Source organism: Vulpes lagopus, chromosome 15 (assembly GCF_018345385.1).
Source record: "Vulpes lagopus strain Blue_001 chromosome 15, ASM1834538v1, whole genome shotgun sequence".
NCBI lineage: Eukaryota > Metazoa > Chordata > Mammalia > Carnivora > Canidae > Vulpes > Vulpes lagopus.
Window position 1 is genome coordinate 43508701 of NC_054838.1, and position 288358 is coordinate 43797058.

The following is a 288358-nucleotide window of genomic DNA, read 5'->3' on the forward strand; positions in this document are numbered from 1 at the left end:
TCTTTCTGTTCAGTTGTGATTTTTTTTTAAGTCAACTGCTGATTTTCTTTTTAAATTTTTGCATGATATTAGATTTTTATTAGCAAAAACAAAATTAAAGGGAAAGCTACATCAGGCTTATCTCATCCTGTAAGATATACCACTGAGGGAAAACTCAGAAAGCAGCACAGTGACTTCCTGGCCCAGTGGTCCCCAGTCCTGGCTGCACCCCTGCTTAACTGGAGCCTTTGAGAGTAGCATCATTTGAGTTCCATCCCTAGGTCATTCTGATTGAATTGACTGGAGGTGGGGCTTAGGTTTTGGTGCTTTCTTACATGCCCCAGATGATTGTAACCTGTAGCCAGGATTGAGAACAAGAGAGCTGGTCCATTTTACAGAAGAGAGGGTGGAGACCAAGAGAGGTCAGTGACCTGCCCAGGATCAAAGAGCCAAGGGCCTTGCCACTGTGTGTGCCATCTGTGTCCCCAGAGCATCCCATCCTTGCTTCCTCACCTGGATTATTCCTGGTCACTTATCAAGGCTTAGCTCAAGTGTTGGCTTTTCTTGGGGGCCTCTTATCTGTCCCTTAGCTTTCACAGTCCCTGTCCTTATCATACATCCTGATTCATGGGGCCTTCTCCCCAGTACTCAGCTCCTTTCAGGCAGGAAATAGCCAAGTGGGAGAAAAATCCTAAGAACTCATTCTAGGGGTGCCTGGATGGTTCAGTCAGTTAAGTGCCGACTCTGAGTTTCAGCTCAGGTCCTGATCTCAGGGTCATGAGATCAAGCCCCACATCAGGCTCCATACCCAGGGGGGAGTCTGCATAAGATTCTCTCTCTTCTTTTCTTTCTGCCCCTCCTCCCACTCTCTTTCTCTAAAATAAATAAATCGTTAAAAAAAAATGTTCCAACATTTAATAAACTAGGACTCTTAATCACCTGCAGTTTCCTAATTTGTATATAATTCTTACCTCCAAATTCATCACTGATCATTATTAATTTCCTTCACTCTTTTGCTTGCACTTAGAGTTGACCCTTGACCAGCAGGACTTTGAACTGTACGAGTCCACTTATACGCTGATTATTTTTTTCTATAAATACATCCAGTACGGGAAATGTAATTTCTCTTCTTTGTGATTTTCTTCATAACATTTTCTTTTCTCTAGCTTACCTTATTGTGAGAATACAGTGTATAATACGTATAACTTACAAACTGTATGTTAACTCACTGTTTATGTCATCGGTAAGGCTTCTAGTCAACAGTAGGCTGTTAGGAGTTAAGTTTTGGGGGAGTCCAAAGTTATACGCAGATTTTTAACTGCACGGGGTCAGCGTCCCTTACCTCATTGTTTAAGGGTCACCTGTATTTACAACTGTATTTTTATTATATTTTTTCTGATTCTAAAAGTAATTCATATTGATGGTTAGAAATTTGAGTAGCATTCACAATTACATTGATTAAATAAAATTCCCATAGAACCACCACCTGACTGAAGCCTGTCATTGATCTGATTTCTCAAGCATTTATTGAGTACCTGTTATAGGGTATTTGGTGCTAGAACACTTAGGTTCAAGCCAGCCCTCAACCTCTGTGTCATCACTTACTTTTTTTGTAAAATGTGCTTTATTTGTAAAATGTTTATTCTCACAACAGTTCCATATATTAAGTATTATGTTCCCACATGAACAAACTGAGGCCTAAAGAGATTTTCTACATTTCTTAGTTTGTAAGTGCCAGTCCTGGGATTACCACCCAGGTCATGCTGACTGAAAGCCCATGCTTTCTCCTCTATTAGAACTGTTCAATCACTAAGCTCTTAAGGCCTGGTCAGTTCAAGCAAGCAGTGAAATTCTGAGCTCTACTAGTTACTGTAAAAACATATTGTTAAGAATGTGTAAGCTGGGCCATCGTGCACAGCTGCACAGGTTACACACTGTCAACTCAAGAAGTGTCATTCGCCTTCCGGTCTACATGAACAGATGTTCCAGGTGTTGTATGGTGACATGTACTCAGAGGTTAGAGTCTGCACTGCACCAGGCCTGTGGCCCTGGGCCGAGCCTAGAACGTCTGCAGGAGGTAGAGTGGTTGGTCAAGCCACACTGCACACTGAGCCACAGCATTGAAATGCCACATTCACACAAGCCTTCCTAGATGTTCTCTGAAATGCCCTCTGCCAAACAGCACAAGAAGAGGGCTGGACAGTGGGCTCGGCAGAGCAAGTCAAAGGCTGTGTTTACTTATCTCAGGGAAAAGTGCTCTCTCGGGGAGCAAAGCCGAACTGGTTAGTGGGCCAGCTGCGGGAGGTGGGACTCGGAGGCCGGAGCGGGCAAGCGCAGTTGGGTCTGTTCCCAGGCCAGTCGGCTTGCAGTGGACTCTTCAAGGCCAAGTCCAGGGCTGCTTGAAAAACATCCAAGCTGTTCCCTGGGCATCTGGGGAACTGAACAATGCTGACCTGGCTTTCTGCTCAGCAGAGGAGGGGTGGCTGTGTCCCTGCTGAACCTCAGGACAAGAGACTCAGAACTCACCCACAGCTCAGAAAAACCACAAGGAGGAAAGGTGCGGGTGGAGGGAGCGGACACAAGAACAGAAACCCATAGGAGAGGCAAGGTGAAGAATGTGAATCAGCAGCGCTGGCAGCCAACCAACCCTGGCATTTCTGAACATTTTCATACGCATTTTCCCATTTGGTCCTCACGGCTGCCCTGGGAGGTCATTGTCATCACCATTTTGACTAAAGAAAAAAACCAGGGCTCAGAGACCTGGGATCCAGCCCATGTTTATCAAGTGCCATGGGCCAGACTTGACCTCTGTACACAGCCAGGGCTCCTGATGATGAATCTGAGCTCCCTTTGTAGGGAAGAGCTTCAAAACCATGGGTCCCCGATTACTGTTGGGAAGAATAGTAAGGAAGACGTCCAGGAAGAGGACAGGTGGCTCTCAGAAGTCTGGTCCATTTTAATCTTACAGGGCATGGTCACGCTCCAGAGTCTTTACTCTCTGTTGCCTCTTATTTCTGGTACCTCTGACTTCCTGAAGCTTAGCCATTAGGAGCTGCTACTCTGCTCTGCTGGTGTGGAAGTAATTCTTCAGCTTTTTCCCTGACTACTTTTACAGCAGTCGCCTCTTCCAGGGAGCCTGCCCTGATGTGCAAATAGACCACCCTGCTCTGAGTTCTCATAGCTTCCTTTTTCATACTTGTCTCCAGCAAAGATCGATTGGCAATTTTCTTCGCTATCTCAGTAATTCTGTCCATGGCCCTCTACTCCTGCCTGACCTTTGCTGTGACAAAGCCTGGCCCCTGCTGCGTCAAATCCTCTCCACCCTCGGCCACAAGAGCTCATCCTTCTCTTTTCTCCACTGCCCACTGGGCTGGGCAGCAGTGAATTATGCTGCAAGAAACCTTGGAAAAGAACAACACCCACACACACATACATATTCTAGAAAGAGAGAAGAAAATAGGCCAGGAGCTCACTCCAGGCTCTTGCTCCAAAAGAAGAGTAGTTTCTTTCTCCTTAGCAAAATGTTCTCGCAGAGGCACAAAGCAGAAGGAGCCTGGCAATTCCATTTTAAATAAAATCATGCTCCTGGGATCCCTGGGTGGCGCAGTGGTTTGGCGCTTGCCTTTGGCCCAGGGCGCGATCCTGGAGACCCGGGATCGAATCCCACGTCGGGCTCCCGGTGCATGGAGCCTGCTTCTCCCTCTGCCTGTGTCTCTGCCTCTCTCTCTCTCTCTCTCTGTGACTATCATAAATAAATAAAAAAAATTAAAAAAAAAAAAATAAGTAAAATCATGCTCCTAAATTATCATATTTCAGATTGGAATCCCATCCTCCCCACCTCGGCCCCTGGCCCCATTGCTCTTTATTCTTCGTGAAGCCTCAGTGGGGAAATGTGAAAGCCACTGATTAAAAGAAGCCTGTGATGGGCCTGCCACCAGCTGATTCTGATGAGACACATCCAATTAAAACAGACAACATTTTCAAAGACCCCAGGCGGGCATTTCATCTCCTCAGCACTTCCTCCAACATGTCAGCATCACCTGAGGCAGTTCTTCCTTTTTTTTTTTTTTTTTTTCCTCCCCCAGTATGAAATTTAGGTCAGTAACTGCATAATCCACACAAACAACCCTGGCTGCCTCCCCTCCCTTCTCCTCCTCCCTCTGGAGTTGTCTGTTTGGAAATACATAATTGGGCCCAAATGCTTCCTCCAGCTGACTCCAGTGTTTGGGGTGAGGACTGGGCCGGGGGGTCGAGGGGGCTGGGGACTGCTGCCTCTGCTGCATGCAGGACGTGCAGTGAGCAAAGACTGGAAGGTTGGTCGTGTGATTCAGTAGTGAGATCAAGCCATGCTGCCCACCCAGGGGGCCTGCTGGGCCATCTTGCAGTGATGGTGACGTCAGATTCTGTGCCCTCCCCTGAAAATCAATGATGTGGCCTCAGCAGGGCCACCGGTTCTCAGGGTCCAGCCTTTCACCCATAAAAGGAGATGAGCCAGCTGGATGTCTACACTCCTCGTTGTTGCTCTGGTGCTAATGCACATGGGCTTCCACAGAGCCTTTTGGAGGCAGGCGCTCTGTCAGGGGGTGCAGGGCCAAGCGTGCATCTGTGTCCACTTGTTTCTCTGGATGCCTTTGTGAGAATGTCCAGATCCCAGGGAGATGGGGAGATGGGTGTCTGCAAAGAGAATCCCCACTCAGCCAAACAAGGCCAGGGAATTGGCTTCCTTCCCGTGCTCTAGCTGGGACAAGCATTGTGCTTGCCACAGAGGCAGAACTATTTTCTCAAACAGGAAAACAGATTCTGTGCTTGGAAAAGTGGGAGACAGAGTAGGCTGGCCGCAGCACGCTGGGCGGAAGAGGATGTAGGAGGTGTTTCCTCACCCTCCTGTCTCTGGCTGGCCTGTGTGGTATGAGAAGACTTCTGGCATTGGCCAGGTGAGCTCAGGAAAACTATCCCCCTACATTTTTCCACAGGAGAAAACAGAGAGACAGGCATAGAAACAGCCACCTTGGTTTTGTCTGACAGACTGTACTGCAGCCCTTAAATGGTTCCCAGGGAACTTTGGGTTGAGCTGTGGTCATTCTGCCTCTGTGGGATCATACTCCACTACAGGGACATATGCCTAGAAGGGACCTTAGGTGTTATCTAGTCCAGTGTGTCCAATCTGCAGATGAGAAAATAGGCCCAGACAGGGCAGGTGACCTGCCATGTTCACACAGAGAGCTACTGGTGGAACTGGTGGACCAGTGACTCCTGACCTCCAGGCTGAACAAATTTCCATCAGCTTATGGCCTTCTTCCCATCCTAGTTTCCTTCTTTTCTGTTTGAAAATTAATTCAACACAATCCAGCAGGCATTTACGGAACACTTGCCTTGTTGCAGGCACTGCGTTGGGCACCAGAGATAAAGAAGTGAAGTGAGCCACCTGACGATGTTCACTATGTACTAGGAGAGAAATTTCTGCAGGGAAGGAGGTAGGGATAAGCATCCTATTACTTTACCTGAGCTCCAGTGCACCTGTATCTTACTCAATAGTGTCACTGGCTACATTGAATTATAAGTGATGTTTTAATACTCAATACTGAGGTCTTGAAGGACAAGGACTAGCTGACTAATTTTGTATCCCCAGTGCCCAGGAGAGTGTCTAATACATGGTGACTGCTTAGTAGATTTTTTTTTTTAATAAGTAAATATGGGGCACCTAGGTGGCTCAGTAAGTTAAGCATCAGGCTCTTGATTTCAGCTCAGGTCATGATCTCAGGATCGTGAGATTGAGCCCCACATTGGGCTCTGCGCTAGGCAGATTCTCTCTCTCTCTCTCTTCCCCTCTCCATTCATTTGTGCTTTCTCTCTCTAATAAAGTAAAATAAAATAAAATAAATAGATGAGTATTTACTGTTTCACTTAAACATACTAATCTGACAAGTTATTCTTATGTCTCAGTTTTGTCATGTATAAAATAAGGATAAGTACTTTATTTTCCAACTCTGGCAGACTAGCTTGTATAGTTTTACCCCCTTATCCACTGTTTCACTTTCCATGGTATCAGTTATCCCTAGTCAACCATGGTCCAGAAGCAGATAATCCTCCTCTGACTATCGTCAGGTCAATAGTCGCCTAACAGTAGGTCACAGTTGCATATGTCATTCATCTCACTTCATCTCCTCATGTAGGCATGTTCTCATTTCACATCATCACAGAAGAAAGGTGAGTATAGTAAAATATGTTGAGAAGGACCACATTCACATAACTGTTACTACAGTATATTGTTATAATTATTCTATTTTATTATCAGTTGTCAATATCTTGTGCCTAATTTATAGATTAAATTTTATCATAGTTATGTATGTATAGGAAAAAACATAGTATATATAGGATGCATCCCTATCTGTGGTTTTAGCCATCCTCTAGGGTCTTAGGACACATCTCCTGTAGATAGGAAGGGACTGACTACTATATTGGAATAACCTTTTTGCTAAGAACAACCACAAAAGCAGAACTATAAAACCAGACATACATATATTGAAGGTGTAATACATATGTCTATTTAAGAGTACATATGTGTATATATAGGGATCCCTGGGTGGCGCAGCGGTTTAGCGCCTGCCTTTGGCCCAGGGCACGATCCTGGAGACCCGGGATCGAATCCCACGTTGGGCTCCCGGTGCATGGAGCCTGCTTCTCCCTCTGCCTATGTCTCTGCCTCTCTCTCTCTCTCTCTGTGACTATCATAAATAAATAAAAATTTAAAAAAAAGAGTACATATGTGTATATATACATAAATATGTAAATATATACTTTAGAATTATATATGATATATCTAACATATTTTATAAATATAAAATTATATATAATTATATATTACAATATATTTTATACTTTCAAAGTATATTTAATTACTTATAATGTGTGTGTATATATACACTTTTTTCAAAGGTATTGATAGGAACAAAGAAGTGAGGACTTGAATGATCAAAGTCCCAAAAAGAGGGATCCCTGGGTGGCGCAGCGGTTTGGCGCCTGCCTTTGGCCCAGGGCGCGATCCTGGAGACCCGGGATCGAATCCCACGTCGGGCTCCCGGTGCATGGAGCCTGCTTCTCCCTCTGCCTGTGTCTCTGCCTCTCTCTCTATCTCTCTGTGACTATCATAAATAAATAAAAATTAAAAAAAAAAAAAAAAAAAAAACAAAGTCCCAAAAAGAAGGAAAAAGAGAAGTTGGTCTGACATTGGAAGTGAATTTTTCCCTCCAGATATTTGCCAGTTTCTGAGTAGCAGTTAAGAGGCCGAGAATCTGAACAGGAAATGGTGCATGGGAGCTGAGCAACTGAGCAGAGCTGCAGTAATCACTTTGATTTGGAAAGTTAAAAGTTGGAATTATGAGCCCATCAGGGTGGAAGGACCCTGAAAAACACACTGAAAAGCAACACACGAGGAGTGAAGATGAACCTGAAATGAGGCACATTTCAAATCAGCTTGATCTCAAATTGATTAACCTGATCTGCTTCTCCCCTAAATACCCAATAGTGTGGTGATTAATGGATCTTAGGGTAGTTCTATTTTCAACTTTTCGAAAACCTCTGAAAAAGGTTTTCCATAGTGTCCCCACCAGTGCAAGAAGTTCTCACTTTTATCCACATCCTACCAACATCTGTTGTTTCTTGTATTGCCCAATTGCCTTCAGAAGCAAGTCCTCTCCGGAGAAAAAGAATATCATCTAGAACCTTGAAATATCTCTACCATTCTTGGTCCACACACAATTACTAGCATTCATTCTGAAGTCATCAAACAGACCAAGAAAAAATAACATAAAGGTCAAAACCAAGAGAAAAATTGACCAGAGAAAGAAACCAATAGGAAGCCCAGCTATTGCAGTTATGAGTTTGTACATATTTAATGTTCAGAATAATATCTGGTGCATAGTAAGTTTAATATACATACTTGTTAAAAATATAAAATGTTTTGGAATTATGAGGGTTCTGTTGGGGGGGAAATATCAGTCATTCATTTATTAGACACTTATTAGGTCAGGTAAGCATTGTGCTAGGTCCTGAGAATACAGATTCTGACCTCAAAATGCCCACAGTTAGGTGAAGATAGAAATTTCTCAGTAGTGAAGGATCTTATAAGGTTGTTCTAATGAAAAAGGGGAAAAGAAAAAGCATTGTATCTGGGACTAGGGGATCTAAGTAAACAGAATAGAGAAATAAATAATATGGCAGGCACTGTGGCCAGTGAATTGGCCAGCTGCAGTGTGATGCCTCCCCCAAAGACGTTGGGCATCATCTCGCATTCTTGAGGCAGCTATGATGGTAAACAGCATCCCCATTTTATATAGTAGAAAACAGAGGCCCAGAGAGGTTAAGGGATTTGTCCTGGGTTAGAGAAAGAGCTGGTATTGGGATCAGGATTGCCTTTTGAGACAGGAAACCACCAAAATCCTAGGGAAGAAGACAGGCAGCAACCTCTCAGATCTCAGCCACAGCAACTTCATACTAAATATGTCTCCCGAGGCAAGGGAAACAAAAGCAAAAATGAATTATTGGGACTTCATCAACATCAAAATCTTCTCCACAGTGGAAGAAACAACACAACTAAGAGGCAGCCTAAATGGTAGTATCCAAAGTTTATAAAGAACTTATCAAACTCAACAACCAAAAACCAAATAATCCAGTTAAGAAATGGGAAGAAGGCATGAATAGACACTTTTCCAAAGACATCCAGATGGCTAACAGACACATGAAAAGATGCTCAGCATCACTCATCATCAGGGAAATACAAATCAAAAGCATGATGAGATACCACCTCACCCCTGTCAGAATAGCTAAAATTAACAACACAGGAAGCAAAAAGTGTTGGCAAGAATGAGGAGAAAGGGGAACCCTCTTACACTGTTGATGGGAAGGCAAAATGGTGCAGCCACTCTGGAGAACAGTATGGAGGTTCCTCAAAACTTAAAAATAGAGCTATCCTATGACCAAGAAATTGCACTACTAGATATTTACCCAAAGGATACAGTGATTTGAAGGGGCATGTGCACCACAATGTTTATAGCAGCATTATCAACAAGAGCCAAACTGTAGACTATGGAAAGAGCCCAAATGTCCACTGACTGATGAATGGATAAAGAAGTGGTACACACACACACACACACACACACACACACACACACACACGGAATATTACTCAGCCATCAAAAGAATGAAATTTTGTCATTTGCAACAACATGGATGGAATTCTATAGAGTATATTATGCTAAGTGAAATAAGTCAGAGAAAGACACCCATACGTGGAATTTAGGAAATGAAACAGATAAACATATGGGAGGCAAAAAGAGAGTGAGAGAGTGAGAGAAGCCATAAGAGATTTTTTTATAATAAACTTATTTATTGGTGTTCAATTTACCAACATACAGAAAAACACCCAGTGCTCATCCCGTCAAGTGCCCCCCTCAGTGCCCGTCACCCATTCACCCCCACCCCCCGCCCTCCTCCCCTTCCACCACCCCTAGTTCGTTTCCCAGAGTCAGGAGTCTTTATGTTCTGTCTCCCTTCCTGATATTTCCCAACATTTCTTCTCCCTTCCCTTATATTCCCTTTCACTATTATTTATATTCCCCAAATGAATGAGAACGTAGGTTTGTCCTTCTCCGATTGACTTATTTCACTCAGCATAACACCCTCCAGTTCCATCCACATCAAAGCAAATGGTGGGTATTTGTCGTTTCTAATGGCTGAGTAATATTCCATTGTATACATAGACCACATCTTCTTTATCCATTCATCTTTCGATGGACACCGAGGCTCCTTCCACAGTTTGGCTATTGTGGACATTGCTGCTAGAAACATCGGGGTGCAGGTGTCCCCGGCCTTTCACTGCATCTGCATCTTTGGGGTAAATCCCCAACAGGGCAATTGCTGGGTCGTAGGGCAGGTCTATTTTTAACTCTTTGAGGAGCCTCCACCCAGTTTTCCAGAGTGGCTGCACCAGTTCACATTCCCACCAACAGTGTAAGAGGGTTCCCCTTTCTCCACATCCTCTCCAACATTTGTGGTTTCCTGCCTTGTTAATTTTCCCCATTCTCACTGGTGTGAGGTGGTATCTCATTGTGGTTTTGATTTGTATTTCCCTGATAAGCCATAAGAGATTTAATGATAGAGAAAAAACTGAGGGTTGTTAGAGGGAGGTAGGTGGGGGGATGGGCTAGATGGGTGAGAGGCATTGAGGAGGGCACTTGTTATGATGAGCACTCTGTGTTGTATGTAAGTGATGAATCACTGAACTCTGCTCCTGAAACCAATATTGCACTGTATGTTAAATAACTAGAATTTAAATTAAATTAAAATTGGGGGAAAAAAAAAGGATAGTCCCCTGAGTGCCACGCAGTGCTCTGTTCCCTTCTCCATTTACCGTACTATTGCAGATATGGGACTCAGGCCAAAGTGAAGGAAAGACAATATAGCAAGAATCTCTCCAATTGTTTCCTCCTTTATCCACCCCCTGCCCCAAGGCCCCAGGCATCCCAGGTGGCGCTCCTAAAAGGCTAGAGACCCAGACTGATTCCCAGCTGAGGGGCTTCAGATGTGAGGAGCCCTGCCTGAACCCCCTTCCAAGCAGGAACCTCTCTCAGACAGGACACATGGCTGTGTTCCAGAAGGCCAGGTGTTAGAGCCATTGACCCTCTGTAGCTTGCTCCAGTTTCACAGAATGTTCCCACAGTTGGATGGCTATTGGAATACAGACCTGGGCCCCTGGATTTTTCCCCACTGGCTTGCTGCTTGGAGGAATGGCCAGATGGTAGCTGCCAATTTATGATTCCTGAGTCCTGGAGGCTATCTTCTTCCTGGCCATGTGACTTTTCTCATATCTGTCTCCACTTGCCCTTGGTTTCTTTACCTGAAAAAAAAAGAGAGAGAGAGAGAGAGAGAAAAGAAAGGCTATGCCCAGGGAAATGTGTTCCAAAGGAGGACAAGAGAGCTCACCATTGGCACCATAGCTCACCTGGCCAGGGTAAGAACAACAAGCCCTCAAGGGGCATTTGTGGAAAGGGGAGTCTATTTTGAGTAGATGCCTGCTGTATCTATGAGATAATCTTCCCCCATGGGGCCACTGCCAAGCCCTTTCAGGTAGTGAAATGTCAACCAGAGGGCTGAGTTGGAGGAAGCTCTCCTGGGCTGGCAGATGGGGATGGCTTGAGGGTGGGTGGATGGAAAGAAGAGTCATGTCGCCTCTATTTATGATATGACAGTAATATTAGACAGAGGAACAGAAGAAGTGCCATGTGAGGTCACTCACATGACCCACCTATACCAGTCTCTGGCATCTGTTCCTAGGAATTGTTGGCCACGAGCTGTCTCACTAGTCAGTGGTGCTCTTCCACATAACCCAGAGGGCTGAGAGAGGACTCTAGGCTTTGAATCCTGGCCTCACTGCTTACCTGCTGTGTGGCATGAATCCTAACCTCTGTGAGTTACCATTTCCATCTAGTAAAATGAATATTAAGATACTTGCCCTGCTGACTTCATAGGATTTTTCTGAGGGCCAAAAAAACCTTGAGTTTGTGCGAAAGCACTTGGTAAACTGCAAAGCAGTGGTGTGATTGGTAGACCAGCCACCTGTCTACAAACAATTTGTTACCGATTCCATGGAGGAGCTTGTGCCAGAATGTAAATCAATGGTCACTAAACACATGGTTTAGGTCAGAGGACAATTTGTTTATAGAAAGACTTCCTCACTGAAGGAGGCAGTGGCTGGGAGAGTTCTTTATCTCATCTGTTCAAGAGTCTCAACAGGCTCCAGATGTGGTGGTTAAGATGCAGTCTTGCCTGGAGGCTGAGAAATGCGTGAGGCAATGACCTTTGAAATGGGAAGATTCTGTGGAACTTGATTCACTCCATATACAACTATTAGTCACCAACCATGTGCCAGGCACTGCATAAGACACTGGGGATACATCTATGAACTAAGTGCAGTATCTGCTCTCTAGAACCTGCAGTACATGCTCTATGTGTATGGGTATGGGCTTGTAGAGTCAGAGTCAGAGTCAGGCCTGTCTTTGATGCCTGGAATTCCATCATTAGTGCCTCTACCCTGGATATTGGGCTTAGCCCACCTTTCTGCAGGCTAAGTGTTAATCATATGGCATTGACCAAAGTCTTGCTTTCTGAAGAATCTCTGAAGAATCGCTCCCCTGCAGGTTAAGAAAGAGGATTGTGATGTAGAAGGGAAGGAAGGAAAGCTAAGGATCAAAGAAGGGCCAAAACAGGAAGGAGGGGAACAGAAGCAGCCTAGCTTTCTCAATCCACGTCATACTTTCCCTTGACCTACTGGGTATCCCTTGTTCTGTCTCTTGGTCCCTCCCTCCTTTGGGGCACCTTCCTCTGCACACAGTTTACATGACTGTGGCACTTAGCAAGGTCCTTTGTAATGGTTTATTTAGATATCTGCTTCTTCCCCTAGGCTACAAGCAAGTCTCCCTCTTTTTATCTTTTGCCTAGAATCTTCTTTCTTAAGTAAATTAGTAATTTATCTCCATATATACAAATGAAGACCCAGGTTCAGAAATAACTGTGTCCTGCCTACTGTCACAGGCAGGGCCAGGACACAGCCAGACCTTCTGACTCCAGCCCAGGGCTCTGTCCCTGAGGCCCAGCCACACCCAGAGGATAGCCCTGGGAACTATAATTAGAAAACCAGTACTCTAGATCAACTTTCCTGTCCTGAGAAGCAGAAGCAGAGAGCTACAGGGGACAATGACCCTGTGCTCTGAAAGTTTTTAAGTAATGTCAAAGCGTGGGCTGAATTGAGTTTTCTAGCCTCCAGGGCAGCAGAGCTGAATGCACTCTTGACATCTCCTCCTCCTCCACGAGTCATCCCATAGACGGATTATTACTAAATCCAATGGATACTGCCTCCTTAATACCTGCATTTCTCCCGATTGTCATTGTTACTGAATGAGTTCAGGCCCTCAGCAGCCTTCAAACTACTCATCCTCCCCACTAATGACCCCTGCCATTTATCCCCCCATACTGCAGCCAGACTGCTCTTTCTAGACTGAATACTGGGTCAGGCTCCTTCCTTTACTGAAACCTTCCCATTGTTCGGGTGTCCCAGGAATAAATTTGTGCCTTTCTCATCTGACTCCTCACCTTTCCAGCCCCCTCCCACCACTCACTCCTGCTCTCAGGGAGCTCCCTGGCTACCTTTGCACTCAACTGCAGCCTTGAAAACTCTCTCACTCTGCCCTGGAGTCCCCAGTTTCAGTCCTGTGGCCTTGGAACTAGAGCTTTCTCTGACTAGTCCCTTCTGGTTGATGAACTGGCTGCACACCTGGCTCTGGTTGTTATTTCAGACTTGCCCCGATGCCTCTAACCACCCCTGTGGGTGGCACAACAGCATTTCCATCCCCACCTTCATCCCCCCCACTCTGTGAGCTAATCTGGCTCGAGGTGCCAGTCTGGGTCTAATCATTTCTGCTGCCACTCAGTGGTCTGGAAGGACTATCAGAATGAATGAATGAATGAATGAATGAATGAATGAACTTCTTCTACTTTCCGCTCAGACACCAAGGACCCTTACTCTATGCTGTATGGTTCTTAGACTTGTCTCCTTTGCCTGAGGCCTTGTCTCCCTGAAGTGGCCCATTCTCCAAAATAATCTCAGCCTTCCTTTCTCTATCCCCAAGTCAAAATTTCCCTCATTTCCATCAGGGTGGCCGACATGGAGAAAGGGTTCATGCTTGAGCCTCAAGAGGTACGGAGTTTGGTCATCTCTTAACCCCACCTCTCTACTCCTCGCAGCTTGCCAGTTCACGGATTCTCCCTTCCAGAGCTGTGTGAGGCTCGGTGAGATCATAAATTTAACAGCCCTTGTGTAAAAGCTGGAGGCCCAGAGGAAAGCTGAAATTGAGGGAGACGGCATTTCTGAGCAAGGCTTTCCTCTCTCCCAATGCCCCAGGCCTGCCTGCCTTCCTGAATTGAAGACCACTGACCCACTGCTTCTTTTCAGCTTTCCTCAATCCCCAGGCTCAAACTGGGATTTATAATGTAGCCTTCCCCATCAGAACTGCTGATAGAGCAGGTGGTGGCAGCAAGGCCATCCTAGGCTTACCCTGAGGACTTTGCCTTGATTTATCTTACGTGATCTTCGAAACATTTTTCTGAGTCAGGCAGAGCAAGTGTTAATATCCCCATTCTCTGGCTAAGGGAAGCCAGCTCAGAATGTGGAGGGATCCCTGGGTGGCGCAGCAGTTTACCGCCTGCCTTTGGCCCAGGGTGCGATCCTGGAGACCCGGGATCGAATCCCCACGTCGGGCTCCCGGTGCATGGAGCCTGCTTCTCCCTCTGCCTGTGTCTCTGCCTCTCTCTCTCTGTGTGTGTGTGACTATCATAAATAAATAAAAATTAAAAAAAAAAACTTAAAAAAAAAGAATCTGGAAATACTTGTTCATGATCATGGAACTGAGTGGCACAATCAGGATCCAATGGATGCCTGATTTCTTGGGACTAAAACCCATCGCTGGCCTTTGTAGTAGGTGATATAACTGACCGGGGGCCCTCGGCTCTTCACCCCTTCGCTTCCCGCCTTCAGTCTATTGGAACGCCAGGAGAACAGGGAGACAGGCTTGGAGGCGAGCTGTGGGACTGCATCCAAGGTGAGGACAGCTGTCATTGATGGAGACGCAGACCCCACAAAGAACTTTCAGGGGCCCAGGGCCAGGAGCTGGCATTTGACCGTGTCTGAAGACAGAAACGTGCATCTTTCAAATGGACACATAAGTTTTATCCACATAAACAATAAGCGTGCGTGGGGATGGGAGCAATCATCACCTCTAAAGAAGAACCTGCTTCAATTTGCCCGTCTTGCATTAGATGCCATTCAAACTCAATGTGAAAAGCTCCTGGGGTGAGAAAGACAGCAGGTGCCCCTTCCAGTCCTTTCTCTTCAGGCCAGTCAGCACAGCATTGGAGGATGACTGACATCCCTCTTTGAGGTGGAGGGAGGGTGGGAGGGGAGTCTAGACCTGTCCCAATAGCTGTAGATGAAGACTCTTGGCCCTCTTACCTGCAGCAGAGCCTGGGGTAGGCTCGTACAGACACATTCAGGCCGGCTCCAGGCAGCTCCTAAAATGAGTCCTCCAGGTACTGAAGGGAGGGAACAGCCTAGAAGATTTCTTTTCCAAGGAATCACCCCAGCCCCAGCACCATCTCAGTCCTAGCCCCTCCCACACGCCCACCTCCCTACAGCCCTTGAGAGACCCCACACTTAGCTGGCTGGCTGGGAGCCCTTACCCTGTGTGAGCCAGTGTGCCCCGCTTCTGTTTATATTTGGTTCTAAAAAGACCCAGGGAGACCAGCACTAGTCCTGCACTAGCCCTGCACCAGCTTCACTGCACTGCTCTGGCCTCAGTTTCCCCAGCTGTAAACTAATGGGAAGGGTACACCTTACCCTGCCCGTCTCTCAAGCCTGTGACAACGATGAAATGAGATCCCCCAAGTGAAAGTATTTTGCACATTCTGAACTGTGATTATGCTGGTGATCATTATTAGTTAGTATTATGGTCACTCCCTGGTTTGGGCCAGGAGACTCAGGGAATAAATCCAGGTAGAGTCTGGAGACAGTTTGCGGGAAATAAGCCATAGGGTCATCAGGATGCCCTGATTAAAATGTCCCCGGGGGTATCATTTTAGAGAGAGAGAGAAGGGGACTGCTGTATTCTCAGAAAGGTATGCCATAGAGCATTTCCATCTGCTCTTTCTGGTCGGAGAGAGACGTAATAGAAGCTCTGCAGTAATGAGTTCCCTGCCCATCCCCATGCGGCTGAGCGCAGTCCACGTTCCCAGGTACAGCACCTGCACTCCCAGCTGACACTAATTGGTTCTCAGCACAAGTTTGGCAGCTCAGCAGAAGCACTAAATGGCTGGGAAGAGCTCATGTTTCTGACCCTCCCAGAATGGGACCCACAAAGGGGAGGAGGCTAAGAACCATCACATGCCCCTGGATTTCCATTTCCAGGGCTGGGCCCACCTTAACCTCTGGTACCAGTTCCATCTATACAGCATCTAAAGCTCCCGGTGTAAGAGGACCTAGAAATACCAACTAATTCCATAGGTGGCAGGGCCAGCTTTGTGAGTCCCACCAAACTGGAACCAACTCAAAGCAGCCTCATATTTAAATACAAGTATGATCCCCTAGAAAAGCTTAGTATTAAGAGTTTAGGTTCTAGGATAACATACACTTGGACTCAAATTCTAAGTCATCTACTCACAACCTGGGCGATCAAGAGCCATTTTCCTATCTGCCAAATGGTCAACATAATAACACTAACCTCTTTGGGCTGTTGTAAAGAATAAATGAGATGCTGGAGGCACCTGATAAGTAGCTGGTATTCAACAAATTCTTGTGGTGCTGAATTCTTTGATGTTTTCACTCTAGAACAAAGATTAAATCAGGCACAAGACTATAATTTTTTCTCATAAGAAAATCTGTCCCATTGCCCAAGCTAGAATCCTAGATGCCATCCTTGACTTCCTTCCCCTCTTCCTCATCCACCAAGGTCACTCAGTTGGGTCTAGCCCCCAAATATCTTTCCTATCTGTTCCCTTTCCAAGACCTCAAGCCAATTCAAGCCAGGACTGTGCCATCTATATTGCAAGATTAGCTTCTTTGTTGATTAGTTTCTTCATCAAAAGCATGTACCTTTGACAACGAGAGCTCAAGGCATGAGATAAGAAGAGTTCCCAGAGGGAACAAAATGATGTGGTCCTGGGCAGCATAGACCTAGGTAAATGTATCACCTCACGTAGACTTGTTAAAATCACTGAGCATGGCTTGAGGGTCTCCTTCACTTCTTGGTTAAGAGGTCTGGTTATGGTCTGGTTCCTGCCTGTCTCTCCAGCTTTCCCTCTTGATTCTCCCCAACTGATACACAGTCATCAAACTGAATGATATTCTCTCTGCTGGACAAGCCATTCTCTCTTTCTCTCTCTCCGCTCCCTCCCTCTCTCTCTCTCTCTCTCTCTCCCTTTTTATATCTGTTGCTCCCTCGGCTTTTACTATCTTTCACCTTCTTCACCTGGGAAAATCCTACTGAGTCCTTAGGACTCAGCCGAGGTGTCGCTTCCTCTGGGAAGCCCCCTCTGGGTTCACCTGGCCTCCATCCCCACTTAAAGGGTAGATAGGTGCCCTCTCCTCAGCTACCAGGACATCCTTTTAAATCGTTCATAGCACTTGTCACACTGGGCAGCCATTAACTATTTGCCTATTGGCCTCCTGCTGTAGATGGTGAGTGCCTTGAGGACAGGGATATATCTTGTTAACATCTTTTTGCATCCCGTACCCAGAGTGGTGCCTGATGCAGCCATAGGTGCTGCTACCATGTCTCGTGAGACCACTGAGCTTGGGGAGGAGCACAACAGTTCTGTTCTTTTAGATTTCCGGACAAGGGCTGCCTTCTTGAAGTGCCTTAGAGCCTCTGCTTATTTTTGGAACCAGGGATCAGTGGGCAACGGTGACCTACTGTGAGTTTACAGCCTACATAGCTTCTCCAGAGCAGTCTTGCTTGTCAGGGATCGGACTGACTGAAATGGTTATAAGCCAGCAGATTCCTTGAGGAGAAAGGCATCCCAGAGGCTCAGGCTCCCTTCAAGGAGTTTTCTCTTCCCACAGAGACCTTGGCGCCTCAAGTCCAGCTCCTCAGATAACATCCCAATGCCTTCTACCAGTTTTAAAGTCTAGCTTTTCTGTTATTTGTTTGTTTGTCTGTCACTGGAAGCTTTGGCCTGCTGAAAACTATTCTGCGCGCGCGTGCGTGTGTGTGTGCGCGTGTGTGCGTGTGTGTGTGCGTGTGTGTGTGTGTGTTTCATTCCACTTAAAGGTGGTTTTCACTTACAGAGAACTTCTTGATAGGTTTCAAGATGATAGAAATGTACCTGAATTGCTATGTAGTAAAGTTTCATTCTGAAGCAAATTTAACCATAATCACTTCAGGCTAAAGAAAGAAAACACCCATTTGAATACATTCTGCTTAATAAAGCTGTGCTCTGGAAGGAATGTGAGATGGGGGGATATGAACCTCATGTTCCCTTTGGTCAGCATCAGTGAGAGCTATTTTCCACTGAATGGGATTCTAGAATAACAACAGACACCGTGTTGTTTTAACAGCCCTAAAGCCAGCTGTTTTAACTGAAGAAATGGTGATACAGATGGCAACTGTCAGGTTTGGCTTATCGAAAAATAGTATCTCAGTCTCCAAAATGATATCTTTGTAAGAGGTTTTGCTACACTATTTTGAATTCTGTGCAATTTTCACATTGCATGCTGACTCTCAAGGTCTAGCTCTGTGTCGAATTTAACTCAACCCACGGGGCACCCTTTTTTCTGCTCTAATTGCTTCACGGGCCCTGTGCTGGGGAAAAGAATCATTATGGGAGGAGGGTCAAGTGCCTTTTTAGAAGTCTGTGAGGTGTGAGCCACCCTCAGGAATAAGAGGAAAAGACAAAAATCCAGAGGCACTTTCTGTTCTCGTGTCAACATGGAGTCAGGAGCTGGAAAAAAGCCACTGAAAGATACCCTTAATCTTTGTTAATTCCCCACATTTCTCTCTCTCTTTTTTAAATACCTTCAGCCTGTTTTCTTTGTGTGATTAAAATTAAAAGGCCCTCTCCAGACAAAAGGAGAACTTCAAGGTTGGAAGTGGCAGCACGAAGAGCTGGGCATCTGGGGTCCCACTGTGAGACAGAGAGAAAGGTAGGGAGCCTCAGCTGGAAGCCTGGACTTCCTCGAGTTTTTTCCCGAAGATTCGTGGACCTCTGTTATAATTCTGTAAAAACGTACTTTAAAAAATCTGATAAGCTGTTTCAGATGGAAGTGAGACCCATACGTGTCCTACAAGGAGATAAATTTGCTTTGCTCTGAGGGAAGTCGGGGAAGAAGGAGGGAGACGGGGAAGCGGGATGGTGAGGCGGGGGGAAGAGCTAGCAATGTGGAGGGAGGCTGGGACCAGGCAGGTGGAAGATTCTGGGCTGCACCATGCTGAGGATGCTGAAGGAGGCTTGGTAATGTTCCCTTTAAAACCCTTGTATTGGGATCCCTGGGTGGCGCAGCGGTTTGGCGCCTGCCTTTGGCCCGGGGCGCGATCTGGGAGACCCTGGATCGAATCCCACGTCAGGCTCCCGGTGCATGGAGCCTGCTTCTCCCTCTGCCTGTGTCTCTGCCTCTCTCTCTGTGTGTGTGACTATCATAAATAAATTTAAAAAAATTAAAAAAAAAAACCCTTGTATTGTGTGCTAGGGCTGCCAGAGCAAAGGACCACCAGCTGGGTGGCTTTAATAACGGAAATGTGTCCTATCTCTGTTCTGAAGGCTATAAGTCCCAGACCAAGGTGTTGGTGGGGTTGATTCCTTCTGAGGATTGTGGGGAAGACTGTTCTGTGTTTCTCCTCTAGCTTCTGCGGATTTGCCAGGAATCTTCGGCATTCCTCGGCTTCTAGAAGCATCACTCCCATCTCTGCCTTCATCTCCATGTGGCATCCTCCCTGGGTATAGGTTTGCCTCCGAATTTCCCCTTTTTATAAGGACACTAGTCATGCTAGACTAGGGCCCACTCTACTGATCTTATTTTAACATATTACCTCTGTAAAGAACCTATCTCCAAATGATATCACAGCATGAGATAGTAGGCGCTTGGACTTCAGCATAGCTTTTGGTGGACGGAAGTACACATCAACCCATGCGGTCTTCCTCTCACTCCTCACCAAGTAGCAAGGGCTATCGGGACTGGATTTTGGCAGATTTCCTATAGCTAGGGCCATGTGGCTCTGCAGACGACAAGTGCACAAACAGAGGATGGGGACAAGGGAGCTGCAGACAGACCCACAGAGAATGAGGAAGGTTCACATGCCTACTGACCACCCACTCTGTGGGGTTACAGGCTGGAGGCACATATCAATGTTGTGTTTTTTTGCTTTTTGGTTTTTTTTAGACAGAGAGAGAGAGCAAGCAGGGGAGGGGCAGAGGGAGAAGAAGAGAGAATCTCCAGCAGACTTCCCATTGAGTGCAGAGCCTGATGCAGGGCTTGATCCCAGGACCTCAGGATCATGGCCTGAGATGAAATCAAGAGTCAGATGCTTCATCGACTGAGTCACCCAGGCACCTCCACATTTCAATGTTTTATTACAATCTTGCTGCAAGTGAACAGGTCTCCAGTAGCCTAAGTCAAAGATTCATTTCTGGTAGGGACATCTGATAGGAAAAGAGATCAGTTAGCTTGGTAGTAGTCTAACACACAAGATGAAAAGAGATGTTTGTTTGAACAATTGACTAAACACTAAGACAATTGACTGTCAGCAGGTATAGGCGTGGGTGATTAGATTCCCAGAACAAAGCTTAATCTCTTTAAAAGTGATGAGTAAATGGATTGGTTAATCATTTTATCAGGACTGCTCACTTCTTCCCAGAAGTTGATTTGGAATTACATCAATCAAAAAGGTTCTTCCCTAGACCAGACTTAAAGCATTTTCTCTCTTACAAGGGCTCCAACCTATCTGGCCCCAGCTGGCATCTGAGCTTAATTCTAAGGATCCATATCCCCAAGGCTCCCGTCTCACCGACACTCACCTCCTCTACCCTCAGTTTGCCCCACATTCACGGTCTCCAAGACAGCAGCTCCTGCCCACTCTGTGCTCAACTCTGAGAGATGAGAACACTCTCCCGCATACTCCCTGGGGCCTTGGGTGTTCCCACCCCCCTCTGCCCCCATCCCCCAGTCCCTCTCCTTGGGGTTCACTGTCCTCGGTCCATGCTGGCCTCCTTTCTGTTCTTTGGTCTGGTCAAGCTCTTTGCTGTTTGGGGTTCTTTGCCCTTGCTGTTCCCTCTGCCTGGAATGTTCTTCAGAACTGGCTCCCTCTCACCATCCAGGGCTTAGTTCCAATGGCACCTCCTCACAGAAGCTTTCCCTATCCAGATTATTCTCTATTACGTTGTCCTGTGGGTGTCCTTTCCAGCCCCAAGCACCATCTGTCTTTATGACTGTCTTTTTCTCTAGTCTGCCTTCACATTAAATTGTTAAAATGGGCAAGAAGCTTGTCTGTTCACTACAGCATCCAAGTGGCTGACATGTGTAGTAGATGCTCAATAAATTGTTGGTGAACGTTGGTTAAACGGGTAGGAAAACTGGCTCAGTAATGAAGTAATTTGCACGAGATCATATGGCATTAAGTGGTGGGATGGTGTTTATCTCTTAATGGGGCAGTGTGTGTGTGTGGCGGGGGGGGGGGGGTGCGGTTTGTGTCAACCTTTCTTCATTGTTAGTCTATAGTCCTCATCACAGAAGAGCTCATTTCCCTCTCACTTTTCCTTGACCCAGAGCATACCAATCCCTCCAGATGCTATGTGACCCCAGATAGCTCTCATACACCCAAAGTTAGTTCCCCTTCCTTCCCATGCACAAAATACTCATGGGGCCTCCTCAGAGCATCTCTTCTTGACTTTAGAAGCCTTTCCTCCCACATTCATGCAACAAGCAGTCATTAAGCATCCACTCTGGGCTAGGCCTGTTCTGGAAGCTTCCATATGCCACCCCTGCTTCTCTCAACCAGACCATCACTGTACAGCTTCATCTCATTTCTCTCTGTTTCTTTAAAATACAAAATACATCAATTACCACTTCTATCTTTTCATGAGCCTCTTTCCTGCAGGGTCTCAGGCCCAGGGCCCTGCTCACTCCTGTGTGATCCTGTCCCTCAGGTAAACTCTAGCTAATAATCCATCCTAGCTCAGTACAAATATTAGCATATCAAAAACCCCGGTGTATATTGTGGTTCCTCCCACTCAGCACAGCACCCAAGGCACAAATCCAAATAGATTTTGAGGCAAATGGTTGAATATATTTCCAAATAAGGTGCCTGGCATGACACAGGTACAGAAACCCTGTGGCAAAATCTCCCCAGTCTTTCTCTGTCAACTCCAACCCAGATACTCAGGGGCAGGTTGGACTTGCCTGGCCTTGTCTTCTCTCAGATGTTAAGCCAGGACAAGTCTAAAATTAGCCCCACCCCCTCTTGGTGACAAAACTCAGCTGGAGCAACATGGGGCCAGTTACTTTTAGAAACCATCCCTTTGGGGCTTATTGCTGAGCAACAGAAGCAGGTGATGGAAACTGGGCCTGGAACCTGGCAGGGAAGAAGAGCCGGATCAAGTTCAGAAGCTAGGATCAGAATGCCAGGTTCAGGCACCAGGGCTTCAAATCCAGACAGACATCATGGTCATGGTCAGATCAAGGAGAAATAGCACAAAACCAAGCCAGAACTTGCCCATGGCTCCAATTGCAATGCTAAGGTAGGGTGATGGTTAGGGGTGTGGGGAGGGAAGGTTCTGGATATTGTGTGCCAATTACTTTATATATGGTGTCTCAGTGAGTCTCACCAGTAGGTTCTATTATTTCACCTCTACCATTTGACTAAATGAAATGTCAGACATACTCAGTAACTTAGTCAGTGTCACATAGCTAGTAAATGGCAAAGCAGGGAGTCAAACCCTAGCCTATTTAATGTGATGTCTGGTGCTTTCCTCTATGCTGCCTCCAGGGTACTAGGAGGGGAGATTTCAAACCCACTCACAACCCAAAAGAATGGACCACCAAGTCGCTTCCTTGATATCTGTCCACTCTGAGTCATATCTAAATTTCCTGGGGAGCCTTGACAAAAATACCAGTGCTAGGGCACCCAGAGATTCTGTTAATTGTTCTTGGGTGGGGCCTAAATAGATATTTCACCATCTCCTGGGAACTTCTGCCTGCTGCCTAGGTCAAAAACTAGGGTCTATGCTTTGTTTCTGATCAGTTCCCCGGGGGCAGCTGGAAAAATAGGGTGGTGATAGATGTCAGTGTCCAACTCACTTGGATTCCACAACAGACAGGCAGGACACCTGGCCAGCAAAGGCACATTTCTATAGAAGATTTTCTGGTTGAAGTTGGTCTTTTCAAATTCTGAAGTCAGGTATGGAATTAAAATAGCATTCCCACAAAGAGAGGGCAGAGACCAGGAGCCTGGGACTTAGGATTCTATAAAGCAGAAATTTTCAAAGAAGGGAGGGGTTTAATCAATATCACCTATCATTCTAACATGTCACTGTGCCCCTTTCTCCAAACCTTTATAGAAGGAGAAGGCTCCCTTAATGTAACTGGCAGAGCTCTGCCAAGGAGCAAGAATACAGGTGAGTCTGCCTCTGGTTGCATTCAGGCTGTGGCTCCTGGCATACTTAACATGAGCTTCTAAGCAACTTGGCTCTTGATTAGGTATGTTTGGTGTCCTTTTGATTTCTAATTGTTTCATGTTTAATGGCTTCAAGTCCTGCCTTCTCTGAACTCTCATGGAAGGCAAGGATTGTGTCATTTAGACCTCTAATAGCACTGGTGGGGACATCTTTAGGTCCTCTGACTGCACATTGGCATCATCTCTAGAATTTAAAAAAAAAAAAAAAAAAACTTTATGCCAAGGTCAACCCCCAAGAATGTGAATAAATTGGTCTGAATATGTGGCATGAACAGACTTTTCAAATCAGTTCAGATAATTCTAATATGCACCCAAGGTTGAGAATAAAAATCTGAAGGGTAACAAAAAGCTATGTGAAAAAAATTGTAATAATGGTTATTTCTTGGAGGAAAATGAGGTGATTTGATTTAATTCTACCAGACTTTATTCTCTATTTGTTTCTTCACATTGATTATATAATTTTGAAAAGTAAAACTAAAACAAACATTAAACTAGATTCTCATTCACTTACTAAATACTTACTGAGAAGCTGCCATCTCACATGATAGACACTGGGCGTAGGAGAATGAATTTCACAAACACAATTCCTGTTCTCATGAAGTTTACATCTAATGAAGAAGATTAACCATCAGACAAACAAATATGATACTCTGACTTCAGGGAGATGTTCCAGTAGACACAAGCTGCTGAGTATCATGCATTGTTTTGTGAATAACTATACCAGAAATTACAAAGATTGGGCTTACACTTCCCCTCCTACGCTGAAGGACGACATTGCTTGTCAATTACATCATGCTTTTCTGCTGAAGCTCAATATCCTTTTCAACATTACCAATCAATCTGAGGTGGTGCTTGAAATGAAACATATTTAGCATCCCAAGAAAGAGCTATGAATTATCATGTTGAGGGTAAACTAGATGACTCAAAAGGTAATTAAAGCCTTCTGGTATGGTCAAGTAGCTCCTGTTGGACCATACTTCTTATAGATAATAACTATAAACTCTGGGCAAGATTTAAGAACAATTAGTCCTTAAATACTAGAGAAAGAACAAAACGCAACAGAAAGCAGAAGAGATTGAACCACTGGAACAAGAGACAGACATGGGATGAGTTTCCTGATTTATAGCTTTTAGCTTAAGAACAGGGCCCTATCTACGAATATGCTGAGCAGGGGGGAAGCCCTATAGCTCTCTGGATAAACTTTACTCAGATCTCTGGCTGACCCTTGAACAGCATATGCAAGAGGCAGATTTTTAAAATCCCAGCTCTACTGAAAGAGCTGACCTGAATTTCCAGATGTTATATGGGGAGATAAGGTCTTGCAACTTGAGATCAACCACTTTAAAGGCCTGAATAAAGAAAAGTCAATATGCTTCAGAAGAACAGAATAGAATCCAGATTTTCTGCAACATATCATTCATAATGACCAGGATACACTCCAAAAGTATTCAACATACAACAAAACAGGAAAACATGACTTATTTTAAAGAAAAAAAGACAATTGACAGAGACCAACTCTGAGATTAGGCAAGAACTTTAAGGAAGTTACTACAAATATGGTGAAGTATATAAAGGAAAATAAGATCATAATAAATGAAATTATAGAAATTTTAGTAGATAAATAGAAATTATAAAAAGAATCAAATGAAAACATAAGAGCTGAAAAATAAATATCTTTAAAAACTTAATGGATGTTCTTAAAAACACAGGGAAATGAAAGAGGAAAAAGTGAATTAAATAGAAGATAGATCAATAAAAATGATCCAAACTAGGAAATAGAGATTTAATACAAGTGCAGAGGCTCATAGATCTTTGCAACAATATCAAAAGGTCTAATACACATATAATTGGAGCCCTAGGAGGTAGGGAGAGAGAGAGAGAGAGAGAGAGAATGACCCAGAAAAGTATTTGAATAAATAATGGGTGAAAAGATTATACATTTGATAAAAGACAGATATTTAAAGGCTTTAAAACCCCAATAAACACCAAGAAAGATTTATATAAAAAACCCAACACAACAAAACGAAAATAAAAACACTTAGGCAAGCCACAGTCAAACTGTAAAAATCAATTGCAAAGAGAAAATCAACAAAACAATGCTGTGAGAAAATTGAGATGTAAATAAATGGAGATATGCCAAGTTAATGGATTGCAAGACTCAGTGCTATTAAGATGGTATTCACCAAATTTATCTATGGATTCAGCACAATCCTAATCCTAATCCTATGATGCTTTTTAGTCAAAATTGACAAACTGATACTAAAATTTCTGTAGAAATGCACAGAACATAGAATATTCAAAGTCTCAAAAAAAGAAGTCAAAATTACTTTACCACTTGACTTCAAGACTTACCCGAAACAGCGTGGTGCTAAGACAAGGATCAACGGATTGGTAGGACAGAATAAAGAGCCCAGACAGAAATAGACCCACACTTATATATTTGTTTTATTTTTGACAAAGTTTTCAGATCAACTCAATTGGAAAAGAAAAGGATTTCGACAAGCGGTGTTGAAATAACTCCATATTCACATGGAAACATATCAACCTTGCCCTAAATCATACTACCCACAAAAATCAATTTGTTATGGACCACAGGTCTACACAAAAGGGCTAAAACTATAAAATTTCTAGAAGAAAATATAGGAGAATGTCTTCATGACTTGGAGGAAGACAAAAACCAAAAAAGAAAAAATAAACTTAGTCAAAATGGAATGACTCATTCATGAGAAGAAACACCATTAAGAAAATTTCCTGCCTATGCAAACCACAAGGCAGGGGAAAATATTAGGGAAATGTCCCTGACAAAGAATTGGTACCCTGGATATATTAAGAACTCCTAAAACCCCATAATAATATGACAAACAACTCAATTTAAAACTGGCTAAAATATTTGAACAGAGACCTCACAAAAGATGGTAAATGGATGGCCCATAAATGTTGAATGAAAACACATACAACAGCCTTAGTTATCAAGGAGATGCAGGTTAGAGCCATAGTGAGATATTGCCCCCATACTCACCAGTGTGGCTGAGGTTATACTGATAGCACCAAATGTTGTCAGAACTTTCGATGAAGCAACTAAAACTCTTATACATTGTTGGTAGGTGAGGAAAATGGTATGAGAATATTGGAAAATATGTAAATTCTTTTTTTTTAAAGATTTTTATTTATGTATTCATGAGAGACACAGAAAGAGAGAGAGGCAGAGACACAGGCAGAGGGAGAAGGAGGCTTCATTGCAGGGAGCCCGATGTGGGACTTGATCTGGGGTCTCCAGGATCACACTCTGGGCTGAAGGCGGCACTAAACCGCTGAGCCACCAGGGCATCCCAAAAGGTGTAAATTCTTATAAATTATATAGTTTCTTATAAATTAAATACACTCCTCCCCTAAGACCCACTAATTCCACTCCTAGGTATTTACCCAAAGGATTATGAAAACGTGGCACAAAAGGATGTGTCCAAAAATGTTTATATTAGCTGTATTCATCATAGCCTTAAACTGGAAGATCAGGTGTCCATCAGTAGAAGACTGGATAAACAAACTATGGCATATTCCTTCAGCAAAATACTACTCATCAATGAAAAGAAACCAACTACTGGTGCAAGCGACAACATGGATGGGTAAATCCTAAAAACCTCCTGAATGAACAAAAATTTCCGGAAAAGATTACACATTTTATTATTCTATTTATATGAAATACTAGAATAAGCAAAACTGATCTATGGTGAAAAAATCAGATGCATTCTCACTAGAAATGCTGAACCAGGAGTTTGCTGGAAAGGGACATGGGGGAACTTTCTAGGGTGATGATTATGTTCTGTACCTTGATAGGGATTTGAATTGCATAGGTGTATGTATTTATAGGAACTCATCAGATGACATGCTGGTGATTTTTGCATTATACTCTATATGAATTTTATGTGAAAAGAAATTGTAAACAAAAATTGGAATTATAAATGAATTTTCAGTTTTTGTTAATAATATTGAAGTATTTGGGGGTACATATCAATATCTACAACTTACTTTGGAACACCATAAAAATAATTAAATGAGTTGCTGGATGGATAGAAAAAATCAATTTTTGATAAAGCAAATATAGTAAAATGTCAACTGAAGAAACTATGTTTGGAAATGTTATGATAGAATGTTGAGAACAAAAGACAATTGAGGCTAATTGGCAGATCACCTGAAAGATAGTCCTGGCCCTAGAAAAGATGCTAGAATCTAGCTGATGTATAGGGGAACACTATAGACAAAGGAGGCTTCTGAGTCCAGAAATTGGCTTTCTTCACTCTCTTGTAACTTTGGCAATGAACCTAGGGGCTGAGGCATTCCGTAAGACTACGGGCTCATGGTCTCTGCAGTTGGTGACTTTAAGAGTTCTCAACAGATCTGTTCTAGAAATCTGGAACAGAGAGAGGTTGTCTGTTACCATTTACAGTCTCTCCTGAGTACCTACTGTGTGCTATTCTTTGTGCTTGGCTTTGAGGATACTTTGATGAACTGAATAAAAATGGCTCCTGTCCCTTTTTGATCTTACTATTGATCAAAAATCTGCTCCTCTTCTACTTCTGACATCATTTGTACCCCAACCAGAAGCCTTGCAAATCCTTTTACAAGCCTTGTTGACATTCCTGAAATCTCTCAGTTCAAAAACCCCTGGCCAATGTTGAACCTGAATACTTCTATCTAAACAGAAAGAGGTTTTTTCTTGTTTTACACTCTTGGGAGTGAAACTTAACACAAGAAGATCCCCATTGCCTCAAAATAGCTCAGCAAGATATTGGACACATGCCTCGTGACCCAAAGTTACTTACACTCTCTTGAAGTAGAGGTATGAGAGAGAAGGGTAGTAGGTTGCTAAACTCGACTCTCTGCCCCACTTCCAACACAGGTCCATTCCTTGCCGTGGTGCCACAGCCAGAAGTCCTCCCCAGAGTTTAGCGTGGGGACATGGCATCAAGGAGAGGTAGTACTGGCCTACTCAGTAGCTTGACATAACCTTGAATCCCATATTACAAATCAGATTGCTCCAGCCACCTTTAGCATACAAAAGAGAAAATTTCTTACTTAAACATCTGTTTTCCCCAACATTCTTGGTGGAATGTGGACATGTTTTGAGTTAACTATTTATGTTACAATTGACTCCAAATCAGTTGAGTGGCACCCTATTCAATAAAAAATAAATAAAAATCTGTTGCCTTCATTAGAAGGGCTGTCCCGCTTTCTTTCTGTATAGTGACTCATCCCTTTGCTCAACTGAATACTCTGCCCTCTGCCCAGTCCAGACTGTCACCTATTTGTCACCTTTATATGCTTACAAATCCACCAGGTCTGAAAAACATTTAGCAAGGCGATCATTGCAGTTCTCACTGCCCGTCCCCCTGACTGAAATATCTTTGTTTCTTCTCTGTCCTTTGTTTTTTCTCCTTCTCCAAGAATTTTTACCTCTTAGAAGTTTAAATATCTGTTTTCCTTCCCTAGAATGCTATTTTTCAGACAACTGGATTCTTGGGAGGTAATGATATAACTTGGGGAAATAAGTGCATGTTTCCCTATCTCTGGTGCCAGTTAAAGTGATTGGTGTTCAAGACTTTCGGAAGCTCTTTGAAAACAACAGGGCTAGTCAGATTCCAGCAATTTACCTTCTGAAGGCTGAGCATGTCTGGGCAGTAGCTGCATAATTTGGATGGAGTCATCACTGATGAGACAGAGTTGGCTCAGGCAGGGAGCACTCATTGCTCTTTTAAACTCTACGGCACCAGGGATGAAGTCACCTTTCTTCTTTTAAAACCAACAGATTTGCCCTGTAAGTCCCTCTCACTTCTGTTAGAACTTGGTGGTTTTTTTCTACTGCCGATCACCGAGACCTTCTCTCAGGTAAGGAAGCTCTGATTTTGTGAGGTTTCTACCCAGAGAAGCTTGATTTGAGGGGGATTTTGGAAGGCATCTCTGGGTAGAGTTGGAGTCAGGTCAAGGGACACACTATGTGGGGAGAACGGTTGGTTCCCGGCCAGCTAGTCTCCACCTGGTGGGCTGGCAGGCTCTGAGCTGGGTGAGCAGAACCCCACGCAGCTCAGAGTTGCAGTAGCAGGTTCTCGAAGTGGGCATGGAAATCTAATCTGGGCTTGGTTTCGGCTGCCTGTTCTGGTAGTTGTATAACAAGCACATTGGTGAAGCAGCTACAAGTGGTCTCCCCTGGGCTGGGGCCGTCCTAACTGCTTTGCCATCCTTACAATTAGCTTTGTGTTTGGGGTAGAACCCTTCTAGGGTCTCATGGTAAAAGCTGATGTGCAGAAAAGCAGCAGCTCTCTGGGGAGCCTTCATTTGCTTGAATGCTTCCCTTCTTCCTTAGAGTACAGCAGGAGACAAAGGGGCCGAGGCTCCCTGTTGTAACATGCAGGGACCTTGTGTAAACAATGGCTGTGCTGCTATGTGGGGCGGAAGTGTATGAACATGTCTGAGTGCCTGTCCATACAAATTCTAAGAAAAGGAGCATGAGTTTTGGGGGGGGGGGGGTGTGTGCATGTGCGTGCGTGTGTGTGTGTGTGTGTGTGTGTGTGTGTGTGTGCGTGTGTATGCAGGTAGACCTGCGGTCCTAGGGACTTGCTAAAATCTCCCTGCAACGCTTTTGATGAGTTATATGAGGCCCTGTCACTGATTGAATCATACAGCTCTTATTAGCTCTGGAAGTCTCAATAAAGACATCTTGGTTATGACGGAGGCGCCTGCAGGGTGATAAATGGCTTTCGGAGAGAGACAGACTTGAACCACTGGGGAGGGAAAACGTTGAGAATTACAGAGCCTCTTTATTCCTTGACACAGAACCCTGCCACACATGGTGTTCAGTGTGCTCATCTGTAACCTTTGAAGGGAGCAAAAAATCTCATTTAGATAAGAGACGCTTGTTTTGTTTTCAATGCCATTGCATACTGGCTGCCAGCTCTTGCTTACATGTTCACCTCAAACTTGGCATGCCCATCCTTACCTAAAATCTGCTCTCCTTTCTGTTCCCCCAGCTCAGCAGAAAGCTCCTGGTTTTCCATAACAAATTTCTAGACTTCATCTTTGACCCCTCCATCATCCTCGCACTTCCACGTCCAGTTTGGCAACACATCTGACATTCTGCCTCCATATTCTCTCTCAAAGTCATCCATTCTTCCATTTCTATGGCTCTTTTCATAGTGTAAGCCATGATCACTTCCCTTCCGGGAATATGGGAACCTCTCATCCAGGCTTTTTCTCTCTTCTGACCTTCCCAGTACAGCCAGCATGATTCTGCGATGGTCAATCAGCACCTGCACAATCCAATCAATCACTAATCTGGTGATCCTGCCTTCTTAATATCCCTCCAAAATTTTCACATCTCTCCCTCTCACCACTGTTACCTTGGTCCGACCCACCAACCCCCTTTCCCTGAGTTATTATGATAGCTTTGAAGCTGACCTCCCTGCCACCAGTAGAAGACACTTTAAAGTTCTTACGTTTCCAAGCTTCCAAAGGACATCTTGTACAAGAACTTGAAGCACTTATTACGCTATCTGGGGTTTAGAAGCATCAGCATTTTTATGACTTTTGTAGATGCTTTGAGGAGGGAGGCAGAGAGAATGCGGGAAGGTGGGGGATGGATACTGCAGTGGGAAGATATGGTCTGAGGAATATGTCAAGCTCATGCCTTGGTACCATGCAGGTTTACATTTGAATCCCAGCTCCTTTTCCTGGTGTGGCTGAGACCAAATTGGTAAGCCTTCTTGAGACTCATTTTCCTCCACTGTGAAATAGAATGGAAATAATAATGCCAACATCACTAGGTGAATGTAACAGTTAAATGAGAAGGCTCTGAAACCCAGCAAGCTCTGAAACCTAGCAATTAAGAATTTTTAGTTCTTTTCCTTCTTTCCGTTCCTTTTAAGGCTTATAATCTCTAACTATCATGTATCTTGGATGTATCTGTGTGTGTGTGTGTGTGTGTGTGTAATTATCTGTTTTTGGCACAGTCGGAAGAAGGAATGGCAAAGAAATACATGAGAACTCTCTTAAAAGAATTTGCAGTTTACTTAGGGAGGCAAAGCAAACCTCAGTAGTATAAAAACATCTATAAAACAAGCTTTCTGCAGTTGTCATGTGTATACTACCAGTTGAGTACATATGCAGGAAGGGCTTGTGCAAACAGGTCTGTGAATACTTGTAGAAAGCGTGTAGGTAGATCCGTATCAAGCAATTTTAGATTTCAGATCATTGGGGACTTTAGAATCGTCAGCCTCTCTAATGTTGAAGCATAACTTCCCAGAAGACTTTATACTTTTAGAGTGACTTAAGGACATGCAGGTTAAGTGACACACAGCATGTCTGAGACTTTACGCATTCATTTGTTCATCAAAATGATGAACATTTATTGAGCACCTATTCTGTGCCATATCCTATGCTGTACAATTTCTTTGCAATCCTTCCATAGGACATGGATGATAACTCTCCTGTTGAATTCCAGGTAGCCTTAGGGAATTGTTTGACCAATAAAATAAAATGAAAGTGACATTGGGGATATCCATGGCTAGGTTCTAAGGAGCTTTGCAGCTTCCTTCTGGGGATTCTTGGCTTACTCACTCTGGGGGAGGACAACCATTATGTAAAGTCATGTTGTGGGTAATCTGGGTCTTGGGGAAGGGGTGGAGGGGGGAGCACTGATTCGTAGCATTTGCCAGTTTTCATAGTATGAGTACTCCCTCCCACCATGGCTGATTTCAGGCTATCAAAGTGATAGCACCAAATGCACAGTTGGAAAGAAATACACAGAATTGGCTCTTATAGGCTGGTTCCTACCTATAGGATGTGTGTGGCTGCCAATTCCTCTGAGACGGCCATGATGCGAGAAAGCTAGCTAGGTGGACAGAGTACATGGAGAGAAGCCCAACCAGACCCAGATTTCCAACCATTAGTCTCCAGTAATGAAGACTTCAGATGAGTCCAGATTCGGCTACTAGCTAAGTGCAGCTGGATGGAGGACCCTGTCTGGGAACTGCTCAGCTCAGTTCCAATGACCCACAGAACCCTAAGAGATAACAATTTATATCATCTAAGTTCAGAGGTGGTTGTTCTGTGGCAAAGGATAACTGGAACAAGGTCGTAGTCTTGTTTCTGCAGAAACCAGCCTGGATTATGCCCCCCATGGAATGTGGAGGAGTAGAGGAGTCTATCCAGAGAATTTTTTGCTCATAGTCTCAGGCCTCAGATCACAAAGGAGAAAAAGGCCTGAGGAAGAGACTCAACTACTTTACCAACTAGTTTTACTGTTATCTAAAGCAGTGAAAAACAATTCTTTTACACACACACACAGACACACACGTACACTTACCTCTCTCATCTTCTGCTTCCATCACTGCCCAAAGTTTTGCCTGATCACTACTTGCTCTTTGGGCTCCATTTCATCTTCCGTGTGGGATCCGCGGGGAGGGGGAGAAGCAGACAGAAGTCCAATCAGAAGTCAAGGAAATACCCCAGCCCTGAGGGCTGGTGGCAAGCCACTGAGACCCCTAGGTAAGACCCGCAAAAGAGGAATTGAAACAGGAGGCTTGGGGAAGATCCATGGATGAGTGGTTAAAGCATGAATTTTGATATCACATGACATGGATGCCAATCTGCCTTCTGACATTTTCTAACTGGCTGACCTTGGAAAATATGTCTCAATATCTCCATTCTTGGTTTCTTCATCTTTAAAATATGAATATAATGCCATCTCACAGAGTTCTCATGAAGATGACATGAGATGATGTTTGTAGAGTGCTTAGCACCTGAAGATGTCATGTTGAATTAGCAGCAGTTAACAGTAGTAGCAGTAGTGGTAGCGTTGGAGTCACATTGGTGGTACTGTTGACACAAGTTCCAAAGCCACAGGCTCCTTGGTAAGCCCTGAGCTTTAGTCCATCTGTCACACAACAGGTGCCCAAAGCGAGTATTCGATAAATACATCATACTGAATAACTAAATTTGGAATATTCTCCCATCATTTTTAACAAAGATTTTATTTATTTATTTATTTATTTATTTATTTATTTTATTTTATTTGAGAGAGAGAGAGTAGAGTGAGGGGGGAGGGGTGGAGCGAGAGGGAGAAACAGACTCCCACTGAGCAGGAGGGCTATCTTAGGGTTCGACCTCAGGACCCTGGGATCACAACCTGAGCCAAAGGCAGACACTCAACCCAATAAGCTACCCAGGCACCCCTATCATTTCTTTCTTATCATCCCCCAAATAAATTTCCAAGGGCTTATAAGCCCAAGTATGTATTATTTCTCCTTCAAGTGTGCAGTATGAACCAAGACCATATTTTCTCATTTCTTATGAGTCCTCTTCATACCTTCTACTGTGTAATAGGTAGCTGAGTTGTTCAGTGCTCAATATATTTTAACTATTATTATTTTTAAAATTCTATTTAAGGACAAATTGAAGTTGGGTGACTTATGCTGGGGTCCTGGATCCAGGGTACCCCAGAAATCTTAAGGTTACCCATTTACAGATGCCACCACTTTGGTAGGACAGTCACGGTGAAGGATAACATGATTCTTGAGAGCAAAATCTGAGTGTTAAGTTCTCTTGCTTTATTTATACTTTGTGAACAAGAGTCACTAAAATTTTAATCTACGCACTGACTTTAGGCAGACTTGTCTCATGAAATTTATGGTTAGTCCAGTCATGTGGATTTTTTTAAACAAAGAATGATGCAAATATTCTGTTGAAGAATAGCTGAATTGTTTTTTTAAAAACTTGTAATATGAAATATTTATAGATTTGTGTGTGCCTGCTTTGCTCTGCCTCTGATAATGTTAACACTTTATGTAACTATAGCATAGTATCAAAACTGATTGTGCCAACTGACATTGGCACAATCCAGAGACCTTATCAATTAGAGTTTATCACAGGTTTTATCAGTTATACATGTACTCATTTCTGTGCATGTATGTAGTTATGTGTAATTTTTTATCATGTTAACTTTATGTAACCACTACCATAATCAAGATACAAAACTGTATCATCACCACAAGGCTCTCTTCTACAACCTCTTTGAATCTACCACTCATTCTTAACCCTTTGAAACCTTCAGTCTGTTGTCCATCTCTGTAAGTTTATTATAGGAGCACTATATAAATAGAATCATGCAGTATTTAAGAATTTATTTATTTATTTATTGAGAGAGCGGGAGAAAGAGAAAGAGCATGAGTTGGGGGCAGTGCAGAGGGAGAGGGAGGAGCAGGCTCCCCTCTGAGCATGGAGCTGGAAGTGGGCAGGGCTCCATCCCAGGACTTGGGATCATGACCTGAGCCAAAGGCAGACACTTAAATGACTGAGCCACCCAGGGGCCCCAGAATCATGCAGTATTTACACCATGCATGAGATTGACTTTTTCCACTCAGCCTAATTTTCCTGAGATCCATCCAGGTTGTTGCATGTATTAATAGTTGATTCTTTTTTGTTGCTGAGTAGTATTCCACAGCACAGATGTACCACGGTTTGTTTAATCATTCACCCACTGGAGGACCTTAGGGTAGTTTCCAGCTGGGGGTTTATTCCACATAAAGCTGCTGTGAACATTTGTGTGCAAGTTCCTGCGTGAGTGTAAATTGTCATTTCTCTGGGATAAATGGCTGAGAGTAGAGTATCTGGGTCTTCTGGGTAAGTCCATTTCTAGTTTGAAAATGAATTGCCAAATTATTTTCTAAAGTGGCCATAATCTTTTGCATTGTACGAGTAATGGAGTTTTTCTGCATCGTCATCAGCTTTTGGTGTTATCACTATGTTTAAGCCACTCTAATAGGTGGGTAGTGATATCTCATTGAGATTTTTTTTAAATTTTTATTTATTTATTCATAAGAGACACAGAGAGAGAGAGGCAGAGACACAGGCAGAGGGAGAAGCAGGCTCCATGCAAGGAGCCTGACGTGGGACTTGATCCAGGGTCTCCAGGATCACACCCTGGGCTGAAGGAGGCGCTAAACCACTAAGCCACTGGGGCTGCCCCTCTCATTGAGATTTTAATTTGCATTTCTCTAATGGCTAATGGTGTTGAACATCTTTTCATGTGCTTATTTGCCATCTGTGTATCTTCTTCAGTGAAATTTCTATTAATGTTTTTTGCTCATTTTCTAATTGGATTGTTCTTTTACTGTTGGGTTTTGTGAGTTCTTTATATATTCTAGAGACATGTCCTTTCTCATATGTGCAGTTTAAAATATTTCCTCATTCTCTGTAAATAGGATTTTTCATGGAGTAAAAGTTTTTAATTTTGATGAAGTCCAATTTATCAATTTTTCATTTTATGGAAAAATTTCTTTTTTTTTTTCTCTTAGTACAAAGTAAAAGAACTTTTGCCTGGTCCTAGTCTTCAAAGATTTTATCCTATCTTTTTCTAGAAGCCTTGCAGTTTTACATTTAAGCCTGTAATCTGTTTTAAAATAATTTTTGTATAAGGAATCAGGTTTGGGTTGAAGCATGGTACCATGCCCAAACACTATACAGAAAAAGATTGGTATATTTAAATACATAAAGTGTGTATAAAACATATAGACAAAAATAGTATAAATGAAATAAAAATACAAATGACAGAAAAGTTATTTGCAGTACCTATATAACATAGCAAAATATATTTTCCTAAATATAAATTTCCTAAAATTTAAGTAGTACATCAAAAAAAAATTGAGTAAACATGGACGAAGCACATGAACAGGCTGCTTGGAAGAAAAGAAGTACAAATGGCCAATAAACTTAAGAAGGGATGATAAGCCCCCAATATAAGAAGCACAAATTAAAAGTGAGAAAACTTGCCTCTTTTTTATTACAAAAGAATTATAAAATTAACGTGCATCACAAAAAATATAAAAAACATAAAAAGTATATAATGTTAAATGAATGTTTCCTTCAAAGCCTCATCATATCCTCCCAAGACTGAAATCTTTCTTCAGATTATTTCTAATAATCTCTATGAAAAGTTTGCTCTTCCTTCCAGCTCTTTCTCTGGATGATTAGAAGTGTGTCTGTATGTGCCTATGTGTATGTGTTTCCTTCTTAGACATATTAGATTGTATTTGCAAATTATTTTGCACCTGGCTTTCTACAATTCACATCACAATCATAACTTTTCATTTAGACTCTTAAAGTCGCCTAATTTGTTTAAATGGCTGCCTAGGATTTAAAGTATAACTACACTTTATTTTATGTAACTATTTATTGAGAGGCATTCAAGTGTTTCCTTTTTTCTTTCATTACAGGGAATGCTGCGTTGTGTATATATATCTTTGTATTCACTTGGTTTATAGCTATTCTGTAGAATAGATACTCAGAAGTGAAATTGCTGGATCAAAGGACACATGAATTTTATATTAGAGAATATGCAAAAAAAAAAAAAAAAAAAAAAGAAGAAGAAGAAGAAGGATATGCCAAATTGCCATTTTAAAAGCTTTCTCGGGCAGCCCCGGTGGTTTAGCGGTTTAGCGCCACCTTCAGCCCCAGGCCTGATCCTGGAGTCCCATGTCAGGCTCCCTGCATGGAGCCTGCTTCTCCCTCTGCCTATGTCTCTGTCTCTGTCTCTGTCTCTGTCTCTCTCTCTCTCTCTCTGTGTCTCTCATGAATAAATAAATAAAATCTTTAAAAAAATCCCTTAACTTTAATAAATAAATAAATAAAATAATAAAAGCTATCTCAATTTATCCTTCTACCAAAATGTGAGAATACCTATTTCTTCAAAAAGTCACCATCTCTTGATATTGACCAATGCTTTAGAACACTTTGACAATGTGATAAGTGAAAAAAGTCAGCATTGTTTTAATCTGCATTCTTGGAGTATTGAAATTGAACGTGTTTTTATACATTTATAGTTCATGTCTGTTACTCTGTTAATTGTCAGTTTATAGCTTTGCTTATCTCTCTGTTGATTGTCATTTTCCTATTGCTATGTGAAACTCTTTTATAGTCTGGACATTAATCTCTTTATATATGTTGTAAATATCGTTTTCCTTCACTTGTTTTTATTTTACTTTTCTTTATTGTGTCTTTTTTGAGAAGTTTTACTTTTATGTAGTACAATCTGTCTATCCTTTATTTTATGACTTCTAGATTTCATATATTAGCAAAGTTTTCCCCACTCAGGATCAAGTTATTTCTTCTGATATGCATAGGGATTTGTTTTTATTGTTTAGATCTTTTGTCTTGAATTTATTTATACTGTGAAATAGGAGTCCACCTTTAAAAATAGCCAATTAACTTAGAACTCTTTATTGAATAGTCTATCCTTTCCCCACTGACTTGAAATGCCAATTTTCCCATATGCCAAATCAATGTCACTGATTATTTTGTAAACTTTTTAGTTTATTGGAATAAACAATTTATCTATTCTGCCAACAAATCATGTTGTTTTAATCACTGTAGCTTTATAACTTGTTATACTATAGAAATATATATATATTATATATATAAATATATATATATATATTTGAGGTACCCTCCCTCTCAAATCCTGTCATTATTTTTCTTTATCAATAGTTTCTAGATTAATAACCAAGATATATAAGAGAAAAAGCCAGCCATAGGAAGAAGAGATATGTGTGAGTTTGTATATGCATGCATATGTGTGTGTATATATATATATTAAAATTCATAAAAATATGTGTATACCCTTGTAAATATATATGAAAAAGTATGTGCATATATATGTATGTGTGTATTATATACCTGTATATATTTGCATAGGCACAGATAATTCTTGGTGGGGCACGCCAGACACTATAATTACCTCCAGGGAGTGGGACTGTTGGGGATTCTATTGATGAGTGAGATTTACTCTTCACTTTGCATCATTCCCCACTTCTTATGTATACTTGGAAAAATTTGCACTTCTTTTGTAGTGAAAAACAGTATAGAACTTTCTCTGCCAGAAACCCAACCTGCATATTCTGTATATCAGCATTTCTCAATCACAGCTACACATTAGAATGACTTGGGGAGCTTTTAAAAAGTATAGATGTCAGGGACCAGCCCCCAGAGCTTCTGTCTTCATAGCTTTGGGAGAAATCCTGGGCCTCAGCATATTTTAAAAGGACCCCAGGTGGTGCCAATATGCAGTCACAGTTGAGAACCATTGCTGTAGATGATGTGAGGCTTAAAGGGTCCCCAGAAGGCCACTGCAATGAGGTCTTTTCAGAATATAATTACTTGGAAATGCAACCCAAAGTAATCCATCACTTCTCTGTCAGGCTAAGTGTTGGCATGAGACTGAGTGCAAACAAGTTTGGAGGAGAGTGGTGGAAAAGAATTTTGCCTGAATGTGTGTGAAAGTATCCATCTCTGTGGTAGGCCTTTTTGTTGAAAGGTTTAGACTCATTCAGGCTTCCTCAACACAGAAGGGATTCTTTTTTTTTTTTTTTTCACATAAGGGATTCTTTTAAAATAATCATGACCATAAAAGATACAGGAATCTCATGGAAAACCAGAAACAGCACGATGGCTGTGCCTCAGAAGCCCGGAATGTGGGTTGGTACTGGAAGGTTCCAAGAGACACTCCAGGAGCCAGGGTTACTTGGAGACCCTCCTCTAGGAGACTTTCAAAATTCTTTCATCTGGAGAATTGCTTTGTTAAAATGAAATGGCTTTTGGAAGCCTAATCTGGGAAACAGATCAAAGAGGAAATTAAAGAAGCCTGAGGATTGACTGGAAACCCAATGTTATTGTAGCTCTGCTCCTTGTGTGTGTGTCTTCCTCTGATGCTTCTCCCCAGTGGTTGACTGATTCTGCATCTGTATTCCTGACAGAGGATCTAATTGACCCAGCTAGTCTGCAGTGGTCAGTCCCTGGCTGGGTGGGCTTTTTCACACCAGGTAACTGCAGAGATGGATCGAATCGTTCATGGCGTCCTGTGCTTACCACCCCTGGTCACCCGAGCCGGAGAGGGTACAGGGAGGAAAAGTGAGCGCATGAAACAGCCTTGGGGTTGCGGGGAGAAGGTGTGGGCGAGACAGTTTCCCTTAGAATGAGAGAGTGGGGAGAACATGGATTATTATTAAGATGTACAGGCCAAGGGGATCCCTGGGTGGCACAGCGGTTTGGCGCCTGCCTTTGGCCCACGGGCAATCCTGAAGACCCAGGATCGAGTCCCGAGTCGGGCTCCCTGCATGGAGCCTGCTTCTCCCTCTGCCTGTGTCTCTGCCTCTCTCTCTCTATGCCTATCGTGAATTAAAAAAAAAAAAAAAAAAAAAGCCCTAAATTTGTCCTCAGTGAATGCTACATTGGAGGATGGTTTCTTGTGGGGTTTGAAGCTGCTTCAATTCAAATCAAAGTGTATCAACCCATTAGGAATGGATAGGTGGCCCTTGCACTCTGAATATCTCTAAAGGTCTTGTTTATTTGGGCTTTTAAAAGGTCTTAACAGCCTAGGAATTCAGGAGAATAGAAATCATTTTCCCTTGGGATTAGGTCTGGGCCTTAGGTGCCACCTAAGATGAGAGCCCTTGAGATGTGGCTCGTGCAAATTGACAGGTGCTGTAAGTGAAAATACACACCTGAGTTTGAAGCCTTGGTATGAAAAAAAAAGAAATCTCATATTGTCATTAGTACTTTTTTATACAGATTATATGTTGAAATACTATTTTGAATATAGTGGATTAAATAAATATATATTATCAAAACTAATTTCACCTGTATTGTTACTTCTTTTAAAAATTTAGAAAAAAAATGTTAATTATACCTGTGGCTCAAATTTTCTTTCTAACCAACAGTCATCTTAGATGGTGACTCTGAGGGGTACCTGGGTGGCTCAGTTGGTGAGCATCTGCCTTCAGCTTAGGTTATGGTCCCAGGGTCCTGGGATAGAGCCCCACATCAGGCTCCCTGCTCAGTGAGGAGTCTCCCTTTCCCTCTCCCTCTGCTGCTTCCCTTATTTGTGCTCTCTCTCTGTGTCAAATAAATAAATAAAATATTTAAAGAAAAAATATGGTAGCTCTGACATCTTCCCCTGCAGAGGTTTGTAAAGATCTGTATATGAGGGGCACCCAGGTGGCTCAGTCAGTTAAGCATCTGCCTTCAGCTCAGGGTCATGAGATCGAGCTACACATCAGGTTCCCCGTGCATCCAGCTGGAGGACTGCTTCTCTCTCTCTCCAAAATCAATAAGTAAATCTTAAAAAAAAAAAATCTGTATATGAATGACAGTCTTTTGCAGCAGGGCCCACTTTAATACCTGGTTCTCAATCAGAGCTGTGCCAGTTTGGTTTATCATCAGAGCTGCAGTAATTTGTATTATTCTGGCTCCTTGTCTCTGTCTCCTAGAATGCAGCCCAATTCCTGTTCTCAAACAGAACCACTTAATCCTCTCCTGTGGTTTCCCAATATCCCACACAGAGGTGGCATTGTTTCTGGCTCTGCCTGAGCAAGTTCTGATGCAACTTTTCTCTGCCTCTTGGCCTCTCTTGCTCCTTCCCGTCTCGTGCCCCTGCCTTCCTAGGACTGGTGCACAGCAGGTGTTTCACATGGGTACTCTCAGGCACTTTTTACACATGTCCTTTCCCTGCAAGTGTGTTCCAGCCAGCAGCCTTGCTTTGGGGACAGATGACTGTTTCCTAATGCCCTGTCACAATTCATCCTGTTTCCCCCAGGAATGAAGTTTGCAGATGGGACTCAGCCACTCCTGGAAGTGTATCTGTTTTAGGAGTTCATTATGATTTTAATAAAACCAACTACTATCACCATTTTTTGGGCCAGAATCTATACTAGGTACATTACAGATATGTTGCATTTAATCCCTATAACAACCCCACAGAGTGTGTGCTGTCATCCCCAATTAGAGATGGGGAAAATGAGGGTCAGCAAAGTTATATACCTTGCTCTAAGATCACTGCTATAAAATGGTGGACCTGGGATTCAAATCTACATCTGTCCCCAAAGTCCTTGCTCTTACCCCAGTTTGGACTATAAAATACCGTCTCCCACATGCTATGCCACCTCCCAAGTTGGGCAACTACAAGTTGGAATTCAATGCTGCATGGCAGGTGATATCTCTAAGCAAATTTGCTGAATGATGACAGTGCTATGTGCTTGTATATTGATGATTCTCTAGTTGACATATGATTTTCTCAAAACTCTGAGAAAGCTAGAATAATAGACTTTATAAGCCCTAATTCACACACTAGAAAAACCAAGCTCCAGGGAGATGAGATGATTTGTACAGGGTCACTAGGTTAAGAAACTAACCCGAACCACATAAGAACCCAATTTTCTTGAAATATTTATTTTCCTTTATTCTACTTCATCACTGTATACTTAGGTATTGTGCTACCTGGCTGGCAGAATGTGGAGACAAATCTTTTGTTGTGATTGCTGATAGAACCTTGGGTTATGTGAAGAGTTTGCATGTACAAACTCATTGGAGTCTCCCAGCTGTAGGTATGCAGGGGCATTCACCTAACAAGCATTGCCTGAAGCCACACATCTGGCCAGGCATGGGCTACTGGGCGACTGATAACAATGGAAGTGGGGATAAGACATGACTTTGTCCTAAGGAAACCACCTCCTGCTGGGCATAGCAATCATCTTGTAAAGAGAATATTATCACCCAGCTGAAAAGCATTGTCCTGATGGAATATAAAATGTCCTGCAAAGCACAAAGGGAGGTGGAAACAACTCTGCCTGGAAAGGTTTCATGGCAGAAGGGACTTCTGAGTTTGGTCTCAGTGGACTGACTTTAGAGATGAAAAGCCTGAGTCACTGAGAGTTCTGCAAAGAACCTCATTATTTTATAACTTCATTAGGTTTCCTAAAAATATGCTTGTTGGAGTAGCTCCTTAGAGAGTAGTAGCATAAATTATTTATTGGAGTACTTAAAATATTAACATCAATATATTCCACCATACCTTCACAAATACTCTGCTTAGTTAGATGAGCCCATTTGAAATAATGCTTTTTAAGTTACTCAAACTTTCCAATTCTACAAAGCTCTAGTTGACATATGAAACAAATAAGAATCCCGGAAGAATCCTGTCAACTCTCTAAACATCAGCCCCTTCAGACAGAGGAAAACTTTGTGTCTCTAGCATTTCATGTCCTTTTATTCATGTAAAGAGATATTTTCTTATACAGTGGATACTGAAGAGTACTCTTTTTTTCCAAGTATAAGAGTCTTGTATGTGCTGTTGAATAAGTCTAAATGTAGACTCTGATGTGTTTGGTTTATTTGGAGATGGAAAGAAAAGAACCTTCCAAATTTAGAAATTGAAATTCATTAGAGCCAAACTCTTGGGGCTGCCCAAGAGAAGACTGTCCTCTATGCTACTGTGGTCCACAAGGTTGCTTGTGATTGAGTTTTTCTGATAGATGATACTAGTACAATAAACTGAATATTTGTGTCCCTCCAAATTGGCAAGTTGAAGGCCTAATCCTAAATGTCATGATATTAGAAGGTGGAGCCTTTGGGATGTGATTGGATCATGAGGGTGGAGCCCTCATGCAAGGGATTAATGCCCTTAGAAACAGAACCCCCGCGAACTCTCTAGCCCCTTCTGCCATGTGAAGGTGCAATGAGAAGTCAGCAGTTTGCAACCAAAAGGGAGTCCTCACCAGAACCTGATCATCCTGGCACCCTAATCTTAGACTTTCAGGCTCAAGAACTATAAGAAATAAATTTCTGGTTTTTATAAGCCACCCAGTCAATGGCACTTTGTTATAGCATCCCAAATTGACCTGATCCTAGATAATGGAGGTGTTAGCTAGAAATTTCTAGTTGAGAAGGAAAACCCCATCATGGAACCTCTTCCCCTTTGTGCTTCAGTTTAGTTGTTTTGCTTGTTTTCTGGGTGTGACAAGATAGACTTATACCTTCTACCCATCACCAAGATGGAAGGCTCCTTCTGATTCCTGAGTTCTTGAAGAAGGCCCAGATATGCAAGACTTAGGAGAGCATCAGGACTAGGGTAAAATCTTGATATTCCTGGAAAAGTATCTTATTTTAAAGACTTTGAAGAACAGAAGAAGGGGTAGGAGTTTCTAAAAACGCTCAGCAGTACTGAGGATTGTTGGTGAATATCAATATTTTAAGAAGTTAAAGATGAAGTGCTTGACAAAAGTGTTCATAAACATAATGGGCTGCCTGGAGAGAAAGGGAGCTCCCTCCCATTGGTACTATTTAATTACAAGCTGGGTAGTCATATACTGGCGAGTCATGCATAAGGAAAGGGTTGAACTGAAGGTCCTAAGATCCCTACCAAATTCTAGATTCTATTATTACCAATCCCTGGTTTACCTTGTGCATGCCTCTATGCTTGCACTTTGTATTATTCTCTAATGATATGTTTAGGTGTCTGTCTTCCCAACAAGGTTGAAAACTCCTTGAAGGAAGAAGGATTTTTACCCTGTGCCATCCCAAGCATTTAGCACAGTAACCAGAACATAGGAGATACCAAGTAAATATGTATCAAGTGAGTAAATGAATGAATTGTATATATTTATATTAGTTTATATATATACACATATATATATATGTGTATATATATATAGTGTAAGTTATATATATCTTGATTGGTAGAATAAGTCATCAGCAAGTGAACTTGGTTGCTGTAAGGGTGTTCATATTCCTTAGAACCCCTGGTTCCTTGAATACCAAGACGATGCAATATGCCATGTGATTCCCCAAATAGGACACATCTATGTAATCTATTCCTTCTCTACAGCTGGAGCTGTATTATGGCAGTTTAGGCGGCATCAAGGCATGGCCAGGGTTTTTCTGAATTTTTATTTCTAGATCTAGTCCCACTGCCAGCAATGACCCTAGAGATGTTGGCTAGAGGTCTGGGTGTGATTCGGCTGCAGGAAATGGGCAGGCATCTGCTGTGGATAATCAGAAGTGTGGTTTCATCACAAGCGTGGCGGGGGCGGGGGGAGGCAGGTGTATGAAGGGCAGGGGCTCCACTGGCACGCTGGGCAGAGAAGCAGATATGCAAACCAAAGTGGGAGTGTAAGTGGGAGAATCTCAGCAAGTTAGACTGGAGCAGAAGGTCAGAATGGGGCCAAGAAGCAGAGGCAGATAAGGTGTGGTTTTTAGGTGGAGAAATTGCCACAGAAGCAGAGGAGGTGGATGAGGTGGCGAAGAGAATACTTTTCCAAAGGAACACATTAAACTGGGATATGTTGGACAAATAGATATGGAGTGTTTACCTTGTGACAGTTGCTGTACAACCGACGACAAATAAGTAGGATCTCTGCTCTCAGGTACATAAACTATGAACTCAACTCTAACGTATTAACAGACACAATACAGTACAGTGTGATACATGCTGCATGGAGAAAGTGCAGGGAAGTGTGTGGGGAACACATAACCACCCCTAAAATGAGATGGAAAGGACAAGTTGTAGTTAGCAAAGTGAGTCAGGAGGAACAACCTTGCTCGAGCTCTAGAATGGCTGGATGAACATACAAAAGATCAAAGCAGGCAGCTCACGCAGAGATTGTAGATACTCTGCTATGGTTGGGCATTCTACCTGAAGCAGTTCAGACTTTTTCCTGGAAATAACGAGTCACTGGAATATATTAATCAAGGAGCAACATGATCAGATGTGTGTTTTAGAAATATCACTACCACAAAGTGTGGACACTAGGTGGGAGGAAAGGCAGGCCAGGGACCCACTGGTGTAACTCAGTGGGAGATGGTAATGGCCGAACTGAGAGCAGAGAGAAACAAATGTATTCTTGAGACATCTGAGAGTTAGAATGGACGAAGCATGGTGATTGATCAGATGTGTGATGTGATCAAACAATCCAGGATGGCCTGTTTCTGGCTCAGGCAGCTGGGCAGATGGTTTGCTTTAGAGGCAGCTCTGAAAAGACAGGAGGTCATGTCAGTTTAAGGAGACTTCTGGTTGTCGAGGAGCCAAAGAGCAAATGGTCCAAAGGTCCATTGGTTCCCATATCCTTCTTTCAGGGCAGGCAGGTCTCCTTTGCCAGCTTATCAGTATCTGATATCTGATGAGGGTCCTTGCATACTCCGGTGATTATTGTTTGTGCATCCACTCAATGAAGCGATATTTATGAAAGATCATTGTGTATCCACAGTATCTTGGTATTCCATTGACCCTGGTGTCCAACGATGAGGTGGTTTAGTTCTTCTATTTTTTTCTATGTAATTTTCAGCTTTATCAAAGTTTAGTTGACAAATAATATTCTAAGAAATTTAATACACAAACCTTGGCGATTTGTGTGTACATTGTAAAATGATTCTTCCCATCTCGTTTGCTTATCCATCACCTCACATATTTACCTTTTTTTCTTATGATGAAAGCATTTAAATTCTACTCTTTCAACAAATTTCACTTACAAAATACAATGTTATCAGGGATCCCTGGGTGGCGCAGCGGTTTGGAGCCTGCCTTTGGCCCAGGGCGCGATCCTGGAGACCCGGGATCGAGTCCCACGTCGGGCTCCCGGTGCATGGAGCCTGCTTCTCCCTCTGCCTGTGTCTCTGCCTCTCTCTCTCTCTCTGTGTGACTATCATAAGTAAATAAAAATTAAAAAAAAAAAACAAAATACAATGTTATCAATGAGAGTCACTGTGCTGTGCATTAGACCTGCAGACACTATTCATCTTACAACTGCAAGTTTGTACCCTTTTACCAACCTCTCCCTACTTTCTCTACCTCCACCCTGGAAGCCACTTTTCTATTCTTTTTCGAGTTCTACTTTTTAGATTCTACACCAAGTGATATCATGCAGAATTTGTCTCTCTCTTCAGTTTATTTCACTTAGCAAAGCGCCTTCCGGATTTACCGTGTGTGTGTGTGTGTGTGTGTGTGTGTGTGTGTGTGTGTGTGTTTGTGTTTGTGTAAATAAAACATATTTACCCAGGGGCACCTGGGCAGCACAGTCAGCTAAGTGTCTGACTCTTGGTTTCAGCTCAGGTTGTGCCTTCAGGGTCTCGGGATGCAGCTCCACGTAGGGCTCCGCATTCAGCTCAGAAGTCTGCTGGAGATTCTCTCTCCCACTCTCTCTGCCCTTCCCCCCTGCACATTCTCTCACTCTCTCTTTCAGATAAATAAATAAATCTTAAAAAAAGACATTATTCATCCATCAATAAGACACATTGTTTCCATCTGTTGGCTATTATAAATAATGATTCAGTGAACATGGGAATACAGAAGTTCTTTGAAAAAGTGCTTTTCAAAGTCAAATTTACAACTGTAGGATTTCATCAGGCTTTCCCACTCATGCCACCCCACTTTATCCTTTAGAGAAAGTATTTCTTCGCACCTCATTCCCAAGGTGGCATAATTTTGACTTTTTAGTTTTTTCTTCATGGACTTAGTCTTTGAGAGAATTTAGCCTTGGATAGAGGTTCAACACTTTATAGAAAACCCTGAATAAGTTATGACCAGAGTTCTGGAAAAGGTTTTCTAGGCTCCACACTTTTGCGAGCAACTCTAAGCCTTCCTATGACCGAAGTGATGGTGTTAGAGTGTCAGTAACAGATGTGATTGCTCGAAATCTTCCTTGAAATACTTAACATTTGATGCCTTTTCATTTCACATTTTGTGTGTGGCTTTCCCAAGTTGGGGTGTGAAATTCAAACACCAGAGGAACTGGCAGGGTTTGTAGGTCGAATAAAACAATGGGAACCTATGTAGTTCAGATTAAGAAAATAAATGCATGGATGTGAGAATCTAGCCTCACACATCGAGAAGAGATCATCTTACAAATCTGGCTACTGGGGGCCAGGGGCTGCCTAAGCCCCTAGGCCAAGAGGGATGGGGAAAAACATTGTCTAATTAATCAGTAAAGCTCTATTTTTGGCCAAAGAAAGATATTAGAATCTCTGACTCACTTCTCAAAGATACTGCAAAGATTAATGAAATGGTTTTGAATAACCATTCTACTGCAAATAAATGTTGCTTTTTAAGGATGTAGTATTATTGTTAATAACACTAAGATACAAGATCTTGAATACTTAGATTGTTGGATTAAATGGTGATGCCAGAGTGATCATGGCTCAGGATTAGCTTTCCACTCCAGACATGTTTTTAATTTTGCACAGAGAGCATGTCTTGTTCTGATGGCAGACTATCTGTAGCCTTGATCAGCCACCTCTCACGTGTTCAGGCTGATGTCTCAGTTTGCTAATGGATAAATAATACAGCTTTCTCCACCCACTCATGTGGGTGGATAGGTTGCCTTTGTATGTAAAGCATATTATTATAGGCTGCAAGTCTTGGGAGACTGATCAAGCCTTTGACAACATCTGGTGCTAATTCCTTCATTTACAGTTGAGGAAATTAAGCCAGAGAGAGTAAGTGCTTTGCCCCAAATCACCTACTGGTGCCAGCTCAAGGGCTAAAATCTGGATTTATTGTTAAATCCAATGTTTTCACTATGGCATTGTGCTATATCCCCTCTGGTCTAGGATTCCCTTATAAAACTTTTGGGGGCTTGGATTGATAACAAATCCTCAGTGAGCCAGTGCCCAATAAAGTATAATACAATCTTTAGTACCTCCTGGTGTTCTATTAGAGATTTTTGGTTATTTGTTGCAATTCCTGAGAGTACCAGACTCCTCTAGTCGGACAGCCAAAAGGCAACAAGTCAATGTGCCATGTCTGAAGTCAGGCAGGCAGTGCAGCAACCTGCAGGGCAACTTTCAAGAGCGTTCTAGAGACCATATCAAGCCAGCTGGTCTGATTACAATTAATGATAATCAGTGCCTATCCTAATTAGGCTTATAGGATTTCTGCCCTGGTAGAGATCCCACTTGCTGCATTCCTAGATTAAGTCCATCAGTCATGTTCAATTATTCAGCCATGTCCATTTGAGAACCTGCTACATGCAGAGCTTTATGCAAATCTCTTTGAAATGTAAGCAAAAGATTGGTGGCAACTTGTAATCTTTCCAAGATATAAGGAGAGATTCCCCAGGCTGGACTTCTCAGAGGCAGCCAGTGAGGAGACCTTTTTTTTTTTTTTTAAGATTTTATTTATTTATTCGTGAGAGACACACAGAGAGAGAGAGAGAGAGAGAGGCAGAGACACAGGCAGAGGGAGAAGCAGGCTCCACACAGGGAGCCTGACGTGGGCCTCGATCCCGGGGTCCCCAGGATCATGCCCCAGGCCGAAGGCAGCACTAAACCGCCGAGCCACCTGGGCTGCCCGTGAGGAGACCTTTTTATGAAAGCCAAGGTCTCATGGCATGTGACTTTCTCTCATGGTTTCCAAAGGGGAAATGGAAAACTAACCTCCATGGTCTTCCTTGGCTCTGGTATTTTTCTTTCAAATAATATTTATTATATACCTTTTTCAGACTATAAGAGTAAAGCATGTTTATTGTAGGAAATGCAGAAAATTACAAAGAAAATAAAAAGCACTCATAATTCCAATACCATTCATAGTTACTTTCATTTTCTTCTTTCTTTTTTTTTTAAGATTTTATTTATTTGTTTGAGAGAGAGAGAGCAGGGGGGAAAGACAGAAGGAAAGAGGGAGAAGATGACTCCCCATTGAGCAGGGAGCCCAACACGGGGCTCGATCCCAGGACCTTGGGATCATGGCCTGAGCCAAAGGCAGACACTTAACTGACTGAGCCACCCAGATGCCCCCACCCCACTTTCTAGTCCAAAATTTTCCAAACTGTGTTTTAGGCATATATAGAAGCATATACCTATTCATTTTCATGAACCTAAGATTCTACTGTATCCTACTCTAAAATTCTAGAAGTCTATAAAACATGCAGAACTCAGCACAGTTCTTTGCTCAAAGCCTGGCATGTGGTAGTTTTGTTAACTGAATGGGGAGGGAAACCATGATGCATGGACTTGACCAGCCTCATTGGAAGATCTCACACTCAGGGCATGCCCAAATCTTGACAACAATCTTTGCAAACCTAAGAAACATAAGAAATGATTACTTTCCTCCCAGAAAGCTTCTCTTTCCCAGAAGAGCATCAATAATAATTCATCTCCCCCTTTTTTGTGCTCATTATTTATTTCAGGAGATTCTGTTTGATCTGAGAGCTGCATGTGCAAGAGAGCTGCTGGAAGCATGGACCTCAGTGAAAAATGGCCCTTGGAAGAAGGAACCTGGTTGTCCCATGCTGGAATTCATCACTTTGCCAACACCAGAGGAGGTATGGCTGCTTTGATGTCCTTGATATACGGGGTACTCTTTAACTCCTGCACTCACTGTGTCAACCTAGCTATACTTAGGACGTGCCCGGTGCTATTTGTCTGTTCAAAAGCAGCCAGGTGGAGAGGGGAGGAAGGCACTTTGGAGTCAGGCAGATCTGGGTTCAGATCCTGGATTTCTTACTTATAAGCTACATGGCCTGAGAAAGTTTGTCATTTTCTCAGCTCTAATGTGAGATAGGAATGCCTACTTCATAGGCGTCCGATAAGGACCGTGAGTAATGCAAGCTGTCATTTACTGGGCCCTTTCCCTATCCAGGTAGGAAATTAGTCATATACCTCCCAGCACCTAACATGTCTAAGGCACTGTATTCCTGCTTATCTTTTTTTTTTTTTTTAAGATTTATTTATTTATTTAGAGAGAAGAGAAGTGTATATGTGTGTATGTGTATGTGTGTGCACACGCACACATGAATGAGGGGAGGAGCAAAGAGAGAGGGAGAGAGAGAATCTCAAGCAGACTCCATGCTGAGTGTGGAGCCATATACGGGGCTCAAATTCAGGCCCCTGAGATCATGACCTGAGCTGAAATCGTGAATGGGATGCTTCTAGCTAAGCCACCCCAGCAACCCTGTGTTCCTGCTTGTCTCCTCTCCTTTCAACAGCCCTGCAAAAACTGGCATTGAGATTACAGCTGGTATAAACAGAGTAGGTCAGCTCACCTTCCCTTCTTTTTCCCTGCCTGGCATCTGATTAACAGAGCTCAGCATTAAGCGATAGTGATGTTGTAACTTTCCTGGTGTGGAATACACAAATGTAAGAACCATCACCCTCATACAGAGCTGTGGGCCTCTTTCTGGTCTAAGTGTCCACGGCCACCACCATCCCCCAAATCTAATGGAGATTTACTTTGGCGATAAAAGCCACTCTGTGGCTAGGGCGACAAAGGCCACTGAGGTTAATGCGTTCACATGAGGTTTTTAGTAAGGTTATGCCTCCCCATTGTTGTTCATTCCTTCATTTCTTTGTTCATTCAACCAATATTGCGCATCTCACCACATCCCAAGCCCTTGGGAGCACAAGAGAACAAGATAGGCATGGAGCTCACTAGGCCACAATGTGCTGTGCCCCATCTCTAAAGCGGGGTAACTTACGCAGCACTGCACCAGAGTACTCTTCCAGCCAAGGCTATGGCACACAATGGGAGACTGCCCACGGAGAAGGGCAATATTTTGAGAACACTTGGATGAGTTCAGCCAAAAGCCAACAGTTGTTTTCTCCTGTCTCTGGCCACCCTGCCTCCCCTAGCCACTTTTTAGAAGTTCTTATGCCAGTAACTCCTCACAGTCCATCGTATATAGTCGAATCTCCTTAGCACCTTAGCTCAATACACAACCCTTCCTCATCAGACCTCTGCCTGCCTCTCTAGACTTATCTCCTGCTGTTCATGACTAAAAACAAATCCCCTCCACTGCCGTACTGACCAGCCTCCGGATCCTTGGATACATCCTGCTCTCGCACACTGAGAACCTCTGCATAGACAGTTCCTACTATTTGCCTTCTGCTCAACAGGTCCCCACTCATCTCTGAACTTCAGCTGATGTCATCTATTCTGAGGCCTCTTCCTGCCGCCACCCACCCATCTCACCCTTGGTCCAAACGAGGGGCCCAACCTCTGCGCTGCATAGATTCCTGTGTCACAGCACCTACTACACTGTGTTGTGACTGTCCCTAACCTGGACAGCCTGTGGGCTTCCGAGGCAGTCTTGTTTTAGTCACCACTGCATCCCTTTCGAAAGCAGCCTAGCAAATAGTTGATGCATGTATATTTACCAGCTGGCTGTCTGGGTGGCTCCATGGGTGAAGCATGGGTAGGACCACGCCCTCTGGGTATGTCTGAGAGCCATTGTGGACTATGGCAACCCAACTGGACTGTGTACAAATGCCCCTGGCGCCACTGCGTCACTTCACGGGACTTTCAGCACACCCATAGCATTTCCTTCCCTGCTCCAGGCTTATTTGCCAAAATCTGCAAGCAGAGGAGAGGAAGGAAGTAGGTGTGCTTGGTCTGATGGTGCTTTTGTAACCTAGGCAATAGAATCACCCATCATAGAATTTTAGAAACCTTCAAGATCATTGTGACAGACTGATGTCTAAAAACTGCGTGTTGTGACCAACTCCACAAACTACCACATCCCTCCATGAGTTCATTCGGTGGTGTATCTGCAGTCTTTGGGGCATGGCTTGCTAGTAGTAAGGACTTTGCTAAGGACCTGTGTCTTAGACCTGCCTCATGGGGAGTCACTGTTCTCAGGTAAGTGATAAGCTTCAGGGGCTGATAAAGGTGCTTAGCTCTAGTGGGCAACATATACCATGATATGTGGTCTTGGTCCAGACGATCAGATCAGTATGTGATAATGGAGGTGGAGACACAGTATGGTAGTGCTGTGGTATGTGGGTGAAGCCCGGTGATGAAGAATCTAACTTGCTGAAATTTGGAAATCCTTATAGGCAGCCGCTTTTAGAGCCCTGGGCTGGGGTTCAGATAAAGGGCTCGGGTCCTAAGAGGAAACTGAACTCAGAAATAAAGTGGAAACCCTGCTGTGCCAACGCTAAGTCAGAATTGGAGTAATCACCAAAACAAAAACCAAACCAAATCAAAACACAAAACCTGTCATTCATTAGGTTTATACGTTGCATCAGACATTATGCTGAGCCTTTTTTTGTATAGATATAGATGATCTCGATTCATTCACAGTCTTTTTTTTTGTAAAGATAATTCTTTATTTTTTTTTAATTTTTATTTATTTATGATAGTCACAGAGAAAGAGAGAGAGAGACAGAGACAGAGACAGAAGCAGGCAGAGGGAGAAGCAGGCTCCATGCACCGGGAGCCCAACATGGGATTCGATCCTGGGTCTCCAGGATCGCGCCCTGGGCCAAAGGCAGGCGCCAAACCACTGCGCCACCCAGGGATCCTCCCATTCACACAGTCTTATTCTCATTTTATGAATGAAGAAACAGAGCCTGAAGACTCTGATAAGAGGCTCGCACAAAGCTATTCAGCTGGTAAATGGCAGAGTGGTATTTGAACTTAGACCTGCCTGAACCCAAGCCACTGTAGACTGTTGCCCCTTGCTTTACCCTCCAACATTCCCTACTCTGCCTCCTTGGTTTAAGGCTCCAGTGGGCCAGTTACAGATTTTTATTGCTGGTTATTTCATTGTCATGATGGAAAAGAGCACTGGCTCTGAGCAGGGCCAGAAAACCAGCAGCGCTGTTGCCATGTGTGGTTTATGATCCAAGACCCTCCTATGGCCACTTCAGCTAATGCATTGCCAAGGCAATGATCCACCTGCTTCCAAGCATCTTTCCTCTATGCCCTAGACCCTGTCCTACCTCTCCCACCACTGGTTGGTACCAACAGCTCCATTTCTGGGACTGAATGTGGGCTAACAGAGTTTCCATTTTTAGTGAAGTACCAGGGAAAGTCCTGGAAGTGTCCAAGCCTTGGGGTTTTGTTCTTGGCTTCATGGAGTCCTCTGAGAACTGTGTTATCTGCCAGGGAGGCTCAGTCATCCTGGTGAGTCATCGGCCTTGAGGCAGGGCCAGATCCACGCAACATCTGCCTCTGTGTTATCCTCAGAGCATCTCGGGCTGCCATTAGAGTGGGACAGCCTCCAGGAAGCTGGCAAGGAGAACCCAGGATGTCTGGGGGTGAAGTGGAGTTTCTGGAGGAAAGTCCCTCTGCCACTCTGGCTTCCTACACTACTAAAAACACCCCCCGGGACCTGGGCGGGTGATTTTTCAAATTTATTTTAAAGATCTGGAACCCATGTTCCAAATGAAATTGTCTGCAGTGCCTGATACATAAAATAGAAGGGGCCAGTGTTTGGCCAGAGCTCCGTTTCTGACTGTTTCATCACAAACTGATTTGGCTGCTCCTTCGATTTGCCAGCTGGCCGTGTGGGGATTTGGTACAGGAGCGGTGGCCTCCACAGCCTTTCTTAGTGGATCTCTAAAACACTTGTCCCTGTTACAGAAGTGCTCGCTCAGCTCTCTGAGAATCCCTCTCTGTCATCCATTCTTCCCAGGGGGACTCAGCCTGCTTAGGCTCCTCATTCGGAGACAGGCAGGAAGTTCAGGACCTGGCAGGAGAGGCCAGGTGTGTGGGAGAAATGCAGTGGGGCTGCCCCCACTATAGGTATAAAAACAGGAAGGAGCAGATTTCCCTTCCGGTCCCCCTCAAGGTGAGGAAGGAAAGGAGGAACTTCTGGGGGCGGCATGGGTACCGAGGGCTGCTGCCGACATTGTTTGATTTCACATAAATTCTCTCTGAAATTTCATCAAGGCGTTATTATATACCTCCATTTTGCAGCTGAGGAACTGAGTTCTGGGGAGGCGAGCTCATACAGCAAATGCCAGCACAGTTCACATTTGAAATCAGGTCTTTCCATTGCCAGGCTATGCCATGTCCATGTTACTCCTTTGTCTATTGGTCTTTCTTTCTTTTTCTTTCTTTCTTTCTTTCTTTCTTTCTTTCTTTCTTTCTTTCTTTCTTTCTGATTTATTTATTTGAGAGAGAGAGAGAGACAATAGAGAGAGGGGCAGAGAGAGAATCTTTAAGCAGATTCCCTGCAGAGCATGGAGCAGGATCCAGGGGTTGATCCCACAACCCTGAGATCATAACCTGAGCCGAAACCAAGAGTTGGTCGCCTAACCGGCTGAGCCACCCAGGCTCTCCTGTCTGTTGGTTTCAAAGGACAACACATTCTGGGCATCTCCACCTTTTCTGTGAGGCTTGATTCTTTTTTGCCCATTCCTTTTGCATGTGGTATGGTAAAAAGACTAACACAATAGAATCTGTTATCCTCAATCCTCTCTATTGGCATTTGTTTTAACAAGTTCTATAAATGTCTTTTTATTTTACATTTTACAGAGGAGCTCATGGTCTAGGGAGGAGTGGAGACTCACCAAAGACTAGCAGTAAAACGAGGGCTGGCACCCTGGTCTCTGCTGCTCCTTCCAGCACCTATGCTATGTTGACTGCTAGGACCATATTTTCTTGGAAAAATCATTCCAATGTGAAAGAAGAGAGGCCCCGTGCAGCCCAAAAGGATTATTTGCAGTCTCTGAAAGAAGAGAGTTCCTTTCAGGTCTGTCCAGGAACTCAGGTGGAAAATTCTAGGTGGGGCAGGTCTCGCATCTCAGCAGAGACTCACATGCATCCAACAAATTTCTTTTTTAATGGTTTGGTCACAGACTTCAATTGCAGCAAACATGGTTTCTTTCTCCCCTTAATCTTAACACAGGATATTTTGTCTGATTTCACTCTATAGATCCAACTGAGTTCGAGTTGGAAGTATACGATTTCCCCCCACAGGGACCTTTTTCTGTGTGTATTTTTGGAATGGTTCTTTATTCTGATTCATGTCCAAATACACCTTCCAGTAGCTTCTTGGCTCAGCCTGAGTTTATTTCCTTTGATATGATGTTGAGTGAAGAATCTTTTAAATCTTCATCTCTGTTCCATACTTAGTAATAGGAATCCTGGAGGGGCGGATGGATACAATTTGTTTATGTATTTCCTGAAACACTTCCATCTTGTTAGTAGTGCCTAGTGCATTGGTATTTGGGTTTTTTTCAGAGAACGTAGTTAACATTTTTACCAAAATTAATCCTTGACTTCCTGTAGATTCAGTATCGTATCATCTCTTGGCTTGTGTTGTTTTTGCTAAGGATAATGACTTTTTCTCAGGTGCAAGATAGTTAACTACTCTTTCCATGCAACCCATATATTTTTTTCTTCTGGAAGGTATAAAACAGTTAAAACTCTTAAAACACTTAAAACAGTTGTCTTAGGTTTGGATTCTCATTTAAGGGAACTAAAGCAACTAAGTTTTCTTCTTCTGTCTCATTGAGAATTATAAAGAAGTTGGCTTGTGCTTAAAATATATATGTATTTATACACATACACATGTATTAAAGATATACACATGTATTAAACTCTAGGAGGAGGGAAGATGTCCTTCGGGCCCTGGAGTTCTTTCTGCTCTGGAGCCAATGCTGTGACCAATTAAGTGCAAACTTCCTTCTGACGAAAGCTTATGGGTGGGCATACCTACATTTGTCCTTGGTTGGCCTATCCTAAGAGGATGCAGATAAGAGACTGGATAACAAAAGAGAGTCCTGCTGTGCTCAGGCAGCCTCAGCCCCAGTGTTCCCTCCTAAATCAGTCCTGCCCACACTCCCTAGGGAGCAGGGGGGAGGAAGGGCGGGCATTGCTTCTCTGCTGCTCTGCTGTGAACTAGCGGAGGGCCTCCAGGAGACAGAAGGCTACCTGCCGAGAAGATGAGCAGAGGGCAATGCCAGGGAGGAGAGGAAGGCAGAGAGAGGGCTCAGCCCCCTTCTTTATGTCTTTCATGCTTGAAATCGGTGTCCTTCCAGGGGCCGGGGTTGGGAAGGATGTGCACAAATCCCAGCAGCCTCTGGCTATCATTCAAACTTGTTATAGAATAAAGGGAATTGATAACACACTTTAGCTGTAATTAAGTCTCCCTGTGTGGCATTAGGCCCTAGCCCATTTCCTGGAGGAAGAAGCTATACCTGTATGAGACTGTCATCTCCTCCTCTTCTCCAATGACCAAGGAGTTGTGTAGTGTCTGGGGACCCCAGAGTCAGAGCAGCCTATAAAGGCTGGCTGGAGACAGCCACGGGGGCCCACTCTCTGGCCTTCCCCCCCCCCCCCACAAGTAGAGCCTGTGGCCAAGGCGAGCCCTGGCACCTGTGCAGCAGAGTTGGTCAGAGGATGATGGCATTCCCAGAGTGCAGCAGGCATAGCCTGGCCACGATGCAGCCCCCGCCCACTCAGCAGGGTACTAGTGATGGGCCTTGTGCTCAGAGCACTATTCTAGCCACCCCAAAAGCATCTGCTCTTGGTTCAAGAGATGGAGCTAAGAAATCCTTTGATCCTAGAGTTAGAGCCAATGTTACTATATGATCATACTTCATTCACCAAGGAGTGAGGCTGGAGCTTTCCAGATAACTGAAGTAGGATCCTTCCAAAGTCTACATTTTGTTCAAAATTGTACTGTTTTCTACTAGTAGATAGGACATTTTCTCTCTGTTTTTTTGCCCACTCTCTTGCCCTACTAAAAAGAAAATAGTCATACCCCAGTTTATGATTGGAGTTGGACCAACACTTCATTTAGAAATGTATTGCCTTTAATCTGGAAGCTGTAGTATGATAGTAACTTGTTTAAACAATTCCTATATGCATTTGAATATGCCTAAAAAATTCTCTCCCAGGACACACAGGAAGCTGTGGATGGTATTTCAGTCTGGGGATGGAGACTGGGATAGGAAAGAGGAATTCATTTTTTTAGTTTATACTCACCTGTACTGAATTTTTCCTTTACCTTGAACATATATTATTTGTCTATATAATAACAATTGATTTATATATATGAACATACATACAAATGAATATTAAAGCTAGGGGATGGTTTCCCAGGCTAGCTCCCCACACCTATTCAACTCATGATGTAGCAAACAATAGTAAGAGTGGACATTAGATCTTAGCCCCTTGTGTAATCTGTTTCAATAGAAAACCTGAGTGCCAGAAATAGTTCACCTTGAGCCCCAGAAATATTTCCTCCTTGCCACTTTCTCCCCACGTGCCCCACTCTCTAATAAATGTTGCCCCAGAAATAGGAGGATGCAGATGCCATGGTGCAGGAAGATTGCTCTCTTCTAGGACAGTCAAAAGAGGGGACTCCGGCATGGTCAGGCCCTCTATGTTGGAGAGAAAGGCACATTCACTAAGCATCCACCACTGTGTCAGGCACAGTGTGTGCTCTGTCTCAGATTTTACTGTCAGGATTCTGACAATCCAGTGAAATAAGTTAGGACTCCAAAGTTCTGAGATGTTTACTAACATCTCTGAGAATGTCTTCTAAAAATTGACAGAGCTGAGCCTCCAACTATAAGCTTGTGCACTGTCCTTTACAGATCAGTGACCCTCCAGCAGAACCATTTCTTTATAAGAGAACTATGAAAGTCAAGCATACATAGGTACTTAGGACACTACCTGAGGTTCAGAAAGATCCTCTGTCATCTTTTTAAAACTCTTATTAGATGGGAAGTGACAGGAGGGCAGGAATCTGCTCTGGTCACCTTTGCATCTGCAGTGCTTAGCCCAGTCCTGGAAGCACGGTAAAACCCATATATGTTTGAATAAGAGGAAATATTGTTTGCTCTGCTCTACTTCCTAAGATAGGAAATTGGAATCATATATATTTAATTTTTTTTCAATGGCAAATATCAAAACAAGAAAAATATTTTCTCACTAATCTTCAGGTGATTAGGAAATTCGGATGTAAGGAAATTTCTTGGCTTATAAGACATCCATTTATAGGAACAAATTGAAGTTTAGGGGGCATTTTATTAAGATTCTTTTTCCTTTACAGTTAAGGTAGACATCTGATTAATCCAGTCGGAGATCTGATTATTTTGTTAAGTCATTTTTTCCTTCAAGGAGAAACATGACTATTGGAAGACTCACTTGACTTACTTCTGGGGGGAAGTGGGATGCTTTTCTATTTTTTTTTTTTTAATTTTTTTATACAAATCTTTATTTTATTTAAAGATTTTATTTATTTATTCATGATAGTCACACAGAGAGAGAGAGGCAGAGACACAGGCAGAGGGAGAAGCAGGCTCCACACGCAGGGAGCCCAACGTGGGATTCGATCCTGGGTCTCCAGGATTGCGCCCCGGGCCAAAGGCAGGTGCCAAACCGCTGCACCACCCAGGGATCCCACGTGTGTTGGTCGCCATGTCGGCCACTTTCTGAAAGGCATCCAAGAAGGCAGCTGCTGCTACTACTGTGGTCCGAAGCTGGGACTGTAGCTTTCCTGCTTTGTTTATGAAATCTTCCCACACTGGATAGCTCCCCTTCATGTCGCTGATGATGGTCTGGAAGAGGCCTCCGAGCGCGCTGCATTCCTTCTCTATCACGGCCTCCATTTTCCCGGCGCCGGCAGGAGGTAAATAAATTAGGAAATACACACACACACGGAGAAAAACAAACAAAAATAAAGTAAAAATGGGTGTTACCTAGGAGGGGTGGATAAATCCAGGGCCCAGCCCTGACCCCAGGCTGCTCCTCAAGAGGCAGAACCCAGGGAGGGTGGGGCCCCAGGTGCCTCGGGACTGGAGAATTAATTTATAACCCAGGAGCCGGATGCTTTCTGGAAGTAGTCTCCATGGATTCTGCCCTAAGACCCAGAAGGGGAGGTGGGGGCTGCCACAGGCTGATGACAGTTGGGGGTCGGGAGTGGCAAGGGCCCTCTGCCCTTGAAGGACATGGGAGTCACTGCCTACCCCCATGTCCTTGTTAGGAGAATAGAAATTCGGCCTGGCAGGTGGAGCAGGACACCCGCTGTCCCAGGAGCTACAGACGTTTTGTTTTTGTTTTTTTTTTTTTTTAGCTTCTCATAAAGTCGTTTTATTTAGATTCCAAACAAACCAAAGCAGAGAGAAGAGGTGACCACAAGTGAATCCGTCCACGCGCGAGCTGGGGGCCGTCTCTGGCTCCAGCCGCAGGGGCTGCAGACGGGCGGGGCCCAGGGCCCCCAGGCCTCGCCACCCCGCCTGGCGGGCTCCGAGGGACGGGGCGAGGCAGGCGGCCCCTGGGAAGCAGAGGACCCAGGACACACGCGGGGAGGGCGACACCCGAAAGGAGACCCCCCAAGGGCCGGGCAGCGTCCCTCCCGCGCGGCAGTCTCGGCGCCTCCTGATAAGGTGATAAGAAAAGCACTAACCAATTTTGTAGCATTCATGACACGGAAATTCGCAGAACCTGAATTCAATCGTGAGAGAACATCAAACAAACCCATAGAGGGACAGTCTACAAAATTACTGGCTTGCACTCTTCAAAATCATCAAAGTCACTAAAGACAATCTAGACATATTGAGGAACTCCTCCGGATGAGTAGAAACAACAGACAGGACAACGGATCCCCAGCCAGAAAAAGATCATTTTTCTTTTGCTAAGGGCATTATTGGGACAATTGACAAAATTTGAATATCTGTAGATTAACAATATTCTACCAATGTAAATTTCCTGATTTTTTTTTTATACTTGTACTATGGTTAATGTGAAAGTCCTTGTTTAAGAAAAAAAAAAAAAAAAAAAAATCCCCTGTGTAGATTCAGAAAAGTAGAGGGATAGATACCATTGTGAGGTAGAACAGTTTGGCAGGCTCCAGAACCTAATTGCCAAGTAGAACATTTCTTTTGCTTTTCCCCTGGGGAAGCCTTCTCCCGGTTCCATCTAACCCACCTTCAAGCCAACTCTTAGAACACAACTAAAAGTAAGGGCAATGTGGCCTTGCCCTTAATTTGAAGCATACTCTGTGGTTAGGGACTCCTTTCAGCAACTCAAAGTTGTTAAAGGAAAGAAAAGAGCCATTTCCTCAGCTGTAAAGGAGTTTGCCATCCAATGATAACTAATATATTACCTAATTTTCACAATGTGACAGTGTCTTTCCTGGGGGCTCTAAGCGCACTAGTTTATTGCACTCTGACCACATAACCTTATGCATTAGGTGTGATTATTATTTCCATTTTTAGAGGAACTAAAGCTTGCAGAAATTAAATTACTAATTAGTAGCAGAGCTGATGTCAGAACCAAGGTCTAGCTGACCCCAAACAAAGCCCTCTGTAGATCATCTCTCTTAGAATGCAAAGACTAATTGCTTCTCAGTAAGGTGGGGAAATGGAGGAGACTAATCTTGCAGATGGTAACCTGAGTCCATTCACACATAGGATCAGTGGATCAAAAGTTGCTATTGGGACGAAGAACTGACCATTGGGATTCACAATGGCAAAGGCAGTCTTGACCATGGCAAGAGCTACTTTGGAAGAGCGGTGAACTAAAAGCTTGTTTGCCTTTAAGAGCATAAACAAAGGGGGGGTGGGACACAGTGAGTGTAGATGATTCTTCTGATGATTTTTGTTATAGAGAGTAGCTGAGAATTGGGAGCTGTAGCTGGGGAGGGAGGCGACCTTCATCAAGGAAGAGTGAACATAATAGGATGTCTGTATACTGATGGGAATGACCTAGGACAGAGGAAAACAGTAATTTAGGTAGGAAGGGGGAAAGCCACATGAGGGGGGACAGGATCTCCACAATGGAGGAAGTGGCCTTAGATAGAGTAGAGATGGTTCACGCATGGTAACAGAAGAGGAGAAGGAGAAGTAGTGTAGGCAAATGGAGAGGGACTGCTGAGCTGTACATAGGTCCACTTGAGGTCAGCGATCATGAACTGAAAATAAAGCATGATGCTATGCTTCTCCAATCATGTTTAGCCAGGTGCTGACAGATAGAAAGTGGAGAATCAGATTTTATCAGGGTTGTGGTTTTTCCAGGTAATTAGTATGGAGAGAAGAGGTGGGGGGAGATGAATCTGAAGATGTAAGTAGTGCGGAGAGAGGGGATGGTAAAAGAGAAAAGAAATAATGAACCCAGAAACTAAGGTGGATAAAGGAAGAAGAGGGGTCATGAGGGGAATAAGGGGCAGAGAAAAGATCATGGGATAAGCAAATCATAGGTGCTGCTAGGGTCAAAGGGACATTGGAGTAAGATAACAGAGTGGACTGGAAAGGTAGGAAGTGGTGGGTGGAGAGTAAAATGCTTCATGTTGAGATTATGGATGGTGTCACTAGGAGAGCAGAGAGCTGGGATAGCTGGAAGAGGTCAAGGAAAGGAGATAGTGTTGAAGAGGTGAGAGACCAGAGTATGAGAAGAATCCCCTGTGTAGATTCAGAAATAAGAAATATCACAAGAATGGGGATCCCTGGGTGGCTAAGAGGTTTGGCGCCTGCCTTGGGCCCAGGGAGTGATCCTGGAGTTCTGGGATCGAGTCCCACATCAGGCTCCCTGCATGGAGCCTGCTTCTCCTCTGTCTGTGTCTCTGCCTCTCTCTTTCTCTCTGTGTCTCTCATGAGTAAATAAATAAAATCCTTAAAAAAAAAAAAGAAATATCATAAGAATGGAACTGGGGAAAGTGACAGTGATCTAACTGTTACATATCTTCAAGGAATGAGGTGGAATAACCCGAGTCTAGAGATGGCTGCAGTAAGTAGAGGGGGTGGGTAACATGGTCTGTTATATCCAGGGAGAGTCAGGTTACTTTTTCAGAGTAAGAAATTCAAAGAAACAGGGAAAAGGCTGAGGATATGGGGGATTGAGTTGGTGATGAACCATGAATTCCTGAGGGCAAATGGGAAGATTCTAGAGGTGAGAGGAGATGGAGTGACACCTGTAAACAGTCACCCAAGCACATTCACGTCTTGGATTTGGGAGCTCTAAATGTCCGGAGTGGGGAAAAAAGAAGAGCACAGAGAGAGGCTAGGCATCTCAGGGCTGAAGCCGCGCCCTGCCTCCCTGCCAGTCCTCCAGGAGCAACGGCTGGCCGGCCGTGGTGGCTTCTTTCTGTCCTCCCAGGTAATTTGCAAACTGGAAGCTGACAGTGGAAAACCCAAAGATGGTTAAGTGTTTACAGAACTGGAGTGCACTGGCACAGATCCCAGGCTGTCAGGCTGCTGCAGCTGGTGATCTGGTCGCTCTGAGACTATAGACGGCTTCCTGGAGGTTGCCGGGACTGTTGACTCCCAGGGTCAGTCTCCAAGGACAAGCATGGAGAAGGGACAACCATTTCCCAAGTTTACTCCTTCCTTCTTCCCTTAACTCTCCCTGGCATCAGAGCACGGTTCTTGGCTCTCTGGAGCACATCCCTACATCCCAGAGCCATCCCAGGCAGAGCAGTCAGTCAGCCCTGGGGGAAAATGCAAAATGCATCTGCCCAAGTTATTGAGGCAGGGACCCAGAGAAGGAACTTCCCCAATCTAACAGGAATTACTTCAGGACCTGCAACGGGGACTCTCAGACTGTAACTTCTAGATCTGCATCCTGTATTTGGGACCACTCCACTCTTCATGTAGTAGTAGAAGCGCCGCTCTGCTTCCCTCAGACCGTGCAGACACCGACACAATCCCAGCGCCCTGCGGTCCTGTCCCTACGTCATTTAACTTCAGAGGCTCAGTAGCCCTACCTGTGAAATGGAGACTCGGTACCTCCACTGTGTGAACCAGGTGGTCCCGGGAGGGGAGGAAATATTGCCTGGACTGCGGTTAGAATTCAGGTTCGACATGAAGGAAGGGGTTGGGGCGCCAGAAGCTCCTTCTGCGCTGGGAGCAAGACAGATCCGAGCTCTGAAAATCCTGCATTTCCTCGAGAAGCCCGGAGCAAAGGACTCCCCGAGCACGGGGCAGGGCGGACGTTAACACAGACGGCAGGAATCCTTTGGGAGCTGGTTCCGCTCGGGTTTTCAATAAACGGTCAGCTGGGGCGGGAGCGGGGACGCGGGACGGGGGAGGACCCCCCCCCCCCCCGGGACTGGAGGCCGCGCGCTTGCAGCGGGAGAGCGGGCCGCGGTCGCCTAGCAACGGGCGGCGGGGATGCGCGCGGGGAGCTCGGCGCCGCCCCTGCCGCGCCGCCGGCCCCGGCTCCGGCCCCCGCTCCGGCCCCCGCCCCGGCCCCGGCCCCGGCTCCCGCCCCGCAGCCAAACTTCGCGGGTCGTGGGCGCCGGGGCGTCGGCGCGAGGCCGGGCGGGCGCCGCCCTGCGGTGCGCGGGCTGAGGGCGGAGGATGAGGTCGCGCCCGCGGAAAGTTGGCGCGCACCTGCCGGGGCGGGGGACGCGCGGACCCCGGGCCCAGGTCGCCGCGCCCGTTTCTCACCCGCCCTGGACCGGGGTCCCGAAGCCCGCCCGGCCCCCGGGTTCACGAACTCCGACCTCCGGGAAGGAGAAACCCGCGCTTTTCCCGGGGGCTTGCGCGGTAGCAGGTGCTTGATCGGTTTGCCCCGAACCCCTGCGATTCTGGTTTTGTTTTCTGCTTCTTCCCTTTCTTCCTGCAGACAGTGATTTCGTGGAAGCCTCTCCCGCGCCCTGCAGCCCGGAGGAGTTAGGTAAGTCGCGCCCTCTCGCCCCCGCCGATTCCGCCCGGGACCCCGGGTCAGCCGGAGGGGGCGGGGAGGGGGCGAGGGGCCCCGGTCACGGTCCCCGCGCGGCGGGAGCGGCCTTCTCCCGGCGCGTGTGCCCTGGGGTGGCGGGGAAAGTGCCAGGTGTGGCGTGAGTGTGCGCGTGCGCGCGTGTCCAGGCCGCCGTGCGGCTCCGAGGAGCCAGGAGCAGGAGCAGGAGACTCCCCGACCTGGGCCTCTGGAAGCGCGGGACCCGTCCCGCCTGGAAGGACGCGCCGCGGCTGGCTCTGCCCGGGAAGGACGTCGTGAGGACGGTCCGTAGCCCGAATCTAACCAAGCCGAGGGCCCCACGGGCTGCTCCAGTCCCACCGGGCAGCTGCGTTCCTAACGCCCCGCGTTCCGTTCCTCCTTCAGCCCGTGGGGGTCTGGAATAGGGCATCGCATCCTCTGGTGGTGCCTGTCCCTGTAAGTACAGATTGTGGTGGGTGAACTGCGACACTCTTGTCACAGGCAGACTTCTTGTGCGGAGAGGAGGAAATTTGCATTGTCAGGACCCCTCTAAATATTCCTGCCCCCAGTCTCACTCTGCTGGCTCCGTGCCACCGTGGTTTCTTTCTCTTTTTCTTTCCCCACCTCTCTTTCCCGGGTAGTTGAGCTGCTAACAATCTGGGCCGTCAGATCTGTCCTTGCTGTTCTTTTATCACCAGCTTGAATATCTGGCCTTCCTAGCATGGAATGACAGCTGTTTGAAAACGTTTATCCACAGTAACATTATCCTCAGCCTTGTTTCTTGTCAGCCTCTCCTCCTGGGATCTGCGGCCTCACCACAGCCCACTCCACCTGAAGTAAAATTCCACCTCCGCAACAATGACTTCCGTTCATTTTTGCAAGCCAGGCACCCAAAATAGGTTGGATCAAGGATGTCATTCTGAGGCAGGGGAGAGTACCTTGTTTTGTTCACCAGATGCATTTCTGACCAGTTGGGAGGCAGTCGTGTCTCCATTAATGGCATCATAGATTAAATGCATAAACAAAACTAGCTTTTAAAGGCTCTCACTATGGTGAATCCTTTTATGAACTGAAAATAACATCCAAACTATAGCTTTGCATGAAGTGATTTATTAAGAGGGCAGATTCATGGTGATCTGCTCCACTCATGTGTAATTGTGCATTAATGACACCCCCATTGGCACTCTACAGTGTGACAGAAGCTATTTGGTTCTGTTAAATTATAGATAAGCATAAGCAGTGGCAGGCTTAGCATTCCTCGCTCTGAGAAACCGCCTGGATCACTCCTAAGTTGTTCGCATTCACAAGGTGTTTGACCTTGTTCATTTCCAGATCTACCTACTTCCAGGAGCAACAGACTGGACAGCCCTCAGTGCCTGGGCACTAATAAATGGGGTAGCCCTTCACGTTAGGGGTAGGGAATAGAAGGCAACCTTTTTTCTCTTCGGTTCCCCTGCAGGAAATGCCCAGTTTCTCATTAGGAGATGAGACTGTTAGAGGAACTGTGGAGTTCCCTACTGGGACTCCTGAAATTGCAGGATGACTGAGAATGGGAAACACCAGTCTGAGAACCTGAGGCCCGGGTTCTCACTGCTTCCTTGTCCTTAACAGATATGTCAACTAGTCTGTTTTCTCACCTTTGAAGAGTGGGGGTTGTGCCAGGTGACCTCTCAGGTGTCGTCCACTTCCAGCATCCTGAGATGCTGCGAGGAGCACTAAGCCAGAAGAGGTCCATAGCTCTGGGTACTTATTATTCGTATTCGTGTGCCATGCTGTTTGCGTGCATGGTGTCTCCAAAGGGTTATTCTTTCCCTGAGAGAGCAGCTCACTGGATGGGACTGCGTTGTTTCCATGCTGCTCAGATCAAAGAGGAAGCTGGCATTTCTCCCTTGGAAAGAGTCATGACAGTTTTTGGTGCTTTTTTTTCAGAAGCCCAGTGGGAAAAATGCCTCTTATGGCATTTGATGAGCTTGTCAAGCAGCCATTCTTTCTGGCACACAGATGAGCACAGAGTCAGCCCCTGGCCAGAATATTAGAGAACAGGTAGATGGAAGTTATAAAAACTTACTTTGAGGGGCGCCTGGGTGGCTCAGTCAGTTAAATGTCCGACTCTTGGTTTCAGCTCAGATCATGATCTCAGGGTTATGAGATTGAGTCCTGAGTTGGGCTCCCCGCTGGATGTGGAGCCTGCTTGGGATTCTGTCTCCCTCTCTCTCTCTGCCCCTTCTCCCCCTCCATTCTTTCTCCCTTTTTAAAAACAAACAAATAAAAACTTAGTTTGAATTCTATCTTTGCACTTACTTGTAACCTTGGGCAGGCGACTAAACTGCTCTGAGCCTCAGTTATCTCCTCCACCCAAGGGGAGACATTGCACAGATGTTGTAGACAGTCTATGTAAAGTCCTTGTACCATGTGTTGTGTGTGTAGGTCCTCAGGAAGTGCTTGCTGCTGTTATTTATTATTCTTATTCATTTGAAAGGCACTTATTTCCTGTGTGTGAAGGGTGGGATGGCTCTTATCAATTGTCCCACCTATTAACCAATACCATTTTTATTTCTAGAAATTTCTCTGCAACTTCCCTGGTCTCCAAAAACAGATGCTCAGGGATGGTGATTAGGTCAATTGAATTATTTAGTGATTTGTCCCTGAAGAGCATGTGGAATGGTTTTTCATCTGAGGCCTTTGGTGACAATCCCACTACTTTCTTGTGTGGCATGATTGGCAGTTGGTATCACCTCCAAATTTTCACTGGCCCCTTAGCAGGTTTATTCTCAGTATTGTAGCAAGATCATGTAATGAAATTGGGTTATGGAAAAAGGGGGTTTTGAAAAGGAAGTAGAAAAAGGAGTCTATCCCTACCTAGATGAGTGGCGTGTAGAAGGCTGCCTATGATGGAGAATCCAGAAAGAAGCCCTCTCTCTGTGATGGTGCCATTTTCTGAGGAGGCAAAGCCTATGCCTCTTCACTGCCTTTCTATGGTCCCATCCATGGACATAAGTGCTGGCCATCTGAGCGGGAAAGAATGCCTGGAGAGTTGAGATGAACCCAGATGTGACCATGTCTGCCCCTGTCTAGTAACTTATATCCACTCCCCACTACCTAGAAGATAGATAGTTGGTTAGGCATGGGAGGACCTCCATGATCTGTGCCACCCCCACCCACTATAACTTTCTAGTTATATTTGAACCACAGGGCAGTACTCTCAATTCAGCTCCATTCCCTGTGCCTGCATGCCCTTCCTCCTTCTTCTCCTTTGCCCCTACCCCTCCTTCAACACTAAGCTCATGTGTCCATGTCCTCAACCCTGTATATTCAAAGTCCCGAGACCAAGCGTTAACCCTGATCAGTTACATCAGCATTCCTGCAGTGTGGCCCTGAGCATCAGGGTTTTTTTTTGGTGTATTGCTTTTTCAAAATCACATTTCAGGGGCACCTCAGTAGCTCAGGTGGTTAAGTGTCCGACTTTGGCTTTCAGCTCAGGTCTTAATCTCAGGGTCATGTTGCTGGACGTGGAGCCTACTTAAAAATAAAATAAAATAAAATAAAATAAATAAAATAAAAATTTCAAATGATTCTTATGTGTAGGTGAAGTTGTGAGCTTTTGTATTAGACGGTGGCCACCTCATTCTTTGTAAATCTAACGGCCACATATAGTGCCTGGCTTCAGTAAATGCTTGTTGAACAAATGAATGCGGGCCACCGCTGGGATGCTTTGCCTTTTCAGGTACATATCTCTGAGATTGGCCCCTCTGCTTGTTATAAGCAGGCTTTGGGGACTGAATCCATGACCTGTGCCCTGTATCTCTCTCTCTTTTATTCCTTCTTTAGGCTTATCCAGTTTATTTTTTGCCTTTCTTAAAAGTCAAAGTTTTAAAACCATTTTTTAGTGGGGTGCCTGGGTGACTCTGTCAGTTAAGCATCTGCTTTCAGTGTGGGTCATGGTCTGGGGTCCTGGGATCGAGCTCAGTGTCCAGCTCCCTGCTCAGTGGGGAGTGTGCGTCTCCTTCTTCCCATGCCCCTCCCCCCCTGCTTGTTTGTCTCTCTCTCCCTTTCAGATAAATAAAGATAAAAAAAAAGGTAAATAAAATCTTTATAAAAAAACATTTTTTTTAGTATAAAAGTAACACATGCTTATTTTAGGAAATTTGAACATTGGAAAGAATGGGGGATAGTCCCCTCCCACCATCCAAAAGCAGACAGGGGCCATGTTCCCTTCACTCTTCCTAATCTGTTGCCCTCTGGAGCTGCTTGACCCTCTGGCACACCTCAGTAAGCTCAGTTGCTGCTGCTCAGACCCAGTGAACTTCCCTCTGAGTTCCAAAAGGAGTGCTCTGGAAAGTAGCATTCCTGCGAGCCACCAGGGTAAGTCCACTGAGGGCCGGGCCGGTATACTGTGAGAAGGAGTTTGCTTATGCATTTCTGATCTTCCTCATTCAAGCAGGATGTATGGGGTTTATTAGAATAAATGATAACATTTGCATAACTTCTTTAAAATAATAACTTACATGCTTCCCAGCCTACCCCCTTGTCTTCTTTAGATACAAGTTGAGTCTGCAGCACTGGGTGATATAGTATTGATGTCTATCAAAGTGCAGCAGCTCTTTCTTTACGTATAAAATTAGTCAGGATAGGCGAACTGCTGTAACAAACAAACCTGAATGTCAGTGGCTTAGCACAATCCAGGCAGTGTTACTTGCTTGTCCTATAGTCTAGAGTTGAGTTGTGTCAATCTGGAAGTCACATACTCATTTTTCATATTCCAGAGGTGAGAACTAGTCCTGAGCCTCACCTAGATGGAGGAGGGTGGGAGACATAGTCTACTAATGTGCCAGGAGGGAGAGAACACCCACATTGGTGATTGCCAGCAGTCTCTACCAGTCCTATTGCTCAGACCACAATGACGGAGCCCCATCCTGGCCACAGAAGTGCTCAGTCTCCGTTATTATTTAGGATACTGGTTTGTGGCTAAAACGAAAGCTGAAATGACAGTGACTTAAACAAGAAACAAATTAATTTCTCTTTCACTTAGAGCATGAGCAGTCCAGTGCTGCTGTGGTGGCTTCATTGTGCTCTGATGTCCTGAAATGTGGCTTCCATGCGGTCTAGGGTGGCTGCTTCAGCCCCCACCATCACATTCGCATTCCAGTCCACAGGAAAGACAGAGAAGGAAAACAGAGGGCACAACCCAAAAGCTGGGCGCATCATTTCACTATATTCCTTTGGCCTGGACCTTAGGCAGGTGGCCACACCTAGCTCCACGGGAACTGGGAAATTTGGGTGGGAGTAAGGTGGAGTTAACAGGAGAATGATTGGGAGGGATTCAGGTGGAAAGAGGTGCTGGATAATTAGCTTTTAAAGGAAGCCTGTCTTAGTGGTTATGAACATGGACTTGGAGTTGTACTGTGTGGGCTTTAATTTTATTCTACCTTTTCCTTGCTTCCTGACCTTGCACAAATTACTTAATTTAGATTTCCATTTCCTAATCTCTAAAACCATGTGTCAGCTGTTTTCTGATGCTCTGTCAGGCCCACTCACTCCTTGCCATTCTCCTCTGTGCCCTGGAAAACATACCTTTTGGAATGTGTCATCTGGCTTCCAGTGGGATTGGGCTAGTGAGAGGAACTGGTAGGATATGGGGGCGGGGTGAGGGGAGGCAGTGGAAAGAGAGATGTCAGGGTGCTTTTTCCCTGCCTGGCAGGCTGTGCTGTCCTAGGCCACAGCTCCTCCAGTCACCTTCTCTTACAGCTGGATTCAGATCTTGCTGGATTCTGGAATCTCCTCTCCTGACCTAGGTTGGCAGCAGCTCCCCACTATGGCTGTCCCTAGGGGGCTCCTTCACTGCTTGTTTCCCCTTAAGCCTGCTTGGCACACTCTTGTCAGCAGTGCCTTCATTAGACTCTCTTCAGGCACAGTCTGGGCACACCGTCCATTTCCTGCTAGGGTCCTGGCCGACAGGATGGGGATGGTAATAGTACTGGCCTCAGACCATGGGAATGAGAAATGAATCCATTGTCGGACTAATGCTCAAATGTAGAGACCATTGTGAAACGTTTACTCATTTCATGTCCCTAAGCAAGCGTTCTGATACCTTCAAGCATGGTCAAAACCTTCGGAATGAATTAAATAATATCGTTGCTCATCTGCCCTCCGCCTGCCACGTTAGGAGGATACAGCAATGCTCAAGAGTTGCAAACAAATCTGTTCCAAGACAAGTGTATCCTGCAACCAAAGTTTCTTCCTTTCCACTATATGAAGACAAATAAGGAGAAAGATGATGGGCTTATTATTCACCTATTCTTTACTGGGCACTTTACATATAGAAACCATCTGTCTACCCCAGCTTTCCACTTGGAGTTTGAAGCATGTCACCCACATGGATGCCCTCAAATATATCGACTTCTGAGGATTCGCTGGCTCATATTAATAACAGATCGAGTCTTTCTCTAAGGCTGCCCTCCAATTTTATGTCCAGGAATTCTCAGGAGTACTTATTTGCACCCACCATCAGTTTTGGCTGCTCTAGCCTTTTGTCAGGGGAGTGGGAATTCAGACATACCTCACTGAGGCCAGTGGACACCCTGTTAACTGCTCCATGTCCTCTATTCCTCAGAAACTGGTGGCCACACGATGCCAGCCATTGCTGGCAATGCCCCTGCTCACACCAGAACCTGGAGGCGTGGCATTCACTTGGGAGCTGGGCTGGTTTCCCCCGTCCTACCGTCCTGCGTCCTACCGTCTACTGGCTGCAAGGACGAGGATACCACTGTACTTTGTACTCTTCCAGCCTCAGAGTGGGCCTGAGGCCTTCTCATTACCACACAAGCCCAGACCCACCGAGGGTCTGGGATCAGGTTGGTGATCTGCCCCTCGCTGGCTGGCCTCCCAAACAGCCAGGGCCAAGTCACCCCGCCTGCCATCCACCCCAGATTTCTCCACCCTTGGAAGCCTGTCTGTCCTGCCTTCCTCTCACCCCAACCCCAGACACAGCTTCTGAGAGGGAGGGAGTGTTCACTCCCCTGTAGCTTTCTCTCAGGATGACTGACAGCAGGGACATTCAATTCTTTTACAGGAAACCTCGCCCTGCCTCAGGGTGTGGGCCGGCCTCGGCCTCCTGGCTCTCACAGAACAGCCACAGAAGCATTCCCCAGTGGGGTAGTTGCCTGCATTGGGCAGCTCAGATTCTTCCACGATTGATCTGGCTGGGGAGATCAGCTCATTTCATCCTCAGAACAACGCCAGGGAGCGGAAGGAATTAGTGTCACATTATGGAGGAGGAAACAGCGGCTCACACTGGCTGAATTATCTTCCCCAAGTCACACAGCTAGTTAGAGGCAAACCTTAGATTAAAAGTATAATCTCTGGCTTCAGAGCCAAACTATTTCCTGGGGAGGAGACTGTACAAGTTGCCCTCCCCCCCAGGGCGATTTGGTTGCAAGTTGAATGTGATAAATCACGTAAAAGGAACTAGCAAGGTAGAGTCTATGGCTGTACATATTTGCCAAATAAATGCAGGGATGATAGGTGCTCAAGATATATATATATATATATACACACACACACATTTTTGTTTGTTTGTCTTTAGGCCGACAAACAACCATCACTATGCTTCAGAGGAATTTCCCATAATGGCATCTGAAGCAACAATCAGAAAAATTTCTCCTAGCTTCTTCCTTCATTCACGTCCCGCTCTTATAGCCTAGAGTCCCTGTGTCAGGAAACCTCTTATGGTTCCCCTGATGGCACTCCTGCTATTCCTAAAGGAAACTAAACCTTTGCAGCAAGTGATTTGGGGCAGGGCAGTAGGAGCTTGGGGAGGAATCTGAGAATGTAACTGAGGACAAGTGGACTCAGGCTCACGTATAAAATTCATTGCCAGGCTCCTGATGTTTGTTTGTGAAATGCTACTGTGCAAGAGATGAAGCTTTATTTCAGGGCATTCTGGTTGGGAGACAGGAGGGAGCAGGAAAGGGAAATGATAATAAATTCTGGGGGATAAGTGGTTATTTACCTTGGCTAACCAGAAGAGTGAGGAAGCAGATATGGAATAATGGGATAACACACACACACACACACACACACACACACACACACACACACGCACACATGCACACAGACACACAGGAAAATGGGAAGGGCATTCTGCTTCCAGAGAGATGTTTTTACTAGGAATATATAGGCCTGTGTTGGTTATTTCTGAATGTTAAACACGGTGTGGCTACCTATAAACAATAATATTTCATCAGGGCAGCCTGGGTGGCTCAGTGGTTTAGTGCCGCCTTCAGCCCAGGGCCGGATCCTGGAAACCCAGGATTGAGTCCCGCATCGGGCTCCCTGCATGGAGCCTGCTTCTCCCTCTGCCTGTGTCTCTGCCTCTCTTTCCCTCTCTGTGTGTCTGTCATGAATAAATAAATAAAATCTTTAAAAAAATAATATTTCATCAATTTTACACACTACTGGAATCTAGAAGGTGTTAGTGACCAGCTCGACCTATTCAGGAGTGCTGTGATTATGGTTTCTGGGTCCCGTTCTTCCTGGATCATTCTGGAATGTGTCCTTTCTGTTTGTGCTTTTCTCACATCAGTTTTGCACATTAAAATGGTTTGGTACCTCTTGTACTCTCTTCCTCCTCCCTCCCCCTTCCCCACTGCCTCTTGCTCTCTGTCTCCCTCCAGGGCCTCATCTATGCCTCTGTTTCTCCAAGTCTGTCTCCTCCCCCTTCCTGCCCTCTTTCCCTCCTTTCTTTTCCCATCTGAAGTTGGAATAAGGACAGAAAAAGCAGTGCTTGCCTTCCTAGGGCCCTCTGCCAGAAAATGGAACAGGTCAAATTATAAAAAAGGATAAAAAAAGAACACTCTTTGGCAAAATGGGGGAAACAGATGTTCAGGGGTGGCTTTGTGTGCTGCCTGCTGAAACACTCATTACCGGCTCACTAGTTATGGACATTCATCATCATGGCACACATGTGTGGTTATTTTAATGTCAAATATGTGTATATATTTATCTCTGCTTAGTTCGCCTCTCCCCGTGGCCTTTGTACCCCCAAATCCACACTTGGCAAGATTACTGACCACCTGGTAGCAAGATTTATTTTCAAACTCAGAGGTTTGGTGTTTTTTTTTTTTTTTTTAAACACTGCTGGGAACAGTGGGCATGAGCACCACATATGCTTTCAGGTCACTGTTTAATAGTAAATATTTTATGGAAACTTCGGGTTTTTAAGAGAATAGAGAAGGGACTTGTGGGTGCAGAATCTGGTCTGAAATGAACCCTACAGAAAGTTTGGGACTGAAGAGGAACTAGATGAGGAAGGTCTACCACTGGGATGTGTAACCTGCCAGGGCATTGGTGTTTCTGTCACCCAGAGGTTTGCCATTCACTGGCCGTTAACCAAAAAAGAAGTCCATTATTGTAGCTTTTGTGGTTGTCCAGCCAGAGAACTTAAGACTATCTCCTTAACACAAAATATTTTCTTTTTGGCTTCTAAAACCATCCCCCCCCCCCAAACTCAAACGAGGAATTCCAGATTCTGAACATTTGCTGTGGACTAGAGTATAACAGGAGGTTTTCTGTCCTGTGGGACCCTCATGTGGGTTAGCCTCATGTGACCACCTGCTGCCCTCACCTCCAGTGGCTCCCCTTGTCCTGTAGGATCAAAAGAGTTAGCACATCTAAAGGGCTCAGTACACTGCCTGACAAATGGCCAGCATTTAGTAAATGTTAAACATTTTTGCTGCCTCCTCCGTGCCTGCCCCCCGACTTTCCTTGTCACTTTCAGATATGTCTTCCTTCTCTGAACTCCATCCCATTTCTCCTCTCCTATTCTGCTCATCTGGTGACACTGAAAGGAGAGAAAAGGGTAAAAGAATCAACCACAAAAGCTAGAGCCACCACAAGCTGAAACAGTGCATTTGAACAAATTAGAAAAAAAAATCATCCCCTCCAAGTTGATGAAGAGCAGAAGGGTTCCCAGTTTAGAGGGTAAAGTACAAGCTAGATTTCAGCCCCCCACCTCTACCTCATTCATTCCCTCGGCCTGGCACTCTGAACAGTGAACAGCCTACACAACTGAACATGGCAACCTTGATTGCACACGCCCAGTGTGACCTTCTCATGGATATTTCTTTCCTTTTCTGGGAACTCTTTCAGTGTTGTGTACATACTAAAAAAGACCAAATTCTCCTTTGATTAATTCTTTTAAAATAAACTTCCCTTGAATTATTTACGTGATAGGGTTTATTTTCTCCAAGTTCTGATCTTTTGAATAAAAAATATGTTCCAAACATGCAATACATATGCCAGTAGTTAACCAAAATGTGTTTACTCCAGTTGAAATGGGAGTTTTAAATGCACTGTTATAAAAAGAGCTGATACTCATCGAGTGCTTTCCACGTATTGAGTATCTTGCTAAGAAATTTATGTCAGTCGTCTTGAAACAATCCTATGAGGCAGGTACTATTATTTCCCTCATTTTACAGATGGGGAACTAAATCTTGGACAAGTTAAAGAACCTGCCAAGCCACACCTGGTAGGTAGCAGAGCCAGGGCTTGAGCCCAGCTCTGTTCTTCACTGCTAGGGTTTTTAAGCCACCATCCTCAGTTCTGGAGTAAGTTATGAGAACACAAACTCCTGATCCTCAGTGGCAGATTCTTGGCAGAACTGTGACTTGCAACCAGGTCTATCTGACTATAAAAAAATGGGCTGACCTATTTACAACACTTGCCAGAGGACTTGCCATACACCGCAGGCTAAGCTTGGGGGCATGAGGGTGAAAAGACAATCCTTTCTTCAAAGAAACAATGACCTAAGTCAGAGAGAAAGACCAATTAACAGAAAATTTACAAGGTGGAGCTCTGGCTCCTCCAAGCTGATGGGTACTTACTGACTGGGGAGGGTTATCTAAATTCTGTAGGCCTCAGTTTACTCAGCTGTGATATGGGAATGCAAATACCTACTTCATAGGGTAATTGGGAGGGATTAAATAGGATAACATATGCAAAGTGCTTAGCTCATAATTGGCATTCCGTGTGTGTTTGTAAGTATTATTGTGGGAAAGCACAATCAGGGAAGTAGCAAGGAGGGCCTGGGATCCCAGAGAAGAGGAACCTGATTCAATCATGGAGGTCGAGGGGAGGTCAGGCAGGCTTCCTGGAGGAGATCCGTTCTTCCCAGCGTGACCTGCAAGAGCAAGGGTACTGGGCATGAATAGCATCATATCTGTCTCAGAATAGCTGGTGGCAGTCATAGCTCCTCCTCTAGGGATGGAGGAACTGAGTGCTGAATAATGGAGAGCAGGTGAGTGAAGCTGAATCTGCCCCCCCCCCCACGCTCCCCCTCCCCGCCCCCCATACGTCTGGGGTTTGGCATGGAAATTCTACAAATGTAGAATGTAACCCCATTAACTCCTTCCTTAAATGCCAGGCAAGGCCTGATACCTCATGGAGTCTGTCCTGTTCTCAAAAGATCCTTATATTCTGCACAGTGGGTTCAGTGGGACAAAGCTCTAACAACACGTTCTTTAGAATTTCACTCCTTTTTCCATTATTAGCATCATTGTTGCTTTTTAGGACTATCAGCTCCTTGGCACTGACATTCCACATTGTTTACTAATGAGAGACTAGGAATCCTCTAAGTCAGATTATATAGGGACATAACCCAGTGTAGGCAGGTATTTGTCAGCATTAGCAAACAAAACTATAGGATAGCCAGTTAAATTTAATTTTAGATGAACAGCAAATAATTTTTCTTAAAGTATATGCATGTCCTCTTCAAAATTTGAGACATACCATATAAAAACAAATTTTGTTGCTTTTCTGAAATTCAAATGCAACTCATGTCACGTGTTTTTTCTGGCAGCCCTAGGTGTGGAAGTAGGATTCTGTTCTTTGCATTGGATTTTAGCTTGCTCTATTAGGGGGCATGATAAAACACAGCTCGGTTCCTATCATCAGGTGTTCAATCCACATAGGACTCCATTTAGGTGCTTCTATCAATGAGACCTGATTGCTAGTGTTTGAGTTATTGTATAACCTCAATTAGAAAAGGATGTTGGAAATTAATCCTTCCTACTGTAGAAGTCCTAAACAACTTCAGGGATTTGATGCATGCTCTGTTTGTATAACATATAAACACAGAGCAACCCTTCCTGGATAGGCCACGTGACTTCTGGAATCTGGATATTAAGGTTTTGGTTTTCTACATTCTCGCTTGTGACAGAAGCTCAGGTCTGTTCTCTTTTGGAGAGTCAGAACATCCTAGTGTCCTCCTAGGAGTGAACACTCAGTGCCCTCCTCCTGTAATGTATGGTCACTCTGTCTGTGCTAGATCACCACCAGAGCAGTGATGCATGTGGGGGGGGGGGGGTCCCGCTGCCTGAGGAAACCTGGTGTTGCTATGCAGTGATCATCATTACAACAGATTCTTTGCAAGGAACTAAAACCTGACTTTCTCTTTCTTGCACCCAGTTGTCCGTGTTTTGTCTTAAAGAGCTTTCAACATTTGTCTCCCTGTGACCCAGCATCAGGATACACTTTACACTGAGACTCACACCATACAAATTTTGATATACATACAACTGAGACAGAAGTTGTATGGGATAGTAATTGTCCTTATTAGATTGGCTGTTTCTGGTAGTTTCCATTATGTTGTTTTACTTCTTTAAAATGCTGCTTAGCCTGTTCAACTAATTTCTACTAATGAGTTGCCAACTACTGTTTGAAAAACAATGCTCTAGAGTGTTATATGACAAATGGAGAATAAGTCTGTTCTTCCTTTCAGAAAGCTACCAAAATATTTGAAGATTGCAATCAAATTGTATCTTCATCTTCTCCACACGATGTACCTTTCTTAATGCCTCTGCTTTCCCCATTCCATCCTGCTCAGCATCTGCTGAGTGCTCTCCAGGGGAAGATGGTTTCACTCTAACCTGGCATTGAAAACTGAGCAGTGGCCTCACATACAGATTGACCAATATTTGGCACAGTGTATCATTAGACCCTTGATCCCAACCTCCCATCCAAGTTACTATTACTCCGTTAATCAATACTCTTTGCTATGGTTACTTATTATTTTAAATTTACCTGAAATATCTAATCTAACCTATATTTTTCCTGTTTTGTCTCTAAGGGTATCTGGAAATGTTTTTTTTTTCCTAGTTGGGGAGAGGAGGTACTCAAATCACAATGCCCATCATTCACATTTCCTGGATCTACCAATGAAATATGCCCAAACTCTAGAAATGTAAACAAAAAGAAACTGTGTCTAGCACAACAGTAATTAAATCTCTTCTTACAATGACCAGATTTTGAAAGAAAATGGATAACAGGTTAGTAATAATAGCTAATAATTATGAAGTGTGTGCTGCTTGCTAAGCACAGTGCTGAGAGCTTTACAATTCACATGCAACTGACTCATGCACTTCTCACAGCACTTTGAGGTGGATGCTACCATAATTGCTACTTAGTGAAAGAAGAAAAACTGAATTTTAATTAAGTCGGGTAACTTAACCAGTGGTGTAACTGATAAGTGGCAGAGGGGAAGTCGCTCCCAGGCCCATCTGACTCCTTAGCCTCTATCTTAGAATACTTAACTTAGTATTGAGTGCCACAGATTTGAAACTACCTCTGGAACATTAATTATCTAGCATGGTGCTTTTGGGTGGGGGGCTCCATGGATCCTGCTCCCTCCCATAAGGAAAGGGAAGAACTTAGTATGTTACTAAGTTCAGGTCCAGACTGTCTAGATTCATCACTGCGTGCCCTGAGGATCAGGTCCCAGGGAGCTTCCAGTGGGGTGATGCTGCAGCCTGGAGGATGGAGAGGCATCCCTCCTGTCTAGGAGACCTGGGAGGAAGAACTGCTGGCTTGGGAAGCAACACAGTGCAGTGGTTAAGAACAAGAGCTCTACTCTGACAACAGGCTCGAATCCTGACTCTGAGTCAACCATGTATCATGTGATCTCTGGAAACTCACATAATCCCTCCCAGTCTCTTTCACTCACATGTAAAACATGGATAATAGCACGATGTGACATATCCATGAAATGAGACAAGGTACCAAACCACCTGCCACAGGAGAGACACTACTTGGTGCATGCTAGTTCAAGACAGAAAGCTGGGTCTTCATCCTTCTTCTACAACAGGCAGAGGCCTGTTCCCTCTTAGGCTGGGATTCAGAGTTCATAGAAACATGGAGGTCCCCAAGTACTACACCAGTGGTTCTCAAAGTGTGGTCCACAGACCAGAAGCATCACTGTCATCTGGGAACTTGTTAGAAATGCAATTCTTGGGCCCCATCCTGACCTACTGAATCAGAAAATCTGGGGGGAAGAGTACTCCCCAGACAGCTGTTTAACAGGCTCTTCAGGTGACTGTGATAAAGGTGAGGTTTCAGAACGACTGCCCTACTGGTACTGAGGAGCCTGGGTCCTTCCCCGTTTTCAGTAGGACTCAGTCGAAGCCTCCGGAGAGGCTACATCTTGAGTGTAGATACTTCGAGCAAACACACAGACTGTGGAATTCACCGGCAGGTGGTTTCCATTTGATCCTCTTGTTATTGTTTATCCCAAGTTATTCATTTGCTGGTGTTCCTTATCTCTCTCCCACTTAACTTGAAACTCATCTTGTATATGCCTTACGTCACAAAGGCTGAGTGGAAAGGAACCCTTCGCAGGCGCTGGGTAGAGGAGAGGGGGAACATTCCTGTGGAACTCTTCCAGGGCCTATCCCTGCAGGCTCTCTCCTCCCTTCATCTCCTGAAGGTCTTCCCTCTTGCTGAGCTCTTCTCTGCTTCAGAGTCTTTGCACACACTGTTTGCCCGAGCCGGAACGCTCTCCCCCTCTTCTGCACCATCTTGGAGATGCCTTCCCTTTCCAGCCACCTTCTCCCTCCTTAGTGCCTGTTCCTGCGCCCTGCCCCTGTTCCTCATCACACAGAGACCAAGGTGTCATTGTAGATTGATCTATATACATGTAAGACAGCCTACATGACGGCATTCACGCACCTAGCAGAGTGTGTGTGGCTTATTACTGTAATCAATTACATGTTTAGAAGGAATGAACGAATGAATATGCTTTCAGTAAATTATTTTACAGCATAAAATGGATCAGTTAATATGTGAATTTTAACTCTTCCACGCCACTCTGACCTTATGCTGTAACATTTTTTTTTTTTTCTCCTGAATTGAACCACTCGGAGTGGCTGGAGCCATTAGGAAGAGTGAGAGGTTCCCCACTTCTCTGTCTTGGGCATTTAAAGTAGAAGACATGTCATCTTTAGTGCATATTCTAGAAAGAACCAGAACTGCCATACAGGTTGTGGAGGGACTATCCTTCTCACTGTTGTTTCTAGCTAAGAACAGAAAGGTCATATTTTTGGAATTAAATGACCAAGCATCCTTTCCAGAATGGCAGTTACAGGACTTAAGTATGAACGTTTTGACCTGAGTTATCTTCGGTTACTGTGACAATCCTTGTTTTTAATAGTGATTTTATGTTGCTGTTGTTTCAGAAACTCAGTATGATTCCGGCTTTGGGGGTAAAAAACCCAAACGTGTCTATATCATAATTAAAAATAGAAAAAATATAATTAGCTTTTTGTTCATGGAAAGAGGAAAAGCAAGAAATAACCACATCATGATTGATATAATGTAGGATGAACAAAACTGAGGTGGTCTCCTGTTAGTCTGGATTGGATTCACCCAACAACTCAACAGAATGATCAATGTGGTCAGAAGCTTCGGACCCTGTAAATGGGCAACATTAATTACTCCGCTAACTCAGTGATTCTCAGCTGGGCACAATTTTACCCCATAGGAGACATTTGGCACTGTATGGAGACATTATTAGTTGCCATGCTTGGGGTGAGGTTGCTCCTGGCATGTGCTGGATGCTGCTAAAAACACCCTCCAATGCCCAGGACACTCCTCACGACAGAGACTGACTTGGGCCAAAATGTCAGTAATGCTGCTACTAAGAAACCTTGAGAAAACCAATCAACCGAAAAGTATGAGCTTTCAATATTCCCAAAACTTCTGTATTAAGAGTAGCAATTAATAATTAAAATGATCATTATTTATTAAATACCTGCTACTTGCCTGCTACTTGCCAGTAGTTCCTAGCTACTGAGTCAGGATCTGAGCTCAGTCTTGTTCGGGGTCACTGTCTCTACTCTCCCTCCTTAGTATTTGGGCATGTGTGCATTTTCCCTGGACATGATCGTGTCTACCCTCTGCTTGTTGGTTTTCTATAGATCAAATTAGGTGTTGAGCAAACACTAGGTAACCCACTCACAGGAGAAAGCCACTGGCAAGAAGAAAACGGTGTGTCGCTATGGATGGCGAAGCTAAAAACATCCAGACAGACAGGCCTCAGATCTGTAACTTACCAGATGAGCCTAACGCCGGGGTAGGACGGTAGCACCGAGCCTGGCCCTTAGTAGGTACTTCATATATGTTGGGAAATTTTTCTGTAATCAACAGAATCCTTGCATAATATTCAAATGGAGCAGAGTTTCCAAATGCCCTATTCTGTTATGTAACATTGAGTTCTTCCTAGAAGCAGTTTCCTCATCTCTAAGGCACCTGGTATTTCTAGAACTTCAGGGGTGCCTCACCTTGTGTATTTCCATTTGCTCTCTGTTTTTCACTCTTCCATTCTTAGTTAGAAGATGGAGCCCTCCCTAGCTCCTCCCTCTCTGCACACAATATTCCTCCCCTTCCCCATCTATTTTGAGGCCCTCCCAGGATTCCCTGAGTTTTGCTCCTGTCAGCAGCTTGCAAGATGGGGGCAGGGCATGTGTCAGAATCTCCAAAGGAAATATGTGCCATGTGAGAAAACTTATTTGAGAACATGATTTTGTATTTGGAAACAAGCAGGGGAAAAATTGACAACTATCGTCATGGCAAAACGGAGAACTGAAAGAAAAGCTTGGGAGAAATTGTCTTGCTTGGCAATGATATGGCAATGATCAGCTCTGCTGTGGGTGTGACCATTTATGTTTCTGAAAAGAAGAAGGAACTCAAAGGAAAATTCTGAGAAGCATGACGGTGTGTGCTTTCCTTTCCTGTGCCCATGTCTTCTCTGGTAGTACCCTCCTCCTCTGAGCACTTGGATTTCTTGGAACCTGCTCTTGGCCTGCTAGACAGAATCAATTACTCCATTATGCTCCTGTAGTGCTTTATTTTTAACTTCTAATATGTCATCCCTCCTCCTTTACCTTTATCATACTAAGCTCTGATATAGTGAATGCTTCCGAAAGGGAATCACAAGAGCACCATGGCCCCAAGGAGCCATTCGGGGACCTTAGCTCATGACCCTCAAGCTTCAGCATTCCGGGAGTCAGAATGGAATCTAGGATGTCCCCCTTCTGTAGAATTTGGGAGTGGGGACATTAGAAGCTTAACTCTATACATTTCTGGTTTATAAATCACACTTTGGGAAGCACTGCAGAACTTGGGCTTCAAAAAAATCTCCTGACATGTTCTGGAAGCAAAACAAGCATCTTGATAAGGACAGCCTGGCTACATTCAATGTTCATTTGTTTACTCAACAGGCATTGATTGGGAACTCCCAAATGTAGCAGGATCTATTTTGGGTGATGCTGTGTGGTAACTTTCCCTTCTGTGGTCATGATCACTCTCTTTTTGCCCTGTGTGTTTTCAGGCCCATTCTTAGGGCCCATCCTAGTCAATATATAGTAGTTGATAAGGACTTAACGAGGTGTGTTTGGAGGGTGCAGAGAAGAGTGAGGCGAAAGGAGGTTTGCATTTTAATAGAGAATTTCAATTCCTTGGTATTTTAGATCCTTGGAGGAGTAGAGAAGGGTTGCTTTTACTGAATTTCTATTGTGTGTCTAGTGCTTGATATGTATTACCTAATTTAGTCCTCACAATAAACCAGTGAGGTAAGTGTAATTATTCCCATTTTACAGAGGAGGAGGCTGAGGTTCATGTGATGCTATTCATAGCTGGAAGTAGATGGACCCAGGACTTGAAGTCAAAACTGACCCTAAGAGCACGTTCATCCTCCTCTACCTGACAGATGCCTCTGTCACCTGGTCTGGAACACCCTAGTACATGTCCTCTTTGGGGTTAAAGACTCTGAGTTTTCCCTAAGTGTGGGGGAAATCCTCACCTTTATAACTTTCCTAGGAGTGAGTAAAAGACAACTGGGTCACTTTAGAAAGAATGCTGACCTTTTGAGTGAGTATCTAGATTTAAAAAAACCACAGATGCTGATGGCGAACTACCTAATTGTTAGGAAAGCAGTGTTCAGGTTTCGTTGTAACCATTTTCAAAAAATTTTTTAAAGATTTTATTTATTTATTCATTTAAGAAAGAGAGAGAGAGAGAGAGAGAGAGAGAGAGAGAGAGAGCATGAGCAGGGGGGAGGGGCAGAGGGAGAGGACAAGTAGATTCCCCATTGAGGGGGGAGCCTGATGATGTGGGGCTCCATCTCAGGACCCCCGGATTGAGACCTGAACCAAAGGTAGACGCTTAACTGACTGAGCCACCTACGTGCCCCTGTTGTTGACATACCTTGTTTCTGTTTGGCCCCAACTACAGTTGGAATCTGCAACCAAATATACTGTAAAATGTTATTGATGACCTGCTGCTAGTCAAATGCAAAGTCTTTTTCTCAGGCCCTGGTTCCTGGATCGTAGGTTCAGATATATATTTTTTTCCAGATATATTTGATGTGGAAGATGATTCATTTTTCTATATTTGATGTGGTGATTATTAATAGTTGAGGAAATTAAGGCACATGGAGGGGAAAAATTAGCCACCATGTATTTGACCCTGGTATTGTTACTTAGTATCCAATTTGCAGAGCTCAGACTAGGTCCACCTGCTGGAGCCCATAATCAGGACCTACCACTTCATGGCAAGTTTAGGAATCCGTAGCCCTTGCTGGATGGACTGTCTCAAAACTTCCTCAGGCTTCCAGCCTTTAAACTTTTACACTCTTCTATTTCTCCAACTTTCCCTCTTCTTCCTCCTCCTTTCCCTATTGTTTGTTGTTGTTTTTGTTGTGGTGGTTTTGGTCCTGAGCATTCTCCAAGTAAACCGATCTTCATAGCTTCATTTCTACCTTTCCCTACACCTCTATTCTCCACTTCTCACCCCGGTTCTTGTTCCTTCTTTCCTTTTGCCCAGAGGGCAGTAAAGTCTTTCAACAACTTTCTCAAACCAGTTCCCCCTCTTCACTTGGCTTCTCCCAGCATTGGTCCAATGACCCATGCTTCCAGGAATGGTTGGTCCATTCTTCCTATGATCCAGAGTCAAAAGGTGGCATAACTTGATTACCTTGTTCTTCCTCCTCTCTAGTCACTGGAAAAAGTAAAATCTTGCCTCAAAGACTTGATACCTTCACTGTATGTGGTATCTTCGAAGATTTGGTATCTGCATGGTAGCTCGTTCTTCCTTTCCCATTGCCTTGGCCCCAACCTCACATGTCATTGCTTCCTGAGACAGTTTCCCACACTGGCTCCCTACCTCACAGGGGTATTGAAAGGTTGATTGAAATAATAATAGCAAGTATGCGTTCAGCATTTATAAGCATGGGTGCTAAGTATTTTATTTGTGACTTCATTCCATCCTTCAACCATCACTGTGGGATGGCTATTTCCATCACCTTGCAAATGAAACTGAAGTTTAGAAAAGTTGGGTAACTTGCCCAGGGTCATACAGTGAGTGAGTGGGTGAGTGGTCACTCAACTCCTACCTGTTTTGTTCCAGTGGATGCTTGTAACAATTACATTGTGCTGCCTCCTAGGATATAGTGTGTTATCTAGTGGGGGCAATTAATAAATGTTAGCTTCCTTCCTTATTTCTCTCCTTTTTTTTTTTTAATCCGTTACTTCTTTCCCACTCTAATTTCCTACAAATGCTACCTGCATCTGAGCCCCACCACCATTCAAGGCTCCCCTTTCTCCTGCCTGTAGTCAGTCCTTTATTCCATATTTTTCAGGCATCTCTAGTGGTTTCCTATTTTCTGGTTGCATAACTTGTCTGGGTTGACAAGTTATATGAACTAATTAAATGAATCCTAGAAAGGCTGGTTAGCTGCTGTTTCCTTTGTTTCTTTTATGTGCTATCAAGTACTGGGGTAGCTGACGTGAAATGGAGTAGGTATTCGGTAAATGATTGTTAAATTACTGCATTTGGGTTTTATCTTGGGAGCAGAGGTTACTGAGCCATCAGAGGAATCAGAATAGACTGGAATCAGGATGCACAACCCACCAGAAGTGACTGGAAGGGTACAACTGCTGGCAGACTAATTGGGTAATTACCACAGTCCAGGCAGGAATCCCAAAAGAAATCCTGGTCTGGTGAGAAGGGAAAGAGAGGCGAGGAGCACAAATAAGTGTGGTATGCGCCGACCCTCCTGTGGAGGTCTCTTTGGCAGCAACTGTTCTATTCCTGGGCCTCTCAACCTGGCGTGGCAGAGCAGGTCTCGGAGAGCGAGGGGAGAAACGTCGTGGCTGGGAGGTTCCAGGTCCCCGGACCGAGGCTCCAGGGGCCTGCCCAGGGTCGTTGAGCGAACCAGGATGGGTGAGTAGTGCTTCTTAACGGGGCCGGCAGAATCGGCAACATTTTTCCAGAGTCCCTTTCTGTGCTTCCACCAGGGCAGGTAACAGCCTGTGGGTTGTGACCACAGGGTATCCAGTTTTGCGGACACGTTTAGTACCCAAGGCGGTACGGTGTGTTTTGACCCTTCTGCTGCCAGCAGCCAGGCGCCCGCCCCGTGTGTCATAGACGCACCAGGGCCTGGAGGGTGCACAGAAGCGCGGCCACTTTTCACCTGGAAATTCCACTGAAGAAAAAAAAAATCCGGAATATAACCTAACCTGGATTTTGCGGGCAGACCGGGAAACCGGTGGGAAGGAAGAGCAAGTCGAAGGAGGGAGAAGTGTTGAGTCTGACGTTAACTAAGCCGAGGCAGGGACTAACCGGCCCCGCTGCCCCCTCCGGGAGGCTCCGGAGACACGTCAGCCGGCGACGGCCCGGCCCGGGAGGGGCGGGAGGGGCGGGAGGGGCGGCAGCGGCTGCGGGCGGGCTCTAGGGCCCAGCGGCCGGGCGCCGGGGCGGGGTGGGGTGTAGGGTTACAGGCTCCGGCCCGCGACCCTCCCCGGCGGCCCGGGGGCGCGGGGCGGGGGCGCGCGCGGCGGGGAGCGCGCGGGACGCTCTAGGACCCAGCGGCGGCCGGCGGCTCGGGCTGGAGGTGAAGCCCGGGCGCTTCTCCCCTTCCTGTGTGAACGCGGCTGACTGTCGGGCGCCGTTCCCCGCGCCGCCCCGCGCCATGCCCTGCGCGCTGCCCGGCGGCCGCCTGCCCCAGCCGCGCCCCTGAACGAGCCATGGTCTCCTCATGCGGAGGGCAAAGTTGCGCCGGGGAACTTGGGAGTCTGCGGTGAAAGGTAACCGGTCCCTGCCCCGGGTGCTCCGCGTGCCGCGGGTGCTCTGGGTGCTCCGGGTGCTCCGCGTGCCCCGGGTGCTCCGGGTGCTCTGGGTGCTCCGGGTGCCCCGGGTGCTCCGCGTGCTCCTCGTGCTCCGGGTGCTCCGCGTGCCCCGGGTGCTCCGCGTGCCCCGGGTACCTCGGGTGCCCCGCGTGCTCCGGGTGCCCCGGGTGCTCCGCGCGCGGGGAGGGTGCCTCCGAGCGCCGCTCCTCCACCCCTGGCCGCTCGGGCGCGGGGCTCCTCCTCGGGGCCCAGCGACTCGGGCAGCCAATTCGGCGCCGGCGGCCGGAGCGTCAGCCACCGCGGTCTTGCTCTTCTTTACCCAGATGGGGTTAAAAAAAAAAAAAAAAAAAAAAGCCGGAGCCTGTTTCCGCGCCGCCTCGCAGCCCCCGGGTGCCGCCCCGCGCCGTCCGCGCCCGGGAAGCTGCGCGGCGCCCCCGAGCTGGGCCCTGGGGTGCGCGCGCCCGACGCGGGGCCGGCCTCCCCGAGGGGCGCTGCCCTACGGCCGGCTCTGCGGGCGCGCCCGCGCGGGTCTCCCGGCTGCGGGGGAGGCGGCGGAAGCGGGGCCGGGGACTGTGCCCTCCGGCGAGACAAAGGCGCGCGCCCGGGCCCGCCCGACGGGATGCGGCGCCCCGGCCTGACCCTTCCTGCCCGCGGGGGCGCCTCGGCTCCGGCAGGGGCGGGGGCGGGGGTGGGGGCGCTGGCCGGGGGGTCGCGCTCCAGACCCGGGGCTCGGATCGCGGTAGCTGCTGCGCCTTTGTTCTCTGCAGACAAGTTTCTGGGACAGACACCGGGGAGTTAGACTTCATCTGCTCCCCCTTGATGTCAGCGCTGCCCTTACATAAAGACACTGGTTTCGGGGGGGATATTAAACTTTCCGAGTGGAACTGGTTTTTCTTGGAATGTGACATTTGCGGCGGGAGGGAGGTTGGCACGTTGGCGGGCGGCAGCCCAGCGGAGCCGGGGGCCCTGCGCGGGGGCAGGGGCCGGGACCCTTGGAACCGCCGGCGCCGCGCGCTCCCACCCGCGGGCCTCTGCCCCCTGCCCGCGCTCCCGGCGCGTCCCCGAGTGCCACCCTCCGGAGCCCGGGCTCAGGTCCCGGCTCCCACCCGCGGGCCTCTGCCCCCTGCCCGCGCTCCCGGCACGTCCCCGAGTGTCACCCTCCGGAGCCCGGGCTCAGGTCCCGGCTCCCACCCGCGGGCCTCTGCCCCCTGCCCGCGCTCCCGGCGCGTCCCCGAGTGTCACCCTCCGGAGCCCGGGCTCAGGTCCCGGCTCCCACCCGCGGGCCTCTGCCCCCTGCCCGCGCTCCCGGCGCGTCCCCGAGTGCCACCCTCCGGAGCCCGGGCTCAGGTCCCGGCTCCCACCCGCGGGCCTCTGCCCCCTGCCCGCGCTCCCGGCGCGTCCCCGAGTGTCACCCTCCGGAGCCCGGGCTCAGGTCCCGGCTCCCACCCGCGGGCCCCGCGCCGCGCCCCGCCCTGCTCCACTGGGGCGCCGGGGAGACTTTCCCTGCCCATTTTTGTTGGAGGGTTTTGCTATTTTGGCCTGGGTGTTGCTTTACTGTCTTCGAATGGCAGTGCCCTGGGGAATGCCCGGCTACTCTGTGGATCCCCCTCTGGGCGGGGGCTCGGGCAGAGGGTAGAGGGGCGCCCCGGTCCTGCGGCCTCCTAAGGCTCCGCAGGTGGGACCGAGAGCAGTTGGTCCACGGGGGCCCCCCAGCAGCTCGGCGGTGGTAACGTGGGGACATGGTTGCCCATTTCCTTCTTCCAAGCATCTTAGGGGACTCGAGTGTTTGTACTGCTTACGAAGCCCTCGAAGCCCTCGGTGGTAGCGTACTTAGGGGGTCCCGAGAGCCACTTACAACGCCGGAAGATGCTTTGGACTGCCCCAAACAGCAACGTTACTTGCCACAAGCGAGTCAAACCAGAATAGAGGGATATTAATAGCTACTATACCAAAAAACTTCCTTCCTTTTCGGGAAGTGGAAAGCCAAGGCTTGAAATGTTGAACAATTATGGCTCTCTGCAGGGCCTGTGGGTCCCTGCCAAACGGATTTAACGTTTCCCCTGGCTGCCCACCGCTGCTGGACCCCCACTGCTCCCGGACCCCAGTAGCTCTCTGTTGGTGTCAGACCCAGGACAAGGATTGGTTGGCTCTCTAGATTGCAAGTTCTTGAAGAATCTAGACCAATTTGAAATTTATCTCCCAGGACGGTGTTCTGAGGATTATAGTGCAGCTCGTATGAACATTCTTTATGGGAACTGTGTGGGAACAATACTTGAATACACTTTGAACTGTTTTGCAGAGGAGTAAAGGGTTGGAAACCACTGCTTTGGCCAGAATGAAAAGGAGGAAGATGTAAAGTAGAAGTTTTAGAGATGCCTCTAGTCTCCCTGATGGGGAGGTGTGGTTTTTGGATAGGTACAGGTTGACTTTTGTGACATACATTTTTCGAGATTGATAAGGGAACCCTGGTAAACTCTGCAAGTGGGTGGGAGGGAGAAAAGGTGCCGGCACTTAAAATCCACCCTCCCTCTTCTTTTTAAAATTCACAGAAGTCTTGGTCTTTTAGGTTCTGTGTGAATGGTGGAGGGTGAAGAATACTAATGCACTGAAGGGCATGTGGAGATCAAAGCATTTAAAAATACATCTTTTCATGGAAGCTAATGGAGGACTTTCAGTTTAAATGAGATTTAAAAGTGCTGTCCTTAAGAAAAGCACATGAATGCAGAAATGTGAGTAATTTTATGGGAAGGCATTCTGCTGTTTAGACATGAGAGCATCTGCCCTTGGCCAGTGAGCCTGGAGACTTCTGTGGGGTTTGTTTTGTTTTGTTGATGTCTACCCCGGTGGAGAAGAGCAGACCCAGGGCCTGGAGGAAAGATGGCCCAACTATTTGAAATTAGGAAGCAGCCCAGCTGGTGAGCGTTGCGTGGAAAGGTGCAGCCCCTAGGTACCCGTGTTGGTTTTCTTCATAGTCATTTGTGAAACCACTTTGAAAATGATAAAGCACTGTATAACGTGAGGCTCTTTAAAAAAAAAAAAAATAATGAATGACTTCCGAAACAAGGGATTGCTAGTGAAAACTGAAAAAATTGTAAAGATTTTCCAGGCCATTAAAATAAAAGGCAGTAACTTTGTAAGACCTGTTGGTAGCTCTGATCTGCAAAATTCTCCCAAAGTAGCATCCCACCCCCATGAAGCTAATCTGCGTTTCAAATGCATATGGAAGCTGCTCTGGTCAGGAAATCCTCTAGTGTTTTGAATAATTTTTCTTCTTCTATTTTTTTCATTAATTTTGGTTGGCTCTCCTATCCCAGAATTCACTAGGCCGTGGAATACTTGAAAAGCCAGGGGTAAGTTGGAGGTCAGCTAAGAGGACATATTTGATTATAAGGTTTGTTGGAAATTGTCTGAGGTTGTTGAGGTTTTTGTTTGTTTGCTTAGCAATTTTTTAAAAATTTTTATTTTGTTGGTTTGACTTTGTTTTGTTTTGGAAGAAAGGCAAAATTTAAATCTTGGCCATTGTGGGTAGGTCAGTACACTACTTTTGCTGAGGGAAGCCACGCCTGGGCTTGTGCGTTGGCACCACGCCGATTCTCTTAAATTGTGAGGCCCTTGGCCTCTGTTCTTGTGAAACAGGGTTTATTCATTCCAGGCACTTAGGATAGGACTCCTGGATTCCCAAAGGGACTCACACATCAGGCTTTTTTTTTTTTTTTTTTTTTTTCTTTTTCCATTTTTACGAGGGGGATGGGAAAGTAGCTCGAAGATGTTAGGAAATGTATCCCTGTTCAGACTCTGGAGAATTGGATTTCACGTTTTTAAAATAAAAATGAAGTCACATAGGCCTACTCTGTGCCTTTAAATCTGTGTTTGGGGTCTTACTGACCAGAAGTGCAGCCATATATGCCTCTGCTTTGTTCATTTTGCTTTGCTTTTAAGCAAAATGCCTATAGTTCACTTTTTAAAAAAAACTTTTTATTTTGAAATGATTATATAGCTTTATGGAAAATTGCAAAAATAGTAGAGAGGTCGTGTGTACTCTTCACCCATTTTCCCCCATTGGTAACATCTTACATAACCAAAGTACAGTAGAACCAGGAAATTGACATCGGTGCAGTCCATAGAGCATAGTCAGATTTCACTTGTTTTACATGCTCACTTGTGTTTGTGTATATATACTTCTTTGCAATTTTTTCCACTCTTGAAGATTCTAGTAACCACTATCAAAGTCAAGATACAGAACTATTCCATTAGCTCAAGGATGTCCCTTGTGCACCCGGTCATAGTCAAGCTACTCACCTCTCCTGCACCCAGCTGCAGTTACCCCTAGGAAGCACTAATCCCCACTCCCTCTCTATCATTTTGAGAATGTTACAGAAATCAAATCAGTGGTATGTGACCTTTTGAGATTAGCTTTTTCACTCAGCATGATTCCCTTGAGATCCACCCAGTATTATAGTATCAATAGTCTGGGTTTTTTTAAATTACTGAGTAGTATTCCCTGGTATGGATATACCACAGCTTGTTTAACCATTCACCTACTGAAGAATATTTGGGCTGTTTCCAGTTTTGAGCTCTTAGAATTAAAGTTGCTGTGAACCTTTGTGCACGGGGTTTTGTACAGACATGTTTTCATTTCTCTGGGGTAAATGCCCAGGAGTGGGATTTCTGGATTTTGGATGGTAGGTGTATGTTTTGTTTTTTAAGACATTGCCAAACTGTGTTCGGGAGTGGCTGTACGATTTTACATTCCCACCAGCCATGTATGAGAGAGCTGACTTTTCTCTGCATCCTCACCTGCATTTGTTTATTATTTTAGCTGTCCCAACAATTGTTCTAGTCTCAGCCTTGTTTTAATTTGCATGCCCTAATGGCTAATCATGTTGAGCATCTTTTCATATGTTTGCCATCTGTATGTCCTCTCTGGTGAAATGTCTGCTCATGTCCTGCTCATATTCCAATTGGACTGGGGTGGTTTTTTTTGTTTTGTTTGTTTTGTTTTGTTTTGTTTACTATTGAGCTTTGAGAATTCTTCACATACTCTCAATGAGTCCTTTGTCAGATATATGGCTTGCATATATTTTCTTCCAGTATGTAGTTTGCCTTTTTATCTTTTTAACCAGATCTTTTTCTGCTTTTTAACCAGATCTTTTAATCTTTTGCAAAATTAAAACGTTCTTAATTTTGATGAAGTCCAGTTTATTGATTTTTTTTTTTTCCATTTTATGGATTGTTCTTTTGGTGTCATATCTAAGAATGCTTTGCCTGGGCCTATATCCCAAAGATTTTCTCCTGGGTTTCCTTTTAAAAGTTTCATAGTTTTACATTTAAAAAAAAAATGATTTCTTTCTTTTAGAGTGAGTGTGGCTGGGAGGGGCAGAAGGAGAGGGAAACTTAAGCAGAATCTGTGCTGATTGAGGAGCCCGATGTGGAGCTCCATCTCATGACCCTGAGATCACCACCTGACCTGAAACCAAGAGTTGGACACTCAATCAGCTGAGCCACCCAAGGCGCCCCCATAGTTTCACATTTTATGTGCAAATTGTAGTTCACTTTAATCCTCTTTTAAGAATTTGTATGTCTGGCTTCTGATCTTAAAAACCATCTCTTAGGTGTGTATTATATATTTAGTGCTCTAGAAGCAGCACATAGTTGAATCAGGCATGTTCCCATCCTTGAGAGCTCACCTCTCAGTGCGGTCATTGTGTGGGCATTTCTGTGTTAAGTATGGTAAAAGAGACAAACATGATGCACTGTGGGAGCACTGAGCGGAGAGGGCTTGCTTTGATGAAGGGAGTCAAGGCTTCCCTGGGCATGTTGCCCACGCATGGTGGGAAGAAAAATCAATTCTTGCCTTTGATCCAGTTTTTGGATATCTGTATTGCCATCTTCGATGTGGGTTATCCTGATTCTTTTTTTTTTTTTTTTTAAGATTTATTTATTTATTTATGATAGACACACACACACACACAGAGAGAGAGAGAGAGGCAGAGACACAGGTAGAGGGAGAAGCAGGCTCCATGTCAGGAGCCCGACACGGGACTTGATCCCGGGACTCCGGGACCGCACCCTGGGCCAAAGGCAGGCGCCAAACCGCTGAGCCACCCAGGGATCCCCTGGGTTATCCTGATTCTTAAGCATGTGCTGAAAGACTTGGGATAAACTGAGTGTGGTTGAGGGCTTTTTTTGAAGGGGACATGGCATAATAGCTTAAGAAAATATTAAGACTGCAGTCCTTGAAAGTCAATAACATAAAGAGTCTGAACCACATTAGATAGCTTTAAAATAAGAACGGGTGTTAAAGTGAAAAAGGAGGTGATATTCTGTAGACCTGTTTTGCTTCCTGGCCTCAGGGAACCTGACGTGCTGAAGCCTCACGGATGAGATGGAGACAGTAATAGTTCTTACCTCTTGGAGTTGCATGAGGGTGAAAAGGAGCAGTGCATATATGCAGTGCTGGACTCATTGAAAGCCCTCAGTGAATATCTACTCCTATTATTATTACTAGTAATAGTATTATTAGTATTAGTATTATACAGAGAGACCAATGGTTTTAGAATGTTATGTGTAGTCTCACGTATGTCCTCTCTCTGAGAAACTGGAATCCCAGTTCTTACTTATAGAAACTTCGCTTTTCACAGTTGGGAACACTGTTTTCGTTTACCAAATAGTATTGATGAGGTGAGAAATTAGGAGGCTCCATTCACAAGCTAGCACTGGCTATGAAGTACACCTTTTTCTCACCTATCAACCAAGATTTTCTGAATAAAGAACAGTTTCCTCTCTGCCCCAGCCACAGGAGGTGGCAGGAGGTCAGTGTGCTCTCAGATCTAGTTCAGACTGGGCAGTGCTTGTGACCTCAGGTACAGTAAGTCAGGTCTGATGTCACCAGGATGTGTCCCACACTTCACAGTCGGCAGCTCCCTTTCCTTTGCCTTGATGACCACATTGTTTGTTTCCCAAAGGAAGTAGAATGGACCTTAGATGTACTGCTCCAGAGCAGTGGTTCTCAAATGTGGGTGGGCATTGGAATCACCAAAAGGGTGATTTACCATGTTTTAACAAAGACTGCGAGCCCCATCCCCCCAAGTTTTGTTTCAGTTAGCTTTTAGAGGGGCCTGAGAATTTGCATTTCTAACAAGTTTTCAAATGATGCTGGCTGGCCCTGCTGGTCTGGGGATTGCACTTTGAGAACCACTATTTGAGAGCAAAGTCTGCCTTTAATCGGACCTAGACTGAGGTGCTTAACTCTTTGGAACTGAATGTATTTATGTTTAAATGAGGGAGATTGAAAAAGATTGATTTCTCAGGTTACTTGTTAATCTGTGTAACTCCGTGCTCTGCTCTGATCATCCTTCTGTGCCTTCCCCCTTGCCAACCTTGACTTTTCCTTCTCACAGTTGTCTTTTGTCATTCCATGGAAGATAGGCCAAGTTGTGTGTGGTTACTATATACAAGCCATGTTGCCTTGGCTAAGTCACTTACCCTCTGTAAAATAAATAGGTTGACTCCATACTTGAGTTGTAAGGTTATTGTGAGGCCTCATTGAGATAATGCACAAGAAGAAACTACATACGAGGTAAAGCATGGTGCAAAATTTATTATTTTGAGCATCCCTGATTACCCTTTAGAATGGTATCCTTGGGCCTGAGGATGGACTTCTCCTGATGTTGAATCGTACAGCTGCTGGGCGCTTAAAAGGATTACATGAAGTTTGCAGGGGAAGGATCCCACATGGGGAAGGACCCCACATGGATGAATGGTCAGGCTAGGGTCTCCGAGGGCCTTCAAAACTGAGATGATTTGAAGGCACATTGATGTGTAAATGTGGTAATGACCAAAGAAGGGTTTGGTGCTGAGAATGAGCTTGAACAGATGCTAGACTGTTAAGAGTCTGCTTCCTCACAGTTGAGAACTATGATTCCATGACATTTTTTTTTCTGACAGATTTGGAAGATGTGATCTGGCCCCCATCTGTTTTTATTTTGAGTTCTTGATCTACACTGGCCACAGTGACCACTAGCCACATGTGGCTATCTAAGTTAACCAAAGGCAAATAAACTGAAAATTCAGGGCCTTGGTCATATGAGCCGCAATTCAAATGCCTAATAACCATTTCCATTAGCGCACCTGCCTTTGTCAACGCAAGGCAGGAGGTAGGCCTTGGGTCCACCGGCCAGTGTCCGGACTTGCTCAGATTCTGGTCCACACTGCATCATCCTGACAGTTGCCCCCTTTGAAAGTGTTCTGAAAGCTGTAAGGTTCTTTACCCTTCTCCCCATCCAGGTCCCTGCATTGACTTCTGAGATACTTCTTGCATACTCTACCTTCCTTTGCATGTGTACACATCAGGTGGTTAGGCGCTCATTACCTGGCCCTGGAACTCACGCTAGCCATACAACAGGTCTTCCCACTTCTGTTCTTTTGCACCTCTTTCTGATCTGCTCTGTCCTTCCTTCTTTTCCTCCGCCCTTCTCAGAAAAGGCAGAGAAAGACAAGGATGATAGATATCTTGTCTTCCAGGCTCTCTTTGCTTTCCTGCATCAGATGGGGCTTTGCATGCGCCCTGTGGCCCTGAGCCAGGAAGGAAGGAGGCACCTCACAGCCTGCTGCTTCTCAGCTGCGAGGGCAGCTCTGGTTAGTGTGACCTAGGAATGTGACCCCCGAAGGCAGGTGTGAGGCAGACCTTGTCCTTCCTGACATTAACTGTACTTCTGAAGGACTCTGAGAACCAAATGTCTTAAGAGGAAGCCACGTATGTCTAGGGGGTTGGGGGGAAAGGGGTAAATATGAGATTCTCTGGCAAGGGACAGTTTCCTAAGGAACCAGTCTCTTAAATACCACCGCAGTGAGTTTGATTCCTCATCCTGGTTAAAGCTTATCAATGCAGCAGTGAAATCAATGGTCACATTGATGACCTTTGTATTAGATTCAGACCTGAGATTCACATCTCCAGAAATGTTCATTATGGAATATTCACTGTGGAAGAAGAAGAGAGGTTCCCCCCTCCCCCCACTTTAAAGTTAAGTGGGAAAGTTTGAAAGATACAAGGGCAGATAAGATGGCCTGTCTGGGATCTTTTTTGAGCAATGGGGGATAAAAGAAGAGGAGAAATAGAAAAAGTGGCTAGGAAGCCTGCTTTTCCAGAATTAGGGAAACTCAGATACAATACATAGGGGATAGCATTAAATTCACTGCAGAACACATGTAACACCAGTTTAGTTCATGTATCTAAAAGAGTGAAAGAAAATGTCTTCTGAAATCAAAATAGCTTAAATGAAGACACGTGGGAAAGTAATCAGCATCACAAAACCATTTACACAAACCTTAAATATAATGGGGCTGTCAGTGGTTTGCAAAATATAATGGGGCTGCTGGAGGTTTGCAAAAGGACATAGTCCTGGCTGACCTACCTTCCTGTGGTTGTGACTCGCCTGATCACAAATGAGTAGTCGTGGTGTGAAAAGTGGGGAGTACGTTGACTTTAGCTGACTTTGAGATTTGATCCTGTAAAATATCCATCCAAAAAAAAAAATAAGAATGTAAGATCTAAAAATGTCTACTCTGAGATATGGATTATCTTAGTCCTGAGTTCAGAAATAACATTTCCTGAAATTCTGAAGTTTCTTACCTTCAGCTTTCTCCAAAGTAAATCCTAGGAATTTGGAGAATAAATTGAAATGAATACAAATACTTCTATTTTAATGGCAGTTATTAAGTGACTAAGATCACTTTATTAGTTTAGGAACATAAAATGTGTTATGTGTAATTAAACTTGCTCATAAAGTGAACAGATTTTGTGGTATTAAATTTAGTAGTTAGTAATCAAAAATATTCTAATTGAAATTTACTTTGAAATATTTTCATCTTCTCTTAAGGAAGGAACATGTTGAACGTTAGGAAGCATGAAATTTCTCCTTTTTTGGACAGACTATAAATTAGGCAATAATTGGGATCACTGCTCAGTGAATATCTGTTGAACAAGGAACTCTGGACTGTACAAGTCAATACTAAGGTGGAGGATTTGATGGGGATACAAGAATAGGATACAGTCCTCCATCTGACATTGGAGGCTCTGTCATGTGCCTGGAATTGGATTAGACATGGGATATATGTCCTTCGCTCCATGGAATTTGTATTTTAAAAGGGATGTAATGGGATAAGTCACTAGAAAACAAAAGATAAAAATGAACTGGGTTTATTCTGCTCTGAGAAGAGGATAGGAAACAATTTATAACTGCCTTTCTAGTATTTTATCTTCCCTGTGAACTGATTAAGAGGGAATGGGTTTCAGTTACAGATATCATGACTTCTAGAAGCGGAAGAGTTCCGTGCCAAGGAGCTTGGGAGGAAATGGATGTTGTAGATACAACTGAGGCATTACTAGAAATGGTGGGGGTGTCTCCTTCTAGAAATCTCTTTAAATTGAGTGAGTATGATTAATGTCCTCTGTGAATGTGGGAGGTGGGTGGCTAGTTTTGATGTGTTCATCTGTGGAGCTTTTGAGGAACTTGAGGAAGCTTGTGTGGCTGGAATAGTGAGTGATGTGCACAGATCAGATTTAGTAGGTTCTCTCGGATGAGGGCAGGGAGCCCTTGGAAAGCCACCAGGTGGGGTTGTGTCAGGCATGTTCTATGGCAACAGCACAGATTGTATCTACATTTGCCTTTCAGTTTCCTCTTGGATTGAGTGAGTTGTACAATCTGGGAAGAACAGTGGAAAACTAGCGCTAATTATGCATCATGATTTGTTGTAAAGTCTGCCTTATTTAATCATGAAGAAAAAGCATTTAGGAATCTATGACACGTTGTTTACTCTTTCAGTTTAATAAGTTAAAAAAAACAAAAACAAAACAGTCCCAGACTCTTAATTCTGTTCATCCTGCAACTTTACTGAATTCACTCACCAGTAATAATAGTTTTTTTGGTACCATCTTTAGGGTTTTCTCTACTTAGTATCATCTGCACACAGTAATAGTTTTACTTCTTACTTACTCATTTGATTGCCTTTTATTTCTTTTTCTTATCTGATTGCTGCAGCTAGGACTTCCAATGCCATATTTAATAAAAGTGGTAAGAGATGACATCCTTGTCATCTTAGAGGGAAAGCTCTGTTTTTTAACATTGAGTATGATGGTGTTTATCAATAACTATACATCTCCAAAAAAATACGTAACTATATCTCTCTATTAAACAAAGCTGAAAGCTCATCAGTGCAGCAGTGAAATCAGTGGTCACATCGATGACCTTTGTATTAGATTCAGACCTGAGATTCACAATCTCCAGAAATGTTCATTATGGAATATTCACTGTGGAAGAAGAAGAGAGAGTTTTTTTTGTTTTTTTACTTTGTATTTGTAATGCTTAGGGAAGAGGACAAATTCTCCTCCTTCCCCCCACACCTCCCAGTAACTATTCTATTGGCCTTCTGTCTGAAGAGGAGCTTCCAGCTGGGCATGTTTAAGTTAGAGCCTGGTTCCTGATACCTTCTCCAGGTCCACCTAGGTGACAGACAAGGTAGGAATACTGAAGAGCCTTTGGATGACACCATGTATTCTTTTGGTCTCTTGATAGTAGAACTGCACCATTAAGTTTATTTTCAGAGAAATTGTATATTGTAAGACCTCTCCACCCAAGTGCTTGGAAAATTGGAAATGTAATTTTCATCTTGTTTGTCAGTTTCCTGAGCAGTCTGACCTAAACAAAACTTTAAATGTGTTCGTCTTTGATCTGCTCTAGCATCGTGCTGTTTTGAAAAAGCTCCCTCATTTGATCATTTCTTGAAAGCGGATTTTATAGCACTGATTCCTGTTCCATTCCCCATTCTCATACAAAGAAGCTAAAATGCACTGAGCACTTACCATGTGCTAGAACACTGTTCATAGCCCTTTACATGCACTGTCTTATTCAATCTTCATGATGGCCCTATGTAGTAGGTCCAATGACTAGTAGGTCCAAATACTGTCTCCATTTCCTGATAAGCTAATGAGCGTCAAGAAGTTAACTCATTTGCTCAGCATGGAGGTAATAAATCGTAGCATCTGGATTCTTACACTGCTTAAGAAACAGATTTGCCAAGACAAAATGAGAAAAATTGGTTCCCTTTTTCTTTTCTTTCCATTTGGTGACTGTTTTTTCCTCTGTGTCTGTTATTCTTTAAATCTTTTAATACTCTGGTAATTCTGATTTCTTGGTGTATTGGGTATTTGGTAGTTGTTTTCTTAAAAAGGAAATAAATAAAGGGAGCCTGTCATTTAAAAAAAAAAATCAGTGGCCACTATTTGTTGCCAGTGCTAAAACTCAAACTTTCAAGTGAAAACTAGAATTTTGGAGAATATGGATTTGGCACTCTGAGCTTGATAGCTTCCTAATACACAGAAGACTTTTCTGATGATCTCAGTCCATGGTATATGATTTTGTTGATGTTACATACTTGAAATATTTCCTTGTATGGAAGATTTGCATGGTTCAGTGAACGATTGTTTTTCCAAGTGACCAATGTATGAAATTATGAAATCATGGGTAAAGAAAGCTCCCTCCAAAGTGAAAGATGGACCAATGGATTTAGAGGATTATCCAAGACAAGGTCACTGGTACAGTTTTATATTTCACATTGCAACCACCTTTAAGAAATTAGCACTTGCTGAGTTTTGGTATTATTTCAAAGAGTAGTCACAGTCATCTAGAAAGGCTATCATAATACTCCTCTTTTTTCCGATTACGTATTTGAATGAGGCCAGATTTCCTTCATCTGCTTCAGCTCAAAATCACATAGCAATAGATTGAAGCAGAAGCAGATATGAGACTCTAGCAGTCTATTAAGCCTGACATTAAAGAAGTTTGCAAAAATTATAACATAATAGTGTTTTGACTGCTTTTTGTTTTAGAAATGACTTGGGTTTTTTTTTTTTATTTTTTTATTTTTTTATTTTTTATTTTTTATCAGACAAACTAGATTTTATTTATTTTTTTTAAAGATTTTATTTATTTATTTTTTCTTTTTTTTTAATTAATTTTTATTGGTGTTCAATTTACCAACATACAGAAAAACACCCAGTGCTCATCCCGTCAAGTGTCCGCCTCAGTGCCCGTCACCCATTCCCCTCCAACACCCGCCCTCCTCCCCTTCCACCACCCCTAGTTCGTTTCCCAGAGTTAGGAGTCTTTATGTTCTGTCTCCCTTCCTGATATTTCCCAACATTTCTTTTCTCTTCCTTTATATTCCCTTTCACTATTATTCATATTCCCCAAATGAATGAGAACATACACTGTTTGTCCTTCTCCGATTGACTTATTTCACTCAGCATAATACCCTCCAGTTCCATCCACGTTGAAGCAAATGGTGGGTATTTGTCATTTCTAATGGCTGAGGAATATTCCATTGTATACAGTGACCACATCTTCTTTATCCATTCATCTGTTGATGGACACCGAGGCTCCTTCCACAGTTTGGCTATTGTGGCCATTGCTGCTAGAAACATCGGGGTGCAGGTGTCCCCGGCCTTTCACTGCATCTGCATCTTTGGGGTAAATCCCCAACAGTGCAACTGCTGGGTCGTAGGGCAGGTCTATTTTTAACTCTTTGAGGAGCCTCCACCCAGTTTTCCAGAGTGGCTGCACCAGTTCACATTCCCACCAACAGTGTAAGAGGGTTCCCCTTTCTCCACATCCTCTCCAACATTTGTGGTTTCCTGCCTTGTTAATTTTCCCCATTCTCACTGGTGTGAGGTGGTATCTCATTGTGGTTTTGATTTGTATTTCCCTGATGGCAAGTGATGCAGAGCATTTTCTCATGTGCATGTTGGCCATGTCCATGTCTTCCTCTGTGAGATTCCTCTTCATGTCTTTTGCCCATTTCATGATTGGATTGTTTGTTTCTTTGGTGTTGAGTTTAAGAAGTTCTTTATAGATTTTGGAAACTAGCCCTTTATCTGATATGTCATTTGCAAATATCTTCTCCCATTCTGTAGGTTGTCTTTTAGTTTTGTTGACTGTATCCTTTGCTGTGCAAAAGCTTCTTATCTTGATGAAGTCCCAATAGTTCATTTTTGCTTTTGTTTCTTTTGCCTTTGTGGATGTATCTTGCAAGAAGTTACTGTGGCCGAGTTCAAAGAGGGTGTTGCCTGTGTTCTCTTCTATGATTTTGATGGACTCTTGTCTCACATTTAGATCTCTCATCCATTTTGAGTTTATCTTTGTGTATGGTGAAAGAGAGTGGTCCAGTTTCATTCTTCTGCATGTGGATGTCCAATTTTCCCAGCACCATTTATTGAAGAGACTGTCTTTCTTCCAATGGGTAGTCTTTCCTCCTTTATCGAATATTAGATGACCATACATTTCAGGGTCCACTTCTGGGTTCTCTATTCTGTTCCATTGATCCATGTGTCTGTTTTTGTGCCAGTACCACACTGTCTTGATGACCACAGCTTTGTAGTACAACCTGAAATCTGGCATTGTGATGCCCCCAGATACGGTTTTTTTTAAAATTCCCCTGGCTATTCGGGGTCTTTTCTGATTCCACACAAATCTTAAAATAATTTGTTCTAACTCTCTGAAGAAAGTCCATGGTATTTTGATAGGGATTGCATTAAACGTGTAAATTGCCCTGGGTAACATTGACATTTTTACAATATTAATTCTGCCAATCCATGAGCATGGAATATTTTTCCATCTCTTTGTGTCTTCCTCAATTTCTTTCAGAAGTGTTCTATAGTTTTTAGGGTATAGATCTTTTACCTCTTTGGTTAGGTTTATTCCTAGGTATCTTATGCTTTTGGGTGCAATTGTAAATGGGATTGACTCCTTAATTTCTCTTTCTTCAGTCTCATTGTTAGTGTATAGAAATGCCATTGATTTCTGGGCATTGATTTTGTATCCTGCCACGCTACCAAATTGCTGTATGAGTTCTAGCAATCTTGGGGTGGAGGCTTTTGGGTTTTCTATGTAGAGTATCATGTCATCGGCGAAGAGGGAGAGTTTGACTTCTTCTTTGCCAATTTGAATGCCTTTAATGTCTTTTTGTTGTCTGATTGCTGAGGCGAGGACTTCCAGAACTATGTTGAACAGCAGTGGTGCGAGTGGACATCCCTGTCTTGTTCCTGATCTTAGGGGAAAGGCTCCCAGTGCTTCCCCATTGAGAATGATATTTGTTGTGGGCTTTTCGTAAATGGCTTTTAAGATGTCGAGGAAAGTTCCCTCTATCCCAACACTCTGAAGGGTTTTGATCAGGAATGGATGCTGTATTTTGTCAAATGCTTTCTCTGCATCTAATGAGAGTATCATATGGTTCTTGGTTTTTCTCTTGCTGATATGATGAATCACATTGATGGTTTTACGAGTGTTGAACCAGCCTTGTGTCCCAGGGATAAATCCTACTTGGTCATGGTGAATATTTTTCTTAATGTGTTGTTGGATCCTATTGGCTAGTATCTTGTTGAGAATTTTTGCATCCATGTTCATCAGGGATATTGGTCTGTAATTCTCCTTTTTGGTGGGGTCTTTGGTTTCAGAATTAAGGTGATGCTGGCCTCATAGAACGAATTTGGAAGTACTCCATCTCTTTCTATCTTTCCAAACAGCTTTAGTAGAATAGGTATGATTTCTTCCTTAAATGTTTGATAGAATTCCCCTGGGAAGCCATCTGGCCCTGGACTCTTGTGTCTTGGGAGGTTTTTGATGACTGCTTCAATTTCCTCCCTGGTTATTGGCCTGTTCAGGTTTTCTATTTCTTCCTGCTCCAGTTTTGGTAGTTTGTGGCTTTCCAGGAATGCGTCCATTTCTTCTAGATTTCCTAATTTATTGGCGTACAGCTGTTCATAATATGTTTTTAAAATCGTTTGTATTTCCTTGGTGTTGGTAGTGATCTCTCCTTTCTCATTCATGATTTTATTAATTTGAGTCTTCTCTCTCTTCTTTTTAATAAGGTTGGCTAATGGTTTATCTATCTTATTAATTCTTTTAAAGAACCAACTCCTGGTTCTGTTGATCTGTTCCACAGTTCTTTTGGTCTCGATATCATTGAGTTCTGCTCGAATTTTAATTAACTGTCTTCTTCTGCTGGGGGTGGGGTCTATTTGTTGCTTTTTCTCTAGTTCCTTTATGTGTAAGGTGAGCTTTTGAATTTGAGATCTTTCCAGTTTTTGAATGGATGCTTGTATTGCGATGTATTTCCCCCTCAGGACTGCTTTTGCTGCATCCCAAAGATTTTGAACGGTTGTATCTTCATTCTCATTAGTTTCCATGAATCTTTTTAATTCTTCCTTAATTTCCTGGTTGACCTTTTCATCTTTTAGCAGGATGGTCCTTAACCTCCACGTGTTTGTGGTCCTTCCAAACTTCTTGTTGTGATTAAGTTCTAATTTCAAGGCATTATGGTCTGAGAATATACAGGGGACTATCCCGATCTTTTGGTATCGGTTCAGACCCGATTTGTGACCCAGTATGTGGTCTATTCTGGAGAAAGTTCCATGTGCACTTGAGAAGAATGTGTATTCAGTTGAGTTTGGATGTAAAGTTCTGTAGATATCTGTGAAATCCATCTGGTCCAGCGTATCATTTAAAGCTCTCGTTTCTTTGGAGATGTTGTGCTTAGAAGACCTATCTAGTATAGAGAGAGCTAGATTGAAGTCACCAAGTATAAGTGTATTATTATCAAAGTATTTCTTCAGTTTGGTTATTAATTGGTTTAAATATTTGGCAGCTCCCACATTCGGGGCATATATATTGAGGATTGTTAAGTCCTCTTGTTGGATAGATCCTTTGAGTATGAGATAGTGTTCCTCTTCATCTCTCACTATAGTCTTCGGGGTAAATTTTAATTTATCTGATATAAGGATGGCAACCCCTGCTTTCTTTTGAGGACCATTTGAATGGTAAATGGTTCTCCAACCTTTTATTTTCAGGTTGTAGGTGTCCTTCTGTCTAAAATGAGTCTCTTGTAGACAGCAAATAGATGGGTCCTGCTTTTTTATCCAGTCTGAAACCCTGCGCCTTTTGATGGGGTCATTAAGCCCATTCACATTCAGAGTTACTATTGACAGATATGAGTTTAGTGTCATCATATCTATTCAGTCCTTGTTTTTGTGGATTGTTCCACTGAACTTCTTCTTAAAGGGGAATTTTAAGAGTCCCCCTTAAAATTTCTTGCAGAGCTGGTTTGGAGGTTACATATTCTTTCAGTTCCTGCCTGTCTTGGAAGTTCTTTATCTCTCCTTCCATTTTGAATGAAAGCCTTGCTGGATAAAGTATTCTTGGTTGCATGTTCTTTTCATTTAGGACCCTGAATATATCCTGCCAGCCCTTTCTGGCCTGCCAGGTCTCTGTGGAGAGGTCTGCTGTTACCCTAATATTCCTCCCCATAAAAGTCAGGGACTTTTTTTCTCTTGCTGCTTTAAGGATCTTCTCCTTATCATTGGAATTTGCAAGCTTCACTATTAAATGTCGAGGTGTTGAACGGTTTTTGTTGATTTTAGGGGGGGATCTCTCTATTTCCTGGATCTGAATGCCTGTTTCCCTTCCCAGATTCGGAAAGTTTTCAGCTAGGATTTGTTCAAATACATATTCTGGCCCTCTGGCCCTTTCCGCGCCCTCAGGAACCCCAATTAAACGTAGGTTTTTCTTCCTCAGGCTGTCATTTATTTCCCTTAATCTATCCTCATGGTCTTTTAATTGCTTGTCTCTTTTTTCCTCAGTTTCCCTCTTTGCCATCAACTTGTCTTCTATGTCACTCGTTCTTCCACCTCGTTAACCCTCGTCGTTAGGCCTTCTAGCTTGGATTGCATCTCATTTAATTGATTTTTAATTTCTGCCTGATTGGATCTAAATTCTGCAGTGATGAAGTCTCTTGAGTCCTTTATGGTTTTTTCTAAAGCCACCAGTAGCTGTAAAATAGTGCTTCTGAATTGGCTTTCTGACATTGAATTGTAATCCAGATTTTGTAACTCTGTGGGAGAGAGGGCTGTTTCTGTTTCTTTTTTTTGAGGTGAGGTTTTCCTTCTAGTCATTTTGCTCAGTGCAGAGTGGCCAAAAACAAGTTGTATTGGGAAAAGGAGAAAAAGAGAGAGAAGGAAAGAAAAGAGAAAAAGAAAAAAGAGAAAGAAGAAAAAAAAGGGAAAGAGAAGAAAAAGAAAGAAAAAGAAAGGAGAAAAAAGAAAAAAAGGGGGGGGGTGGGGGAAGCAATCAGAAATCAAGAAGAACGAAAGAAAAAAACACAAAACAAAACAAAAACAAAAACAAAAAAACAAAAAAAAAAAACAAAAAAAACACGGAGGAGTATCTTCGGTTCTGTATACTTTAAGTCCCTTGACTTCCCTTGGAACTGGTCCGTCTCGCTGGTCTTCTGGGGGAGGGGCCTGCTGTGCTGATTCTCATGTGTTAGCACTTGGGGGAGCTGCTCTGCCCCTGCCTGGTGCAGGGCTCGGTGGGGGTTGTTGACCCCGTGAGGCCCCGGGAGGAAGCCACAGTGGCGGGGGCAGCTCTGGGACCCTGGAGTCAGCTCCCGCAGTAGCTCCGGGGCTCTCCGTCTGCAGGGCCTGGGGGCTCCCGGGCGGGGCCGCTGATCTGCTCAGTTCCAGGCAGGAGCGTCCTCGCTGTCCTGGGCCCTCCCGGCCTCTGCCTGTCCCGGGGGAGGCCGGATCCTGGGCTGTGTCCCGGCGCCCTGTGCTCCGGGGCCTGCGCTGTTGGATTCGCTCCCGCCCCGCAGCCCCCTCCGCGGAGCCGCCGCCCGAGCCCCTCCGAGCTGTTCCCGGAGCCGCGCCGCCCCCTCCGCGGAGCTTCTTCCTCCGCCCGAGCCGCCGCCGCTGAGCTGTTCCCGGAGCCGCGCAGCCCCCTCCGCGGAGCCGCCGCCCGAGCCCCTCCGAGCTGCTCCGGGTCCCGCCGAGCGCTGCAGCCCTTAGGGAGCTCGGCGCATCTCCCCGGGGCGCAGTTCCTCTGTTACTGTCCCAGGGAGCCCGAGGGCATCCCCGCCTTTCTGGGGATCCTGCTCCAATTCCCGGGGAGCCCCTTTCCGCGGGGAAGGTCGGTGCAGCTCCTGCTCCTCCGGGCCGGGGCTCTCCTGTCCTGGGGACACTCGCCCCGGCCTCAGCCCGGCTCCTCGCGGGCCCCTCCCCCTTGGAGGCCTTTTGTGTCTTTATTTCTTTTTCCCCGTCTTCCTACCTGGTAGAAGCACGAACTCTTCTCACTGTAGCGTTCCAGCTGGTCTCTCTTTAAATCTCAGGCCGAATTCGTAGATTTTCAGGATGATTTGAATGTTTTCTAGGTAATTTGTTGAGGACAAGTGACTTGGAGACCCTGCTCTGCCGCCATCTTGCCCCTCCCCCCCCGGGTTTTTTTTTAAATGAGTTTTCATAAAAAATATTTCCTGTAACTTAGAATGGGGTTTTTATTATTTTTAAATGAATTAACATATGTTTAAATATTTCTTAGTTTCATTTTCTAACATGGCAAATATGGATAGATATGGTCCACATAAAAAAGTTTATTGAGTCCTCAGTAATTTTTAAGAGTGTAAAAGAGATCCTAAAACCAAAAAGTTTGAGCACTGTTGGTATAGGGATAAACACTGTGTATGCTCTGGAGCTAGACCAGCCGGGCTTGAATCCTGGTTTTGCCGTTTGCTAATTGTGTGACTTAAGGCAAGTTATTCTCACTGCTATAGTCTCCACATCTGAGAAATGAGGATAATCCTCATTTAGGCTTCATAGAGTTGTGAACTGTGTGAAATTAGTGTGTATGCTTTTGTGTAGACCTAGGGAGAAACTGTAACTCTTGACAGATTTAGAGGGGTATCCCTGATCTCGAATCACTAGGCCAATGAGAATAAAGAGGTAAGTGTAGCTCCTAAGCAGTTTCCGGAATCTTTGCCCTGAGATGGACTGCCATGCCTTCTCACCACTCCATGCCACCTTGAGCCTGTGTCTTTGCATTTGTGCACTGTTGGGCAGTTGTCTGTCTTCTATGTCTGCCTCTCTCACTAGCCTGTCACGTTTGGATCTTTTTTTTTTTTTTTTTTAAAGATTTATTTATTCATGATAGACACAGAGAAAGAGGCAAAGACACAGGCAGAGGGAGAAGCAGGCTCCATGCCCGGAGCCCGACACGGGACTGGATCCCAGGACTCCAGGGTCGTGCCCTGGGCCAAAGGCAGGTGCCAAACTGCTGAGCCACCCAGGGATCCCCACGTTCGGATCCTCATATCAGGCACTGTCTCACCCCTGGCAGATGCTAAATGTCATGGACCTTTGTGGAATGAATGAATGAATGAATGAATGAGTGAGTAATTCTGCATTTTGCTGCTCATAAAGTTCACAGACCGATGATCTTTTGTAATGTATATGAATTATAAGGAAACCAAATACTATCACAGATATCTAAGGTGCTTTAAAATACCACTTAAGTTCTGTGGAATGCTTTGAATAGTCACAGGTGAATTTGCATCTCAGCCCTAGGGCTGTGAGCTGTGTGACCCAGAGCATGTCATTTATGTTTTTGTTTAGGTAAAGAGGAAATAATGAGACCTAATTCTCAAAGATGTGAGAATTACCTGAGATAATGTGTGTATCATGTTCTGCTCCATAATGTTACCTTCTGTGCCTTCCTTCTGTATAAAATTAGGCAGCTGCCTATCTCGCATGACTCTGTGGCATAGTTGGCTGTGTGATTTTTGAGTTTCATATTTAGCAAGCATTTGTCATAAAATATGGTAGGCATTTTCACAGGCTTCATGACCTCATGGTTGCATTGGATGTATTTTTTGTTACACTTTATTGTATCTTTATAACAATATTTTAGATGTAACTGAAATAGTGCTATCCTTTGACCTCGTCACTCAGGTTAACAGTAATGAAATACAGGGACACTAAAATTATTGACTTTGAATCTGAATTTATTGAAAAGTAACAAAATTACACAAAGAATTCTTTACCAAAAGAGTCAGTGCAGTTTGGTTGGTTGGTTTTAGAAAGAGTCATCTTACTCATTTGGGTTCATCAGATCCATCATGTTTTGGCTATTCAAATGGGGTCAATTTACAAAATTTCAGTTTATCACAACTTTTCCAGAGTGCGTATGTTATATCAGCACTTGTATGGCAGAGAAGTATAAGCTTCCCAAACCTGACTCTGCATTCAAATTGACTGTGAAGAATTCATTTCTGGTCTGCACTTGTGGAGATCCTGATTTACAGGTCTGACATGGGGGCTTGGAAGTGACATTTTTAACATGTACCATGGGTGATGCAGACACAGCACAGGTTTGGCATGTGGCATGATGGTGGAGACACCATTGTGAAAACAGTATGTGGCTAAATGAAAGGGATGAGGAGCGGTGCCTTCATCAATTGCCTTGGTGTTCTGGTAATTGGCAAGGAGTGTGCCATTATTACAATAAGCTTTTAAGAAAAATAGCACAAATAAGATAATTCTGGTTCCCTTTCTGCCTCATATATTCAGGGAGAGAAACTTTCCTAGTACCTTTCCCCATTATCCACAAGCAAGAGCATATCATTAAAACCCCTAATTTTGGGGCACCTGGGTGGCTCAGTGTCTGGTTAATTTGGGGCACCTGGGTGGCTCAGTGTCTGGTTAATTTGGGGCACCTGGGTGGCTCAGTGTCTGGTGGTTAAGTGTCTGTCTGCCTTTGGCTCAGGTCATGATCCCAGGGTCTTAGGATCAAGTCCCACATCAGGCTCCCCACAGGAAGCCTGCTTCTCCCTCTGCCCATGTCTCTGCCTCTCTCTGTGTGTTTCTCATGAATAAATAAGTAAAATCTTAAAAAAAAAAACAACCCTAATTTTAATGTAAGAAATTAGGCAGAAATAAAGGACTCAGGATTAAGTGTGCTTTGTTGAGGGATTTTTGGAAGGCAGAATGGTGTTGCAAAAAAGAGCTTCGATTTTGTCTGTGCTGTTTGGCCTGTTCTGTGCCTCTCGGCATTACTTAACCACTGGGAGCCTAGTATTCCTACCTACAAAATGGGAATAGCATGATGATAATTAAACATGATGATTTTTGTACCATCTCTATACTTAATAGGCCCTCCTTAAGTGGTAGCTCCTGCTACTATTGATTATACTCTTAATGCTGAAGGGATGTTTTGTTTCTTGTGGAACATTGGTTGCTTTAAACTATGAAGTCCATTTGTGAGCCAGCGTTGACCTAGAGTAGAAGTCCCAGTCCCCAGGAGAGATGCCCCCCCAACAGACATGCTGTGCCTGCCAGCTGCAGTGGCCTTGCTAACAGGACCCCAAGAGCTGGAGGGACCTGGTGGCCAGCCACAGGTGTCTGAGCCTCTTCTCTCCTCGCTCCATTGAGAAGCACAATTATACATTCATGTTGCCATCTTGTGTCTTGGGGTTTATTTTAAGGCTTTACATCCTGTTTTGTTCAGAAAATCTTAAGTACTTACTGTCTACCTGCAGTGGTAGAAATACATTTAGGCAATGGAGCTCACATGCTAGTGATTGTGTTTTTTTTCTCAGTGGGAACATAATGTGTTCCACCCAAAAGAAGACCTTTATTATGGTCCTGAGACTGATTAAAGATTATTTAAATTTCAGTTATTTAAGTAAATATAGGGCCTATTTATTAAAACCTATCATAGTACGTAACTCTAGAGATCTACTCTAGAGCACGATGCCTATAGCTAACAATACTGTAGTTTATATTTATAGCTAAATACTATATTTTATATTTAATGCTTGCTAAGAGGTAATTCATATGTGAAATGTTCTTACCAGACAAACAAAAATTAAAAAAGGAGCTGGGAGAAGACTTAGGTGATGGATATGTCTGTGGCCTTGATGATGATGTATACTTGTCCCCAAACTTGTATCCCTATTTTGTATACATTATATATGTACATCTTCTTAAATGTCAGTGATACCTTAATAAAATGGTATTTTTTTTTAAAACTTATCTGAAGAAAGGAATTTCTGGAGTCCAGGTACTTTTTTTTTAGAAACATTTTTTTTTGAAGTACAGTTCTTTTTTTTAAAATATTTTATTTATTTATTCATGAGAGACACACAGAGAGAGACATAGGTAGAGAGAGAACCAGGCTCCATGTAGGGAGCCCAATGTGGGACTCGATCCTAGGACTCCAGGATCACCCCCTGGGCCAAAGGCAGTTGCTTAACTGCTGAGCCACTCAGGTGTCCCGAGTCCAGGTACTTGTAGTTTTAGATAGGTTAAATGCCAAATATATCAACATGAAATATAAATTCTGATATTATGTACAATTTGAGTCAAGATACTTAAGTAGTCTTTGGATTGTCTTTTAAAATCCAACATTAAAATAGGATTTTCTCTTTGTATTTAAGATCTTTTTATTTATTTTTTTTTTTTTTATTTTTTTATTTATTATTTATGATGGTCACACACAGAGAGAGAGAGAGAGAGGCAGAGACATAGGCAGAGGGAGAAGCAGGCTCCATGCACCGGGAGCCTGATGTGGGATTCGATCCCGGGTCTCCAGGATCGCGCCCTGGGCCAAAGGCAGGCACCAAATCGCTGCGCCACCCAGGGATCCCTTTAAGATCTTTTTATTATGGGATACTCTTGTATACTTGTGGTGACTCTGTGTGGTCGGTAGGACTGGGCTGATTCCTTTTTCTTATCGGTGTGAGGGACTGGGCACCCTCAGAGGTCTCCTGACTCTGTTCCAGCCCCCAGATCTGAAGAAGCATGAGCCAAGGGCTGCATTTGGGGCACAGACCCGGGACACAGGGCTCACTGGCAGGGCTTGGGCGGGATGAAAGAACACCTTCCTCTAAGTGCCAGCTTGTGTTTGAGCTGCAGAATCCCATGATGTGATTTCCTTCCAAAATCCTGTACAGAGCCCCTACGCAAACTGGATCATCGTATACTTGTAATTAACCCTCTTTAGCACTAGATGGCTTTCTCTTGTTTTTGTTCCCCAGGAACTTTTACCAAGCTTAGGTCTACCGATTAGTTTGAAAGAGAGAAAATCACTTTGAGCTAAGCTCCATAGAATAAAGAATATGTTTATAACTGGTTATTTAAAAATGTACCCTAATTCTGTTAATATATATTTATTGAGTTCCCATTACGTGCTAGAAACAACCAAGTACCATGAACATATGCAGATGATTCATTGATGCAATAAATGTGTGTTGAGCGTTTACTATGATTTTATTTGTTAGAAACTGGAGATACAAAGGAGATATAAGACACAGTCCCTGTTAGTCAACTTATGAGTTAACAGGGGGAGAAAAAATATAAACTAAATATGTAGGTAGTTTAGTAGTGGCATAAATATGTATGGACTGTGGGGCAGCCCAGGTGGCTCAGCGGTTTAGTGCTGCCTTTAGCCCAGGGCATGATCCTGGAGACCTGGGATCAAGTCCCATGTCAGGCTCCCTGCCTGGAGCCTGCTGTCTCTGCCTCCCTCTCTCTCTCTCTTTCTCTCTCTCTCTCTTTCTGTGTCTCTCATGAATAAATAAATAAAATCTTTATAAAGACAAAAATAAAAAAAAATATGTATGGACCATGATGGGAGCCTACAAACATTTGTGGGGTGGGGCAGATGACCTCCCAGAGGAAGTGGCACCTGAGTAGAGCTTCAGATGACTACTGGATAGTCAGCATATACATCTGGGCCTCTAATTATGTGTCCAGGTGTTTTCTGACTCAGAGAGAAAGGCCCTCCAGATGAAGGAACCTTTGGGGGAACTCAAGTTTTTCTTTAGGGTTTGTACAAAGGGTACTCGGGGCAATAGAGGTGAGTTACTGTAATTCAAGGCAGATTGTGCTAAGTCATATAGTACATAGGATACAGACAATGCTCAGCTTTTATGAGTGGGGTCAGAACAATTTTTTTTTCTAAAAGATTTTATTTGTTTATTCATGAGAGTCACAGAGAGAGAAGAGAGGCAGAAACTCAGGCAGAGGGAGAAGCAGGTTCTCCACAGAGAGCCCCATGCGGGACTTGATCCCAGGACCCCTGGATTGCAGAACTGAAGGCAGACGCTCAAACACTGAGCCACCCAGGCATCCCAAAACAACTACTTTTTTTAAATGTGAGTCTCTCTCAGAAGTTCTTGATTGTGAGCACAAAGTGACTTTGGCTAACTGAAGCAAAAGAGGAGTTTATTGGAAGTATACTAGGTAGCTCACAAATGGACAGGAAGGCCCAGAAAATGGGCAGGAACCTTGGTGATAATTCACCAGGAGCCCAGCCAGGGATATGGTGTTTGTCTTGTGAGGGTGAGCCAACATAGCCACCACTCTACTGCTGCCCCTGGAATCCTGGTGATAATGTTACCACAGGTAATTTATCAACATGCTTTGTCTTTGTGTCATTTCCTCAAGATTCAAAGTCTTTGGATGGAATATCCCGTTGAGTGAGCCTAGGAGGCTGTCCTAGTTCCTAGAACACAGAGAGAGAGCCTTCCAGCTTCTATAATGGGAGAGAAAACCTACCTCCAAGGTGTACACAGTGAATTCAGGGTTGCCTAACACTGGAAGTATTTAATTAGAGGCGACTGACTCTCAGGAATATGGTAGGAAGCAGTTGGCAGTTGAGTCACCTAATTTCAAAATTATTTTGCATTTCTGTAGTGTTATGAAAATAATATGCTAAAATTTAGGAAGCTTTTCAAAAGGTCTCTTAAATCATGGATTCTGAGTCGTCCTCCCTACCTCTACCTGAGTGACACTGAACTCTCCATTCCTTAAAAAAGATGAAAGGTTTCATGACTCAGTCCCTGTGCTTGCCCTTTAACAGCGTGTCGATCTCTCTCCTTAGCACCCTCTCCTCACTCCACTGCGGATTAATATCCTCCTCATTTTTCCCCATTCTGCTCACCTGGCTCTCCTTGTCATTTCAGCTCAGTATCACCTCCCTAATCAACAGGTATGATGAATTACTTCTGGGCCTCCGAAGTCTTGTGTCCCTTTAATAGAGCACTTACCCTGAAGTGAAATTCAGGTAGTTGTGTGCACATTTGTCTCCAGAGCTAGATCATAATATCCTGAGACCAAGGGTGTTCTTACTCATTTCTTGGTGTTTACAGCTCCTGGCACAGTGGCCTGTTGAACTCAATTGTTACTTTAAAGGTTAACCATACATTTTGCATTTTGGTTCACATTGATAATATCTCAGATATTTCTAAATAAGCTAATTATAAAGTTAAACGTTGCATCACTTTAAATCACAAATTCCATTTTGAGAAAGTCTAAATTAAATAGCTATTAGCACATTCATTATTCTACCTGTTTTCTACAACAGATAGATTGGTCCAGGGATTAGAATTCACATTTGGTGCCGGGAAAGACTATATCGTACAGAAGTTGGGAATCTTAGAAAACTTCCTCCCTCCCACCCTTCTTCATCATCATCTTAGGTTGCAAATAATGGTTCCTTGGAGAAAGAGCTAGTCCAGTGCTCGGAGATTCCTGTTTAAAAACCTGTGTGCTGCATGCAGGTGTTCTAGAGCAGGGTGCCATGACCTGTGTTTCGCTCAGGCCTCAGGCTCCTATAGCATGGATGGCCAACCCAGGTGAGGACTTGTGAACAGACTTGCCTTTATTTTTCAGGCACCAGTCATGGATTCTTGAGGCCACTTCTAGACATTGTTCCTAGGGCATCTGTCTCCCTGTGTGGAGTAGTCCAGTCCCCCCGGAAAAATCTCCAGTTCTGCCAGAGTCAGGCTTGGTTGCTTACATTTAACTTTGAGACCATTGGCACACTCAGCAAATTCCTTAGCTCTTTGAAAGGGATGGTAGAAGCCACAGAATTGTTTGTTGCTGTGTTTAAAATCTGTTACAAAGTTATAGGAGTTTATTCTAATCTAGATGGTGAAGTTGTTTTTAAATGCACTAAGAGGTTTTGGGGTACTTGGGGCTGGCAGAGAGTTTTGGGCTTTGGCGGAGTAACGCCTGGGAATTGTCTTGCAGTCAGTGGAGGGTTTGAGGAATGGGCCTCTGGCCTGCCTCTCAAAAAGCACCACTGGCAGGCCGGGAGAGGGGATGGGGGCGGGGGGGTGCTGCTCTCTCAGGGAACAGAAAAGTACAAGGAATCATTGGGAACTCTAGAGACTGGCTTTGGAGGAATCTTTGACCTTTTCTTTCCTTTTAAAGATTTTATTTCTTCATTCATGAGAGACACACAGAGAGGCAGAGACATAGGCAGAGAGAGAAGCAGGCTCCCTGTAGGGAGCCCCCTGTGGGACTTGATGCCAGGATCCTGGGATCATGCCCTGAGCCAAAGGTAGATGCTCAACCACTGAGTCACTCAGGTGCCCTGATCTTTGACCTTTTCTTTAAACTCTTACCTGGTAGTGAGACCATCCTAGAGGACGATGCCATGTTCTGCATCAGTCAGCAAGTAATAGGAGAGCATATCTTTTACATCCTCCCTGCAGAAAGTAGCAGGTATGGGTCTGGCACCTGCCTTCCAGCTTCCCAAGGAGAGCAGCACCAGTCTATATTAAATGACTGCTGTAAAATACCAGGTGGTTTGAGGTTTACATGCTAAGTTGTGTGCTTCTCATTATAATTGCTGCCATAGTTGAGGTAAGGAAGGCCATTGTGTGTGTGTGTACGTATGTGTGTGTGTGTGTGTGTGTGTGTGTGTGTGTGTGTGGTGTTTGACGGGAGGTAGAGTGAGTTTTGTTGGGGTGAACTATAAAGGACTTGGGGAGAGGAGTGTGAAGCTGGGGGATGGCATTCCCAGCTGGAACTTGGAAAATGAAGTGACATGTTCACAGGACTCTGGGATGCCAAGTGGACCGCCAAGGCTGTTGACAGCAGAGTCAGGGGCCTGGTAGCAGGCAGCCTTGAAAACCAAACAAAATTTGGACATGAAGCTTTAGCTAAAACGGTTTTGTGTAAGCAAGTGGTATTGTTAGTCATGAGATTTAAGGATAGGAGATTCCCCAACTCTGTGAGTGTTGGGTGATAGTGGGGTGATAGATTGAAGGTCCTCCAGTGTCTAAACGTTAAGGACACTTCTGAGCCTGTTCTCTTCACCTCTTTACAGACTCAAGATCTGATCTTAGGGAAGTAACTAGTTATGGTGGAAGTGAAGCAGATGAGGTCACTAGGCTCTTGTCCTTCTCGGCTACCCCAGAAAACTCACTTCATTTTACCTTAATTCATTTTTTCTTTCACACTGAGGTCCTTTGTTATGGCCATATTGAGTAAGAAAAAAAAAAGTCTTGTTCAGAGTCACGTTACTTAAAGGCCTCTGGACAGTTACAAAGAAAGTCACAGCATAAAACCATAGTGGGAGGGAAGCTTTCAGTGCTTTAGAAATAAGCCAAAAGCAGTCATGCTCATAGAGAGCAGCAAAGGATTCTTCTTGTTGACACATGCCATGCAGATTTGGTAAAGAAGAAGGGACCATTCTTGGTGAGATGGATCATCGTTAGTATTGGGCAAAAATGTTGATCCATAGGGATGGCACATGTGTGCCCCTCCCCAAAGAAAGACCCTACACAGAACTGACTCCTTTACACTGGCCTTAGCTTGTTCTCCATTGCTTTTCCACTTTCCCCATGTAGAGGAAAGCTGTGTCAGTGGTAATTCTGGGACAAGGACTGGTTTGAAAGAAGCAGGTGATTGTAAGTAAGTCAGGAGGACCTTATGTGGAAATAGTCTTTACACCCCTGAGACAACTATGAGTCCACAGAATCCTTGATTGGCTGTGTACTGCCTAAAACTGGTGCAGTTCCTGAGCCCCTGGGTGAAGGGGCTGGGGCTGGCTTGGTGGGAGTGTTATCTAGGAGTGTCCAGAAAGGTGGCTGCTTCTCTCTCCAGTTTTGCTCTTGGGTATGGATATGGAGAATGCTAACAAAGCCCACAGCATTCCCCTCATCTGTTATTGTATGCCACATGTTTACTTCCAGTTTCTCCTGTTAGATAGCCTTGACCCTGTGGGGTAGATCGCGAAATCTGCGATTGCACAAGAAAAGAGACTCAATTTGTGCTATAGGAGTTACTAGAGAAGATTCTGAAGGTGAGTAGGAAGGGGAGGATTATGTACCTGTGGGATTAAGGGTGAGGCCTCTTATATTTTTGCCATGTAGCCCAGGAATCTCACGCAGCAGACCGAGTGGCACAACATTCTTGTCATTTTACCTGCCTTTCAGGTGAGAAAACTACAGACAGTGATTCCTGCAGGGTGTGTCAGGGTTGGGAGAGTTCACGTGGTTCTCTGGGCCTAGCGGAACCATGATCCCAGGCCTGCCCATCTGCCAGGTCCATTTGGTCGTCTGCTGGGCTCTTCTTTCTGCCACTCCAAGGAGCGGGGGCAGCAGTGGGAATGCGTGAGACACCCGGGTGTACAAAAAAAGAAATCTTAAGTGATTGTTGATAGGCAGTTGGACATCCCGTCCCGCAGTCTGCGGTGTGTGAGAAGTGCTTTCGCTCTTTCATAATATTGAGGCCTTTGGACAAAATGGTGGGAGGCGGCGCATCCCTGGTGCCCTCTGTGCTGACGGGGCCGGCGGCGATTCCGGGCACTGCTCGGTGGCCTGGCGCCCTGGACCCCTGGCCCCTGCTCGCCTATGGCAGGCCCTGGGATAAGGTGTGGAAAGTCCGTTTGTGCCAGCGTCGTTGCTCCTGGTTCTTGGGCTGCGCAGGGATAGACAGGAGGCTGGACCCCGAGGTGAAGGGCACAGGCGAGGGGCCGCCGCTCTGGCTGCAGGGAGACTCCGCCCCGGAGAGCGGCCGGGAGAGCAGCCGGACTGGACGGGACCAGGACGGGAAGGGGAACCGCAGGGAGGCCCTGCTGCTGCGAGGTTCCCGCTCAGGTTCCCACGCCCGGTTAGTATGCTAATTAGGGGCGGGGCGGGCAAAGGGTTCCATCGTGATTGGTTGGAAGGGCCTCACCCTGATTGGTTGAGGCAGGCGATTCGGGCTTCGATTCGCCCATTGGTGCTTTCTGGAGCCGGTCCTGTGTGTTGGGTGGGGCGTCTTGGTTGTGCTGAGACCAGCGGTTTAACAGGAACTCCGGACAGAAAGCGCCGGGGCACAGGATGTTTTCGCTTGGGGCCTGTTCCCATGGTCCCTGTCTCACCGTGAGGATGAGAATGGCTTCGTGCAGAAGTTCTGAACTAGGGTCTATATTGAATGCATATATCTACACACATAGACCCTGCACACTCCTTAAATGCATGTGCACATGTACATATGTACCCTTAATTAGGCCTCAGTTTCATTAGCAGATTGCTCTCCGCTCTCACATTTCTGAGTCGCGTGACAGGTGGTGTTGCCCAAAGGTGTCGTATGCTTGGACATGTCGTTGCTCGGCCAGATCCACTATGAGAAAACACCACACTCTCTTTCTTCAACTGAAGTGTGTGGGCCCTCAGCTCCTCCCTCACGCTGATTTGGTGGGGGTGGGGCTAAGGGTGCAGAAAGGTCTTTATGTTTGCAGTTTTGCCTGTTGCAGTGCATTGTTCTCCCTCCAGCTTTGTGGGGAGTGCCTGGGCCCTGTCCCTGGAGATCCCAATTGTGGAAGTCTGGAGGAAACCTGATCACTGTAAGGTGCGGCCAGCATTGCACCTCCCCCTTCTCTGATTTCCCACCAACATTTCCACTGGCTGAAGTAGAAGCCACATCAGGATTTGCCTTAGGATCCAGGCCATCCACGATTCCTAATTTTAGTCTGTGATAGATGTGAGCACACATGCAAATACTACTTCGTGTTTTGAAGTAAAGAAACTGAGGAGGATGATGAGTAAACCCCATCTATGGCCTAAGAATAACTACTCACTGCTAGCTTTGGCCTTGTGAGAAATTGTGTGTGTGTGTGTGTGTGTGTGTGTGTGTGTGTATAAAACCTAGGAGGAGATTTCAAGTTACTTTCAAATTAGTTTGAAGTTATAGCTGAGAAACATTTTTTATTCTAATGGAATTATCATTTGGTCAAGGATTTTAATACAAAAAAAAGCATGATTCTTCCTCTAGAGTAAACTAAGCTCCTTTTGCAAAAACAAACAAACAAAAACAAACGAACAAACAAACAAACAAAACCCTTACATGTGGTGCCTAAGCAGAGCAGTCTGTGCACAGAGGCCAGAGAGCCTGGGTGGGTGCAGCAGAGCGTTCCCACGATGTTGTATGTCCATATCAGTGTTATGGTAGTGGTAACTCGTGTTCGGTGCCTGCAGGGTTGAATACTTTGTCACGTTTAATTAGAACAGGAAGCACACTCCAGTTTGTGTGTGAAGCAGATAAACTGGAGCTGAGAGGCCAGTGCTCGGCAGAGAGCCAGAATCCATGACCCTTGCTCACGCGGCCACATGGGACTCGAGAATCCTTGAGTGGGGCTTAGTGCTCTGTCCTGGGCTAGGAAAGGCTCTTGCTCACACATGGTCTGGCAATAGGGCCAGCCCCTCTCTGTGTCTTTTATGTATGTGGTGACACAACTGCTCTTCCCATTTTACCTTCCTTCTCTGGCCTCCCCACCCCTGTCCTTTCTGTTCTGCCCCTTGACCATCCCGAATTTTGAGGATGCATCGTGTTCAGTCAAGGGCTTGATTTTTGTTGGTGTTGCTGCTGGCACCCTTGGTACTGGGTTGTGTGAAAGCATCATGACTTCACTCAGTGTGTCTTAAAGGTTGTTATTGTGACCTCTCGGGTCATTTTGGGGGGTGGCTGAACTTGTGATAATTCTGAATGGTAACTTTGGAATTTTATGAATCAAAAAGACAGCTCTGAGTTGAATGTGGGAGAATGCCTCATGGGCTTTTATGAGTCACACAGGAAGGAGGAAAAGGAGGACTTTATTGGCACTGACATGCACTTTGCTTCTTCCCCAGGTCCTTCTCCTGTGTGTTACAGCCCTGGTAGTCCCACCCCAATTCTAGAAGATCCCAACTACTTTTTCCCAGACTTTCAGCTCTATTCTGGGAGACGTGAAGCATCTGCTTTGACGGTGGAGGCAACTGGTAGTAGCATCAGGGAAAAAGTTGGTAAGTACTTTTACTGGCATTTGGGTTGGAAAAACAAGATGATCATATGTTTCTGATTTTTAGCCTTTTTGCATAGTTTTTTCTCTATCCTTGTTTTAAAAATCAGCCAGTTGTATTATCAATTGTCTCTTTATTGGTAGGTGCCTTATTTTTAATGTTTGTGCTATGGTGTCAATAGACTATTTTACAATGATACGTGACTCTCTCAATAGACAGAGTTCTTATGTAGGAACTTGAGAGTTATGCCACTTATTCCCTAATTTTTCTCTAATTCCTCAATACTTTTTTGTATTCTTTTCCAGAATCTCTTTTTCCTTCTCCGCTTTCACTTTTATCTCCTTTTGCAAATAATTGAGAAGTTCAGAAGAAATTCAAAACTATAGTAGGGAGGGAGCTGCTTCCTTTGTGAAAACTTCCTGCCTATTTTTGAGGGCTTTTGAAATTGGTAAAAACTGGGAGGGAATCTTTAAAACCCCTGTAGGGAAGGATCTCCTGGTTCTTGGCAAATGTGCTGATGAAAAGAGAAATCAGTAGTTTTCATGCTTGATGAGACTCTTATTGCTTATTTTTTTGCCCCCCCCCTCCATCATTCTCTTTTGGAAATATATTTTTATTTGAATTTTTATTCAGGTTTTTCACAATGTTTTTATCTTTATTTTTTTTATTTTTTATTTTTTTAAATCTTTTATTTATTTATTTATTTATTTATGATAGTCACAGAGAGAGAGAGAGGCAGAGACACAGGCGGAAGGAGAAGCAGGCTCCATGCACCGGGAGCCCGATGTGGGATTCGATCCCGGGTCTCCAGGATCGCGCCCTGGGCCAAAGGCAGGCGCCAAACCGCTGCGCCACCCAGGGATCCCTATCTTTATTTTTTGAATGTGCTTGTGTCCCAAGCCTTGCAGAGCAATTATCCTGAGGGTAGGGACTTTGTTCTTTTTACCTTCTACCCCCAGCACCTGTCAGAATGCCTGGATGTAATGGGGTGGCAGGAAGGATTTGCACAGTAAGAGGGTGGCCCACTTCAGCCCACATCTATCTCTCTTTCCTTGGGTTCCTCTTTGCTCATTACAGCTTTTTGGCAGTTCATCTTACATGGACTTCCAATAACCTGTTTTTAGGGTTTGAAATTTTTTATTGTTGAGCTTTGGGTTTATATCTTCATTACAGTATACATTCTTGAAGGTAGGGAATAAGTTCCAATTTACTGCACATGTAGTCTCATGTTATAGATATGACATCTGCCCATTTTAAGAGAGAGATGTTCAGAGAAACCAGACAACTTGTCCGAGGTGTCAGAGGTATGATTTGGGGTGCAGGGGAAAGAGGCAGTGGTATGATTAGAGTTGAGCTTTGGGGAGCCAGTCTAAAAAGTTCTTGACTTGGCTGGACAATTATTTTCTGAATGCCTTCTGTGTATCAGGGTAGTGTTCTAGACACTGGTGATACAGCAAGTGAATATAGCAGATACAACTCTGCCATCCAGTTCTTGAATTCTAGAAGAAGAGGACAGATCATAAATGCCATGTGGACTGGAGACCAGAGGCAGGAGGTGTTATGAGGCTATTCAGGTCCTCTAGGCAAGTGGGAGGGAGAGCTGGGACCTGGGAAGTGGCTGAGGGCATGGAAGTTAGGGTTGCAGTGCTATTGCCAAGACACTAAAAATATCATTTAGTGTCACTTCTACTCATATTTTATTTTATTTATTTTTATTTTTTAAAAGATTTAAAAAATAAAAGATTATTTATTTAATCATGAGAGACACAGAAGGAGAGGCAGAAACACAGACAGAGGGAGAAATAGGCTCCCTGCAGGAGCCAGATGTGGGACTTGATCCCAGGACCCCAGGATCATGCCCTGAGTCAAAGACACATGCCCAACCACTGAGCCACCCAGGTGCCCCTTCTCATATTTTAATACCAAAAAGAGTAAGAGGGATGTAACCCTTCATAGCCTTTGCCAAAAAAAGATAGGCATAAACCTAATGACAAGTGTCTGTGTGTATGTACAATATACATATATGTATATATCTTATAGGCATATCTATTACTTTGTTTTTTTTCTCATTTCACTGTGGACTGAGAAAAACTAGCTTGGCAGTTGATCAAATGTGGGGAGAAAAGGAGACAAAGGATCAAAAGTCTGTCTGAAATTTCTCTCTGGATGGCTCATATGATAAGGATGCCACGTACAGAAAATACAAAACAAACAAACAAAAAGGCAGCCTTGGGATAGAAAGGTGGTTTGAGTGGGGAGATGATGTGTTCTAGGTATGTATAGAAACACAGAGCCATTGTTGCTTGGAATTGTAGAACTGGGCTGCTTGGCTATGACCCAGTTCAGTTTCCTCAATTTATCCATGAAGAGATCGAGCTCAGAAAGATAGGTGATTTGCTCGAGGTCATGCCAGTAGTAAGTGCTGGAATTTCTACTGTCCTCATGCTAATTTCCTCAATACACTACTTCCAGCATTGTTTTGAGATGAATAAGTCTTTTGTTTCATGGCACTCTTGTAGGAATTCTTTGACTGGTTAACTGTTGGATCCCCTATTACATACAGACACTGGCTTGTGTGCTAGGAAGGCCCAGATGAATTGAAGTGATCCTTGCCTTTTAGAAATAAAGAGTCTTGTGTAAATAAATTGTTGCCATCTGCTGCCATAATTGCTCTAATAGGATATGTACAAATGGAGTGGAGACTTAGGAGAAGGAGGGCTCCGGCCTGCTGGGCTGCAGCGGGACAGGCTATACTCAGAGGTAGCTGTGGAGCTTTCACTGAAAGCAGTCTAGGAATTTCCCAGAAAGATGAGCTGAGAGGCATCTTTCTCAGCAAAGGGAGGAATGTGAGCAAAGGCCTAGAGGTGAGAGAACTGGCATGTCTGGGAGCTCTATGGTCTTAGGTATTGCTGGATTTAAGCGCTGAGGGGTTGCCAGGGAAAGGAGGTGGTGGTGATGGCCCGAAATGTTGCTGGACCAGGCGACGTAGTACCTGCTACATCTTAGGGTAGAATGCCCATTTCATCTTGTAATTAATATGGAGGAATTTTGTGCAGAGGAGCGATGCAATTAGGTTTTCCTATTTGAATAATCTTTGTGGAAGATAGATTGAGGTCTAAGGGGTGGGTTTGGAGGTGGGAACGAGACTAGCAAAATAGAAAATAGATAAGGAGGCTGCTGGAATTGTCTGGGTATGAGACACCAAGAGCTTTGCAGTGTTGTGGAATGAACATAGATTGTGTTGTAAAATGAGTCAGACCCTGGCACTGGCTTTTCTGCTCTTCCTACCTCTGCAACCCCTGTCATTTGCCTTCTCTGAACCTTTTTCCTCTTCTGTGAGATAGGGGACATTGACATTTGTCTCATATGATTGTGCCTCATACGATTATACATGGAATAAATGAAATCACGTAAGGAGAGAATTAACACAATACCTGATATGTCATGTGCATTTTTAAAATGGTGCTTGTGGTTCTGTTGTGGTTATCAATAGTAAACTTGGAGATTGGGATGGGAATGAAGAGGGTTGGGAGAGGCATTTAGGAGTAGCGTTGGCAGGCTGAAACCGGATGTTGGGAGTAAGGGAACGGAAGGAACTTTGGAAAACTGCCAGGTTTCTGGCTTGGCGGGGAGTAGATGAGGAAGGGATATGGGGTTTGGTGGGTGGATAAGTGTTGGGGGTGAGGAAGACATCGTGAGTGTGGCGAACCAGCAGGCCATCTGCTGGTGGTTGTAGATGTGGGTCACAAGTCCGTGATTGAAGACTGGTGGCTGGTGTGATGCCCCAGGAGGTTCCATTAATTGAGGGTGGGAGAGCTTTCAGGGCAGAGCTAGGGGAAACACCAGAACTTAAGGGGCAGATGGAGAAAAGAGAGAAAGAAAAGAAGTGCAGAGGGAGGTAGGAGCCCAAACAGGGTGGAGTGTGGGGGTGGGAGACTTGGATACTAAATCAGGAGAGCATTTCAGGAAGTAGGTGATCAACATGCCAGATGCTTCAGAGAGGTGATGTGCGTCATACGGGAGATGGAAACTTCTTATTGGGCTTGGTTGCTAATCAGAGCTGTAGGGAGGGTGGTGAATGGGGCATTTGGAAAGTGGAGACAGGGAGTATAGACTGCTTGCTGAGGACAGTCAGAAGAGAGGGGGAGGACAGACACACAGGGGCAGTTAGAGGTACATGGGTAGGTTCACGGAAAGGGGATTCCTTTTTGTTTGATCTTGTTTTTTTGCTTCCTTTTTTTTTTTTTTTTTTTTAAAGATGAAGACTTGGCATGTTTATATGAAGAAGGGAAGGAGCTGGTGGGGAGTTTAAAGAAGGGAAGGGAGTCAAAGACACAGCAAGGTCCAGGAGGAAGCAGGCGGTGAGGGAATGGAGAGCAGTAGAGATGCTGTGAATGGGAGAAACACTTCCCTGAGAACCTACAGAGTAAACGGAGGTGCTGTGGTGTATTTAAGATGTTGTCTTTAAAGGCTCCCGTAGTGGCCGCCCCGGTGGCTCTGCTGGCTAAGTGTCTGCTTTTGGCTCAGGTCATGATACCAGGGTTCTGGGATAGAGCCCCATATCGAGCTCCCTGCTCAGTTTGGAGACTGCTTCTCCATCTCCCTCAGCTCCTCCCCTCGCTTGTGCTCTCTTTCTCTCTTTTGCTAAATAAATAATCTTTAAAAAATATAAAAAGAATAAGCTACCCTGCTTATTACAGCTACCCTGTAGCTACCCTGCTAATTACTGTCGGTGTAGGTCCAGACCTGCACCCCTGTGGCGCAACCTGATAACCTCTTCCCTCTGTTTGCCTCCTAGTCGAGGACCCCGTGTGTCACTTCCAGCCCCCAAGCCTCCTGAGGACCTCAGAGGTGGAAATGAGAGGTTCCGAGGATGCAGCAGCTGGGACAGTGTTACAGCGGCTGATCCAGGAACAACTGCGGTATGGCACCCCAACCGAGAACATGAACCTGCTGGCCATTCAGCACCAGGCCACAGGGAGCGCCGGACCTGCCCACCCCACAAACAGCTTTTCTTCCACGGAGAACCTCGCTCAAGAAGACCCACCAATGGTCTACCAGTCGGCACGCCAGGAGCCTCAGGGTCAGGAGCACCAGGTGGACAATACGGTGATGGAGAAGCAGGGGCGGTCTGCGCAGCCTCAGCAGAACAGTGAGGAGCTGCCCACTTATGAGGAGGCCAAGGCACAGTCCCAGTTCTTCCGGGGACAGCAGCAGCAGCAGCAGCAACAGCAACAGCCTGGGGCCGTTGGCCATGGTTACTACATGGCCGGGGGCAGCAGTCAAAAGGCCCGGACCGAGGGGAGGCCCACGGTGAACCGTGCCAACAGTGGTCAGGCACACAAGGACGAGGCGCTGAAAGAACTCAAGCAGGGCCATGTTCGCTCCCTCAGTGAGAGGATCATGCAGCTGTCCCTGGAGAGGAATGGTGCCAAGCAACACCTCCCTGGCTCAGGGAATGGGAAGGGGTTCAAGGCAGGCGGGGGCCCCTCCCCAGCCCAGCCTGCAGGCAAAGTGCTGGACCCCCGGGGTCCTCCGCCTGAGTACCCCTACAAGACCAAGCAGATCATGTCCCCCGTCAGCAAGACCCAGGAGCACGGACTCTTCTACAGTGACCAGCACCCTGGGATGCTCCACGAGATGGTCAAGCCTTACCCTGCTCCTCAGCCCGCGAGGACCGAAGTGGCCGTCCTGCGGTACCAACCACCCCCCGAGTATGGAGTAACCAGGTGATTATCTGTCAAGCCCATGGGTTTAACCTGGCTTTGCGAAATTCAGTGGTCATGTTCTTAGCACTTGTTTTCAAGGCACGTAAGGTTTTTGCCATAGGGTGGTTTTTTTTTTTTTTTTTTACATGTGATATTTAATAAGCTACTTCGTGGCCCAGATACATAGAGTAAAAGAGAACAGAGATCAATTGAGGATTTTCTCCAAATGTAAGAGTTGAGGGATGTAAGAGTTTCTGAGTTGAGGGATGTTGGCAGTCCTTGGGAGCCCTGCCTAGTGGCCAGGCAAAGCAGCAATTTTCCTGGCTGGCTCTGTGGAGAGCGTCCAAACTCCTGGAGCATATTATTACCGTGGGGTTTTATGGAGCCTTTCTTCATTGTAGATTTGAAAGGAAAGTGTAGTCTGCATGCTAGAAGAGAGAGGTTAAAGGGGCCATAGAAATCGTATAGTCTCACCTCTGTACTGAACAGTTGAGACACTAAAGCACGGAGAGACTCTACATTTCCACAGCCCATAACTCGGAGGCTGCTGGAGCTAAGGCTCAAGTGTCCTGACCCTCAAAATCTCTCCCCTCTGTTGCCCTAATCCTAATCCCTCTTCCGACGATGGGTGGGTTTAGCAACACTTACTGCGTGTCCACTCTGTGCAGTCTTGTACCAGGTTCAGAGATAAATAAGGGCACCTGGGTGGCTCAGCAAGTTTAGCATCTGCCTTCGGCTCAGGTTGTGATCCTGGGATCCTGGGATCAAGTCCCACACTGGGCTCCCCAGAGGGAGCTTGCTTCTCCCTCTGCCTGTGTCTCTGCCTCTCTCTGTGTCTCTCATGAATAAATAAATAAAATCTTAGGGGAAAAAAAAAAAAGGCTTCTGCCCTCAAGGACCTTATGGCACAGCACTGTCCTGGGAGAACCAGCACCCAAGCCCATCACTGCTATGTAGTGGGCTCTTTTGAAGACATGACTCAGAGTCCTCAGAACCCGAGAGATAGTATGACTCACAACTGGAGGCACTGGGGACTGCCCCACAGAGGAAGTGACATCCAAGTTGGGTCTCAAAGGACCAGGAAGAGCAGTGGGGAAGGTGTGCGAAGAGATGGGGTAGCAGGATGTGCTGTGCAGAGGGGGTGCTGCTGGTTTGGTCTGGGATGTGCCATGGGACCACTGGCAGGTTAGGGTGCAGCCAGCAGTGGCAGAGATGGGCTAGAACAGGGAGCTGAGACCAGCCGGTGAGGGTCTTTGAGAGTCCTACTGTGGAGTTTGGAACTTAGCCATAGGCAATTGTGAAAGCCAGTGTTTTCAAGGAGAGTCTCTGTTGATGTTTATTAGGCTGACTTTGGTGGCAGTGAAGGATGAATCGGAAGAAACAGGACTGGACGCCATGAAGACCTTCAGGGACAGTTTCAGTAGTCCAGCTAAGAATTGGTGATGATGCCCTATGCTGGAGGCTGGAGGTCTAGGGGAGTGTCATCATATGCTGTGAAAGGCAGAGAAGGAGAATTGACGGGATTTAGTGACTGATTAGACACAGAAGTTGAAGAATAATACGGCAGTTGGAAATCAGGCTCTCTCAAGAGAGAAACTGGGTCTGAAGGTACATTTTGGGAGCTATCAGCATTGAGATGTTGCCGAGCTTCTTGGTGAGAGTGTGGAGCATGAGAAGGCAGGTGACTATGGCCTATTATTGGCTATGTCTTCATTCTCACAAAGGACCTTATTTGTCTGTTTCTAAATCAGATGAGATGAGTTTTCCCTGTGTGACCCCAGCCACTGTGCGCAGGGCATACCTTGGCTGTACATCTTTTGAAAAGGGAGTGATTGGGCCTTGGCAGAGAGAGAGAGAGAGAGAGAGAGAGAGAGAGAGAGTGTGTGTGTGTGTGTTGGCTGACCTGCCCTTTACTTCCCAGCTGCTGACACATTTCCCTGCATATGAGGCAGGGAATGCCAGCTTGGAAGCAGTAGAGCACCTTTTAGACCTCTGACAGGCTGCAGAACTCATTCTTCCTAAAGGTGGCATAGTCTAACCCACTATATGGGGCCCACGGGGCTCTTGCTTCTTACCTTTTCTAGTTCATTAAGTCACAAGAGACATTTAAACTTCAAAATGATCAGGTTTGAAGAGGACAAGAATGTCTTTCCATCTCTGGTATTGGTGCCACATTGACTTAAGACACTTGTTTACAGTCACCTATGATGTTTATCGCAGAATCTTATCAGAGTAGGGTTTGTGGTATTTCACATCTTTTCCTGAACATTTGACTCAGCCTCTAGAGCTTGAGAGAAGGGGGGGACATCCCCAAAGGAAGTCTACTTTTTCTCTTTGGCTTTATAGTGATGCATTAAGTGGATCCTTTTGCTTTTTATCATCTGGCTATAGGTGTGATACGAGGTGGGAGACAGGGTAGGGCGGGGAGGGAAGCATCAGGAGGAGACCCACCCAGTTACCTGTGGAAAGTGTCCTTTGTCTCAGTTATGATGTCAAAAAGAAGAAGAAATGTATGAGGGATTGGAGCCAATTGCCAGGCTTGGCAGCTGGATTGACATGGCACATCAAAATGGTCCGGAAGACGTAACAGACGGGCCTTTGAGGCTTGGGCCCAGAGCTACAAGGGCCCTTTGTGAGCCTGGCCGTGGCTAGCCAGCGTGGCTCCAACAGCACAGCTCGGGCTGACAGAGTCAACAAAGTTGTATCCACACCAGTCCTGCTTCAGACATGTCCAGTGTGGTCTGGATTCCAAGGGTTGGATCTGGAACTCAGCAATGTGTCATGGTCAAGTTTTCTTTGACCCAGGAGATGAGCAGGGCTCCTTTTAATTTCATGGATACATTTCCCTCTGCCTAAAGTGTTATCTGTTTGTCATTCATGGCGATGGTGTTGGAAGCTGCAGACTGTTGGATCAATACATCATAGACTCTTGGCCTCCAAGGAATGGCTGCTGAGTGAGATCTCACCTGAGTGAGATCATCACGGAGTCATCTCCTGGCCTTGTGATGCAAAAGTGGGCTCAGTATGTGGTGAATATTCAGTGGTTTCTCCACCCTTAACATTGTTCAGATTTCGCTGCTTTTTGCACACAGATGAGATGGGAAGGTCCAAAAGATAAGACAGAGCATAGAGCTTATGGTATAAAGGGGAAGAACTTGGAGTTCTTGCCTTCCTTACTGACTCACTATAGCTTATTAATTCACCCGCCCTGACCTGCTAAGGATGGAGATGTGTGGTAGTTTATTGCAAAGCACTTTAGTCTCCTTAGGTGAGAAACCCCACGGAGAGGCTATCAGACAAAGCCTTGTTGACTTGCACCACCTTGGCCCTTTTCATGGGGGAGATGGGGAGGCTGGTGGAGATGGGGAGACCAAGGCCCTGCCAATGTGGCCAGTGGGAACCTCCAGGGAACATGAGCCACCCCTGGATGAAGGCTCTGGTTTTGTTCCTGCTCCAGCTTCTTTTATCCTCAACCCGAAAGTGGTAATGGATAGAAAGGAGGGCAAGGTGAGAATTGTGGCTGTTGTACTGTCACTGTCCTTCCTATATGATATGGGGATCCATGATGTTTGTGGTAAGCTCTCAGGCTTTAGACGTAAGCATAAGGAGTTAGATTTATGAATTTTCCAGGAGCAGAGACAAGAGGGGTAACTGTTTATTAATATTTTATTCCTCTATGAATGTATTAATTTGATTTTTAATGTGTAAACAGATACTTTATAAAGGCATGGAAGGATGGTGTTTGACCCAGCCCTCTATATGGGACTGGTAAAAACATCTTACAAGGTGACGTCAAGCAGGAGGTGATGTGGACTGCCTTGCATGGAGAAACTTGTTCATTTCTCCCCTTGGGCCATGCATCTCCACCACCCTCCTTCCCAGCAGGGCAGGGGGAAATGTGTGGAGTAACTAATGTCCTAAATCACCCATCTTTTCTTTTCTTTTCTTTTTTTCTTTTCTCTTTCTTTTCTTTCTTTTCTAAGATTATTTATTTATTTATTCGTGAGAAACACAGAGAGAGGCAGAGATGTAGGGAGAGAGAGAGGCAGGCTCCCTGTGAAGAGCTCAATGCGGGACTCAATCCCGGAACCCCAGGATCACCACCTGAGCTAAAGGCAGATGCTCAACCACTGAGCCACCCAGGTGTCCTGATCATATTTTTCTCTAAAAATGCACTGAGTGTTTTTCTCCAGAGAAATCTCCAGGGTTGGTTTTCTTTAGGATAGATGACATTATCTGGGAACATGCCAAATGAGGGTACAGTGAAGAGGAAGGGAACAAAAGGGGATCCAGCCAAGGAGTGCATGTGACAAATTAAAGAGAGACAACAACTCTCTTCAAGAAACTCATATCGATCCAACTGTGCAACCAGAGTGCAGTTTAAAACATGAATGAGCCCAAAGATGTGTGTGGGAGAGCAGGGCTTACTTGGTGGGCTTCAGGTTTGGAATGCATCATATTACAAGAAAGAATGCCTAATGGGCCCATCTTCAAATTGGAAATGCCTGGAACAGGAAGGAGAATTGTCAGAGTAAGAGTGTTTCCAAAGTGGTGATTTATACAGTTATGAAAATGAATTGCTGTGTAGGACAAAAGGTAAGCCAAACCCAAGGTTGTTGGATTAAAAACTGTGTGTTGCCCTTAACAAAAATGAGGCTATGGAGCTCTATTTAAATTACACCAGCTAAACATGTGTTTGGAATACCGGCATTAGAACTCAGGAGTTTCTACAGTTTTTAAGCTGAATCATGGCTGGGTGAGCCAAGTAAAATGCTGCTTATTCTGAGAAACAGCTCTGCAGTATGGGAATTTTAGAAGCCAGGATCAAATTCAGGTTACTGTCTCAGGAAACCTAACACAATTGCAGCTATAATGAATTAAATGAGTGACTTCTTCAAACAAGAGGCTTGTCTCTCTATTCATCCTGCATAGAAATAAATCTGATCTTAGTTTACACAAGATTTGAGTCTTCATTTGGACATTTAAGAGTATTACTGGTGTCTGCACAACCACCCGGTCTGGGCGGGGATATGGGTTTGGGAGAAGATTGAGGGGTTATGAGTTCTGGCTCTTCCATTTTGTAGTAAATTGTGTAAATTCTCTGAGTCCTTTCCTTATCTGCAACTTGTTACAGCTGATTGTTCTTAATACTGATTTTTCTTCCCGCAAAAAAAAAAAAAAAAAAAAGAAAAAAGAAAAAGAAGGAAAGTAGAAATTATCAGCAGTCCCATTATCTAGAGATAACCTGGGTTAGGTACTCTGTTCTTTGCGTTTCTTGGAGGGTCAGAAGATCAGAAGAGAATACTCTTAAGTGGGAAAACTGTGGAAATAGGAGGTATTTTTGCTGAAGGACAGGTCTTAACCCTTGAACCTCTTCACCATGGGCCAAGAAGCCCTTTATTATTTCATCTTGTTTTTAAATTCTTTTTATCTCATTTTGTTTACTTCCTCTGATTATCAAAATAGTAATGCAGATTTTTTTTTTTGGCTTGTCTTTAGTTTCTAATTTTCCACAATGTACATGTATCTAAGTAATCTTAGATAATGGATTTTTTAAAAAAGTAGCCAGATGTGTTCATTGTGGAAATCATATAAAGAAAAACAGGACAAGGAAGAAAAATCCACAATCCCATCACCTAGCATTAGCCACTCTGACTTTTTGTTATATTTTCTTCTAGTCACTTTTCTGTGCATTGTGTTTCATGCATACTAGGTGAAGTCCTTATATATAGAAGAGATACGATTTTTTAAAAGTCCTTTCTTGGGACTCAGTGAAAACTTACTGAACCGAATTGCTAATGTCAATAAACTGAAAGAAGTTGTTTTGATTTTATATCTCTGTTAATAAGTTTGCTTTGGAAAATGTATTTAGCTGGTGCATTTTCTCTTTTGAAGTCCTTGATCACATCCTCTATTTACCCATTGATGTTTATTTTCCTGCCACATTTAAATTTTTTTTTAATTTTTATTTATTTACAATAGTCGCACACAGAGAGAGAGAGAGAGAGGCAGAGACATAGGCAGAGGGAGAAGCAGGCTCCATGCACCAGGAGCCCGACGTGGGATTTGATCCCGGGTCTCCAGGATCGCGCCCTGAGCCAAAGGCAGGCGCCCAACCACTGCACCACCCAGGGATCCCTAAAATTTTTTTAATTGTTAATCACACAAGCCAAATATATTGAATGTTAGCATGATGGCCTAATTGTAGATGAACAGATAGTTTCATATGTTGAACATACTTGCTGATCACTCTTGACGCTTGAGGATATAGGGATAGCAGAGAGGGAACAGATCACTGGTCTGTTTGTATGAGTTGCTCTGATGGTTACAGAATTCTGGAATTATCTCCCAAGTGAGGCTTTTTGGTGTACGTGTGGTATGATCTACAGCAGTGCTGTCCAACAGAAGTATAGTTATGAGCCACATATGTACTTAAAAAGCAGCCACATTTTTAAAATCTTTTAAAAGAAAACAAGTGAAATTAATTTTAAAACATAGTTTACTTAACCCTCTAAGATGTAATATAAAAATATGTTTCTAAAAACATGTTTTAGTTAGCTAATACCATTATTTCAACAGGTAATCAACATAAAAACTATTAATGAGGGCAGCCCCGGTGGCTTAGCGGTTTAACGCCGCCTTCAGCCCAGGGCATGATCCTGGAGACTTGGGATCGAGTCCCACGTCAGGCGCCCTGCATGGAGCCTGCTGGTCCCTCTGCCTGTGTCTCTGCCTCTCTCTCTCTCTCTCTCTCTCTCTCCTCTCTGTGTATTCTCATGAATAAATAAATAAAATCTTAAAACTATTAATGAGGTATTTTACATTTTTTGCACTAAATATTCAGATTTTGATGTATATTCTGCACTTCCTGGACATTTTAGTTTGGACTAGCCACATTTCAGGTGTTCAGCAAATGTGGCTACTCTTTGGGACTGCACAGATCTCAAAGAAGGTAAGACTTTGTGTCCTAGAGAGAGGGCCCTGACATGTCCAGACATCACCTTGAAACTGCACTTTTATTCTGCATTGCATTGCAAGAAAGCTCTTCAAAAGTCAGAGATTCTGTGGTGCTGGAGTGTGGGATTCCTTATTGAGTTTGAGGATTAGGAACTGTGATTCTCATCACATGGTGTTTGAAGAGGAAGGAACACTCAGGGGTGGCACTTCTTGCCTTTCTCCTAACACCCATCAGCAGTGTGTACTAACAACAGACTAACAAGTATCAAGAACTTCCCTAAAGATAGACACTATGTGGGATGCTTTATATTCCTTATCTCATTTAATTCTTGAAACAATCCTGTGAGGTAGATGTTATCATCATCACTTAAAGGTGAAGTTAAAAACTCGCCCATGAGTCCATGGTTAGAAAAAAGCAAAAGTGGAAAAAAGAACCATCATACTAAGGAAAAGGGCCGTCCTGTACTAACATGGGAGGTAGCCTTGGCATGATGGGTTCTAAACCACCTAGTTCAAAGCCTTTTTTTTTTTCTTTGTGTAAAGAGTAAGATCTCAGTTTTGTGAATCCTAAAGTTTGTATACTTTAAAAATGGGGTAGTATATGGCATGAGAGCAATGAATGCCCAAGTTTGTGAGAAATCATTGACACAGTGGATATAAAATGCTAATGTGGCACACTTACGTACAGATGTCATGTAAATTCATATAAATTCATTCATTTATAAATGAGCTAGTGTATGAAGGCTTGTGGTGTGTACAGAGGAGCAAGTGGACTGTTGATTAGAGGTCACCAATGACCCTGTTTCCCCAATCCAAATGACTTTGTCTTAACTTCTGTCTTAAGTTTCATTTGTGACCCCAAATACATTAAGAAGGGCAATGATGAGGCATCTGGGTGGCTCAGTTGGTTAAACATCTGACTCTTGATTTTGGCTCAGGTCATGATGTCAGGGTCCTGGGATGAGCTCCACATTGGGCTCCCTGCTCAGCAGAGAGTCTGTTTCTCCCTCTGCCCCCTCCCCTTTGCTCATGCTCCTGTGCACTCTCTCTCTCTCCCCCTCTTTCCCTTTCTCAAAGAAATAAATAAAACTTTTAAAAAAGAGGGACAGTGACATGGAGCTATGTTATTTTATTGGCAACATCATGATTTGAGATTCTAACTAGAACCAATGATCCAGAACCAACCTAAACCCCCTAGATCTCTTCTTTAATGATACAATGTTGACAGTTTAGCCATTGTTTGAAAGCACATCAAGCATAGGTGGCTTCCCAACTTGGTCTTGGGCTTAGGGACCAAATCAACTGACACAAATGTATTGGGTACCAACCTAGTATAAGTCATAATTTTCTATCCTTAAAAAACATGCATGATAAAAATTTGAGAGAAAAGACACATGTAAAAAAATCAAATAATATTACATTTAAATCAAAATTCAGGGAACAAGAAATGTGATAGAGGCCAGTGGTGGTAGGTTGTCAGGATTGTGATTTCAGCTGATTTTAAGTTTGGAAAAAAGAAATGGATACCAAAAAAAAACAAAAAAAAAACAAACAACAACAACAACAAAAAAACCCCAAAAAACAAAACAACAACAACAAAAAGAAATGGATACCAATTCTGGGGTCAGGCTCTGTGCAGCATGATCCAAGTCATTGACGATGGAGGGCCAGACTATAAGACTTCCCCACATGACCCCCATTTTGTCTCTTAGATGTGACTCTAACTGCTGGGGGTTTTTGTTGTTGTTGTTTTTTGTTTTTGTTTTTAAATACATCATTGTGGACTTAGCTTTGCTCAGACATATTTAAGTAACTGGTCACTTACTGGTCAGTTGGATGGCACATGGAAAAGGTCACTTTCTGCAGTATTTCAAGGCTTATTGAGTTCCTTGAGAAAGGAGCAGGATCTGTTGGTGGTACCTGCCTCAGGTTTTGTGAGCATTAAGTCAGGTGATGATATGTGGTGCCTGACAGATAGCATAGACCCACAATAAGTTTTAGTTGAATGCTCTGCAGACAGGACACTAGCTTATGAAAAATAATAATGTGGACTGTAAGGAATAATCCACAAGAACAACTCAAACGCTGATTTTCAGCCTTCATGCTTCCTCTGAGGCTGCTTGAGCCTGCTGAAGGTGTGACGCTTTTGTGTTAGGGTATAATCCTGGACTCCTTCCTGGGCTGTGGTTGCTCAGACTGGGCCTCAGGAACCCAGGAGTGAAGGACCAAAGGGTGGCTGCCTTCCCTCCCTGCTCTCACCAGGCTAGGGAAATAGTGAACTGAGTGGACTCCTGAATCAGAAAGACCAGGTGTGGATCTCCTTTATGATCCTGTTATTTCTATGACATTTTGTAAAGTTACCATCCTATGCTTTGTTTTTCTCCTCTAAATGGGCTGACAATGAGACCTACTTTAAAAGGCAATTATAAAGGTTAAAATGAGTTACTGCCATAAGGGTTAGCATTTATTGGAATTCTCGTGCATGCAACACTCAGTGCTAGGCTTTTTTTTTTTTTTTAAGGGGCTATGGGATTCAGAGGATAGTAGTAATGGTGATTATAGCTCACATTTGTCCAGTTCTTGCTTTGTGCTGGGCTTTATCCATATTGTTAACCCCTCAAGTCCTGTAGCATTGAGCTAAGTAGTACATAGTCCCAGGAAACCAAGACACATGGTATCAAATAAGCTAGCTCTGTGACTTCACAAACTACAGGGACAGTAGGCTCACAAGTAGATAATGATAGCATAGAATTCTATACACAGGTGTTTTGCAATACATATTGGCTCCTATTCCATCTTTTTCCCTTTTCTCTGTGTCCCCATTGGTAGGGACATGACCGATCAATAGCAATATCATTGGAATCTAAGGATGGGTTGTTCCTCATATGATCTCATGGGCAATTGTCCTGTCCTGTCCCAACACTCTTCTCTCCCCCTCATTTACACTAAGCTTAAATCCACCTGGTCCAGATCTTTGATTTCACCAAGCCATTGGCTGAGTAGCGGAGCCAAGGAATAGAAGTTTGCTGTCCTGCCTGCGCATCAGCCACTGTGTTGTGGGATTTATTGAATGTGTAACTGAGTTATTTATGAGGTCAGTGTTCTCTTTAGTAGAAGAGTTCCCATTTTGAAAAAATAAGTTCTTTTCTGCCCTCTAATCCTGGCAAACACCTGTTTTCCTGCATTGCCACTCATCACCATCTAGTCACCATCGTGGATGGCTTAAACTGGCTTTCAGGAAACACTTCCTTTTTGTTCTAGATCAGAAAAAGATGAGAAGATAAACCCACCATTGACCGTAAGTGAGTCCCAAATCCCAGAGTTTAAGAAATGTTAAAAGATAGGTGCCCCAGCCCAAAGTTGCCTGGCTCAAAGGGAAGGCCCGTGCTTCAGCCTCATCTTTGCCCACCTTGGCTCCAAGGAGACATGCCACATTTGTCCCTTGCCTTGGACAAAGTGTGAAGGGAGTACTTGAGGCTGGGAACAGGCATCTGCCTTTGAATCAAGGCCGTGTAACATGTGGTGTTTGGCTTCTTCCAAGGCAACCTCTTTCCATACACCGTAGGATTTAGCCAGCCTGTAGGGGTACACTTCTTCAATAACAGATTTGGGGTTTGGGGAAATCCATACTTGATAAGAGTTCTTGTAATCTGGAGTGAAAACTGGGCCTTATGAATAACACTCAGGAGCATTTCACCCTTGCCATGGAGTTGGACGTCATACACATAGGAAAACACATATTCACATACACCTGTCAGCACAGAAGGGGCACAAATTTATCAAAATGCAGAAACATTTTATTTCTAAAGAGATAGATGGACAGTTATATATAGTACAGAGCGGGAAGGAGGAGGGGTGGTTCACATCTCCCCACTGACAGCATTCTTTCCTGAAATCTGAGGATGCCTGGAAGATGGAGGTCACTTAAGGATTCAAGGATCAAATTGAGCTCCGTGGTTCTCCACCTTGCCTTGGGGAACTTAGATCCAACAGGAAATGGAAGGGGCTTCCTGATTGGAGGCTTAAGGAAATCTAGTTGGGAAATACCTTCTGAGTGAGGTTGAGAGCTCTGGTCTTTGTTACCAAAGCAAGGCCTTTGGCAGGTCATGTTGTTAGGATCTGCTGGATTTCTTCTGAGGTCATCTTTATGAATGTCTGCATATCCACTTAGGGCTAAAGTGACCCTCGCCAAATTTTCTTCTAGAGTGCGATGCAACATTTAGCTGCCAGGAGGAATCCTAGCTACAAGAGATGCTTACAAAATGAGCAATATAGAGGCTGACAGGGTCCAAAAACATTCCTGCAAAATCTATTTAGAAGGAAAATAGAAGGCCAGGTCAGCCTCTTGGGGAAAGTGGGGGGGGGGTGGATACTCTGAGAGCTTTGGCTACAGCTGGCCACGAATCACGAGAGGAGACATAAGTGTCAAGAATTGGAAGCAGGAGCTGGATCTCCAGAGGACTCCACCCTGTGATGCAGAATGTGGGTAGTTTAGGGATGCTGATAATTCTTCACAGTCCAGTTCCCAGACTGAGAGACCTAAAAGGTCAGGGAGGTCACTAAGAAAATGGATTTTCCTGAGTCTGCAGAAGACAGGCAGCTGAGGTTGAAGAACTAGCCACCTAGACCATCATTGCTGCTTCCACCTGCAGAAGTGGTGGTGGGAGCCCTTGGCTTAGGCGAGAGAAAATACGACGATTCTTATGGAACAGGTAACAGAATAGCGATGAGGGGACAACTGGGACAAAGCCAGAGATGGCAGCTCATGGTTTCAGATTGAGGAGCTAGTGCCTGGGCTTTGAACCTTCTTTATAATATGGCTAAGAGCCCCAGACCTCTCAGCCTGGCAAATCAAAACAAAAGACTTGTCTCTTCCCTAAGACTTGTCCATTTCATTGGAAGGTAACCCTCGTCCGTCCATTGGTGTAAAGCCCCAAATCTAGGAGTGATTTTTAAATTTTCCTCACCTCTCTCCCTGTCCGTGATATATCCAGATGTATCTGGAAATCCTCCCTGCTTTCCCTCCTGCTACTGCCCCGTGAGACTCCCTGGGTTCTCCCCTAGGCCACACCTTGGCCTTCCTGCGGGGTGCCCTTCGTCCATTCTAGCCACTGTGCGTCCCATCCCCACACCACTCATTGGCCAACTCCCCCACAGGCCATAGGCTGCACCCTAAGCACAGGGTTGACCTTGGCTTACAAAGGCCCTTGCCCATTGCCCTGGTCTTACCTTGTACCACTTTTGCTGACGCTGCTTCATATTGGCGCTCTCTCTCTCTCTCTCTCTCTCTCTCTCTCTCTCTCTCTCATGCTTGGTGCTTGGCTAAGTCCTGATTTAGGCCCCATACACCTGCTAATTCCCCTACCTGGAATACTGTCTTCCTCCCCTTGGCCCCCTTTCCCCAGCCACTAATTCTATCCAGTCTGCCATTCAGACTTCAGCTCAGGCACCCGCGTCTCCTCCCCTGACCTCTCAGTATGAACTAGACACTCAGTCCCTCCTGTCCCATTACTCTGCAGTGACCTGGCTTTGCATGATGACTTGCCTGTTTCTGTCCCCAAAAACGTGAGCTTCGTGAGAGCAGGGCCTGGCCACCAAAATGGTGCTGATCCAGAGGGCGATCATGTTATCTGTCTGTGGGTGAGGGCCCGGACCTGCCAGCACAGGGCACTGATGACCCGTGGAAGCAGGGGCCTGTCGCTAGTCCATGTCTCATTGGGACTTTCTCCTCCCACTGCTTTCCTGGGGTCTCATGCCCAGTCTCCACTTCCCTTGCAGCCGTCCCTGCCAGCTCCCGTTCCCATCGACAGTACAGCAGCACAGCCCGATGTCTTCCCAGAACCCCCCTGTCAGTGGGCCACTGCACTCCGTGTCCTTGCCACTGCCGCTTCCCATGACCCTGGCTGCTCCGCAGCCTCCACCGGCCGCCTCACCCAGCCAGCAGCTTGGTCCTGATGCCTTTGCCATCGTGGAGCGAGCCCAGCAGATGGTGGAGATCCTCACTGAGGAAAACCGGGTGCTTCACCAGGAACTTCAGGGTTACTACGACAATGCTGACAAGCTCCACAAGGTATGTGACCTTCGTAGGAGGCAGGAGAGGGAGATGGTTCTCTGGAGGGGACAGAATTTTTTTTTTACCTGTTTATGGGGTGGGGGATGCACTGACGCAGTGGCCAGCAGCAGCCCCTTTTGATGCCAGGCACTGTGCAGAGCTTTAGGGAGATAAAGAAATAGGATACAGGGCCTGCCTTAGAAGAACTTATAGTCCCAAAGTGGGCAAGTCACCCAAGCTCCTACCTGCAGTAGAATGTTAGGCGCTTGCAGGAGGTATGGTAGGGGTGTGGCCTTGGGCCTGAGACCCACAGGTAAGTAGTATTTCCCCAGGTGGACGGTTGGAAGAGGTGCACTGAAGGGAACACAGAGGAGTGAGTTGGGAGAGACAGGTTTGTTTTGACATCCAGGAACCTCAATGATTGCTGTGCTGGTTTCATTAGCTGGTCTCTGCAGGAAGCAGCATGGCCTCAAGACCAAGAACAGGGTCCCAGTTACTGCCCACCATCCATCCTTCTGTTTGGCATTTGTCAGGTGGGGAGATGCCATGCAATTCCAGCCCATGTCAGTGTCATGGGGACACCAGGGTGTGTGGCGGCCTTCGTTCGTAGGGCTTTATGCTGAGAGCCATGTAGGAAAGCCTCCAGCAAGATGAACTGGCATAGGCAGTGATTTCATGATGACCCACGCGTCAGCCTCTGAAATTCCTCTGGGAGAACAGAAGAGTGAAGGGGGCAAAGGCAATATAGGGTATTTTGGGGCAGCAGAGCCACAGGGCACTAGAGTTTCCTTTCTGGAAGCCAGGAGGCCTGTGTGTTAGGAGTGGCCTTATAAGAGTCTAAGTACCTGGCTCTGTCCTGGACAATCAGGGGCTTTTATAAAGAGAAAAGGTAGGAATAGAAATGCTGCCTGACTACAGGAGTATTGCCATTTGGTCCCAAATGACAGTTAATGCTCCTGGCTAGCTGGCCGGTGGACTGTTCACCTCTTAGGTTAAGGTGTGGTCTTTTTGCTGGTCAGCATTTCGGAGTGGTCAGGGCCTCTGATTTCCTGGCACTGCATGGCTGGAAGCAGTGGGTTTGATGGTACAAATGTTCACAGACAGAATCTGCCCCAGCACGTTCGTGCAGAGCTTCCACCAAAAAGGTCTGCAGCTCTCTGGAGTCAAGACCAGACTTGGCTTAGAGAGCTCTGGATGCCTTCCCTGGAGGGAAAAAAAGAAATGAAAGCCAGAAACAAATGGGCTGTCCAAAGTTTGTGGCCTCACTCCCACCCTAGTCGTACCCCAGCAGCTAGGAAACCAGCACACTGTCTCGTGGCCTTGGCTGTAAGTCACTGCTCAGGCCCAAGCCTGCCTCGTATACCTCCCGGGGCAGCTTCCTTCCAGCCGCCATCTGAACTTTGGGAACTTTGAGAGGGAACTTTCCCAGTCCCTCCTGGGAAATAAGTAGACCTTTCTTCTTCCTAACGAAGCCCTGTGGCAGACCTGTCTTATGCAGACCCACCTGAGCGCAGTTTGGTTCTGGGTCTTTCCCTGGCTGTCTTTGAATAGTTATGTGGAAGGTGCAGAAATTGGGAGGTCTTGTTTTTCTTCCTTGACTTCTTTATTAACATGTACTTTTCACTGACCTGTTAAAACGTCTCCCTCTCGATTTCGGTGCACATGTCTGTTTTGAAAAACAAAATCAAATCTCCCAGGGACTCAGCTTCCCTGCACAGGGGATAATTCTTAAACATTGTGGCCAAAAGGATTTTGATGATTGAAAGAGGAAAAAATCAAAAGTTATTTCCCTTCTGGAACTCAAAACTCCTTCTGTCCCTTGAATATTATAAATGGTTCTATAATCATCACACCATTAACCAGTCAAACTGGACTTGTTAGTTTGAACACCCAGGTTTTGCTGGACGCTGCTGTATTAATCAGTAGTTCCCTGGCTGTTTGTTAACAACTTAGGAGCAAGAGACCCAACGGCTGCATGGAGTCTGTGACTTAACATTTTGTGGCTTGTCCCTGAGGTGGGCCTTGCTCCAGGTCTTCCCGGCACATGGGCTGCATGGCTTGGCTCATCTGTCAGCAAGTCTGGGGCGGGGACCATCGGATAAGATGATGACCTCACTTCTCGGTGAGGATGACCCTGCTTCAGGTGGAGACACGTACAGTGCCAGAGGATGTGGCCACCGAGTGCCAGCAATAACATCCAGTCTCAGATCCTCATGGTGTTGGGAGCCTTCGTGGAGATTCGTTGTAAGGGCAAAACCAGAAATAGATGAATTTTTAATGACAGGCCCTAGCCATGGCCTCGTTTTTTTTTTTTTTCAATGTTTCAATTTATTAAAGCACAAACTAGCAGAAATACAAAGCCAGTTCCATGAGGATATGAGAAATTTCATTTATATAGTCAGTGGAGAAAATGAATGCTGAAATAAGAGTGCCAGGTCAAATACAATGCTGATTCATGCACCACGAGGCAATTAAACCTTAATATCTGGGTTATATTCTCTACTGAACAAGAAAAAAAGTCTCTTCTTAGTTTAGTACAACTTAATTTATAACTTTTCAAAGCTGTAAAATAAATGGGATCTAGTCAATTTGTGAATAGCAAATCAAATAAAGCTATATTCCCTGAGATTCAGATGACCCTGAAGCAGGCTTAGATAAAGCTCTAGTGTGACATTTAAAATATCAGGAAATCATCTTTTTACTTTATTCCCAAGTTTTGGATAATTCTCCTGAACACTGTCTTTTTTCTTATTATCAATTAACAAGTACCTGTTTTTACTCTGATGGCACTGCCAGAAGCAATCCCCATATAAGCACTTGCACACATGCCCGTGACTTTGCCACCCTTACAGCTAGCTAGGGCATAACCATGAGGTTTGTTCTAGCTCTTCTGATGGACCTTACATATCACCTGGGTGGCGATCCCTGGGTGGCGCAGCGATTTGGCGCCTGCCTTTGGCCCAGGGCGCGATCCTGGAGACCCGGGATCGAATCCCACATCGGGCTCCCGGTGCATGGAGCCTGCTTCTCCCTCTGCCTGTGTCTCTGCCTCTCTCTCTCTCTGTGTGTGTGTGTGTGTGTGTGACCATCATAAATAATAAATTTAAAAAAAAAAAAAAAAGAAAGAGAGAAAGCACCTGGGTGGCTCAGTCAGTTAAGTGTCTGCCTTCAGCTGAGGTCATGATCCCAGGGTCCTGGAGTGAAGCCCCATGTTGGGCTCTCTGCTCAGCAGGGAGCCTGCTTCTTCCTCTCCCTCTGCCTGCTGCTCCCCCTGCTTGTGTTCTATCAAAAAAAAAAAAAAAAAAAGGCAGGAAGGCATGACTAAACTGAGAGTGTGAGCATGCCAGAGCGCGGCCTAGAGAGGAAGACCCTGTTTCCAGAGAAGTGCAAGGTGGTGATTATCGCTGTTGGTGTTGGAATGACGGCTGAGGACCCCCAGAAAGAGAAGCTATTTGTAGGTTTTCCTTTTGGTCACTTATTTGCTCCTCTTTCCTCCCAGTTTCCCTGAAACCTAATTAATAGCTAAACCTAATTAGTGGGACCGGACTGTGGGCTGTTGGTAGGGTCAGTCTCAGAAGCCATCAAGGCACACATGGGCATTTGAAGGGATGGAGCCAGTATTGATGGTTCCCTGGGCTTGCTTGCGTCAGGACCCTGGTCTGTGGTCAGTGCAGCAGCGGTGCATCTGTGGGGCCATCTGTGGCCAGTCTTTGTCCTGCAGGTCTCTGGGCTGTGCGCTTGAAGGGGCCCAGGGAAGATACCAGTATCTAGAGCTTGGAACGGCTCAGGTTTTCTCCAGGCTTCCCACTCTGCTCCTAGTTCTGTTTCTGGAACAAGGGAGTGCTTCCCTGTGGGATTCCGTGGCCTATGCCACTTGGCCTGAAAGCCTCCTGACATCGGCTGGAAGGTAGGTGGGTGCCGTGGAGGCAAACCCAGGGCTGTCTTCACTGGGTTGTACTGGGACTCTGAACTGGCCTGGGAGGCTTGAGGGTGGGTGGGTTATATGAAAGCCAGCCTGTCCAGCCTTCCCCTCATCTCTAACGAACATCAGGGGGGTTCACATGTTCCGGACATGAAGATATATGGTTCCTGTTCTGAAGGAGTGTACAATCAAATCATAGAGCTTTAGACTGAACATTCTTAAAATTCTCTGCCAGTTTCCGACCCCTTAGGGATCCTCGCTTCATGTCCTTGAAGGGAGATCATTCATCTTTTTCTTGAATGCCCAGAGGAGAGAAGCTCCCTACTGGGCATACTTCCAGAAAACATAGTTAGGAAAGTCTCCCTTCTGCTGAACCAAAATCTGCACCCCCTTGAACTTCCTACCTTGGCCATAGCTCTGTCTTCTCTAACCACACCAAAGGGGAGTAATGTCTCCATCATGACAGCTGGCACTTCCCACAGGAAGTACCTTGTCCTGAACTGAGACCCTTGGCCTTACTGCGCAGCTACAAGTATATCCCGGGTCCTGATGCTTTGAGTTTTGGAAGAGTAAACCATGCCACTGTAGGGCTCCTACAATTTCCTTAGTGTGCAAAGGGAAATTCTTTGCGGAAGGGAGCGAATGCACGATCGGGTGTAGTTTATTAGTGCCTGAGTCTATCTTTAAGAGTCCTATGTTTGAAGATTCATTCATTGATCTGTGTTTGTCAGGGAAAGGGCACTGTTGTAGGCCCTGAGGGATGTTTCTACACTCAAGGGGTTGACAGATGGGAGATGTGACAGTCACATGCACAACAGAATTCTGGGCAGGTGAACGAAATCAACTCCAGAAAAGTTCCTGTGTCCTGTGGAGTTAAGGGAAGGCTTCCTGGTTGTCCTGGATGGGAAGCAGGAGCATCAGCCTCCTGGGGGACGCCTCAGGGTCTGTGCTGGCTTCCCTAGCACAAGGTGACACCCTTTGGCCCCCGAAGGGAACTGTCCATCCCTGAGGCATGCCCATCTGTCTGAAAACAACGGCCATCTTTTTTAGGTGAAATTTACATAGAAATGGTGGTACATTTTGGAGCTATCTCTTTGGAAAACAAAAATTAAAAGGAAGGAACATAATTTGTGGGAAGGGCTATGAACAGGAGTCAGGACATGTTCTCTCTGCTGCCCCATTACCAATAATTCATGGTATCTTTGGAAGAAACAGAAAGGCCTATTGAAAGGAGGGGTCCCATGAAAGAACCAGCTCTGGTATGAGGAGACCTTTGGGAAGATCTCATGGTAGTTGGTGGCCACTCTGTGGAAGTCCCCATGATATCCAGCCTCCTCACTGGCCTCTTCCCAGATGTGTCTTCCTGGTTCCATTGTAACCTCTGGGGCACTGACCCCATCCTCTCTCCTTAAGTTTATGGCACTGCCGGCTTTCCATCTCGCTCATTGGCTCCTCTGTTGCACCTGCTGAGCAGTGTGGATATTCCACCCCCGCCTTCCATCCCCCCCATGCCCTCCCCAACACCTCCCCCAACTTGCTCCATCCTGGGCTCTCTCTCATCTTTTGCTCATCTCCCTAAGTGGTCTCCGCTTTCTAACTTCAGCTATCATCTGGACACAGCAACACAGTGACACAACCCCTCTCCCACTTCTGGTGGAACCCTGCTCCCCAGAAATGCTTGCCAGCAGCTCTGCAGGCACCTCAGACAGGGTGCCTCCAAACCTAGCCTGGTTTCCTGGCTCTGTGAAAGCTTCTTGTCACCTGTTTGGGGTGTCTCATCACTTAGTCTTCTAAGCGCCAAATGCTTGTGTGTGTGTTTGTTCATCCTTCTCCTTTACCATCCCGAGCACTCTCTCGAAGATCTGTTGACTCATCAGCATCTTTACAGTTTGTTCTTTCAGTTGTGCTGGTTCCTGCCCTTGTCATCTGTCATCGAGCTATTCATGTGAGCTTCTCACCTGGGCTCATTTCCTCTGGCTTCCTCTCCTACCCCCATGCACAACCTCTTCCTTCAGTGGTATCTCTTTAAAACCTCAGACAGGGTCCTGCTGCCCAGCTGCTTATAACCCTCCACCCTCCATAATCTACCTCCCATGCCCCTGAAGTCCTTCCTTTGGGCCGAGGTGCTTCCTAATGTCCCGCTCTCATCCCTGGACTACCTCTAACATCAGAGACACACACTTTCTTTCATGGCCTTGTGCCGTGGCTCTTGCCCTTTCTTTTGGCGATGGCACTCTTTGGCCTTTCCTGCTTGGCAAAGTCCTGTTCATCCTTCAAGGCTTATTTTAAGTGACATTTTCTCTGAAATCTCTCTCTCTCTTTTTTTTTTAAAGATTTTATTTATTCATGAGAGAGGCAGAGACATAGGCAGAGGGAGCAGGCTCCCTGCAGAGAGCCTGATACAGGACTCCATCCCAGGACCCTGGGATCATGACCTGAACCAAAGGCAGATGCTTAATCACTGAGCCACCCAGGCATATCCTGAAATCTTTTTTTTTTTTTTTAAAGAAACCTCTTCTTACCCCTGCAAAGTGACTTTATCTCGAGGCTGTGAGAGCATACAGAACTGCCACAGCCCTGACCATGTTGCTTTGGAGAAGTACGTGTGCCTGGGTAGAGGCCAGTGCTAGACCGTGAGCTCCCCAAGACCAGAAATGATGTTACTTGTTTCTGTATCGTTGGCACCCAGGCACATAGAAGACGTGCTGTAGATACCTGCTGTATCAGGATGTGTATTATTTCTAGGTATCTCAGCAGGGACTTTCTGATCTGAGCAGTTGGGGTACAGGCAGTGAGGGAGTCTGGCTCCTGGTGGCATGGCTCTCCTGTGGACCAAGTGAAAACACAGTGCAGGTCTCGGTGTCCAGTGAGGGGTGTTAGTGCTTCAGCCCTCCCCATCTGGCCTCTGGTCCAACTCAGAGCAGCAGCGCATGGAGGTTCCATGCTCCTCTCTCTTACATTTATGCGATGCAAGAGTAAAATGAGAGTTCTTGATGTCTACTTCAAAAAATGCACTATTGTAGAAGACTCCTGCTAGAACAATTACAGCTACTTGTTGTAGATTTAAATCTGCCAGAGATTAAAGGCATACAGCTCTTGACTTATTGAAAAACGAAAAAAGAACGATTTTCACTCCATATCTTTCAATTCATTCATATAAAGAGGTTTTCTGTCATGCGTTTGTATGTAATTAGATACAAGTCCTTAGTCCTTATGTAGGTAAGTTCATAGACAAAGGGCTAAAAATGCTGTGTACTGATGCCTCTTCTCGTGTGGGTTTTACATTCCTTGGGGGGTAGGGGGGAGGTCCCTGGAAGAGCAGTGCACTTGGAGTCTGGAAATGCAGGTTCTGCTTGTGGTCTTTTTCATTGTTCTGTACATTAATATTTTCCCCTTTCCTAAAGTGAGAAGAATAATACTAGTTATAAATTGCCATACAAAATACAGGAGGTTGAAGTTAGGTTTAAATTCACCCCTCCCTGGTCCTTGTACTGAGAGACTTCTACCGGTAGCATCAGGTGGTCCAGCCAAACTTGAGAACCTGCTGTTTACAGGATCCTGATGTGGCCCTTAGCGGGCAGAAGGGGTGTGGAATCGACTGTGTGATGTGTAGACATGCAACATGGCCTTCACACCCGGAGTATCAGAGAGGCAGGCTAACAAATGCAATACTGGAGCATGCCAGGAATCTCACTTTCACGTCACTTCTTTCTTTCAGTTTGAAAAAGAACTTCAGAGAATTTCAGAAGCCTATGAGAGCCTGGTCAAGTCCACTACCAAGCGAGAATCACTGGACAAGGCGATGAGAAACAAACTGGAAGGCGAGATCCGGAGGCTTCATGATTTCAACAGAGACCTCCGAGGCACGTCCGGCCCCATCTGCATGCTCCCCACCCCAGACTCCTGTGTAGCTGTAGCCTGGCTTCAGGTTCACAGTGTGTCCAGTAGTCTTGGGAAGTCCAGCCACCTGGGGCAGGGGTGCTCGAAGAACAAGATTGTTCTTTTCTCCTTTGTGGGTTGCGGGTTGTGGGTTGCTGCCCTAGGCCCGAGAGGTGGCAATCTGTGCACGAGTTCCTGAAGGTGAGGGAGTATACGTGTGCAGCTCCTTCTCTGCTTTAAAAATACCTAATGATCTGCTTCAGATTTCCTCAGTAAAATAAAAATAAAAACATAACTTCAAAATCTTAAAAAATAACAAAATAAAAGTACTTAGGCATAACTTTGCAAAGGAGATTGTGTGAAAACACCAATGTTGGATGCCCAACCCTTCTCACACCAGGCTGAGTCATTTGGTAGCACTTTGAAAGCCACCACTCAATACTTGCTGGATGTAGCATAGAAGATAGAGCTAGACAGTATCCCTCTTGGAGGGAAAAAAAAATTCCCAAGTTGTGAAAAGAGTAGACATGTATAAATTCCTTGAAAGCTGGAAGCTACCTGCTATAGGATCTTGGCAGTCTCCAACACACAGAATGATTAACCCATAACATTCTACTTGTCTTCCAGCGAGCCCAGGCACTTTTTGGTTGCCTTGTCTCAAACCACGTGGTTTGAGCAAAGATAGAACTCAGTAGATAGAATCTTCATCCATTGGGTCCATTTTGCCTTTTTAAAACAATTTTGGTTTTTACATAATTGTTATTTCTATTTTTTGCTTCCCCACTACTGGCTAGACGTAGGACTGGTGGTTGGGGATAGACTAGGGCTGGGTTTGAGGCCAAGGAGATACAGCCCCTTTTCAAGGACTTCCAAACAGTTTTGCTGGCCTTCCAGGCAGAGATGCAGTTGTCAGATCCTGTGCTCAGCTGCCTCTTGCTGCTGACATTAGACTGCAGGAAGGCACAGAATGTGCGTCTGAAGACTTTTCTCTGGGTATTTTGGAAAATGTTTTCTCTCCCCATGAGTGATTCAGTTTGGGATTCCTGCCTTAGCATCTGCATACTCAGCTCTTGGCACCTATGTATGTCATTTCTGGTTGGGATGGTGACTTAAATCCATATGCATTTCTTCATGACCATTTCTTTTCTGTTCACAGATCGCCTGGAGACTGCCAATAGGCAGCTGTCTAGCAGAGAATATGATGGGCATGAAGACAGAGCTACAGAGGGGCTTTACGCTTCCCAGAGTGAGTCTCCACATTCTCCAAATTGGTATTCTTAAAAACTGAGGGCCTGAGGAAAGAGTCGTGTTAATTTTAAGTAGGTTTTTAAGTAGGCTGTTTGCTCCTTGTTGGTTCATGTAGCATAGAAGCTGTTGCAGGGGGCCTGGGTCTGCCAGACACAAAGCCAAGGTTGATTTCTATTATTTCAGCAACGTTTATTCTGTCCTTCTGACCTATGGTTCCTCTCTAACATCCTCCAGGAAATAGCAACATCATAGTCTTTCCTGGCACTCACCACTTAAATAAGGCACCACTCTCCCTCATGGAGAGGGAAGGAGGCCCATGTTGGGATCTGGTCCTCCTGGCCTGTTTTGTGCTCCTCAGGTTGAACAGTTCCGGACTGGCTGCCCCTAGCAGCATCAAGGTACCGAGAGTCTTATCATGCATCTCCATGTGTGGTGCTTGTTTCCAAAAGTCACTGAGCCCACTGCAGTCCAGAATAAAATGATCATTGGAACCCTGGACCTCTAGATATATTGGGAGAATATTTTATTCATCTAACCAGAGGCACATGATAGAAACAAATAGGTTTTGAGAAGCCATTGATCAGAGATTGAATCTCTGCAAACCCATTATATATCATAAATGTAAAAATCCTACTCTTATCTTTTTTTTGAAGCTGTTTAGAAAATTGAAGTTATTTCTGTATCAGCATTCTTTTTCTTTTTTTAAAGGTTTATTTATGTATTCATGAGAGACACAGAGAGAAAGGCAGAGACACAGGCAGAGGGAGAAGCAGGCTCCTCGCGGGGAGTCCGATGTGGGACTTGATCCCAGGACCCTGGGATCACAACCCGAGCCAAAGGCAGAGGCTCAACCACTGAGCCACCTAGGTGCCCCCATATCAGCATTCTTAGCAACATTGTGGATCAAGAGCTCACAAACTAAAGATAGTTGGTTCCCACCACAGAAAGTCATGTGTTCAGACACTGGCCATGCCTCTTACAATGGTGGTATTCTGACGCTTGACCCCTGAGTACAGCCATATGTTTTCAAGGCTGGGAAATAATCAGTTAAATTTTCTAATTTCCAATACTGTTTGGTTGGGTTTGAGCTCCTTTGGTTCCCCCAAATTTATTCATGGTAGCACTCTAGTTATTGGTCTCAGTTTCGTGTTTTAAATTCTGTTTTGGCAAATGGACACTGATACTTCAAGGGATTTTGCTGCAGACTCCTTGAGTGTCTTATAGTAGATGACTTGGCCTATGTTCAGATTTACATAAACAGCTGTATCAGCGTCTTGAATTATTCGCTTCCTAACAGAGTTTTTCTCTTCTTGTGGGTGCAGTCGATCTACCATCTCATCTGAGCTTTCATTCAAAAGAAGAGTCATCTGTGCTCTTTGCATTTAGGATTTTAAAATATGGCTTTTGGATGACCATGTGCCTGGGCAGAGGAAGTGTCCTGCTGGTACTCTGCCTTCTTGTCAAGGGATATTATTTTGTCACTTAGTTCAGGTCAAAATGGAAAAGCCAGTTAGTTTCATCTGAGGGGCATTGGCTCCAGCCTCCTAGCCCAGACTCTGCTGATGGAATATTAAGATTTGGTGTTGTGTGAGTTGAGAAATGTTCCTGAAAACTTTAACCTTCTGGCAGAAAGCCAAAACATCAATAATGAAGGCAAAGAGGGCCTTCCAGTTTTACAGGGAATGATTTGTTCTGTGCAAACATGCTTCACTGTTCCAAAGGCATAAACAAGAGAGTCCAGAGGCATTTTTCAACCTCTTAAAGGTATCTCAGTGTCAGTGTGTAATATAGTTGAATCTAGGCAGGGTATTTGAAGCAGGTTTGCTACCAGTGATATCTAACAAACTTTTCAATACCTAGTCTTTACAGGATAGTTGTGCCTTTATCACAACTCTGTAATTATTTGCATAGCTCTTCCTTTCCTGGTGTGGCAAGAGATGGACTTGAGATGTTATTTCTAATTTGCAGATTAGTGAATTGTAAGAACTCTTTTTATATGAAAGAAATTAACATGTTCTCTATTGTATATGTTGCAGATATTTTCTTCAGTTCTCTTTTTAATCTTTGATTATAATGTTCTTTATGTTATAGGAGATATTTTTAAGTAACCATATTTATGCCTCCTAGGCTTTATATCATGCTTAGAAATGCTTATCATTCTCCAGGATTGTAAAAATACCTATGTTTTCTTCAAATGTGTTTATAATTTCACTGTCCACAAGGTGTATATTTTTGAAGCTAATTTGGGAGGCACAGTAGAAGAGAAACTTATGAGGGACTACCTAGAGGTAAGGAGACAAGTTAACAGATATTTTGGTATCTAGACAAGAGGAGTAGAAGTCCTCACCTAAGACAGAAGTAGTGATGGCAAGTAGGGGACAGAGAAGTAAGTGACAAAATTAGCAGGACTCAGTGACCAGTTGAATAATGGCAGTGAGAGAGCCAGAGAAAGGGGTGTGACTGAGCAACTGGATAGATGGTCACCCTTTACCAAAAAACAGGAAGAGAAGCAGGTTGGGATGAGCTAACGAGTAAAGGTTTGGGTGTGTTGAGTCATCTCTCGCTGTAGCCTGTAGCTAAGTGAACAGGTGTAACAGTAGATGCAGACATACCTAGAAGGCTGGTCATGGGCAGTGTCCTCTGTCAGGTTTTGATGTGACAGAAGGGCAGGCTGGAATTACCATCTCTCTTCGTCATTAATGTGTCCCATTTCTGTATTCTTTTAGAAACTCTATTATTAAAAGACTTTTTAAGTGCTTAGTAATAATAGTTATAAACATTGTGCACTCAAAAGGAACCATCCTTTTCAAGTAAATCTTTTGAGATTCTAGCCCTTGGGTAAGAGAAATAAAGACTGCTGACCAAACAGTGGTAAATCCTCTGGATAACACAAGCCAAGGAGCTAAGGCTAAGTTGTGAAGCCCACAACAAACACGTTGGCCAATGGAAAAATTAGAGGGAAGGAGAAAGTAGAGACTGGCTCATTTGGACTTCTTGTTAGGTGTTCATGTTGAATCTAGGAGTCCAGGGCCAAGAAGACCCAAGGAAATCTTGTAGTACAGTTGGCCAGTAGGGCTTTTGTAAAGCTCTCTCAGATAATGAAGGGCCCATCACTAAATATCCCTGTTGCCCAGATTAGTTTGCCTTTGAAGACACTCAATGCTCTTAAGTTGGAGCCCAACAAAGACCTTTGTAGATTGCTGGTGTGCTTACTACTTAGCTCTACAGGTTGAAATGAACACTAAACCGGAGGATTATTCTGACCCCCTTTGGTCATGAAATTTGTCTATATTAATAATCGTACTGAATGAAGTCTTTAGGAGTTTGATGACTGTGAGGAGTTGTTTTTCTCTATCACCTCATGGTGTTGCATCACTTGCTTTGGAGGAATTCAGTTTTATTTGTTTTCTGGATTTGTGTGTTTATTTTTCTGAATATTTTTGTAACTGAACTGCTCCTGAAAAACAGGACATCTAGACAATCCTTATTTTGTCTGTCTGTGTGAAACTGGGGCTTCTTTGTCCTTTAAAGTCTTTTACCTTGCTGAAATCCCTGGTTTTCCCATTTGTTTGTCTTGCACCTATGCACTTGTGCACATTCTCACATGCACACACACACACACATACACACACACACACAAAGCAGAGGTGGGCCATTGGCCACCAAAGGCAGTGTCCTGGGAATGTCTGTCGTCATTCTTAGCTCTGTCTTCTCAGTTTCTTTCTGAAAACTGATAACTCTGCAGAATTCCCATGCCCTTCGGCCAGAAAGCCAAAAATAAAATATTAGTTACAGGGAAACTAGACTGGTAGAGATTATCTTATCACGTTCTCGAGTTGAGTGGGAGCTGATTAGCTGTGGCATATGTGTGTGATTCCAGGATAAAACCAGCCATGTTTGGGGCACCTGGGTGGCTCAGTGGTTTAGTGTCTGCTTTTGGCTCAGGTCCTGATCCTGGGGTCCTGGGATCGAGTTCCGCATCAGGCTCCCTGTAGGGAGCCTGCTTTTCCTTCTGCCTATGTCTCTGCCTCTCTTTCTGTGTCTCTCATGAAAAGATAAATAAAATCTTTTTAAAAACCCAATCAGCCATGTTCCACAATGTGCAAGAACTTGTCTCCATCTCTTTGGGGTTCTTGAGGCCTCATAGGCTCATCATATTTGGTTAAACCTTAGTCTATGTAAGTTAGATAGTTAGATTCTGGCTGTTAAATGTGTTCCTCTCTTACAAAAAAAAAAAAAGATGTTTTGGACATTCAGTTATTTGTCTAAGTTTTTGAGTAATGGGTGAATAAGTCAGAACCATATGGATTTGATTTCTCCTGTAATTCTCACAGAGTTGGAAATTAACACCAAAAACTGTCTGTGACCAACTTATTTTAAGAATGACAGTGATTTGCCATGTTCTGTGCATCTTGTAATCATCATCTTTCTCTTGAATCCTGTTTGAGGCACTGATTTTCTGTCCCTTGTAGAATATAAAAGAGACTAATGTAATTTCCTGGAAGAACTCCCATTTAGTGTTGGTGGTTCCCAGAAGGGCTTGTGTGAAACACAAGACAGAAGTTACAATGACATAAACATTGGTTCCATTGACCCACATGGAGCATCGGGAGATTGTTCTGAATCCTCACTGGGTTTCATTATATCCCGTTGTAGGTTTCCATCAGGCTTCATTAGGAAGGACAGGTTAGATGTTGTCACATATGGATGCTTGGTTTTCCCCTCCTCTGGGCCTGCTGGTGCTTATAGCTTCTCCCAACTTGGAGCAGAGCCCACTGCAGTGCTTTTTCCACCTGCATTCCATATGGGTGGGATTTATTTGCACGGATGCCCTCCTCTAGATGGGAGAACTGTAGACATTCTTTACCAGTATCCACAGTACCCATCCCCAACCCTCACTGAAAGCCCTTGAATCTTTCCATGCACCTGCCACTCAATAAATGTGTATTGAGGGAGTGAATGAAAGTGGAAAAATCCTCATAACAATAAGGCTGGAAATTCTCTTTCTACATCATCAGTATCAAAATGTACTCTTTAGCTCAATATCTCCCAGTCATATTTAGAGATAACTGGGTTATCTTCAGTTACTTAAAGACATGAGGCAAATTAGTAAAAGAACTGTCAGAATAGAAGCCACTTAAAAATGCTCAGGGGGCACCAGGGAGGCTCAGTCAGTTGGGCATCAGACTCTTGGTTTTGGCCCAGGTCGTAATCTCGGAGTTGTGAGGTTCAGCCCTGTGTTAGGCTCCATGCTCAGTGTGTAATCTGCTTGAGATTCTCTTCCTTTACCTCTCCCTCTAACCCCTCTCCCTGCTCCTGCATGTGCATGTGCTGTCTCTCAACTGAATAAAATCTTTTAAAAAAATGCCCAGATTCCCTTTTTGGCTTCAACCCTCCCTCCTTCCTTTTTTGGTATATAGAAAGCTTCCTTTTTTGGTATATATAGGAAGCTATCCTGGTAAGGGAAACCTTTTACTAGTAAGGACAGAATTTAATAGTATTTTTTAATAGTATTTTTCCTGAAAGTTGGTATTAATACAGTTGACTTTGGTTTCCTTGACTCCTTCTCTTTGACTCTACTGTGGTTGTATTGAGGATGCAAGTTGGCTGTGGTATATGAAGATTTTCATAGCAACCGGCCAGGTGCTCACATTGACCAATCCGTATACCATTCCAGACACCCCAGATGAGAGCCTAGGCAAAGGGAAGGGACCATGAAGTCTGCCAAGGCAGTATCATTTAAGTAGAGAAAATTTTCTTGCCCTAAATTAACTGACTTTCTTTATAGACAACCCCTATGTTTAATAGGACTGTGCAGTCCTAAATATCAAAGTTTTGTTAGGCATAGGCTTAAGCAAATAATTTTGGATCAGTTGCTACATCTTCTAAATCTTAGTCTCTCACTAATATACTCAGTGACTTGAAGACAGATGCTTCATGTCCCTATACCTCCATTTTTTCTAAAGAAATAGAACAAACCTGATTCAACCAACAGGGCTCTAAGGGATAAGCAGTGCTGGAAAGGCAAAGACTTTATAAAATGCATTTATTCTGTAAGGCTGCTTCCTACCTCCTTCCATCTACCTCAGCACCCACCTTCTCTGCCATGGCCTGACAGTTTTGGGGGTGGGGAAATGGGCCATGTTCCTGAAGAATGCCTGCATGGCTCACCGAGCCTTGCTGAATTTGGAAAGCAGAGCAGGTGCATGCTGAAACCACTTGATCAACCTTGACAGGCAGTGCTGAGAAACTTCAAACCTCCCAACAATCAGATGCACACTCAGGCTGCAGGGCATCTGTTTATGTTCAATCAAATCTCCCCAAGTGTGAAAATTAACATTATTAAATTTAGGCTGATTTTCTGTGCTTCAAGAACCAGAGCTGATTGAAGAACTGTCTCTTGATTGTGCGTTGACAGTGGTTTCTAACAACTGAACATGAGTTATGATCGTCATATTGTTGGTCTTAAACTTTTTTTGTTGCTTGGCATTCCTCTTAGGGGATTGAAAAATCAAATGCCTTTGACTTTATTAGGGTCCACATTTCTTTAACTAATTCCTGGATGGATGGATGGATGGATGGATGGATGGATGGATGGAGTAAGCCCAAAATGAAAAACATGCTAAAGTCTATTTGCATTTCATGTGAAGTCAGGAAACTCTCATTTTCCCTGACTGTTCAGAACCAAGAAATCCAGGATTCTAGGTCTCAGCTCACATCAAATGGTAATTGCCAGGGAAGTCTTCCTGAGAATAAAGTGAAGTCTTTTATATCCTCCTCCTACTCCTGGTACTCTTCCCCCTTGTAAATGCTCATCACAGTTGTACATAAATAACTGTTTGGACGGTCATGTTCTGTCTTTCCTTCCTAAACCACATGCAGCATGAGGTTTGGGGCCCCATCTCTCTTCCTCACCGTTGCAGTCTCAGATCTTTGTATTTCCAGAACCTGGTACAGCGTTTGGCCCTTAGAGTCATTTAATAAATATTTGTTGGATAGTCAATAAAATAACGATGATTGTTATTTAACCAAAGATATTGGCTGTCCACTCTGAGCTAGCCGTGTTCTAGGCCACAGATGGTAAATAATTTTAGGCTTGGGGGCCATACCTACTCCAGTCTGTCCCTGTGGCCTGGAAGCTGCTGTAGATGCTCTATAAGCAGGTGAGCATGGCTGAGTTCTAGGGAAACTTGATTTACAGAATCAAGAATCAGGCTGTGGGATTTGGTCTGGAGGCCATGGTGTGCTGACCTCTGTGCCAGGTACTAGTCAAGGAAGGAGAGAAAAAACAGGAACCTCAGTAAAAGGAGGGCAGAAAAGAAAGACCTCCTGAAGTAGTCCCTAGATCTCACTCTATGAATTGCCCAAATTTGTAAACCAAGATATAACTGTCAATGTCTTTCCTGGGAGTCATCTTTTACTTGATCCCTAATCTGGTGAGCATGATGATCATCATTTTAGATAAACGGAGACATGTAGGAATGCAGTCACTGGGTTTAGCTACCAGTGAGGATCCAGAATTTGCTAATGATGGGTATACAGCTGGGCAGGATCAGCCTGTGGGTGATGGTGGAGAAGCAACCGCTGGAATACTGAGGTCTTAGTACCAGTACCAGGAGTTTCTTAGTACCAGAAACTCCTGTCATAAGCAGCCTTCTGTGAGATGAAGGCTGCAGATTATGGAGAGGACCTTGAAGGTCACAAATATGGTCACCAGCAGTGCATGTATGCTCTGAACCAGAGCTCATTAAACAGCCATCTGAGGGGCACCTGGGTGGCTCAGTGGTTGAGTGTCTGCTGTTGGCTCAGGTCATGATCCTGGGGTCCTGGGATCAAGTCCTGCATCAGGTTCCCTGCCTGGAGCCTGCTTCTCCCTGTGCCTGTCTTTGCTTCTCTGTGTCTCTCATGAATAAATAAAACCTTTAAAAAAAAAAGCCATCTGATTGCCACTGTGAGCGACAATGTTGTCAGAGGCTGTTGAGCTGATGGTTAAAAGTTTATCCTTAAGTGTAGCTGCGATTTGCTCCCTTGTATCTGTTCTTCAGGTCATGGTTCAGGCCAGCCTGGCTGTGGTCATCAAAGAACAGTAACAGCTGCCAACATTAATTGAACACTTATTGTATACGCCAGGCACTCTGCTAGCCTCTGTAGGTACATGATGTCTTTTAGTCCTTCAACCTGTGAGTTCAGTATTACAGGTATTTTACAGACAAGGACCTAAGGCCCAGGAAGGCTGAGTGGCCATTCCATGGCCATACAAGGTGGTGAGTGGAGCAGACAGGTTTTGAATACAGGTCGTTCTGAGTGTGGAGCCCAAACTTGTATTGAGCAGGTGTGGGGAAGCCCTTCTTGTGTATCAGGAGGCACAAAGAGGTTGTAATGTCAGCCGTGGCAGTGGTGGACTCCCAGTGATTTTAGAACTCGTTTAGTGTAGCCTGCATGTTTAACTAATGAAGAAACTGCAGCAAGAATGATCCAGTAGTTTCCCCAAGGCCCCATAGGTGTTTAATGGCTAAACCACGATGAGAATTGAAACTTCCTTATTTTTTTTCTTCCTCTCTCTAAAGGTAATCTCTTTTGACTCTAGAGGTGATGAAAGATTTCACATTTTTTAAAAAGATTTTATTTATTCATGAGAGACACACAGAGAGAGGCAGAGACACAGGCAGAGGGAGAAGCAGGCTCCCTATGGGGAGCCTGATGCGGGACTCCATCCCAGGACCCCGGAATCATGACCTGAGCTGAAGGCAGATGCTCAACCACTGAGCTACCCAGGTGCCCAAAGATTTCACATTTTTATCTCAAGAAGAATCTGGGTAGTAGGAGGATGTAAATAATTCCTTGCCAGAAGTGTTATTTGGTTGCAAATTACTAAGCCCAGCACTGTGACTTAATAAAAGTAATAATAATAATGATAATAATAATAATAATGTCTTTGGGTCTTCTCAAGTGAGTTCTAACTACTGGAATTAACATTCCGTGCTTCTGACTTATACATCTATCTTTGAACCCTGGCCAATTATAACAGAAGGCTTTGTTGGATAATCCAGTATCTCTCTTCAAATACAAAAACAAAAAATTGTTGAGACCAGAATAGAGCTTAGAGTCTTAAAAAAAAAAGTTCTCTCAAAATATCTATGAAATTAAACTTTTTGTTCTTGAGATGATGAAAAATAAAAAATAAGCAGAGTACAATGAGTAATTCTGTGGTGCAGTTCCTTTACAATTCATTTCTGAAACTATTTTTGGTTCACAAATTGTAGTGAGAGCATACAGCTGGATCTTCATGGAATCAGAGAACTTTGAGGGGACAAAGTATTTGTTTTAAATCCAGAAAATTTGGTCTTAGACCATTAAAAATAAGCTTGCATCTGTTACTAATTTTCTTTTTGCTTACAAAGACTGTGGTTTGGTAGAAAGAAGAGAAAGAAAAGGATCAGTTCAAAGCAAGTTACAAAAATGACAATGAGAGGTGTTACCGAAGTCGAAGGAGGCAGAAAATGTAGCTGCAGACAACACATTTCTTTGTCCTCGATCAGCCCTAGAAGGAACCACTTGTTGCCCAGGGTAAAACAGCTTCCCCAGCATAAATGTCTCCTTGGGCCAGGCGCTGGTGTTAAACCTTATCTGCCATCCAAAGGACCCATTTGAAAATCATAGCTTTCTATACATACATATTCTTTTTTTCCTCCTTAAAAAGATTTTATTTATTTGACCGATTGAGAAGAGAGCACAAGCAGGGGGAAGGGCAGGCAGAGGGAGAGGGAGAAGCAGGGAGCCTGACTCAGGGCTTGATCCCGGGACCTGAGATCATGACCTGAGCAGCTGCTTAATCAGCTGAGCCACCCAGGTGCCCCACTATGTATATATATTCTAATAATGCCTTAATGAATGTCTTAACCAAAACAGATAGAAGTATATACTGTGTACCTATATACATAATAAAATTTATACACTTCAGGTATGCAGTATGAGGAAACGTAGCAACCACCACAATCAAGGTAAAGCACAGGTGGATTCTGGGGCCTTTTCCTTGCCTCTGCCCCTGTGTCTGCTTACTCACTCTCCGGGTCTTCACATCACTGCCCCCTGTATCATGTCCAGGTCTTATGGTGGTTTTCTACACAGGGAGCCACACTATCTGGTAGGCCTTTCTTCCTGGTGCCTGGAAGTAAAAGTGTCTGTGGTTCATCTTTATATATTAAGAAAAAATAAAAACAAAAAATAGGCTTCTGTTCTCTGATGGTTATAGAAAGCTTGGTTTATAATGGATTCATAAATATGTGTACAGTCAAAACCAAGTGCCCCGTACCTCCTATATTTATGTGGTGCTATTCATTGCCTAATTCGTTATTTTGCTGTCAGCAGTGACAGGGAAGTAGCAGTACATTTTTATTTCAAGTAAAAAAAATAATAAAAGTTGAAGACTGAACCATACCTTTGGAAGCTGAGTGAATGCATGGGTGTCTACTCAGTCAAGCAAGTTAGTAAGCTGCATAGGTCATAAATTTGAGTAGGTTCCAAAAAACCCCACACCTATCAATTATACCTGAATCACGTAAGTACAGTTTCCAGCACTAAAATGCAACATGAAGACCAAATCAGAGAAAATTGTGTTTTAAAAGATTATGTTGTATTCAAGAGAACTGTATTTATAGAAAATTAAATTGAAGAGAACTACTGGTATTCAAATATTTCTAGCACATCATAGCTAAGGTAGCTTGCTTTTGGTGCTACAAATTCCCTTTGAGGCCTGGACATTAAAGAGCAACAGATAACTTATATAAAATATAAGTTGTATGTTTTATATAACAACCTATATATTCTGTTGTATAACAAAAATAGATGTTAAGACCAAAATGTATTATTTTTGTTCATTAGATGAATAGAAAATTTTCTGGTTAGGTTTTGTCGCTTTCTGGTGATAAGGACCTGAAACTAGCATTTTAAACTTTTATTTTAAAGACTGAGTTAGGGGACCCCTGGGTGGCGCAGCGGTTTGGCGCCTGCCTTTGGCCCAGGGCGTGATCCTGGAGACCCGGGATCGAATCCCATATCAGGCTCCCGGTGCATGGAGCCTGCTTCTCCCTCTGCCTGTGTCTCTGCCTCTCTCTCTCTGTGACTATCATAAATAAATAAAATAAAATAAAATAAAATGAGCTGACGGGCAAAGTATGAGAAATAGGCATTTAGAAAACCAAGGGTTGCATGCAAGTAGAGAAAAATATGACATCTTACCAATTTCGCAGGGCATGCTTTAAAAAAATAAAAATAAAAAAATAAAGATTGAGTTAGAATTTGATATGTGTCAGTAACATCTTCTTCCTCAATAACCTGCCACAGCTTCTGACCCGTGAAATACTCCTGTTGTCTTAGATTCTTACCATCCTACAAAGGTAGTGTGAAGTACGCTCAGTAGGAAGAGTCAGACAGGTAGGCGTGGGCCACTGTCTGTGAAATACAAGGCAGAAGATGGTAAGGACTCATTGGACAACTCCCTCCACGTGGTGCCCCCTCGACAAAATGTAGGAGTCTGGGCTCTCCTTTGTAGGAGAGATCTGCTTTATGGAAGCAATCAGAAAAGCCTCCCACAGCGAGTAACCTTCAGGGTGGGCCTTGAACACTAATTAGTATTTTAGAGTCATTGTGTTGCCATAGTACTGTCTAAAAGGGACACTCTCTTTTCCTTTTAAATTGAAAGTAAATTCTAATTTTTTAAAAAGATTTTATTTACTCATGAGAGAGAGAGAGAGGCAGAGACACAGGCAGAGGCAGAAACAGGCTTCTCACGGATAGCCCGATGTGAGACTCGATCCCAGGACCCTTGGTAAAGGGCAGTAGCTGGCAGTAGCTGGACTCTCCCAGCCCCCCAGTTACATTGGGCTCAGGGAAAAACTCCTCAAAAACCTGTTATATCAGGAAAGGCCTAGAAATTGATACCTACTTAGGAAGAGCCAGGTCACAGCTTTGTTTGCTCACCAACTCCAGCCGTAAGTTGGAGTGCTGAATTAAAAATGAGCAGGGCAGCACACGGTGCTATGAAACCACACCCCCACACACCCCGCCCCTGCCATGGATTCCATCCTTGGAATTCCTCAACAGAGGTTGCTAGGGCCCACCATGCCATGGTTCAGCCAGCAGTCAAGCTTGGCAGAATAAAGTTCTGTTGTAAAGCTCAAGACACGGTGCCCAAGGCATCGTAAGCCCCCAGTAATATGTCTGCTCTTGCTGTTTTTTATAGAACGTCTGGTACGTGCCAAGTGCCACAGTAGGTATTTCACAGTGAGCCGCTCTAAAGCTCACATCAGTCATGCAGAGGACATCTCACTAGTTCCATCTGAGGAGATGGAGTCCGGCATATCTCATGTGTCCAAGGTGAACCACTGTGCGAAAGTGCCAGAATCAAACCAGGTCGGCCTGGCCACAAAGCTGTGCCACTGCTGTGGTTTCCAGAATAAACAGTATAGGAGCAGACATCCTCTGTGTAAATGGGACGAGAGCCATTGGCTAAACAACCCCCCGCTCCACGCATTTCAGGGTAATTCATATCCACTGAGTAAACAGACCATTCTGGGCAAGAGTTCTCTTGTGTCAACTTGCCTGTTCTAGGAATTCTCAGTATATACATTGGAGCCCAACCAAAAATTCAGTGTGAGGCTGGTCTTTCTTGAGATATCCCAAGGGGATTAGCTAATAATAAGCTGAAGGGACCTTCTTACGCAGTGGTTTTGCCCATGGGACTCTTCCCTTGGCATCTCCTAAGAGATGGCCTTTAATCTAGAATGGCTCTGACATACCTCCGACCTGTGTCTCCAGGGTCACAGCTCCCCCCCCCCCCCCATCCACAGGCTCACTGCCTTGACGGCCTCTCCTCCCTCACATGGTAGCTTGAATTAGATGTCCTCTCTGAGCTCTCATGGCACCTGTGTGAGTGTGTTAGAGAAGCTTGTCCCATTGCCTTCGCCTGTGTCATTGTTCTCTTCCTGCTTGATTAAGAGCAGAACACCACGACCGACTCATCATCTTGCAGCTCCAGAATTGATCAGACTTTTAGAAACACCAACGATAACCACAGGATTATCATAGTCGACGTTACCTGGGTCCTTAATAACCATTTGCATCTGTCAAGTAGATACTGTTGTGATCCTCCCTGTAAAGGCAAGGAAGCCAAAGGTTCCAGGAAGACGTTCATTTGCTTCAGAGTCACAGAACTGTCCATGGTGGAGCTAAACGTGAAGCGGGCAGTTTGCTTCTAGAACCATGCTTTTCTCAACACTCTCTGATGCCTCCATGTACTAGAGGCCTAATGAATTCATAGTTGTAAATGGATACTCATGTGATTGCTGGGTTTGGAGAAACATGATATGGCCAGTGACATACTTAAATCCCTGCAGTAATGAGCATCAATGAGCTCTCATGCACTTTCTGCTTCTCTTATTTTGCAATTCTGCCCTCTGCCTGCTTGTGCGGGGGAGGCATACAGCCCCGTGCTCTTGAATGTAAGCTAGAGAGACACAGAGGCATGTTTGACTCTGCCATTGATTGAGCACTCCCACTTCTGTGCACAGGTGACTTAACCCAAGGGTCACTTTCCTCATCAGGAAAGTGGCAATAATAGCAGTGCCAGCCTCCCCCAGTAAACTGAGAAGAAATGGAATAGTTAAAAGGAATAAAGTCACCATTCTTGGAATGCAAGCAGGTTTTGTTACTCTAACTACTGTAACAAACGTTGTTTTTAAAACTTTGCCATGGCGAGCTCTACTCCCTATCTGTGGAGGAAGGGAACAGGAACAGGAAGTTCAGAACAGGAAGTTCTGAGCTAGTGTGAGTGATACCAAGTGATATTGCTACAGCCTGAGGTCCATGGTCACCAAACTCATAACAGAAATATTTCCACCCCTGAATTTCAGAGGGCTGGACAGCAGTCCAGAGTTCATGGAGTCTTCGTTCAATACCCACGTCTTTGTCTCATGGTGTACCCTGTGAGGTTTGGGGAGTCTGAGCAGAGTATTGAGCTGAGGGTGTCCATGGTCAGTCCATCAGCCATCTGATGAGTGGTGGCTTCAGTGGTAGAGTATGACAGCTGTATGACAAAGGCTGTCAGGAAATACCTAGTAGCTAACAAGAACTACCATCTTTATACAGCTGGCAATGCACAGTAGAGAATCATCCATTCATTCAACAGTTTTGAGCCAGGTGCTGTTCTAGGCCCAGGAAATCAATAATGACCAAAACAGAGATCTAGGATATTGAGGTCCTTATGCTTTATATGTCTCATTTACAACAACAGAGTCATCACACAGCACTGTGATGTAGATGTTATCTTTATCATGTGGTAGAGAGATTAGATGAGATTTGATTAGATGAGGTTGCTGAGTCTCAGAGAGGTTAACCATACCTAAGATCTAGAGCTGGAAAGTGGTAAGCTTGGGATTTGAATTCAGTTTTTTCTGATGTTGGGGTGCGTGCTTTAGCCACAGTATGATATTAAGGAAATAACAAATATTGGAATCCAGGGTGTGGGGGTGCATGCTTGCGAGTGTGCATGTTGGGGGGAGGGATATTTAATTCAGAAATCTAAATAGCTGTCATGGTGACACAGCAGTAATTGTGACCATCAGTTTGCAAAACTCAAGAAGCTCTGATTGTGGCCTCTAGTCTTGAGCTTGGTCTATCATTTTACTGTCTTCTGGTCAAAATTAATGTGTCCTTGGCTGCCCTTAGCAAAGAGAGTAACTTTTACACTTAGGTTGATAAGCACGCAGAAGCTCTGAAATCCAGTGGTTCATTCCCCAGCATGCTGAGTAACTCCTGGGTGCCCTCCAGAGTCCAGACAAGGCCACTGGGCACCATGCCTATTGAGATGCTGTCCAAACCCATGCAGCTAGTGTTCAGATGCCATTGACTTTGTGCAGTGAAATGCTCTGGGTCACTAGGGCTATGGATGGTGGGGTGCAGAGGCAGCGAGCTGCTACTGACCCACTTGTTAAGGCCTTTCACATGGCCATTCTCCACGGATTAGGAAAGAAGTTTCAGAGGCAACATTTCAAATGCTATTGAAAAGGAGAACAAGGGAGGGCAGTTGGTTATTGCAGTGAGGCACACAGATAGGCCAGGAGAAATTTCGTGTTCAGGGTCAGGATCTTGGTGGCCTCCTTTTGTTCCCAGGGCAGGCCATTGTTTCTAGGCAGTACATCTACTGCTGAGCTGTACAGGGCTACTCAGTCTGCCAATGTGACACTTTTCCGTTTGCACTCGGATCCCATTGGCGTGACCTCACAATGCAAGGGCAGTACCATCAACGGGGAAGGGCGTTGTACTGGGACATCGGAGACCTGGATTCTGGCCGTGGCTCTGCGCCAGCTGGCAAGGGGACCTGGACAAGTGCCTTTGCTCCTGGGCTTTCCTTTTCTCACTCATCAAAGCAGCAGGACTGGAAGTGGAGGGGGATATTTCCTATGATCCCTTCCGGCTCAAAAATTGTGACTTTGTTAGTAGATATTTGCAGGCTTAAAGTGTCTTTTTGAATTCTCCAGCCCTGTATTCAAAGGCACATTTCCTGCTCCTTAAGCACAGCATTTTTTTCCATTGCTTCAGTGCCCACAGGGCTGGTCCTTAATGTTTGATAACTTTTTGTTAAATTAATGGGTGACTCCACCAGGAAATATGAATGAATGAAACCACTGGCACATGCAGCGGAGCTTCCAGACTGTGGTTCTGTGTGTTTTAATGTGGGTTGCCAAAGGATCCAAGCAACCTGTCTGAAGCCTTTGAGTGGTGTGGGCCTATAGAAACCAACCTCTAACTCTTATTGCTGTTGTTGTAATCATATGCCTTGTTTTCGACAACTGTGGAATAGTATGCACCTGGTTTATGTAACCACTTTTTTTTCAATAATGAAGTTTTTTTTCCATTTCACAAATATTACTTAATAATTATGGATGCAACCTAGTCTCTTGTAGAGTTTACAGTTGTTTATTTAACCAATCCCTTAATCTTACACATTGAGTCATTCACGTTTTTCCGTGTTATGAACAACATGACTAAATATTCTAATGTATTTTAAAATATTTATGTATTTATTTATTTATTTATGTATTTATTTATTTAGAGGGAGAGAGTGAGCAGTTTAGAGGCAGGGGGAGGGAAAGCAGACTCCTTGCTGTGTGCAGAGCCTAATGCAGGGCCCTATCCCAAGACCCTGAGATCATGCATGACCTGAGCCAAAATCAAGAGTTACAGGCTTGAGGGGCCTGGGTGGCTCAGTAGGTTAAGCATCTGCCTTCAGCTCAGGTCATGATCTCAGGGTCCTGGGATTGAGTCCTGTGTCTAGCTCCCCTCCCCGCTCAGCAGGGAGTCTGCTTCTTCCTCTCTTTCTACCGCCTACCCCCTGCTCCTGCTCTAGCACTCTCTCTCTCTCTTTCAGATAAATAAATAATAAATTAAAAAAAAAAAAGTTAGAGGCCCAACTGACTGAGCTATCCTAGTACCCCTCTAATTTATTTTTACAATAAAATGTATTGCTTTTTTTTTTTTTGCTTATTTGAGAGAGAAAACACAGGAGCTGAGGGGAAGGGCAGAGTGAGAGTGAGAAGCAAACTCCTTGCTGAGCAGGGAGCCTGACGTGGGGCTCAATTCCAGGACCCTGAGCTGAAGGCAGACACTTAACCAATAGAGCCAACCAGGTGCCCCTGTATTGCTTTTGTTAACAGGAAAAATGTCTTCGATAAATAATACTGATCCAGTGACACCATTAGCCATCCCATCTTAAACCAAGATGGGAGTTAGTCTGCAGGAAAGTGGTTTGGATGCTACTGAATGCAGGGCAGCTTAGGCTCTCCATGTGCAAAGGGACTGTGATCACCATCAATTAGTCATCGAATGAGAGGAGAGCCATTTCCTAAATCCAGAGCAATACTCCTAAATTCCTTTAGGCAATATTCCTTACCCTTCCTGAACAGAACTAGGAGAAAATGTGGGGGGGCCAGGTCATAGGGGACGAGAATCCAGCCCAGATTTGGAGGACTGGATTGGAGCTCATTCTGCTATATGGCCTCAGCAAAGAGCTGAACCCTCTACACCTTGGTTTATTTTTCTATGAATGAGAATATTAGTATTAGTTAGTCCTGCCTGCCCTTTCATCAGGGGCTCGGAAGACAGAAGCAAGGGAGGTTGTGAGCATAAAGTGAAATTGTAGGTAGAAGGTTAATGTGAAGCATGAAAGTAACTGTTGTACAGAAGTGAGTTATGGAGAATATCCGTCATTCCTTATGTACCCTTCATCTCTGGAACTGTGGCCTGGAATGTATCTAGAGTTAACAGTGGTTTTTGAGTAAATCCTTAACTCACACATCACCACTATCAAGAGGGAGCAAAAGCAGTAATTCAACCCTCCACTCTCTGCATGCTCTGTTATTACTAATCCCTGCCAGATGTAGACTGGCTGGGAGCCCAGAGGGTAAGTGCTTTCTGATAGAGGTAGTTTTGTTCTTGTCTCCCTTCTAGACAAAGAATTCTTGAAGGAGAAGGAGAAGTTGGAAATGGAGTTAGCGGCAGTGCGGACTGCGAGTGAGGACCACCGGAGACACATTGAGATCTTGGATCAGGCTCTGAGCAACGCCCAGGCCAGAGTCATCAAGCTAGAGGAGGAGGTGAGACGGGTGGGGGCAGAGCCTCGAGGGCCTCCACTTCCTTTTCCTACCCAGCACCCCGCACTGGAGCCCACTCCAAGTCTTTGAGTCGGGGGAGGGATGTAGGAGGCTTCCCAAAATAAAATTAATACCAACAGAGTTTATCCAACCCAGAGCCAGGCAAAGTAGGAAAGACAGCCATGAAAGAGCTCGCTTTCTGCCTGAAACCTGGTCTGCATCCCATTGGTTGGCAAGTGGCCAGGGCTGGAAACAAATGGAAGGACTGGAAACCACTGGTGCCTGTAGAGAAAAGAGACTAACAATTTAAAAAAATGGTTTATCTGCTCTTTGGGCTCTTGACTGCATTAAAAAAGGGCAAAAGCCTTCTGATAGGGTGGAATCAGGGTGGCATGCAGCAAACCGATCTCCCATTTCCAAAAGTTGGCTCAGCTGGGCAGTGACTCCCCTAGTCCAGGAAAATTCGATCCGTCTCCAGCATTATGGATTTAGTGGTTCTGATTAAATCAGTCCTTTGGATGAGGTCTCATGAGGTAGGCTTTGCCGTTAGGCCTGACTGGGGACGTGCAAAGACCGTTTCTCAGCTTTAGGCTAGGGGATTCAGGCTACAGACACGGTGGCAGAAGAGGAGCGGCCACCGAGGCGGGTAGACAGGAGCCCACACCTGGCAGCCCCCGGCTGCAGTGCTCCCTACGCCTCCCCCCCGCCCCCCCCCCCCCCCCCCGCCCCCGGTCTGGAGTTTGACCTGCACAGAGCCATCCTGGAAGGTAGAAGCACAAAGTCTGGAAGGGGCGTGAGTGAGATAATCCACACCAAGTGCTGGCCTTGAGGCTTGGCACACAGCAAACAGTGTTGTCATCAATCCAACTGTTGTCGAAAGGAAAAGCTACTCCTTTAGAAGACCTCTCCTGATGCCAGGTCTTCTGGCGTCTCCGCAAACGCAGCATCATGGTTCAAGCAGCCAAAGGGGAGGGTTATGAAGTTCACAAAGATCTTGTCCACTAGGAGCTTCCGAAACCCACAAGTCCTCTGTAGGAACAGCAATTTTAAGACTAGCATGAGGACCCCAGACAGCAGCCCCAGAGCATCTTCCCTGTTACCGATGTGCAACTCATTCACTAGCATGTAGGTTTGGTACAGAAAGCCACCTTAATCCTTACAGGACATGAGGTCTGCTTTGAGGACTGGAGGCCACGACTCCTCATTATGGTTATTACTGAAATTACTTATTCAGGCCCTATCTCCATGGTTGGAGCCAACGGAAGTTAATAATTTTAAAAATTTATTAATTTTAATATTTCTAATCCAAGTTAATTGCGAGCTCCTTAAAGACAGGCTTTTGGTAATCACTACTATGGATCTTCTTGGCATTCTAGAAGATGTTTGCGTGTAGCTTCTCCCAAATCTCTTTTTTTGTGTACCTTTCACTATGACTCCCTGTTCTTGTTAAAGTTTCTTTTGAAGGGTCTTAATTCAGTTCAGAGGGCTCATACTGAGTGCTTACCCTGACTTCCCACAAGAGCTAGGGCTTGGACTGTGGTGAATTAGGATCCTGACCCTGGGGTATGTCAGTGTGTGACCTTAAGCAAGTCTTGTGACCTCTTCCATTCTCAGTCCTCTCTCCTAAATGGAGATAATAGAGTTGTCCCTTTCCTGATATTGGGAGGATTAAATGAAATAGTTAAATATAAAACATGATGCTTGGCATGGAAGGGTTTCACAAACATTGGTTGATATTACCTGTTAATCATTCTCATCCTAATAGACTCCTTGCTAAGACTTAAGGCTGAGACAGATTGTTTTTTTAAAGATTTTATTCATTTATTCATGAGAGAACAGAGAGGTAGAGACATAGGTAGAAGGAGAAGCAGGCTCTCTGCAAGGAGCCTGATGTGGAACTCAATCCCAGGACCCCAGGATCACACCCTGACCTGAAGGCAGACGCTCAACCACTAAGCTGGTGTCCCTAGGCTGAAACAAATTAAATGAGACAGATCCATGCCTTCAAAGATCTTGCAGTTGATTGGGGAAATAATAGTTCTCCATTTAACAAATATTTCTTGCACACCTATTGGATCCCAGAGACTGTTGCAGGGACTGGGGACATACAGTGTACTTTGGCCCAGCAGGAACCAAAATGCACAGATCTCATGGCCCTTCTGTTCTAATGGCCACACACCCAGGAAACTGTATACGGTGTAGGATGGGGTAGGTAGTGTATGAATGGGACTCAGAAAATATTTTCTCAGCTGGATCGGCTTCTAGCACAGGAACCTGCAGTTAGTAGGTCCTCAAATGTCTATCCAACCGAATCAAGTAATCAGAAGCACAGCAAATGAAAGGGCCAGATGAAGATTGATGCCCAAAGCAGATTTAGAGAAGGCTGTGAGGTTGCTGCCCCCCATTGAAAGGTCAGAGGCACCTCCATTTTATTCCAGTGGCTTTGGCCAGAATATAGGCATAGCTCCGTACAGTACTGCCTGCTAAGTGAGTAACCACCTTTTGCAGCAAGCTCTTAAGTCACTAGCATGTTCCAGCTTGCCGGTGTGATCAGGGACTGAACTCAGGATCTGAATCACCTGGAAGGCATAAGCACACTCAGGTGCGGGCAGGAACTACTATCTGGTGTCTTCTCTCCCATGGCCAGATCAAGACAATGCCCCAGCCTGGTTTTTGGCACGAGCCGATTCCCAGAAAGTTAGAAATGGGCCTGGGGGGCAGCCCAGGGCGTGATCCTGGAGACCTGGGATCGAGTCCCACGTCAGGCTCTTTGCATGGAGCCTGTGTCTCTGCCTCTCTCTCTGTGTCTCTCATGAAATGGGCCTGGGATTTATGGATGTGAGCCGGACTCCTAATTGGGAGAAAACAAAGTCTGAGAGTGGGAGTTGAAATTGTCAATTGTGATTCTAAATCAGTGCCTGATGTGACATTTACATACATCCTTTCTACCTGTATTTCCATCTCCTCAGTTCTGGTGGTGTTTGAGTGTTCATTGAACCCTGCCTGTCTCTCCAGGGCTGTCAACCACTCCACCGTAAAGGGCTCTGAAGTCTTGAGGAGAAAGTTACTCCACAGGATCTATCGTAGGAAATTTTATATTTATTCACACAAATGTGTACATACACCAGTTTCTCTGTGGTAGTAATTTACAGTTATTTTAGAAGATTTGAAAAATTCTGAAAAGAGTAAGGAAGAAGAGAAATTATTATGCTGTACTTGGGGGATCCTTTTAAGTATTTCCTTCCAGTCTTTTTTCACACATAGATCATAGGCAGGCAGAGTTGTGAGCATGTATATAATTTTTGATTCTGGATTTTTTAGTTAAACGTTATAGAATAAGCTTTTACTTATGGCACTAAAAACCCTTTGCTAACTTCATTTTCAATGTTGCCAAATGCTGTCATTATTAAGCAGTCACCAAGGATGGAGCTCAGAGCTGGCTACACAAGGCAGGTGCCCTCGTAAGGTCTTTGATTCCAAGCATCCCAGCACGTCAGAGGGATGACAGTAGGGAAGGTCCATGCACTTGTTTAAATGCAATCCCCAGGTAATCTGACCACCCCCACCTCCACCCAGGCTTTGAGAACTGCTGGTCTGAGTTCTCTGCTCTTTCTTCCCTTTCCTCTGCTTAGTTACGAGAGAAGCAAGCCTATGTGGAGAAGGTGGAGAAGCTCCAGCAGGCCCTGAGCCAGCTGCAGTCTGCATGTGAGAAGCGAGAGCAGATGGAGCGGAGACTACGGACATGGCTGGAGAGAGAGTTGGATGCTCTGAGGACCCAGCAGGTGAGGCCGGGCCCACACAGTCATGCAGCACCCATCTGGCAGCACTGCACCTGCCGTGGCTCAGGCTGTGCACTGTGCATTGAGGACTCAGAGGTGAATGGGAACTCCCTGTCCCCAACAAACCAGCATTACTGGCAGTGGAGGAGCCAGGTAGTCCACTTGTTGCAGTGACAAAGTCCCTAAAGAGAGAAAGTGCTGACTGCTGGGGGGCTAGACAGGGGCACGGGGTTATAGGACGTTTGAGGTGGACTTGGAAAGATGAGTTTGTTTGACATTCTGGGGGAAGAACATCAGAGGTAGAAGACGTTTTTGCGTAGGAGAGAGGTACGAAGCAGCATGGCACATTGCAGATGGCTGGGTGCGGCTGGCTGGCAGAGAATGCACAGGCGGTGGCTGCTGCGGAGGCAGAGGCCAGAGGGGAGGCATTTGGTCAGGTGGAGACACTGTACTGCTTCCTGTAGTCAGCAGAGGGCCAATTCCTGGGAGCTTTTCAAGCCGGACAGGAGCATGGCTCAGAGGATCAGAGGAAGAGCCCTCTGGTGGGGTCAGGAGGGTCTGGAGGGGTGGATGAGGACACGAGGGAGGCCAGCCTGAAGGCGGTGGTGTCGTCTAGGGTGTCATGAAGTGGGATTCCATGCAGGAGCTGGTAAGAGGGTGAACTGAGTCCCACATGATTCTTTACCTCTGAGTTTTCAGAGGTAAAGGAGAGAAAGGAGTTCAGGACTATCCCTGGGACTATCCCCCCGTTATAAGTATCCCGATGTAATATTGGCCATAAGCTCCGAGTTCTTCTGCCTTTCCTTCTTTCTGCCAGTAACAGCTGTCAATATAACTTAGCTGCTAATAAACTTGGGTCCGTGTGTGCCTCAGCAGGGAAGCTCTGCAGCTGGGCCGGGCTCCATTATACACTGGTCAAAGGCTCCTGACTCCAGAGAGAGCCTGAGCTTGTGTGTCATCAGCCAGTGCCGTGGGCAGAGCCCTCTGTGCAGCTGGTGAAGGGTGTGCTCTAAGTTGGGAACCAGGGAAAAGCAAGGCAGGGTTCCATGGAATTATCTACTGGATTGAGCATAGTGGTTGTGGTTGGAATACTTGAAAACACTTGAAAGCATCTGTTCAGGCCAGCTCAGCTCTTTCTCATGGCAGGCGCACACATTTCACTCTGGGTGTGGGCTTGGCTAGGGAAGGAGGTGTTAGTGAGATTGCCCAGAAAATTAAGGAACCCACCCAGTCTCCCACCATCTTGGCTTAGTTGACAGCTCGTAGGAAGGGTGAGTCTGCCTCTAGACTCCATCTAACCTGTGCCTTATGCCCTAGTACTTAAGGCCCACCCTTAAGTATTTCTCAGTACTGAGATCTTACCCTCCCCAACTTGAGGATGGGCTTCTCGGATGCCTGGTACCGTGCTGGTATCTTATAGATACTTAGGAGTCTCTGGCCAACAGAAAGAGTGCATCTCAATACTTAGAGCAAAAGAGAATGTTCTTTTCCAGTTAATGTGCCACCCACACCCTTCAGTTAGATTACTTATCCTTGGATCTCCTACTCTGAATGCTATGAAACCAGACTCAACTGCATTATCTTTGTTATTATATGTAATCTCCCTCCACCATGGGAAGGGAAAGAGTACTTAGCATCATTAGAAGCTGAGAGGAGGTAAAGGAGAAATGAAGATAAGAAGAAGGGAAATGAACATGTTTAGGAATTCACCATCTTCTCTTTCTTGCAAAGAGCTCAAACTAATTTTCACATCTTACTACCACAGGAGTCCCTTGGGGTAAAAGAGAGAAGGGGGAATGTTCTTGAGGAAATGAGGCACAGGGCACTTGAGAGATGAGCCGAAGGTGAAAACATGAAGGACAAAGATCCTATCTGTATTGTTCACTGTCATAACCCCAGCACATGATAGGTGTTCAGTAAATATTTGTGAACTAGTTGAATGGGCAGCAGACACTGGCCTGCCTGACCCTCAACTCATTTTTCTGGTCTGCATACGGATCCATTAAATCATGCTGTCTTTGTGTTCTTGACCATTGAAATCCATGCTTTCATTTAAATAACTCTTAATGACCTGAATCAGAGGTCCTGTAAAGAGGTACCATGACATGAGGTGAGGTCAAGAGGATTTTGCAGAAATAAGCCAGCTGAGATGCCATTACAGGGGATTGAGACAGAAAATGACAAGCATAGATGGCGACTTAGCCAGGCTGTGGGATCTTTTCTTGGAATGTTTCTAACAGCAGGGAAGCAGCTCATCTCCATGGATTGGTTCATTTGTCCCCCTGCATGAGGTCAGTGCCTGGCCAGAGGAGGCCTGTGGCTTTCTGTGCAGGTTGATGAGGACAGTTCCATACTTTCTGCCCCATTCTTGCTTAAATGTTGGTTACTGGCAAACAACTGCCAGATTGGAGAATATTTGTAATTCTAGCTTTAAAAAATTGAATAGAAGCATACGGATTACAGAAAGCCCCTGGGCCCATTTGCTCTGGTCTCTCTGGTAGGATTAGATCCTCTGAGTGCAGCTCATGTGCCAAGCTGTTGCTCTGGGTTGTGGATGTGGGTCCGGGTAAAGTGTTCAGGCTCCCCCCTCCCCCCACCTTGCAAGCAGCTCTGCATCTACCGTTTGTGATCACAGGGACACATGAGGGCAGTGTGCATCCCAGGACATGGAATGATGAGGAAATCATGCTCTTCTGAAGGCAGAACCTCCTCAAACTCACCCACTATCCTGCAAGTCCTGCTGTTTAGAGGAAATAGTATACCTGAGTTGAAAGGGAAGAATTCTGAAATGTCAGTATCCCCAGCTTGCGAGCAGTCCAGAAACCACAGCCACTTTATTTCCTATCTTCCAGACACAGATGAAAAGAAAGGGCTGAAAAATGAGCTTGACTTGCATTCACGGGTTTCCGGTAGCACTTTACTCTGGTTAGCCCCTTTAAGTTGATGAAATGCTTTCATGTGGTTGCTTCTGAGGCCCCTCAGTGGGACAGACACTCATTCCTCTGTGTCCCCGATGAGAGCCTTACATTCAGGGGAACATGCACTTGGGGACATCTCGCTCCCCTTTCTTTGCCTTTCCATTTTAACCTTCCATCCTCAGGGACAACCAAACAGTGGGAATTGCTTCCTTGAACTCCGGAGAAAATGCTCTTGTCCCAAAGGCTAAGACTTAGTTGCTGTTTTAGCTTTTGGTATAAATTAATGGCAGGACTTGCAACAAGCTGCTTGTCCTGCAGGGCTGTGTGGCCATTCAGGCCCTGGTCTGATCCTATTTCTGAGTAGCTGAGAGAGACTGAACAAGCCAGTTCATTCATTTCATCTCCCAGAAGCTTCGTTTTCTCCCCTCTAACATTAGGATAAGGTTGTCTTACGGAATTCCACAAGAATTAGGGGTGGAGGAATTTAGAAGGTGAGGTGGAGGCATTTGGAAGGTGACCCTACTTAGCAATAGGATCTGTAGGATTTGTGTCTTCCCTGTAGGAGAGGAAGCAGGAGCAGGGGGACATTGTGGGTTTGTGCTGCGGGATCTGTGAACCCCATGTGCCCCTTCCCTGCATCATGCTGCATATTTCTCTTGCTTCTCTAGAAACATGGAAACAGCCAGCCAGCCGGCATGTCAGAATATAATGCCCCGGCCCTCCTGGAACTTGTGAGGGAGAAGGAGGAGCGGATCCTGGCCCTGGAGGCCGACATGACCAAGTGGGAGCAGAAGTACCTGGAGGAGAGTACTATCCGACACTTCGCCTTGAACGCCGCAGCCACTGCAGCCGCTGAGAGGTGAGGCCTGCCTGCGGTGCCTCCAGAGCATTCGCTCAGTTGTGAGGACCTCCACACAGTGGGATACTAGGTGGTCTTCAAGAGCGATGTTGCACAAGTACATGTTACACTCTCTTTTAACAGCGCGTGTCATGGGCCAGATGAGATTAAGTCCTCATTAAACGTGGGCCTGACCAGATGATGGGGCTGCATCCCCTCCTCACCTGGTTCAGGGGCCGCCTTGCCAGAGGGTCCAACAGGAACTGTTAGTAGCTGGAGAAACGTGGCTCAGAGAGGTACCCTGGTATATTCCCAGTCATGCTGGCAGTGAGCGTTGGGGCCGTGTGTCCCATGGAGCTGTGTGTGACCCGAAGCCTGGTTTCTTTTGGTTGGAAATTGTTGCTTTTGTCAGCTATTACCTCTGCTGCTTTATGTCCTTTTTGTGAGCACACAGCCTTATTCTTCCTTTGAAAATGAGCTTAGAATGCTCAGTAATTGACACAGGAATTCTGTTACGTCATCCTCTTGTCTGAATGAGGAGGTGGTTTCCCCCGACTGCTGGGGCTCACCTGTGTGTGCCCCCCCCCCACTTGAGTGGTAGTGCATCCCACCAGTTAGGGCTTCTGTTGCCTCCCTACCCCCCACCAGTTTGCTGTCGGCTCATAGATGACATGAGCATTGCATTCACAGCTGTTTGGGATTTATTGAAGTTTAAGGTTACTATCTGCAGAGGAGATCCTCAAATCTCAGAGGCTCATCTGTGAAACTGGACTTAATATGGGCTGTTGTTGGAGCCTGTGGGGGAGCGTCAGACCTGAACCAGGTGAGGAGCAAACACCGAGGATGCAGCCCCATCTTGTAATCAGTTCCATGTTTTGGGGGATGTGTTCTTTCTTTAACGAGTAAGAGAAGGCTTGTTGGGGTGGAGGAGACTCTGTAAGGTCTTGTGAGCTCTCTCATTCATTAATTACTCATGTAGAGAAGAGTCCCCAGGAACTTGGAGAAGGAGCAGGGCCAGCCCTATGGGCACAGGTGCCTCCACTGGGCAGCACAGTGCATTCATACCTGGAGAGACAGACCTTGCAGGCTCGTGTGGGAAATGACCCTTAGGGGTCAAATTCTAGTGCTTACATGTTGTTTATGTATGTCTCTGTGAGGGAAAACAGCTCCAGTAGCCCCTCCAAGTGACACCCAGGAGCAGGAATAGACATTTAGAGGTATGACGTGTGGCGGGGCCCCAGAGGCAAGGCAGGAACGCTGGAGGAAGCTGCAGTGTCTGGTTCGGCCCTCCTGCCTATGGGTGACAACAGCAGAGCCTGGATTTCTGCATAGTTGAGAGGTTTTTCTTTTCAGCTTTTTGTTGTCTAAGGCAATACTTCACCTCTATCTTGAGGAAGAGCCCAGACCATCATAAAGTTATGGAGAAATTCAGCCTTCTTTGCCAGATTTGGTCCGAGGCACAGCATGATTGCCTTGGGAGCTGTCTCACTCCATGGGGTTTTTAACGGAAGGAACAGTCCCCAGTCAGGTGGGGCATCGGTGTTCAGGGCTTCTTCCTCTGCTGCCGACTATGGGTGCGTGATTCTGCATAGGCTTTTCTGAGTGTCATTGACTTCCTTCAAGATTGACCTCATCTCTGGGGCACCTGGGTGGCTCAGTGGTTGAGCGTCTGCCTTCGGCTCAAGTGATCCCAGGGTCCTGGGACTGAGTCCCGCATCGGGCTCCCCATGGGGAGCCTGCTTCTCCCTCTGTCTATGTCTTTGCCTCTCTCTGTCTCTCGTGAATAAATAAATAAAATCTTAAAAAAAAAAATTGACCTCATTTCTGAAATGGAAATTGTCATTCTTGGCTGGTTATGAGCAAAGAACCACACCATAGTCCACCAGCTGAGGACAGTAAAGCCCTGATAGTATAAATGTGGTACCTTGGAAGCATGACATGGAGGCCTTTGTGGGTCATCTTTGTCTCTGCTCCTAGTGCTTTTATCAGGACAGGTGCATGTTTGGGATCTTAGGCCCTGAGGGGACAAATAGGAGTGGGTTGTCAGATCAGGAGTTGGGGAATGAATGGCTCCTGGGAGAGGGAAACAGGGACAGGCCAGGGGTGGGGGTGCCACCTTCAGCCACTCACCTGTGCTAGGACCTGCCTTGTTCGTCATCCTCCAGGCAAGGGACACTGGTCTGTTGCCTACAAAGAGTGGGAGTCCTATGGGATTTACCCAGCCCTGCTGCTTACTCTGCCCAGTTAGAAGTCTCAGATGCACAGGTAAATCAAGGCCCTTCCCCTACCCACCCCCACTCCCTTTGTTGCTTTCTGTGTATTTATTGGGCATCTGATTATTCTGTAGGAAATTACCTTCCCCTTCCTGGCCACTCTTTCCCACAGTCTTGGGGAAAGTCAGCTCAGAGGAGGTCGGGTGTTTAGCTCCAATCTTAATGCTCTATAATTTTGCACTGCTTTTCTTTTGATAGAAAGGGAGAAAGGAAAAATGAAAAATGAATTTTTGAGAAACGTCAAAATTCTGAGCTCTTGTCTGGATGCTTATGTGGCTGCCAGTGAACTGGTAAAAACGACTAACTGTTCATTTTGTGACTTTCCAGCCAGTGATGCATACTTCACCTTTATAAGCAATGATTTTTGTTTACCAAGTGCTTTACCCATCTTGGTGCATTTTGGCACCATTGGTCAGAATTTTGAGGGGTTAGGCCTTTTTTATGGCTTTGAAAATTTTACAGATTTTAATGCAATGTAGTTAATTTTTTTAAAATTTTTTTGTCTTATGTTCATTTACCTTCTGAGTTGTTTTGATCTGATTCTTCCTGCTATCTTTACTTAACAGCGTAAACATGAGTTTTTTTTTTTTTTAAGATTTTATTTATTCATGAGAGACACACACACACACAGAGAGGCACAGACACAGGCGGAGGGAGAAGCAGGCTCCATTCCATGCAGGGAGCCTGACATGGGACTTGATCCCTGATCTCCAGGACCACACCTGCAGGCTGAAGGTGGCGCTAAACCACTGAGCCACCCTGGCTGCCCAAACATGAGTTTTTTTTTTAATTGGTGTCTGGCTCTGTGTGAATTTTCCAAAAGTAAATTGGTTGAAAATGTTTTCTCTAGGGACTATTTCTGCATTGATTTTTGTGCACTGTAGGATGAATTCATTATCTACAGAATTCACCTCAAAATTTTGCCTGCACAACAACAGTACAGCAAAAGCCACCACCAACCTGTGATCCTCGAGAGCATTTCTTCCAAAGTGCCTTTTTGGCTATCCATATGTTAACAGCTTTTGCTTGTTTTCTGTGTTAGTTGGTCTTGTGGTTTATTTTCAGCTGCATTTCCCACAAATGCCACACTCTCATGTGCACCCACTTTGTTGGTTTATCTTCATTCCTTTTACTGAAGCCTTCTTCATAAAGACACAGGAAGTGGGCTGCCTGGGTGGCTCAGTTGGTTGGGCGTCTGCCTTCAGCTCAGGTCATGGTCCTGGGGTTCTGGGATCGAGTCCCAGGATGTTGTCGGGCTCCCTGCTCAGCAGGCAGTCTGCTTCTCCTTCTCCCTTTGTTTTGCCCCCTGCTCATGCTCGAGCTTGCTCGCTCTCCAATAAATAAAATCTAAAAAAAAAAAAAAAAAAAAGAGTCAGTATAGAATGATGGCTCAGGGCATGGACAGAAATATCTGGATTTGCATCTGTCTCTACCTTCACTAACTAGGCGTTTTTACAAAGTCGCCTAGCCTATTTGTTCATCTGTAAAATGAGGATGATGATGCCAACTACCCAGGTTACTGTGAGGACTGCATGAGAGGCTGTGTGTAGTATGCTTTACTACTAGTATGCCATCCTTGGCATAAAGGAAATGCTATTCATTGATAGCTGTCATTAGATGAAAGGAGTTCTCTTTGCTCTTCCTATTTTAGAAAAAAAGCTGATTTTAAATATGATTGCAGCATTGGAATAAGAAGTTAAAGAGATGCAAAATCTTTGCCTGGATCATTTGTCAATTTGGCATTCACTAGCCCAAGACACTAGTGTGCCTTGCCGTGAGATATACCTAGATCACCTAATTGGCTCAGTTATCTTCTTTTTACCAATCATCCTTAATTAGGAGTAATTAAATCACCAAAACCAGTGGAGGCATAGTTAACTTTGACCAGTTATTTTCCGTCAGATACCTGCTTCCAGCTACCCTGAATCTTAACCTACTTTGTCGCTCCCCTTGCTTCACTTCCTTGGTTAGACTTTCCAATGACAGGTATATGTCTTTGTCTTTTTGCTTTGCCACCCGGTGTGGCTGTCACATGGGGGCTTGTAAAGCCAGAAGTGAGCTAGGACGCAGGCCTGAGGGAAGATTTCAGCTGAACCGCCATCCGAGAGGACCAACATGTGTTTCCAAGTATTTGCTGAGTCTCCTTTTTACTGTAAACTACTGAAATAGCTTCTAGGTGGGTGAGAAATGGAAATAAAACTTTGACTATGACTGAAAAAGGATAAGTACAAAGGGGTATGAGCATGGAAACACAAATACAATGACAATGGCCCCCCTCTCTTAGGGTGCAGTGTCCACACCAGGCCTTGTAGCTTAATACACAAGGTCATTAGTCGTAGGAACAGGGAATTTTCATCTTTGGATTTTATTTTGTCTTCCCTAGATGCTTTCTTAATTCTGTCAAGTTTAAGGTAACAATTGGCCAGGATGTAGGAGAGGGAGAGTGAGTAAAGGAGCTGGTGGAAAGATATGCCTCAGCAGGAGCATCCACATCATTGTCTGTGTGTCCTGTGTTCTCAGGGACACCACGATCATCAACCACTCAAGGAATGGCAGCTACGGTGAGAGCTCGCTGGAGGCCCACATCTGGCAGGAGGAGGAGGAGGTGGTGCAGGCCACCCGGAGGTGTCAGGACATGGAGTACACGTAAGGGACAGCCGTGTGCATGGCTGCGCCACCAGGCTCCACTGTGGCTGTGCTCAAGACCCCCATGGGACCCGCTAGTCCCTCCCTGCTCTGAACAGTGGAAGGTCTCAGCCATTTATACCCAAGCAACGAAAAGAAACCAAATGCTTTCTGATTTGCGTTTTGGGCCATCAGGGATAAAATCATCTTTTTCCAGAAAACCTGTCTGTCTTTCGTTTTTTTCTTTTCTCAGAAAATGGGGTGAGGCGCCTGGGTGGCTCAGTGGTTGAACTTCTGCCTTTGGCTCAGGTCGTGATCTCGGGGACTTGGGATCGAGTCCTTCGGCTCCCTGCGTGGAGTCTGCTTCTCCCTCTGCCTGTGTCTCTGCCTCTCTCTCTGTCTCTCATGAATAAGTAAATAAAATATTAAAAAAAAAAAAGAAGAAGAAAGAAAGAAAGAAAGAGAAAAAAGAAAAGAAAAGAAAAGAAATTGGGGAAATTGACTTTAATGGAAAACCAACGCTGTGTAAGACTTCAGCGTTTTTGAGTTTCCCTCCTGAGCACACCTTGGTCCAGGAGGTCCCTGCTGCGAGGCCACAGCCATTCTGCCTGTGTGTCCTTGGGGTCCCAGGAGGTCCCAGATTCTCCACAGAGGCCAGAGAAGGTGTGCCCCTCTGATCTACTATAAAAGTTTCATTTTATACAATTTGCAGATTAGAAATGTGTAAAGACTTAAGCTGCACTTAACTCCTTTTTTCTTTTAAGATTTTATTTATTTATTCATGAGAGACACACAGAGAGAGGCAGAGACATAGGCAGAGGGAGAAGCAGGCTTCTCGCCTAATGTGCGACTTGATCTTGGGGCCCTGGGATCACACCCTGAGCCAAAGCAGACACTCAACCACTGAGCCACCCAGGCACCCCTACACTTAATTCTTCATCCCTTAGTTACAATTCAAGTCCCTGGGACACCCCAAGAGCATTGTTTTGAGTTTTTCTAGCCAAATCGTTTTTGATTATGAACGTTTGGTTTTGTTCTGTTACATAGTATTAAGAATCTCCATGCCAAAATCATAGAGAAGGATGCCATGATTAAAGTCCTGCAGCAGCGATCCCGGAAAGACGCTGGGAAGTCAGACTCCTCAAGCCTGCGTCCTGCCCGCTCCGTCCCGTCCATTGCCGCGGCCACCGGGACGCACTCCCGCCAGACCTCACTGACCAGCAGCCAGTTAGCTGAAGAGAAGAAAGAGGAGAAGACCTGGAAGGGGAGCATAGGTGAGCCCCATGCCTCCTTCGGTTCAGGACCTTGAAAAGCAAGAATGACACAAACTCAGAGAGGTGACCTCATCTGGTGGAATGGGTTCTGACCTTCTTGTGGCACGCTGGCTCCACCGCTCGTGGAATGCTGAAATGTCCCTGACTATCTCCACATATGTGTATTCGTCTGTAAAATGGGGAGGATCATCAGTGATACTTGAGTTGTGGAAATTCAATGAGATACGTGGAAGCAAAGCCACACAACGAGAGCAGCCATCAGCCGCGGGTTGATGCACATCATAATTGGTATCAGTATTGCACAAAGTTGTAGTGACCCTTACAACACATGGTGTTCTAATGGGAACAGCCCAGAGCCTCGAGGCTTCTGAGCTTGGCTCCAGTCCTGCCTCTGTGTCTGGAAAAGCCAGGCTGTGTCTGCCCTGCTTTATGCCGTGTGCCTGAGGGGAGGGCAGAGTGACAGTGGGGAGAAGGTTCTTTGGAAGAAGCGCTCTTGAGCCTGAAGGCGTTGGGTGGTGGGTGGTGGTTTTTGCTGTGTTGTAGTTACACAGGCAGACCTTCGAGCGGATTCCACAGATGTGATCGCAGCCTTGGTAGGCCTCCCAGGGCGAGGGCGGCCGTTGACGGGGCTGGCTGAGTCAGGGAAGCAGGCAGCACTCCAGAGGCCCTCATCCTCGCGCTTCCCCTGCACTCTGTGGGCTCCAAGGGTTTGGCCCCACACTGAGGCCTTTCCTCGGCTCGGAGTGTGTTCTGTCTATCTCAGAGCCAGTCTTCCTCAGTACAGGACCCCAGGGAAGCCTGGCTGCTCTGTGCCAAAGGGGATAAGAGCTTCCAGAGCGGACCTGACAGTCGGGGGACCAAAGGCGCCTAGCCGGAGTCTCTGAAGTCCCTCCACAGGTCACTTCAGCAGGGCCTGACCCCCGGGGAAATGTACTTGAAAGAGGAAGTCTGTGGACAGCAGCTGGGATCAGCAGAGACCCTCCCGAGGACACGTAGCTCCATCCCCTGCTCAGAGAGCCGAGGGCGGGTCTGGTAAAGGAGTCTGAAACGTGCTGGAGCCCTCCCTGGCAGAGGTGGTTTGTGATGTCCAGCCGGGCAGGCATTCCCCTCCAGTCTGTGCCTGTAACCACTAGCGTTGGGCACGTCTGAGCCAGGCCCGGGAGCCTGAGGACCTCAAAATTCTGTCTGTGCAGCCACAACACAACACACTCAGAAATCCTCAGACGTTCCCATCATCTCTTACTTCATGGGCTCTAGAAAGAGGTAGAGGTGACAGTGGGTGCATTGCGGATGGCTCAGGGCTCCCCAGTGGGATGACTGGCTAGTGACTTGCTTGTACCAGGGCATCCTTGTAGGACTGTGGAGGTTAGACAGGCAGAGCAATGAGGTGGAAGGGACATGGGTTGGACTTGGAGTCAAGGATAGCTGCATTCGAATCCCGTTTCTGTTGCTGCTTAGCTGCGAGCTGTTTATATCTCTGAGTTCCCATGTCCTTTTCTATAAAACGGAAGGTAACAACAGGACCTGTGTCACAGGAGTGTTGTAAGATAGAAGGAGGGCTGATGTGCAAGAGGCAGCGAGCTGAAGACCCTTGTTCCTCACATTGAGGTCCGTGGGGGCCCCTTCAAGCAGCAGAACCCTAGTCCCCACCCACTGAGTCAAACCTTTGTTTTGACGATACATCCAAGTACTTGATCTGCATGTTCTATTTCGAGCAGCACTGCTGGGCACCTTGAAAAGCCCTGGCAAGGATACTGTGTGAATTGCTGGCTCATCAAGTGAACAGAGACCTGATCGTGCTTACCACCCTTTCTCTGGGCTAGTGTTCCGGAGTGCTGGCGCTTTGCTGCACGTGCACCCTATTTCACCACTTAGAAATACAAAAGTTGTTCTGGCCAGCACGTCCCCTTTCCACCCGAGCTCTACTGCCCGGAAGCCCAGCTGGCTCCCTGCTTCCTGCGGGCCACAACTCTCTGCTGCAAGGGCTCTCCTTTGGAATAACAACCCAGTGTGGCCCAGGCCTGGGAGCACGTTAGTTTTTGAACATGGGCCTACCTACGGAAGACCATCCATTACCCAGAGGGGGGCAGTTCTGTGGGCTGCTGGGACCATGTCTCAGATCTAGGAAGGCTTCAGGTTTCTTAAGTGCACCCCTGCTGCTTAAGGCTCACCACCCCCCACCCTCCCACCCCACCCCCAGGCCATATTACAGCATGGTCTCTAGAAACCCTTGCAGGAACACCTCCTCCTCTCTGTGCTGGCTGTTAGGCATCTCTTACTACCCTGGGCATAATTTTATCCCACTTTTCTTCACAATTCATCATAACCAGTTAACTTCTGTTAACTGTCCTCCAAAAAAAAAAAATCAAAACCCATATAGTTTTAGAAAATGGGACTAGGTCTTTTTTTTTTTTTTTAGTCCCCTCAGTGCTTGCCGTCTTCCCAGGCACATGGTAAGTGCTTATAAATGCACGTGGTCAGTGAACCAGTGAATGAAGGAAGCAGTGCTCAGTCAAGAAGGAAATGGTCTCCAAGACTGGGGCAGCGGGGTGTGTGGGGGGGTTGGTTGGTTTTTGTTTAAAGACCAGCATTGTAAAAGCTGTCCCTGTGCCCTCAGGGTTGCTGCTGGGGAAGGAGCACCACGAACACGCTTCCATGCCCCCGGCCGCAGCGCTGTCCCCCAGCGCCCTCACCAACTCGGCCGGCAGCGCCCACGCCAAAACAGGCAGCAAGGACAGCAGCACCCAGACGGACAGGAGTGCTGAACTCTGGTGGCCCAGCACAGCCTCTCTGCCCAGCCGCGGCAGGCTGAGCGTGACCCCCTCCAACAGCCCCATCCTAAAACACCCGCTGGCCAAGGGGACTGCGGAGAAATCGGGTATGAGGCTTTTCCTTCCCTTTACCCTTGGAAAAACCATACAACACTGGCCCAAGAGGGCACCTTCAGTGGGGACCTGGCCGGGGGGTGGTAGTGGGGGTGGGAACAGGAGCACCACACAGCTTGCACTTTATGGGGTTTTGGGTTTGTTTTTTTTTTTTTTTTTTTAGGTTTATGCTTACCCTAATGCACTTCTTATGGGAATGAAATGTGTGTAGACCCTTCTAACTTGCTACCATGTATATGAATATGCAGCTTGAATACCCCTTTAATGTGTGTTTTGTAATCAGCCTTTTCCCAGAGTGTGGGAATAGACCCCCTTGGAGACATTAGAGAATCGTCTCCCCCGCAAGGTGTTTGGGATCTCGTACCAGGCACCACAATAGAGGCACCGAGTACATAGGTGTTGCCTTCGAGGGGCTTACCCTTCTGGGATTCAAGGGTGCAGGTATCCTCTTGACTGAAGGCAGGTAGACTTCTGGCACACATCTCAGGCCAGACCAATGAGGTGCTTTAAATATTTAGGAGGAGAAGACAGCCTGGGTTGAGGTGAACTTGCCATGAGTCCAGAAGCATCCAGGGAAAGACCAGATGTGCCTTTGGAGCAATCCGAGTCATAGGGAGAGCCCTCTTGAGTTCTTTTGCGGAGGTGGAGCCCTCGGGGGCATGAATTAACCGTGTCCTCCAAGGGCTGCTTTACTTTCATTCTCCAAAATACACAAGGCAACAGAGCATTGTCATTTATTGAGCATTGAATTATTGAGATGCACTTGCCTAAAACAGGGAAGAGCTGAAAAGCATCTGGCTTGTAGGTGCTTCAATTGTGCCCAGAGGGGGAGTGGCCTCGAGGGCCTCCCGCACACATCTCCAGGGTCACCCTTGCCATCCCCACCCTGGTTCTGTCATTTGTGTCTGAATCCCACGGCCCATCACTTCCCTTGTCCACGCTGTGGGCCTTCCCTGCAGACGCTGGTGCTGAGCGCCAGTGTTGGGAATGGTTCTGCTTTAGACAGAGCTGGCCAGGCCCACACCCCACTGTGGGGCCAGGCTGCTGACATCCCGTTCTGTTTGGCAGAGAACCCTCTGGGCCACGGGAAGTCCCCTGAACACAAAAGCCGCGTGAGCAGCGTGCTCCACAAACCTGAGTTCCCTGACGGAGAGATGATGGAAGTTCTCATCTAGTGCTGGCGTCCCTGCTGCATTCTGTAAGGGGACTTGACCAACCTGGAACATGGCCGAGACGGAGAAGAGAGATCAAGAAAGTTGTGGATGAGAAATCAGGAGTGCTTTGAACTGACAAAGACCTTAGATTAGTAAGAACACTTTTGTAAACATTTAAAAACCTACATGACTGAAGATGAGGGGAATGCTGTGGATTCCTATCGCGTATGTTGAGAAGAGAGAAGCCGCATGTAGGTTTGGAAACCAAGAAGTCACCGGAAGTGGGATTTTTACTGTATAGAAAATATATCTCTTGGGGAGGGAGGGTCTATGTACAGTGGCTTTCTAGTTATAAACACATAAACCTGAACATGGATCTTCCTTGAAATACCCCCATTCTCCTTGCCTCTTAGCATGTTGTTGTCGTTTTTTAGAAGAATCTTCCAGAAATCTCCAAGAGCCCATCTTGGCACCAACGTAAATGTCACCCGTGCCATTGGAGTTTCCTGTGAACATGGCGGGGGGTGGGGATGGCAGTGAGAACACGTGTCTGTAGGTGATGGGAATTTAGAAGACGGTTTGCACCCAATTCCCTGCTTGGTTTGTGTTTTCAGGAAATGATGAGGCTTCTTAACTTCTTTGGCTGTGGCAGTAAATATGGAAGAGGATGGGAGCATTATGATCTTGGTGCTCAAACTCCCTAACTGCTCCTGGGTTTCATCACTTCCTATGCTTCATTCTCTTTAATTTCACTCCTTTTCTTTCACTTCTCCTTGTTCATGCAACACAGTGGAATTCCTTAGGTCTGGGATTTATGAGAGCAGAGTCTGATCTCTGTTTAATAGTGACCAGTGGGACAGAGCTGTGTGCTGGCTGCCTGGCCGCTTCCTCCCCCTTGGAGTCACTGGGCTGCAGCTGCTAATCTCCTGGCTGGGGACTAGGTAAGTTTGGATGAGGCGGAAGATTCCGTGGTCACTGCGACATCCTGCATTCAGATGGGGGCTCTGGCTCTTCTCTCTCATATCTGCTCTCTCACGCAGAGCTTGGCAGCTCCACCTCAGTGCTCTGTTGGGCTGAGACTTTCAGGATTGCCCTCCAGGCAATGAATGACACTTGACTTGGTGGCCTCCAGAGAGTCACCAGACAGCTTGTACGACGTTTTCGAATCTGTGGCTCATGACCATCATCACCACTCTCCCCAGCCCCTCGCCCTGTGGATGAGCACGTAGGTCTCTGTGTTAACACATCAGTGTTTTTCCGTCGTGAACTTGCTTTGTGACTTAGCAGGCCAGGATTTGTACAGTGAAGTCACGTTTTTCGAGGTTTCGGTTTGGGCCAAGTTGACCGGAGTCAGGCAGAAGGACCACGTTGAAGATCCAAGAGTGAGTCAGAGTAGTGGGCCTCTTACCCCTGTGTGTGACGGCATGTCTAACTCCTCAGACGTGGGCTTGCTTTACAGATCTAAGAGGGGCTAGATCAGGAAAGAGAAGCTAATCGGGCTGCCACATGTTCTTGTAGGCTCCTGCGGTTTTCCTCCCTCCAGGTCAACTGGATCCTCTTATCCCAGGTCCCCTTCCCTGGGCTTCGTTAAGGTAACAAAGAAAAGGGGCCTGGGTCAGAGACTTTCTCCTGTGACATTTAGGAGCATTGAGCACAACGCTCTGCAGGGAATTTTGCTTGGGTGACTTACCTTAGAGTTGGCCTGTGAGGTGTGAGGCAGGTGGAGTTGTAGCCTCCCCAGATTGTCGTGGTGGGAGAAGGACTGAGGTGTAGACTGGAGAGGGGGAGGGAGGAAATCCGTGGCCTTGGCCAGAGGGGGCACAGTGAGTGGGACATAGCAGGAGCCACCTCTTCCCGAGCTCCTCTGCAGTGGGCAAAGCTTTGTGCTTTGTGCCTTTAGCCTCCTCTAGTCCTGTCAGGCCGGGAAGCCAGAGCAGTTCTGCAGGCATCAGCAGCCTGCCTAATGCCTGGGGCTGTGTGCATGTGGATGCAGAGGGTGGGGATAGGGCACAGGAGGCCCCATCCCAGTCCCTGTTCCCATCACTTTGGTGAGGTGTAGATGACGGCAGCTCTTTCTCTTAAGGGTATTTTGACCTCTTAATTAATGTTGGAAATGGACCAGGAATGAAAGCAAGGTGTGGACATAGGAGGGCAAGTCTCCTCTGCCTGTCCCTGCAACCCACACCTGGGCCACGGCAAACTGAGCTGTCTCCCCTAGGAATGGGTAATGGGGGCAGCCCCCGTGGCGCAGCGGTTTAGTGCCGCCTGCAGCCCAAGGCATGATCCTGGAGTCCCGGGATCGAGTCCCACGTCAGGTTCTCTGCATGGAGCCTGCTTCTCCCTCTGTCTGTGTCTCTGCCTCTCTCTCTCTCTCTGTCTCTCTCTGCATCTCTATGAATAAATAAATAAAATCTAAAAAAAAAAAAAAAAAAAAAGGAATGGGTAATGGTGAGAGCCACAGCCCCCTGTCCCCCGAGCCTCGTCTTTCTGCTCCAGCACACCTTTGGCACCAGGTTCCAGGCTCGTATACGGCTCTTGTTTGCCCCCATCGCCAAGTGTATTGTCAGAGTGCAAACACAGACGTCACCAGTTTTTGGTTGTGCTGTGCTCTTTGGCAGTCTTCTTTCTTCTAACTTGCTTAGACTCTCCCATAAGAAAAGGGACCTCTAGCTTTTAGGTGTGTTCTTTTCTGGGAGATTTCCTGCCACGCCAGGGCCCCCTGATGCTTTTCATGTTCATAGCTTTCTCGAAGCCTTGCTGGCTGACACGTAGGAGCAAGGGATTGCAAATACCGAGCATCTGCTCTGCAGTTCTAGGCAATTTACAATCATTTATCTGATTTGATTTTCAGAAAAATAAATCCCAGCTCTTTTTTCGTGCTGGCTGTAGGCAAGCAAGGTGGTGAGCATCTTTTAATGAGTCCTTGAGCCATCTGCAGAGCAAGGCCTAGTTCAGCCTTCTTTCATAGTGGAAGAAATGGGCTCAAGGAGTTTCGGTCCCTCCCCAAAGCCTCACAGCAGTGGCATCTGGACGAGGGTCCAGCGAGGGGAGCTGTGCGCCTGTCACAGGCTGCAGCACCACCAACATGGGTCAGAACCATGTTTGAGGCCATGTCTTGGCCCACGTTGGCCTCGTCTATGGTGTGTGCACAGGCACACGCACACACACAAACACAAAGGTACACACACATAGCTGCCACACCTCTCGGGAACTGAGGAAGAGGACCACAGCCCCAGACTCTTAGAATTGCCCATAAACACGAGGAACAGACGGACGTCTTAGTGTTCCATCATCGCAGGGCCACAAAATCCATCTCAAAAACACTTGTGTGTTATCCAGAGGCCTGGACTTCAGGACTTGCCCGTGGAGTCTGATTATGGACCTCACAAGCCCCGTCTCGGAGTGAAGGGTAAAAGGCTTTGGCTTTGTGTGAACACCTGCCAGGGTAATCGGGCTTCTCCCGGGATGGGCCTTCTGGTGGTTTCTGTGTGCTGACCGGGGTATCTTATGGAATAGATGCTACTGGATTCTAGCCACTCGTTGCAGAACCTTTTCTTAGCAGTTTCTTCTCTTGGCTTATCTTCTGCCTACCGGAGCTCGGCGGCCAGTGAGGGTGTGGAATCCAGCCCATTCCAGGCAGGCCTGTGGATAGAGAGTGGTGGGGCCCTGTTCTGTCCTGTTCTTCAGGGCTGGCTCTTGGATGTGGCTGCACCAGCCTGGGGTCCAGTCGCGAGAGAGTTGCTCTGTGGGAATCCTGGTCTCGGAACAGAGACTGCAGTGATGTGTTGCTCGGGGGACAGGCTGTGGGATTGGCCACTGCAGAGGAGCTGGCCATCACTCCCTCTCTCCCCCGGGGTCACCCTCAGGCCCCTGTGTCCTCCTGATGGGAAGACAGACCTGCTCCCGGGCAGCCTTCTGACTAGCAGAGACTGCTGCGAGCACAGATGTCAGGTGAGGCTGAATGCCCGGGACGCAGTGAAGAGTAGATCGGGGCTTTAAAAGGTCTCAAAGCAGGGAGCTCATGCATGATGCTCGGAGCTGATTTTCCAGAACCAAAGTCGTGTTCCAGCCTGTGCTTGAGTCAAAGGGTATGCTTCTGTGTGCTGAGAATGAACTTGCACCCCTGAGCAGAGCAGTCCCGTGGCTGTGGGGAGTGGGAGCCCATGGATACTCTCGAACAGTAAAGCCGTCACGTAGCCACAGAGAACCTAGCCTACAGTCGTCTCCTTCCCACCCCTGAGCCTGGGGCAGCCGTGGTAGAAGCTTTAGAAATGTGGTTTTGCTTTTCTTCTTTTTTGCTAATTAATTGATGTGTTTAAAATGTCTTCCTTCAATGTGAGGACTGTTTAATCAGCTTGCCTCTGATGTGTGGCTTGGTGGGAGATGGGCAGAGTAATTAAGAAGCTTCCAGAAAAAAAAGAAAAAAAAAGAAGCTTCCAGAAGCTGACCAACTTGGGAGCATTTAAGGTCAGCATTTCAGTAAAGCATTTCTTCTGGAACTAATGAGCAGATTTTTCTCTCTTCCTTTTAAGTAGTATATCCTTTTCTTGTTTAATAATGATATATAAAGACGTGCGCATGTCCGTGCATACGTATGGATATGACTCCAAGGTTACGTGTCAGGTTTTCTTTCTTAATATGCGGAAGATCCGAGCATTTCATCTCACCTCTTCCTCAAGCGCTGACCCTTTGGGAGACTCTATGCTGATTGCTGCTCCACTGCCCCAGGAGAAACAGTTTGCGAACACCTCTGTTAGAATGGCCTTTGGCACCTGGGACATTCGTTTGATTATCCTTACAGATGAGAAATCTTCATCCTTTGAGGGTGGATTTAAGTTTGGAAATCATCCCAGTTGAACAAATAAAGATGGGTGATGAAAGTCACACCATTTTAGCTTTAAAAAAAGAAAATCCCAAAAATGTTCCTTGGAATGAGTCTTTGGACTCCTAGAGCCTCTTGAAGTGACCACTTCCAAGGACTGTGGTCATCAGTACATGTAACTTCAGGTGGGTTCGCTTTTAAAAATCTCCTCTCTTGCCATGCCTTGTATGTGTTCACCTCTGTGCGTACACACAGACGGAATGTGTAATCCTTAGTATAGACCTCCAGTGGGTGCTCTGTAAAGCCCTGTAATACTTAAGTGCATGTAATTGCCATGTAACGCGATGACCAAGGTGTTTCTTTGTCATAAAAGCTTGCTTCTTCACAGAATTAAAATACTCTTCTCAAAGTAATGGGGTACATACACAGCATTTTCTCGTATCAGCTCCCTAAACGTCAATGCCCAGTTGTGTGTTTACATGTGATTTTACCTAGGATTCCGGTCCCCTGTAGACACCTGCAAGTATTTATTACAAAACAGAATGTAAGCAAGTGTATCTGCTGTGGTTTTCTTTGCATTAAGGTGTTTTCCCTGGAGGGACCCTGGAACCGCCTCCTCCACAGGGCACTGACAGAGTCTGTGTGAAATTCTATGAACCCAGGGCAGGGGCGGGCACCGACCTCAGCCAAAACTCGGATGGCCCTCGGGCCACCACTCACTCCACTGGCCATGTGAGTCATTGCTGTACATGGTGGCAGCGTGCGGTGTTCCCTCCAGCAGCCTCTGGTGTGACATTCTGGCATCTTCGTCTGCTGGTGTGTATTGAAGGGGGGCGGGCTGCAGAGCTGCACAGCCCAGGTGCGTATGTGTACAGGGGCAGGGGGTGTCCAGGAATGCAGCGGGTCCCCCACGGCAGATGTTAATACTGTTGGTCAGCCAAAGATTTTCCTATTTGCTGCTTAAACTTGTGCCTTAATATTGTATATAATAAAGGGATAAAATGGCCCTTCTTTCTCTCATGGTTGTTCTTTTCTTTCCCAAAAAATGTGTATATGTGATAAGTTTAATGTCACCTTGGGCAGCCAGCGTGGCTCAGTGGTTTAGTGCCGCCTTCAGCCCAGGGCCTGATCCTGGAGTCCCGGGATCGAGTCCCATGTTGGGCTCCTTGCATGGAGCCTGCTTCTCCCTCTGCCTGTGTCTCTGCCTCTCTCTCTCTGAGTGTCTCTCATGAATAAATAAATAAATTCTTTTAAAAAAAATGTCATCTCGCTGCCTGGAGGCAGTCTCGCTTGCTGTTTTGCTTCCAGAAGCATCTAGTACCCCTGACCCCCCACCCCCGGTGGGCCTCGTGGTGCTTCCACCAACACCCGTTCTTGATTCTCAGAAGGAAGTGAGTCATCCAGAGCCCTGGAGCTGGTCATCCACCCACTCCCAGCTCCTCTAGACAAATAAGGAAAGGGGAAATGCAGGGAGGCTGGGCTGGGGAGATGGTGTTCCTTTAATCACACAGAGTGTCCTCTTCTGGGGTTCCTGCTTCAGAGCCTGCCAGGGACCACTGTGATTCCGGGAATGGACTCACACGGCTCAGCCTGGGCTGGAGTCAGGTGTGTCTCTGCACCGCATGATGGACAAGGGAGGTAGATCTACCCGGTTCGTGTCTTGGGGTCACAGGAAGAGGGAGGAGTTGTGGGAGAAAGGAGTCATGTGGTCAACTGGTGAACCCTTGGCAGGAGCCCGGGCAGCTACAGCAGGAGAACAGGATATAAATATGAGAGGCCCCAGGGACCCTGTGAGGGGAGGAGACGATGCCCTTTGCTCATCCTCTGCTCATGCCTCTCTCAGGGGTGCCTCTCTTCTCATGCACCCCCTGCCCTAGCACGGGAGGAGCTGCCTCGAAGCGAGCCCAGAAGCAAGCCCAGAGACGGCAGGGGATGAGCCTCTAGTCCCCCAGTAATGGCTGGGGTGCCTTACACACATCACCTCCTCGGTCCTCACAACCTTATCATCCCCACTTTAAAGACAAGGGTTTAAAGACACCCCTGGGTGGCTCAGTGGTTGAGCATCTGCCTTTGGCTCAGGGTGTGATCCCAGGGTCCTGGGATCAAGTCCCGCATCAGGCTCCCTGCAAGGAGCCTGTTCTCCCTCTGCTTGTGTCTCTGCCTTTCTGTGTCTCTCTCGAATAAATAAGTCTTAAAAAATAAAGAAACTGAGACAGAAACAACTTTAAGTAATGTGCAGAAGATGGCAGAGCAGGATTTGAACGCAGGTCCACCTGACCCAGAGCCCGCAGTAAAAGGAGGTAGGTGCTGGGACGTGGGAGAGCTCAAGCTCCCACCTGCTTGGGTTCTACCCTGCCCTGGCTTCTACTCAGAGGGGTTCTCTACAGGAACCCCAGATCTCTGCACCGTGGGGGTGTAAACCGTGCAGCCTATAGGACGAACTATGCAGCTCCCCAGCCTCCACCTGTCAGGACCACTCTGGGAAGACGGCCTGAGGACGGCTCAGATGGGGCCCCTTCCGAGCCATCCCCTCACCCTGACCTGGTGCTTGCAGCTCGTGTGAGGGTGAGGCACCTCCTGGCCTCTGACCTCTCTCAGCCCCTTATGCACCACAAGGGAGAAGCCCCTTCAATCCCAGTCTTGTGTGGCTGCTCCCTGAATTGTACCCTGAAGGATGCCATCTCTGTCCTGAGATCCTGGGCTGGGGCCTCTGCACGACACAGGTAACAGTGCCTTTTAGATTTCTAGGCTCATCATAATCAGGAGTTAGGTCCAAATGAGAGATGAATCAGGAGCCGTGAAATCCCCTTCTTAAAAAAAATGTGATGATGGAATAAAAAGAGCTGTCTGTCATCAAACCATGTTGCTGTTTGTTTCTGTCATCCTTTTATCCAGCAAGGAGGGGACATCCGGTACCATGTCCAGGTGGCCTGAGCTCTGTTGACCAGACGACATTTCGCCTTCCAGACTCTTCCCTTATGGCGCCCAGATGAGGCCCTCCCCATCTGGTGTGGATTTCTGTCCAGGTCTCCATGTGCAGACAGAGCATCAGGCTCACAGACTGGGGGGTCAGGTAACTTGGAGGAAAAGAATGTGCACCCCCAAGAACACAGCTTCCCATCCTGCTTGGCCTCAGCCCTCTGACTGTGGAGTGAAAGCGGACCTAACAGCCACCGAGCTGGCTCTTGAATGTCATGGCTGCCACAGCACCAGGCTGGGTGTGACCGTGCTGTCACCTAAGTTTCAGATGAGGAAACAGGCCTGTTCCACCCACCGCCACCACCACCACCACCACCCCCCAACCCCCCGTTCTCTCCATGTACCATACTGCAGCCTTTGGCTTTCGGGAGTTTTTTATTTTTAATTGGTTTATTTTTGTTTGTTTGTTTGTTTATAATAGTTCTAGAGAGAATTGGTAGGCAAATGGCTCATTAAAAAAAAAAAACACTTTTGAGGCTCTTTTTGGAAACCTGGCATTTCCCGCAGAGGGCCTACACCGGATGGGAGGCTGGATCCAAGCCTCTGGTCTGTTTGTGAGACACAGACTCACACTAGAGTGACATGACTGTTCACACAGGGTGAGCCTGCTGGGCAGCACGGGGAGAGGGGACCCTGCCTTAGACACCACCACGCCGCCTGCTCTCGGGTCTTGTTTCTCCTTAGCCATGTCCCGAGACCTCAGAGTTCATGGCCCAGAGATGTTGAGTGTAAACAAGCAGAGGGCTTCGGTGTTCCCGTCAAGTGAAATCCTCGACTGTGCTGAGTGATCTGTGCGCGTGGCCTCCCCAGCGCCCAGCCGGGGCTTCGCGGCCTGCCGCAGCCGCAGCCCTAGTTCTCCTGGGCTCCTCCCCCTTCCCCCTGTTGGCCAGTCATTCCTGTCCTGTTCACTTGCCCCATCTTGTTTCCGCACTTTGACCCTCCATCCTCACAGGCTTCCTTCGAGCCCTCATCCCTCCTGCCGCCCGTCAGCCACCCCGTCCTGGACATGGACACCCACACTTCTCCTCCCCTTGACCCCGCCCTCCTGCGAACCTCACCTCTGTATCAGGACATTGAGTTCTTCCAGCTGCTCTGAGGCCCGAACTCTTGACACGTCCCCATGTCACACTGGGAGAACCCAAGAGGCAGGGAAGTGAAGTCTCTTGCCCCAAATTCTAGAGCTTGTGAGTGGTCGGGCTGGGAACCAGGGCCACGCGGGCTGGCTCCGGAGAGAGACTCGGCAAGGGCAGCGCTGTTCCCTTCCAGCTTTCTGAAGCTCCGCTGATCACTCACCACCCCCCTGAGGGAAACAGCAACAAAATTCTTAGTTCCCTGGGGCCCCAGGATCAAGCTGCTGAGAAGGCTTTCAGGCCCTACACAACGCCCGCAGGCCCCTCCCCAGGCTGGCTTCTCTCCACTTCCCCTCCCACCCCGCCCTCAGGTCCCTCTGGAATCCCCCCACCTGGCCCCAAACTGCTCTCTGCGTTTCCCCGCCCCTGCCCCCCAGGTCCTTTGGCGGGGAGTAGCTTGTTGTCTGCCCAAGTCTTACTCATTCTTTCAGGTGAGGCTGGATGCCGTGTCCCTCAGGGAGCCGGTCCAGATCACCAGAGTCCGAAACAGTTGCCCCTCTTCCCTCACAAGCCGAGTGGCCTTAGGAAAGTTCTCCAAACTTCTCATCCGTAGGGTGACTTGGAGCAGGTACCATGTCTGTTTCTTCACTGCTGGGAATCAGGGTCTGGCCCGTGTCGTGACACCTAGTAGGTGCTCGAGTATCTGCTGACTCAGGCCTAAGGATTTGGTGAGAGAAGGGTTGAGCCCGCGAGCAGGAGGCCAGAGGGCAGATGTCCGTCGGCGACTCTGGCTGGTCTCCACAGTAGATGCTCAGTAAAATTTGAGCCAAATGTGAATTTTCCCAAGCTGTTTATTGCCTGTGTTCAAGGGTTGTTTTCAGGGAACCTGGAAGAGGAAACTAAAGGGAAACCTTACTTAAAAATGATGCAAGTAATGCATGTTTGTTACAAAAACAAATGATACAGCAGCGTACAGGATGAAGCCACTCCCTCTCTAGCCCCCGAAACCGGTAACAGTTGTATACTACCATATAGAGAGGTTTTGTTTTTTTTTAAGGTTTTATTTACTCATGAGATACACGGAGGGAGAGGCAGAGACATAGGCAGAGGGAAAAGCAGGCTCGCTGTGGGGAGCCCGATGCGGGACTCGATCCCAGGACCCCAGGATCACGCCCTGGCTGAAAGCAGATACTCAACTGCTGAGCCACCCAGGTGCCCCATATAGAGAAGTTTATAGCTCTGTATGAATGGATATTAATTTTCAAAAGAAGGTCGTGCTGATTCGTCCCACTTTGTGCTTTCATTCAACAAGAGATCGTAGGCAGATTTCTCTACGGACTTACATAGGTCTGTCTTATTATCTTTGGTGGCTGGGTAGTGTTCCTTTGTATGGAAGAGGGGGGATTTATTGAAATCTGGGGTGTGCCCCTTTGCTGCCACCCAGCTTCCCCACGCCATTCCCCCAGCAGTTGAGGGAGAGCTGAGCATGGGGACGATGGAGAGAGGTCCATTTGCTCTTCTAAGAGGCCAGAACTTGAACTATATGTCAGGCTTGACCAAGTGTGGCCTCTCGTTCCTCAGAGGAGGCTTCCATCAGAGCCTTCCCACTTGCCTATCCAAGCACAAATTGGTGAGTAATGTCATGATGACATTGGAGTCCCAGGGACTTGACCGTGCCATGGCCCCAGCTTCATGGCTCAGGCTCAGCCTGGCCTGGCCTGTTTTCTATCCAGAAAACCTCAGACTCTGACTGAGGGGCTGATTTTCTATCCAATGTTCTACCTTCTGATCGGGAGAAGAACACATTTTCCTGGCATAATCAAGTCAGAGCTAGCCGCAGTCTGACTTTGCTCAGGGACGTTGATGGCATCGATCCCTCCCTTGTCCCTGGCACTTTCATTTTGCAGAGCGTCGATCAGACTTTTACAAATATTTAGCTTTTAGGAGAGCCGGTAAACAGAACCCCAATGCATGATTCACTTGTCAGTGTACTACGGAAAGTTAATAACGGACCCAGCACATTGCAGATCCTGGGGAGGGGAAGCCAGAGGGTACAAGTTGCTCTGGAGAGCCCTGCCCTGAGAACTGGCCACCTACTGTGTGCCAAGCATTTTATGGTCATCGCTGTGCCCCTCAGCACAGTTGGTGCTGGGAGATCAGGGCAAGGAAGCAAATGACTCACAGTCCAGACTTAACCCATGTGAGTGCCACCCTTAGTCGGGTGATGAAAAGTCACGATTTTCCCACTGTCTCCTGCATGTCTAAGTCTAAGGTCACGAGATAAGTACAGAAAAACAATTTGCTCCTTGTCCATGCTTGTGGGGGTGTATACACCAGGCTCCCTGAACACACCCTTTAAGACCCTGCCACCCTTGGTCCATGGAGACAATTTGGCTGGTGATGCCCAGCCATGCCCCAAGGTGGGAGCAGACCGAGGTACCACCAGAGTTGGCATGTGGCAGCCTGTCAGGTGGGACACATTTAGAGAGCCCAGACCAAATCTTGTCCCCGTCGTGTGAGCTCTGAGGGTGCCACCACCACCAACAGGGGCCATCTGCTGTCCTGTCCTGCTGAGACCCCCTGAGAGGGGTCTGGCCAGAGCCAATGGTAGTCTCTGCCCTCCTTTCTCTCCCATCTATTTGTCTTCTCCATCTCATTTTACTTGGAAGGGAAGTAGTCGCGGGCAGTAGCCATAAGTATCTTTACTTATTTTTTGAAAGTTGTGTTCTTTAGATGTCAACAGTTTATATCCTGACAAATAAAACCCCCTTCCCTGTTTCTTCCCTCTCACTGCTACTCTGCGCATGTTACACCTTCCCAGGCATGTGCCACTGATGCTGCCAAACAGAAGTAACACACAGAAATGCAAAGCCAGCCCCTTCTCCAGTTGTCTGTGTGTCTGTGCCCCTCAGTCTTCCCTTGCCCTCCCAACACTGTACTGGTCCTGACCGAGGGGCACAGTGTTGGGAGGGCAAAAGGAAAGCCCATGGTGTCAGGACTTCTGGAAATGACCAAACCAAAAACACCACCGCCCACGTCTGTTTTCTGTCCAGCAATGTTGGGCATCCAATGAGTGGCCGATCAATGCGAAGTGTCTACATCACATTGCGTCTACATTGTCACAAGTGCCTACAAGTGTAGCATCCCTCCTCCTGTGCATAAGGCCTTGCTTCTAAAGAGCCTATGGATGTCTTTTTTGGCCGGTAGCACTGTCTAGAGACAGCTATCAGGATTTCTTTTTATCCGGCTGGGAGAAACCAGGCAGGAAAGTGGGGGCACCTTCCCAAGGTCGTGGTGAAATGCCAACAGAGCCAGCTTAGAGCCAGGCTCTCCTGCAGCCCGCTTAGCACATGTTGGGCAGAGCAGCCCATCTGTGCTTATGCCGTGTGAGCATCAGTCTCTCCAGAGATCTGCACCCTTCCCCACCTGGGGATCAGGGAACTGAGAAGTGATGGGCTTGGTGTGGGTTGGTCAGGCAATCACCTAAGGAGGGCTTTGTGTCCAACTTGTACGTCTAGAGCCAAGCAATCTCACAAAGGCGTCACTCCAAACTCGGGAGCTGGAATGTCTCCTGGTGGCAGAGCCAGGAGGGCTAGAGCCAGTGCTGTGAGATTCCCAACAGTGGGAAATGCTTGGGGACTCATCTGCCAGCCTCCAAACCCATGGCCTTACAGCAGGGTTGAGAGGAGGACAGCTGTGGCCTGCAGCATGGCAGGTGGCCATCCCCAGGGATAATGGAGCTGATGGCAAATTCGAGTAACTCACACTGAGAAACATGCTTGAATGTGACACATGTCCACACAGCGGTTCGGTACACCTTCATCACATTAAATGAAGGCGGCAAAGGCGAATAAGACGTACACCTGCCACCCCCACCCCCAGTTCACAGTCTAGGTGAGAAGACCAGGGGGGACCACAATACAGTGTCAACCACCAGCAGGTTGGACAGGCTGCTCGTGGTCTGGAGGAGAGGGCAATGGGGAAGCAGATGAGTTGTGAGTTGAACTTGGATGGGGGAGAGGGACAGGCCCGAGGCTGGGGGCAACAGGAGCAGCAGGTGCAGAGGCTGGGCATGCTCACGACACAGGGCTCTGCTCTGCAGGAATGGGATCCAGTCAGTGCTATGTTACAGAAGGAGAAAGGACTGCAGAGTCCACACTAGTAGGAAGGGACATATGAGCACCGGGTGTTTAGTCTTTATGGCCATAACAGTTACCCCAAAACTTAGCAGCTTAAGAAAACCGTTTATTATACTCAAAACTGCAATTTGGGCAGGGCTTGGTGGGGATGGTTCATCTCTGCTTGGCCTGTTCGGGGCTCAAAGGAGGGGTGATGACAGTGGGAAGTCCTGGGGCATCTCCCTTCCCATGGTGTCTGCACAGGGTCTCTCTGGAGGGCAGCTGCAGGGTGGCTGGACTTCCGACACGGTGGCCCAGGGCATCAAAGGCACAAGTGGGGGGAGCCAGGCAGAAGATGGATTGCCCTTTCTGCGCCGGCCTCAGAAGCCTCACAGAACCTCTGCCACCATAGCTCTTCATCGAGGCGGTTTCCAGGACCTGCGGGGCCTCCGGCGGGAGCGGGAAGGGCAGGGTGCCTTTAGTCTCTTCTGGTGGAAACGGCAGCGTTCTGGAAGAGCATGAAGGATCAGAAGTCTTGCTATTGTGTGATCACTTTGGAAAATAAAGAAAGTCTGCCGTGCTGATACAGGCCAGGCCCAGCACCCAAAGTTTAAACACATTTTTCTCATTTTATTCTCCCCTCTACACAAGAGGTAGGTATTATCCTACACACGTCCTATACAGGGAATCACAGGAGGCTGCGAGAGGTTAAGTGGTCTGCCTGAAGTCACACACCAAGAAGAGATGGGGGATTCCGTGTGCAAGCCTGGTGGCCCTGTGCCCCATCCCTGTCCCCGCTCCTGGCTCCCCCATGGGAAGGAAAGCAAGGATGAATTCAAAGGTCATTGTTCTGCCCCAGAATGTTGTCACCACTAAAAAGGGGGGGGGGGTGATTTCTGAGCTGAATAGGAGGCTGAATCAACAGATCTTGAAGACCAGTTGAATTCTTGCTGTATCTTCTCACAGGTGACCTGTGACAAGCATTTCCTGTGGCAGTTGAGGCAAATACCAGGGAGTCAGAGCTAACAGTTGCCACTTCCTGAGTGCCAGGCTCTGTGTGAAGCACTTTATGCACATTAATTTCACAATAACTCTATGGGACAGGTATTATTATTATTATTATTATTATTATTATTATTATTATTATTTATTGCTGTCAGACCTCAAGGAATGAAATAATGTCACAGAGAGGACGTCACCCCATGGCCCCCACCTCTCTGCCATGCATCTGTTCCTCATCCACCATGATAACAGGAATCGATGAATTGATGGCCCCACTCTCGGGGTGGGGGGCAACACTGGCTTCAGAAGGCCCCCTTGAGTTGCACTGGCCAAGCTGGGAGCCAGCCCCACATTTACCAGCTGTGTGGGCTTGAGCCAGTCACTGAAGCTTGCAGGGCCTCTGTGTCCTCATCGGTGACACAAGTGCCCAGCAGGAGTGGGAGACTAGCCTGGGCGGTTTCAGGGCAGACCTTGGCACAGAAGCAGCGCCCGATGGAGGCATGTCAGCTACTGTTATTGGCAGAAGCTGGTGCTGGCGGCTCTTGGGAGTTGACTCGGGCATCGAGGCTTCTCCTGGTCCTGGGATTGGCATTGCTTTCTGCAGAGGGCCAAGAAGCAGCTTGTTGCTACTTGTCTTGGAAGGGGGTGGTGGTGGGTTAATCTGCCCAGCCACTTGCAAGGGAAAAATGAACCAATGACCAAACAAACCAGTGAAATGAGGAGTGAAGTGAGGGTGTGGAGGGAGGAACTTGCAGACACTGTGCAGCATCATGGACACTGGCCCCAAACCCAGGAGCTCCTTTGATGCCCAGAGTCAGGGCCCACACAGCTGTGTCCCCATGAGGCTGGGAGTCTCTGCATTTAGGTTAGCCAAGAAGCTACAAACAAGGAAGCAGCCTTGTCAGCATCTTACCATCTTACCACCTAAGACCTTCATTCTTAGTCAAACCCACTTCTGCTTCAAGGAGAAAGGGAGCTCGTACACAGGGAGGGACCTACCTCAGACTTGGAATTAAGCCCATTTTTTGCCAGCTGGGCCCCTGTCCAGAGTCTCTCATCACCCGAGAGGAGTGTCCTGTGTGGGGTATCATTCTGCTGCTGACAAAGCTACGTGGACAAGCTTCTCCCCAGACCATGGGGGAAGTGACAGTGAGGAATCGGCAGCACAACCAGAATGAAGGGAGACCTGGAGCCCCCAGAGGGCTTGGCAGGCTTCAGAAAAGCTTCCATAGGTACTTTTGGAAGACTGCAGAGGGAGCCAAGACCCCAGAGCTCCAGGGTGACCCTTCCCTTTGGCTCATACCCTGTGGAGGACATCCACTGTTCCGCTGCCTGGAGGGCCCAGCTCCCTGCCCCCTCTCTGGGACTCTAGTCTCAGGGTCTCAGGCCATCCCTCCTTCTGGGGCAGAGCCACCCAGGCAGGCCCCCCTCTGCAGCTCCTCCTCCTCCCCTCAGATGACACAGGCTTCTGGGCAGGACCGTTCAGTGACGAGGTCCCCTTGGCATCCTGCATCCCCTCCGTGCAGACCTGTCGGCTCCCACCAGGCTGTGGCCCTTCTCTGGCCCTGGAGCCCGGCTCTGGAGGACAGCTGCCCAGAACTGAGGAGCAGGGGCTGGGGGAGAATGGAGAGGGATGAGCCACTGGGAGCACCCCGCTGAGTCAATGCTCACAGTCCCCTGCCCAGGCACACTCCAGTCCTCCTGGTATTTTGGTGATTTGACTGTAAGTCAAAACATCTCTCCTCCTGCTCAAGACCTGAGCTGGTCTGGCCACCAGAGGAACCCACCACTCAGAGTCCTCGGTGATACATGCACGGAAAAGTTCTGGCCCAGCCTCAGCAGCTCGCCTCCTGTGCCCACAATAAGGATGGTTAGAGAACGCAATTATGGCCTCGCCCCTCTTCCATAAAACCTTCCAAATGCTTCAAAACCAGACAACTATGTTGGTCCCATTTCCCCATCCTTTGAACTCCTCAGCATCACTCAGGAGATCCAAATGCGGATTTTGTGTCTTTCTGACATTTATTGGTCAGCTTGTTTTTTATCTTTCATCTTTCCCCAGGATTCCAAGTGGCTAACAGCAAAGTGCACCTACCCACAGGACGATTAAAAGAAAAACAGGAGACCTTGGATGTTTGTGGTTTCAAAGCCCTATTCTTCTTCTTTAATAATGCTGAAGATTCATGACAGGATACTTTTCAAATCCCTTGAAATTCAAGCCACTTGGCCTCAGCCCCTTTCCTGGGAGGCAGGAGAGGCTGCACACAGCCTCTAGGTAGAGGTTGCATCCTTCCCTGCTGCCTCCTCGAGGCCAGGCTATCCTCTAGGGCTCACAGACCCAGGTGTGGCCAGGGTTGCCTGACCTCATCAGGGAACGCACCCACCCGCCTGCCTCAGAAAGCCCTGGCTGGGGGCACCTGGGTGGCCCAGTGGTTGAGTGTCCGCCTGAGGCTCAGGGCGGGACCCCGGGGTCCTGGGATCCAGTCCCCCATCGAGTCCCTGCAAGAAGCCTGCCTCTCCCTCTGCCTGTGTCTCTGCCTCTCTCTGTGTGTCTCTCATGAATAAATAAATAAAATCTTAAGAAAACAAAGAAAAGAGAAAGAAAGAAAGAAAGAAAGAAAGAAAGAAAGAAGAAAGAAAGAAAGAAAAAAGAAAAGAAAGAAAGAAAAGAAAGAAAGAAGAAAGAAAAAAGAAAGAAAGAAAAAAAGAAAAGAAAGAAAGAAAGAAAGAAAGAAGAAAGAAGAAAGAAGAAAGAAAAGAAAAGAAAAGAAAGAAGAAAGAAAGAAAGAAAAGAAAGAAAAGAAAAGAAAGAAAGAAAAGAAAAGAAAGAAAGAAAGAAAGAAGAAAGAAGAAAAAAGAAAGAAAAGAAAGAAAGAAAGAAAGAGAGAGAGAGAGAGAGAAAGGAGAAAGAAAGAAGAAAGAAAGAAAGAAAGAAAGAAGAAAGAAAAGAAAAGAAAGAAAGAAGATGAAAGAAAGAAAGAAAAGAAAGAAAGAAGAAAGAAAGAAAGAAAGAAAGAAAGAAAAAGAAAAGAAAAGAAAGAAAGAAAAAAAAGAAAGAAGAAAGAAAAGAAAAGAAAGAAGAAAGAAAGAAAGAAAAGAAAGAAGAAAGAAAGAAAGAAAGAAGGAAAGAAAAAGAAAGAAAGAAGAAAGAAAGAAAGAAAGAAAGAAAAGAAAGAAAGAAGAAAGAAAGAAAGAAAAAGAAAAGAAAAGAAAGAAAAAAAAGAAGAAAGAAAAGAAAAGAAAGAAGAAAGAAAGAAAAGAAAGAAAGAAGAGAGAAAATAAAAGAAAGAAGAAAGAAAGAGAAAGAAAAGAAAGAAAGAAAAGAAAGAAAAGAAAAGAAAGAAGAAAGAAAGAAAGAAAAGAAGAAAGAAAAGAAAAGAAAGAAAAAGAAAAGAAAAGAAAGAAAGAAGAAAGAAAAGAAAAGAAGAAAGAAAGAAAAGAAAGAAAGAAAGAAGAAAAAAGAAAGAAAAGAAAGAAAGAAAAGCCCCGGCCAAGGCGTGCGGTGCCAGTGGGGACTTGTGTGGGGCGGGGAAGATGCGGGGATGGATTTCAACGTGTCCCTCTCCTCTGACCCTGCCCTGGGTGTGTCTGGGCGTTAGATGCAGCTTCAGAAAAAAAAGCAGCGTCTACATTTATCATCCCCCCCCAGTCCCTCCTCGCAACCAGAAGGCTCCCAAAGCCCCTGTGGGTCTGGGATTCCCCCCTGCCTCCGAGGTAACGAGCTAGCCTGGGCCTGTTTCACCGACACCGGACACTTGACCCGCGGTCAGAGGCAGAGAACGTGGTTCTCCGTGGCCGGAAAACGGCGTGAGCATCGCGGGCGTGGGGGCCGCACACCGCAGGTCGATGCTGTTCTCCGAGCGGGTTTGGGCCAGGGCCGAGGACCCCTAAGCTCCAGGGGCCGCTGCTTTTCTGGAGAGCGGTAAGCCGCCTGCCCTTGTCCGGAGCGCGACGTCACCCCCTGCCTCTGGGGTGGCTGCTTGCGGCAACGGCACCTGGACCGTGGTCTGGGCGAGCCGTGGGCCCTGCGCCCGCAGCACCCTCCGGGCGGCGGGCGGGACGGGGCGGGGCCGGGCGGGGAGGAGGGGGCGGGGCGGGGGGTGGAGGGGGCGGGGCGGGGGGGTGGAAGGGGCGGGGCGGGGCGGGGGTGGAGGGGGCGGGGCGGGGGGGTGGAAGGGGCGGGGCGGGGCGGGGGTGGCTCTCCGCCACGTCCAACCTCCAGCACTTTGTACTCAGAGTAACCGGGAGAGACATCCTTGAGGCTGTGCTGTCCTCCTCTGATATCTGGAGGGAAAGTGGAGGGAGGGAGGTGGAAGGGGCGGGGTTGGGGGGCGGGGCGGGGCGGGGCTCCGGGCTCCCGCGGGTGCGCGCGTCGCCCGCCGCTCGCCTGCCCGCTCCGCGCCGCGCCTGCACGTGCTTCTTCCCGCGCGCCCCGCGATCTCTGACAGAGGCGCCCCCTCTTCAGCCACTGTCTGCAGATGAGGAAACTGCGGCTCGGCCGGCCGGTAAGCGGCAGAGCCCGGGTGGGGCCGTAGGCCGGCTGCAGAGTCCGTGTCCTCGTGAGCCCACGGGGCCTCTGCTCCTCTCCGTTCACTAGACAGCGGACCGCTGCTTTCTATTATTGTTTTTGTTATTACTATTGTTAGCAAATTCTCCTTCATGAAGGGCATTTCCTCTGACCTCCTGCGTCTGTCTCGACCCCGCGTCCTGACCGGGGTTCAGAAGGTTCTCAGCAGACTTTGGAATTAGCCTGAGCAAAAGTGCATGGGGAGGGGCGCCCAGACGCTGCGTCGTCGGTTAAGCATCTGCCTTGGGCCCAGGTCAGGAGCCCGCAGGGAGAGCAGTCTGCTGCTCCTCTGTCCCTCTTCTGCGCCCCCTGCTAGTGCGCTCTCTCCTCTCTCTCTCTCCCTCTCTCTAATAAATAAATATATTTTTAAAAAAGTGCACGAGGAGGCCAGCCGAGCAGGGCAGCCCTCGAGGAGACCTTCAGACTTCTCAGACAGCCCACTGCCTCTGCTTCTGTGTAGAGGAGTGACTGAAGCCACGCTGGGGCTGCTGAGGGCTCAAATGGCACCTTTTATGAATTAGAAAAAGGGCACCTTCCCTCAAGACACTTGATTGCCATTTTCTGGAAAATTATGACTATACATATACACACCTAAGGAGCCGCCTGAGTGCATGTCCCTTCCTGCAATGAGATAGTGCGTAACCTGTGCAACCATACCACTCAGGCTGAGTCACACAAACCTGGGTCTATACCGATTCTGTTATTTACTAGCTGAGTGATCTTGAGAAGGTCACTGGGCTCTCTGAAGCTCAGTTTCTGATAGAATGGAGGCAGTGTCCTCTCCCTGTTCAACTTGCTCATAGTTTGCAACAGAGAAATAGGAAAGAGCTATTACTTAAGATCCAAGGGGAGGGCTTTTCTTTTGGAGATAAGATGGAGATATTAAAACTCAGAGACTGAGCCCCTGTCCTGGAAGGACCCGCCCTGCCTAACCACGGGTAGGATAATGGGAATCCTAAGTCCTCTGTGTTTTTCTCATCACAGTGGAGGAAGAGTCGGACTAGTACTGAGGCTTGTCTTCAGTGCCCTCTGCTCCTCCCTTTCCAGTGACCTATTCCTTCTGTGAATCTTACGCTCTCCCACCCTGCCCCTCTTCCCATCACTCTCCTAGTCCTTCCTCCTCTCAGTCAAGCTACTTTCAGGGAATGATGGGTATGCCTAAATGATACTTTGGAAATTTGCCTCTAAAGAACTAGGTCAGAAAGTGCATCCAGACCTCAGGGAAAGATATTTTGGAACGACATTCCGCCTGTGCATGACATGGAAATAGCACCAAGAAGGTGGCCATCTCTCCTACCTTTAAAAGGCACATAATTGAGGGACGCCTGCATGGCTCAGTGGTTGAGTGTCTGTCTTTGGCTCAGGTCATGATCCCAGGGTCTCGGGATCAAGTCCCACATCAGGCTCCCTGCATGGAGCCCACTTCTTCCTCCGCCTGTGTCTCTATATCTCTCATGAATAAATAAATAAAAACTTTTAAAAAATAAATTAAATTAAAAGCACATAACTGAGGGAACTGACCGGGCGACAGGGCCGGCTGCTCTGACAGCTGCGCCCTCTCGTGGCCCAGCACCCTTCTCCCCAGGATCCTGGCTTGGAGATTCTGGGAGCCCATGCTGGCTCTCCGCACCTGTCCAACCTCCAACACTTTGTACTCAGAGTAACCAGGAGAGACATTATTTAGGCTGTGCTGTCCTCCTCTGATATCTGGAGGGAAAGTGGAGGTGAAGCTAGTAGTACCTCTCCTAGAGGCCCTGAAGTTCGTTCAGGTCTTTATCCGTAACTCGCTGTGACTTTTCCCTGGGGCTGGGGAGAAAGCATATGCTGATGAGAAGGGAACAGACATTTAAGGTGCACTTCACATGCATTAGTAATTAAATTAAACCTCTCAGTCCTGTGTGTTAGGTAAAAAAAACCACCCTCCTCTGCAGATGAGGAAATGATGAGGTGAGCCAGGGTGTTTGGGTCACTTGCCCAAGGGCACACAACCAGGAACTAGCTGCCCTGGGATTTGAACCAGGTATAATGAGTCCATGCTGTCTTGCATTACATTGTGCCAGCTCCCTGCTACTGTCCCTCAACTGCTCTAACTCCCAGAAAATGCATGGGATTTTGCGATTTATAGAAAATATGTATTTGGTCCCACAAATGATCAAAATATATTTCTCATATGATTTGGTCCTTATCCACTGTTCTCGGCTCCCAGCTCCCCAAATCCTTGGAATTTCCTGAGCAATAAGAGCAATGGAAGCATCTTTGGTTTCAACGTTTGAGCTCTTGTCCTTGGTTCCTGAAAACAGTCATAAAGGCAAAATGGGTATCAGGGCACTTGGGTGGCTCAGTCGGTTAAGCCTCTGCCTTTGGCTCAGGTCATGATCTCCGGGTCCTGAGATAGAGCCCACATAGCTCCCTGCTGGGGGCAGGGAGGGGGTGTCTGCTTCTCCCTCTCTCTCTGCCCCTTCCCCTTCATGCTCCCTCTCTCTCTCAAATAAATAAAATCATAAATAAATAGATAAATAAATAAATAAATAAAATCTTAAACAACAACAACAACAAAAAGGGCAAAATGGGTATCTTGTTATTCATAACAAGCTCCTTTTCACCACAACTGGGTTTAGGTTAACAAGGTGACTTTCAGAAAGCACAGAAGGATAGGGGCTGGTCACCAGGAGAACCAGCCAGGAATAGAGTTGAGACTTTCAGCCCCACTCCTTTGGCCTCTGGGGAGGGACGAGGGGCTGGAGATTAATTGGTTTATGATTTAATCAAGTCTCTATAAAAACCCCAAAGGAGAAGACTCAGAGTGCTTCCGGATTGGGAACCAGAACATCTCCATGTGCTCCCGTGCTGGATCCCAAACTCCATGAGGACAGAGCTCCTTTGTTCAGGACCTCACCCTAAGTATCTCTTCATCTGGCTATTGATTAGAAATCCCCAATATCCTCTGTAGTGAATCAGTAATCTGGTGAGTAAAAGGTTCCCTGAGTTCTGTGAGCTGTTCTAGCAAATTACTCGACCCCCGGGAAAGGACAAAGTCACGAGAACCTCTGATTTATAGCCTGTTGGTCAAAAGCACAGATAGCCACCAGGCCTTGTGACTGGTATCTGAAGCCTGCTCTAGAAAATAGAACAGACCCTAGGTGGGGCGTTCACCAGAAGCACAGGTGATAAGCTGGATTTGTGATTGGTATCTGAAGTGTGGGACTGGGGGCAGCCCTGTAGGATGGAGCTCTCAAACTGGAATCTGATGCTATATCTGGGTGGAGAACGTCAAAATTGAGCTACATTGTAGGATACCCAGCTGGTGTCCTGAGAATGGAAACCACACCCACACACACTGGAATGGGTCCCAGAACTTTTCGTGCATTTAGCATATTTCAGAAAAATCACAGGAGCCAGGCATCCAGGACCTCTATTCACGGGGTCTCTGCTGACCCAGCAGAGCACAGGCCCGGGGCAGCGACTGCCTCAAGGTCCCCAGGGAGCACCCTTAGTCAAGAAAACAGGCACCGTCTCTGCAAGGTGATTTTATCTGTGTCTCCAGAGGACGGGCTCTGGGGTCACAGATACCTGTATTCAAACCTGGAATTTGATGTTCCTACAAGCTTTGGGCAACTCAATCTCCTGAGTTTCAGCTTCCATGTCTGTTTGGGGATGACATCTCTTGGCATTGCTGGCGGCACCTGCAACCTATTCCCCAGATGACCCACCAGAAGTTCCCAGTACAGGCCTGAGAGCCACTGAGCACCAAATAAATGTCAGGTATTATCATAACTAATTCTGTGCTGTAGAGATTTGGAGGATCTGCATGTGGGGAAGGCAGCATCGGAAAGAGAGGAGAGCAGACAGACATAAAAGAGGAGCCCTTTCTCTCTCTGCCTTGAGTCTCCTGCAGCTACCAAGGGAGACAAGCCAGGCAACCTCTTTCTGGCTACAGATTACTTAGGGAAAATGGGCCCAAAATGGCCCCAGAGAGTCCCTTGGCTATTAAAGAAGAAAGTGCTGGAAGGCTTACTATATATAATATATAATATATATAATATTTATTTATTTATTTATTTATTTATTTATTTATTTATTTATTCATACTGCTCCCCAGGCCTTCCATTCCCTGGGGAGTACCTGTTTCCAGACAGCGATCAGCTTGTATGAGGATTTAAAAACTTCTTTTTGAGCATATCTGTAGGATGATGTCCCTAGGTGTCTTGTTCAAGTGACGAACTTATTTATCAATAGACCCGAAGGATGGCGACACCCACGGTAGACCTCATTTTAGCAAAGTCTCTTAATGATTGTACCTATTAGGAGGCAGGGGATGGTGCTTCCTCTCCAGAGTCTCTTGGGGGTCTGAAATGTTAATGCTTTCAGGGGTTCCTGGGGGGCTCAGTGGGTTGAGCGTTCAACTCTTGATTTTGGCTCACATCATGATCTCAAGGTGCTGAGATGGAGCCTCACATCCAGCTCCACACTTTTCATGGAGCCTGCTTGAGATTCTCTCTCTCCCCCTGCTCCTGTCCCCACCCTCTTTCTCTCTCAAAATAAATTTTTTAAAATTTTAAAGAAAACAAGAAATGTTGATGCCTTCATTTCATTAATGACAACCTCATAGGCCAGCAATTGGAAGATCTCAAAAGCATTTATGAGTACTGGAAACAGTGGGCTTCTGATACCAATTTTCCACTCCCTTCCCACTGGGAACAGTGCAGGGTCTGGAGCAGGTCATGGGGAGCCGTGGGCTGCAGGCTCTTACACCCACAGTCATGATGCAGGGGCGGGGGTGGGGACAGAAGAGAAGAAGAATTTTCTTCATCACAAGGAAGGGCACTGACTCCCCGGTGGGGTGGGGGAAAGGGGAGCAGAGAGAGGGGTGGGCTCCAGGCTCTGACGCAGACTGGCCCAGGGCTTGGTAGGGGGACGGGGCCAGAGGCCTCCTGAGCCTTGGGAGGAAGGCCTGGCGGCTTCCACCCTCACACTCTTGGGCCAAGCCCAGCTACTCCGCATTCATCAACTCACACCCACTGCACTTCATCCACACCTTCATCAAGCTCCCCCTCCTCCTATCATTTTGAAGCAACTCCCAGACATTATGTCATTTAATCCATAAATATTTCACTATGTCTTCCTAAAAGATAGAGGCATTTTTTAAAAAATAAAACCACAATACGAATATCACCTAAAGAAACTTCATGGTTTCTTGATACCAAAACGGGCAATGTTAAAACTGCCACTGGTCTCAGAAATGTAATAAATGTTTATTTTTCACAGTTGGGTTTGAATTGGGATCCAAACAAGGTGCACTCAACTGTGATTGGCTGATGGATTGTTTTGTTTTGTTTTTTTTAGAGAGAGAGATGGCGAGGGGAGGTACAGAGAGAGAGAGAGAGAGAGAGAGAGAGAGAATCTCAAGCAGGCTCCATGCTCAGCACAGAGCCTGATGTGGGGCTCGATCCCACAACCCTGAGATCATGACTGGAGCCTTGATCCCATGACCCTGAGATGATGACCTGAACTGCAATCAAGACTTGGAGGCTTAACCAACTGAGCCACCCAGGCAACCCCAGCTGATGTGTTTTTTAAGTCTCTTAATCTACATGTTTCTGCCCCATCACTTCTCCCCCCACCTGCCAGCCACTCTATTCCTGCAACTTATGTTTTTGAGAAATAGGGTCATTCATTCTATAAGATTTCCTCGGAGTCCAGATTTCACTGATTGCATCCCCAGAGGTGTGTTCTGATGTGTTCCTCCATATTTTCTCTAAATCATGAATGAGAAGAGTCTTGAATGTGAGAAGATGGAGGATGGCATTCAAGAAGAGAAGGAGAAGATAGTGATGGCTGTGCCGGGAGCGAGAATGGAGGAGGTGAGGCTGCAAGTCGGTTGGAGACACATCAAGGATGTCTTTATGTCCCTTCTGGAGGAGGAAGGGGTTCATCCTTTAGCCACAGGCAGTAGTGAATCACGGAATATTTTTAAACAAAGCAAGAACTTCATTCATTCATTCATTCATTTGCTCATTCATTTAGGGAATACGGAGGCTTCTCAGCCACGGGAGCACCCAGGGCCTGGTGCCGGACCAGCAGGAGGGAGTGAGAACGGGCAGGATTCTGCTTTCCGGGAGCCTACAGTCTAGTGCAGGGCAGCTTCTAGACAGATCAACCCACAAAGGATTGTAAAACTCCCACCAGGAAGGGCACCAGAAAGAGGGGGCCTTTCAGGGGCCCTGGAATCCTTCTCTGGGGAAGCGACAGCAAGCTGAGGTGAAGGGTAAGGAGGGAGTGACTGGGCAAAGCCACAGGGGGTGACTCCGAAGAGAAGAAGAGAAGGTGGGAGGTGGGGAGCATAGTCAAACGGTTAAAATTTGGAACACAGGGCAGCCAGGGTGGCTCAGCGGTTTAGCACTGCCTTGGGCCCAGGGTGTGATCCTGGAGACCCGGGATCGAGTCCCATGTTGGGCTCCCTGCATGGAGCCTGCTCCTCCCTCTGCCTGTGTCTCTGCCTCTCTCTCTTTCTCTCTCTCTCTCTCTGTGTGTGTGTGTGTCTCATGAGTAAATAAATAAAATCTTAAAAAAAATAAAATAAAATAAAATTTGGAAAATAATACTGAATTTAGTTTTTGCTCAAACAAGAACAAACCGAAAGCATTAAAGCAATCTCTCTCTCTCTCACAAAAAAAAAAAAAAAAAAAAAAAAGCAAATGCTCTTGGTTTGATAGAAGTGTGATGTTCAGGCTAAATTTAAATAAAGCAGCATTTTGAATGGCACAAAGTGAATTGGCTTTAAGAGAATGATTGACAAGAAAATGACTTTGGGGTTCTGTTTTCTGGGAAAAGACAAAGTTAAGGTAAATGTAGGATGTATTTATTGGTTGTCAGTGAAACCCTTTCTATAGCCCTCTGATAGGGAGCTTATAGGGCTTGGGGGCACCTGATCTGATAAAGAACTGGGCAGTGCTATGACCTGAATGTTTGTGTTTCCCTAAAGATCATTGAAACCTCATGCTCAGTGTGATGGTATTAGGAGGTGGAGCCTTTGGGAGGTGATTAGGTCATGAAGATGGAGGGGATTAGCGCCTCCCTTTTAGGGATCCTAGACAGTGTCTTTGCCCGTGCCACCATGTGAGGACAGTAAGAATGTGCCATCTGGGGACCAGAAATCTGGGCCCTACCAGACACCGAATCTTCTAGCCGCAGGGTCTTGGATTTTCCAGCTTCCAGAATTGTGAGAAATAAATTTCTGTTGTTTATAAATCACCCAGGCCATAGTATTTTGTTATAGCCGCCCAAACAGCTTCGCAAGAAATCTAAGCTGTGGCTTTTCTGTGTCAGAGCTCAGACTTTTCAAGCAGGAGTAAAAAATATCCCATGCTCAATGGCCATGGGGTACAACACAACATGTTGCATTTAATGAATGAAAGAAGACAAGTAAGGCTAGAGCTCAGGGGAAAAGCTTGTGCAGAGGGAGGTGAGACCCGAAAGGCAAGCAGGACACAGGACCGTGGATACGCTGCATGTCATGTGGGGGATTTTAGAGCTTTAAACTTGCCTGATAATGTGAATTACTGGGGTGCTTAATTAGTAAACAGATTGCTAGGCATCCATCCTGAAATTCTCATTCCATAGATCTGTATTGAGCCCGTAGAAACTGTTTTTAAAAAATTTCCAGGTGACCTTTATCTTCAGGAGGGTTTGGGAATCCTAGGGAGAGCTCTTGATTTTTTAAAAAGTTTTTGGGAGTGGGTGACCCAATCAGATCTGCAATTCAGAGGGGAAAATGGATTTGGTAGAAAATCCAAATGGTTCATGGAAATCTGCTGAAAGGCTGTTGTAATACGCCAAGTGACAGATGGTGGACATTTGCTCCAGAGTAGTAGTGATGGAGATGGAGACTTGGTGATCAGCAGACAAGGGGCTGAAGAGGACTGTGGTGAGATGACAGTTGGGTCTGCCTCGCACAGCTGAATAGTTGGCAGGGTCATTGGCTAAAATAGGTAATACTGCAAAAATTTTGAACAAGTGGAGCTTGAGACACCACCAAAATATATTTTTAAAGATTTTATTTATTTATTTATTTATTTATTTATTTATTTATTTATTTATTTAAAGAGAGCATGAGAGGGAGTGGCAAAGGAAGAAAGAACCTCAAGCAGACTCTGCACTGAGCCTGGAGCTCCATTTGGGGCTCAATCTCATGACCCTGACTGAGATCAGGGCCTGAGTGGAAGCCAAGAGTTGGATGTTCAACCAATCGCACCAACCAGGTGCTCTGATGCTACCAAAATATTTAAGTGAAGACCTCAAGCAAGCAGGAGATTCAATGAATGCATCTGGAGGTTAGAGGAGATATCTGGGCTGGAGAGTCCATACTTAGAATATACAGAGCCCACTTCACCCATCTCCCTGCCTCTAATCATCCACCACACAGGGGCCACACGGGTCCTTCTAAAACAGATCCAGTCGTGATTCCTGGGACACCACTCTTCTAGTTTTCCTTCAACCATTCCAATTTTCCCTTCTCTGTCACCACGGAAGGCTCACTTTTGCCATCAATCCTTCCCCTGGAGCATCAGAGCTTCAACCTAAGCACCCCCACCCCAATACTCTTTCCACATCCTCTCCTACCTAGAGGCTCCGTTCCCACCTACAAACACCTGATGACCTGTATATTCTAAGCATGGACTTCAGCCACAGCAGGTAAGTAGCGCCAGCCTCGGGAGCACTTCTGGTTCGCTGTTTCATTGATGTACCCGAGGTCCGCTGCCTGCAGCAGTAAGAGACTCCCAGCAATCAAGCTACTGGTTAGTGAATCACTCAAAAGAATCTTGATCTTGGGTTTCTCTTTCCTTGTTTTTTTCAAATATAACTTCGCTACACCGAACCCATGTAAAAATCCTTATGCCTATGGAAAATCAGGGCTAGAGAGGGACCCGGGATGCTTTCGCTTTAAACTTCTAATAGTTTGTTACACGACACAGTAGCAATTATGCTTTTCTGGGTCTGCTCAGTTTTCAAAGCACATCTGAAATCCCCTCCTATGGAAGATGAAACCGTTAAACTGAAAAACGAGGACAAAGCTACATTTTATTGAAAGGTAACAAGTTCTTTTTAGCTTCACCTGCTACGTGTAAGGACATTTGATGCCCAGGAAATAAAAAGTCTCCTGAGAAACGGGGCAGTGCCAAGAAGTCCAGGAACCTTCTTCCACCGAAGCGGCAGCAGGCACGTGGTGAGGCTATTTGTAAGTGTTTGGTAGGAGGTGGTTTTCAGAGGCATTATTCAGTCAGTATTTCTGGAGCACTTCTTTCGGTCCGGGCACTGGGTAAGGCACTAGGGTGATTAAGGCATCGCCAACATTCCCTTTTAATGCATGACTCCACCGTTGCAAACGGGAGCTGAAGAGCCAGAGCAACCGAAGTGTGCGCAATCAGACGCCTCAGCACAGCTGAGACAGCAAATCTGAGTGTCCAGAGACTCAAGCTGTCTGCAGCTACTCCTCCATCATGACTCAAGGAAGTCCTCTCTGTTGTGGACCGATAGGTTCCAGAATGGAATCCGGACTGGTGAGGGAGCCAGCAACAGGGTTAGTGGAAGGACAGCGCAGAACCGGACGTGCACAGTTTGAGCCACTTGCCTCACCAGAGGACGCTCGTTTCCAAGTCTCGGCATGTGGCCCTGGTGCTGTGCACCGTGTGCAGGTGGCTGTGCATTCCACCAGTGACAGGAACGTCGACCCTGCTAAGAAGTGCATGAACACTACTATCTAAAATACTCACAGAAATCGGGACGCCTGGGTGGCTCGGCGGTTGAGTGTCTGCCTTCAGCTCAGGGCTGGGGTCCCGGGATCAAGTCCCACATCAGGCTCCCTGCATGGAGCCTGCTTTTCTCTCTGCCTGTGTCTCTGCCTCTCTCTTTGTATCTTTTATGAATAAATAAATAAAATCTTAAAAAAAATACTCACAGAAATCCTCTGAAATGGCTATCAGCAGAATTCCCGTTGTAGAGAACAGGAAACTATGACCTAGGCAGATTGGCCATTTGCCTAAGGAGACGTGATGGCAGAGCTGAGACTTGGCCCAGAAGCCCCTGATTCCCAGGCGCACGTCCTGAGCTGCCAGGCGATCTCCAGCCCAGATTCCATAAGCCAGGCCACACTGACTCCACGATACTGGTTTCTTTCTGCTCCACTGGCCCTTTTGCAGTTCTTAGGGCTTCCTGAATTAAAGCTCCCTTTCAGGCAGTGTTCAGGAAGTCTCTGACAGGACAGAAGGACAGCTGCAGGTGCCAACCACCAGCCGGCGTCCCCATGCCAGGGCCAGGCCAGGGGCAGACAAGGAGAGCCATTCCGACCAGGCCCTCTCCACCACTTTCACATTTTGTCCTCCCACGCTCGACGTTACCACACACGCGGAGGCTCCGATGATAAATTTCACAGCTGGTGACCCGCGTCCTTTCCCAGATGTTTGCGTGGGCGAGGAGAGCTACTTGAGACTTCTGACCATGGGGGACATTCTAGAAAACCTGAGGGTCAGGTTCCCCTTCCCTCTCTGGCCTCCCTGCTGCCATTCTGTGGAAAGGAGGGAGGGCTCCATGTGGCCGTGCTCCTGGACGCTGTGTGCTTGGCCTGAAGGCCATAGCCACGAGCCTTTCCCTGGGCCGACAAGGCCTTGCTTGTTCCCAGGCACCCATCTTGCTTTAGGATGCCAGGCACAGAAGTTCAGAAAGTCTGATCATTCCCTCATGGGCCCTTGGGTCCTGGTCTCTTTGCTTCTGCCATGATAGCTTGTGCCATTACTGAAAATTAGTCCTTTCTGAGAGTCCTCTAATGCTGCAATAGCAAACCACCAGCATCGTGGCGGCTTAAAACATCACACATTTATCCTCTGACAGTCCTGGGGGTCAGAAACCTAAAATCAAGGTATCCACAGGGCTACATTCCTTCTGTGGGTTCTGGGGAAAAATTTGTTTTCTTGCCTTTTCCAACTCCCCGAGGTTGCTTGCCTCGCTGGGCATGTGGCCCCTGCTTCCATTGTCACTTCTTTATTTCCCTCTGCTTCTGTTGTCACATAACCCTGATCCTCCCCTGCCTGCCTTAGAAAGACTCTTGTGATTACACTGTGCCTCCAGGATGATCTAGGATCACTCTCCCCATCTTAAGATCCTAATCCCAATTATAAAATGCCTTTTGCCAAGGTAAGGTATTCATAAATTCAGGGTTTAGGGACATCTTCGGGGTGTCATTACTCAGTCTACCACAGGTCCACACAGCTGCTGCACCTTGGCATCCTTGTTCACTGCTGTGAGGAACAGCCCCTCGCCTCATTATTGGTGGGTGAGCCCTGCTGGTTCTTCTGGAAAGGCCAGTTCCACCCTCCACCAGTCATACCGTGGAGGGGCTTCTGAGGTATGGCTCTTTCAGTTCCCACCAACGTACTCAAACTATTTTCAAAAGTATGTTCTGAGTCACAGGAGTAAATGAGGGGCTTCCAGGCTCAGATACAGATTTGTCCTCGAGACTCTGCCTGGCTGTGGAGCTGGGGTACAGACTCACCCTTCCATTCAACTATTCCTAAATTCCACCTATGGAAGAGGCTGGAATCCAGTATGTGTTCATATTTATTTAAAAAAAAAAACCAACAACCATATCAACAAAAATGCTTGGACTTAAAATGCTCAGTTATGCTTCTTTTAAGATGACATTGTTGCCATGGTGACCAGAGGCTAGTGAAAGAAACTCCTTTTCCCATTTCCTGCCCCTCGTACATTTCCTCAGCAAATCTCCCTTGTGTTCGTTTATGGATATCTCAGGGGAACTCTCCTACCTAAAGAGACTCCTCTTTCTGCTTCCTGCAGGTGAGCATGTCTGTGGCCCGTGAATCAGCCCCCAGGCCGACCGGGCGGAGGTTGGCACATCTTGACCTGCCTCTTCCAGGCAGATGGAGAAGAGGGAATCTGCTGATGTGCGCTCAGTGCATAAACAATACGTATCCCGCCGCCGGGCCTCTGCGTGCTGGGAGTGTTAAGGCCTGCCACAGGGCGTCCTGGGGAGAACAGCGCTGATCCAGAGCCCAGAGACAACGGGAACCATGGAATCCAGCTGTTAGACGCTGGATTCTGCCTCCTCTCCAGGATGACACAGCAGGTTCTGTGGCCACATACCCCCACACCCCCCTCCATTGTCTGCAGCCCAGTCAAGGCCTCCGGGACTGCACAGGAGGCAGCGAGGTGTCATATAAGATCTGGGATGGAAAGAGGTGATTTTGCCACCTGCTATGGGACAGTAGGCCAGGGCAGCCTCCCAGTCACAGCTTCCCACTTGAAGGGGGATCAAGACCTCTTCCCTGCCGGATTTGTGGAATTCTTTTGAGGATCAGATCAGATCACTGCTGCGATGGTTCCTTCTGAACTCCGTATGGGACTGCAGAATGATGATGACGATGACGGCAGTGCCATAAAATTGGAACTGTACAGTGTGCAGCCTTTTCAGATTGGTTTCTATCACTTAGCACTCAAGGTTCCTCCATGTCTTTTCTTTTTTTGAAGATTTTATTTATTTATTAGAGAGAGAGAGGGGGCACGGGCAGGGGGAGGGGCAGAGGGAGAAACAGACTCCACGCTGAGCAGGGAGCCCGATATGGTCCCAATCCCAGGACCCCAGGATCATGACATGAGTCAAAGGCAGCTGCTTAACCAACCCAAGTGCCCCTCTTCCACGTCTTTTCATTGCTTGATAGCTCATTTCTCTTTGTGGCTGAGTTATATTCCGTTGGGTAGATTTCATTTACTCATTCACCTATTGAAGGACATCTTTGTGGCTTCCAAGTTTAAAGTGGCTATAAATATTCATGTGCAGGTTTTGCATGGACATAAGTTTTCAAGTCCTTTGGGTAAATATCTAGAAGTAGGATGATTGCTGGATCATATGGCAAGCTTATTTTGTGCTTTGCAACTGCCAAATTGTCTTTTAGAGTGGCTGTACATACCATTTTGCATTCCCAACCGCAATAAATGAGAGTTTCTGTTGTGCCACATCCTCGCAGGCATCTGCTGCTGTCAGTGTTTTGGATTTCAGCCATCCTAATAGGTCTGTAGTGCTCTCCTGTTTTGATTTGCGGCTCCCTAATGACATATGATGTCGGGTGTGTTTTCATCTGTTTATTCCCCATCTGTATGTCTTCAATAGTGAAGTGTCTGTGTAGATTTTTGGCCACTTAAATATTAGATTACTTTCTCATTGTTGAGCTTTAAGAGTTCTTTGTGTATTTCAGGTAATGGATAGAAGTTTTGCAGAGATTTTTCTCCCAATCTGTGCTTTTCTTTTCATTCTCTTGACAGTATCTCTCACGGAGCAGAAGTTTTTGATTTTACTGACACCCAGCTTGTCAATCTTTTCTTTCAGGAATTGTGCTTTTGGTGTTGTATCTACAAAGCCAAGCCCAAGCTCACCTGGATTTTTTCCTATGCAACCTTCTAGAAGTTTTATAGTTTAGCATTTTACATTTAGGTCTATGACCTATTTTTGAGTCAATTTTTATGAACGATATAAGGTCTATATTTGGATTCTTTTTTTTTTTTTGCATGTGGATGTCCTGTCGTCTAGCACCATTTGTTCAGAAGACTCTCTTCTCCACTGAATTGCCTTGCTCCTTTGTCAAAGATCAGTGGAGAGTATTTGCATGGATCTATTTTTGGCCTCTTTATTCTGTCCCATTGATCTATTTATCTCTCCCTTTACCAAAACCACACTATCTTGATTGCTGTAGATTTGGAGTAAGGCTTAAAGTTGGGTAGAGTTAGTTCACTAACTTTGTTCTGCCTTAGTATTGTGTTGGTTATTCTGTGTTTTAGAATCAGTTTGTAGAAAACGCACAAATAAGCTGCTGGGATTTTGGTTGAGACTGCATCGAATCTATAGATCAAGCTGGAAAAAACTGATAACATTATTGAGGCTTCTTACCCATAAACATAGGCTATTTCTCCATTTATTTAGTCTTACATCTTTGTTATCAACATTTGGTGGTTTTCCTCCTACAGACCTTTTACAAATTTTGTTAGATTTACAACTAAGTACTTCCTTTTCTTTTTTCTCCCCGCCCCCCCCGCCACACATTTTTTTTCTGGTGCTAATGTAAATGGTGTTCACTTTTAATTTTAAATTCCAATTGTTTATTGCTGGAATATATGGAAACAGTTGACTTTGCATCCCACAAGCTTACTACAGTCATTTATTAGTTTAAGGAGATTTTGGGGATTCCTTGGGATTTTCTACACATCAAGTCATCTGCAAACAAGGAAAGTTTTATTTCTTTCTTCCCAATCTGTATTCCTTTTATTTTCTTTTCCTGTTTTATGACATTAGCTCAGACTTGCAGTGCGATGTTGAAAGGAGTGGTGATTGGGACATCCTGGTCTGTTCCTGATCATAGGGGGATAGCATCTAGTTTCTCACTGTTAAGTATGATATTATCTGCAGGTTTTTGTAGACATTTTTATCAAGCTAAGGAAGCTTCTCTCTGTATTTTTATGAGAATTTTTATCATGAATGGGTATTGGATTTTGTCGAACCCTTTTCTGCATCTATTGATATGATCCTATGATTTTTCCTCTTTAGCTTGTTGATGTGATGGGTTGTACTAATTGATTTGGAATGTGGAACCAGCTTTGCACCCACTTGGTTGTGTTATATAATTCTTTTTATACATTATTGATTTGATTTGTTAATACTCTGCTGAGGATTTTTGCATGTATGTTCATTTTTTAAAGGCTCCCCCTAGGGACTCCTGGGTGGCTCAGAAGTTGAGCATCTGGGTGTGATCCCAGGCTCTGGGAATCAAGTCTCACATTGGGCTCCCCACAGGGGAGTCTGCTTCTCCCTCTGCCTATGTCTCTGCCTCTCTCTGTGTATCTCTTATGAATAAATAAATAAAAGCTTTTTTTATAAAAAAAAAACTCCCTCTGTGAGTCCAATATACAGTTTGGTTGAAAGACACTGACATAGAGAAATAGCCACGTATTCTGAGGGGCATGTCCTGGGATACTCATTGCAGTATTGTTTATAATAGCAAAATGTTGGAAGCCACATAAATGTCCATTAATAGAGAACTAGTTAAATCAATTATGGTCTCTTCACACTGTGGAATACTGGCATTTAGGACAGAGGCACCTGGCTGGCTTAGTCAGTAAAGCACGTGACTCTTGACCTCAGGGTTGTGAATGCAAGCCCCATGTTGGAGCTTGAATTAACAATTAAAAGAAAAATTAAAATGGATTGGGTAGACTTAAACATATTGAGTTGTTAAGATGTCTGGAAGATATTTTTAGTGAAAAGGGGCATGTTGTAAAGCAATTAATAGTATAATTCTATTTTTACTTACTACCTCAAAATTATACATTTCTCTGTGTTTGTAAGTAAGGTATGTAAAGGCATAGAGAAAGGTCTGGAAGGGTGTATAAATATTGATTACTCTGTAAAAGATAATGAGATTGAATTGGAGTCAAGAAGAATTCTTATTATCTTTATTGTTTGAAATTTTTACAGTGAAAATGTGTTAATACAGTATATGCACTAACATACGTTTTAAAATTACAATGGCACTTAGTAAGTCCCCTGTGAAAAGTTGTGAAAATTCAAAAATCTATAATATATAGTTCCTGTCCTAAAAGATTTATAATCTGATGTGAGAGATAGACTTGTAAATAAAAGAACAGTAAGATATTATACATATATTTTTAAAAGATTTTATTTATTTATTTATTTATTTATTTATTTATTTACTTATTTATTTGAGACACACACAGAGAGAGGCAGAGACATAGGCAGAGGGAGAAGCAGGCTTCATGCAAGGAGCCTGATGTGGGACTTGATCCCAGGACTCTGGGATCACTCCCTGAGCCAAAGCCAGATGCTCAACCACTGAGCCACCCAGGCACCCCAAAATAGTATACATATTACTGTGGAAAGCTGTACAGGTCGCAGTGGGAGCTCAAAGGAGGAAAGAATCAGTTCTACCTTTGAGTGGATGATGGGATAAGGAAAGGCATTATAGAGGTAACAGCCCTTAAGCGGAGTCTTGAAAGATGAGTAGTGTTAAATTAATTAAATCAAGAGGTGATTAGACTGGTGTGGCTCTAATGCTGTGGCACCTGCATATGCAAACCAAAATCTAAGCCTGTTAGGGCCTCAAGGTTACAAAATCAAAATCTAAGGGCAAGCAGTCACAAATAGCCAGCTGGGCTTTAAGTTAGAGCCAATCAATAATCTTGCTTTGCTTCTGACTTTTCTCTTTAAAAGTTCTTCCCTGAGCCTCTATTGTTGGAGCACTCCTAACCATGTCTAGTTTGGCACTGCCCTACTCAAATCGATAACTGTTTAAATAAACTCAAAAATTTTTAATACACCTTGGTTTATTATTTATCAGTAGATAGTTGCCAGCCCACTGGGGCATGGGGTTGGGCAGTGTGGTGAACACTGGGAGAGAGGCTGGGTGGGAACCAGGGCCGGGAGACACGTTTGGCATGTTTGGGAATTGTGTAACTATGCCAAATGTTCGAGAAGAGCAAGACAAGGGACCAGAGGGAAGAGGCCGACCCAGAGCTTGGGGCGTGGAGCAGGGGAGGGGCGTCGAGCACAGCGCACAGTGTGGGGTTGGCCTGTCCTCCAGCGAGCGAGCCTGCAGAGCGACCCTCAGGAGAAAGAGGTTTGCTGCGAGCACAGAGTCGACTGGACACATTCTGAATCCAGTGCCACCACTTCGTAGCTGTGCTCCTCCGTGACACCCTGCACAGCCCTGCGCCGGGGTCCTCGTTCTGAGACAGACACAGGTACTGCTCCCTCACAGCCCCTGCACGACACGGCTATGGGACACGCTCAGCCGCAGCCCGCGACAGCAGAGGAGCCCTGAAAGAGTTCCCCACGGCCTTCTCCCACACCCCCTCCGGCTCCCCAGAAGCAGAGCATTTCCGCACACAGACCCTCCTCCCTCTTCCTCCCACCCCCAGTTCAAGTGCTCCCTCAGGAGGAAGTGGAAAGTCAGTGTGGGAAAGGGCCCGGAGGGGCAAGGACTTCCTGACTCTGGGGATGAGAAGCTGGTGGTGGCAGCAGAGATCTGGGCCAGCTTCCTGACCCCGGCCCTGCTCCCCGTGGGAGCTCTGGTTTCTCCTCTGGCTGTTTCTGGGAACGGTGCCTGCAAATATTTCTCTGGATTCATCTGTGCTTTCAAAACCTCTGCATTAAAACGTTCTAAACTACTGTGACCTAAGAACCCAGCTGGCTCCTTGTTTAAAAGGTCACCTTAAAATCCTTACAAGCAAAGACATTCAGCTTCCTCTGAACACTATGCCCCTAATGATGACATTCGGGGGCACCTGTCTCCAGGTTATACTTTTCAAAATGTCTCCACTGACCTAATCTGATTGTCATAAACTCCACAAGGCAGCTGGGGCTGATATTGCCAGCCTCCCGCCCCGGATTACAGATGAAGAAACCACAGCCCAGAGAGTTTGTGTCTTAGAGATGAGATCATTTTGGGATTCTTGCCCTCCATGTGGGCAGGACCTGGTCCTCACAGCCATGGGGCAGTGGGGACCAAACAACCTCTGGACACCTTTGGTGCAAAGGGAGCCCTGACCCGGGAGGCACGCAGTGCAGGCAGCCCACGTCCGCCTCCATCACCCGTGCGGTCCCAGACCGATGCTCCCTGCTGCTTTCTCTTTGTAGAATGGGAGCGATGTCCCGTGCCTCGCTCATGGACTTCTATAAAGACCAAAGATGATGCTGAGGAGAGTGCCTGTCACTCTCCACGACCGAGCAGCTGTACGGAGGGACGAGGGTACTCTTGGTGTCGTGGGTGCTATTATCATCAATAAGAAGCTGCTTTGCGGGATCCCTGGGTGGCGCAGCGGTTTGGCGCCTGCCTTTGGCCCAGGGCCCGATCCTGGAGACCCGGGATCGAATCCCACGTCGGGCTCCCGGTGCATGGAGCCTGCTTCTCCCTCTGCCTGTGTCTCTGCCTCTCTTTCTCTCTCTCTGTGTGTGACTATCATAAATAAATAAAAATTAAAAAAAAAAAAAAGAAGCTGCTTTGCTTCTGGTTGGAGAATTGAGGTTATGCAGAGAGCCTGGGTCAGTGCCTGGCACATTGTAGGTACTCACCGGGTGGCAGTTACTTTCATTCTGCGCTGTGGCTTCATCACTTTCCAGTTGGTCTCCTGTTTTATGGCCCCCAGAACTGATCCTGGCATCAGCTGGAGACAGCCTGGTCTCTATCTCACGGCTGAGCTCCACAGAAAAATTGGTAATTTAACAAAGCCAGAGGAGCAGTCATCCACACCCCAGACCTTATAGAGAAACCAGATGACCTGAGACCAGGTCACCCGGACTTAGCAGAAATTCTCCTCACGAATTCATATGGTGGCATAATGCCAGTCAGTGCCTTGGGATTGATGAAGAATCTCTGTGCTCAGTGCTTCATCTTCTTTCTACAGGTCTTATTGTGGCTCTTTGACCTCTGTGACTTGGGGGACAAGAACAGGGTGAGCATCGGAAACACAAATCCATCCCTCTGGCATGAACAGCTTTTACTATTTGGGGAGGCTCTCAAATTCTGGGCTTAAATGAGGCTTGGGAACTCTCTAGACTTTTCTCTATTCATGCCCCAATTGTCAGGGACAATAAAGAGTTGTTTCCATGTGCTCCTCCTCAGAGCCAAGCTGGAGGCATCCATTAACCAGTGCCAGTGATGGGATTTTGCTTCTGGGAACCCGCCTGTTCTCTTGACATTAGTATTACAGGACTGGAATACAGTTATTCAACACTGACTTATTGGGCCCTATTTTGAGCTAGACATGAGGCTGGATTCTGGTAATACATCAGTAGATAAGGGGTCCCTGACTTTAGGGAATCCATACTTTAGTACAGACTGCCAATAATTAGTGAGCCAAGTGTAATTCAATGGGCTAGGGGTTCTAGAAACATGAAAAGAGGTAGTTTCATCAATTTGCTGGTGGGTGGGGGTGTGGTGTGTCAGGAAATGCTCAGGTGAAGAGTGGGAGGAAAGAAGGTGAAGATATGAGACAATACAACATCTAAGGGACAAACGGAGCTCAGAGGAGCCCCGGAGGAGCCTGAGTGGTAGCAGTAAAACCAGGAGAAACTGGGACATATAAGCAGGGAAGGAGAGACAATGGAAGGGGGAAGTGGCCAGTAGGGAGCTACAAACTGAAATGTGTTTGCTGGATTTGGCTCTCAGATCCATGAAGACACATAAGGGAGCAGTTTCTCTGGAATAGTGAGGGGGCCCCCAGACCTCCGGGGTTGTGGGTGGTGGGGGAGGAAAGGACCACTCACTCCTCCCAGAAATCTGGCTGGTGATAAAACAGCACACAAGCTATTCTATCCTTGTTTGAAAATATTTCTAATACTAAGTTTGTTGTATTGGTCAAAGGAAAGAAGAGCAGTAGAGCAGAGGCTGGGGTACACGTAAGGTTAGGCAGAAGGCTTGTTTTAATGGGAGAGGCTTGAACAAATTTAAACCCTCGTGAGGTGGTGGGATGGGATGGGAAGAGAAAGGACTGGGAGGATGATTAAGGGAAGAGGATGGGGGTGGGGGGAAGGGAATCACAAACACAGGATCTGTCTTAATGAGCAGGAGGGACACTTCTTTTGAAGATGGAAGACAAAGAGGAGAAGGATGAACGTTTGTTAAGAATGGGGAAGGAAACTTTATGGAGCCTCCCCTCAGTCGTCTCTACCCCTCTGTCAAGTAAAGGCAAGGCTGTCAGTGGAAACGGCAGCCAGAAGGAGGTTCTCAAACAGTGACTGGAGGGGGCAGAAAAGGCAGAGCAAGTGCACTTGTGTAGTTTGGGATTTTGCAAAGACACTCTTCCAAAGTGATCCCAGGCCCGCCCCCGGCCCTGTGGTCTGCATAGTCCAGAGGAAGGGACAACCTATCATTTGCACAGACAAGCCTTCTGTCTGTGACAGCCATGGCCTGGGCCTGAGCTGTCACTAGGGGCCTGTAAAAGGCTTGCCGGCTAGCACTGTGGCCCTCCCGAACCGGGAGACCTTGGATTCATTTAGCAATGACCTCAATCTGCACTTGAGTCTGACGGTCTCTTGCTGTGTTTTGAAGTCCAAGAGTAAGAAGGGGGAAATCAGGTGGACCCAAATCATCCAGAGTCAGGGTTGTGCCAGGCGAGTGCCAAAATAATGGCAACCGGGTAAGAGAGTCGGAAGTGTAACCAGAAAGCTAGCGAAGGTCCACGGGACCCGCCCCGCAGCCTGGAGGACAGACGTAAAGGCAAGCTGCGAGATGGGGTGGGAGGACACAGGGAGTGGGCAGGGAGCCTTTGAGGAGGTGCAGAACGGGTGAGGCGCACGCAGGGAAGTGAGAGTTCGAGAAGGAGGAAGATCGAGATACAACGTTAATTGTGTGGTATGTACAAGCTGGGGGGCTGTGGTCCTTCTGTACAGGAAGGAGTTCCAGGGCGTGACAAGGTCTAGGTGTGGCCGTGGAGGAAAGGGCTGCCATGGGGTGGAGGTGAACAGAGATGACACTGTTAGGGGTACGAGTGGGGGTCGCCCCCACCCCCTGCAGTGACACTGAGCCTCCTTGGTGGTGGCCTGGTGGGAGTGATGAGGACACATGGGCTCAGATGCCTAGTCCTCAATGTCTCTGTCTGTCTGTCTGTCTGTCTGAAGTCCATTAAAATATTGAAGCTGTTTCTTGTCTTTCTCATGACAAATTTTGTTACTTGATGTCAGCTGGTATTTCAGAAAAGTGCCAAGTAGGGAAAGCTTGTCTTTGGAATGCTCTGCTGTTTTCTCTGCAGAGCAGGTTTTGACTATAGTCCTGTATCTAAGACCTTCACGCAGAAGTTAGAATGTGGACATTTCTTTTAATTCTCTACATTTCACCCACTACAGGAGGCTAAGATGGAAATTCAAGTATTTGCCAGTAGGGAGGGATGAACTTGAAGTGAACAGCCAGAGAGCAGCCAGCTAGTCTACAAAACAAGGTGGGGACAGAGCCTCTAAACACTCTTCAGCCAGGCTTACAAGACTGTCTCCTACCATGGGACGCACACCTTGCCCCGGTAATCACTGACAGCCTACCGTGCAGGCTCTGGTGACTCCCCAGAGAGGATGCAGCAGGAGAGCCCCTGAGGTCCCTTCCAATTCCAAGCTTCAAGCATCCTTCCAGATTCTGGAACTTCTAAGGCTAATGACCCAACAAATCATGCATGGGTTGAGTGGGGAGCTGAGAGACAGCTGGCAAACTAATCTCCAGAAAGATGACCATCCCTATGCTCGCCGTGTCTAGCTTAGGTGAGGCTTCTGCATGAGGAAATTCACTAGGTTCCTAAAAGGACGTTGAGGACAGGTGGGCCTTTCAGAGCTGGTGGGCTTCCTCTGCTGGCCAGCACGGCCCTGCCACGGGGCTCCGCGGTGCTCTCCAGCGCTGGCAGCGGCACCCAGGAACCTGTGGCAGATACAGCTTCTCAGGGCCTCCCCAGGCCTCCTGAATCAGCCTCTGGAAGCACAGGGCCCAGAAGTCCTTGTCTCAAGAAGTCCTTGCAGGTGAATCTGATGCCAGCTGCAGAGTGGAACTCACTGCCACAGCGATTTAGGGCTCGGTCTCACGTAGTACATATACCTTGATTCGAATTCCAGCTCTCTCCCCTGTGTAACTCTGGACACGTTCCCTAAACTCTGAGCTCTGGCTTTCTCATAGGTTGAATGGCAATAGCTTCTTTGTAGGTTTAAGAGAACTGAACAAGGAAATATTTGTGAGGAACTTGGGACAGCACCTGGCACATAATGGACACGCAAGAAATAATAACAACACCCAGCTATTATTATTGGGCCAGTGGTGGCCAGTGGGCTCTTCCACACTGGGTGCTTTGAGTCGCCACCCTTGAACCTGTGGCTTCTGCCCCCAGCTTCTGGGCCCTTCCAGAACCCTGGGGCTGTGGCAGACCAGGCTTCCCGGCTGATGCTGGCCTCGCAACTCGATTCTGCCCCCTACACAGCTTGCCTGATTCCCTCCGCAGAATGGAGAGCTGTCGGCCCCACCTGGTGCAATAAATTCGGTCAGTTGAGGAGATGGAGCAGCCTTCTCTGCAGAGTTGCTAGGCAGCGGTGTGACTCCAGAAATGGACATGAAAGCTTCTCCAAACCGGGTGGCCTGGACTCCAGAAAGTCTGCATCTTTGTCTGAAATTCCCTTGTCTCTACTGGAAATCTTGTCTCTTGCTGCTCTGTGACCTAATTTTCTCTGGCGCAGGCCTCAGTGGAGGAGAAGAAGCTTTCGGGACAACAAAATAAGAAATTCCTTCCCTGCACCTCAAGTCTGGGTCACCATCTGTTCCCCTGACCCCATGACCCTTGGCTCCCTGGAGAGCCTAGCATGGGTCGGGTCGGGCCTGCTGCACCACGGGAGGTGGGGCAGACCTGGAAGCTTCGGGCTGTTTTGCGAGGGTCTCCCTCTCTGATGTTTCTGTGAGAACCCAACACCTACTATGGATAGGAACCTGTTTTTACTGGGCTTATACAATCATTTCCTCTATAAATATGGTAACAACCTTTCTGGCCTGCCCTCATCCGTGCCTTGATGTGGGGATCTGGCTGGGTGGCAAGGCCGAGGGGTGGGGTTTGGCCCTGTGGTGACAGAGAGGGACACTGTCTTTCCTTTGGAACAGATGTTGGCATTCAGCAACATGCCAAAGCCACATTCAAGGTTCCCAGCCTCCTTACAACCCACTGGTCAGACTGTGGGAAGGAAAGGTGGGGGCTAAGAGTTGCTGATGACATGTGTGACCTCTTCTGTCTCCTGCTTCTCCCCAGACTCAGAATATCAAACTTCTCTCACTCTTTTTAAAAGATTTTATTTATTTATTCATGAGAGAGACACAGAGAGAGGCAGAGACACAGGCAGAGAGAGAAGCAGCCTCTGTGCAGGGAACCTGATTCAGGACTCGATTCCAGGACTCCAGAGATCTCCAGGATGCGTGCACACACACACACACACACACACACACACACACACACACACACAAAACACTATTTGCTTTCCAGCTCATAAAGTCCAAGAGAGCCGGGCTTCAGGTTGTTCTGTAAGGAGTGTCTGACGTAGGTTGGTGGCGGCCGAGGGGACACCTGAGATGGGTTGCAGGCCTAAATGCCCTGGTCTGGCTGCTGCGTGACACTCCTGGTTAGCAGGCGGTCCTGTGGCAGGGATGGGGTAGTCTGTGCCCAGGCCTCAGCCCCGGCCTGCATGGCCACTGCCACAGCCACTAGGCCTATGGCTGCTAAGGAAACCCAGGCCTGCTTCTGCACAGACCAGAAAGAAGGCAGCTTCAGGGCTGGGCCCTGGCTCCAGCCTTCTCTGTTTCCCTCCCAACTTTATCCCTGACCAGTCAGCTCAGGCTGCTAACAAGTCTGGAGGGCTTCACCAGAAATTTCTTTCCCCATAGTTCCGGAGGCTGAGAAGACCACGGTGCTGGACAATTCATCCCTGGTGAGGACCATCGTCCTGGCTTGTAAAAGGCCTCCCTGTGTCCTCACATGGGCTTTCCTCAGTGAGTGCACTCGGGAAGACAGAGAAAGAAATTCCGCATATGCATTTTGGGGACACAACATTCAGTCCAGAAGAGTCCTTGATTGCCCTAAGTGCTTCCAGGCCAGGGAGCGAAATGTGGGTGGGGGACTGTTCTTCCATCATCCCAGCTTTGCAATCACTTGGTCTTCACTGAGAACGTTTAGTAAATGTTACAAAAGCCAACTTTAAAAATAAAACCTGATCACAGTCATTTATTCATTTTTAAATGCAGAGCAAAGCCCTTAATATGCATCAGGATGAAAGAGCAAGTGTTCCGTCTTAGGGCAGCTCCGTGGGGAGGGGAGCTCTCACACGGGATATGAGGGAAGCGGGAAGCAGCCCACCTGGTCAGATGAACTGAACACAGCTGATTTTCACCTCGACCTCCTTCCTTCTGAGTCCTGGTAGGGGGAGCCAGCTTAAATTAGCCACCGGTAGAAAAAAAAAAAAAAAAAAAGCAACTGGGCAGAGGGCAGAAAACTCCAGGATCAGTGGCAAACTTTTAGCCAAAGAAATATGAGATTCTGGGGCCCCTGGGTGGCTCAGTGGTTGAGCACCTGCCTTTGGCTCAGGACGTGATCCCGGGGTCCCAGGATCGAGTCCCACATTGGGCTCCCTGCATGAAGCCTGCTTCTCCCTCTGCCTGTGTCTCTGCCTCTCTCTGTGTGTCTCTCATGAATAAATAAAATCTTTAAAAAGGAGAGAGAGAGGTTTGATATTCTGAGTCTGGGGGCCAGCAAGACCTACATCCCTCCCATTCTGCAGGGGGATGTTAGCAGTGAGGTTCATTACCCGCAGGAGGGTACACCTACCTCTGCGATCTGTACCCCCCAACCGCTGCTCTTTCAGAACAGGAGGGGAGGAGAACCAGGAGCTCCCCTGGACTGTGGAGGGTGCCCCGCCGCCAGCAGGTGTGATGGCCAAATGAGCAGCCACGCGGAGCCCAAGTAACTGAACTGACGCCCCCTGTCATCTGGGCTCGCCCAGGTGAGATGCCCTTCCTGCCACCACAATCAATCGATGTGGTCCTTCTATAAGGATTTCTTGAACATCTGAGATGTGGGGGGCACTGGGCTGGCATTAGCTGAATGAGCAGAGCCTATTATCAGGGGCTCGTAGTCTAGAGAGGCCAGCACGTCCATAAGCAATTTAACACAGTGCAGAGAGAGATGGAGCAGGAGCAAAGAGAAGGAAGAGGCACCCTGCCTAAGGCTACCTGGGGGAGGCAACACCTGATGGTTGTCTTCAGGGAGGGAAAGGCTTTCTAGAAAGAGCGATGAGAGAGGGGTAAATAACATCATGGTGCATAACTGTGGTGCATCTTTTTGAAGTGCAACAAAATGACTTGTTGAGAGCAATAGAGCTCTGAGTGATACGAACCACAACTACTTATCTGTACACTGTGTGTGCTCATAGCCACACACTGTGCGGTGCTCCCCCAGCGCCGTTCCCACGGAAGGCTGTCCAGGAGCAATCGTCCGAGTTCATGAGTGCCCATGGTGGTTCTGCTGGCGTTCTGGTCAGCTCTGGCCTCCTGGGGGGCTGGATGCGCCCCCAGGCTGCATTTCCACTTACCTCACTGGCCTGGGTGGCACAGTCAGATGGGGTCAGCCTGGAATCCGGTCCGGGCGCTGGCTTCTCAGCTGGACTGGCCGCCCTGCGCCCTGTGTGATGGTGCCCCCTGCAGGCACACAGGGCAGGGAGGACACCCCACACCTCCCCAGTGTCACTGAGGACCCATGGCTTTGTTAGTGGCTTTAGAGAGTCACAGCTACCAGGAAGCCAAGTATGTGGTTTCTCCAAGTAACTGCGGCTCTGAGCAGGAGGCCCTGGGCACCCCCAGCCCCCTCGGCCACAACTGCTCTGTCTTTTCAGTGGTATATGATTCCACGGTCAATGTCATAGGGAAGTCACAGTTCTGCTATGGAGCTGGAAGGATTTTGCAAACCTCCCTGAGGCTAGCCAGGAGAACAAACACTTCTGAGCTGACGGCTGCCTGCACTATTCACTCCCCTCTCTACCCCTGTCCTTTTGGTCCTTTCCTGTTCACCCCCCTGCCTGGGCTACCCTCACCCTTGCCAATTCCTTATTATCTGCAAACACATTGATTTAGGAATACTACAGAGCCTCTCAGCCTCACTGCAGTGGGCTGTTAAAACACAGATTGCTGGGCCCTACCTCATTCACGAGGTCCGCCGAGGTGGTGGGGGCTCGAGAATTTTCATTTCCATCACATTTCCAGCTGATTCTGCTGCTGCTGGTCCAGGGAGCCACACGTGGAGAACCACTAGCTTATAGGGATACAATCTAAAATTAGCACAAATTGTTCCCTGAGCTGTCAGGAACACATGAACTTGACACAAGGAGGGAGGGACACTGAGTGGTGGATGGTAACTTTGCTCAGTTGGAGGCAGGCCTAAAGAAGTGGGTGGGCGAGTAAGAAGAGGGGGGTCAGTAGAAGTAGGGACTGCAGGGGGAGGCAAGGTTAAAGATCATATGTGTCGTCACGTAGAGTGTCTGCTCAGCACCTTTCAGACAGTAGGAACTCATTATGTTACGTCTCACATCACATCATAAAGCTATTTAGCACTAAAGGTGGCTTTAAAATATTATCATGCACATTCATTCATTCATTCCATAAAATATTTGTGCCTACCAGGGCATCTGGATGGCTCAGTTGGTTGAGTGTCCAGCTCTTGATTTTGGCTCAGGTCATGATCTCAGGGTTGTGGATCAAGCCCCACCACATAGGGCTCTGCACTGAGTGTGAAGTAGGCTCATCCCTCTCCCTCTGCTCGCAATTGTTCTCTCTCTCTCTCTCTTTTCAGCAAATACAGAAATAAAATCTTTAAAAAAATCTATTTGTGTCTACTCTTTTCAGAACACCTGGTGGAGACACTGGACACAAAGACACAGACTTCCCTTCCCCATCTTTGAGTTGTGCTTCCTGTAGAGGCGAATGAACTTACATGATGCGGTGTGGCGGAGGAGGCAGTGGTGGTGAGGCGTGCGGTACAAGCGGTATAGTTTTTGGTGGTGGTAGTGGCGTCATAACTCTCTCTACCAGGCTCAACCTATGTTCCAGACATAGGTGTAAGCATTTCCAAACATTCTCTTATTTACTCCCCAACAACACTAGGAGACAGGTATTATGCCTATTTTATAGGTGGAGAGCCCAACTCATCCAAAAAATTAAGTGGCAAAGCAAAATTAACAACCTGGTCTGTCTGACTACAACTCCCTCACCCTCCTGCCTCTGCCACAGTTTTCTTGCTGCACCAGATGTTTGCAATGGGAAGGGTCTCAGATTTTGTCTAGGGGAGACTTTGTGGTCATGTCCCATCTCCCAGAAGATGTACTCCTGCTTGAGCCACCGCCATGATGGACACAGTTGAGGAAGGGCCTCCAACAAAAAAGCAGCATTTACAATTTGAGACTTGAGTCTACATAATGAACACTGCTCTTTTTAGAGAGCAAAAAGGTTAAGGAATGCAAAGGCAACTTGTCTACCTAGGACAGACTGATTTCTGGAGCCAGTCGGAAGTCTGCTTCAGTGCATGATGAGTGAGTTCCTGGGGAAGTGGCGAGGGGCATGAAGTTGTCCAAGGGCCAGCTGTGCTCACATAAGGAACAACCAGAGCATCCATCAATGCAAAGGCTGCAATCTTGGAAAAGTCTGGAATTCAGAGTCATAGGGGAGTTGGTAGGGCATTTGCCAAAGAAAATCATGATTTGAGAAAACTCCAGGGAGAGAAGCTGTTTCTAAAAGGTGGATTCCACAGAGGGATTGACTGAAGTACTTTCATATTTGCAAATGGAAATTCTGTTACTATGGCCACCTAAGAAGTTGCTCCAACCTGGTGACATCAAACAGCTATTTATTATGCTCGCCGTGTCTGCAGGCCAGGGATTTGGACAAGTCACGGCAGAGACAGCTTGTCTGTGCTTCCTGATGGCCTCAACTAGATGACTCCAAGGCTTGGGGCTTAATAACACCTGAAGGTTCTTGCTTGTTCATGTCGGGTTGTGGATACCGGCTTGGGGGCCTCAGCCCCTCTCCCTCTGAGGCTGTCTGCACAGGGACCCCTGCTGCACTAGTTTGGGCTTCCTCACAGCTAGCTAGGGGTTGGGTTCTGAGGGTGAAAGTTCTAAGAGAGAGCACCAAGTGGAAACATATTGCGGGACACATGGGTGGCTCAGCAGTTGAACGTCTATCTGACTTTGGCTCAGGGTGTGATCTCGGAGTCCCAGGATCAAGTCCCACATCGGGCTTCCTGCATGGAGCCTGCTTCTTCCTCTGCCTGTGTCTCTGCCTCTCTCTCTGTGTCTCTCATGAATATATAAAATCTTAAAAAAAAAAAAAAAAAGAAACCATACTGTTTTGTATGATTTGGTCTTAGAAGTCACACAGCATCATGTTTGTCAAGCACAAAGGCCAGCCTGGGTTCCAAGTTTACTTGGTACAAATGGTAAGATTCCAGAAAATACATGGGGCTGGAAATATTGCTTTGGTGACTTTTGGAAAATGCAATCTGTCACAATGAACAAAAGAAGGAGATTCCACAGCAAAATTAATCTAAGCATAATTTAGTCTTCCCTTTGAATTAGCCTAGCTGTGGGGACATGACTTGCTATTTTATTTATATATATACTTATATTAGTATAATAATAATTTATATAATAATTAATTATTAAATAATAATTTATATATAAATATAAGTAGATATATTTATTTATATATAAGTATATATTATATATACTTATACGTATATATATTTTTATTTATATATAAATATAAGTATATGTAAGTATACTTAGTATAATAATTTATATAATAATGATAATTTAATTATTATTAAATTAATTAATTATATTAAATAATTCATATATATATATATATACAATCTTGATTCTGCAATCTTGATTCTCACACAGCCTAAACAAAATATGTAAGCAGGAGTATTTTGTTTAGGCTGTGTGAGAATCAACATTGCAGATCATCTTTAAAAATTAGCAGTTCTAGCAATATGAGCTGAAATTCTTGCATGTCAACATTTGCCAGAGCAGGGTATCAGCTGCTCTTTCTAAACCGGGTATGTACTCTCCACTTGACCTGTTCACTCGAGACTCTATCACTTGGGTGTTTTCCATGCATTTCAACCTATTTTGTTATATCCCTGGCCCCCACAGATACTGAGTTTCTGATCCTTGGCATAGAGAATCTGGCTGCCCCTCATCTAACCACTTAATGGTAACTAACAGAAGATATCAGATCTCCACTTGAGCTACAAAGATAGATATAAGTGAAATCATTCCATTCAGTACACATTTGAATTGGTGACTATGTCTGCTTGTGTTTGTCCTAAGTTTGCCTCTTCGAGAGCTTGTAATACAAACATTATTTGTTCTTACTCTACTTTTCTTTGATTTGAATAAACATCTGAGGAGGGTTTGGGTCTGGGATAAACAACTGGGGTATCAGGACCTCTGTGTTATAAGAGATGAAGGAAACTCATTAGATGAGCCTTGAGTAAGGCTTTATCCACCTGGGACCACGGCTGAGGGGGCCTGTGAACCCCTGACATTATAACCCATAACTTTGTGTGCAGGTGTTGTGCACGTGGAGAATCAAATATTTATACAGGCTTCTCCAAGAGTCCTTGACACCAGAAGGTTGAGAATTTCTGTAATTTCTTCCAAAACTTCCAGAGAGAAAATCCGGATGGTAACAAAGAGATTTCAAGGACATTTGTTGCAAGAGAAAGCTGAGTATGATGCTCAGGAAGAGAGCAGAGGCCAGAGTTGGCAAGGGGCTGACACAGAGCCAGAATCCAGAGCAAACTCCCCTGAAAGTGCTCTTGTCAAGTTCACCAATAGTTTCCACGTCGCTGAATCCAATGGTCATTTTTCGGTCCCCGCCTCACTTGACTTACCCCTAAATGAACATTCCTCCTCTTTGAAACGCTTCCTTCCTTTGGCCTCCAAAACTCCAATTTTCCCTAGATTTTCCCTGCCTCATTGACTACTCCCCCTTAATCCTCTTTGCTGGAACCTCCTCTTCACCCTGACTTCTAAACTTTGGAAGGTCTGGGATTCTTCTCTCTCTCTCTTCCTTTTAAGATTTCATTTATTTATTTGACAGAGAAGGAGAGCACAAACAGGGAGAGTGGCAGGCAGAGGGAGAGGGAGAAGAAGACTCCCTGCTGAGCAGCGAGCCCAATGTGGGACTCCATCTCAGGACCCTGAGATCATGACCTTGGCCAAAGGCAGTCGCTTAACTGAGCCACCCACGTGCCCAGGACTCCTCCTCTCTATAGACATTTACTTCCTTGGTGATATTGTCCAGTCCCGGGGGTTTAAATAACTTCTATATCCTGAAGGTTTCCTAATTTATCTCTCTTTATAGTACACTTGACCTTAACCTTTTTTTCAGAACTCCATACTTGGATATTTAACTATGTTTCCACTTAGATGATTTAAAAGGAGTCTTAGACTTTCCAAAACCCAAGTCTAGTTTCTTTCCCTGACCTCCCCCTTCCCCGACCAATTCCTCCCTCAGGCTTCCCCATCTCAGTGAAGGGGACCTCTAGGAAGCTCTGGAGGAGAGCCCTCTTTTGCCTCACCTGGCACCACATGCTGCCCTGAAGTTTTCCTACTTGGGAATCAGGACAGCCATGATCAAATCAGGAAGCCTAAATGAGATTGCCCAGCCAGTCCAGCACCTCCTGTGAGTATTAAAGGTAGACAGAAACTCCCCCAGAGTTTCCTGCTCTTCCACAAAATGGATCCCAATTGACACATGGCCGAGGACCAGCACATCTTACTGGAAACTTCACTCATGGCAGCCTCCCAGCGGGGCTTTGAGGAACAGAAACACAAAAACACAACGATGTGAGCCTTCAGTTTGCTTTTTTTTTTTTTCTGAGAAGCCTAGTGGGAGGGCATACATGAAGTGCAGGTTGTGAAGGTAGAATGTGAGCAAATCAAAAGAGCAACACAATTTGAAGCAAATTCAGGCTGAATGGGAGACAGGAGGTAAGTCCCCCGAGGATGGAGTCAGCCCTTTGATGGGGCCCTGGCATCTCATGTAATTTCTCTGTTAATGAACGGCAGTGGGGGAAGGAGAAGCCCTGACACGCTTCTCCATGGGTCCTAGAAAAACACTGAGATGAGCATTGTTTATAAAATGCTTGAAAGAACCAGATGACAGGCTAGAAGCTATTGTTGTTTCGGATTTGCTCTGTTGCTCTGCCATGTCTATTTATAATACAATCTGAGAGGCAGCTGGTTCCTGAAAACACCCCCCCCCCCCCCAGAAGACACACATAAATTCCCCAGGCTGGGCGGTGGCAGATGATCAACATGATGCCCTATGTCCTTCCCTTTCCAAAGAGCTGTTTCAGCACATACGCAGCCCTGGTGGCCCTAGATCTCAGCATTTGGGATCTAGGTGAAGGTTCTGTTTTTCCTGAATGTTCTCTCTCACACCCGGCTGGAAGCCGGTTCTCGCTCTTCTCTGCTCTCTTTGCACTTTATCCAGCAAATGCAATTCTCTACTACAATTCTTGTGATTGGGGCACCTGAGTGGCTCAGTTGATTAGAGATCTGACTCTTGATCTTGGCTTAGGTCTTGATGTCACGGTCGTGAGTTCGGGCCCCAAATTGGGTTCCACGGTGTGGAGCCTACTTAAAAACAATTCTCATGATTTTCTGCTCTTCATGGTAGTTACTTTGTGTAGAGTTTGGTCTTATGGAGGATAAGAGCTAAGGCTGATTAATCTTTGATTCTCTGGCGTTCTCCAGTGTCTGACACCCACAGATGCTGAATGAAGGTTGAGTAAATGAAAGAATAAAAAGGAACAGTTGAGGAAGAGACTGCCTTTCACGGTGCTCATGGTAAAAATGTAGGTACCATTTGGGGTGTTTGTGACATGTTAGGCTTTAAGCTTACAATTTCATGTCTGATTCCAAAGCCAGAATAGATGCCAGCCTACAGGAAACAGTATGAAGCATTCCCTGAAACCTCCTGCAGTCTGAAATGCCTACTAGACACCTTCAAATAGGATACATTGAAAGGCAGAATTTCCAAGGCGAAGTGATAAGAGGATGCGTGGCATATTAATATGTTAACTTTGAGAACTTACGAATTTTTAATTAGTTAATTATTGTCTTAGTTCATTTGGGCTGCTAGAACAAAATACCATAGGCTGAGCAGCTTATAAATGACAGACGTTTATTTCTCAACACTCCTAGAGCAGAAAAGTCCAAGATCAGGTGCCAGCGTGGTCAGGTGAGGTGTTCTGAAGGGTTGCAGACTTGTCCTTGTGGAACAAGGCAGAGGGAGCCAAGGAGCTCTCTGGGGTCTCTTGCATAAGGCCTCTACCTTCACGACCTAATCACATCCCAAAGGCCCTATGTCCTAATACCATCACCTTGAAAGGCAGGTTTCAACACATGAGCTCTGGAGGGAACACATTGAGACCATAGCAATTGCTAATGAATATTGCCTAAGAAAACTCAGTACTGCCAAAGCTCTGTTCTCAGTGCCTTACATGTACCATTTTTACGACAACCCCATGAGCTAGGTCTTATGGCCATATTTTTATCAATGAATAAACTGAGTTACAAAGTTCACTTTGTTTCCCAGTTCCCACAGCTAGCAGGCAGTGGATTCGCAATCTGAACCTAGCCTGGTCTGACCTCTGAAACTTGAGCTCCTAAACAATCTCCCATTGCCATCATTTCTCGGATCAAGGATCAAGGTTCTAAGAAAATGGGACACAATATCTTAAGAAACAGAAGGCATAACAGGTAAGTTTAGGTGAGGAGAAAAAACTAGAAGGTGTGAGACATGCACAGAAGTCTCTTTAGAGACTTCTGAATTGCAGTGTATTGAGTACCTGGTGTATGGTTAGCTGGTGGTGTGGGTGCTGCCTGAGGTGTGCCATCACATCTCTCTCCAAGAGAGCCTGCAGGTAAGAGGGTAGCCGGTGAACCGCCTCCAGCTACTACATATTTGGATATCCTCATGCATTCGTGTGAAGGCCATGCCCTCCCAGGGCTCTTCCCAGCCTGAGACAAGGCATGGCAGGAGCAGAACAGCCTGGCTGGCTCTGTCCAGTGCAGGCTCCTCTGGTGGAGAATATTTGCCCTGGGGCTTCCTGTTGGCCTGGTTGAGACTTCCTCAGAGCTCAAGTGGTTGGAGGCTCCTCCTACCCAGTGTCTTTCCTTCCCTCTCTCCTTTCATAGGTGTCAGACCTGCATCAGGGAGTAGAGCCCTCCCTACTCCCGACTCTTCCTTGCCCCTTTATCCTTCACAGGTTCTCCCCTAATAAGAGTCTTTCATGTCTAATGCTGTCGTGGCCTTTGCTTCTCAGAGGACCCAAACTGACTCACTGAGAGATACAAAAGAAGTGAGAAAAGAATTATCCTTCGTCTACCTGGCTGCTATAACAAAATACCATACACCGGCTTCCCTGACACCTTTGTTTCTCACAGTTCTGGCAACTGGGAACACCAAGATCAAGGTGCTAGCAGATCTGGTAAATGGGAAACCCCTTTCCTGGTTGAAATGGCTACCTTATGCTGTGTCCTCACATGGTCTAGAGATGATCTCTTGTGTCTCCTATAAAGGCACTTACCCATTCATGATGGCTCCACCGCCACGACCTAATCACCTCCCTAAAGTCTTGCCTTCAAATACCATCACACTGGGGATTAGAGCACATATGACTTTTGGAGCCACACCACTCACCTCCTGTTTTGACTATAATCTACTTAAGAAGATTAAATATACAGACAAGAAGTGGTTGGGAGACCATTCAAGGCATCTTATAATTTCTGAAATGTTTCAAATTTATAATTTCCTCTTTTTTCTAGAAAGGTCATAGAGTGCTCACAAAAATACATAGGACCCAAAAGCTAAAAATAAAGAGTGGAGGGGATCCAAGTGAAAGGAAAATAGGTCTGGAGAGTGACTAGCGAAGGAAATGTGAAGATGAGGACATGCAAGGCGTATGTGAAGATCTGCCTCAAAACTCCCCAGGGACCCAGCACAGAGGAGCTCCTGGTCTTCATAAGACTCACGGAGACTGAGGTAATGGTGAATTCCTCCAGACAATGCCATGCTCCATATGATGCTCTGCTTTTCTGGTTGCCAAGATCTGGTGCCATGAGGAATGCTCCCAAGGATCCTCCTCAGAGAGGCTCATTATGATGACACTCAGTTAACACTCTGTAAAAGCTACAATCAGATGTTGCCCAGGGATGCTTCTCCTGGCAGCTCTATCTGGGGAATGGCCCATTCAGAGCAACTGTTTGGTGAGAGTGCATCTCAAGGGGGTCAAACTCACTGGTCCAAGAGCACAGCTCTTGCACGATCTGCCTCATCCAATGATAAAACTCATAACATGTAGATGATGGGAGGAACTAAGTGCTCTTCGTTCATCCATTCATTATCACAATCTCTCATAAATCAGGCTCCTATAAAATGACTGGAATCAAGAGTTTGTGGTTGTAGCTTTTGGGAGGACCTTGAGACAGGGTTCAACTTCTTGGCAAAATTAATGGACTAAATCAAGACAAGTGGTGCAAGGAGAGATGATCTCCAAATAAGTGCTACATTTATGATTATGGGGAATGTGAAGAAAATAAATGGGAAGAAAGAAAGCCTGAACCTCCCCCCCAACTGGTTCTGACAGGTTTGATCTCATACTTGCCCTACTGTTGTCAGGATGGCACAGCAGCAGTGCCCTGCCTGGGGTCACCCAGACACAAGAGAGCCAGTGTGTTCCCATGTTGTCAATCTGAATAATAAGCTCAGGCACCGACCACTTTGGGTTATGCGGTGGGCTCACATCTCAAGACCAGCTCAAGTCACTACTGACAATTGGGCTGGACTTGAGAAAAGCAAACGGAGTTTAGTGGAGAGCTCAGGTCAGGAAAGCAGCAGCATCCCGGGGCAACTGAGTTATTTCTGTATCTCCCAAAGCCAATGACTCATAATCAGATCAGTTCTACTGCCTCTGAGGCCACTTTTTTCTGAAAGGTATTTCTCATGGAACATTACCTCCACATGGGCTATTATTGTCCTTAATCTCTTTTCGTGTTTTAGCAATGGAAAACTGACAGCTCCTTCTCCTCTAGAAAAATGAAAGTAGATGAAAGGGGAGTTTAAATGGTGCCTTGGCTTTGCAGGATTCAAGCTTTTCTCTTTTTCAGAGTCAGAAATCTTAGGAGAGGAAGTGTGCTTTGCAGGGATGGCAGGCACGGGGGTGGAGTGGGCCAGCTCCCTCAGGGTCCTTTCTGAGTCCCCATCTGGGTGGACCAGAGGCAGCGGGTGAGGCAGACTCCTGCCCTTCTCAGGGCGCATGCTTGGCCCTCAGTGCTTCACAGGGAAGATACTATGGCACCAATGCCGGTATTGACCACCAACACTTGTATGGTCCTTTGCATCTTAGTGGATTTGCACACCATCCTGAGAGCGAACTTGTCATCCACCTCGTGTCATGGCTAAGGAGAATGAGCCCGGTCCCCATGGCCTGTTACTTTGTGGAAGGATGCCCTGTTAGTGTGTGTGTGTTGGGGCTAGAACTTGAACCCAAATAGGCAAAATGGTGCTCCTCACTACTGCAGATGTTTTGGGGGCATAGTTAACAAATGAGCAAGAGAGAGATTTGGGGAGCTCAGACCGTGCTTAAGCGTTGGCCCACAATCAGTCATTACACAGTAATAGTTGCAGAGCTCTTTCCTCTTGGACCCAGAATATGGAGAAGCCATGGGAGACGGACAGAAATGGATACAAGTTGGACTTGGATTTTGCTTGCTTGATTTTGCTCTGTTTTCATTTGTCTGTTTTTGTCGGGGAGAGGATAGTAGGTAGTAACTTGCCCTCTTTAAGCAGTTAAAAATCAAATATTAGGCACCCATTGTTTTTTCTGAGGATGGGAGGCCAGAAGCTCCTGTCTCTTGCAAGACAGTTATTCCTGTGAGATCTCTTGTACACCTAGAAAGAAGACCTGGTGAGAAGATAAAGAGGAGGGGCCCATTGCACCTCCAGGGACCTGGGAAGGCTCCTGACAGGCTGAAGCCAGAGTCATCACGTGGAAGGGCAGTGGGGGAGGGCAGATGGCACTGGAGGGAGAAGGGACTGGGGGAGTGAGGGAGAAGCAGGGAGAGCACTGGGGCATTTGAGAAACTACAGGCAGACCACGCAGAGGGGCCAAGGTTGGGGGTGTTTATTCTCATCTTGCGCAACTAGGTTTGCACCATTCTTATGGAGTGGAAGACTGCCAGAGAGGTTTGGAATGGCCCCAAGTGACAGCCACAGACCTTAGGTGACTGTTTCCCTAGAGTAGAGTTCTCAGAATCAGAGCCTTCAGGTCCAAAGCAGGGAGAAGCCCCCCTCCGGGAACTCCGTTTGCAGCCACTGGGCTCTGCCCTGCCTCCACCTGCCCCATCCCGGACAGCTCCGCCAGCAGAAGACACTTCCTCCCACCCAGCTGGCATCTGTCTGGGTCTAGGCTCACCGAGGCTCATCCACACCAGTGAATACAGGCTTCCCACCCTTCCCAGACAAACACCAAGTCTTCTCTTATCTGGACAAAATGGGGGGTGGGGTGCTTTCGACAGTGCCCCTTCATCATTCTTGGGTTTCCTTGCTCTGCCCTGAACACGTGCACTTATTTCTCCTCAAGTGGGTCTGTGTACCCTGACATCCTGCCAGCCCCCACCGCCGCCCCCTCCTCAGCCCCACCGTGTGCCAGCGTGCACTTCTCCAGGCTCTGGGAGTAGAGCAGGGAAGAAAGCAGCTTGTTGATACGGGAGGTGGGAGAAGGTAGGCTGGGCGCAGGGGAGAACTCAGGTTCTTGATTGTTTACTATGTACCAGGCATTATGCAAAGAGCTTTACACATGGTACTATGTCTTATTCTTACAAATATTCTTGTTCTTACAAAAATGGGATCATTATCCACATTTTGCAGATGAACAAACTGAGGCTCAGGGAGATGAAATGAGTCAAGCGAAGTTAAGTGAATGGTGGAGCTGTGATTTGCCCCCCTCTGCGTCGGACCCTAGACACGCCAACTGATACGTTGGAAGACCAGCCCTGTGTCTTGAGCATCTTTGAACTCTACATTTAAAGATCTTATTTATTTAAGAGAGAGCAAGAGAGATCACAGAGGAAGAGGGAGAAGCAGGCTCCCCGCTGAGAAGGGAGCACGACACCGGCTCGACCCCAGGACCCTGAGATCATGACCCCAGCCGAAGGCAGACGCTTCACCCATGAGCCTCCCAGGTGCCCTGAGCCTCCACATTTAGAACCGTGTCTTGACACAGTAGGTGCTCAGCGCTAAGCTCTGAAAGCACTGACTCACTATTATGAGCAAAACACATTCTAGCTGTATTTCCTCTAGTTTCTCTTCTGGCTTCAAAACCACAAGCTTTTCCACATGAGCAATCTCTCATTTTCCCTGGTGTGCTGCCAGGCCGTGGTGCTCCGGCTTCTGACAGCCTATTAAATAATTACGTTCTGTCTTCACATGTTTCATGAGCTTTTTCCAATGACCCAGCTCCGGAGATAACGGGACGATGGATGCAACTGTGTTGGGCCAGGGCTGATGGATGGTTTGCCTTTGGCAATTTTCAAGTGGAAGAGAAACAAACTCAGAGGCAATATGTTTTTCCTCTGACTTGGATGCCTTCCGCTGTATCACACCGGGCCAGGGTCCTAAGGTGCCTAAGCAGCTCTGATGCTCTGGACTGGAGCCCCTTTGCGGCTGGTGCCAGGAAAGCCAGGGTGAGCCCGGGCTGCCCCTTGCTCAGCACCCACCTCATCTCCCTTCCCACTTACATTTTGGTCAATAAAAAAGTGGTAAACCATCTCAAGTCTGAGTGTCCTTTCCTCTGGCAGCTCTCTCGCTTGGCTTCTCTATCTAGAGAATGTTTTCTACCTTTGAGTGCGAGCACATTCTCTTTGGCCACCCTCTGAACCTTCCTTTTTCACGGAGTTGAGACTGCTCTTCCTCCAGAAAAGCGAGAAGAGAGGAGGGGAGGAGAGGGAGGCGAAGGAAGGAAAGGCGCTGACATTTGCTGGACCCATAGGCTTCTCACAGGCATGTTGTTTAAACGCCACAGAGATTGCTGGTTCTGGGGTGCACACAAATGAAGAAAGGCAGTCGCCCCAAGTCGTGGTGCAGGCAAAGGCAGAGAGGGAAGAGAAAGGGCTCCACTGTGGAGATGTTTGCTGAATGTGAGGCACTGGTGGAGATGCTCAGCATCCAGGGAGACAGGAGCCAGGAGCTCAGGCAGGACACACAGGCCAGAGATCAAGTTACTGCAGTCAGCAACGTAAGCGACCCCTGCTTTCTGAAAGGGCTTGAAACCACGTGAAACCAGCAGCTTCCTGTCTCTACCCAGTCCCCACACCAATCACAGTCCACAAATTGGCACATTTTCAAAACCCAAGGGACTGTGCCTTGGTCCTTCTATGTGGGTTTCCCTCAGAGTATAGGGGGTAGAGGAGGCAGCTAAGGACAAGGGCAGGAAGGGCTCGAGTGGGGGAGACGAGGACATGGAAGGAAGGACGAGAAATCAACACCATGGAAGACCCTCATAAGAAGTGTCTACAAAGAACATTCTCGAAAACCAAGGCAGGAGGGGAACAGTAAGGAGGCTGCCGTCAAGGTCTGAGGCCCAGCACTCCCTTATGCTCCTGCCCAGCCTGGACTCAGAATGACTGTGGGGTGGCTGCCCACCCCTGTTCAGAGCTGCTCAAGTCCTCTGAGTTTATTATAGCATTGCTCATAGTGGGGGGAAAACAGAAAATAAACAGAAGAGGAAAATAGAATGAATAGCCAGGGACACCTGGGTGGCTCGGTTGGTTAAGCATCTGCCTTTGGCTTGGGTCATGGTCTCAGCGTCCTGGGATCGAGCCCCACGTGGGGCTCCCTGCTCAGTGGGGAGCAGCTTCTCCCTCTCCTTCCACCCCTTTCCCTGCTTGTGCTTTCTCTCTCTCTCTCTCAAATAAATAAATAAAATCTTTTAAAAAATTAAATAAATAAAATGAACAGTCAAAAGGTGATTACTTGAATAAACTACTCTGAGCTTTCACCAGAAGCCCCCATCTACAATGTTCACCAGTTTCCATTGTGTAAATTCTCCTACCGTGGATTATTTGAAGATACTTATGATTATAACTAGCTTACAAAATTCTTGAATATTGAATGACTCGCTCTTGCAAGAGGAGAGTGCTAAATACTAGATGGTTCCAGAACACCACTGAACCTTCCACACTGTTACTAAGAAGAATGAGTTAGAGGTGCCTGGGTGGCTCAGTCAGGTAAGCGTCTGCCTTCGGCTCAGGTCATGATACCGGGGTCCTGGGATGGAGCCCCCCAGGGAGCCTGCTTCTGCCTCTCCCTCTGCCTGCCACTCCCCCTGCTTGTGCGCTCTCAATCTCTCTCTAATAAATAAGTAAAATCTCACAAAAAAAAAAAAAAAGAAGAAGAATGAATTAGTCATCCGTGGAATATAAGAAACAGTGCAGAGTATCATAGGGGAAGGGAGGGAAACCTGAATGGGAAAAAATCAGAGGGAGACAAACCATGAGAGTCTCCTAACTCTGGGTAGCAAACTGAGGGTCACTGGAGGAGAGATGGATAGGGGGATGGGGTAACTGGGTGACGGGCATTAAGGAGGGCACGTGATGGAATGAGCTCTGGGTGTTATATGCAACTGATGAATTACTGAACTCTATATCTGAAACTAATGATGTTCTATATGTTGGCTAATTAGATTTAAATTAAAAACCAAGAAGAATGAGTTAGAATCATACTAGTTATCTTGGAAATATTTCTATTAAATTTTGTTGAGTAAGAATAACAAAGGCAGGGAATTATGTCATGTGATCCCATGTATGTAAAACAAGTAAATATGTGGGTGCAAGCATATGGGTGATCATATGAGTGAGGAGAAAAATGCGGATGATACACATTAGGCTGCTGGCATGGGTTATCTCATGGGTGCTAACATGGAAGGAGAGGGAAAAGAGAGAAAAGGGAAAGCAAGAAACAAAGTAGAAAAATACTGGGTCTTTCTATCTTAGTTTTTAAAAAGCACACATAATATATGAAACACAATTAAATTCATTTTACATGAAAGTGCATATGTGTAACAAAAATTTTTACAAACCGAGGCAAAGTAAGGCAAAAGCAACATAGATGTGCTCAGTGGTGAACAGTATGTATTAACTGACATATGCTGAAACTTTTACATGATAATTATTAAAAAGGAAGAATAAATAAATAAAGCATTAATAAAATAGTACATTAAATTAAAATTTTTTCTCCTTAGGCAAAGATGTGTATTCTGTTTGGGAAATAAAGGGAAGGTGAGCAGGGAAATATGGAGGGGTAACCCTTCATCTCATGGATGTTGACTTTGTGCCCACAGTGGACCACCAGGCAGAAGGGGATGCTGTCCTGGAGAAACAGTAAGAGGAACGCTGACTTACTCTGCCCTGAAGGTAGCCAGTCAACCCTGGGACAGAGAGGAGGAGTCCTATTACCCAGGCTAGTCAACTGATCAGGAAATAACTTTTACAACACTTTTAAATGGACTATAACATGATTTTTTAAAAAAGATTTATTTATTTATGATAGACACACACACACACACACACACAGAGGCAGAGACACAGGCAGAGGGAGAAGCAGGCTCCATGTCGGGAGCCCGATGCAGGACTCGATCCCGGGACTCCAGGATTGCACCCTGGGCCAAAGGCAGGCGCCAAACCGCTGAGCCACCCAGGGGTCCCCTATAACATGATTTAAATATATATTTGTGGATATGAAAAATCAAGCCACATAGTCACAGAAGTTCAAGAGCTGAACCTCTTGGAATTTAAATCTCTTAATTACAGTCTGAGTGACAGAACACAGCAGCAATAATTTTCCCCTGATATTAGAACATTCTCCCAAGATCAGAAGCACAGAATTCCCAATACTTTGGGCTTCTCTGTGTATCTAGAATTCTCACACCAGATGTAGTTAGTCGAGCTCTGGCCAGGCTACACTGGGGTGTAGCCCATAAATCAGCTTGAAGACTGCCTCGGTGTGGGTTAGAAATACCTTCAGAACCTACACAGTTTCCTAACGTGATAGGGCATCTTATCCTCCCTGTTCTGAAAATGGGCTACAAGTACCAGAGCCACCTAAATTGTAGGAAGGAAGAACCGAGAGCTGAGTTTGGTTTCAGCTCAGTCCAGTGCGACCTCATCATCGGCCCTGGATCTGGGAGGTCATTTCTCACTGTCCTGTCTTATGGAGCAGTTAGTGCAGCCAGGACACATGCCACCCCCTAGATCACAAGGAAGCAGCCAGGCTGGTAAAAGCTTCACGCACAGTGGCAGTATGGAATAGGTTAAAGAAAAAGGATGATGTGTACCTGTGTGCATGGATGCGCACCTGTGGGTGTGTGTGAGGGAAAGCACGTGTGTGTGCTTGACTGTAAAACATTTTATTATAACCACTCTGCGCATTAACACTTGCCCTGATATATAGACAAAAACAGAATTCAGTTTAGAAAAAAAATGACTATGTAATGTACCATGCTGGGAACTTGAAATGAGTAGCATACAGTTCTTTCTAGAAGGAAAAATACAGTCTATGGGAGGGATAAGACAAAGGCACAAATAAATTTTTATAAAAGACAGAATACATGTGTTAATATATGTGTTGTATCTGAACCAGTGACATCTCATTTCTAAGAATAAAGAAAGCTAAGAGGAAAAACTAAAATGGTGATGGCCCCATTTCATTCTGACACCCAATAATTTATCCAAAGGTGCCTCAGTTTAAAAATAATGACCAAGTGCATTTCTCTCCTCTCCATAATAAGTAGCGTAAGAGAGATTCGAAAGATATTGCATATAGAAGCTCAGAAATGAAATAAAAATTGCATGGACTAAGATTAAGTTTCTTCTGTCTGAGAATAGGGGCTGGAAATAGAAATAAAATTGCATTATGGTAAAACAAACAAAAAAATATATATATTTCTGCATATCCGAATCTGTAGCCCGCGAATTATACCTTCTAAATATAGGCCAGGAACTGAGTTTTTTTCTTTAAAGATTTCATTTATTTATTCACAAGAGACACACAGAGAGAGGCAGAGACACAGGCAGAGGGAGAAGCAGGCTCTGGAGGGGAGCCCGATGTGGGACTCGATCTTGGGACTCCAGGATCATGCCCTGAGCAAAGACAGATGCTCAACCACTGAGCCACCCAGGTGCCCCCAGGAATGAGTTTAAGTAGATAGTCTATCTACCTATCTCTCTAGGTAGTGTGTATATTTGTGTGTGTGTGTGTGTGTGTGTGTGTGTGTGTGTGTGATAAACATGTTAGATATTAATATAATTTTGAAGAATATTCAATACTCATATAATATTGAAGGAAAAGATACTGTGGGGTCTGAGACAGAGACAGGATAATGTAGTGGTCCTCAAACTAGGATAAAGATTGGTATCAATCAGCTTGAGAAAATATGGATGTCCCAAAGATTTTGATTTAATTGGTTGCATGAGCATCAAGGTTTTTACCAAGTTCCAGGTAGTTCTAATGTGCAGTCAAGGTTGAAAATCACTGAGAGCAGGAGAGAGGTTACAAGAGCAAAACAGAAATTTTGAAAATTTTAAACATGATTGCTAAAATTAAACAAAAAAAAATCAGCAAAATAAATGAAATGAACTGCGGTAAAAATGCCCTAGGAAATAGAGCAAAAAGAGACCAAGACATAAAGAAAAAAAATAAAAGAGAGAAGGATGATCTACCAACTAGTTAGAGTTCTGAACACAGAGAACAGGAGGAAATACAGGGGAGAAATTTTTACCAGACCTGAAGGTGGTGAATCACTAAAGACTCACTTAGAAACCAAATAAAATGGTCATAGACTAGTATATCATTATGAAAACCATTATGAAACAGCCAGAGTGAGAGAGAACATCCCAAAGGACCGCACACTTTAAAGACAAAATACTACGATACATATAAAGGAATATAAAGGAGATTGACATCAGTTTTCAGGAGCAATACTGAATTTAGAAAAAAATGGACCAAAGCTTTCAAATTCTAAGAGAAATTTACTTTAAACCCATATTCTGGAAGATCATCAATGATGTGGGAAAGGCGGTAGGAGCAAGGCGTGTGTGGGGGCAGGTAGGGGTGCAAGTGGGTGGGGCTGGGGTTGGCGGGGTCGGGGGGCGATGACTAAAGCTCAAGGTAGACACACAAGGACTCACCTGTGTTACCTCTCATTCACCCTTCCCTAGGAAGTTCCTGCATGTTGTAATCCCTGAGAACAAATCAAGGAGAAAGACATAGGACATTAAAAACGTTAGATTCTACATGGGAGAGCGTTAACGGCAGTCCTACAGTTACACTCAGGCGGTGACCACTATTCCATCTGGAAGGGTACAGAAAAGAGAACTTGACAGCTAATCTCATATAATGAAATAATTTTTTATTTTTAAAAAAATTTTTGTTTATTATTTATGATAGTCACACACACACAGAGAGAGAAAGAGAGGCAGAGACACAGGCAGAGGGAGAAGCAGGCTCCATGCAGGGAGCCCGACGTGGGACTCGATCCCGGGTCTCCAGGATCGCGCCCTGGGCCAAAGGTAGGCGCTAAACCGCTGCGCCACCCCGGGATCCCCAATGAAATAATTTTTTAAATAAAGATTCATGAAGATACTGATGAAGAAGAGAAAGGTAATCAGAAACTAAGAAAATAGAAAAGCGTCTAAGCAAGGAATTTAATTCTAATACATTTTAAATTCTTTGATCTATGAAATCTTCTTTTATCATCAGTTTACCTCTTTTATTTTTCTTTTGTACTTTCTGCTTTTGATTATCATTCTCAGTAAGGCCAGGGTGGCTCAGCTGGTGAAGTGTGGGACTCTTGATTTTGTTCAGGTCATGATCTCAGGGTTGTGAGATCTGCAGGATCAGAGCGCAGCACCGAGTCGGTCTCAGTCTCCGTGCTCAGCCCAGGTGGCTCCCGAGCCTGCTTGATTCTCCCTCCCCTGCTCCCTCTGCCTGCCGCCCCAGCCCGCCCCTGCTCACGCGCTCTCTCTAACTCTGGCAAACGAACAAGGGGTAGAAGGGGAGGCAGGCACGGGGATGGGGGGACTGGGTGACGGGCACTGAGGGGGCCACTGGACGGAATGAGCACTGGGTGTTATATCATATGTTGGCAAATCGAACTTCAATTAAAAATATATTTAAAAAAAGAAAGGAACTATTTTTCTCTATTGTATCTGCAGTGGCTAGTGTAAATAAGTACTGATAAATATTTTTGGATATATTAATATTTTATAGATGGTGCTGATGAAGGGATTAAATTTTTATATACAGCAATGATTTTTCTTTAGGGCTACCAACAGGCGTTTCCTGGCTAATAACTTTTGAGCAGCACTGGCTTACATCAATGGCTTTTAAATTTTTCTGACTGTAACTCACAGAATGAATTACTTTGTATGTAATGATCATGCATACACATAAAAATTTTAAAAGTTCTACAAAGGACTGTAGTTAATACTGTATTGTATATTTAAAAGTTTTTAAGATAAAGATATTAAAAGTTCTTTTTTCTTAAAGATTTTATTTATTCATGAGAGACACACAGAGAGAGAGGCAGAGACACAGGCAGAGACAGAAGCAGGCTCCATGCAGGGAGCCTGATATGGGACTCGATCCCAGGTCTCCAGGATTAGGCCCTGGGCTTCAGGCAGGCGCTAAACTGGCGAGCCACCCAGGGATCCCTAAAATTTCCTATCATAAACAAAAGTGTGTAACTATGTGTGGTGGCGGATATTAACTGAACTTACTGTAGTGATAACTTTGCAATATGTATAGACATTGAATAATTATGCTATACACTTAAAACTAATACAATGTTCTATGTCGATCATATCTCAATACAAAAAAAAAAAACATTTCATGAAATAACTCACATACTTACAAAAAAAAAAAAGAAAAGAGAGAGAGAGAGAGAGGCCATCTCACCTCAAGATCAAACACACATTTATCTATGTTTTTCCCTTGTACGTTTATCTGTTCATTTCCTTTAAATCTTTAAACTACCGGGAATTTCCGGCAGAGGACTCGTGAGGAGCTGTGGGGGACCGGCTCTGTGCAGGCACCCAGGACCTCTCATGCACCTGCACAGGCCCCTGGGCAGGACTTGAACACAGCTGATGTGAGGCTTGGCAGCAGGCTTTGGCATCTTTCCAGAATGTGGGAAAATGGGAGACTTCAGAGAAGCTGCTCCTGGCTTCACTGTGTCCCAGGGATTTGGTCAGAGACAGCTTCCCACGGCCTCCTGGTTCTGATGGGGTTTGAGGCTTTCTGCCTCACCTCCTTAGGGTACAAGCAGGAAGCTGTGAAACTTAGCTGCAGCCTGACGCCTGCTCTTCCAGTCATTCATGCCGCGGTCACCTGGTCCACTTTGTAGTCAGGATCGCTCTGTTTAAGGGCCACAGGGACCGAGCACCCTTGGTTACTTCCTTTCTCTGTCTAAATACTGAATTTTCAGGATCTAAAAAGGGCGTCTTGTTCCCTGACCAGCTAAATCTATGAGCCTTACCCTGCCTTCATGCTAGATGGTAGTAATTTACTTTCTACCAAATAGTTACTAAACTATCTTGGCACCATTCACTGAACAGTTCATTCTCTCCCTCACAGAATTTCTTCTTCGTTATTTCGTTACCTTTGAAAGATCTTCTTATATGTGAGATTATTTTATGTACTTGGCATCTGTTTCTGAACTTTTCGTTACATTCCATTTTTTCCCAGCTATCTTTTCTGGTGCCAGAACCACATTAATTTGTGTACATTTATAACCTTGTTTAAAATGGGTGAAGAAAAGAAAGAAAACAGGTGAAGAAAACCCTCTTACTATTCTTTGACAGACTTTTTTTCAGGATGTTCTTACAAATTTATTTTAATAGAAAAAGTTTAGAAAAGTAAAAAATTCGGTCAGATCAGCCATTTAAAAAAATCCCAATTCTTATGTCAACTGTATTTCACTTAAGAATAATAATAAAATAAATGCTAAAATCCTGACCTGGAATTTTATAAATTATAAAAGTAATAATAAATGTTAAAATCCTGACCTCCTGGAATTTTATGAGAGTTTTTTTCATGTGGAGACCTGACAGCTTTAGATTACTGCATCTTCCCATCTGGGAATAGATATTTCTCCATGTTATTGACACTGTCTAATGCCCCACAGTAGAGTATGAGAGTTTTCTTCAAAGAGGCCCTGCACCTTTCTTGTTTCTGGATACGTGTTTTACAGTATGTGGCTGTCAGGAACGGGATTGTTTCCCATTGCATATCCTAAATGGTGATTGTTGGGGGTTTAAGCAGGGAGGTGACTGGTTGTAATTCTGGGCTGGGGCAGGAGTAGGGGGGCAGCGAGGCACTGCATATCTGTAGGGCCCCTGCCCTAGCATGGCCACTGGTCTTACCCTCTTTCTCCGAATCACCAGCTTCTTCTCCCCAGGTAGCTCCTTCGGAGTCAACTCTTCAGGAGAGTGACTAAGTCCCAGGAGTTATTTAGCCCACCCCCTGGAAATAGCCCTGTGGGGATCAGGAGTTAGACTTTCAAGGCATTGAGGAAATCTCAGGATGACATTCTGAAGCCAGCAAATATTGAAGGTCCCACTTCTTCCTCCTCCTTCCTTCCTCAGACTCTGGCACAGGAGAGATGGCCCAGCTCCCAGGAAGCTGCTTCTAATTAGTCTGGGGCCTCAAGGACCATTTGTCTGCCTCTTTCTCAAAAGGCAGGCCGCTTGAAAATGTGCTGAGATGACAAGGTCTCCCTGGAGAGAGGGAACCTGGCAGATGCCTCTTTAGGGTGTGAACGTCACGGATTTCTCACTCCCCCCCGTGCCCCTCCTATGGTGCTTGACAGCGAGGCCAGTGCCTAGCAGGACATTTTCAAACAGGAAAATGGAAAAACACCTAAAAACTTCAATATAAAAATATTCCAATCGCTCGGAGGTAGTAGGGGCCTGTGCAGGAATGTGATTTAGAGAAAGGTGTGGGAACCACATCCCCACAATACCACAGACACAAGGGCACCCAGTGTCTGTTGAAGGACGATCCCGAGGCTGGTCCTGTGTCTTCCATGTGCCGCAGACCTTGCCCCCAGAAGAGGGATTGGCTTCACAGGCAGCCCGCAGGAGCCCCGCTGAGCTCCTCTCCCTTTGAGTCCCTCCATCTTTGCTCCTCAGAGTGGTTGGATGGAAGTGGTCCCCCAGAGCAGGTGTCTCAGACAGGCCAAGGGGCCCCCTGCTCCCTGGTGCTTCTGGTATCCAGTTCCAGACCCAGCAGGGAAGCACACTGATCCAGGGAAGCCAAAGGCGGGAAAGAATGACCTCTTAGTACTCGGGTGCAGACATCTAGTTTTGCAGAGGAAGTGGCTGCACAGATGAATTGACAGAAGCAGAATTGGAGCAGGGAAGAGGAGGTGCCTTTTTAAGTATTCTTAAGAGAAACCTCTATTTCACTAGTTTCTGTTACTGGGTTTCTAATCCTAGCCACCAAGCATAAACAATTACTGTATCTATTGCCCAACCCAAGCTCTGAGGGGTTAGGGAATCTTTTTTTTTAAGATTTTTATTTATTTATTCATGAGAGACAGACAGATAGACAGGCAGAGGGAAATGCAGGCTCCATGCAGGGAGCCTGACATGGGACTCCATCCTGGGACCCCAGGATCACACCCTGGGCCAAAGGCAGGCGCTAAACCGCTGAGTCACCCAGCGATCCCTGGGAATCTCTTGATTAAAAACTAGACAATTAGGACAGAACGACAGACCGGGAACAACAGACTTTGTTAAATATTAGCCGGCTCCTGCTATATGCCAGTATAAGGAACGCATAGGAAATCCCTACTACGTGCCTGCCAGATACGCACACCTTATGGTATTAGTTCCTACCAACTCCACTGTGATTGTCTCATTGCTGTCGCTTTGTAGGTGAGGAAAGAAGGGACAAATGAACACAAAGAGACTATAAAGCCTAGCAATTGGGAGGATGGGTTTTAGAATGAAGGGAGTGGTGAACAGGGAGTGGTGTTGCTGGAGCTGGGCTTCACATCCAGATCTGTGTGGCTTCAAAGCCCTGGCTCCTTGCACTCAGCATGGGCCCTTAGAGAGAGAGATAAAAGTTCTCAGTAAGATGTTTTTCAAGATTGCAAGGCGTTTTAGCTAAGAAGGCTGTTCCCTGCTGTGAGAGCTGAGAGCTGACACTGGATCCTTATGGGTCTCAAATCTGACTCAGGCCACACAACTTGTTTTATACGGGAAAACCACAGGCAAAGAGAGAATGAAATCACTGTAATGACCTTTACTGCAATTCTCCCTGAACCAAATAGGGAACCTGAAGTTAAGTGCACCTGCACTAGGCCCCTGGGTATGTGGTGGGCCTTTCAGATCCCAAAAAGGAAAAAAATTCTGATTAAGTGCTGCTGCCTCTTTTCCTCAACACCTTACCCAGACTCTCAAGCACTAGTTTTGGAAATCTAATGTCACATCTGGAAGCACCTTTTCATGTAGTTTAAAGGCACTTGTACATGTCCCATCATGTATTAACTGTGACCTAGTGATTTGGCCTGTTTCATTGTCCTTCACTTGGAAGGCCCCAGGTCTTCATCCTATGGAACAGTGGTACTATTTAGAAAATTGAAAATGAACGTGGAAGCATCTTATTAATTGTAAAGCTGAAGGTCATTTAATCAATCAACTTAGTGCCCAGCATGGGCCCAATGCAAGGCTTCAATTCACCACCCTGAGATCAAACCCTGAGCTGAGATCAAGAGTCAGACACTTAACTGACTGAGCCACCCAGGTTCCCTAAGGAGATATTTTAAAGATTAGGTTTAGGGATCCCTGGGTGGCGCAGCGGTTTGGCGCCTGCCTTTGGCCCAGGGCGCGATCCTGGAGACCCGGGATCGAATCCCACGTTGGGCTCCCGGTGCATGGAGCCTGCTTCTCCCTCTGCCTGTGCCTCTGCCTCTCTCTCTCTCTCTGTGTGACTATCATAAATAAATAAAAAATAAATAAAAAAAAAATAATAAACTATTACAATTAAAAATTAAAAAAAAAATAAAGATTAGGTTTAAATATTATTAAAGGCTTTTAAGAAACACTAATTGAAGGATTCAAAATTTTGTGTAAATGGATCAACTGGAAAAAATAGATAATGTGAATGCGGAGTCAAGACTTGGGCACCACGTCCAGCTTTACTCTTGACTCAGGCTACGTATGTCCTGTGTCCCAGCTTCCATTGGGAAATGATGGAGCAGTGAATGAGCTCTTAGAGAGAAGGGCTTAAAGAGCCACTGATAACAGCATGTTATTGCTTTAAAACTTTTATCTGTAACCATTACAACTGAGGGATCCTATGATCAAGTCTCTGTAAGTGGCTCAATTCCTGGTCCCAATTTCCCTACCAAAGTGGCATCCTCCAATCCCAGTCCGGGCTCCGAAAAGCTTCATTTCCCAGCTATATAGAGACAGCCCCACCTCCCACACATATATCCTCCAAGATAACAAACGAACAAACAAAATCCTATTTCCCAAAGTTTTATTTTGGTTTGAGGTTAAACTTCCCTAGGCTCTGCATCTCAAGTGTGCCAGTGGCAAACTACCTCATTCAAGGCACATGGCCGTTGAGTATCCAGGAGAACGCAGGAGAGCCACATGTTCCCTGGGCATGCTTACGGAGCAGTTTTGGGCCAAGAGGAAAAAAAGGAGCGCTTGCGGAAGGGAAAGATGCTCCATGCACTCAGGATGCTGAGAGCTCGATGATCCTCTTCCATACCAACATGTAGGCCAAAATAGAATGTCTTTCATCCTCCATCACACTCTTAAAAACACCATCGGCAAAAACACAGAGAAGGTATCACAAATTAACTGACCTTAAATCAATGCCAAAGAAACAAGAAGTCGATGCATAAAGAAATACAATTCACAAAAGAAAATGTGCAACGTTTTGTAAGCTGTATACATTTCAACAAAAAAAGTTGGGGGCACAGATTTAGATATTTCGAGTTTTGAAAATATTTATTACAAGAAGATTCCCTTTCCCATATTAAAAGGAAAGCATATTACTGGAAATACTCAGAGGATGGAAACTAGGTTAAACCAATTCCCAAGTCCTCATCAAATAAAGTTATCAATAAAGGAAAAGATAGTTTGGAACTTAAAATTAGGGAGGCCTATACACAATTTAGATGGGGAAAGAGAAAAACAGAACAAAGTGAAAATGATCGTTTACACCTTACAGTCTTTAATTAAGCACATAAAACTGTACTATTTAATATATTTCTCCATGAACTTTTTGTGAAATTCAGATCGCAGTGTGTCATTTACAAATCTTTTGTCTTTCTTCTGATCATCTACACCTTTTGCACAGTTCTTGAAAACAACATCATCATCCCACCTAAAGAGGAAAAAGAAAACAGAATGTCTTCTATGTCTGTATCAGGAGACAAGAACAAGTGAACTGCAAAGCTTGGTCATTACCCAGAAAGATGCTGAACATGTACATCACCTAATACAGCAATTACACCCAAAAGAATAAAGTAATTCTTACTAGGTTGTAACCCTGCTTTATTACAGCAGGAAGGGTAATTCCTATCTAACACAAACATTCTCATTACTTCCCTTGTATAGGAACTTTGAGTTAAAAAGCAGGAATACATTGGCTTAATTACATAAATATTTAATGTTTTCAGGTCTAAAACAAAGAGGCAGCACCCTGATTAGCATAGATACTTCTAAATAATAACTGACCAATTTAGTATAGTTTAGATTACACAGTTTTATGGATTTTATGCTCTTTCATCAGTTACCACTAGTAATCATCCACTGTAGTATTTGCATTTATGGCAACAAAAAGGAGAAGAAACAACTGGGGTATAGCCAGGAAGGCTCCCAGACTTGCCCCAATCTACAATTCAGTCCTAGGGGAAAGAATGTGCTGGGCAACCGCTCATAGGAGGGACAGAGCATAAGGAAGTGTGCAAATGGATTCCTCCAGTAGCTTTCTCCCTTACGTGGATCTTTGTATCTTTACTACGTTAGTCACAAGTACAACTCTACACGGAGTCCTCTGCGTCCTGCTAGTCTCTGAATATGATCCTGGGGGCTCTTCACACATACATCTACAATGTAAGCTCTGTAGGGCCAAGAGCTCAATGTACTATTCCATCCCTGGTGCTTAGGACAGTATCTGCCACAGAGCTGGTTATCATAAATATCTACTGAAAGTAAGTACATTTTCTGTAATTCTGCTTCTTCCATTATTCTTGTATCTGCTGGAGAAGAATTATCAGTAAAAAGGGGGTTTTTAGAGGCTTTACATAATAGTTTGGCATAAAACGCACAATTTGCAATATACATCCAACTGGGTTGTGTAAAGTACCTTCTTTTAACTTTGAAGTTGGCCTGAGGCTGGGATGGACCAGTGAGATTAAGGAGAGGGTTTCCACTCAAAATGTTTTCCATACGTATTCTTTCTTCCTCAGCTTTCTGTTCTTGTTCCTGTCAATGACAGAGGAGGACTCATTTACTTACATTAGTTCTGGGGTCAATCTTCTTTCATAACTCAAATTTTAAAAGACTGTTAGGATTTTATTATGGAGAAGGAATAAGCATCAAGGTAGGTTGTTTATTGTTTTGTTTTTTAAGATATAAGAAATACCAGAAAAGTTTCACTTACCAAAATAATTTGGCCTTATAATAAATAGTTCATGCTTGTTTACATTCATTAGTCTGACTCTGAAATTCTATGAATGCCTATTTAAATGTTTTCTTTCTTGAAGTACACAAAATTAATTGCTTATTTTAAGAGCCCATCAATAATACATTCTAGTCATTTAAGGATATGTTAAACATCAAAGAAACACATTTAGCAAAGCTATTTGATTTTTAAAGATGGGCTATATAGAACTATGATTAAAAATAATTTTATTTTGAATTATTAACAGTGTAAATTTGCACTTCCAGGACTAGTTATAAGTTATTATTAGCCCATAAGTAGCTAAAACTATCATGCAAAATATTATATTCAGTTAACATGCATTTCTACTAATCTACCCCATGTTTATCCATTTTGTTCTTATGATTTGTTACTAACTTTCCATTTTCATACCTCTCATCCTTCATCAGTTATGAGCTTGTCTTTCTTTACTTTTAATTTAGCATTAATTTCTTTAAACTCAAATCAGCCTCAGGTTCATTCTTAGAATTAGAAATATAAAATGCCTACAATTCTTAGCCATAACAACTGCTAGATCTACCTGTTCATGCTCTCTTAAACCAAAAATAAATCCCACTTTATTGTATTTTAGGAAGGGGAAAACTGATGACTTAATAGATCAAGGAAAAAGAGACCTTCACTTTATGTTTTTTAAAGATTTTATTTGAGAGAGAGAGCGCGCATGTGCGCAAAGCAGCAGGGAGAGCGAGAAGCAGGCTTCCCACTGAGCCAGGAGCCTGACATGGGGCTTGATCCCAGGACCCTAGCCTCATGACCGGAGTTGAAGGTAGATGCTTACCTGACTGAGACACCCATGCACCTCCCCCCGCCCAGGGACTTCCAATTTAAAACGAACCTAACAGGGGCATCTGCGTAGCTAAGTTGGTTAAGCATCTGACTCTTGATTTCAGCTCAGGTCATGATCTCAGGGCAGTGAAATCTAGCCCTGCATCAGGCCCCACCCTCAGAGGGAAATCTGCTTGGGATTCTCTCCATCCCCTGCTCACATACAGACTCTCTCAAATAAGTAAATCTCAAAGAAAAAAAAAACAGAGCCTAAGAAAGTTTAAAATTTTCCATACAGGTTAATGATGTTTCATTTTAATATCCAAATGTGAACAACAGATTTCATTTTTAAGAGGCCAAATGACTGGAAAGTGAGAAGATGCAATGATCAGGGAAATAAACAGGTAAATTCCTTTAGGTCACTACTCAGACCTTAAGCAAACAAAATCAGGCACATGTGTTCCATCACAGATTAAGAACAGATAGCTTTCTAAAAACAATGTATTTTTTTGCAAATTATATTGATATTGAAAGTGAAAAGACATTTCTCTGAGATTCTAAAAAAAATAAGAGCTCAGGGATCCCTGGGTGGCGCAGCGGTTTGGCGCCGGCCTTTGGCCCAGGGCGGGATCCTGGAGACCCCGGATCGAATCCCACATCAGGTTCCCGGTGCATGGAGCCTGCCTTCTCCCTCTGCCTGTGTCTCTGCCTCTCTCTCTCTCTGTGACTATCATAAAAAAAAAAAAAAAAAAAAAAAAAAAAAAAAAAAAAAAAAAAAAAAAGAGCTCAAACATACAACGTATCCATCTTATAAAATGTATGTGATATAATAAAGTTCTGGCCATTTTATATTTGGAATATTACTTCCTTTAGAGTCCTGGCTAGCTGCCACGTAAACCATTGGAAAAAAAAGGTGCCAACTCTTTCCATATTCAAGTCCCAGAAACATTATGGTTCACAAACACAGGCTATAATCAGCTTGCAGATGAAATCCAAACCACCCCATTGTTGTTAACAAAATTTTACTGGAACACAGTAAACTCATTCATTTCTGCATTGTCTATAGCTGCTTCCACACTTCAGTGAGCAGAACTAAAGAGCCACACTAGAGACTGCATGGCCTGCAAGCTAGGAATATCCTGAAATATTTACCATCTGGCCCTTTACAGAAAGCTTCCTAGCCCCTGACACAGGCTAACTGGTTTGAAAATGTTATTTTGGGACACTTCAAAAATCAGCCGCTAGAAAACCAGCCAGGGAAATAGGAACAAAAGTAGAACTGTCCTTCAACCCCTAGGAACACCAATATATTTTTGTACAAAGAGAGTAGAGGAATCTTACAAAATTCCAAGACCTTCTGTCTAAAATATTTATCCTTTTTAAGGGTCAACCAAATGCACCTATATTTCTTGTCTATGGAATACAACTGCCCTCTAGTGGTGGGCAAGTAATATCTACTATCAGGAAAGTTCTTATAATTCTTTGATTTTTAAAAATTAAATGACAATTATAAGCTATTATGGGAATTACGCTATCCAATGCCAAACTTTGATGGAAATCATATTTAAAATATTCTTCTTGGGCAGCCTGGGTGGCTCAGCGGTTTGGCGCCACGTCAGCCCAGGGTGTGATCCTGGAGACCCAGGATGGAGTCCTGCATCGGGCTCCCTGCGTGGAGCCTGCTTCTCCCTCTGCCTGTGTTTCTGCCTCTCTCTCTCTCTGTTTCTCTCATGAATGGATAAATAAATTCTTTGAAAAATAGATAAATAAAATATTCTTCCAATTTGAATTCCAGCAATCTTCTACTCTGGATTCCTCACATGAACCCAATGTCAGTCTTTCCCCACTCTTTAAACAGAGTAATTCTTGGTTCAAATGAAAATTTACACAGAAGCTCATAAAAAAAAGCTGAGCTGTTCTGTTTGAATTTCTGTTTGAATTGTCCAATTTCAATTTCACTCCAATTGAAAGTGGAGACAGACATCTCCATCTAAGTATCTCATAATGTGTCAAATTCCACACATTCCAAACAGAGCTCATCATCTCTTTTCTCTCCACCTAAATATGTGCATCCTTCTGCCATCCCCTGTATTAGTTAATGTCAACAACATCTACCCAGGAACCGAGGGTCATCTTTGCTGCCATAGCTAACCAGTCACTTTATCTGGTCAATTTTACCTCCTTGACAACTCTCTCAGCATCTATTTACTTCTCTCAATTCCAATTCTATTATGCAAAATTATCTTAATTGCATGTGAGGATTATTGGAACAGCTTCCTCAATTTTCCCAATCCTCTATACTTCTGCCAGGGTTATCCTTCTAAAATGCATATCCAAGTAGATGACTATTAAATTTATTATTTATATTTTTCTGTTACTGAAATATTTCATAATAAAAAAGTAAAATGCATATAGAATCTTGTCTCCTGCTAAAATCAACTAGCTCTTCATGGCCTTCAAGACAGAGTCCAGGGGCACCTCAGTGGCTCAGGGGCTGTCTACCTTCCACTCAGGTCATGATCTTGGGGTCCTGGGATCAAGTCCTGTATCAGGCTTCCTGCAGGGAGCCTGCTTCTCCCTCTACCTGTCTCTGCCTCTCTCATGAATAAATAAAAATCTTAAAAAGAAAAAGAAAAAGAAAAAAAGAATAAGACAAAGTCCAAACTCCTTTAGCATTGGCTAATGAACCTCTACTTTTCTGACCTGCTCTTGCTCACCTGTTTCATCTCTTATTGTTACTACTATGGCAAATTCATCTCAAGTTTAAAGGTATACTGTGGATTCTATGTAATCCTTGTAACTCTTTATGAGACAGACATTTTTTTCTTCCATTATATACATGGAGAGACTATGGAGACCCAGAGAAGTTAGGTAAATTGCCCTAGGTTATATAAAATCTATTGACAGACTGCATCAACAAATGCCTGGAAAGAAGGCTGGAAGCAGGAGACAAAGAGATAAAGATGGCTTCATTCTATCCATGGGTTCTTTGTAGACCATGATTGTATCGTATTCATCTTTAATTCTTCTGCCACTTAGTGGACAATGACTAAATGTCTGTTGAAAAAATGAACAAGTGAATGAAAAAAAAATTGATGAGTATCATGAGGCATGCCTGAACTATTTGGAGAGAATTTCTAACGTAACAAGGAAAGTTAGGATGTTGCAAAAATAATCGGGTTTCTAGATCTATAGGTGCTTTAATATTTACACATGGCAAGGATGACTTCTAACATAAGATGGTATTACTTAAAGAATATTCCTAGTTTAGTATAGATGAGAAGATGAAAATTTTAATATTTTGCTTTTACCTTCCTGGCCTGCTCTTCAGCTCTTTCTTTTTTAATTTTTTCTAGTTCTGCAAGAAGAGCTGCAGTGTCATCATCATCACTCTCCTCTTCAAAATCTTCATCCTCGTCTTCCTCCTAAAAAAGAATGACAGTCTATGAGAAACTGTACATTATTCATTATTTTTCCCATAAAAATTACTTATCAAATCTTTGGGGCAGGATTAATTTTCCTATTGAGAAAGATAAGTGCACCTAAATATGATTAAAATCAACAATCAACCAAAACATAAAATGAAACCCCACAAACAAGCTTACATAACACTTACTAAAATGTCCCTGATATGCTTGAGAGATTGTAACAGCAAAAAGTATAACAAAGTATCCTTCAAATTTACATGGTCAAAAGGGAATATACATATGAAAATATCTGTAAAATCAGACAAGGAATACTTTACACTGATACACACAATACATATGTACACAGTGTCACCCCAAGAGTCAAATAGTTTTACTAGCTTAAAACAACTTTTAAGCTAGAAGGATAATCAAAAGTACAAAAAATTGTGCTACACTCTCAGAATAATTTCAAACAAATGATTATTAAATCCCATTTAAAATTAGGTTCTCTTTATTTAATTACCGAGTTCATTATTTAACTCAATCTGTCAACTATGGAATTAATTGCTGATATGTGTATTTAATTAGATGTGACCATGCTCCACATCACTTGCCATCAGGGAAATACGAATCAAAACCACAATGAGATACCACCTCACACCAGTGAGAATGGGGAAAATTAACAAGGCAGGAAACCACAAATGTTGGAGAGGATGTAGAGAAAGGGGAACCCTCTTGCACTGTTGGTGGGAATGTGAACTGGTGCAGCCACTCTGGAAAACTGTGTGGAGGTTCCTCAAAGAGTTAAAAATAGATCTGCCCTACGACCCAGCAATTGCACTGCTGGGGATTTACCCCAAAGATACAGATGCAGTGAAACGCCGGGACACCTGCACCCCGATGTTTATAGCAGCAATGTCCACAACAGCCAAACTGTGGAAGGAGCCTCGGTGTCCACTGAAAGATGAATGGATAAAGAAGATGTGGTCTATGTATACAATGGAATATTCCTCAGCCATTAGAAACGACAAATACCCACCATTTGCTTTGATGTGGATGGAACTGGAGGGTATTATGCTGAGTGAAATAAGTCAATCGGAGGACAAACATTATATGGTCTCATTCATTTGGGGAATATAAAAAATAGTGAAAGAGAATAAAGGGGAGGGGAGAGGAAATGGGTGGGAAACATCAGAAAGGGAGACAGAACATGAGGGACTCCTAACTCTGGGAAACGAACAAGGGGTGGTGGAAAGGGAGGTGGGCGGGGGGTGGGGGTGACTGGGTGACGGGCACTGAGGGGGGCACTAAATGGGATGAGCACTGGGTGTTATTCTGTATGTTGGCAAATTGAACACCAATAAAAAATAAATAAAAAAAAATTAGATGTGACCCATGAAAGGCCACTCATGTTTTTCGACTGTACAAAACTGCAAGTTGATTATAGACTTAGGGCCACTGAATTTTAATTGAATGTTAACTGAAACACTAATCCTAAAAACGCTTTCACCTAGATCACGTCCCTTTCTAAAAAAAGCCAAAGCCATTAAGTTGAATAGCACATCTAGAGGGGACACCTTTGGTACCTACTGTGGAAAGGCCTCTGAGTTCAATTCTTGGGGTTCTAATACTGATAGAGACCCTAGAATGAAGAATGCCCTATGTAGGTATAGAACATGGTCAAACTCCAGGGTTTAGTATGGAGAATTATTTTTGGGGGAAGCTTATCCTTTTAATAGACTACTTTCTTTTTTGGTTTTCCAAAAATCAAACTTGCTCTGAAAGTTTAATTACTATTGTGAGTAATACTACTTTTTTTGTTTAAAAATCAACCATAAGGCTTTACATTGAAGTCAGGACTACATTTGAGTAACAGTAAGTAAAAACAAATATAGGCCACTTCTTAAAGCCAAAAAGTAAAACAAGCATTTCAGAAAACATAATAAATGAATTACTATGTGGAAATCAATGGAGGAAATAAAACATACATCTGTTAGAGGATCATCTGCATCAAGGTTGGCAGCAGGAATCTGGTCTAACCGAGGCTTCTTTGACACCGACGAGGAGGTTGTATGTTCTGGGGAAAACAAACATCATTTAGCTTACTAAAATAAACACTCTGTTTCTTTTAACACTTTACGGATCTGTGGGCATAAAGAGCTTAGATTATAAGTATCAAGATAGCATGGACAGGGACCATAGTGCCTGGCATGTGCTCTTGGTCACATGCCATTTGTTGAATGAATTAATGAAAGTATTGATTATAATATGGGAACTGTAGTCTCTCTCAGGGAATTTAGGGAATAGTTTACATATGTTGAAAATACAAAAAAGACATTATAACTTATGCCCCTAGATGCCTTCCAAAAGCCAGTGACAAAAACAGGAGACCCTCACATAGAGAAAACACGAAGCCTTAAAAAGTCTGGTTGCTGTAAACAGTCAAAACCTTTAGGAGTGCCTACGTGGCTCAGTCTGTAGAGCATCTGACTATTGATTTTGGCTCAGATCATGATCTTGGGGTCCTGGGATTGAGGCCCACCTGCTTGAGGTTATCTCTCCCTCTGCCCTTCCCACCTGCTCATGCACATGTGCTCTCTCTCAAATAAATCTTAAGACAAAAACCTTTATGTAAACTGAAACAAGAACTGTCAGATATCCCCAGATCATCCTGTTCCTTCTGCTATGGAAGCACAAAGACATGGAACTGGAGTCAACTCTAATCTAATCACTTAAGAAATTGTTACCAATCTTAAAGCAAACAATACTTTATATTGTTTACGCCAACATTTTAAAGCAAGCAAACAAAAAATATTAATCAGTTCCAATTAGCCATGAAAGAAAAACCATTGTCAACATAATTTCATGATGACAAATGTCTGGGGGCAGTGTTGGTACCTCTTGTTGGACGGTCTCTGTTTTTTTCTCTTGCAGCAGCTCTCTCTCTCTCTTCCAGCTCCCTCCTGAAGTCACGGTTGCGAACCTCTTCAGGAGCATCCTGAGTAGTTTGTCTAAAGCAGAAACAAATTGGTGAAAATATTACTAAAAAGATACATGGCTGTAGCAGGGGAAGACAGTTCGCAAAAAGCCACTTTGTCCTCAAGTTCAAGGAACTAAATGAGATCATTACCCTAATCTGAGGTTACTAACAGGCATTCTTGTAATGTTTCCAATGTTTAAGAAAGCCCAAACTGAGTCACATATTTTCCCATAAGGCTGGGGAGTAATTAAAATGTCTTTACTTTTTGTTAGTACATCAACTCAGGGTTCATTAGTCTGACACTTTTCACCTCACTTTGAGTAGTGCTGATAGTGTATGGGCCCTGAGGTCACTGCCATCTACATATGGAAATTCCCAATTAATAGGGATTTCTGCATAAGTAGTACATGGTAGTGTTTTAATAATCAGAGCACAGTTTTAATGTTAAACACTCTATTGCATTCTATCCCTATGAAAATAGATTTAGTGATATACCCCAAACACGCTAGAATCTCACGAGCATGCCATTCAACAGATTTAGTCTTGTCTTCTGAACAAGAAAATAAAAAGTCTTCATTACCTATATTTTATCTTTGTATGAGAAGGTAGGTCTCTACTTGAATACTGCTTTGAGAGTTGGCTCAAATCACCTTCTCCTTTTCCTCTCCCACCTCTTGCAGGTTCAAAAGTTGGCCTAGCTGCTGTCGTCATCTTTTATGCTTTAAAGAAAAACTGTATCAAGTTATTTCCAATATGATATATTCTCATTTCATAAGATATTAATAATATTCATCCTTGTGAAATAATTTCCAGAATTCATTCTCCAAAATTAATAATCTCAAACAAAAGTTCTCAAGAAAACACATACTGAAGGTCAGGATATATAAGGAATACCCTGAGAGGTATTAGAGTCTTAGGCAACTCTTATTTAGGGCAAAAAATTCTCTCATGAAGATGTGAGTTGGTGTTCCTGTTCTCCTTCTGTATCTGTGGCCCTGGGCAAGTCATCCAGCTCCAAGTTCTGAGGAATGGGCAATGTCCTCCACAGGGTTATTATTAGAATTGAAATGTCAAAAAAGAAAAAAGAAAAAAGAAAAAAGAATTGAAATGTCAAAGCTTTGCAAAATTTAGTACTGCCAACACGTAGTTTTAAGAATTCTCAGCTTATGGGCAGCCCAGGTGGCTCAGCGGTTTAGCGCCTGCCTTTGGCCCAGGGCGTGATCCTGGACACCGGGATCGAGTCCCGCGTCGGGCTCCCTGCATGGAGCCTGCTTCTCCCTCTGCCTGTGTCTCTGCCTCTCCCTCTCTCTCTCTATCATGAATAAATAAATAAGATCTTTAAAAAAAAAAATTCTCAGCTTAACCCTGGTCCACCAGATGCCCTAAGGTTTGCACTTAACCTCATACAACAGAAAATAGGCTACTAACTACCAAACCAGGTTGCTTTAAGATCACCGACAAGGTTACGGAGTGTCCCGGAGTAAAGTATGCTAGACTTTAAGGACAGTTACACGGGCAGGATTCTCCAACAACCTTCTGTCGGTCCAAAGCAGACTTTTGTAGGTGACGATGCTCACGAAAGGAAAGTCATCACCAAGGATTCCGATAAACAAAACTCAGGGACCCCTTCCGTTACTTTTGGTTTGGGGCTGCCAAGAGGGGAGCCTAGCAGACGTGGCTACTCAAGTCCCGTTAAGCGTCCGAAAAGCCAGGTGCGGGGACCCGGGGGCGGGCACTGGGTGTACGTCCCTCGATTTTTTAAATCTACGCCGAGAGAACCCGGGTTTCCTGCCGCTGGGGGCGCCGCCGCCTCCCGCACACTCCCGCCTCCCGGGGGCTCGCCTTCGGGCTGTTACCAGAGGCTCGCTGGCTCTTCACCCGAGGCCCGGCTCGCAGGGGGCTCGGGGGAGAGAGGGGTGTGGACCCCGCTACCGCCGCCCGCCTACGGCCTTCGCGCTCCGCGGCCGGCCGGGGACTCGCTGGGCGCTACCGCCGCCGCCCGCCGCGGCCCCTGCGCCCACGCCCGGCTCGCTACCACCGACTCCGGCCGCAGCCGGCCTTCCCCGCCCCACCCGCACGGGAGAGACAACCTGCTACCCTCCGGCGGCACACGTCGACCAAGGTCTAACGCGACAGCCTCCGCAGGTCACACAGACACCATGACGACTCCCAACTCCCAGCAGCCTCCGCGCCCAGGACCGGGCCCGAGCCGCACGACCCGGAAGCAAACCCCGGGCTCTTCAGCCGCACTTCCGAGGCCGAGGCGGAGACCAATCGGCAGCTGGCGGGGTGGAGGTCGGCGTGACGACGGCGGGGGGCGGGGCCGAAACGGCCCAGGGGGCGGGCGTTTGAAATCCGTGCTTTCGAGTAGACCCGAAACATCATTTTATACCTTCAAGAGCCAATTACTTAATGTCTCTCCCGTCCTTCCCTTCCCCGACCCCCTCCCAGCCTCCTTCGTTCCGCCGCTGCGTGGACGGAAAGCCCCGGGTAGCGGACCGCGAGTCCCCGGCTAGCGGGAGGGAGCGTAGAGAAGGATTACACCCAAGTGTTTAAAGCCAACGGCTCCGGCTTCCTCTCTCCTGAGCTAGACCCAGCCAGCCCAGAGTGGGCTGCGGAAAAGCTAGTGTTTTCATTTAATTGGATATGAAGAAAGAACAAATATGTACGGGGGCAACCACGATCTTTATAAAGGTACCATTCCTGCAAAAATACTAGTCTTCAAAGCAAAGGTTGTATTCGTATTGTTGGTTAACATTTCCATTTTTTTTTTTTTTTAAAGCCTGAGTTCTAGTGGGAGGGGAGATGTCACTCTTAGAGATTCATTTATTAGCCCGATGATGAGCGTTTGGAACGCTGGGCCCAACTGCCAGGAGCGCGAGATGCACTTCCTGGAAGATGGCTACTCAGGCGTTGGGGGAACTTTCAGTGAGACAAGGAACGCCGGTCGTCCGTTCTCCCTTTTCCAAAAAGCACTGGGAGCAGGGAGTTCGTTTGTTTAGTCCATCTTGGTATCTCATCACATGGTCTTTGGCCACAGTAGATGCTCAATAAATATTAAACAGATGAAAATTCAGCATCTCCAACTTGGTGTCAAATATAAACAGCTCATAAAATCGAGCATTAAAAAGCTTTATTTCCAGAACTCTTCCTTTCAAACGTGTAAATTCTTTTAAAAAGTGGAAGAAGCCCCTTCCTTTCTGAAGGTCAAGATAAAAAAATCTTTCTTAGGGATGGTGTTTCTCCCCTAGTTTTGTACATCTCAGTAAAGGACACTGCCAGGTACCACTTATTAAACCAAAACCTCAAGGCTCCTGATTAAATCCCTTTTACTTTACTCCTCACATATAGTTTATTTCCAAGACTTGTCCATTTTACTTTTAAAGTATGATACCCAAAATTTCGTTCCCCTGCCACTACCCTAGTTCAAGCCACTGGGATTTTTCACCTGCATTATAATTGCTCCCTAATGGGCCTTCCTGCTTCCACTCTGGCCCTACATACGGTTAATTTTGCAGATAGCAGTGAGAGTGATCTTTGAAAGTTATGGATCAGGTAGTGTTACTCTTCTGCCTAAAAACCCCACTGCACTTAGAATAAAGGTCAAATTCTTTAATGTGACCTGAGAACCCAAGGGGTCTGGTTCCCGGCTATCTGCCTGACTTCACTTTTAATCAGACGTTCTTTTACATATTGAACTCCAGCCACAGCCAACGGCATTTCTGTTTCACAAAGGATAAGGTTTCCTTTGCACTGGGTTTTCTCTTGCCTGTGCCTCAAGATAACGGTGTTAACCTCCTTCAAGCCTCAGCTCAAATGTCACTGCATCAGTGAGGCTTTCCCTGACATCTTCATTTTCTTCCCCACACCCCCAACATTCAAATACCATCGTGTCGCCCTCCTTTATTTATTTTTTTTGTAGTCCCGAATACTACCAAAGTTATTCTATTTATTGTTTCTCTCCTTGTTTCTTGTCTGAGAAGGAGCACAGCAAAGTCATTAAGGGAAAGAGATCTGTAGCCTTTCTTGGTGCTAAATTCCAGGTGTGCCTTTTCTTAGTTATTTAACCTTTGCTCTAAAAGGAGTTATTTTCCCTTTTTTATGTTGTCAGTGTCCACTACATAAAATGGGGATAATTCTAGTCTTTACCTCTTATTGTTCTGATAAGGATTAAATGAATGAATACTTGTAAAGTACTTAAAACAATCTCAGCAAACAGTACTTGCTAAATTAATGTTAGCTGTTATTATTATTATTATTAATATTATTTTTATTATTATTGTCTATCTTCCTGTATTAGAATATAAGTTCCAGGAAAGCAGGAACCTTGTCTCTCTTGTTCACTGGTGTATCCTCTGCATATAGAACAGTGCCTGGCACATAATAGGTGCTGAGTAAGTATTTGTTGAATGAATGAATGATTGATGTCCTATGGAGTGGAGGAATGAAGTAACAAAGTGGGAAACACAATTATAGAACATACCCCTGGTTTTTATGTTCCATCTGCCCTTATCAGCCCTGAGTCAGTCACCCTGATTCATTTATCTCTTAGCCCATCACCTAATCTTTGGATCACTGTGATTAAGTAATCATCCCTGTAATTTTATTGACACCAACATACAACACAATCAGCCTACAAAATTATAAGCTTTGACTTAAATGGTCTGAAACTATTTATTAAAAAATGGAACTAAAAAGTTTTTCCTTAGGTGATTTTAAGGTACTAATATAAGAAACGAAAAGCTTTTGACTTAAATGATTTGAAGGTATTAGTAAAAGAAACTAAAAGTTTACTAAAAACTTAAAATTCACCTCATCAGCTATCTTTACTGGCAAAAATCTTATATAATCTCCCAGGAATTCTCATTTGATATCCATTAACACAGAAATCCAGCTACGCTCTAAATTCTGCCTACCAAAGCTCTTAGACTCTTCTGATTGTTTATTTTCTCACTCTGCAATGATAGGATTTCCCACATTTCCCCTCTTTCTTCAAATCTACACACCTCTTCCAACCTCTTTTCTCTTCTCATACTCTTTCCCAGGAGTGAGTGATATGACTTTTCTCAGAAAATTAAAGTTCTTAAATAAGGATTTCTCATGTGCCTTCCACCAGTTCTAGCAAGCTGCCTATGACTATACCCATACCCTCAGCTTTCAATGGTTTAGTAGAGCTGAGGTAATCTCAGCTCTCTCCTTTGTGGTCTGAGTCTCAATCCCTTCAGCCTTCATAGTAACTGGCATCCTGCTATATTTCCTCTCTCTCATAATCTATGAATCTGTCCCTTTTAGATCATTCTTACCAGGTTTTGGATATGATCTAATATATCATAACTTTTAAAATGCTCCTTCATTTTCATATGACAAAGGTAGGATTTTAATTCAATGTGAAAAGGATGTTTTATAAAATAACTATGATTTCAAAACTGACTATTCTTGTGGCACCATGCAATGCAGGAGTTCTAGCTTCAAAGCTTGCCACAGGCACTGCATCCTGTTGAATATCCAAAAGGAAAAAAGAAACCATAAAAATCTAAGAAAACTTCAGAGGCTATTTGTATAACCTAGGAACTTTATCCTTTGAGCAAGACACAACACCTAAGACCTGTAAAAGAAGCAATTGTAAAAATTTATCTATATAAAATTTTAATTTTGTTGCAGAATATGCTGAAAACAAACTCAAAAGATAAATGCTAGATGAACAGGTAAATTTTGTAATACCTAGGATATATAAAATGTTTCTACTACTACTACTACTACTACTACTACTACTACTACTACTACACATAACAAAATACAAACAACCCGGTAAAAAAAAGAGCAAAGAACATAAACGGGCCATCCAGAAAAAGCACTTCCAAAGAAACAGTAAATATAAAAGACACAAAACCTCCCTATTAGGAAAATGAAAGTAAACCAATGATGAATTATATTGTAGTATTAGACTGGCATTAATTTTTAAAAATTAGCAATACAATTGGATAGGATTGGAGAAAAGGAGATCTAGTTAGACAATAGGCATTGGTTCCCTGTCTGTCTCATGGAAAACTAAAGGTGCTCCCAATGACCTACAAGGCTCTTCCCTACCTAATCCATTTCCTGTCTTGCTTCTGCTTCTCTAGGCTACATGCCTTCCTGGTGTTATCTGATCATAGCTCCTGCCATAGCTATTTCCTTGTTCAGAACACTCTTACTTGTCTTATGCAGGTCTGTGTTTAAATGAGGTCACCCAACGATGACAGCCCTATTTAAAGTTGTACCATCTTCCACGTGGGTCCTGCAACATTGTGTACTCCTTATCTCGCTTATCCTGTTATCCTTTTCTTTTTTACATAGCATTTATCATCTTCCATAAGCCTATATAATTTAGTTACGTTTAGTATTTCTTTTTTCTACCTAACCCAAAGAGCAGCATCTTTGTTTATCCCAGTAATGTAGTCCAAGCACTGAAAACAGTGCCTGGTGCCAAGAGGTGCCCACCCATTTTTTTCCAAATGAGTGAATGAGTGAATGAATGGCCGAATGAATGAGTGAGTGAATGAATTTAACAGGAAAAAAGTCACATTTTGATGGAAAAAGTCATTGCTTTAATCTCTTTTATATTTTAAAGGAGAAAAAAAAATAACTTTCATTCTACTAGTCTGAAATCCAGGTTTGACATGAAGATACGCCAAGACCCAGAAACATGATTTCTTTTCAGGAAAGAATCACTAAATGAAAAGTCATGTGACTATCAGGCTCTACATGTATCATCAAAATTCTAATTCAATCAGCCTCACCCCCAATCCAATCACAATTCTAATTTAACCCAACCTGCCTCATTTTTCAATTGAATCATTTCCCCCAATTCTTGTAAACCTCCTTTACAAAGCTACCAACCCACAAAATGTGAAAATTTTGCTTGAAAATGTTTCTTTGAGGCTTTTAACAAGAAAATTGAGAGAAAACTCCCAATGATCACAAGTCAGAAATCACATTTAAAAATAAACATAAATAAAAAAAATAAACATAAATAATGACATCCATTTAAAATTTTTAACCTGAAAATGACAAATTTTCTAAGGGAAAAAAAAAAAAACTGGTCCTTTGCTTTGATAAGAATAGTACCCTGCCTTATACCAACAAAATCCTGATTTTAAATGATGATGCTCTGAGGCCCAGAAAGAGGATTTTTCTGGAGACAGCTTCAAAATGAAATTTGCTGATGGTCCAGGCTAGATTACTGGATAATAGTATAATTTAACCACCTCTTACATAATCTGAGTACATGGCTACCTCATTAGCTGGCCAGCCCATAATTACTAAGACAGTTAAAAACAAACATCTTAAAAAACAGTTAAAACTAAACAACTAAAATGGGGAAAATAAAGAGATAGGCATACCAGGCAATTCTAAGCAATGTCAACAAAAAAACTGTGTAGCAACACGAATTATCAAAAGTTTTCTTTAAATAGAGTAACATTAACAAGGACATGAATAGGACCATCTTACTGATTCATAAAGAAAATCTAGGAAAATACTACAATCCTAAAAATGTATGCAACTAAATACATAGTTTGGTGGAAAAATATAAAGCAAAAATAAAGAATTAAAAGGTAAAACTGACATCCACAATCAATGGGCATTTTTTTTTAACATTTTCTCTCAGATTGCTCAGGCAGACAAATTAACAGCAGTGATGCATTGTGTGCATAGATACATATGCTTATTGCACTTATATATGCATATGTATTTGTATATTGCATTTATATGTATATAAAATCCTTTTAAGAGAATACACATCATTTTTTTTAAACATTGAAGATTTACAAAATTTAATCAAATATAAAGCTCCCAAATAAGTTTCAATAAATGCTATTTATTTATTTCTAAATGATATTTAGTCTTGCCAATTTTTAAACTTTATTTAGATGTCCAAAATGTTTATATAAATGAATCATATGTGTTGATTTTGTTTGTTTTTCCCTTTCTACTTAATGTGTATATTGTGTAGCTGTAGTATATTATGTAGAATTTCATTGTGTAAACATATACAATATATGTTTATTCTAATAATTATGTTTTCTGGTATGGGTATTACAAATGATGCCAGGATAAACATTCTTATAAATGTGCAGCGATGGAGGTGTGTATGTTTCATTTATATATATCCTTATCAGCAGGATGAGAGCTTTTGTTCCATAGTCTCACCACATTTGATATTGTCCAGCTTTTCAATTTTAGGTCACCTGGTGGCTGATAGTAATATCTTACTGAGGTCTGAATTTGCATTTTCTTGATTGCTAATCACCTCACATATGTTTTATGTCCATTTGGATTTCTTCTTTTGTGAGGTATCAAGTCTTTTTTCCTATTGATTCTTATGAGTTCTTAATACTTTAGGCACCATTTCTGTCACTTACTTGTGCTACATGTGGATTTTCCATTTCTTGGCTCCTCCTCTTGGTATATTTTGATATACAAAAAGTTTTAGTATTTTGGGTAGTTCGGTTGATGAATCTTTTCCTTTTTTGCTTAGTATATGGTATTTATTAAGAGGATCTTCCTTCTTTGAAGTTATATATATAGATATTCTTGGATATTATTTTCTGAAAGTTTTGTAGTTCTATGTTTCACAGTTCTACCAGTAATTCCTTTTTATGCATAGTGTGTAGAGGGGTCTTGAAGTCTGGTAAAGCAAGTCTTCTATTGTTCCTCTTTTATGAGTACTTTATTATTCTTGGCCCTTCATGCCTCAATATAAAATGTAAAATTCTCTACAAAAATACTTTTAAGATTTTGATTAGAATAACATCAAATCTATTGTTTACCATAAGAATTGGCAATTCTACAATATTGAATCTTTAAACCTACTAACAGGTTATAACTTTCCTTTTTTTTTTTTTGTCTACTTTAATTGCTTCTAAGTAAATTTATATTATTGTCTTTATAGAAGACTTGCAAGATTTTGTTGGTGTAAGCGTTAGGGTGCCACTTAATTTTTAATACTATTGTAAATGGTCTCTTAAATTTTTATTGTTTAATTGTTGCTGGTATATATAAATTGTTTTTTATATATTGCTATTTTAAATTAGAGACCCATTTTATTAGTTAAAATAGCTTATTTGTATATCTTTTAGGTTTTTCACATATACAGTGATACCTGTGAATAATGACAGCTTTTTCTCTTCCTTTCCAATTTATCCCCTCCTCTCTTTTTTTCCTTGCGGCTTTATGTTGGATAGGACATCCAGCACAATGTTGATTAAAGAAATCACAGGCATCTTGTCTTTTTCTTGATCAGAAAGGGAAAGCTTTTAACTTTTCACTATTCAGTATTATGTGGCCTGAAGCTTTGGGGTAGATGCACTTTATTTGATAAAATTTCCATAAAATTTGTAGTTTACTAAACGGATGGTAAATTTTATCAAACACTTTTCTACATCTAGTGAGGTTCTTTTAGTCTATTAGTGTGTTATGTATTAATTAATTTAACTACCAGTCTTTCATTCTTGAAATAAACCCATCTTGATCATGATGAGTCTATTGCTGGAATCAGTTTACTCAGATTCTATTTAGGACTTTCGCATCTGTGTTCATAAGTGAGATTAGCCCATTATGTTCCTTTCTCATAGTGTCCTCATCGGAGACTTGTATCTTAACATTTATATCGTAAAATGTGTTGGAAAATATTCTTTTTCTGCTGTCTGGGGAAATTTGTCTAAGGTTGGCATTATTCTTTGAATGTTTGGTAAAATTTGCAGGTTAGGTCATCTGGGCTTAGAATTTTCTTTGTGAAGAGAGTTTTGGTTACTGTTTCACTTTTCTTGATGGTTATAGATATATGCTGTTCTATTTCTTCTGTCCATTTTGCTATTATGTTTTTCTAAGAATGTGTTTCATCTGAATTTTAAAATATATTGGCTTAAAGTGGTTTATACTATCATGTCTTCTTTAATGTTTATAGCAGTTATTGTAATGATCTTTTTGTCTTTCCTGACGTTGGTTATTTGTGCCTTCTATTTTTGGTCTTTACTATTTTCAACAGAGGTTTTTCAATGTTATTTGACTTCAAAAAATGAACTTCTGGTTTTGTTTGTCCTCCCTAATTTATATTGGTTTAATATTTCATCAATTTCTGTTTGTATTTTTATTATTATTCTCTTTTTTCTACTTTCTTTGCTTTTTTTCTAACTTTCTGAGATGGAATTTTTCAAACTTCTTTTATTTACTTTCTTAGATATTTACTTAAGTCTATGGATCTTCCTTTTAATACCCTTTACCAGCATCCCACAAGATTTGAAATATAGAATACCCACTCTAATTAAAAGTATTTCCTAATTTCCATTTCTGTTTCTTTCTGATTAAAGGTTTGTATAGAAATTTATTTTCAGTTTTATAAAATTGAGGGTTTTCTAGGTGTTTTTTTAAAATATTAATTTCTAACTTTATTGTTTCTAATTATGTCCTACCTGCTTTTAACCCTATGACATTTGTGAAGATTTGGTTTATGGCCACAGTTTTATGGTCAATTTTGTAAAGTTTGCATAGTACTTGAAAAAAATTACATTCTGTGGTTTGGGAGTACAAACGTCATTGAACATATGCCCATTAAGTCAATTTTTAGGTTACATTGTTCAAATATTCTAATACTTGGTCAATTTAGTAGAGTCCTGGTTTATGTCTATCTATCTTGGGTCCCTGTCACTCAAAAATGTGTCATATTAGGTGATAAATGATATGATGTAACTTAAAGTTTAGAATCACTCTTAATAAAATCTGAAATGAGTGTAGAATTTCTACTAAATCAGTCAACATTTGATATTTTACTAGAGATGATATCTAATTACATAAGACATCCATTCTTGCCCAGCTCAAAAAAAAAAAAAAAAAAAAGAAAAGAAAAGAAAAGAAAAAAGAAAGAAGGAAAGAAAAGAAAGAAAAAAAACTATGACTATTGGAAAAGATGAAATATAATTTTTGCTTTTTTTTTCAGAAAATATGATCATCTATTTGGAAAACTCTAGAATCAATGGTCAGGCTACTATAATAGGATAAAGAGGTACAACATTTGAAAAGATATTTAGAGCAATACATAATGAAAATTAATAGAAAAAATGTCATCACAATACACTCAAAAAATTAAGAAGATCCTAAGAATATATCTAAGGCAATAGATGCATTATCTTTATTGATAAAATTCTGAAAATTTTTGAAATGCATACAAGATCTGAATAAATGGAGGAATAGCAATTAGGAAATGGGAATGCCCAATATGGGAACTATGTCTATCTCAAATTTTTTCTACCTCATATAATTTCAATTCAAATCAACGGGACTTTTGTGGAAGTTGAAAAATGTGTCCTAAAGTTAATACTGAAGTTTAACTCTACCAATCTACCCAAATTAATTCTGGACAAGATGAATAAGCACATAGGAACTTGCCTTATCAATTATCAATACTAAGTATGAAGCTATTGTAATTATTATTATTATTATTTTGAAGCTATTGTAATTAAAACGGTATAGACTCGGCACAGAAATGGGCAAATCAGTGGACTTGAATTGAGAATTTACTTTTTAAAAATTTTTTTATTTATTTATGATAGTCACACAGAGAGAGAGAGAGAGAGAGAGGGAGGGAGGGAGGGAGGGAGGGAGGGAGGCAGAGACATAGGCAGAGGGAGAAGCAGGCTCCATGCACCCGGAGCCTGACGTGGGATTCTTTCCCAGGTCTCCAGGATCGCGCCCTGGGCCAAAGGCAGGCGCTAAACCGCTGCGCCACCCAGGGATCCCTGAATTGAGAATTTAGAAAGAAATCCATACTTATGTTGGAACTTGGTATATGAGAGTGGAGGATTCCAACTCAGTGGGAAAATGGTGGTAGACAATTAGATTTCTGCAACAAACAAACCTGAAACAACAATATAGATCCCTACCTCCCAACAACAGTGAGATGATGTTCTAAATGGATGAAACAGATAAAGACAAAACACAAAGGAAACAAAAGAAAATTAAATCTTTGTGACTTTGAGAACAGTGGGTTACTAAAACAGGAGATAAGGAAACAAATCATAATAGAAAAGATTAGTGAGTTTGATTACATTTAATCTTTTAAAACAACTAAAATATGTGATAAGCAAATTTAGATGGAGGTGGTGGGATGAGGTAAGATACTTATTACAATAGACACAATTAGTATCACAAACATTTAAAGAACTCCTACAAATCAGTAGAAAAAGAAAACTAACTGAAAAAATGAGCAAAGGATGTAACTGCTAACTCCTAAAACTGAAACCCACAGAAGGTCAGTAATCAATGAAAAATCATGTCACCTCATCAGGAAACAAGCCACACAATAATATAAAAGGAAATAAATTATTTTGCCAATCAGATAATTAAAAATTGGACATCACCAAGTGCATTTGAGTGTGTGGAGAAAGAAACTCCTACTCTGCTAGTGCATATGTTAATTAGGAGCTTGACCTTGCTAATAAAATACAAAATGTAGTTTCTGTATCTCCTAAAAAATATCTACCCTAGGTAAATTCTCACATATAATTACAAAAACACATGTACAAGGTTTTTAGTGCAGTGTTGTTTGTAATAAAAAACACTGGAAGTAATCTAAATACTAATAGAGAAATGGATTAAATATATTCTTATGACAAACTATGTATTTTTGTATATATGAATTGAGACATAAAAATTGAAAAAAGCATATTTGTTACTAAATCATTTTATATAAGATAAAATAGATACATAAAACAATACTCCATATTATTAGTGGATCCACAATACATACACACATAAAAATGAAAAGACATCTACCAATCAAAAATTCACCAAATTCATAATAGTTGTTTATGGGGCTTTGGAGGAAAAGGAGATTAGGATTTGGGGTTTACATCATCTGAAACATTTATTTCTTCTATTTAAAAGAATTCAAAGTAGGAATGAGACCCTTTATGATGTCTATTCTTACTACTTCTTTTCAACATTACACCAAAGATTCTAATCAGGGCAGCTAGGCAAGAAAAAGAAAGAGGCATCTAAATTGGAAAGAAAGAAATAAAACTATCTTTATTGACATATGGTGTGATTTAATATGGAGAAAATCTTAACGAATCACTAAAGGACTACTAGAACTAGTAAGTTCAGCAAGATTTCAGGATACAAGACCAGATTTCTGTACATTAGCAGTGAGCAATCTGAATTGAAAATGAAATTAAGAAAATAATTCAATTTGCAATAGCATCAAAAAGAATAAAATGCTTAGGAATAAATTTAACAAAAGAAATGCTAGACCTCCACACTGGAAACTACACAACATTGTTAAAGAAGAACTAAATAAATGAAAAGTCATTCCATATTCATGGTCAGAAGACCTAATTTTGTTAAGATGGCAATACTCCCCAAATTGATCTATGGTTTCTGTGCAATCCTATTGTAATTGCTCCTGGCTTTTTTTCCCTCCAGAAGTTAAAAGTTCATCCTAAAGTTGATATTTAAACACAAAGGACCTGGAATCACCAAAACTACCTTGAAAAAGAAGAAAAAATTTGGAGGACTACCTGACCTTGAAACTTAATACAAAGTTATAAGAAGACATTGGTTTGCTTACATATACTCATATCAATATATATGTATGTGTGTATGTGTGTGTATATATATATATGTATATATATATACATATATATATATTTAATAAGAATTGAGAGCCTGAAATAAACCCAGTTTATTTTGATAAAGTTTTCAAGACAATTCAACAGTGGAAGAATAGTTTTTTCAATAAATGTTCCTGGAACAATGGATATCCACATACTTTTAAAGAATGAGTTTGGATCCCATATACAAAAATTAAGTCAAAATTGATCTAGACCTAAATGTAAGCAAAAACTATAAAAGTCTTGGAAGAAGGGATCCCTGGGTGGCGCAGCGGTTTAGCGCCTGCCTTTGGCCCAGGGTGCGATCCAGGAGACCCCGGATCGAATCCCACGTCGGGCTCCTGGTGCATGGAGCCTGCTTCTCCCTCTGCCTGTGTCTCTGCCTCTCTCTGTGACTATCATAAATAAATAAAAATAAAAAAAAAAGTCTTAGAAGAAAACAGGACTATATCTGCATGACCTTGGGTTAGGCAATGATTTCTTAACAACAGCAAAAGCACAAGCAATAGAGAATTGATGAGTTGCACTTAATCAAAATTCAAAACTTGTCCACTTCAAAAGATAAAATCAAGAAAGTGAAATGATAATCCACAGACTGGGAGAAAATATTTGCAAATGATATACTCAACAAGGGACTTAAAACCAGGACATGTAAAGACCTCTTGCAATTCCATAATAAGACAACTGGAAAAATGAGCAAAGAATTTGAATAGAAATTTCTTCAGGAAAGACATATGAATGGGCAAGGAATATACGAACAAATGTTCAGTGTCAAATAAGTTGTTAAGGAAAGACAAAACCACAAGATACTTCACACCAACTAGAAGTACCATTAAAAAAAAAAAGGCCAAAAGTTTTGGTGAGAATGTTGAGACTTAAGAATGCTTCTATGTTGCTGGTGGAAATTAAAATGTTGCAGGCTTCAGAAAAACAATGTAGCAGCAGCTCAAAACATTAAACACAGGAGTTACCATATGATCCAGCAATCCCACTCCTAGGTATCTACGCAAGAAAAATAAAAACACATTTCCACACAGACTTGTACTTGAATATGCATAACAGTGTTATTCATAATAGCAAAAAACGAAGACAACCTAAATGTTATCAACGGATGAATGGATAAAAAAACTACTATGAACAATTCATTCGTAACAATGGAATATTATTCAACCATAAGAAGAAACAAAATACTGATACATATTACAACAGGGATGAACCTCAAAAACGTGGAGTGAAATAAGCCAGACACATAAAACCTCATATGATATGATCCTATTTATATGAAATGTCCAGAATAGGCAAATCTATAGACAGATTAGTGGTTGCCTAGAGCTGAGGGTGGAAATGGGTTGTGACTGAAAATGGGCATGAGATTTCTTTTTCAAGTGATGGAAATGTTCTAAAACTAGATTATGGTGATGGTTGCACAGCTTTGTAAATATACCAAAAATTATTGAATTGTACACTTGACATGGGTGAAATTTTTGTTCTGTAAATTATATCTCAATAAAGCTGTTTTTAAAAAAGCCACTTGAAGCAAATATGACACAATATTAAGAATGTCAATTCTGACTGGAATGCAGGCTTTTGTTATTTGTGCAATTTTCCCTATTATTTAATGTTTCTCAAAAACAGTAAATTAAAACACTATAAATTCCTGGTCCCTAATTTCAAATGAATAAGATACATAAATTTAAAGTTTTTTCATTATTCTCTTAACTTTGGGTACTGACAGTTGCCCCATTCCTCAAAGGAAATGACTAGATCTTTGTCAGAGCACTCTCAGTGAAGCTTACAATCATACATAGCAAATGCAAGTCTTCAGTGCTTGGCTCTTAAACATAAGCCAAGAATAACTATGAGGAAAGCACTTAACATGAAAGACCAAAACCAAAACATCCTGGAAGGGTGAATTAGGGGGAAACAGACACAACATAGAATGCAAATGAAACTTTAAAAAAAATCACTAGAATTAATACTTCTAGAGAGAGAAGAGAAAATCCTCAGCCATGGAAAATATCAAAAATCTATAATAAAAGGAATATTCAGAGAGCAAAAAAAAATTTCTGGAAATTAAAAATAACTGCTAAAATATTTTGAAAATAAAATACAAGAACAAAAAGATGGAAAATAGGAGAACAAAGATAAGAAAATTAGAGGATCAGACCAAGAGGTTTAATAACCAACTAATTGTATTTCCAGAGAGAAAGAACTGAAAATATAGTGGGAAGGAATATATTAAAAAAAAAAAAAACAAAAACGGTTATCAGAAAGTTTCACAGCAATGAAGCACATGAGTTTCTATGTGAGAGAGTCTAGCTCAATAGTTAACAAAATCATATCTTAATGAAATCTCTGAAAATAATGAGCAAAGGAATATCCTAAAAATGGCAAGAGAGTAAAAGCAGGTTGCACAAAAAGGATCAGAAAACACATTGGTTTTTGGATTTCCAGAAGCTAAAATTCAATGGAACAATTTCTTCAGAATCCTGTAAGAAAAGCATAAAGGTAGAAATAAAAGGCATTTCAGGCAGGCAAACTTTAGTAGACAGTTGTTATATTTGTGACCAACTTTGAATTCCCTTTTTATATTTGGGGAAATTCCCATATTAGGACCCCTGCCTTTCCAAAATTGAAGCCAGAACTCAATTATCCAGCATCTGTTTCAGCAAAGATGTAAGGCATATGACCTAGCCTTTTCCCATCAGAAACTTCCATGAAATACCTCACTTTGAAGAACTGTGAGAAGGTCAGTTTTGCATAGGATCTGTTCCTGGAGGAGGTGGTGAGAGACAGTGAGCTTTTAGAGGCAGCAGTGGCGTAGGCTCTAGTTAGTAAGGTACATTGGTCATGGTCTTTAGTACCTTGGACCAAAGAAGTTATAGAAATACCTTAATATAGATTGTTGGATACTTTGGGTATCGTTCCTAGATGCATAGTCTCCAAAACCTATTCTCTGGTCCTTCTGGAGATTCTGTGAGCTACTTAATAATCTCTAATATAACCTCCAAGGATGCTCCTAATGAATATGCTCCATCAACATGAGGGAGTAAACCAGGAAAGAAGACTGAGATGGGAAGAATCAGGGATCTAACATAGAAGGGAAGGAGAATCCCCAGGATTATGATAAACAGAAACCCCAGGCTGCAGACTATGCAGTGACCTAAAGACTAAGCAGTCAGATTCAAGTAAGCATATGGAGGGCTCCAGGAAGAATATTTCTGAAGAGAGAAATCTGACTTAGTACCTGATGTGTTTTATGTATTTACACTACTGGAAATGAATTTGGGAATGAATGAATATTTATAAAACCAAGCAAATGAAACAATGAGGCAATTATTAACTCCCCAATAAATACAATTTTGTGTGTGGAAATTCAATCATCAGCTGTAACTAGTTTTGCATGGTAAAAATATAGACTTGACGTAACCAAAAAAATTGATATAGCTATATGAGATGATGGGGTAGGGAAGGTCTGTTTTGGGATGGCACATAAGAGAATTAAACTTACATCTTTTATAGTATGACTGTCCACAATATCTAAAACTGAAAAGCCTAGAAATATTGGAAAAAGAAAACACAAGAAACAGCTAAAAAAAAGAGTGATTGTTTTTGAGGAGTGAAAATAGGAAGCATACCTGTCAGGGTTCTTTAGGTGCATACTATAGAAATTTAAGGGAAAAGGTTTTTTTTGGTTTTTGTTTTGTTTTGGTTTGGTTTTGCAATTTTTTTCCAAGCATTAAGTAGTTTAGAATCTCTGGGGAAGTCCAAGAACCAGACTTCCATGCTACTCAAGAAGTGTATTTGGGGGAGCCTGGATTGCTCAGTTGGTTAAGCGTCTGATTCTTGGTTTCACCTCAGGTCATAATCTCAAGGTCATGAGATAGAGCCCTGCATCAGGCTCTATGCTCAGTGCAGAGTCTGCTTGAGATTCTCTCCTCAACCTCTGCCCCTCCTCAGCCCCCACTCACGGCATGTGCATGTGCAGACTCTCTCTCTCTCAAAAAATAAGTATTTAAAATGTATTGATAGTTTAAAGAAGCCTGTTAGGAGTTGCCTCAAAGCTCCATAGAGTGGCTATGTCTTGGAGATAATGGGGTTCAAAAAAGACATGGCTCCTTCCTCTCTCTATTATTAGATACCACTGTGACTGCCCCAGTATCCATGTAACAAGAGGAAAGTAAACAGAAAAGATTCTAATGAGATTAATATTTTCATGCTCAATTTATTATGTCACAACGAAATCATAATGTGACTTTTTTTCCCCCACAATGTGACATTTAAATTGATTTAAAGGCCAAGTCCTCCCCACCAAATGAAGTCCAAGTCCCAATCTGTCACAACTTAATCTATCCTGTTCATGCCTGACACTTCCCTACCATCTGTCTTCTCTATATCCAAACTCCTGGATGTTCCTAAATAGGAGATAGATGTCAGATATTGGTGTTTGAGGCACAAAGTGTACAGGAAAAATCACCTTCTTATCTTCTCTTTTCCATGCAGTTTATCAAGAAGAGAATTTTGAAATTTGTGGGTCATAAACATACAGATATATTGGAAATAGAAGCAAGCACATCTCACAGAAAGGATTTATTACTTTAGACAAGTATCCATTAGAGGTGAAAGCTGTCAAGTAGAGCATTCTGGAGAGTTCCCACTTCAACAGTTTGTATTAAGCACCAAATGAATGGCCCAGACAAATAATTGGTGGGGAGGCCTAGGGTTGGTGGGGGTCTCTCAAGGAAGAGGTTTGTCTGGAAGGCGGGGGTTATAGTTTAGCAAAGTGAGGGAAGGAGATCATAGAGGGACAGTGACAAAGAATTTGAGCCCAGGGTTAGGTACTTTTGAGAAGTATATTTGGGGAAACAAAAAGATATATAAAGATAGTGGTTTAAGTACAGTCATTTACTTTGCTCCCTCTAAAACTCCCCTGAAGTAACAGTAACAAGATTTTTGGTTTACGGAATAATTTACAAAGTGGGAAAATGGTGAAGGAGATAAGATAGTAGCAAAATTTAAAGACAGACAAATAGAAACTGATTTACCAAACCCTGTAAAGCTGAATCCTAAATTGGCAGTGAGAAAAGCCAAGGAGCAATACAATTGTCTCTACAGAACCCAAAGGCTTAGGATTTCTTGAAAGTGTGTCTAAGAAGCAGTGAGAGCCTCAGATCCCCTCCCTTCCTAAACTGCTCCATTCTCACCCTGATGAAGACCAAGCTTCATTTTCTAGAGTAGGTAAAAAAGATGGTCTCTGGACTGGAAATTTCCAGTTGAGTGCGGTTGTCACAAGGAAAACAAGCTGACTTAGTGAAATTTACAAGTTGGATATTAGAAATTTCAGGACCCTTTTTCCATGTGGTAGGGAAGCCAGGCCTGACCCTTCTAAGAGGAAGATTGGAAGATTCATCACTGTTGAATATGACCAGCCTCACAGATACCAGCATCAGAGACTTTCCCAAGAAACAGCCTAGACAGATGGCCATAAAGGGAAACATAATCACCATGCACCCTGAGCTTCTAAACAGTTTTTTGTGTTATTCTCCTATGTGAGCCAACTAAGGATTACCAGACATTTGAGGAAAGTCTTAAACTGAAAGATAGAAACTGAAACAAAAATATTAATTAAAGGAAATTTCGAAGAAGCATACCGCACAGGGGGAGAAAAACCTTCAAAAGCCATTGATGTTTTAATATTTTCAGGAAGATAGAAGAACTGTACCTATGAAATAAGAACAGGGCAATAAGACATGAAGGGAGGGGGGACAAAAGGAAGCTCCATATACACACAAGAAAGGGATAAAAAAAATGACCTATTGGAGATTAAAAATTTGAGAGAGATGGAAAAGACCACAGAAAGAGTTTGGGAAGGTAAAGATGAGGATGTTCTTCAGAAGAGAGAGCATAGGGATAAAAGGATAGAAAACTGGGAGAGAAAAGTGACAAAAATTAAAGGTCCAGTCCATGAGATCTGATATCCAAATAACAGCAGTTCATGTTACAGAGGAAAAAAGTAGAGGAAGTCATCAAAGAAATAACTTAAAAACTTTCCTTAAACTAAAGAACCTAAATTTTGAGATTGGAATGAAATTAAGACCACTGGGATAAAGAAAAGCCCTTAAAAATTTGAGAGAAAGAGGGAAAACACACAACAAACAGAACATATTTAAAGGACCAGGCATCAGATTTACATCTCTTCCTTACTCATCCCCACAAAAGAATAACACAATGTAACAACAACAAAAACAAAAACAAAGGTAGAATTAGAATTAGAGGGAAAATTAAAATTTATAAAAAGGAAAAAAGTAAGATAATTCTTATCTCCCTCTGAATGGGGAAGTAGCTTTCTAAAGAGATGTAAGGGACATTACAAAGCAAAAGAGACTTGACAGCATAAAACACTGAAATATATGTCAAAAGCATTTTAGGTTAAGTAAAATTAAAGAGAGATGAAGAAATGGGAAACTGGGAAAAACCTATGAATGTATCTAACAAGGTTTAATATGTAAAATTTTCATATGAGCAATAGGTAAAGTGTTCATAATAGGCAGATGAGATAAAAACACTAGGGCCCTATTAGAGAAAGATGGAAAAGAATATGAACCAATGAATGTGATGAAATGAAAATGGCTCATAGGAAAGAAAAAAAATAAAAATTAAAAAAGAAATCAACCTTCATGGTACTCCAAGAAATGTAAATGAAAACTTGAGCTACACTTTTTCACTTACCAAATTCATCATTTCTTTTTCCTTCCCCCACCCCCAAAGTTGCTCAGTGGTGAGGATGTGAAAAGATGCATTCCTTCTGAAGAGTTTTGGAAATACTTGTTGAAGACTTTAAGATATTTAAGATATTTAAATCCTACAATGCAGTAATTCTATTGCCACATACCTAAGGAATTTCATTAATTTCAACAGTATTTTACCATATATACTGTTTGAGGTACTGAAATATAGGATATATATTTATAAGTAATGATTGTTAGGAAAATGAAAATTAAGTAACTTCAATAATAGGGAGAAGTTTGAGTGGATTATAGAATAGAGTTTATTCAGCCACTAAATCCCATGGTTATAATTTTCAATGAATGGTAAATAGATGTTCTACCTCAAGAAGGAACTTTTTTCATTTAACACAGAACTTCAATATTATCAGCAGAAACAGGGGTTAATATTTGAGGCAGATAGTGACTAGGATAACTATTAACTGCAGAAATAAAGACATCTAGGAAAGGGCACCTGGATGGTTCAGTCGGTGAAGGGTTGGACTCTTGATCTCAGCTTAAGTCTTGATCTCAGGGTTGTGAGTTCAAACCCAGCATGGAGCCTACTTTAAAAATAAATAAATAAAAATAAAGACATCTAAAGAATGTCTTTTTAAAGGATATCTTTAAAAGAGTGTCTAATTAAAAATTAGTTTTAGGAGAAAGATGACCAGTTTGTACTAAAGAAGCTGATTAACTAGGGCTCAGTGAGCTGACCCAAGATAAGGAAGAAAAATAAAGTTAGGGGTAGGTCGGTATTATAGAAAATTATGACAAGAAATATCTTTGAAGAGAGAGAGCGCATAAATGGGAAATGTAAAGAGAGAAGGAAATACAGAGTTAAGAGACTTGAGCTTCAAAGTAAGTTTGCACTGGTGTGTAGGAAGAGGAAGTGGAAGCAGGGATTAAGAGAAGAACCAGCGTGAGGAAGAAGAAGAACAGCACCCAGAGGTCAGAGTTTTAGGAGGAAGGTGGAGGGGATCTCCTGGCACTGCCTTTGGGAGGAGGCAATCTGATGATTGACAGGTCAATTTCAGTGGAGGAGTGAGAGCAGAACCAGAGGGTGAGAGAGAGAGATCAGGAAATGGGTGGCGAACAAAGACTATTTTCAGTTCAGCTTTTGAGAGATTAAGCACTGAAAGGAAAGGGAGAGAAAGGACAGTAACTTAAATTAGGGAAAAGGCGGATGACTGATAATTTAAGAAAGACAAGGAAGATAGTGATTATTTAATTGACTGTCCTGGAACAAGTGACAGGTGATGGTTGGAGGAGTTTAAATGAGATTAGCCATGAAGAGTATATCCTCTTCAGAAAGGAGGGCATGAAGAAGGAAGATGGCATGGCATGTGACCAGGAAGAGAGAGGCTGCCGAGTATATACCAAATGGCCTCACTTAATTATTTCTTCAGTAAGTTTTTGGAGTGCAAAAAGTTTTTTTTTTGGAGTGCACACTGTATAAAGTACCAAGATCACTTGGAAAATACACTAATGAACAGAACATAGATCATGCTTCCAAAATGTGTTTATATTGAAGGTAAGACAAATACAGAAATCACTCTAGAGACTGGGACCACAAGCTATTGAGTTAAGTATAAATTTTTCTATACCTTGGTTTCTCCTCCATTAGATGAGGATAATGATACCAACTTCATAGACTAGTCGTAAGGCTTGAAAGAGACATTAGGAAATGCTTAATAAAAGGCCTGGCAAAATGAGATGGTAACTCTAATTTTGAGATGTCATCTCAAAGGTAACTCTTGCTGCTCACATTATATAAAGTTTGAGGGATACATGCTAAGAAAGAACTGTAGGAGGTGAGAGAACAGATGGTGTTTTGTTGGGGCAGTAAAGGAAGAAAAAGGGTCATGTTTATGCACTTAAAAATGGATAGAATTTAATGATTGAGAGAATGTGAGTAGAGGCAGACAGTTTGAGGTTTAATAGTGTAAAATAAAAAGGAAGTTTTCGAGACATCAAAGGATGGACATTCAGTTAAAAAATGCCCAACCTAAAAAAAATTGTTTCACCCGTTCTCTTCTTAGCTGCCATTTCCTAGTGCTCTAACAAGATTATTTGAGAAACTCAGCCCACAAATCAAATACTGTTTCATTCTCCATCACCACCCACATGTTCTCATTTCTTTTCTTAACCCAGGATAGATTTAACAGCCTGTGATTACCATCACTTTCTTGTACCTCCACCTAATGCATCAGTGTCCCTCTTTGCTTGAGATATACTTGCCTGGGAAAACATTAACCCTGATGACACCTTACTGTTTGCTTTCTCCCTATCTTTTGAAATTTTCTCCTTCTTTATGGGAAAAAATTTTGTCATGCTAGATAGGTCTTTGTGGGGTGGCCACCAGTTGTACAAGGCTTGGGACAAAACTTCAAAGTTATACAGCATGAGTTAAGGAAACACATAAAGACCAAGGCACACACAGTCTCCCTATTTCTTTAGCATCTCTCCAGAGAGGCGTCTCATGTTCAGGAGGCAGGCTGGATACAACTTTGGTTTTGTTCTTGTGGAAGGGCTCCTTTGCCCACTGCTCTTGCTTCATATAGGTCTTCAATGACAGCAACTTTTTCAGGAGAGATACATAGAGACTGCTTGGTGAATCAAGCTGTCTAGATTATACCAGCCAATTATCCTATTTTCTGGGCCCTGCACTTAGGGAGACATCTGGGGACATTGAGTCCTTTTGGATGGTATTTTTCTCTAGCCATGGGAAGCAAGCCATTATCCCCATAGGAAGCTGACCATGAGCACTTCTTATTCAGCTAAGGGAAGGGATCTGGCCTAAGCCTGTGGTTCAGGCATTCTAGGGTGATCATCTGGGGTCATTTTTGGACATTGCTTCTCCTTCATAACCATCCATCCCCAAGACTCTTGAGTGCTCATCAGTTATATCTGGAATAGGAAGAGGGAGATATTATTTGACTTCCACTCAATCTTTGTCATGCTCCCTCAAGGATGAGCCAGATTGTCATCTACTCCCCTCACCCAATAAGTTCTATAGAGCCCTAAAGATTGTTTTGGCAGCTGTAACCCTCCTTTTGTCATTAGACACTAAAGTTGGAAAAGGAGATCCTCCTTATGCCACCTCTGCAGATTCTTTAGTGCCTTAGGGTCCATCTAAAGCAGAAGTGCTGAGAGCTACCACCGCTAACCCAAAGTGCCCCTACCATTGGCATTTGAATCAGCAGCAAATATTTGTTTGGTACACTTTTACAAAAGCCATCAGGTCACAGAGAACAAGCCCTTCCTTGGCTTTTTTTTTTTTTTTTGCCTCAGACCCCAGACCCAAAGGAAAAAGGATTTGTGTTTCATAAGAAAGAAACACAGGAAAATGGCAATGGGAGAGGATGGGGCCCTAGCCCCAGCTTCTTCTTGTCTGAATATACCTCAAATAAGGTGGAGGGACTTCTGGTGCCAAGACTCTTGGGAACCATAGAAGATGTGGGTGGTTTCTATTATTTTTGAGCAGTGGCAGGTAAGGTGATCCCTAGTAGTCTTACTGGGAAGACTATAGGGTAAGATTAAATGCCTTGATCTCTAGCCATAATGTGGTTAACTCCTCCCCAGGAACTCCTCCTCACCCCATTTCTTTCGCAAGGTTTTCTATTCTTCCCCATGGTTCTTATGCAGATCCAAATACTAATGGTGTTTTATGCCTTAACAACTGTGCTAGCTTTCCTATAATACTACTACTCCTCCCATCCTGACAGTGTTCCCAGGGAAATCTTTCTGTTCCTGGGAGGGCCCTAACATTTGTATAACCTCCAGACCCCACAGAATGTGCATGTGCTCTTGGTTTCTGCAATCTTCCAGGGATTTTGTCCAGAAACAGCCACTCACAAGTTTCCAATAATTTTGTAACGTGACTCCAAGTGGATTGAGAATCTCTAGTAGGTCTGCTCTGATTTCACACACCAACTTAAGATAGGAGTAGGCTTATTTGTTCCCCTTGATAGGTAAGACTAGGTAATCTATCTTGTAGTAGAGGGGCAGCATTAACCCCTCCATATCGTCTCCCAGCCATTCCTCCTTACTCAGTTACATGTTTTCTTCTTATCAGTTTCTCCAGCCACAGCAGCTCTGTTTGAGCTTACAAATTGTTTTAATTTTATTTATTTAAAAGATTTTATTTATTTATTTACTTGAGAGAGAGAGAGAAAGAGAGCATGAGAGAGAGAGCAGAGAGAGAGAGAGAGAGAGAATGAACAAGGGTCAGATGGAGAGGGAGAAGCAGACTCCCTGCTTAGCTGGGAGCCTGCAGCTGGGCTTGATCCCAGGACCCTGTGATCAAGATCCTCCAAATTGAAGGCAGAGGCTTCCCCAACTCAGCAGGGAGTCTGCTTGTCCCTCTTCCTTTGCCCCTCCTTCTGCCCCTCCCTCCACTCATTCCCTCTTTCTCTCTCAAATAAATAAATTAATTAATTAAATCTTAAAAAAAGAAAAAGAAAAAAGAAATCTCCAAGAAAAAAAATTCAGGAAAAACACCTGTGCTTTGTGGGCTGGTAACATTGAAAATGATAATAAATGTTCTATTTATTAGAACAAGGAATAGTGGTTCAATCGGAAGAGATGGTTGGATAGCAAATTGGATTAAATTGTGATTGGACTAGAGATGAAGAAGTTGGGGTGGGGCCAATTAGAATTTTGAAGAGATGTGTAAGTACTGATCATCATCAGTTGATGTTTCATTTGGAGTTGAGTTGCTTTCTTGAGAGAGTATATGTTTTCATGAGAGAAAACCATCTCAAATTTTATCCAAAACAGAACTATCAAGAGAAGGTGATATTTGAGCTGAGACTGAGAAAGGTAAGAAAGTTGCCGGTGTGCAAGATAATCAGGCAGGAGTACTCCAGGCTTTTTTGAGACACAGGAATGTGGTTGGAACTGAGGGAGCAAGGGGTAGAGTAGAAAGTGGTGATGTTGAGCATCAAGGGTAATGGTGGGGGACACTTGGGTGGCTCAGCAAGTTAAGTGGCTGCCTTCGGCTCAGGGCTCAGGTCCTGATCCCAGGGTCCTGGGATGGAGCCTGACACATCAGGCTCCCTGCTCATCAAAGAATCTGCTTGTCCATCTCCCTCTTCCTGTCCTTCTGCACCCCCCTCATTGCTCCCTCCCTCCCTCTCTCTCTCAGATAAATAAAATCTTAAAAGAGAGAAGAAAAAAAAAAAAAGAGGTAATGGTGGGCCAGATCATGTAGGTACAGACTTTTAGTACATTTGAAGGATTCTAAGTGAGATGGAGTAGGCATGCCCAAATGGGATTGAATCCGCATCAAGCTCCCTGCAGGGAGCCTGCCTCTCCCTCTGCCTGTGTCTCTGCCTCTCTCTGTCTCTCATGAATAAATAAATAAAATTTTTAAAGAAAAAGGGAGTATAAAAGGATTAGCAAGCAGTATTAATGGACCTCTGTGATTACGTTAATGAAGTAGCTGATGCATCTTTTTTTCTTGTTAAAGAATGTTTCTTTTGTTTCACTGTAAATAATGATATTTGCTATTTATTTTTTACATTGAAATCTTTTTTAAAAAGATTTTTATTTAAATCCCAGGACCCCGGGATCATGACATGAGCCAAAGGCAGACGCTTAACGCTGAGCCACCTAGGTGCCCCCTACATTGAAATCCTTTTATCTTACTATAGAAATATTTCTTAGTTCTTTACAAGTAAGGAATTTTAAAGTCATGACTGTTAAATTTCATCAAATGGTGTTTTGGTACCTACAAGATGATATTTTTCATTTTCTTTGTCAATATTCTGAATTATATCATTAGATTTTCGGATGTTGAACATCCTTGCATTCTGGGATACGTTCCATTTGGTCATAAGGTATTATTCTTTTAATATATTGCTTTATTTGGTTAGATAACATCCTATGTAGCTTTCATCTATGTTTATAACTAAAGATGACCTATAGCTTAATTTTCTGTTGTCCTCTTCTGATTTTGTTACCAGACATAATAACTGCATCTGAGTAGCATTCTAACTTTTTCTATACTCTGAGAGAATTTGCATTACTAAGAGTTAACTGTTTCTTAGAAATTTGCCAGATTTGCCTATAATATAATGTATCTTTTGGGCCTTTAGGGGTCATACTTTGAACTGGATTCTTATATTTTTGTGTTTATGCTTTCTAGGTTTTTTGGGTCCATTTTGGATATATTTCCTCTGTAGAAAATTGTTCCCTTTTGAAAATATTGGTGTCAAGATGCTGATAAGCTTTTCTTTAGAAATTTACGGTTTTTTTCTATCATATTATTAGATTTGTGTACTGTTTAGTTCCTAGTATTGCTTTTTATCTTCTCTCTTATGATCAGTTGTACACTGGTGTGTTGCTTTTATTAGTCTCTTCACAGAACATTTTTGGTCTTCATCCCTGTTTTGCATATATGTCATTAATGTCATCTTTATTCCTCCTCCTTCTGCCAATTCTCTAGTTCCTTCAATTCAATGCTTAGTTCATTTGTTTTCAACCACTCTTTTATGTATGTATGCATTTATTTATTTATTTTCACTCTCCTTTTAATACAATGAAATGTCTCTTAGTCTTCTTTAGTGCTAGCTTAATACCTAAACTCTATTTTTCTTTTCTTTTATTATTTTTCTTTTTTTATTGGGGTAAAATTAACAGGCAATGTTACATTAGATTCAGGTATGTAATGATTCAACAATTCTATATATTACCCAGTACTAAACATGATAATGTGTCTAGTTGTTGAAACACTATACCTGTATACTAATACAAAACTGTATGTTAAGTATATTGGAACTAAAATTTTAAAAGTTAAAAAAAATTTTAAATGTTTTTTGTTTCTTTTTATTGGTTCATTTGTTTTTTAAATTCCACATATGAGTGGAATCATTTGTCTTTCTTTATCTGATTTATTTTATTTAGCATTATAAGTCTAGGTCCATCCATGTTGTTACATGTGGCAAAGTCTTATTCTTTCTTATGGCTGAGTAATAACTCCATTTCTTCTTTATCCATTCATCTATTGCTGGAACTTGAGTTACTTCCATATCTTGGCTGTTGTAAATAATGCTTCAGTCAACATAGGAGTGCATATATCTTTGAAAATAAGTGTTTTCATATTCTTTGGGTAAGTACCCAGTAGTGGAATTAGTGGATCATATAATTCTATTTTTAATTTCTTGAGGAAACTCTATACTGTTTTCTACAGTGGTTGCACCAATATGCATACCTACCAACAAACAGTATGCGAGGGTTCCTTTTGCTCCACATCTTGCCAATACTTGTTATTTCTTTTTATTTTAGCCATTCTGACGTATTTAAAATGATATTTCATTGTGGTTTTAATTTGCATTTCCCTGATGATTAGTGATGTTGAGTATCTTTTCATGTGTCTTTTGGTCATCTGTATGCTGGTATTTGGAAAAATGTCTATTCAGGTCCTTTGCCCATTTTTAAATCAGATTGGTGTATGGTTTTGTCTGTTTGTATTTGGTGTTGAGTTGTGTAAGCTTCTTATATATTTTGGATATAACTCCTTATCAGATATATCATTTCCAAATATCTTCTCCCATTTATAGGTTGCTTTTTTGTTTTGTTGATGATTTCCTTGGCTGTGCAAAAATGTTTTATTTTGATCTACTCCCAATCATTTATTTTTGCTTTGGTTTCCCTTACCTGCGGAGACGTATCTAGAAAAATATTTCTAGGACTGATGTCAGAGAAATTACTGCCTATGTTTTCTTCTAGGAATTTTAAGATTTCAGGTCTCCTCATTTAGGTCCTTAATATTTTGAATTTATTTTGTGTATGGCATAAGAAAGTGGTTTGGAAAAAAAAAGAAAGTGGTTTGGTTTCATTCTTTTTTATGTAGCTGTCCAGTTTTCCCAGCACTATCTGTTGAAGAGATTGTCTTTTTCCCATTGCATATTCTTGCCTCTTTTGTCATAGATTAATTGACCGTAGAAGCATGGTTTTACTAATGGGCTCTCTTTACTGTTCAAATGACCTATGCACCTATTTTTGTGCCTGTACCATACTATTTTGATTACTACAGCTTTGTACTATATCTTGAAATCTGATATTGTGATACCTCCAACTTTGTTTTTCAAGATTGCTTTGGATATTCAGTCTTTTGTGATTCCATACAAATTTTAGGATTATTTGTTCTAGTTCTGTGAAAAATGTTGATATTTTGATAGGGATTGCATTAAATCTCCAGATTGCTGTGAATAGTATGAGATTTTAACAATGTTGGTTCTTTCTGTCCATGAGCATGAACTATCTTTTCATTTGTTTGTGACTTCTTCAGTTTCTTTTATCAGTGTTTATAGTTTTTCAGAGTATAGGTCTTTCACCTCCTTGGTTAAGTTTATTCCTAGGTATTTTATAACTTTTAGTGCAATTGTACATGGGATTGTTATCTTGAACTTCTCTTTCTGCTGCTTCTTTATTTGTGTATAGAAATGTAATGGATTGTACGTTGATTTTGTATCCTAAGACCTTACTGAATTCATTTATTAGTTCCTGTGATTTTTTGGTGGAGTCTTTAGGATTTTGTTAATATAGTTTCATGTTATATGCAAATAGTGTTTTACTTCTCCCTTGCCAATTTGAATGTCGTTTATTTCTTTTTCTTATCTGATGCTGTGGCTAGGACTTCCAGTACTGTGTTGAATAAAAGTGATGAGAACGGATGTCCCTATCTTGTTCCTAATCTTAGAGGAAAAGCTCTCAATTTTTCACCATTGAGTATGTTAGTTACAAATTTTTCATATATGGCCTTTATTATGGCCAAAATAAACCTATTTTGAATCTATCATGAATGGATGTTGCACTTCGTCAGATGCTTTTTCTGCATCTATTGAGATGATCATATGGTTTTTATCTTCTCTTATTGATGTGATGTATCATGTTGCTTCATTTGTGAATTTTTAATTACCCTTACATCCCAGGAATAAATTCCACTTGATGGTGAATGATTTTTTAAATAATATTGTTGGATTCAGTTTGCTAATATTTTATTGATGATTTTTGCATATATGTTCATTAGAGATATTGGCTTCTAGTTCTCTTTTTTGTGGTATTTTTATATGGTTTTGATATCAGGGTAATGCTGGCCTCATAGAATAAATTTAGAAATTTTCCTTCCTCTTCTATTTTTTTGGAATATATTTGGCAAAACTAGGTATTAACTCAGGCACCTGGGTTGCTTAGTGGTTAAGTATCTGCCTTTGGCTTAGTTCGTGGTCCCATAGTACTGGGATCAAGTCCAGCATCGGGCTACTTGCAGGCAGCCTGCTTCTCCCTTTGCCTTATGTCTCTGCCTCTCTCTGTGTGTCTCATGAATAAATAAATAAAATCTTTTAAAAAAAATAATACATATTAACTCTTCTTTAAATGCTTGGTAGAATACACCTGTAAAGCCATATGGTTCTGGACGTTTGTGTTTTGGAAGCTTTTTGATTATGGGTTTAATTCCATTGCTATTACTTGGTCTGTTCAAATTTTCTGTTTCTTTCTGATTCAGTTTTGGAAGATTATATATTTCTAAGAATTTATTTCTTCTAGGTTGTCTAATTTGTTGGCATATAATTTTTCATAATATTATCTTATAATCCTTTTTATTTCTGGGGTGTCAGTTATTTATTCTCCTTTGTTTCTGATTTTACTTATTGGGATATTGGGAGTCCTCTCTCTCTTTTCTTGATAAGTCTGGCTAAAGGTTTATCAATTTTGTTTATCTTATCCTCATTTCACTGGGCTGTTCTATTGGTTTTTCTAGTTTCTATTTCATTGATTTCTGTTCTAATCCTTTTTATTTCTTTTCTTTTTTTTTTTTACTAGCTTTGAGTTTTGTTTGTTCTTTTTCTATTTCCTTTAGGTGAAAGCCTGGGTTGTTTATGTAAGATATTTCTTGTTTCTTGAGGTAGATCTGTATTGCTATAAACTTCCCTCTTAGGACAGCTTTTGCTGCATCCCAAAGATCTTGCACAGTTGTTGTTTCTTTTTTTCATTATTATTTTTCTCCATGTATTTTTTTATGTCCTCTTTGATTTCTTGGTTAACCCAATTTATTGTTTAATAATATATTATTTAGTATCTATATTTTAGTTCTTTCCAGATTTTTTCTTGATTTCTAGTTTCATACTGTTGTGGTCAGAAAAGATACATGGTATGATTTCAGTCTTTTTGAACTTATGGAGACTTGTTTTGTGGCCTAATGTGATCTATTTTGGAGAACGGTCCTTGTGCCCTTGAAAAGAAAGTGTATTCCACTTTTTGGGAATGGAATATTTTCAATATCTGTTAGGTCTATTTGGTCCAATGTGTCATCTAAAGCCACTGTTTCCTTATGATTTTCCAACTGCATGATCTATCCAGTGATGTAAATGGGAGTTAAAGTCCCCTACTATTATTGTATTACTATCAATTTCTTCCTTTATGTCAGTCAATAGTTGCTTTATGTATTTATGTGCTCCCATATTTGGTGCATATATGCAATTGTTATATCCTCTTGTTGGATTGTTCCCTTTATCATTATGTAGTATCCTTCTCTGTCTCTTATTATAGCCTTTGTTTTAAAGTCTATTTTGTCTAATGTAAGTATTGCTACCACAGCTTTCTTTCAAATTCTATCTGCATGGTAAATGTTTTTCCATCCTTTTCAATCTGCATGTGTCTAGATCTGAAATGAGTCTCTTACAGGCAGCATATAGATAAGTCTTGCTTTTTTAGTCATCCTATGTCTTTTGATTAGAGCATTTAGTCCATGGACATTTAAAGTAATTATTGGGGAAAAAAAAGGTCATTATTGATAGGTATGTACTTATTGCCATTT

General features: G+C 44.6%; 2 protein-coding genes and 1 long non-coding RNA gene across 6 annotated transcripts; 2 read left to right on the forward strand and 1 right to left on the reverse strand.

Annotated features, from left to right (window-relative positions):
- Positions 1-28984: 28984 nt before the first annotated feature.
- AMOTL1 (angiomotin like 1) lies at positions 28985-185798 on the forward strand. Of its 3 annotated transcripts, XM_041729970.1 has the most exons (15): positions 28985-29129; positions 49241-49375; positions 63355-63405; positions 116661-116813; positions 121609-122539; positions 135254-135545; positions 143168-143312; positions 144485-144574; positions 162082-162227; positions 165857-166006; positions 169590-169780; positions 174553-174678; positions 175705-175931; positions 178549-178809; positions 179885-185798. In XM_041729970.1, the coding sequence occupies exons 2-15, from the start codon at positions 49267-49269 to the stop codon at positions 179989-179991; spliced, it is 2979 nt and encodes a 992-aa protein (XP_041585904.1). In that variant the 5' UTR covers positions 28985-29129; positions 49241-49266; the 3' UTR covers positions 179992-185798. The 3 variants fall into 3 exon arrangements, with proteins under 3 accessions (XP_041585904.1, XP_041585905.1, XP_041585906.1); XM_041729972.1 differs by lacking the exons at positions 28985-29129; positions 49241-49375; positions 63355-63405 and adding exons at positions 114240-114243; positions 116192-116196; XM_041729971.1 differs by lacking the exons at positions 28985-29129; positions 49241-49375; positions 63355-63405 and adding an exon at positions 84500-84836.
- Positions 185799-247755: 61957 nt separating this feature from the next.
- Positions 247756-259352, reverse strand: CWC15 (CWC15 spliceosome associated protein homolog). Of its 2 annotated transcripts, none has more exons than XM_041730507.1 (7): positions 259214-259352; positions 257704-257842; positions 257042-257154; positions 256132-256220; positions 254048-254161; positions 249615-249733; positions 247756-248630 (listed from the first exon to the last, which is right to left on the reverse strand). In XM_041730507.1, exons 2-7 carry the CDS (start codon positions 257832-257834, stop codon positions 248501-248503), a joined length of 696 nt encoding a protein of 231 aa, XP_041586441.1. In that variant the 5' UTR covers positions 257835-257842; positions 259214-259352; the 3' UTR covers positions 247756-248500. The 2 variants fall into 2 exon arrangements, with proteins under 2 accessions (XP_041586441.1, XP_041586440.1); XM_041730506.1 differs by having other exon boundaries at positions 257704-257855; positions 259214-259322.
- A 157-nt stretch (positions 259353-259509) lies between these two features.
- On the forward strand, positions 259510-270664 carry LOC121476575. Its single transcript, XR_005983963.1, has 3 exons — positions 259510-259817; positions 261424-261517; positions 270582-270664. It is a non-coding gene; the product is annotated as an uncharacterized LOC121476575 (long non-coding RNA).
- The last annotated feature ends 17694 nt before the right edge of the window (positions 270665-288358 follow it).

Bases quoted from the DNA above. Each gene is read 5' to 3' on its own strand.
- AMOTL1 (XM_041729970.1), top strand. From the start codon at position 49,267: ATGTGCAAGAGAGCTGCTGGAAGCATGGACCTCAGTGAAAAATGGCCC. The intron at 162,228-165,856 runs GTGAGACGGGTG...TCCTCTGCTTAG, and splicing joins TCATCAAGCTAGAGGAGGAG to TTACGAGAGAAGCAAGCCTA. The intron at 175,932-178,548 runs GTGAGCCCCATG...CTGTGCCCTCAG, and splicing joins GACCTGGAAGGGGAGCATAG to GGTTGCTGCTGGGGAAGGAG.
- CWC15 (XM_041730507.1), bottom strand. From the start codon at position 257,834: ATGACGACAGCAGCTAGGCCAACTTTTGAACCTGCAAGAGGTGGGAGA. The intron at 254,162-256,131 runs GTATGTTTTATT...ATTCTTTTTTAG, and splicing joins CAGATGATCCTCTAACAGAT to GAGGAAGACGAGGATGAAGA. The intron at 249,734-254,047 runs GTAAAAGCAAAA...TGTCATTGACAG, and splicing joins CTGAAGAGCAGGCCAGGAAG to GAACAAGAACAGAAAGCTGA.